Source organism: Copadichromis virginalis, linkage group LG12 (assembly GCF_057382275.1).
Source record: "Copadichromis virginalis isolate Kocher_CV1m ecotype Utaka linkage group LG12, C_Virginalis_male_GT1.1, whole genome shotgun sequence".
NCBI lineage: Eukaryota > Metazoa > Chordata > Actinopteri > Cichliformes > Cichlidae > Copadichromis > Copadichromis virginalis.
In genome coordinates this window covers 21,818,295-22,075,367 of record NC_140629.1, presented here as the reverse complement: position 1 = coordinate 22,075,367, position 257,073 = coordinate 21,818,295, and the positions used below count along the sequence as shown (strand labels likewise).

The following is a 257,073-nucleotide window of genomic DNA, read 5'->3' as shown; positions in this document are numbered from 1 at the left end:
CTGCTAGCCTACTCGGCGGAGCTCCAGGACCAGGCTGCTGCGAACCCGGATGCTAGCGAGTTGTGGGAAGAGCTGGGCGTAGTTACGGACCAGTGTCTCCACCTCACTAGAGCAGCAGTACAAGCGGCGGGCAGAGCCCTCAGCATCATCGTCCTACAGGAGAGGGCAAGATGGCTGAACTTGTCGGGGCTTTCGGACAGAGAAAAACGTGACATTCTGGACGAAAGCATCGACCCCGCTGGGCTTTTCGGGACCGCCGTTGCCACCATGCAAAGACGGTGTGAGGAGAAGAAGAAAGAGGGAGAGGCCCTGCAGCTGTGTCTCCCTAGGAAGACCCAGGCTGCGCCTCCACCCGGTTGCCGCACGTTCGCTCAGGTCACCAGCCGTCCAGCCGGCGTGCCGACGTTTAAAATCCCTCGCCGCCCAGCCCCGCAGGTCGCGGCCCAGGGTCCTCTAGGATCGCAGAACCCTAAGACCCACTGGCCCAAGAAACACGTCCCGCCTGCTGCCGCTCAGGGTGCCCCACCACCAGCCAAGCAGTCGGACCGCAAGAAGAAGCAGACTGCCTAACATCCCCCATGGGGAGATCGGAGCCGGACCAGCCCGGGCTCCAAGTTCACTCCAGGGCTCAGTTCCGGAGCCCGTTCGGAGAAGTGTGTTCTGCCTCCACCTTTCAGCGCCTGGGACTCGAGTTGGATCCCACAGAGCGGATTTCAAAAAAGAGACGACGAAACGCTGTTCAGCTGAATCAAGCATGTCTGTCTCACAAAACACACTGTTTATTAAAAAAAACTCACCCGTTGCATCCAGGCATGTTGCCAAGGGCACGGGAAAAATGTGTGAAAAACACAGAAAGTATTGTAACGATGGTTAAGTGTTACTGGACAGTGACATGTTGGTTTTCTCTGCACACTGTTGTTGTTCCTTTAAGATTCATGTTTGGTTGGGCTGCAGGAAGTAGTGAGGGTGGTGTACAGGAAGGGGTGGGGGGACCTGGTTGTTCTGTGTGTGTGCCAGGCTGAAGAGAGGTGTAGTTCGAGAGCGCTTCCCCCTGAGTTAACAACCCGCTGGCTTATGTGCCGAATAAACGGACAAACTGAGACCCCAACCGTCTGGTTCTTGTGAACGTTACATTGGTGTCAGAAGTGAAGAAAGAAAAAAGAACCCCAGAACGCCCGAGACCCTGTTGCCGGCGACGCTTGCCGTTACGAGACGAGGATGTTGCCGGGCAGGATTAAGAAGGAGACGGAGGAGAGGGAGGTTCGTCCGCGCTCGCCCGCCCATGGAGTGAGGGAAACGGCGCTGCGGCTGTCTGCCGAGGCTGGATTTTCTCCAGGTTTGACTAGGCTCGGGAACTGTTCGCACAGCGGCCGCGATTCCGGCGGGAAGGAGTCGACCTCGCTTGGCGCGCCGTCACGTGATGTAAACAAACATGGCGGCGCCCAGCAAGCTGCAGCGAATATAAAAACGCCTAAGTTCAGCGGCAAGACGCCATGGGAAGTGTTTATCGCACAGTTCGAGCTGTTAGCTGTTGCAGCTGGCTGGTCTGAGGAACATAAAGCTCTCCAATTGGCTTTGTGCCTGTGTGAGGATGCAGCTGCATGCCTGCTGCTGCTGACCGAGGAGCAGAGGGGAGATTATAATGCTCTGGTCGGAGCACTTCAGAGGCGCTTCGGGCAGTATAACCAACCAGTGCTGCTGAGGTCGGAGTTCCACAACAGACGCAGATTGCCAGGTGAGCCCCTCCGCATTTTGGCCCATGAAGTCGAGTGCCTTTGCCGGAGGGCGTATGACAGCATGCCACCATCAGTGCAGGCGGAGTTAGCTCGGGACCAGTTCCTGCAGGCCCTGAGCCCTAAAGAGCTCCGCATGCAAACTCAGCTTGCTCGGCCGGCCACACTCAGTGCAGCCCTGGAGCTAGCGTTGGAGAGGGAGATGCTTGCAGGATCCTCTGGGGGCGCTGACGACGCACACGTGGTGAGGGCTGTGTCAGCACCTGTGGAACAGATGGAGACGCCAGCGGGCCTGTGCAGTTTGGTGCAGACAGCTTCGCTGCAGTCACCTTCCCCTCGGGCTGGCCCACACCGCCGACCTCAGAGCTGCTGGGGATGTGGACAAGTCGGACACCTCATCAGGCAGTGCCCCAAGCTTGCAGCGGTTCAGGGAAACGCCCACGGGCCCGTGTAGGCGGGAGTACACGGGCCTGGGAGAACGACATCCCCACACCACCGCCACCTCCACCCGGTGCGGCCATCACTGTGGGCTGGACCCAGGTTGGCGGCTTTTGCCATGTTCCAGTGACGATTGCGGGGGTGTCCTGTACGGCCCTGCTGGACACGGGATCCAATGCAACGCTGGTCCGACCCGATATTGTCCCAACCGGAGCTGCTGTACAACCGACTAACGTGCAACTTAAGACTGTGACCGGTGATCTGGCCCCAATGAGAGGGAAGGGAGTGTTCCAGTTCAAGGTGGGGGACCTCGGTGTGTCTTATGCTGCCTGGGTGGCTGACGTGCAGGACGCCTGCATCCTTGGGCTGGATTTTTTACGAGCCATTGGTGGTGTACTGGACTTAGGCAAAGGCCTCCTCGTACTCCCTGATGGGAAGAAGGTGCCGCTTATTCCTCCCCCGGTCTGCACAGCATCTGCCGCGGCGTCCACCTCCACCGCAGAGACCCCTGCAGACCCGCCAGCAGAACAGCGAGCGGAGGAGGAGGAGAGGCTCTCAGCAGTGAGGAGTATCTGGTCAAAGAACTGTGAGGGGCTGACTCCACAGCAGCAAGAGAGTCTATGGCAGGTACTAAAAGAGTTTAGTGACATTTTTGCCCTGAAAGAAAGTGATGTTGGCTTGACACACTTGGTAGAGCACGTCATTGAGACCGGAGATGCCCAGCCTATTAAAGTGCGCCCCCGCCGCCTGCCCCTGGCTCATCAGGAGGCTGCAGACAGGGAGCTGTGTGAAATGATGAAGGCGGGCATCATAGAACCATCTGATAGCCCGTGGGCCTCCGCGGTGGTGATGGTGCCTAAGAAAAAAAGTCCTAGGATGCGTTTCTGTGTGGACTACAGACCACTCAACAAAGTGACGAAGAAAGACTCTTACCCCCTTCCCAGGATTGATGAGTCCCTCGACTTAGTAGCCGGGTCCTCCTGGTTTTCCACCCTGGACCTGCGGAGTGGCTACTGGCAGGTGCCACTGTCCCCGGAATCCAGACCGAAGACAGCCTTCTGCACTAACAGGGGACTATGGCAGTTCAAAGTCCTGAGTTTTGGCCTTTGCAACGCTCCTGCGACCTTCGAGAGGCTCATGGACAGTGTGCTGGCTGGCGTCCCACGGCAACGGTGTCTGGTTTACCTGGATGATCTTCTAGTGCACGGGAGCTCCTTTGATGCTGCCCTGGATGCCCTGAGACAAGTGTTGGAGAGGGTGGCGGCTGCAGGCCTGAAGCTGCATCCCGACAAGTGCCACTTCATGAGGAGGGAGGTGGAGTTTCTGGGCCACAAGCTGGGTCGTGAGGGCATCAGCACTTTGGAGGAAAAAATTCACACCATTACCGAGTGGCCCACACCAGCAGACCAGAAACAGCTCAAAAGCTTCCTAGGACTGGCGTCTTATTACAGGAGGTTTGTGAAGGGCTTTTCCTCCATAGCCGCACCACTCTTCCACCTGCTGCAGAAGACACCCTCCGCAGATCGCTGACAGAGTCCCCAGTCCTTGCCCCCCCTGACCCCGCCCTGCCTTTTGTCCTGGACACTGACGCAAGTAATGTGGGGCTGGGAGCGGTGTTGTCGCAGGTTGGACCGGAAGGGGAGAAGGTGGTGGCGTACTTCAGCCGGGTCCTGAACAGGAGCGAGCGGCGCTACTGTGTCACACGACGAGAGCTGTTGGCTGTGGTGGCGGGGGTGAGACACTTTAAATACTACCTGTGCGGCACAGCATTTGTTGTCAGAACTGATCATGCTGCCCTTCAGTGGCTGATGTCTTTCAGGGAGCCAGAGGGACAGGTGGCTCGCTGGCTGGAGGAGCTCCAAGCCTTCAATTTCACCGTGGAGCACAGAGCAGGGACGCACCATTCTAACGCAGACGCCCTCTCTCTCGCCGCCCATGTGCTGCAGCTGGCTGCCGTTACTGTGAGAAGCAAGAGGAAATAGAGCGGGAACTCACGACAATAGACGGAGCAGCACAGCTCGCCTGCAGGGTTCTTCTGGTGGTGGATGCAGCGGAGTGGAGGGCACGGCAGGAACAAGACACAGACCTGCTGCCGGTCCTGCAGTGGCTGGAGAAGGGGGAGCAACCCCTTTGGGATGAGGTCACTGGGTTTTCCATCTGTACCAGGGGGCTGTGGGCCAAGTTTGCAGCTCTCAGGCTGAAGGAGGGGGTGTTGGAGCGTGCCTGGAAGGATCCTGCCACGGGGGAGGAGAGGTGGCAGGTTGTGGTGCCAAGGTCGCTGAGGTCAGCTGTGCTGGGAGCCTGCCATGGGAGCACTGGCTCTGGCCACTTTGGGGTCTCCAAGACTCTTCGCCGCCTCCGCCAGGGCTATTACTGGGGTCAACAGCGGAGGGATGTGGAGGACTTTTGCCGCAGCTGTGATGCATGTTCCTCACACAAAGGGCCACAAGACCAGTCCCGGGCTCAGCTTCAGCAGCAACCAGCAGGAGCCCCAATGGAGCGAGTAGCTGTGGACGTCATGGGCCCATTTCCTCGCACAGACAGAGGAAACCGCTATGTTCTTGTGGCCATGGACTATTTTACCAAGTGGCCGGAAACATACGCCATCCCAGATCAGGAGGCTGAGACGGTCGCTGATGTATTAGTGGAGGGGATGTTCAGCCGCTTTGGAACAGCAGAGACCCTCCACAGTGACCAGGGGCGTAACTTTGAGTCCAAGGTATTTGCTGCCATGTGTGAACGCCTTGGGACTAAGAAAACCCGCACCACCCCACTTCACCCCCAAAGCGATGGGCTGGTGGAAAGGTTTAACAGGACGCTGGCCCAGCAGCTAGCCATCCTTACCTCAGAACACCAACGGGACTGGGATTACCATCTTCCCCTTACCCTCATGGCCTACAGGTCGGCAGTGCAGGACTCCACCCAATGTACGCCTGCCCTGCTCATGTTAGGGAGAGAGCTGAGAACTCCTGCAGAGTTGGCTTTTGGGAAACCCCCGGACGCGCCAGAGGCACCACCGGGCCGGGACTACGCAAGGAAGCTGCAGGACCGGCTGGATTCTGCACATTCCTACGCCCGAGAGCAGCTGGCGAAGGCAGGCCTGCGCCAAAAGAGGAATTACGACATCACCACTAAAGGGAGGCACTTCCGTGCTGGGGAGCTGGTGTGGGTCTACAGCCCAAAGAGGAAGAAGGGACGGTGTCCTAAACTGGATAGCAGCTGGGTGGGGCCTTGCAGCGTCCTAGAGCGAGTGGGGGAGGTTGTTTACAGGGTGCAGTTGCCTCCTAGGGGGAGGATAGTAGCGCTGCACAGAGACCGGATGGCCCCCTACAGAGGACAGTCCCTCCCCTCCTTTCCAGAGGGACGTGTACAGAGCGTCCATGACCCTGCTCAGAGGGGCCCCCGACCGGGGCTGCGTTCCCCCCCCTCGGACTCTTCACCCCAAAGCCCCGAAGCTCCGCATCCTCCTCAGGGGCTCAGGAGGTCAAGGAGGGAACGTAGGCTACCGCCCCGCCTCAGAGACTGTGTCGTTCCCTCGGGGACGAGGAACTTATTGCTGGGGGGGCAGTGTAACGATGGTTAAGTGTTACTGGACAGTGACATGTTGGTTTTCTCTGCACACTGTTGTTGTTCCTTTAAGATTCATGTTTGGTTGGGCTGCAGGAAGTAGTGAGGGTGGTGTACAGGAAAGGGTGGGGGGACCTGGTTGTTCTGTGTGTGTGCCAGGCTGAAGAGAGGTGTAGTTCGAGAGCGCTTCCCCCTGAGTTAACAACCCGCTGGCTTATGTGCCGAATAAACGGACAAACTGAGACCCCAACCGTCTGGTTCTTGTGAACGTTACAGTATGTTGAAAAACATAATGTCCCCACGCACCCAGACACCACCGGGGTTGATTCCCTCAGTGGTGTCCGGCCCCATAAGCGCTGGTCAAGCGAGGGCCGCTCGCGCATGCGCAGTCGGGTCTGGTCAGAAGGACCAGTTTCCGCCACAAGAGGGAGCCAGAGCTCCGTCTACTGTGGAGCGCCTATCTTTGGGGCCGCTGTCAGCAAGAATAGAGAGATGGCGAGCTCTCGCTGCGCCAGAATGGGTTGTGAGGACATTAGAGCGAGGCTATCGTTTGCAATTCGCAACCACCCCTCCCAGATTTCACAAAGTGATTTTCTCTCTTGCGAAAGGCGAATCAGCCAGGATCCTGCAAGAAGAAATAACTACCTTGCTATCAAAGGGAGCAGTACGAGAAATACCCCAGGAGCAGAGCCAATGCGGCTTTTACTCAAGGTATTTTCTTGTGCCCAAGAAGGGAGGGGGACTACGTCCGATACTGGACCTACGGGCTCTGAATCAGCATCTGAGGTCATACAAATTCAGGATGTTGACGACCACCACTCTGCTGCATGTAGTGCGCCCAGGCGATTGGTTTACATCAATAGACCTGAAGGACGCATATTTTCACATCCCTATTTACCCGCCTCACAGAAAATTCCTGCGCTTTGCGTTTCAGGGCAGAATGTACGAGTACCAGGTCCTGCCGTTTGGTCTCTCACTGAGCCCTCGGGTATTTGTGAAATGCACAGAGGCGGCCATAGCCCCACTGAAGAGGCGGGGCATCCGCATAGCAACATACATAGACGACTGGCTGCTGCTATCAGAGTCAGAAATAATGGGAAGGGAGCACACCAGGTTGACAGTGGATCATCTGATGGCTCTGGGTTTCACCATAAACTACCAAAAGAGTGTCCTGCAGCCAGCTCAGGCCATCTCTTTCATAGGAATAGCTCTAAACTCCGCCTCGTACAGAGCGTGTCTGTCTGTGGACAGAGTAAAAAAAAAAAAATGCTATCACATGCCGGCATTTTTCAGTTGGGAAGATATCTCCCATTCAGAAAATGCCTGCAGATGCTGGGATTAATGGCGTCTTCACTGGCAGTCATCCCACTAGGCAGACTGCATATGAGGGAATTTCAGCGATGGGTTGCATCACTGAGACTAAATCGAAAGCGCCATACCAACCGCTATATCAGAGTGACAGCAGACTGCGCTGCAGCACTCCACTGTTGGAGAAATCCCACATTTCTCACTCAGGGGGTGTCACTGGGGGCTGTCACAGCCAGAAAGGTGGTGACCACGGACGCGAGTCTCACGGGTTGGGGTGCCACTCACGAGGGCAGAGCAGTGAGCGGCAGCTGGGACTCACAACAGAGGGGTGCTCATATAAATTGGCTAGAATTGCTAGCAGCTTTTCTAGCACTGATACACTTCCTTCCCCTGTTGAGAAACCACCATGTTCTGATCAGAACAGACAACACCACTGTTGTGGCATACATCAACAGACAGGGCGGGTTACGTTCCCGTCCTTTGCACATGCTGGCTCGCAGACTGATCATGTGGAGCAGCATCAATCTGTTGTCACTGTGAGCCACTCACATTCCAGGAGCCCTGAACTTGGGAGCAGACTTAATGTCCAGGGGAAACCCGCAGTACGGGGACTGGACCCTACACCCACATGTGGTGACCCAAATCTGGACCCGCTTTGGCCAGCCACAGGTCGATCTGTTTGCCTCGAGGGAGAACGCTCAGTGTCCACTGTATTTCTCCCTGAGGGACCAGGAGGCTCCGCTAGGGGTAGACGCATTAGCTCACAACTGGCCACATGCTCTGCTTTATGCGTTCCCTCCACTGGCCTTAATTTCTCCCACTCTAACCAGAGTGAGAGAGAGAGGGCTAACAATGATATTGATCGCCCCAAGGTGGATGAGGTCCCATTGGTTAGCGGAGATCATGCCCCTCTTGTGGAGCGAACCTTGGCCTCTCCCTCTCCGACGAGACCTAGTCTCCCAAGCCAGGGGGGAGATTTTTCACCCTCACCCCGAGCGCCTCGCCCTGTGGGCTTGGCCCGTGAGAGGTTGAATCTGAGTACGGCAGGACTCCCCCAGGGTGTTATAGCCACTATTCAGAGTGCTAGAGCCCCCTCCACAAGATCATTGTATGAGAACAAGTGGAGGGTATTTGAGGAATGGTGTGGAAAGTCTCACACTCTCTCCTTTCAGTGCTCTGTGACAACAATTCTCTCCTTTCTCCAAGAACTGTTAGATAAAGGAAAGGCCTTTTCCACAATTAAAGTATATCTAGCAGCCATTTCAGCCTGCCATGTGGGCTTCGTGGATGGCCCGGTGAGCCATCACCCGCTAGTCTGCCGTTTCATGAAAGGGGCACGGCGGCTCCACCCAGTGTCTAAACCTCTCGTTCCCACGTGGGATTTATCCCAGTTTCACAGCCACCATTTGAACCACTAAACCAGGTGGAAATAAAAATCCTGTCTTTGAAGACTGCATTGCTCCTGGCTCTCGCATCTGCGAAGCGTGTCAGTGATATTCATGCGCTGTCAATACACAAAGAGTGCACCCGATTCACGCGGGATAACTCTAGAGTCACACTCAGGCCAAATCCGGCCTTTGTGCCCAAAAATCCTTATCGTCAATGCACCCCATTGGAGCTGGAAGCTTTTTGCCCTCCTCCTTTCTCCTCCCCTGAACAGGAGCGCCTACATGCTCTCTGTCCAGTTAGGGCTTTATGTACCTATATAGAGAGGACGAAGGCTTTCAGGAGGTCGGATCAGCTGTTTGTTTCCTGGGCTAAACAACATCTTGGCAAGCCCGTTAGCAAACAACGCATTTCCCACTGGATTGTCGAGGCGATCCAATTGGCTTATTCCAGCACGGGTCTGCCCCCCCCGGAGGGACTTCGTGCCCATTCTGCCAGAGGGATGGCAACCTCTTGGGCCCTTTTTAGGGGTGTCTCTATAGAAGAGATATGTGCAGCTGCGAGCTGGGCTTCACCTTTGACCTTTGCAAGGTTTTACAGGTTGGATGTCACTGCACCGTCTCTAGCCCACGCTGTGTTAAGTGTGGGTCCCCACAAGACCTCCTAAATTGGCAGTCAGTCGTTCAGATGGGCTTATCTGGCAATACAGGAGTCTGCATATCCCCATAGTGAGACACCGAAACGAATGTTTGAAAGAGAACTTGAGGTTACTCTATTCCGTAACCCCTGTTCTCTGATAACATGAGTGAGGTGTCTCACCAGATCACCCTCCTTGCACGAAGCGAGGAAGAGGTGAGCTTATCTTGAATGACGGGTGACGCTGCGTCACACCCTTTTATAGGGAGGAGGGTGGCCCCTCCCTGACGCAAGCGTCACGACTGCCAGCCAATACTGGCTGGAGTAATGATATAGAGGCTTCTGAGGACAACGCTGAGAGAGCGTTCCCCATAGTGAGACACCTCACTCATGTTATCAGAGAACAGGGGTTACGGAATAGAGTAACCTCAAGTTTACATCTGCTGTGTAAACATGCAATATAACATATTTAGACACAAACTTCTCTTTTTGCCAGTGAACTTAAACATAATGCAGAGGCATGTTTTAATTCATGGCTGTACTTTCAGACTCAAGATATGAAAGACCTTGCCTTCATATCTTGGGCAGCTCTTCACCAGAAAAGTGAAAACGTGAAGGAAAGAGAAAACACACCTCAAGCCTCATCTCCTGCACTGAAGTCAGGGCTATGACCCATGAAATGTGCATGAACATTATATTTTTTTCCTAATTGATTTCTTCTCATTTATTTACCCCTTTCACAAAGCTTTGCAGTCTACTAACAGCCGAGGTAAACAGGGGACTGGCAGCTTACATTCACCACAGATAGCCATCAAAAAGTATGTATTTGAATTGTGAGGGTTAAGAAAACAGAACAGCTGACTGCAGTCTGCAATCTACTGAAATCTAGTGATGACATTTTTAACACTGCAACTTTAAAAACAAATAACCCAAACGCAACAAGGAGGCCTCTATATAATGTGGGGTGCTACGCGGTAGTTCTTGCCTGCTGTCCATTAAAACAATGCAACAAAAAAGCAATGCAACGCCTAAACTGTGCAAAGCATATGAACTTGCTCTAATGTCAAAATTTACAAGCTAATAAACAGGAACGAAACCATCCGACGAGGCCATTCCAACCAACTGACATGTTGCAAAGTTGGACAAAGCTAGGTTGTCAGAAACACAATATAAGCAGTTAAGCGCATGGAAAGCAAGCCTTGGATTTGCTTACTGGTTACCAACATCCATGCTTGCATACATGTACACACACGCATACACATACAAAAGCACACCGTCATCTTTGAGGAATAAATCAATGCTACAGTCCTTCAATGCTCTCTTTCCATTCCCTTTTCCCAACAACCACCAACAGTCTCCTCGTGCAAGCAGGGAGCGTTCTGATTGGCTGCTACTTGACAGCTAAATTAGTCTTCGGGTCAGTCTGCGGTTCAACCAGCTTGTGGCACACGTTTACGGAACATAAACCCTATAGAACAGAGTAGAATAGTGTATTTGCTTTTAAGCAATAAAACTCTGCACACACTCATCCAATATAGATTTTGTAAAAAGAGCAGAAAGGACCATAAATAAAACCACTTTAAAAGAACCTTCAATTCAACTTTATATTGGCTAGAGTAATCCCTCTTTATGAGTTTTTCCCTATGCCAGTAAAGGAAACTGGTCTACATGGTAAATATTACACCGAACAAAGCCAGTGATCTATTCATACGATTCAAACTCGCATTAGGCCAGTAAAGCGGAGCGGGAGCAGGAATAGAGTTAACGGGTTCCTTTCAAAATAAAAGAGGGATGCAAGACGATCTACCACTGTGTCATGGTTCTCAAGATCTGGAGAGGTCGTGGTGTGTGTATTTTTTGTCTTAGCCTCTCCCACCAGGGCGGAACTGGACCTTGATTCCCCGCCTCTGAACCCGCCCTGAACACGCACCTGTGGCTCATTCACACTGATCCTGGCAGACTACTTAAGATGGCAAGAGAGGCTGCTTCCTCGCTGGATCGTCACACTACCTAGCGTCAGTGTAGCCTAGCCCATGAAATTGTTCACTTTGATCTCCTAGAGTTTCCTCCTGACATTGTTTTTTTTCTCTGTGTACAGGCCTTCTAGACTCCCTGCCCGTCTTCCCTGCCGTCTGGATTTCTGTGGATGTGTGTGAGTGAGCGTGAGCTTTTTGGTGTGGACATTTGGAGTGAGTTACGGATCAAGTTGAAGAAGAGCGAGTGTGTACCCCCGTCTTGGACCTTCCCTTCGGACCCCGCCCTACTCCCTGGAGCCCCGCGTTATCTGTTCCACATTGCAAATAAACCCTCACCTTCTCTCTAAACTTCAGAGACCTGCGAGTGAGTCCTCTGCCTACTAATCTGTGACACACTGTCTGGGCTAGTGTACTCCACGTGGGTGGCAGCTTGTTCTTTTTTCCCTGTTTAAAACTTTCTCCTCATTTGATGTGGAATATTTTGAATCACATTCATATTTATTTTGTGCTGATACCAGCCAGAAGACTTCGTTAATGGTTCTTTTTATGTGTCTGTCAATTACGAAAAGGGTGGGATTCTGGACCTTTAATCAAATCAAATCACTTTTTATTGTCACATCACATGTGCAGGCACACTGGCACAGCACATGCGAGTGAAATTCTTGTGTGCGAGCCCCACAAGCAACAGAGATGTGCAAACACAACAACACAAACGAGCAAAATACAAGAATGACCAACCTGAAACTAATAAATATATGTACAATATATAATAGTGTATGCATTTCTGGATGTGTATACTAAATATTTTCCTACGTGTGTGTGTGTGTGTGTGTGTGTGTGTGTGTGTGTGTGTGTATACACATTTTTACAAATTAAATAGTAAAAAAATAAAATAATAATAATAATAATAAAATATATAAAATATACAGAGTTGAATATGTGCAAAACAAGTGGCATTTATATACAGTGTGGAGTGCATAATGTTGAAGTTCCAGTAGTGAAGCTGAGGTGTCTATGACGTGTTCAGCAGTCTGATGGCCTGATGGAAAAAGCTGTCTCTCAGTCTGCTGGTACGGGACCGGATGCTGCAGAACCTCCTTCCTGATGGAAGCAGTCTGAACAGTTTATGGCTGGGGTGACTGGAGTCCTTGATGATCCTCCCCGCTTTCCTCAGGCAGCGCTTCCTGTAGATGTCTTGGAGGGAGGGAAGCTCACCTCCAATTATCCGTTCAGAGCACCGCACTACTCGCTGGAGAGCTTTGCAGTTGTAGGCGGTGCTGTTGCCATACCAGGTGGTGATGCATCCAGTGAGGATGCTCTCAATGGCACAGCGATAGAAGGTCCTGAGGATGCGGGGGCTCATGCCGAATCTTTTCAGTCTCCTGAGAAAGAAGAGGCGCTGCTGCGCCTTCTTCACTGTTTTGTTTGTGTGTACTGACCACGTAAGATCCTCAGCCAGGTGTACGCCAAGGAACCGGAAGCTGCTCACTCTCTCCACAGCAGCGCCGTTGATGGTGATGGGGGTGTGTACTTCTCTGCACCTCCGGAAGTCCACTATCAACTCCTTTGTCTTTGCGACGTTGAGGGTGAGATGGTTGTCTTGACACCAGTGGGTCAGGGCGCTGACCTCCTCCCTGTAAGCCGTCTCATCACCGTTGGTGATAAGACCCACCACTGTAGTGTCGTCCGCAAACTTCACAATGATGTTGGAGCTGTTAGTGGCTGTGCAGTCGTAGGTGTAGAGTGAGTACAGGAGAGGGCTCAGTACACACCCCTGTGGAGCACCAGTGTTCAGTGTGATGGGGGATGAGGTGATGCTGCCCAGTCTGACCACCTGGCGTCTGTCAGACAGGAAGCTAAGGATCCAGCTGCAGAGGGAGCTGCTCGGTCCTAGATCCTGCAGTTTCCTGTCCAGCTTCGAGGGAACGATGGTATTGAATGCTGAGCTGTAATCTACAAACAGCATTCTCACATACGTGTCTCTCTTCTCCAGGTGTGACAGGGCAGTGTGTAGTGTCAGGGCTATGGCATCATCAGTGGACCTGTTGTGGCGGTATGCAAACTGTAGAGGGTCCAGTGAGTCGGGTAGTGCAGAGCAGATGAAGTCCCTGACCAGCTTCTCGAAGCATTTGCTTACGATGGGGGTCAGGGCTACAGGTCGCCAGTCGTTCAATGAGGAGATGGTGGAGGATTTGGGTACAGGGACGATGGTGGCCATTTTGAAGCAGGCTGGGACTACAGACAGAGAGAGGGAAAGGTTGAAGATGTGCGTGAACACTCCAGCCAGCTGAGCCGCGCATGACCTGAGGACGCGGCCGGGAATCCCGTCCGGACCAGTAGCTTTGCGTGCGTTCACCTTCCTGAAGCACTTCCGCACATCCTCCTCAGACACAGTGTGCGCACTGACGTCATCCGCGGTGCGCACACTGTCCGGTCTCATGGTGTTCGCTGTGTCGAATCTAGCGTAGAATATGTTTAGATCCTCACACAGAGAGGCCGTGGTCTGCGGTGTGCTGGTTTTCCCTCTAAAGTCTGTGATCGTGTTTAGTCCCTGCCACATACTCCGAGGTTTGTCAAACTGTTGTTCCACCCTGTCCCTGTACTCACGTTTGGCTGCTTTGATCGTCATCCGGAGTTGGTAATGTGCGTGTTTATTTTGGAAAGAAAGGGAACGGACCAATCCAAAACACCCATACTTGTTTGACAGTAGCCAGGTGTTGTGCAACACCGGCAAAAGGGTGAAAAGGCAGGCTTACACAAGGAGTGGACTTTGCCTTAACATACATGACACCTGTCTGGGTTAGGAGTCCTTGTTGGGATGTCGTTGCTGTCTTGGTAGCGCATATCATCCCCTTTTATCCTCAGACATCTTTGGTTCAGACCCTCTAGAAGTTCATTTTTCTCTTGTCTTTACATCACTCCACCAAATCTAGTCAACTTATTTGTTGTGACAAATTAAAGCACGAATCATCTTGATTTAATAAAACCCTCTTTACCTTCATCACTAAGCTACAATGGATTTTGGTGTGGAGAACTCACGGGAAACCTCTGATAGCAGGGAATCAGGTACTGCAGATCTCGAGATGACCGCAGAGGCTCAGAGACCCACATGGAGCGGCCGGCTGGAGTTCATCCTGTCCACGGTGGGTTACGCCGTGGGACTCGGTAATGTTTGGAGATTCCCGTACCTGTGCTACAACAGCGGTGGAGGTAAGAGTGCTAAAGACACGGAGCACAAAGCAGACCGTAAACATAGCAGCAGCTACTGTTTTTTTTTTTTTTTTTAGTTTATTAGGCTTCTGCATGGCGGGACTGAAAAAAATCATCATTGAAGGAAACGGCTTCCAGGGCCTAATCCGTGGATCGGCTTCCTCCGAGGCGTGGGCGTCTATCAGCAGAGATTGTCCCTTAATCTGTAACACAGTCAAATATATTCTCAAGTAACATTCAAGCATGCCATTCAGCGTGTTAGTACGAGCTCGGGAGCAGCTTGGGAGAACAAGAAAACAGAGACTGCTTCAGGTTGTCTTCCCAAATCGACTCAACTTTATTCTCAAGTACAGTTTATCAGTTCAGCTACAATTGTGATTATCTCAGCGACATATTTTCAAGGCACGAAATAAAGAGTTCTTTCATTAGTGAATTCTGAAACAAACCATCTGGCCTTCAACAGGCATCTCCTAAGAGATTTAGAAACTAATGTAGCTGAGGGAGTGATCTCTGTGGTATTTCAACCTTGTACCAGCCTGTGATTCTCACACATCAATTCTTGGGTCAAAGAGAAAAATAACTAAAACAAAGGGGCCTTATTGAATGACAGAGTTTTCCTGCATAATGTCACTATAAAACAATATCCAGTAAATGCTCCCATGGTACTAAAATACCTAACAATCATCATATGATATGATTGGTTACCTGCACTCCATCATTTATCGTGATTCTTCAGTTATGTAACAGTGACTGTGTAGTCTGTTAAACAGTAGATTAACATTGAAGTGGTCAGCAAGGGTTATTTAGTTATTTACTGATTTGTTTTTTATGGATTTTTTTTATTTGTTTCAAAATAACTGGTAATATAAAATTGAATGAGAAAATGCAAAGACAATAAAAAGGGTTTAACTCTTAGTGACTTTAATATTTCATACTTACTTCAATAAATAAGTAGAAATGGGCACAAACATAAAAGAAAATTTTCTGTACATTTCAGATTTACTTTTAGTTATGTTTTCAGTTATGCTTTTTTTCATCATTATTTCGTCAATAATGCTCAGATACACTTTGTTCAAACTTTTACACCCGCAATTACAGCTCCTGCTATTTTTCCTCATGCACATATTTGAAAAGTGGCACATGCATGTGCGTGGGTTCCTTAAGCACAGTGACAGAAACGTTCAAATCTGGGGCTGAAATGACATTGCTCTGGTATAAAATATCATAATCATTTATCATAATAATAAAATATTTGACACCAGCATTTAAGAAATAGAAACTGAGCATCAGCTGTATGCTTTTTGATCATCATCACAAAAAAATTATACAAGCAAATTCTGCCTCTAGTGGAAATTGTACTCTGTTGCATAAATGGTAAAATGGTAAATGGCCTGCATTTGTATAGCGCTTTTCTAGTCCTTAAGGATGTCATGGTTGGCTGTGTGACAGGCAGGCAGGAGTGGTGGACCCAAGGTGCAGGACTCTTAGGAAACGAGGTTTCAACTGAAAATGCAGCTTTATTGCTGGAACAAAACTTCAACATAAAATAAAACTCACAAAAGCAAACAAAACTCTAAACTGAGATGCAGGAGGACTGGAAATCATGAACACACAGCAAGTTGAGGGTGAACAGACGTTAACGACGCGACACTGACACAGAGAAACACAGGGCTTAAATACACAGACGGCAGTAATCAAGGGATGAGAGACAGGAGGGGAACACACCTGGGAGAAATCACAGCTGACGAGACAGGGGAAACGTAAACTGAACACACTCACATATGACACAGACCTTCACAATAAAACAGGACACCAGACAAGACGCTGAACTAAACAGATTCACAAACAGACGGGGTGACACCATAGACAGAGATACAGACCGAATATAACACGTAGAACTCAAACAACAATAATAATCATGATGAACTGGAAAATGATAATAATAAACTTAAAGCGCTGGGTCACCGACCCAGGACCATGACAAAGGACTCCAAAGCGCTTTACACTACATTCAGTCATTCACCCATTCACACACACATTCACACACACATTCACACACTGGTGATGGCAAGCTACATTGTAGCCACAGCTGCCCTGGGGCGCACTGACAGAGGCGAGGCTGCCGGACACTGGCGCCACCGGGCCCTCTGACCACCACCAGTAGGCAAACATGGGGTTAGTATCTTGCCCAAGGATATTTGGCATGCAGCAAGGAGGCAGCCTGGGATCGAACCACCGACCATAAATGATCAGCAAAACAAGCAAGCAAAGGAACAAACACTAACTTCTAAACAGCGTAGAAGCTGTCTAGATTTTGTTAAAGAGGATATTCAGCAGTTACTTACTTAGTTATTATAAATATATGACTACTATAAAACAATCACTGTGAGCTTACAATTGTCATCTGGACATTGGCAGCAGTATTTATTTGGAATTTTCTGCAGCTGGTTTATTCAGAAGAGCTGTAAACCTGCTAAATTTTGTTTTCTTCAGGTGCCTTCCTGATTCCTTATCTTACCATGGTGCTCGTGTGTGGCATTCCTCTGCTCTTCATGGAGTTTACTGTTGGGCAGTATACTCGTTTAGGGCCTGTGCATGCTTTCGCCAAAATCTGTCCCTTGTTGAAAGGTAAGTTACTATCCAGGACTTATTTATTTTTGTTGTTGGACCACCTTTAAAACACGTTTTTTCTTCGTATGCATTTATAATAGATTTCAAAATCCAAAACCAAGAGTCCAACTCATATATTTGCAGACAAATATTTAATTATTAGCCAACAGCACCAGAAACTCCAGCTGATCAATACAGAGTCTAAACAGTGAGTTCTAAAATGGACTGCCCTACCAACCCAGGTAACTGTAGAAGAGGTCAGACAAGCTTGATGTATTTAAAATTTGTAGCACAATGAAAACACAAGATTATATCTGTGTTTATTTCAAAGATAATTGCTGTCAACATTAAAACATAGCATATGAATCAGACGACACACAGAAATGGAAAAAAGAAAAGTCTTCAGCCAAGGATGAGTTAAAGCTGCAAAGGGGTTAAGAAACACAAACAGCAACACACTTTATAAAGACAACCAAGCACAAAGTGCAGTCAACCCATGTATGAGAGTGAGATGGTTTGAAATCTTGCCACACCCTGACAGAAGCAAGTTTTTTTTTAAAACTTGACAATCATGAAAAACGGGAATAATTTATGTAAAACATGACAGACCTCATGTGTGGATTTTCTGCTTTCCTCCAGCCATGAAGCCCACATTACCATTCAGTGTAAAGTAAAAAAAGGATCTCAGATAAATATTATTTATCCATATTTAGCCACGGTGAAGGCATGCAGGTGTCTTAACAAATTTCCCACGTGTGGGACTAATAAAGGTTATCTTATCTTAATGCTTTGGTTTGAATAAATCCTGCTTTATTTTCTTTCATATTTTTTCATGTTGATGGATGAGAACTTGTTTAGCCAAATTTTCAACTTCTGTGACTGCATGTATTTTAACTTTTGTGAGGTATGATTGAACCTTTCAAACCATCAAGTTGACGTCAGTAAAATCCGTGATAATTAAGTCAATCACGAGCGACTGAAGATGTTCTCTCTGAGTCTGCATTAGTTCATTAAAAAGGGCAATAAAGTGGATCAGTATATTCCTTAAAGTTCGATTGTTGTTAAAAAAAATATAGAAGCTGAGACATTCCCACAGTTTTACATCTCCAGAAAATGAAAAGTATGGACTCTGAGAGGACCAACAGTCTGTCCAAATCCCTCTAAATCAAACAAGAGACCAGCCATCAACAATCTCTACTTGTGGGTGTGAAATGACAATGCTTTCTCTCTTGTTCTAACTTGAGGATTTTTCTCCATAGTTTTCTTATCTCCTTAAGGACAGAGATTATCTACCCGGTCAAAACGTTTGGGTCCTTCACTTGATTTATCGCTCATTTCTTCCTGGTTAATGCTCTGTGCTAAACAGGGGCCCAAAGCAGGTAGTCTTTTTTTTGTATATTCTTCTGAATGACTCACCTGTGCAATTTGAGTGCAGTTTACTGTCATGTACCTGTGATCCATGATGCAGCTTCCCAGCTTCCCACAAATATAGCAAATATACCCATGTCTGAGTTATCCACTAATCCTTAATCCTAGCAATACTTTAATTACTCTGCCTTGCTTTTCTTTAGTTGAACTGTTTCAGATTTTTTGGCAGTGTGAAATAATATAATATGAAATAATATTTAGTGTGAAAGAGGCAAACAGGTGATAACAAAAGGAAGTAGAGCTCACTTACTAAGCAGTGGTTTGCACTGATCCTGGAGATTAGAGGGTTTTCCTTTGCTCAGAGCTGTTATTCAGCTGCCTCCCCCTCCACATTTTACTACATGGAGACATGTATATTTTACAGACATGGATCTGTGGCGCGTGGCATTCCAGCCTTTCGACAATGAGCAGCAGCTGTGCAGAGGTGGCAGAAATACAGGCTTTCTTTACTTAAGTAGAAGTACAGACACAAGTGTTAAAAAATACTCCAGTGAATGTTTAATCTTACATAAACAGCAGAAATTCACAAAAAGTCCATAAAAAAACAACTGGCAGACAAAAAAAGTGCAAAAGTTGGAAATCTCAAGGTGCAAAACTGTGTCTCTTAATCCTCAGTACCTTTGCTTAGATGACCAACAGTCTCTATTTAGGAAACAGACTAGAAAATGAAGAAAAGCAACTGTACAAGTGTTAAATTACAGACTTTTAGCTGTCATTTAAGTGACTTTCCCAAAGCGCACAAATAAGTGTATTCTGAAAGATGGCAGCATAGTCTTCTAACCATTGATCTCGACACATAAAACGGTCTGACTCAGCAAATGAACAGATTTTTTTGTTGTATTTAAAAGGGCTGATATTTCAGCTAATTAATGACCCTGTATACCTCTTCCAGATGGGAGCTCTTTAACCGAGTCATTGTTCTGAATTCCCTGAGGAGGAGGCTGAAACTTGCATTTGGTATTTACACATATACTTGCCCCAGTCTGAAACCTGACACGCAGCTCAGAACCACAGGTGTTAAAAGACTGAATAATTTACATCTGCTGAATGGCTTTGATCTCACCTCACTCAGTAGTCTTTTATATTCACCTGCTGAACAACAAGGCGTAATTTCTACTCAAAGGCCCCAGGAATTTGTCTCGTCTGTGGCTGTGTATTGGGGAAACTGGGCAGAGGTTATTAATGATACTGGCTCTTCTCTGGTTGTTCTACAAAAGATATATGCCATTGTTATCAGGCCCAAGTATATGGCACTCAGTAATGCTTTGGGTATGAGAATAAAGCAACGCGTACAGCTTCTTTCCCACAGTTGGCACGACTCCTGTAGAGCTGTCTCTCACTACTCTCTTTATCCCCACGTGTCACTCTGCAGGTGTTGGTCTGGCCACAGTTGTTATCTCCTTCGTTTTCTGCACCTATTATAATGTGCTCATGAGCTGGGCACTTTACTATTTATTCAACTCCTTCGGAATGGAGACTCTGCCCTGGAAGTCCTGCAACAACACCTGGAATGCTGTTGGAAATTGTTCGAGTGGCTTTCCTGGCAATGATACCCACCTGCAGTCTGCTAGCCAACAGTTCTTTGAGTGAGAAGACATCACTTCCTTGCAGCTCACTCTGTATGGCACTTTTGTGCTGTATAAGCAGTGCTCGCTCAAATCATGTTGTGTTCTTCTTCTTAAAGTTACTGAAAACCGTCATTAGTCATTAGCAAAGTGTCTTTGACCAAATTTAAAGCAGTTTTTGTTGTTTAACTCAAAATGTTTTGTAGTTTTTTCTTCTCCCTGTGAGTGCATTGTACTGCATGCTGGTCAGGCTTTACTAATATGTTCTAATCGCAGTTATCTCGAATTTTCTGGGTATTTGAAGATACTTTAGTCGCATGTTTTTCTTTCCTTTTCACAGAAACAGACTTCTGGAAAAGACTCGCGGTATTGAAGAATTAGGTGGTCTTCGTTGGGAACTCTTTGGGTGTCTTGTCTTTGCTTGGGTTATTGTGTACTTATGTATATTTAAAGGAGTTAAATCCACAGGAAAGGTGAGAAAAATGACTTTTGCTGTGTCATGGTGATTGTGATGAAGGTTTTTTTTTAGCGGGATTTCAAGTTGACATTCACCATTTGGTTTTTTTTGCCATTTTTTCTATAGGTAGTATATTTCACTGCTGTGTTTCCATACTTCATCCTGTTTGCCCTGCTCATCAACAATGTGCAGCTTCCTGGAGCCAAGAATGGTATCCTCTATTTTGTCACACCGGTGTGGAGCAAACTGTTTGAAGTGAAGGTGAGACTACTTATCTCTGGGATGTTGGTTAAACATTGGTACCAAAACCCAATTTGTACTAGTTTGTACTGGTCTGCGTACAAAAACAAATCAGGTCACCTTTTTCTTTCTTTGAAGCTTGAAGTGTCCCTTTTGAAAGAGTAGGCTTTTAACTTGTGTCTGTTCAAGGGTCAATCTTAAAGCATGCCAGACCCGACCTGAAAAGGTTATTTCAGCCATGGACTCTTTAAACGTTGAGATTGTTGAGATTGTTCCTTGGCCACATACAGTGATTTGAAAAGAAAAGCATGTAGAAACTAGAGATGGCACGATACCACTTTTTTATGTTCGATACCAATATCATAAATTTGGATATCGGCCGATACCGATATGAATCCGATATAGTGTGTTTTTAATCAATAAAAGTTTTTTTTAATATCTTGCTGCATTTTTTATAAGTTCATACGCAAGTTTAAAAACAAACAAACACTAAAGCTATTCTGTTATACCTGTATGCAAAAAAATACACTGCACCCAAAATATTTCATAGTTCAGCAAAACTGATCAATCTAATAAACTTAAACCTACTCCATCCTCCCTATTCTGGTATTTTAAAGAATAAGCAACCTAACTAATAGGGTTGCAAACTCCCAGCAAAAAAATAAAAAATAGGGAACCACCCTCCACCTCATGATGCTTAATCAACATAATCAACTTTAATTTGATGCAGGGTGAAAAAAAATGCACAGAAATCAATTATTTTTCAAGAATAATTAAATAGATTCAACATCTTTCTTCAACAGAACTGCAGACTGCACAGATGGTACCTTCCCAAAGGAAAAAGTACTATAGCTTACTAGGGTATATTAGACTTAATAGTTACTATATACAGTAATGGACTTCTATACATTTTACATCAGATTAAAACTTTGGGTGTAAGATTCGGATAATTATTTATTAAAAGCGAGACATTTTAAAGGAGAATAATTCAGATAATTATTTATTAAAAGCTAGACATTTTAAATGAGAATAAGAAAGAAAAGTATGTCTTTGTGCACCCTTTTCCCTGTTAATGCCCTATCGGCCCCCCTGGCTAAACTTTGCTAGATCCGCCCCTGCACAGTTACCAGCCGTCAGCTAAGTAGAAAAAGATCCTGGTGTAGAAAGTAATATTAAATAAATTCTAACAACAGATTATCAAGCTTAAACGTGCTGCTGTTGTTCAGCCTCTGGTTTCCTCTTTCTGGTGCGAAGTGGGCGATAAACAAACAAGAGAGACGGATTCACGACAGAAAAGCCGATCAGCTGATCATTAATCAGTTTCATGATTGAAGTAGCAGCAGGAGAGGGAGGGAGAGAGAGAGGCAGGTCTCGCACGCCACAGCCGCTCTATCACGTGAGGCACACTGCTCCGACGTGCTACGGTTATGAGCCGAGATATGCCATGTCACAAGTTTTGTGAAGTGCTTTTTTGATATTTAATGGATCGATTACATTTTTTATTTCTCTCCGATATCCGATCCAGTAATTTAGGTCAGTATCAGACTGATCGGTCCATCTCTAGTAGAAACTGCTGCAAAAAAATACCCAAAGAACTACAACTCTATAGTCTTTCCTTAACATGATAATTGTTAAAAATTCTGCAACAATGATGTGAGAAATTGATAAAAGAAAACAATTACTTCAGTTATCGCTGCTAAAGATGCTTCAAGCTATTGAATCATAGGTGTAGTTATTCCTGTGAAATCCTTGTTTTTCACATGACTGTAAGAAGAGAAAATATGTATTTTTAAAAGCAAACACTCTCAGACAGACTGGCTCACCACCAGAGATGGGCGACATGTTACTGTAATCCGATTACTTTTTTCAAGTAACGAGTAAAATAAGGGATTACTATTGCAATTAGATTACCGTTACTTTCCCGTAGGAACGCTGCGTTACTGCGTTACTAAAACTGTGAGTTTTTTGCGAGAATGTCTCATGACAGTGATGTAAGCGAGTGCTACCTTCCTGACAACAGCTGTGTGCAGATCAACAATGGATCACATATCGATTGTGGGAGAGAGTATGAGCGTGCAGCGTTTAAAGCGTGGAAGTACTGACCTTACTTTAAGTTTGATTCCATAAAAAGTGACAAAAGTGTTAACACAAAAAATATTTTATTTTGTGTGCTGGAATGTGCAGAAAATAGGTTTAAATAGGTTAAACAAATTTCTTCCAGTCAGAGAATGTTGCATATAATAACATTTTTGCTTGATGCATAAAGTTAAAAAATTTAAACTAATAAAACAAGTTTTAAAAAGAGACTTTTCCATTTGATTACATGTTGTATGATGGATTATGCAGAAAAAGTAGAATTGGGAGAGAGAGAAAAAGAAACAAATCTTGGCAGAAAATCAGTGAGGATAGGAAGACCATGACAAATACCTCTTCTCTTTCTTTTGACTGGGTCCTTTAAGGATCATCTGCCTCTATCTCACCTTATCTGTAGTATCTTCCTCTGTCACACCAATCCTCTGCATGTCCTCCTTCACTACGTCCATCATACAGACAACAATCAGGGGTCCTGCTGCCAGCGCCCCAGTGCAGGCCACCACAGACCACCACAACAGGTCACATGTTAATGGGTATTATGGTTAGTTTCATTGTTTGTAATTAGTTATTAGCAACAATAGCTCCTAAACTGCAGGCAGTGTACAAAGATGTTTGACATGACTTTGTTCGCTGAAAATCACAACGTATAGATTTCTCATCTGATTTCACTCAAGACTGTTCACCTCTGCAGGAAGATGCTTATAAAGAAAATACATTTCCATGGCCTTCAAATCCAAATCAAATGAAACCATACTCGTATCAATCTTCGGCTCTCCTCTGTCTATATCACAGGTTTGGCTTAATGCAGCTGCCCAGGTGTTTAACTCACTTGGAATAGCATTTGGCTCGATGATTTCAATGGCAAGTTACAACAAGTTCAACAACAACATTCTCAGGTAAGCATTCATAACACTCTGTCTAAAAAAAGCTCAAACAGAGTGGAAAAAGCAGTCATTTTTTAATAAGATGGACACAAAATGCTGAAAAAGAACAGTGTGGGTTCACTTGACTTCAATACACAGTAAATTAAAAGATGCTGTATCACCCTCTTTCTTGTAGTTAATACAGACACAGCATGTTACTGTAAACTTGACAGTTTCCTTGATGAACAGCAGTGGTCTTGGTTGCCTGTGATTTGAGGGCATGTGGTTATATAGCTGTTTTGCTAACAGCAGGTGGGGAACAAAGTTAAATTATTTATGGAACAAATTGTATTTTCTTTCAAAATTTGCTTTGCTGTTAAAGATCCTGGGGTGCTAATGCTGCATGTGCACCACTGAAGGTCTCAGACATTTCTGATAAAGTGCGAGCTTGACAATAACACGAGAGCAATAAACTACATTTCACAGACATTGTCCTTTTTCTTTACCAGGGATGCATTGATTGTATCAGTGGCCAACTCTTTCACTAGTATCCTGGCTGGCTTCGTGATCTTCTCAGCTCTCGGTTACATGTCTCATATACATAACCTCCCAGTGGACAACATAGCTACAGATGGTGAGTCGCTGAAAACAACATCAGACTTGTAGCTTTGTTTTATCTTGAGGACTTTAAAAAGAAGAGAGATAGATCATCATAGTTCAAGACTGGAGACAGATCCCAGGCTTGTTTTAAGAGCTGATGTTTGTTTTCCTTGTCCTTGGAACATGTCTCTTCTTTCCATGTGCACATCTGGATGCAGTTTCCTAAAGTGGCTCCCGACTAATTATATAAGGAAAATTCACTGTATTCACTATAAGGAGTACTATTCATCAACTGCCTGTACAAACAATTGTGTGTCTGTTGCTGTAAGTAGAGTAATCTAACTGCACTGTGGCAAATTCAGTTTTCATACTATAGTCGAAACTGCAAGACTTTCTCAGCTTAATGAACAGTACTAAATCTTTCAAGTGCCCTTTTTGAGTACATAACTTGTGTATACATGCCTGTGTGAGAGAGTGTAGTTTAATTTAGTTAAGTGTTGTTAAGTGTTTAAGCAACATTTAAGCATCAGCAGTCAAGCAGTGAGTTATTAAAGACAGATTGCGTGTGTTCAGATAAAATCCTCTGATCTCAATGTCAAATTGTTCCTGTCAGCTGTCATCAGATGTTAGGTCTGATTCACTTTGAAAAATCACTTTGCTCTTAATTGGTTGAACTTTCTTCACAAATTGTAATTTTTAATAAGTGCCCCTTAGACAAGAATGCTTGATTGCAGTTTGTGCTGGTTAGATACACTATATTACCAAAAGTATTCACTCACCCATCCAAATCATTGAATTCCAATAACTTCCGAGCACCTAGGCATTCAGACTGCTTTTACAAACACGACTGAAAGAATGGGTCGCTAACTTTCCATCGCTACAGAACTACGGGGCAATGAAATGGGTTTTTCTATGTAAGGGCTTTTTATCTAACACACATACACATTCATAGAGCAACATGGGGTTAGTATCTTTGGCATGGAAACTGGAGCAGATGGAGATCGAACCACCAACCTTCTGGTCAGTAGGTGACTTGTGCTACCTCCTGAGCTTTAGCCCACGTGGTGTAAAGCACAGCACCACTCGACTCTAGAGTAGTGGAGACATGTTCGCTTGAGTCACAAATCACGCTTTTGCGTTTCTGATGGACGAGTTTGGGTTCGATGGTTGCCAGGACAACGGTACTTGACTGAATGCATTGTGCCAAGTGTAAAGGTTAGTGGATTGCGGTGTGGGGATGTTTTTCAGGAGTTGGGCTCACTCCTTGGGTTGGGTTATCTTTGTCAAATGTTTAAACGTATTGGATGATCTGAAACATTCAAGTGTTGCAAATAAGTGACATATTAAGAATCAGAGAGGGGGCAAATATTTTTTCACTGTACACTAGTTTTGTTCTCTCGTCCTCCCGAGTCTCCAACTACAGTCTTGCAGTGTGCTTCTTTAAGCTGCCGCTAATTTCTACGTGCAGGCGAAATCTTATTGTCTAGCTATATGATTCCAGGGAGTTCAGGAGCTCATGTCATGAATGAAGGACCTTGTTGTGCTTTGTTACACTTTAGTTAGGGTTATCTTAAACATGTCTGAGCCCTTTACTTCACTATAAACTGAGCTAAGCTAAATATTTATCTCATAACTCTTGCCAAGCAAAGAAATATGTGCATGTCACTGAATGGATCCCAGTTTATATTTTAACAGAACTCAAAATATGCTCCAAATAACACACATTTAAAGTACAGCTCAGTACAGCACAGCCAACTTAAGCTGGAATAGCAACGGATATCCTGCATTTGTATATGTCTGCATTGTAAAATAGCAACAAGTCCTCTGTTGTGTTATATTTCAGGTGCTGGTTTGGTGTTTGTTGTGTACCCTGAAGTTCTTTCAACCATGCCAGTCTTTCAGCTATGGGCCCCACTTTTCTTTATCATGCTGTTGTGTCTGGGCGTGGACAGTCAGGTAAACATCTAAACATCTGCAGCGCTGTACACTTAATTTTTTACATCAAACTTTAGCTTTTGCACTTTTGAATATAAAGGAAACATTTGCACACTTGTATCAAAAGAGGTCTCTTACCCTCACTGTGGTTTGCCTTTACTGTTTGGATATTTTATTACCATACTACTTTTGCTTTAATATAAAAGGCTTGAATGTAAATATACAAGTGTTAAGATGAAGCTAAGATGGATCAAGAGAGATAGAGCATGCAGGCTGAGAAGCCTGGAGAATGCTCGTCTGTCTGAGTTGAGCTGGTAGGCTGAGTGCTAGAGAACTGAGGGCTGAGTATTGCCATATCTGCCACTCACAACACAGACAGTAAGACAGACAGGCTAAACAAGGAGAAATATGTACGACATCTGAATGACTGTGATTATGATTTAAAACTCCAAGGTCTGCAGATAACCATTAAGTTTGTATTAAATCTTTTGTTCTGCAGTTTGGCACAGTTGAGGTAGCTGTGACATACATAAAGGATGAATTTGGAGTCAAAGTTCTGCCGTTCCTGAAGAGAGAAGAGCTGCTGGTCCTGGCTGTGTGCTTTGTTTGCTTTGTACTGGGGATTCCTCACATTACCAAGGTACAGTATGTAAGACACTTCTCAGGGAAACACATTTGGGGATGTGGTAAGAGTCACTGTTTTGTCATGTAGGTCTGTCTTTTACTTACAGGGAGGTATCTACGTGTTTCAGCTGATGGACCACTACACTGCTGTGGTTTCTCTTGTGTTCTTGGCTTTCTTTGAGGTTGTTGCCATCTGTTGGATCTTTGGTAAAATTCACATGAAGTTCACTTTTTCGTTTATGTTTAAAAAAAATAAGGGGAACACTTAAACAACACAATGTAACTCCAAGTCAATCACACTTTTGTGAAATCAAACTGTCCACTTAGGAAGCAGCACTGACTGACAATCAATTTCACATGCTGTTGTGCAAATGGAATAGAAATTATAGGCAATTAGCATAAGACATTCCCAATAAAGGAGTGGTTCTGCAGGTGGTGACCACTGACCACTTCTCAGTACCTATGCTTTCTGGCTGATGTTTTGGTCACTTTTGAATGTTGGCGGTGATTTCACTCTAGTGGTAGCATGAGGCGGAGTCTACAACCCACACAATTGGCTCAGGTAGTGCAGCTCATCCAGGCTGGGACATCAATGCGAGCTTTGGCAAGAAGGTTTGCTCTGTCTGTCAGCATAGTGTCCAGAGCATGGAGGTGCTACCAGGATACAGGCCAGTACATCAGGAGACATGGAGGAGGCCATACCCACATAGCAAGCAGGTCTGGCCCAGATCTGGCAACAAGCCGGCACTGCTGGTTGACTTCTGGCATGATAAGATGTATGTCATCCAGATATGGGCTGGGCTTGGCATAGATGGCACTGTCTATGCGATGGCATGCCATATCTGGCTCGATTGTGCTTGCTTTGTGGGTTATTTTTAATATTTTTGTGGACACCTGCCAAAACGCTTTGCAAGAAGGGGTTAAATAATTAAACTCTTTCTTTTTCTCAGGTATCCCACGTATCTCCTTAATGATCAGGAGGATGCTAGGAAAAAGTCCAAATATCTACTTCCGAGTCTGCTGGCTGCTGCTCTGCCCCATGTTGGTGCTGGTGAGTCCTGTTTAAATAATGCACCTAAAACCACCAGTAAAGTAGTTAATAAGACTGTTCTTCATTTCTCTATATAGTGCATACTGGTTTCCAGCATTATTCAGTACACTCCTCCTCACTATGGGAAGTACGAGTACCCAGTGTGGGCTGAATGGGTTGGCTGGGGCGTCTCTTTGGTCTCTATAGTATGGATCCCATTTGGTGCAATACAAGAGATCTATAACAATAAAGGATCCCTTCTTCAGGTAAGCAAATATGATTGTACAGACTTTGGCTTATTTATTTGATATGTTTACTTTTTTTTATTCTAGCATGTTAATTAGCAAACTTTAAACCTAATCCAGTGGCATTGCTTTGTTCCTGGATGTGACAGAAACTTATGTATTATCAAAGATTTGTTTTTTAAAATGTTTGTTCAAATGTTGACCTGCTGGTGGATCAGAACATGACTAAAGTCAGTCTGCCTAATCTTCTGGGAACTAGTGTCACATTTTCACAGTAGTGCGGTAAAATGTTTGTGAACAAACACGGCCATTGACTTTTGAATCATGCTGATAAAAAGGGCAATGTTCGGTGATGGGTTAGTGGCTCCAGTGACAGTCAGATATTACGGATAGTCCTTTTGCTGATTATTTATTTAAATCTTTGCTTGAACATTACTTTCAAACTGATGATTGCTTAAACCTTACCTTCTTTAATCCCCAGAGACTGAAAACAGCTATGACTCCGACAATAGACCTGAATGTTATGGCTCACCTGCCGGAAAAACAAAACCTTGACAACCTGGCGTCTGAAAAATTACTCAGTTCGGTGCCACCTCTGACACATTGACCACATACAAGGCCTGGAATAAGCAGACTTTGGGCCATTTCTATTATAATCCCAGTTACATCCAAAGAGCTGTTGTTATCTCAAACTCTGCATTTATACTTTAACAACTCGAGCCACTTAACCTGTAGGCGACTTCAAAACCATACAGTAAGTCACCCATTGCACCTTTTACAAAGAATGCAACTAAAATCTGTGGCTTTGTTCACCAGATGAATTTTAAAATTATTTTATTTTGGGTAGGAGTGGCTGAGGAGCGAGTAATTGTTTAAAACGATTGGTTCATTATGCTGTAAGGTTCATTGTATACATCAGTGAGTCTGTGGGGTTAAAGAGTGTATAATGGATCTATCGTAGATGCAGCCTTTTAGCCTTTTAGGTCACTACATTTATGAGTTGAATACTTAATACTTAATTTTAAATCAACAAAAGAAATGGGTTTGAAAAGGCTTGGTCCAATGAACAGGAAGCAGACATATTCCTCCTACAAATATGAAAGCAGAAAAATACAGGTTCTATAGATGTGTGACAGATGTGATCTGGTCAGCGGATTAGTAGGTTACACCTGGACATCCTATAGTCTGCAGGCCAAATTTGACCCCTTGGTTCTCCCTGTCGAGCCTGTGAGAGTTTAAGGAGAATTTAGGATTCAAAGGTGAAAAAGTATAAATCACGCAGTTTGTCCCATTTCATCCAACAAACAGAGAATGGCTTACAGTTTTTTCTTTTACAAAATTTGTTAATTTTATTTTGAAAGGAATATTCTTTAAAAAATGATATTTGATGCAGAATATAGTTTTTTTTTAACGAGACCTGGATTTGTAAATATTTATTTACTGAAGTCAGAGGTAAAGCTGCATGCGTTGGTGGTGAGAGCATATTGCTGTGTTTAAGGTTTACAAAGCATTTGCAAATACAAGCACATGACTGATGCAGAGACATCTGAGCCTTTTAGCAAAGTTTGGAGAGTTGCTGCGCTAATATTTCCTAATAATAAAAAGAAGCGGACCCAAATGCAAGATGCAGGAGGTAGGAGTCAAACTTAAAAATGAGTATTTAATGCAGGTCGATCAGGAAAATGTACAAAGTCAAAAACTCCAAAGAGTGAGTCAGGGAATGCAAAAGGCAAGAAATATACAGAGTGAGGGAACGCACAGCTCACACAGGTAATGTGTCATAGGAGGACTGAAAAAATATATACAGAAGGTATAGGTTGGGAACACAGACTGGAGGAAAGCTACAATTAATATAAAGCACAGAGAGCAATAGCTACCAAAATAAAACAGGAAGTAAGACACGTTGGACAGAGAAATAAGATTAACTTGACACAAGAGACACTGAAGGACAAAAAAGGGTGCTAACAAAATACCTGAAAGTCACAGTAACTAAATTGAACTGGCAGCACTGCACAGAATGAAAGGGACTATGACAGTGGCACATGGAGTAACTCCATGCTTGGATAGGCTGGAGCTGAGGTGGTATTTTGCACCAACATATTTTGGTGAGCACTGACTTAAACAACACCAAGAGATGTTGCAAAAAATTAACCATTTTGTTGATATTTTAACTCAAATAGTTAACTTCATCAGGGCAAGAGTACTGAATCACTGACAGTTTGTTGCACTATTGGAGGAGAGGTGACATAGGCTACCACAGCTGTCAGGTGACTCAGCCGGGGCAAAGTGCTAAAACAAATGTAGGACCTGAGAGCAGAAATTTTAGTTTTATGAAGAAAGGCGAGGGCGTTCCAGAGCTCTAAGATGCAGGTCTTGCATTTGGCATTGATGAGGCAGTCCTTCACATTTAAATTAAAAAAATGCGGTGAAAAAGCAGCAGAAAATGCACATGCAGAGGAATTCACAGCACTGAAGAGGCCAGTCACAACAGCTGTGCTGATGTCAAGTCTAGTCACGTTTCCAGCGAGGCACACGTAAAGTTATTGTGTTAGGGTTTCAGAGGGGTTTGTAGACAGAAGTCTAACTCAACTGTCAGCCACTGACCCTGACTTTAATGCACTTGAGAAGACCAAAACAGACTAGATTAATCTTACTGATCAAGACAAAAGAAGATGAAGTATTAAACTACAACCAAAGTAGAAATATCACTCTGTTTGAAGTGGACATTTTGCAGAAACGTGCCATTTTTTGCAATTATTTTGTGTGGCCATCCACAGTCCCACTCCTGTAGCCCCTTGAGAAAATGTATTGCCTACCTCTGCTATAAAGGATAAGCTGGTCTAACCATGAGAGGAAGGTTTGATTATATTTTTAACCAAACTGAAGCTGGCAACCCACAAGAGTTTAGACGTTATAAGTGGGGCCTTTGAGCTAGTGCTATAAACAGAATCTAGGTAACAAGTCTATAATAACTTCAGTGGGGAAGGACTTATTTGGTAACTCAAGTTGGTTGTGTTTTGACCCCAAAACAGCTGATAATTTATGACTTTTATTTCTATTTTTTTCTTGAAGGAGAAGCCAAAAATTTCCGTTTACTAGAAATTTATCTTTAAGCTTTATCTCTAAGATTGCACTGTAGTGGAAAGTACAGTTTTTAATGTCTGATCCAGGGTCTCTAGAGCACAGTCTAAATGTAATTAACATGGTTCAGCCAGTGCTGGAACTTTAAGCCTTGATTTAACTCTGTGAGGTCTCAGTCATGACCTTATGTTCAGTCCTGTGTTCTGGAGACGTTCTGTGCTAAAAATATTTTGGTTTGTCAGTTATAATGTTCACTTTTTCGTCCTGATTGACAGAACTTGGGAGAACAATTTTAAAAAATGAAATAAATAACAGCAACACTGATAATGACTGTGACATCACGGTGTTAATTTTTTGTCTTGTTTTGTAAGTAGAAAAAATTAAATTACATATTTTTGGTAAGTAAATCACACATCAATATTGCACTGATGCCATCATATGAGATTGGCTAAAAGCTTGTGCACTACAGTACAGGCCTGAATGTCAGAATTCCTTGGTAGTTATTCAAAGAGTGCCTTTTTAGACCAAATCTGTAATGATGATGGACCGTATGAACTGAAATTAAACTAATACAAAGAAGGTGATAAGACTTTTATCAGTAGTTTTATACATTTTACAAAGTTTTTATAAATTAAATATAAATTCTGTCAACACAAGAGGTCAGTGTTTACAGTTTTTATTAATTGGAATTTTAATATGATCTGCATAAAAATTGCAAAACTCTTTTAATGTAATAACTTAAAAATATTGATAATAATAATTGATAATTTTGTTCAGAAATGTTTTAAGTCTTGCTTATATTTGATGGGCAGCCATGTGTTGTGATGTGCTGAATATATCAGGTTTCATTCTTATTTTTATTTTTTATTTTTTAAAGCCCTCCTTAAAAAAATCATATGTGTACTATGTTGTGATTTTGGGGTGCTGTCTGTGTAAAAACATGAAGTGTGCAAATGTTTATCTGAATTAATACCTCAAATGTCACTAGGGGGCAGCATAGCAGCAAAAAAAAAATGCGAGATGAGATTTGAGAAATCTCTGCATACAGCACTTGTTATTTGTACTTGTGCTCATAATGATATATATATATACACACATATATACACATATATACATATATATACACACATATATATATATGTGTATATATGTGTATATATATATGTGTGTGTGTGTGTGTATATATCTGTATAGTTATAATCACCTCAGTGACAAAATTATTAGCTTTTAGCAATCATTTGGTGAGACATCTTTATGCACTAATGGGACTATGTGCATATGTTAGTATGGAACTGAGTAAATGGCTTCTTTGTACTGTCTACGAGTATCACCAGTACACATGTTTAGATTTAATGACTCCACTGTGAGCTGAGGTCCTGATAACTGTCTCTGTGGTCAATGCACTGAGCTGCAGAAACACTCGAGGCAAAGGAGAGCAGAGCTGAATGCAGTGCTCTAAGAGCTTTGGGAAGTTAATTATGCCCTTGCCATGGAGTGCTGCAGCAGTGGTCCTAGCAGAACTGTATGTTAATCAATACTGCCTTCCTGCTTCCCTCATGACAGAATGTGTCACAGGCACTAAATTAGCGCTGGGAGGCTGTTTGATCAATAGCTATAGACTGTGTGACCCAAGGGGAAGTAAATTAATGGCTATCCATAGCAAAGGGGAAGTGTTTGCAAGCCTGAATGGGCAATGGAGGCAAAGATGGGACACTGTCTAACTCATGTTTGGAGGTGTTAAGACATTTATATGTGCCAGGAAATGAGGTGAACCAGCAACTGATACACCTGCTTGAGGTGTTTCAGATCTTATCTTGCCTTTCTTGAGTAGCGCTAGCTTGTGTGGTGCTCCAGGAAAACCACTGGCTCAAAATATAACAGCCTGAGAAGAAACTTGAAATGTTAGCAATTTCACTTCCTCGTAAACAAGTTTTCTGTTACTTCAACATCTAACTTTGAATTTGAACTTGCAGACTACTAATAGAAAGTAAGAGGATCACACCTGGTTTAATTTTAATGAGGGTGCATGTCTCTGTGTGGGTCTGTATGTGTGCGAGAGAGGGTGAGACAGAAAATGATTAAGTAAAAGAAGTGGAGATCAAAGTTGATTATATGCCTGCTGCATAGGAGTGGTGCTGAGAATAACACAAAGTAGTACATCAAAGAAGGGGACTTTTCCCTCATTATCCACTCAACTGACATACATGTGTCATGATGATACAGCTACAACTACTTAGTTTCTTAATCAAAGGAAGCCACAGGAGTATCTATGCATATGGTCTACTGTCTCAGAGGTTACATATATACTTGTGAGGAGGATGTCACCCACACATATCTAAGGATATATTGAGCAATCTTGTGAATAAAATAGGCGATGTAGCAATACAACTATGTACACACAAACCCAAGTCTGATTTTAACAGTAATGTCATAAAGGCCTGAAGTGCTGTTTTATTTCACGCCTCTGCATGCATGCATACATTCTTAACTAGTTTCTGTGTGGCTGCTGATTTGCATTGAGCACATTTTCATTTTGCAGAAACAAATCTCTAAAGCAAATCTGTTCTTCACTGCATCTGTAATGCTCATTTGCTTGCCGCTGTGGTTTATTTGATGTGCACTGAGCAAAACTTTGGTGGCCGTTGGTAAGACTGCTGCAAACAACATCAGGAACTGCTGGTTGCTTGAATGCTCAGCCTATTCAAACATTTAGCACCACTTCTGTATATAATTAACGCAGACATCATTTGTCCACCATGCGTGGAAAAGCATATTTGTTTATGTAACTTTAACTCTATATAGTGCTCATTAGTGTATCTTGGCTGTGCATGAGTATCCATATGCAGAGAAAAGCTTTTGAAGCTACTGTTGCTTGGCTTTGTGCAGATTTTGGGTGGTTTCTTTCAGGCTTAAAGTCTGTCGCTGAATGCAGCTCACCTCCTGCTGATAACAAGGCCGCAGCCCACAGCATAAGTTGTTGACCTTTGTCAAAAATGTGAACTACTGTTTGGCTCTTTTACAGATTACATTTTCTTTGACATTGTAGCCATACTACTTTACCACGTGAATGAAATTGTGGACATACCACATCTAAACTCTTTGTCAACATTAGAGTTTATTTAGAATTTTCAGATCCACATAATTAACATGATACAAGTACAAGTTACTTGACAGGAATATGGCTAGTAAATTCTGTTATTGATATAGTGGCATGGTCCCTAAATCCATGGCTTAAAGGACCCTAACATACGACATGCGGAGAAGACCCGAGGGGAAGAGGAGCCCCAGCAAAAGCAAAAGAGAAAGAAGAGCACAAACCACCCACACCATGAAACTGTCTGATTCAGACTGCTCTCCTAAACTAATATAAGCAAACTAAACTAATAAACTCAAAATCTAAAAGAGGCCTACTCATAACTCCCAACTCAACTAATAATTAAGAAGTAAATGAAGAGACGTGCTTGAGCTGAGAGTGTGCTATACGCCCGCCTCCTCTGGGTTGCATTTGCAGGTGTGCAGGAGGGATGAATCAGAGAGGAGAGAGCAGGTTAATGAGATGATAGAAAATAGTAACTGGGTGGTAAATGTGCCGGGGCATTGAAGCGCATATAAAATATACAGACGGGCATTAATAAGGTACGCTGTCAAAAAGTCCTGAGAGTGAGCTGGGGAAAGAGTTGCATCTTTGCAGGTGTCTCTGAATATGCATGCACATAATAACTCATGTATAGAATGGATGTATTGCTTTGTTCATGCAGGAGCGTGGCAGAAAAAAACAGTTGTGCTTCTGCTCATGGAAAGAAACTCACTGGATTTTAGACGAGGCTGGAACAGATGCCTTGCAAAAGACACACAACATTTTCTGTGCATAGCCACAAGAAACACAATTATTTCCCCTTTTCCCATCTCCTTGGATGCAGTAATAAACTACTTTTTCTATGCTAACTTAATGAGTTTGCACGGGCATTCAGGTCTTTTTTCATAAGTCTGACAGAGCTGAATATGGCCCTGAGGTTTGTGGTTTTTCTGCATGCCTGTCTAAATTTGCACTCTGTTTGACTTGAGGGGGTGGTGCCTTTGCCTTTTTTCAATTTAAATAGATTTTCGTGAAACACCTCCATAATTCAGCCTCACTTGTTCTGCAGTCCATACCCCCCTTTTTTCCCAAATACGATACAATTTTCTACAAGTATTGCAAAAATATATTCTCCAAATCTACCACACTAATAAATCAAAGGAGCTTGCAAAGAAAAGCGTCTGGACTTCTTTAAGCTGCTTGAAGACGTTTCACCTCTCATCCGAGAAGCTTCTTCAGTTCTAAGGTCAAATGGTGGGGAGTCCCAGATTTAAACCTGAGGTGAAACGTGGTGTAACGAGGTGAAACGTCTTCAAGCAACTTAAAGAAGTCCGGACGCTTTTCTTTGCAAGCTCCTTTGACTACGATGACCTGGATGACTGAGAACCTTCACAGACACACTAATAAATGTAACTTCTGTGCATCCACTGTACTTGTAAAAGATTGATACAGATGACTGTCAAGGGCACAACTTTTTTTTTAACTGAGTAAAGTCTATCCTACATTGTGGATGCCGACACCTCGCAGGGATTTAAACAGTCCCCAGCAGATGGTTCAGCTTTGTATTCTTGTACCATCCCCACAACACTGATGTAAAAAGCAGCAAAGGTCTAAGCACTGATCCATGGGGAACACCCCAAGCAGCCACGAGGGTGTTAAGAAAATAAATCTATAGAGCTGAGTTTTGTGCAATATTTCCACTTTTCTGTCACCCAACAAAAGGAGAACAGCAAGTTTCAACAGAAAAATCTGTATCACAGCTGTATCACAGCTCCACCAGCTCCAACATTAAAACTGGAGCTGGTGGAGCTATGCCAACCACCCAGTAAGTAAACATGTAAAAGAGACTCCCATTTTACATAGCCAAGGTATGAGAGAACAGGAAAATTATTCATATCTTAATGTTTTTTTCCCCATACAGCCACTACTTTAAGTCTCCAACTCATACATGTGGCTAGTTAGCAGGCTTGAAGTTGTGCTTTGAGTTCATAAATTTACAAAATACAACATTTTCTAGGGAGTTGAACAACATGTTAACATCAGCGTCAAGCTTATCTCCACTATGGAGAGAAACCACTTTATAGCATTAACCTTCATGCACATTTTTTGCGGTCGCTCTCGGTCCGTTCAGAATCTGTGCAGGTGTCTGGAAGAACTGAAGCAGATCAGAGTCGGGGCCAAGCAGGGATAACTGTGTCACGCCGACAGAGGTGTGGATTCCTGTTGATCCTGATGATTTTACTGTCAGAACAGTGCCATCATGGGTAGAAAAAAACACACACACAGAAGTTAACTTTACTTCCTTTTTGAGGTCATCTGCACTTATTTATGGCGACAGTGGCAGAAAAAGACAGAAGAGAAGGAGGATGTCACTGAGACAAATTGCACCATGAAGTGGGTCAGCTCTCCTGGGGACGTTCAGAATGGATGGTGGTGACACGACTGAGCTTCCACTTGACAGCTGCTTTGAAATCTGTATTTTTTTATCATACGCATGGAGAGTAAGCGCTCTAAACAAACAAATAACACACACACACACACACACACACACACATTGATCTCGTATTGACTGGTACAAGTTGGTGTGTGTGTTGTTACTTTTACCATTATAAAGACGGGTTTGTCTTTGAGTTCAAGCCTCACTTAATGAGCTGTTCGACAGTAAAGAATTTAGTGTTAGGGTTGCAATTAGGTTAGGGTTTAATATCAAAATGTCAATGAATGTCCTCACTATGATATGAATGTATGCGTGTGTGTATTTGTGTTTGTATTGCCTTGAATTTGAATATGTGTAATGTGGGTGAGAGTGATTTTAAGGGCCTATAATTATCACTCAAAGGCTGGCATTGCAGGTCTGGCTTAAGAATTTGACACTTAGCAATTTCCTGAAGAGAAGTCCAAATACCGAAATGAGTTTTTGTCACATGGCATTAAAATACAAACACTAGACCAGCACAAAAAATGGAAAAAAGTAGGTTAATGCAGCATGCGGCTGGGATGAACAAATATGTTCAAATCAATAAACTGCTTTGGATGTGAAAGCATCGATGGAACGCATGAAGTACTGTAATAAGATTACAGGTTTATTATTTTTCACACACAGGGATAATGTTGTAACACTGTTTTGTAATTGTGCTGTAAGTGGCTTTGACAATACTTAGGAGGGAAGTTTATGTAATGGGGCATTTTTGTTATTTTATGTACAACATAATCTAGCTTCTGTTCATCTCATGATAATTTTATCTGCTATCCCTAAAAGAAATTTTTAAAATTCTGCCGTTTTATCTACAGTGAGTTCAATAATTTGTTGGACAAAGACACAATTTTTGTAGTTTTGCATTTGTAACACAGTGGATATTAAATCAGATATTGCAATTGAAGTGCAATTACAGGTAATTATAGCCATTTTTGTACACAGTTCCTGATTTTCAGAGGCTCAGAGTTAATTAGCTAACTGACTGACATGCAGTTTCATGGCCAGACAAGGCCTGTCCCCTAATTATTTTATAACAAATGAAGTAGACATTAGGTTGATTCAAAGTGTTGTTTTACATCTTTTCCCTGTAATTTTAAACATGAGGTCGGTGCAATTGACGGAGACCATCATTAAGCTGATAAATCAAAAAATACCTCTCAGAGAAAGACCAAAAACCAAAGTTCAAATCAACAATCTGGTACATCCTTAAAAAGAATGAATGCATTGACCAGCTCAGCAACACTAACAGGCCTGAAAGACCACAAAAGGTAGAAAGACAACTCTCAAGGAGTACTCAGGAGCATCACTGGGAAAGTCAACAATCAAGAGCTTTATGAATGTAAATACATGGTGTTTAAGTGGTGCAAATCACTGGTTACACTCAGGAGTTGGAAGGTCAGATTATACTTTTGCAGAGCACATCTACATGAGCCTGCAGAGTTCTGGAAAAAAAAATATTTGGACAGATAAACCAGGATGAACAAAATGATTTTAAGAAAGAAATATGGAGAATTCCAGCATACCAGATTATCTGTAAACATGGTAGAGGCAGTATGGTTGCCAGTAGAATCGGAGCTGTGGTATTTACTGATGTCCATGTCCATCAAATTATGGACCTAACTGTACACATGAGCCTGTCTGTTATAAATTTCTAAATGCATATGCAAACACATTTACCTATTCACTCAAACTGTAGTAGCATTTTCTCCATGACACACTCTCATCCTAATCTCTCTTACTATTTCACTTTCAGCCACAAACACATACACACATAGCCATTCGCAACTCTCCTTTGTCTTTATTGTGCACACTGTAGTCATTAATAATACAAGACTCAGTGCAGACATCAACGAAGAGGTGGAGCTTTCAGACAGCTTGGCAGATATGAGGGCCCATAACAAAGCCCCTTGAAAGCATGTGTCAAGTATTAGTCATGTTCTAGATGTCTCTGGTTCTTAAAACAAAAATGTAAGTGTATTATTCAGGTTGTTGAAATTAGCTTAAATGGAAATGTTGCTGTTCCTAACATCTGTATAATCTATTTATTATGGAGGAATGTGTCATTAGAGGCTTTAGTAAAACAAGCACATTTGTAATAAATGTAGGTGATTATCGTCAGACAAGTATGTATAAATTAAAGAAAATACAACTATCATCAAAAAGGATCAGTTATCAGCTTATCCTTGAGTCCAAGTCAACATCGGTGCCAAATTATTTGTAGAAATTCCTTCCAGGCATTTTAAAGTTAACATGAACGTGTTCACAAAAGTAGAACAGATAACAGCCCCCCAAAACATGTCTCCAGCCACGGTTGTTGCAGCCATAATACACAAGAGTGCGTTTTCATCAAGAGTGTGATTAAGTTTAAGCTGCAGCACTGTGCTTGTGATGCTGACAGCCAAGCATCACAGAAATCGGATCGGTGAGCAAAACATCCCAAATCGTGTCAGACGCATCTAATAAGATACAATCTCCAGCAGAGTCAAAAAGATCAAATGTAACTTGATGAAATAATCATGATTTTTTTCATGATGAAGGAAAGATGTAGGTCTTCGGAAACACTACCCAGCGCTGCAGCAACGACACTGAGACACCTCCTGAATAGCAATTACAGCGTGTGGCTGATTTCACAGCTTGACTCCTCCGAGCAGAGCGTTTTTGTTGGTGTAAAATCTATATTAAAAGCTGAATTTGATTGCCGTGGTGCCACTGTAAGTTGAACGCTTAAGATAACCTCATTACCAATTGATACGCATAATCAATTCAGTGTGCCCTTTAAATAATGCAGGATCTATTTTTTGGTAGTTTTCAGAAAGACTGCTGAATTATTAATGCCAGCAGTCATCACTCGGTTTTATAGATGAGGGCTGCTACCTCACTAACGCCTGCTCCACCTGCTCCTTCCTTTCACCCTTTATGAAGAACATAGCAGCCAGAACCTAATTTCTTTTACACCCTCGTCCACTACATTAACTTTATCTCCGGAGATTTCATCACCGCTCGTTATCCTACAACATTGTATGTCATGCTGCTGCCACTGCGCTTTCTGAAAGATCCCTAATCAGGTTTCACAGTGCTGCATATTTTAGCTGAAGGCTACGGTTGAATACAGAATGGACGGTGCATAACTGACCCAGATAGACAGAAACACTAGGAATTTGTTTGTGTTAATTGAGCACTTTGGCATAAACTAAATCACGGCCTATTACTGATACTTGATGCCCAACTTCCTGTAAGCGACAAAGTACAGCGTGTTCAGACTGTCATTATCAACACAAAGACTGTATAAGCGTCACAACACTGATAACAGAGTGCAAATGGATAAAATAATGACACAAACAGCTTCTCTATTCACTACGTGACCGACGTGTCACATGTAGCCCCTGAGCTTCACGCGCGCTTGAATGGCAGTAAAAAAATTACAAAAATGTAACACTTAGTAAACCCTCGCACAAAGAAATTACTCATAACGTGAGTCAGTAAAACCTGCTTATGTAACTGCAGCTCGTCCAAAGGAGCTGCCTGTGGAGGCAAGTGTTTATTGGTTTAAAGGTCAAACAGAGTGCACACCCACTGGACTTATCGATTGTCTTATTTGTGTGTCGGATAAATGAAAAATACTTCAGAAATAAATTGTGAGGTTTATCAGCAGTTAGGAAAGATAATGACACTGAAATAAAATGCATCACACTGAGGAGATTTCACTGCAGGAATTGGGTGTATCGAGTGGCCATGAGGCAGATAAAAAATCACCACAATACAAAATCGATAAACATGACCTGCGATTATCAACCGATTGAGATGTAAGCACAATCAGCAATATTGCAGGGGAAAATGGTGAAGACAGGGGCCATCTATATAGAAACCGTGGCTCAGGGGGTTGGGAAGCGTATCTGTAACTGGAAGGTCGCCGGTTCGATCCCTGGACTCGCTGTCTTGGTTGTTGTGTCCTTGGGCAAGACACTTTACCCTACTGGTGTTGGCCAGAGGGGCCGATGGCACGATATGGCAGCCTCGCTTCTGTCAGTCTGCCCAAGGGCAGCTGTGGCTACAACCGTAGCTTGCCTCCACCAGTGTGTGAATGTGAGAGTGAATGAATAGTGGCATTGTAAAGCACTTTGGGTGCCTTGAAAAGCGCTATATAAATCCACTCCATTATTATAAAGATGGCAGGCTTTAGTCAGTCTATTTGCAGTCTTTTCAACATATGCCATATGAATACCATCTATAAGATTTTGTTTCTATACAGTAGCACCAAATCTCAACACCATTCACCTGAAGATGCTTTAAACTGTAAGGTAAAGACCCTTCAATAATTGAAACAACCTCAACAATCAGACAACCCCCTATGAGCAAGCATTTTGGCAAGAGTGGGAAGGAAAAACTCCCTTTTAACAAGAAGAAACCTCCATTAGGCTCAGGGCTGGGCAGAGGTGATTAATAAACTTTGGCTCGATTTTTAAAAAGTCAGCAGTAAGACAGATAAGAGAACATTAGTCAAACACTTTAATCGCATAATTACAGCAGCAATAAATCAATGAATAAATGAATACACTATAACCAATAACCTATAACAGGAATACTACACAACCATAAAAGAAAAATGTAGCCAACCATTCCCCAACCTTATAATCATAATCAGGAAGCTGAACTCACAGTCCATTGTTAGTCCGGGGTGCCAGTTTCGGTCATTATGCAAACATATTTTTGGGGAACTCTGAAGTCAGCTGGTACTGAAGAAGTCACTTGGATGACCGATGAGACGTTTCTCCCACTGAAAATGAAATTTCTGCTTGACCCATCGGCCTGTATTTGGGCTGCTAGTCTATTCTTTACATTATTTACGCTTCCACACCCTCTCAAACTTAAATCTGTCCTCATCACTCTGGCCCAGTCATTTCCTTCTCTACCTTCATCAGCCTCTGTCGCATGTGCTCTAAATCTCAGTGCTTTTCTATTATTCTTCCTTTCAGAACTTCATTAGTGCAAGCCCCCTCCTATACCCATCTACACTTCACCCTGGTCAGTTAGAGTTGAGTAACTCATCCAAGTCACCACCTGCTTCATCTCTGCCACCATTTTTAGCCTTTAGTGTCCCATGTTTTTGCATAAGCACACCCTTAATTCAGCCTGATTGGAGTTTTTTTTATGATCCTGTAGCATCTCCCCCCCCCCCCCTTTTTCCCTGCCCTTTTACCCTCATACACTTGACTTAAGAAAAGTCTGTCTATCTATCTATCTATCTATCTATCTATCTATCTATCTAATGGAAATAACAATCTTCAGGCTGAACAGTTTCCTCAGTACTTCGTACTTCTGCCTGTGCACTTTAGATGATGTCAGCTGCTTTCAAAGTTGATGAGCTGCAGTTTCAGTGTTGACTATTCATTGAGTGTGATGGAGGCAAATCTGTCATTCCCAGCTGTATTGTTGTTTCTAATCTCTTGTGACAATTAAGTGGATCTTAGTGCTTCAAAACACGCCTTAAAAACAGTCACAGTGGCTCTCTGACAAAAGTGTCATTGAAAGCTGTGGGTGATGCGGCACACGCTGACATCATTTTGACATCAGTATGAGTTTTTTTTTCAGTTGCATGTGATGTTGGCAACTTACCTAAAGCTAATCTCTTCCATTCTTTAAGCAGCAATGTAAGGGTCTTCTTAAAGCGTAGCTTCAGTACATCATACGAAGCTTTGCAAACAGTCCAAAATGTTACACTGACTATTTTCGGTGGGACACAGTTGAACACAAAGAGGTTGAATGAGGGCCCATGCATTAAAATGATCTGTCAAAGAATGGTCTTTCTTGAGATATGTGGGATGTTTTGTTTTTTTTATCTGAATATTTCAGTGAATCATGGAGGGATCAAAAAAAGTTTCACAGCGGCTGAGCTTTTTGTTGGGCTGTGTGCTATCTGGTCCATTTGTCAGATGGCGACATGAAAGAGAGCCATCAGAAGACGGTTACAATCGGAAAATTCTGTCTCCTCTTTCAGTTCCCGCCAACGTATCCCCATGAGAGAGCGTTGATTTACACAATGAACCCATTATCATCTATTTACTTCAGTTTTCTGAAATCTGAGGGGGATATAAACCAGTGGTTGTCATACACACACAGACTTACAACGCAGTGACTGCTGCCTCATGATGTATGAGGGCTGTTGGCTGGCCTGGAGTTTTATCTCTTGCACCACGTGATTTATACCCCACTCCTGACCTCCAATGCATGTCTGTATATCCTTGAAAATAATAATAATAAAAAATAAGAAATTCTTTGAATTAATCAAGCCACCAATCCTGAAATAACAGAGTCCGGGTTTTTTTTGGCTACTGTCCCATCCTGTCTGCTTGATTCATCGTGAGCAATACCACCACTGCACACTTGTCCATTGCTGAGTCATCATGAAGAAGAGTGTAATTACAGGTGACAGGGCTACAGAAAACAACCTACCACTGAATTGATGCTGCTGAAATATGCAGAGTCATCTCTGTTGTGTCAGCACACCATCCCTTAAGGACAGACTAGCGTTAAAATTGCAGTAAGTGGTTCGCCCAAACAGCAGGTGTTGGAGCTACACAGGGACTACACAGTCTTTAACTAACCTCACAGATGAGACAAACCCACAGTAGTCATTCATTTAACTCTTAATCCCTCAGTTTGACACTCGTCTTTATTTCAGAAACAGGTAGACTGGAGACTTTAAAAATCCCTGTATATCTTCTATGTTATACCCCATGTGGTCTCTGCATGTGGATATTTGTGTTCATACCCCTAAGGATCTGTGTAATGCACTTGCTTTAAGCCATTGATTTAACAGCAGCGACTGTCAGGGACAGAACAATAAAAGTGATTGAAGAGTGCAGTTTACACACAAAGAGATTTGTGGTTAAGCAGAATGGATGATCACCCCGATCGGACTTGAAATCCTACGTGGAGCAGGAACAGCTGAACATCTGGATGTGTGTTTGTGAAGGCCGATGCAGGAAGGATTAAAATCAGCATGCAAAGCAGGCAGACAACCCCCCGCCCACTCACACACACAAACACACCACCACCACTGTTACTGATGTTATTACCAGCTATATCTGTTTTTATTATTATTTTTCATGCTTCCAGTTGCTCTGATGAGCAGCAGGGAGTTATATACACTGCACTGAATTTATGTTATTTTTATTCTATTAGAGTTTCAAAAAACAAACAAACAAGAAAACAAAAGTCTTGAGCTCTCATGTCAGAAGTTAACTTCCCCTCTGAAGTTAAAGGCTTCTGGTTGTGTGACTTTTTGAGGCTTTCCTGTATGAACTTCAAAGGTTTGACCACAGATTTTCAGTAAATGTTGGGTCGGTTGGGTGAACTGAACACAAGACAAAAACTTCAGTTTTTTCCTCTAGAAGAAACCGATTGTGAGTTTTTGACGTGTGCTTAGGACTATGATCCTGTTTTAAAAGCTGTCCTGTTTTCATATTCAGCTTATCATTATTATTATTTTTTTTCACATAGTGTGGCGTTTGCTTCTACATTTTTCTGGCATTAGTTGAATCAATTTTTATCCCATGCTGCTGGCTCCAAAACATGACCAACTTTCCTTGTGCTTAGCAGCTGACGCTGTGCTCTTTTCATTAAAATCTACATCCTACTCACAGCCAAAATTCAGTTTTATCTTCATCAGTTAACAGGATTTTTTCTTCTTCTTAAAATGCATAAGACTTTTTTTTAGCCTGGATAACTCCTCCATAAAGGTCTTATTGTGCAGACATGGCTGCACAGTTGCCTTACTTGCCACCCTGATTCCTTGGTGTTCATACCTCAACATAACCTCAAAGGTTCATGCTATTTCTTGAGCTGAGGAAACATCTACCTGAAATCGTTTGTGTTTTGTGAGCATTTTGAGCGTCTAACAAACTGCTCAGGCTGCTAGGCAACATGTTGGAAGTTTATCAAGCTTTGGAAAGTGTTTGCTTTCCAAAACTTTGCTTTTCCAAGTTATGAAAATGTGCAAAGCAAAACAAAACGAGGCCTTATAATTGCCTTTTGGAGAATCCTAAATAAGGATACCCAAACTTTTGGACGGTCGATCCATCGCAGAACATATAACCCACGCAGACCGCTTGCATGTGCAAACACTGCACCCCGTCCTGAATGAAAATCGCATTTTTTATCAGCTTATCCGCAGGGGAGCGCATCGTCGCCGCGCTGAGTGGTCACCTGTGTGGCCCGGAAAGCTTGAGCGTCGGGAGGAGTGCGGGGACTGCTGCGCCTCTGTGTGCTCTGCTGTGTCTCTTTAAGTACAGCAGGCAGTGCTGTTGGTCCGCGTGGGAGTGCAGGGCACACGGTGCGGCGGCACTGCCTCTTCGCCGCGTCAAACAGCCCTCTTCTAATCGGACGGGCGACAGAAACGACAAGTCGACGCACCGCATGCGTTCGCTGTTTGACCCAAACAGATGACTGGAGCCACCGGGGCGAAGACCGGACTGTTTCAGAGGGGCTCGTCCATTGGTGAGGCCATTAACATTACTCCCTCTTTCTCCTCGGACTGAGAGCTGGAAGCGCGTAGCGGTTCATCTGCACTACAGCAGATTATTGAGCAGCACAGAGAGACTGTACGGGCTAATGGGATTGACAAACTAACATTAGCGCTACAGGGCTTTTCTGAGAGTATGGTGCTCTTCATTTTTGGCCGAGTTATCGTGGATATGAATCATGTCTGAGCCCGAGGGGTGACCATCCTGAGCTGAGTTGCGTCCTGTGAACTGCAACAACACCAAAGCTTGTGTTGAGAGCCTTATTCTGACTCATGTTCAAGGTAAGCCCGAAGACTACTCACACACACACACACACACACACACACACACACACACACACACACACACACACAGAGGACACATATATATGTTTTTTCCCCTTTTCACTGAAGCAGCTCGAAATATGTCCTGCAAAAGCAGCGCTTGCTTGCTTGCTTAGTGTTGGTGTTGCAGGAGTCCTGATGTTCTCGCAGTGCAGCTGCTCTGGAATAGTGATTCAGACCAAAAACCACAGCTCAGAAATGGTTTTTGCAGAATTTGACTGTCACTTGTTGAAAAGACTGGCCATATGTTTTGCTTATACTGAACCGCCGGTACTAAAAATATCCATTTGAACTAGATTTTCGAAGCTATTCTCTTAACATAGTTGCAGACTAACCCAGTGCGGAAGTGAATGTTTTATATTTTTAATGCAACGTATTCTGCTGTCTCCTCAGAGCAGTGGTCGCTAAAAATGCGTCAGTCTAACCAGGTGCCCGTCTGGTGGCCACAGTCAGAACCCCTTCAGCATTTGTGTGAAGATCCTGGCGTTTCATTAAAGCCCACCTGCTATTTTTTTTTTGAAGAGCTGCAAACTGAGACTCTGAAAAGAGGCCTGTATTCATAGCCTTTTTAAAATTTGGTTTGGGAAACCATTTTAGTATTTTCAAGGATGTTTGTCTCTGTACCTGAGGTTATGTGGTTCTCTTAAAGTGCTTCTCTCAAGTGTTTTGCAGTGTACTGAATATTTTTTAGGTTTACCTCGGCTTGAAAAGATTTCCACTGTCTTTTATAAAGTGTACAAGTGAGATTTTGCATCAAGAAACAATAAAATAATACAGTGTAAATGTGTAATTTATATTTAATCATTCATCCTCAGCATTACCAGAATATTATGCACATTGAGCGACCTCCAGTAACCCTTCTTGTTTCTGATGACCTTGGTGTTCACTGTATTGAGAAACTGCTCATTGTGGAGCGTGGAGGTGGGAGAAGAAGAGCGTAGTGGCTGTTAAGATGGATCACAATGCTCAAAAATCAATTGATGAATGGGACTAATTGGTCATGCTGGTGTTTCAGCACTTGTCATGGCAATAAATAAAAAGCATAGAGCCTGATAGACCGCTTGTTATGGCACTCAGTTCATAGCTCCTGAATCTAGTCCAAGCTGAATTGATCAATAGTGTGAACATCACTGTAAAATATTACCTAACCGTTTTCGATTTCACTTTATTTGAGCGGAAACCACTGGAAATCTGCATTTCTGCTGCATTTGAATATTGTTGTGGTTTCATTTGTGCCAGGCAGGAACCTGCTGATGCTTGTTTAAAAATAAAATCGCATAGATTTTATTGTTGCTAACATTAGCTGTGCTCTCCCACAAGCTCAGTCCTCCCTCAGGCAGAAGTGAACAGACGTCAGGGAAACATGCTGATGGCTGAAATTCATATTTGTACAGAAGTCAAATAGATTCTGCTGCCGATGCAGTGAATCATCAGGGTCAAAGTCACCGCATTTTGTATCTCCAGGATCCTCTTGGTGACCATGAAGATGAAATCCTGAAAGAAAAAATGTTTTCTTTTTAACTTGATGCTGAATGTGAATGATTTTCACACACAGGATTAACTGTGAGAAACCTGAATGTGCTTACATATGAAGTCCTTTGTGTAGTGACTGGGTGACTGGCGGCAGAGGGAGAAGGCTTTGAATTCCTCCAGCGCTTATTCCATGGATCACATCCAGTGGACGCAAGCTTTGAAGATCGCCAGAGGAATCACAGTTTGCGTGGTTGTGAAAGCCATTACAGTGACGTGAGGGTGGTGCAGCACCACTAGACTGGATGGTGCGCTCCTTCCTGATATATTACCGTCAAGAAAGGATGTCAAGATCCTCATTACAGCGTCTACAAAAATAGCTTAGCATTAAATACTTGGCTGGTTTTCGACTGTTTATAGTGTCTGACGTTCAAACACACAGTAGTAGTTTCACAGTGAGTGGCATGGATGTGAATACCAAACACAACTAGCGCTGTCCCTTCATGTTTGTCAGTAACTGATTTTTTTCAGTTTCCTTGAAGAAAGAGTTGATTTTAGAAAGAGGATAATCTTTAAAACTGTGTTACGGCTGCACAGGCCGAAGGAGTGGGTCACCCTCGCCGTGTGCACATTTCAGCCAGATTTTCAGCTTATACCAGGATTATTCACAACGGCAGACTTCCTCTGTGAGACGTAGCCAGATAATGACAGCCTAGACAGGTGGTGAGGAAATACTGCGAGGCAGACATCAGACAAAGCTGGGAAACCCCGAAAGACTAATCTGTAAGTCAAGTGTGGGGGATTTTGTCCAAAGATATTAAATTTGCAGATGCACTTATCAGGCTCAAATAAACTGAGGAAGAAGAAGACAAGCAACCTCGATGTTAAAAAGGAAACATCTAGACGATATAGTCTACCACCTTCAAGTCGATCTGTTTTGTCTCTGTTCTGATGATCAGGTGAAAAAACCTTTCACAGTGCTCGCAGTCAGTTTGCAGTGAGTGAATATAATGTAAAAGCCAATTATATTTTTGAACTCAGAGACCTGCTGTTCAGGCTTTTCTCTCAGACAGACACAGGCACCCTACTGAGGACATGTTTAATCCAACCGAGGCTAATATGAGGCCTCTGTTTGTATCTGTCTGAGTCACAGTGCAAGGTTATGTGCTTGCATGTCGTCGATCTCCTTACATCCTGGCAGACCGAGTGTGTTTTTAAACAGAGGCAAAGACATTCAGTAGGTAATTATTGCATACTTTTTATATCTTAATCAAGTGCACGGTGCATAATTATTCGAGCGCAGCTAAATATCAGTTGCTCTTTCAGTGTCATACAAACCTTTCTTTGGTTTCTGGAACACGAACCATATTTCATTTTTTTGCATGTTACTCTTAAGTTATTGTGGAAATTTAAAGTTCAAAGTTGAAATGCGACTGCCAACCTCTCGTGCAATCCAAAAGCAACACCTGCCGTCAAATTGCATTCACCCCGCGCTTAACCGTGCAATCAGGTCCTTTAGTTTTCTGAACACAGGGTGTATTTTCTCAGCAGATAATTGTAATTAAACAGATTTTTCTGTTGGCTACATAGATTGGTACTCACCCAATGTGGAAAACATGCTCTTCTCTTCTAAAGCTTTGTCCTTGAACTGGAACTATCAAAACATTTACTGTTGTGTCAGGGTCTCGAGCTCCTTGTTTGTTCTCTGTGCCATCAGGCTGCCTCGCAGTTCTCTGATTGCTAACGTCTAGTCAGACGGCGTGATGTTGTAGGTGTTTGAGAGGGAGGGTAAATAGAGTGTAAATTGGGTAAAATGGAAAAAGATAAGGAGCAGACGATAAGGAGAAAAAGGTGACTTTAAAAGACACATTTTCTGTGGTCTACAGCTGACCTTGAGACTCTGCCTGTCGGCGGGATTAGTACATCACTACTGTAATTGTTCACCTTGAGTAGCAGACCTCCTTGTTCTTTCTTCAACTCGATCCCTGCTTCACAAGAAGCCTTTTGTTGGTGTTAAACTGCTGGGCTCTGTGTTTTATACCTGCTGCCCCAACAGAAGTCCAATCTGGCAACAGGAGAGGCTTTAAATGGGGGAAAAAATGTAGTTTACTAACTCCGCTTTTAGGAACCGGAGACCAAGACTGTCTGACCGCATGCCTCCGTGCAAGTCTCTGGGTAATGTTCTTGACCTTAACCAAAAAGCTGCCTTTTATAGTCCTAAATGAGTTTTTCCACATAAAAGTTATTTATAGTCCGATTAAGGAAGCTGAGTAATGTGGGAGTTGCGATAACGAGACGTAATTTGTTTACAGTGTCGTTAAAGATATTGGCTACAAAGTATAATTTAATGACAGCAAAACACTGGGATTCTTTGATTAGTTTTATTAGGTCAATAAAGAAGATGTTCCTTCCATGTTCCAGCCCTGTGGTGCTCTCTCAGCATTGGGAACATAACTCCAAGCAGTGTTAGTCAGTCTGTAAAAACACATCCATCAACTTCCAGACTGCACCGTAAAGAATTAGACATGCTTTTGCTTTAAAGAGGATGTCAGAAGATTTTGATAAACCCTGTCCCAACAATACTGCAGCACAGCAGCAGGAGCCCCGGTGTGATAAAGAATCTGAAGGAGTGGAGCCCCCTCCAGGTCTGTCAACTTGTGCAGTCAGTGTCAGCGCTGGCTTCAGCTCTCCTTTCAGCATGCTGCTCCCTAATTCGGCCGTCACACTTGCTAGAGAAATTTGTCAGGTTGCTGTAAAATGAACTACTTGGGCAAATCAAAATGTGCATCATTTTGTTCCTCCCCAAACCACTCATCTGCCCGTGAAATAACAGGATACTCGGGTTTTTAAATGGATAAACTACTTTCACTCATTTCCTGTTGGGAGTGTGTCATTAAAGGGTAAATACTTGCACTTTTTTTTTTACCACAGTTGTTTGCTCAGTAATTGCATTTCCTGGGATTTCATCTGAAAGATGTGCATCGGTAACCAAGCTGCGCCTATTTATACACGGCACGCCTAAAGTAGGGGCTTATTATTCTTACACTCAGCCTTACATGTTGTTCCATTAATTTCCAGCAGCAAGCAGGATAAGCGGCTAAGTCTATCCCCTTATCGGCTACTTTTCTGAATCTGGCAGTGAGCAGAGCGCGCACACATGAACTCCTCCTCTGTGCTAATGTTCTCCATCTGTCAGTAATGCTGCTCAGGTTGGATGAGATGTTGGGAGCTATCACACGCAGTGACTGCACCACGCCTGGTCAAGCACGAGCCCATCGCCACGCCATGTCAACCCTCATCACCTCCCCTCTCTCGGTGATGGTGCAGATGTTTCCCAGGTTGCTCGGGGGTGGTAGGATGACTCAGCTCGAGTTTTCACTCGGTGCCTCACCGACTCCCAGTTCAGCCCCTCTCCTCAGTCAACTGGCAACTTAAACGCGATCTGGCTGCACTCAGACTCGGCTCAAAACACATTATTTTCAGTGTCAGGCTCTCGACTCTAGTGGTTCCCGGCCTCTTGAAGAAATTACTTTATGCAGTTATTCTGTGTTATTTCGTTAAGAAAACACTTGCCCTCGTGAATCCACACAAAACATCCTGGAATTGTTCAAGAAGCTCTCCTTTCATACTGTGACACTTCAGCTATTTATCCACAACTTTCAGCTGTTTATTTAGACTTCTCTGCTTGCATGCTAAGTAGTTTGCAGCATATGGGAATTCTGTTGTGTCATCTGAACAATTACTACTTAAATATGCTACAGATCAGGCTCTAATCAGTTCCTGCAGTCTCTTGTTTATTTGTTTTTGACCTAACACAGTATGAATGCATTATCACGTCTATCCTTTTAGAGATATCATCTCCACAACATTTCCCACATGCAGAGCAGTAAATGCAGAAACCATGAGAAGTAACCCAGCCTGGAAATGACTGCTCGAATGTTCAGCACTCTCCTGGATTAACTACAGGGCCTTTTAGAGGGGCTAATCGCTCTCTGTTTATTCCAGACCTTAAAGAATTCATAATCCAAAGTACTCCATGATAAATCTTCGCCTCTGTGTTTTTTGTGTTTGTTTTGTTTTTGCTGTGTTCACAGCTTAGTCCGCAGACTTCAGTGGGTTTATTTCTTCTAATGCACAGTCCCTTAGGGAGGTGGAGATAAAAACCAAAGCTCTTTGCACCACAAGAAGAAGAAGGAAGTGAGTAAATGTGTATTTGGGGCCCAGGTGAACGGAGAATTTAAATAAATGCAACTGCATGTTTGAAATGTGAGAATTTCCTTGGGAAAATTACTGAGCACCTCACTGTCGTCACGCAGTTGCTTCATAGACTTCCGTTTCTGTATCTCACATACTCAGTTGTAAACACAGGCAGCTCTCTTCTCTCTTCCTTTGCTTTAGAGATGTTGTTCCATGTTGCATCAGAGCAACAGTGAAGCACTACTCTATGTGCACATCATATTTTATTCATACAGGCTGCAGCACTGAGGCACGCTCCTTTCTGCGAGCCCAAAGCAAGCAGCTGTCAGAAATCCCCAGATACTGTAGCCATTTCTACGTCTACTGTAGCATAAGCCATTGGGAAAAACAAGAATCTCTAAGATATACTGGTCAGAGTGAAATTCATGAGACAGCGGGAGAAGATGGGTCTGACGAGCCCCTACCAACCTCATTTTAAATGAACCTGCTTCTGTTTCAACCCTCGAAGCAGAAGGGCTGTGTGCATGGGAGATACCAGCTTCTATCTTTTTTATTAGTCTCAAACAACACTTACATAACAATGCAATAGGAAACCACTGCCCTGAAATGCTCTGTCACTTTCAATAATACACAGTGCATCTTGTTATCAGAACAATACAACCCTGCACCACTGCGTCAGCATTAGGGCTGAACGATTATGGAAAATAATCTAATTGCGATTTTTTGCCCCAATATTGCGATTGCGATGCGATATGCGATTATTTTTTAAGGTATTTGTCTTCTGTATTATTAAACAAAGACAAGCAATACATCATATAGTATGGCCAATACTATATTACATTAATTTTAAACTGTTCTTTCCTGGAAGACAGACCTCTGTTATGATGACATGAGGTGATGCATGAATTGATGACTGACATTTTTATTTAACTTCTTCAATCACAACAGTATATTTGAACATACACAATAGTTTATTTTTAGCTTACAAACATCTGAGCATAAAGTGCTGACAAGGAACCCTGGTGTAAACATTAAAATGAAAGTCAGTACAATGTGCAGATTGCAGAAATATACATAAACAAAATCAGTGGCTTTACCACACTCAGTTTTTCGACATCTGTGAACTACTAGACAGTCATTCAATTAAAAAATAATATTAAATAAATAAAACTAATAAATAAAAAATACACACATCTTACTGATCTCTGCAGTCAGTAACATTACACATAAAGTTCAAACATAATAGCAATTGTATAAACACACACACAAACACGCCTTTAAAATTTAAAGGCGTGAAATTGGACGGTCTAGTTCTGATTAGCGTCACCGCTGTCTCGGTGGAGTTTAATAAACTCGGCCGTCTGCTTCTTGCTATCTAAAATATAACCAGACACTGGTGTAAATTCTCGACTGTCTCATACTTCTGTTTAATAAGTTTTCTGTTTGACGTTTAGTCAGCTGTGTGAAAACCAAGGAGGAACCCACCCGGGGGATTAATAAAGTTTTATTTTATCTAATCTAATAACTTTAATCTCAGCCAAACCGATTTACTCACGAACAAACAAAACACTGAAAAAAGCCCAACAATAACATTTTTAGGTTGTCTAAGTGACTTATATATTACGTTTAACCCGAGCAGCGAAACTCCGCGGTGATCTGAAAATGATGTGCCGGGAGTTGTGCCGTTCTCGGCCGCATCAGTAACCCTCGAGCTCCCGGCTAGCCGTCGAGCTGGTGGGTAGCAGACGCCTCTGAAAACGTCGAAGCACTTTTGCAAATATGGGATATCTTGATAAACCGAGCAGATATTTGATGTTTACACAACTACTTTCTCGCCTGAAAATATGTTAAAAGTTTATTTTGTGACCCAGAAAGATTAGTATGAGTAATTTTAAAACTTAGTAGCGGCCGCCATTGCTGGAAACTGGAGTTTGGCTGGGCCGCGCTATGAATTCTGGGATATGGTAGTAATTTGGACAGCCTTCGGCGCGTCGCTGTGACGTAATCGGTCTACAAATGCGGCCTCAGGAGGATGCAGCCCATGAATTGTATAATATAATCGCAGTATAATCGCAGCCTTTGCGGTTAGAAAATTGCACTTGATCATGTCGCGATATTATCGCAAATGCGATATATCGTTCAGCCCTAGTCAGCATTTCTCAAACTTCCAAAGGTGCCATACAAGCGTCCTTTTATTTTTTCCTCTGTTTGTCCAGTATTATCATGCATAACTTGCTTACTTTGAATCTATTTATTTGAAACACATACATCTTTTATCATTATATTTTGGTTTTTTATAAACATTTTTTTCCATATTTTTGTTTGAGGGATATGTGAAGATTCATAATTACAGTATCCACAGGAAGTGGTCTTCTTTTTATTTCCCAGGCCACTCCTTTCCGGCCAAACAGTGTTTGGCATTTTGTCAGTATGCAGCAAAACCAAGATATCTGCAGATTTAAGTCAGATGGATTCTTTTTCAGCTTTACTTAGTTTGGTTTCCATTGTGTTAGTTTCTGTTTCTGTTATTTAGAAACCAGGAGACCTGATTTTGACTTGGTTTGTTTTCAATTTTGCACTTTGTACTTATTTATTTTCTTCATGGTTTTCTAAAGACAAATCCCGTTATTGCATTACATATATTCTTTGGGTTAATGCTGAAGTAAGATGTGAAAACTCAAAGTGGGACAAAGCATCAACAACGCTTTTTCTTGCCAAAAATCAGTTTTGCAAGCATGCAAAACAAATTCCTGCATAATTTATTTTTGGTTCCTTGGAGTTATTTCTCGTGGCTTATACCAGATATGCACCGTAGAAGAATCACCGTATTTTGATTATCGTGAGCAGATTATTGTGAAAGCATTGTTTTGTGACTTACATTAACATTCTTAGCTGAAGCAAAGATTTATAATTGGAAATATAAAAATATGCGTGTTGGGGAGATAGCAGACTCTTAAATCCCTGCTGCCAATTTAGCAAAACGAATAAACCTCAACTCCTGTGAACCTGACCTCAACCTAAATCTTCACATAATTACCAAGTTGTCACCTTAAAATTTAAATAATTTATGTTATGGTAATTTTGTTGCACATCACAATAGTGTGGCACAACACTGCATTACCACACACAGACACAGACATGCACACACAAAGTTTAAGCTTTCTCTTTCTCTTCCTTTTCTTCAAAGGATTTGATTTTCAAAACAAAGCAGAATTTAGAGAAGGCAGATAGTCCTTGTCCTAAATTCTGTTCGATATTCTGCCAAATTACATTAAAGAAAAAGAAACTAATGAAAAGTTCTTAAGTAAAGGAAGTGCATATCTTAACATACTCCTACACAAAACCCACTTAGTTCCCCCCAGTCTTAAAATACGTGTGAATTTGACATGCACATTATCGCTGTGGTTATTATCAGTGTTCAGTCATGGGAATATTGAACTGACGGGACCAACAGCGAGGACATCAGAACATCAGCAACTTATCAACAACACCATCATTTGAATAAAAATAGAACGTAAAAGCAGCGAGGCCTCTAACAATCTTCATATCTAATTGGAAAAGATATGTTGACAGTAGGCCTCTGGTGCTGCTCGACCTTTTGCACGGAGATTTGCGCGATGCTGATGAGGCGCGCGGTTCACTACACATTTTGCGAGGCGTGCTTACAGAGCATCCTATTATATGTACGCTCTTCATGTTCCTCCAATGAATGCATCCAGACCACTGCCCTGCGTAATTGTTCACACCGAACAGCTCATCAAAAACTGCTAAACAGCTTGTGTACAACAGCGCTCCACGACAGATGAGCAGACTGTTGTCATGCTATCCTTTCATTATCTTTTTTGTAAAGTAAAATAAAGTCAGTCGGTACGAGGCTGCTGTTATGTTCAGTGCAGATAAGTTGCTGTTTTGACACTCCACCAGTATGGGTGTCAGTTACTTGAGATTCTGCTGTGGGTTGTTTGTGTAGGTGGTAAATGCAATATAGACTTCTGCAATACTAGCGGCAGGAGAACATTTCTCCAGTGAAGTGAGAAAATAATTTTCAGTCATGATTCAAAACATATGCTTTGGCTGCATAAGCTTCTGCTCTGCTGGGGCGGCGGTCTGTGCAAACACTGTAAATTGAAAACATTGATGTTTTTTTCGTGGTTTATTTCAACATATATAACTACTCAACTGTCACTGCAATCTCATAAGGAACTTAGCTCAAGATGTTTGCTGTTTAACTTTTTAGAATTGCAAAACGGATCATTTCATCCGCTTTCTGGGAAAACGTATGCTTTTATGTAGTGGACTCCAGCTGAGTGCTTACAAAAGATTTTGAGGTACGTTTTGCATTTATTTGCTTCTCCTCCGCCATATATTTCCCAGAAAATGTCACACTTTTTACTTTACTAACTGGCACCTATTTAGGTTCAGATGTCATAGATAAAGTATATTATTAACAAATGCAATATAATGTATTTCTGCAGACACTGCAGATTAGCTTCTACATTAATCAGATGGAAGGGTGAAATGTAGCAAATAACAATGCAATAATATCACATTCATCATATATAATTTGTGTAATGATACTTGGAGAAATAGGAATGAGGGACGTTTTACATGCATTGAAATGTTAGGCAACAGACATGCTGGTGTAGTTTTTGCTCGCGCCGAAGAGAATGAGAATTTTCTTTAAATCTAAAAAGCACATAAAGTGACAGAATGAAGTGGAAAAATACCACATACCCGAGTCTTTTACAGAATCCTGTTGTTTGTTGAGCTTCATGCTGAGACAGCAGCTTGTAGTTTCAAGATTTTATATCTGCTGAAGTCATCCCAGCATGTGGTGCCATGGACAGGATCACCTTTTATAGTCCACACAGCTTGCTGAGTAACCTCTTTAATCATGTTGGGAGTGTTCCAGACATATGTAGTACTCAAACGTCAAAGTCTTAATTTATTTAAAAAAAAAATCTAATCAATAAATTTGAAATGATTTCTTTAGGTGACAACAGTTTCAGCTGCATAGGGTTTAGACCACTGTGATTCCTCACAGGAACCAGAAAAGACTTCAGAATACAGGAAGTGAGATTTTGTTAATACCTATGGCGTAAAAACAAAAGTGTCTTCAGAGCGTTTGAAACCCACGTTAATGATTGTTTCGTTTAACGAGTATTTCCTGTCTGCTCTATTGTTCATTGTATTTGCGTAACAATAACAACAGTGTTCCTTTCATTTTCCCCTTGCTGTGGGAGGTGAGAGTGAAGAGCTGCAGAACAACAGTGCTGGAGGATCCAGCTCTTTGCTTAAAGACACTTCAGCAGAGTGGCTGCTCGTTGACATGGGAGCTTGAATGCGTGTCATACAGTGGAGGGTCTGTCTCCCCTCCTGCTGCACCACCAAGCACTCGACTGTTTTTCTGTTCTTACTCTGCCTAGCGGTCCAGAAGGAGCTGTGTGATACACAAGGACAGTTGTGTCAACATCTTCCTCAGGGAATAAGTTAAGCCGTACTCCATGAGTACGAGAGGATGCAGTTCGGATCATTACAAACGAAAGATGCTTCCTTTTGGTGTTTTTAGCACGAAAAGCGGTCAAACCTCTGATCTGCAGTAGTGATTCTGCTAAAAAAAAAAAATAGAATTATGCATATTTGCACTTGTAAAGGGATAATTCAGCTTTTTTTCCTCATCTGTCAAATCTCTTTCATTTTTTTGTGGTCACTCGTGGGCAATAACATGTAAAAACATCTCCTGGCCAACCCAAGCCGGCACGGAAAACACGATGGCGAGCATATGCTTAGATGCACACGAGCTTAGATAACCACAAGCTTGCGTTGGCAGTTGTTTTATTCTGTCCGCTTGGTGAATGCAAATCCAATAGTCACTGTTCTTCCAGCTCTGTTTTTGGTAGTCCATTTATATGCTATAACTAATTGCTGCCAAAAACATGTGGGACTGAGGATCCAGAGCTCTCATCTCTTCTGAAACCCCGCATTTTATACACCCTCCACTCTTTCTGACCTCCTCCCAATGACTTATGTAGAGGTCTTTTTTTGCGAGATACAACTAAACTGCTAAGCCGATTCTAAGTAAGTCCCCTTTGTTGTTTCTACATTAAGTGGTCTTTAAATCAGAGATGAGCTCTAGCACTGCCGTTTCACTCAGCAAGAGGGAATAGCAGAAAACCGAATTGTGTTTGATCAACTGTCTTGGCAAAGACGGTGGATTATGTGCATCATGGACGAGTGCAGTGCTAACACTAACACAACATTTTATTTTGATAAATAAGTAACGAAGGCCTCTAAACCTTTTATGTTAGAACTCAGTGGACCACATAAACCCCACTTTGACCTTAAGTGGGCCGAACCAGTAAAACCCACATTTCTGTCAGTGTGTCACATGTTTAATTACATATTTAATCCCATTTAATATAAGACAAAGAAGAATAAAAAATAAAATAAAAAATGGTTATGTAGTAAATGCAGCACAAATAAATAAATTTGTAAAATTACAGAAAAAGTTCTGGCAGCTCATTGCCCAGAAAATCTCCTTTTTTCCCCTTTGTGGGCCCACTTTATTTCTATAATTTCTATGGTAGATAGTGAAAATAACAGGAACTTTCATGCTTTTTAATTGTAATTGTTTAGCAGGAAATGATGCCCTTCATCACATTTTCCAAAGGTTACCAGTGGGCCGGATTGGGTCTTTGCCAGGCTTATTCTGGTCCCCTGGCCTTGTTTTTCACACTCCTGAGTGATGCTAGTGTTGTTGTCTGGCACTAAGCAGAGAATACAATTTAGCAGATTATTTATGCTCATTTCCCCTCAAAGTATAATTTTCCCAAACAAAAAAGAATTAAAGCTTTGAGCAGAGATGACGTGGTCCTCACTCTTTTATCCATATCGATGGCGCTTTTCATGCTTTCAAGTGGAAGTCGGAATCTTGATTAAGGACATCAACAGTATAGCCATGTGTCCTGGAATCTAACTGGCTGTTGCGTAAACTTGTTACTTATCACTTCCTGTGCCCACTAGGCGGCATTACTGAGCATTCAGTAGTTACACTGTATGTCTTGCTGTATGTCATGTGTTGATCCCACAGTGGAAATCTAATGTGCAACAAATTTCATTCATGTAGGCCAGAGTATGTGCCGAGGGTGCTGAGATCCTTAAAATATTGAATCCTTATTTGTGATGCGCATGCAAAACCCGTGAGTTTTCAAACATGTTTAGGCCCTCAAAAAAGTGATTTATTGTCATAAATAATAACAATAAATGGAGCAGATCCAATAAGTGGAGCAGAGCTTCAGCCATGCTAATATGTTTCCCACAAACAATGATGGTAACAGTGGGCACTAAATGAAGAGTACTCAAAAATCCAGCTCACAAATAGTAAACAGCTTCCCATAAATATTAATATGTTTGATAATGAGTGATACCAAATACAGATCAGGCAAATGCACGTTCATGAGTGCTGCAGCACTGCACTTTTCTAAAGTCTAAGCTCTTGCCTTGTTCTCTCTTAATAAATGACTACATTTTCTCTAGTGAATGAGTCTTGTGCTTTTAGATTAATTGTTGACTGTTGAAACTTTCCATTTTTCCACACGACTTTTCCCCTCCTTACCTCCAACACTCCTCCTCCTCCTCCTCTTCTTCCTCCTCACCAACTAAACATTTACTGAAAACCCTCCGCAATCCCCTCCTTAAGCGTATTGAAGCAGAGAGCGCTGAGATTCACAGCAGAGCTGAGCTTTGAGAATTCACTTTTAATTAAAGCAGAGATCCTGTGTGCTTAGAGAAGGTGCGAGAAGAGAAGTGGGGCAAAAAAAACAAAAAACCAAGCTCTTTTCCTTTTTTGAGAAAAAGCTGCAGATACCCTGTAAGGTCCTGAATGAGGAGCTTTGTTAAGGTTGGATAGTGGAAGACATCATTTGATCTCCCATTGACAGCGCCTTCCCGCTGCAGAATAATTACTTCTTTTATGAAGCCATTAAAGAGAACCAATTCAAGTGATTGTTTCTCAAATGCCCGTCTATGTGGCCAACTGGGATCTGGGTGCTGCAGCTAGCGAGGGTGAGTCAGAAAGTCACACAGCAGGCATCTGGGATGTTTATCTCTGTTAGGAGCTTGCTGACACATTAATACCAGAACTGTCATTCGGTTGGCATCAAAAACATTTCCAGCTGTTCTCTCCCGAAATAGAGTCAAACAACTTACTTTTTCTTATTTCATTATTTTCTCCATTCTTTTAAATATACAGAAAATTTTGTGCTAATCCGGATTTTGGCTTTTTGCTCGTTCCTAATTGAACTCTGCTGCTTCGTGTCCGCAGTCACAATAGAGCTATTATTCTATCACTTCCACTTTGCTTTCACTGTATAAGTTGCTTATCACTCTGCTCTGGTGGAAATGTTCATGATCATCAGTGACTCTATTAAAGCTCTGCAGCTTAATGCTACTGTGGGCTAGTCAAAGGAGAGGATTACATTATTTTTAGACCCTTTAATTTACCTCTTCTTTTTCTGAGTAAAAGTCACCACTGAGCTTAATGGACCTGGAGTTTTATCAGGATTACAATGATGCCTTTTCCCTGCCATCCTGGGCTTAATTTTTAAGCTTTTGGGGGGGTTGTTCTTAAAATGTTTTCCTCTCATTGGTGCATTCAGCTCTCTCCAATAACAAATGTAATGCTGTTCATAATTACCACTGGCTTTTGGGGGAGGTTAACTAACCGGGCCAGGTAACAACACGAAGGAATACAGCGACTGCTTGTTTCAACATTGGCAAAGAAAAAGAAATGTCACGTACATGTTGAAATATCAAGCAGACGCTCTTTTCCTGAATTGAATAATTAACTTCTCAGTGTTGTTTTGGGGAAGATGAATGATTGTTGTCGTAGTGTCTCTCCGTAAACTTATGCTGATAAACTAATAATTAAGCAGTTAGATGATTCATAGTGATGCAGTGGTCGGGACTGAGTTTTCTCCAGGGCAGGATGTGATTTGACAAAGGTCGTATTTTACAATTATTATCTCTGATGAGAAAAAAAAGATGTGAGTGTGTGTGTGTCGTGTTTGTTAGCAGGCTTACCGTTTCCTTTCTTTTCTTCAGTGCTAAGATTAGTGCCCCAAATGTTTACGTGCTTGCAGTTGTGGGTTTAAGATGTAGTGATATATATTCTGTACATTCAGGTGGCTAACTCTGATCCAAATCCACAATTTGGTTGGATTATGAATGGAAAAATGGTCAGGAGTTTCACTTTAAAAACTGCTGAAAATGGCACATTTTCACCAATTCTTTTAATACTAGTTAATACTAATGCATCGATTTTTTGCTGGGAATGTGCAGGACAATGTGCAGATAATGCCTTCATACTTTTATATGTGTCAGAACACCAACAATACTTGTTGAATCAATAAAATTAATTTCACTATAGGACGTAAGCTTTAATGTTTCAGCGTTAGAATAAATATATTAACTCAAAATAAACTTATTTTACGCTTTCTGCAGCATTCCTGTCCTGCCTTCCTTCAACATGGTTGCTGTTATATTTTTTGTAGTCTTCGTAGATTCTTTTTACCATTTAGTAGGCGGCACTCATTTTGTGTGGAAGATGAGTCATATGAGGTGTGAAATACCCCTTTTTAAGCGAGCACACAGAAACAGTTGATAACCACAGATGTGACACTGGTTATTGCCAACTGGATTTTTTTTTAAGCCAGCTAACCCTGAGAAAGCATGGCAGTGTTGAACTTCCGTCGTAATGTACCTCTCTGAATAAACAACATGCAGAAGCACAAGAGAAAGCACAAACCTCCCCCAAGGCAGCTCTCTGTCTGGGCAATATTTACATTTAAAGGACTTGCATTGTATTTTACATGTGTTCATTTTTTTATTTGTTCTCATTGAACTTACTTTAAGAGGTTTGTGGTGCAGTAAAAACAAGTGCACAGTGCAGGATTTTGTTAATTTGTCCTGTTCAAACCCATTTTCATGTACTTGAGATACTGAGTATAATTATTTTTTGTTTATGTGGCTATAGATATACATGTGTAGCCTTCATGTTTGGTAAAGGTTTTTGGTCACGTTTATCTTGTTTTCCAAAGATATTATACTTATTCAGGAACTTTGTACATGTATTCATATATATTATAACAAAATCACAAGAAAGTAACATGATATTTAACATCCTCATGTATGATTCCCTACATGCCTGTGTATTGTCAATACAAACAGTGGCAGTAAGAAACAAAGGCTATCTAAAAAGCTCTGCAGAGCATTATCATCAGTTTGATGTTTTAAATCCATCCATCCATCCTCTTCCGCTTTATCCGGGGCCGAGTCGTGGGCCCTGAAGTTGGAACACACCCTCCGGTCCCCCTTCTTAAAAATGGGGACCACCACCCTGGTCTGCCAGTCCACGTGTACTGCTCCTGATCTCCACGCAACATTGTAGAGGCGTGTCAGCCAGGACAGCCCTACAACGTCCAGAGCCTTCAGGAACTTGGGGCGGACCTCATCCACACCAGGGGCTCCCCGGTGCCTCTGTTTAACTGCCTCAGTGACCTCGCCCCCGGAAATTTGCTGGTCATCCCTCTCATTCCCAGCCTCTGCTTCCTCCTCGGAAGACGTGTCAGTGGGATTAAGGAAGTCCTCGAAGTATTCCTTCCACTGCTCGACAGTTTTCTCAGTCGAAGTGAGCAGCGCTCCGCCAGCACTATACACAGTGCAGGTAGAGCACCGCTTTCCTCTCCTGAGACGCCTGACGGTTTGCCAGAATCTCTTCGAGGCAGTCCAAAAGTCTTTTTCCATGGCCTCTCCGAACTCCTACCACACCCGAGTTTTTGCTTCTGCCCGAGCCGCATTCCACTTGGCCTGTCAGTACCTGTCAGCTCTTTCCGAAGTCCCACAGGCTAACCAAGCCCGATAAGCCCCCCTCACCTCTGGTGTCCACCATTTGGTTCGGGGTTACCACCACAACAGGCACCAACCATCTTGCAGCCACAGCTCAATACAGCAGCGTCACACACCATTACTACGCGTTTAGGTGCACCGGGTCTGTCCAGCATCCTCCCCCGCCACCTGATCCAACTCACAACCAGGTGGTGATCAGTTGACAGCTCAGCCCCTCTCTTTACCCGAGTGTCCAGAACATATGGTCGCACGTCTGGTGATATGATTACAAAATCGATCATCGACCTGCGGCCTAGAGCGTCCTGGTGCCACGTGCACTTATGGACACTCTTATGTTCGAACAAGGTGTTTGTTATGGCCAAACTGTGATTTGCACAGAAGTCCAATAACAAAACACCGCTCAGGTTCAGATCAGGGAGGCCGTTCCTCCTAATTATGCCCCTCCAGGTCTTGCTGTCGTTACCCACGTGAGCATTGAAGTCTCCCAGCAGGACAACAGAGTCTCCAGGTGGAGCACCTTCCAGCACCCCACCCAGGGACTCTAAGAAGGCTGGGTACTCTGAACTGCCACTCGGCGCATAAGCGCAGGTGACAGTCAGGACCCGTTCCCCGAACCTAAGGCCCAGGGAACAAACCCTCTTGTCCACCGGGAAGAACCCCAACGTACAGGCAGCAAGCCGAGGGGATATTAGAATACCCACCCCAGCCCGCCGCCTCTCACCAGGGGCAACTCCTGACTGAGACAGAGTCCAGCCCCTCTCCAGGAGACTGGTTCCAGAGCCCAAGCCATGCGTAGAGGTGAGCCCGACTATATCTAGCCGGTACCTCTCAACGTCACGCACTAACTCAGGCTCCTTCCCCACCAGAGAGGTGACATTCCATGTCACAATTGCCAGTCTTGGTAGCCGGGAATCAGTCCGCCAGGGCCTCCACTCCTGGCCGCCGCCCGGCACACAATGCACCCGAACCCCTACGGCACCTCCTGCGGGTGGTGGGCCTGCGGGAGGATGGGCCCATGTCCCCTTTTCTGGCTGTGCCCGGCCGGGCCCCATGGACCAAGGCCCAAGACGCTCGCCCTCGGGCCTTGGGCCCAAGACGCTCGCCCTCGGGCCTTGGGCCTGGCTCCAGGGCGGGGCATAAGGGTCTTCTGAATCACTGTTTGTCTGGTCCCTCACCCAGGACCTATTTGCCATGGGAGACCCTACCAAGGGGCAAAAGCCCCCAGACAACATAGCCCCTGGGATCCCTGGGACACACAAACCCCTCCACCACGATAAGGTAGCACTTCACGGAGTTTTAAATCCTATATGGTGCTATTCCATATGTTGACAATATTTGTAAATATTTGACAAATAAATCATTGAGTTGACCTTGAACTTTGGTGGATGAAAGCCAAATATTTGTGGATTATTAATCTGCTATCATCATTTATTTACACACATGCTGATTATGTCAGCCTGAAATATGCTCTCAATAATAAAAATGGTAGTGCTGGTCCTCTTGTAAACTTTGTATCCTCTTAAAACTTGGCTAACATATGCGTCGTGTTATCATTATTTCTGTCACGTAAACCTCTGCTGAACCTTACGGTCTGTGTTTACATTCATACACTGATCGGCTGCACATCATGGAACTTCTATAACTCAGAGTTTCAGAGCTTTTATCACAATGTTTAAGTTACATGTTACAGCGTGTCCGAAGGTTTGTTGCTCAAACCTAAAATGAAGTTAAACAGATAATTCTGAAAAAGTCTAAACACACGAAATCTAACAGCTTACATTATTCGCTTTTAAGCACGCCATCATCCCAAGTCAGTTTTAACACACTTTTAATCACACGTACTCAAATTCTGTCATACTTTTATCAGATAGTTCACATTTTTAAAAATATCCAGACATACAGAGGTTCTAGACAGACGAGCCAATAATAAACAGCATGCATTACAAGGCAGCGCTGATAGTGGAGCATTATATTTAGAAACTTTATCACAGGATATGTTAAGTGATACTTTGAGGTGTCAGGAGCCTGCTGGATGTGATGGTTCCTAGTTATGTTGTTGGATTTGGGAGAAAGTTTAAAATTGAACCATTCGTAATAAAATGTTTGTGAGCAGAGTGCTTTACTTCATGGGATTTGTCGCCGTGCGGTGATTCTTGCATCTTTGCTGATGAGTTTCCTTGTGAGTGGCCACCACTAATGAAGTGTATTGGGCATTAAGCCAATCACTAATGTGAACACACAGTGAGATAAACACAGTTTTAATTAAAATGGCTTACAACAAGATGGGAAGCCAAAACTGTAGCACATACCACAGCAGCTTTTGCCAAACGCTAAAGGAAGAAAACTGCTTTGGCAGTATAATCCTGTTGTTACTCGACACAGTCATGTTCACACTCCAGTTTTCAGGGGTCATGCGCTCCTAAGAGTTGCCATCTGTGCTGAGCGAGCCACTTGAATCTCTTCTGCAGATCAGCAAAACTTTGGCAGTGGTTTATTTGAGCTTTCTCAGTTTTTACATGAGATGGATCTTTTTCTAGACTGCAGATGTCTTCCATAAAGTTTTCATTGAAAAACACCTAAAACCAATGTTGAAATAAACACATTTACACACTTTATGCTAAAGAGGAGCTCTCAATAACTCCTCTGCTTTGACATTTCATTCAGACCTGCAATAAGGCAACTTTGCAGCCGGATGAATGAGGAATCTGCGTGTAAAAACAAACATGCTTAGTAATGTCACCGGGGGAGGAATGCGATCTTTAGTTTGATGTGATTTGACAGTCATAGCTAATGTGCACTGGCAGGCCAAACACACCAGGAGAGCGGAAGGACGGGCCCCAGGGTGAGGGGAGGGTCAGGGCTGCTGCCGCTATCATTGTTAACCCCCTCTGCTGCTAAAGGAAAGAAGACGTCCCACAGAACGGCTCTTTTACAGGATGGGACTCGAAGTTGTACAAACAGGGACAAAGAGGGCATTAGAAGAAACCTCAAATGATTTCCCCTCCCAGTAATGCTGGCACCAGAGTCCTGATAACCTTTTCTTCCTGCCACTGTTGATATTGCTAGTTTCCATCACAGCAGTGTGTGTTTCCCTCGTGTGCAAACGCATTGTTAATGACTGTCCTTGCTTTTTATTTCCCCCCACTGCGGACTAAACACAACCTCGCTTTACCAAACACTTGTTTTCCGGTATTTTTCCCATTTAAAAACTGTGGGAGGATATCATAGCTGATTCCGTACAGCTGATTTGCACTTCACGAACTGGTGAAAAGAACGAAAGCAAAGAAAATTGGCGACCTGGAAAGGATCTGCAGAGTCATGTAACATAACTGGATGTTTTTTCTGCCTCTGTCATGACTAAGTATAACACGTCTAAAAACCAAATCTACTAAAGATCACATCTTGTTGGGTGTGAAATAACTTTTCTCTTCCTGTCCTGAATCAGAACCGTTATGCAAAATCAAGTATTGCATAACCACTCTAATAGAGCCTTTTTCCTGCTGGTGTCATCTCTGTCGCAGCATGGTTGTTTTTACGAGTCTTTAACTGCATAAAGTATTCTAACAATGTGGAGAGGCGGTTGCTCAGCTTATGGTCAGTTTAGCATGTGGGCGGTGTTTTGTTTATAGCTGTGAATGTGCATTTATTCAGTACATTTTACAGCAATAAAGTGTTTATGGACAATATTTGAATCTTTCATTGGGAACATGAAAATTGATGCTGAGCTGAGAGGATGAAAAGACTCTCAAACCCGATCTGTGCACTTCAGGTGATCAGCATCAACATTTAACAACCTGCAAACAAAGGCAGAGTAGAGCACAGATATTTTATTGCTGATTTCTTCCCATCGCTCCTTGTTTGAAGCCACCACTTGTCCGTGCTAGTTGACAGTTGTCTGTTTCTTGACTGTAGAGGTGAAACACTCATTCCTCTCCTTGCCCAACGAGTCCCATAGGAAGAATATTTATGGATTGACTTGTGGCGGCGTTTGCCTGCACCAAAAGCAAAGCTGGCCGTCCGCCTGCTTGCCAAAGATTAACTTTGACGTTTCCGTCCTGAAATCCTCTCTGATTAAATATTTGCTGGCTCATTTAATATGAATGTGAATTAATGGTCAGTCAGTGAGTTTGTGCCCACTCCACTGGAGTAATATCGGTGATCTGGCAAAAAAAAAAGACCTCCACAGCTCCTCCTGTCTCTTTTCTGTCTGCATTTCCTTTTTCTTCGTGTGTCTGTTTTATTCAATTCTGTTCTCCTATTTTCTCCCAGAAGAAAGGATGCGATTAACCAGAGGTGTGGACTCGAGTCACATGACTTGGACTCGAGTCAGACTCGAGTCATTAATTTTATGACTTTAGACTTGACTTGAAAAAATGTTCTAAGACTTGTGACTTGACTTGGACTTTTACACCAATGACTTGGGACTTGAATTGGACTTGAACCGGTTTACTTGAAAAGACTTGATATTTTACCCCAAATATAAAATTTAGCATGCATATTATATAGAGATTGAAAATGTGACGTCATTCACGGGTAGAACCGCAAAGGATTCTGGGAACTCGTGGCAAGCGGTACTAGCGCACGCAGGCTTTCAATTAAAATCAGTTATACAGCGATAAAAAGAAACACAAAAATGTCAAGAAGCTGTTGTATTATTAACTGCAATAGCCGGTCGCATGACAGCCACGGGAAGCCGACGGGTAAAGAGATCGGTTGTTATCGGATTACGTCGTTGAAGAGAAATTGTTCATGTTTCCGAAGTAACAAAGACGCAACGGATGGTCTGGATTGCAGCCATTCAAAGATCAAATATAACGTCCCAGAACACTCTAGCTCACAGGTTAGTCTGCTCCAAGCATTTACACGAAGGTCAGTGTTTTGTAGTAGTTAATACGTCATTTTCATAACATAATTGGTGATATAGGTTACAAGCAAGTCTGACGCTGAACAGAAATTGTCGCGCTATGCTCCTTTATTTATTGTGCATAAATAGTGAATTGTCCTGACACAATATTGCGTTTCGCTTCTGTTATTATGGTACATTGACAAAAATATATACTTTTATTCACAGGATAAAACAGGTTTTTTGTATCACTAATTGCCCAGTACGATTACAGCATACAATATTATTGTCACTGCTACATTTCTGTGATGGGTACCAGAAATTATTTCCACTACTAATTAATTACCGTTGAGCTCAAAGGTCCTATTAATAAACGGTTAAGGAATGTGTATTTATGACAACGATTTGTGAGACTGGTAAACTTATGATACGTACGATGGTCTTTCGTTCTACACGGTGCATTTCAAGGTCCTGTACCCATCCGTCGGTAAACTGTACCTGGGCTTGTTGCAGTGACCTGAAGTTACTAAACTTCATGAGTGTATGCACTCACTCCAAGAACCGTATGATTATAAATATGCATATAAATATGCTACGATGAGATAGCTGACTTCATCTAACTAGCAAATGTTGTCCAGGCTACGTTGGTGATACAGTTTTTTTTAATGTGTATGATATTTTTGTCATGCGATTTTAAAGCTGGTCCTACAACCACATCCAAGAATAACATGCAGCTTATCTCAGAACTGTCGGTGAAAATTATTCTTGGAGCTAGGTTTAATTGAGCTGCATTTTAAAGAGGTGCAATTTCACAATTTGTGTATATTTTCTAAGTTCACTATTTTGTCATGTGTTGAGAAAAACACAGATTTAAAAATTACATGGTCTAATATTTACATTTAGCATAACTGCAACATTATTTTTTCGTTTGTTTTTTTTAAAGACTCGAAAGGACTTGAAATTCAAAGTTTCAGACTTGTGACTTGACTCGGACTTTTACACCAGTGACTTGAGACTCGACTCTGACTTGCCTGACATTACTTGAGACTTGACTTGAGACTTGAGGATAAAGACTTGAGACTTACTTGAGACTTGCAAAACAATGACTTGGTCCCACCTCTGCGATTAACTAAGCTGCAAAGTACGGTGGGATCATACTTGGGGTCAGGGAGGTTAGCCAGTGTTATTTGGTCAGTCAGACCTTCACTTTTGTCTGAAATATCTCAGCAAATATTTATAATCTGACTCATTTTGTAAAGATTTTGCATCTAAATAGTGATCCTCTGACTTTTCCTGTGAAAAATTGAATATTTTACCATAAAAAAATCCACACAGACATATATTATATTAACATTAACTTGTGCTGGAACTGGCAGAGTTAGAGGCACAGTAAAGTGTGTACTTGCCTGTTTTTTAAACATGGGACTCATGTACCTGCAGCATGCATCCACACTTTTGTTACTGCAAATTAACCACAAGTAGAGCTCAGTTTCACTTTGGTAACTGGGGAGGGGGGACCATGAATTATTAACAGCAGTAATTATCCTTTGTGTGTGGTCCTGTCGTGTTCATGAGAGGGAGAGTGATTAGATGTCACACGTGTCCGTTTGCTCTCATAAATCCATTTACTATACGATTCAGTAGAGAACGCTGATTTTAAGCTGTGGCAAACGTAACAGCCCCACTCAAAACCCCCGTGGCCTTCAAGCAGCCTGATCTCAGGAAGGACCGGTGCAAATTATTAGACTTGTGTTTTTGTCTTCGGTGAGGTAGGGGTCGTAAGCATGATGTAATACGCAGTTTGATTTTCAACCGCATAACCCTGGCTTCGACATGATTCAGCGTCTCCTGGGCAAACAGTTTTCGGTTTGAAACAAACACCAGCTTGTTTAGCAGTCGCCGAGTCGTCCAGGAATATCTTTTCTCCATCGACCGGGAGCGAAACACTGACGCAGGAATGATAAATTATTGTGGCTACAATGTGGAGTTGGAGTGCAGGAGTCACTTTTCAACAGTGTTTATACAGCTGTTGAGGAATTATCTTACTGTGTAACTGCGTTATTGTGGAAAAGAGGTTGTTTCATGGGAATGAAAGGATGACATTTCAGGCACGTTTAAAGGAAGAGTTTATTATCGTACTTGTTTTCTTAGGGGATGGAAAAATTAACAGGCAGAAGCAGGCGTTTTTGTTTGTGTACAGATCAAACAATAAAGATGTTAATTAGGTTACAGACAAAGGAAATTAATGCATTTCCCCCAAATGTCAAACAGTTACTTAAATCTCTTGTGAATTTGTTTGTTCATACTCAGAGACTTGGCGCCATCAGAGATTTACTTCTAAGATGTTATTTTTCGGACATTTTTTGAAGCTCCATTGTTTGTTTTTGTGTCCTCGTAAAGCTGACGTGAACATGGCTGCAACATCTCAGAACGTCTCGTGTTTTTATCTGTGGAAGAGAGATCTGATCCTAAAAATGAACAAAATACACAATAATCAAGATGCGGAGAGACATCGGTAATGGAAGCCATCCTTACATCCAGGCAAAGTTTTGAGAGACGTCAAACAGGATGAGGGCCGTCTTTGTGTCAGGCTGAAGCACATGAATGTAATCTTTTTCTCCTTGAGGGTCCCAGAGTCTTCATAGACTACCGAGGGGAAAAGAAGAAGGGGAAGTGGGGGGGACTGCGGTGCCATTTAGGTTTCAGGTGACAAGTCTTCTGCAGATTTGTCCTGAGGCAGACAGACAGAAAAGTCACATGGGTGAGTGTCCCCTCAAATGTTCTGGAAAATTCCCTGACCTTGAGGAGTGTTGCGTTACACCATCCGACTGTAGCCTCTGGGGCTCGTCCCAGAACAGAGACTCCTTTGAGAGAATCTGCAGAGAGTTTGGAAAGTCGGGATACAGCCATCCCGAAACACACACAACCAAAATGGAGCAATCAGTAAATCTTGAACAGAATCATGAAAGCATGTGTTTTATGGATGACCACCCTTAATCTTCCAGATTTTTAACCTCTGCATTCTTTAAAAGATGCTTTTTGCTCTTTTTCTGTCATCTACACAAATGTCTTTAATTCCCACAAACTCCCACAGACAATAGATCTTAAAGAAAATGCTGCGGGGTAGAGCTTTGTTTTATTTTTTCCTGTCCTTTCTGCTTAGCTTAATTTATTAAAGATAATAAAGCACTCTGAGGCTTGTAGAGTTAATTTTTTATGACTGTTTGGCGCAACGGTTAAAAACAGAGTCGTTTCCAAGATACGTAATTGCTTTGAATCCTGTTATTTAATTTTCTGTGCTTGTCTTTGTTCCATCTGGTATTTCTGTTTGCTGTGAGTTTGACAGAAGAATGAAGATCGCTTGCATTGCATAACAAAGTTGAACTGCATGGACCAACAGTATTGTAAAGGAAATGCTTCAGTGTTCGGCTTCTGTGTCTTTTCTCGGATTGATTTGTAGCTTTTCAAGACGTTTTAGATCTGCCTTCTTTATCCTTTTGTAACCTGCACATGTTTTTTCTTCCACTCCACATGTGATGAAACTGACTCAGGTGTATGTTTATTCTCCCTGTGTGTGTGTGTGTGTGTGTGTGTGTGTGTGTGTGTGTGTGTGTGTGTGTGTGTGTGTGTGTGTGTGTGTGTGTGTGTGTGTGTGTGTCTTCACTGCAGATGGTGAGGCACGCCCTTTCTCTCCCGGATCATCTCAGTGAATAGCCGGCCGCACAGAGCTGAAAGGATCTCAGCTCAGCTGATAAATAAAACCCTCTTCCCTCCGCACAGTGTGGGAGAAAGTGCCACTGCGGTGCTGGTGTGGCATCTTTGTAGGCTGATAACTGAAGTGAAAGCAGCGTTTGAGCGATCATCTTTCACCTGGAGCCACTCACCTTTCAGGACGTGGCCCCAGAGCCGGCTGTCAGGGCAGGTCTGTCAGTGGGAGCAGAAAGAGATTCTCACAACCGGCAGAGCAGCACAGATGCAAGCAGCCTTCCTTACGAGACTGGAGATTTATCCACAAGGGAAAAGACATGTTATTTTTTGGGTGACCTTCATGCAGGTCTAAGACTTTTTCATTGACTTTTATCTTTGCTTTAGCTGGTGCCCAGTGGGGCTGTGTGTGGTGTTGACTCTTCATCTTTATGATTTTTCATCACTGGGCGAGTGTGTCTGAGTGGCTGGGAGAGCCAGCATGGCCAAGCCTCTGCTGAAGATACAGCGCTACTTCCGCAGGAAACCTGTGCGATTCTTCTCCCTCATCCTCCTCTACCTGACCGCCGGGAGCCTCGTTTTTTTGCACGCTGGCTTCGTCGGGGACAACGGTCCCGGAGCCCGAGGAGGCCGAGACTCTCTTATAGCTTCGGAGATGGGCAGCTGGGCTTCATCGGACACTCGGGGACTTGGCCTCATGAGTAGGGTGTTTAAGGAAAAACAGAGAAGTGGACGGAGGTTCGGTCCCCCTTGGATGAAGAAAACTAGACAGGAGGGCCTTGGGATGGTGGGCAGGGGGCGAGACTACACCAGCAACTGGAACCGCGCGCTGAAAGGACGCAATGCCAAAGACCTGGATGATGGAAGAGGTGGGTGAAAACCGCTGTTGCAGTTGTGCACTTTTTTTTAGCTGGGGAGTTTTCCAAATAAACCATCTGAGCCACAACCTTTAGTTTCTTTTACATCTCAAAGCAAGTTAGCAAATGTCTCTTTTAAGCAGTTTTAAACAATATGGTTCAGTGGTTAGTCCTGTCCAGGGTGAACGCCGAGTCATGCATTATGTCAGCTGGGAGAGGCTCCATTTGTCATATATGGTACGCTGTTATCGCACTTTTCATTTAACTGCTTCATTTTTAACTCTTTTCAATATGTTGCATGAGAAAAATGCTAAATTGGCAACATAGCAGCAGCAGTGGTGCAAATGCTGAACTTTTTATTGCAGGCCCATTCATAATGGAAGCTCACTGGCATACTCACAAGCTGCTTTTGTCCCACTTTGTGCTAAAATGAAAGAGATCCCAAAAATTACAAACTGCTGCATCTTAATGACTCGACGCTACTAGCTGTAATTGGTCATGTGGGAAATCTCCTCAGAGTGGAGTGAGATGATAATTATAATTATGTCTTTTCTCTGGAATAAATCCTTTAAGGATCTCCCCGTCTCTGTGCTTCAGCTGTAGCTCCTTCACATGTTCTGCACATGCTCACATTTTGACTGATATGACAACAACCAGACGATTAGACGATTGTGGGATTAACCCCTTTATCTGGCTCATGTGCACAATCCCGTCTTAAAAGGTTTACATGTAAACTCAGTGCCAGCTTATTAAATCATAATGTGTTATGGAAACACTGGTGTAAGGCTGGGATGTGTCTACCTGCAGCTGACATCTCTGAGCTTGAACAGGACAAAGATCTTTTAAAATGAAACATGGACAAATTTGCTCCTGGCTCTGTTTTCTCTTCCTCCTCTCTGATTTTCGTATTGTGTCTATCACTTTCTTTGCTCTCGGATGAAGCACAAACATTTGAAAACGAAGTCAACAGTTCACATTTCTGCCATATGCATTTATTAAGTAAAAAAACGACCCCTGTGTTGCTCCTATCTTCATGGCGAAACACAAGAGAAAACTATAAACTAGTTAAGTCCTTAAGAAAAAAGTAGTAACACCATTTTTTCCCCTCTTATGTTAACATGTAACATTTTACCCACAGTCGTTAGATAAGTGCAAGAAACTCAAAGAGCAACAGCGCCACGGAGGAAGAATACAAAACAGCATGAGTTCGAAACACTCGGGTGCCACTACTGAAAGCTAGAAACATTTTGCTCAACAATGGGAGTCCAGACACAGAAATATCACAATTTCACTGGTGAAATGTGAAGAGGCTTTACTCTCTCTGTGGCATGTTTTCAGCATCCATGCCTCAATTACACTTCACAGCTCATCTCGTGTTACTACACTTTTGAACTCTTATTTAAATAAAAGGAATCTATATGGCAGTGAGAAGGTTTGTTAATGGGGAAAAAAGCACCTTTATGATGGAAATGCACGGTAGACTTGGAAATTAGAAGGTTAAGTCTCCTCAGAGTCGAGTGGAATTAAAGTTCAACTACCTGCTGTACAGGTAGGAACTTTTTTTACCTTTTATTTTGTATTTCAAAATATTATTCCTTTCGTGTTAAACCTGTAAAGCAGATTAATTGTCAGGTGACTTTTTGAGTGGTGCTTAAAAAAGAAATAATATTCCCGTATCGTTCAGCCAGCGAGAAATCCTCAGTCCGGCTGTGATAATCATCTGCTTCACGCACTGGCAGGGAGATAACTTCACTGGGAATGAGCACATGCTATCTGGCTGTTTCTATTTAATCATCTATAAAATCCTAAAATAGACACTTGAAAAAAAGCGTAAATAAACAGACAGATTTTGTTTAAACTACCTTTTAGTGATGTTGGTTCCTGTTTTTTTTTTCTCCAGAGAAGCTGTACAGCCAGGTGGGAGAGCTAAACTGCCATAAAGATGAAACATGAGTTTGAGGGACTGCTGCTCCATCTGTGCTATGTGTGCTATGACAACAGCAGAGTTCCCTCCTGATTTTTAACTCTGAGAAAGACTCCCAACATCTGTAAGCGTGAAGCGGGTCATAATCCCTGAGTCACAGCACAGTAACCTGCTGTGAATTCAAATTTAGACTATAAAACAATGCACAAGCGGTAATAACCTTTTTTTTTTAGCTCCCTCTGCATTCAGAGGGAGCAAAGCAAACATGTTTACAATGTACACTCAGCCACCCCACGCCTCCACCCCCACGCCGCCCTTTTCTGAAACTCTAACCTCACGGGATTGCAGCCGAACGTGATGATAGAGTAATTAATAACCTCAAAGCTATCTTTTGCGCTCGTGCATCCAGCGCCACTCATTAATATGTAGTGTTTAAGAGCCTTTTGTCTTCCAAAGGTGGCTGTGTTTGGGTTAAGAGTTTTTCTCCCCTTCTCTTTTTACTCCAAATGTACTAATTCACCTTGGCTCTAAATTTAATTTGAAGGGAATATTGCGATAAGATGCAGACCACGGCGCATAAGCACATTTTTGCTGTGTGGGCCAATTGCACAGATGTATGCTGCACAAATAGACAACAGGAGTAGGCTGGAGAAAGGATATACTCGGAGCACTATGGAAAATGTGATTCACCAGCTGCAATGAGGTCATTTCGGAAGATGCTAAAATGATTGAAAACAATAATTGTATCAGTTGCATCTGCCATTTCATCCTTTACCTTCGTGTAATGCGAAGCAGAAGTGTGCTATTCAAAACAAGAGATGCTGTTTCATCAAATCTGCATTTGCCTCCATCAAAAAGCAGATTATTTTCCAGCTCAACAATAGGTAGATTACCATCCGCTGCAGTGCACAACATGCTGCTCAAATGCAGGCCTGTAGACCAGCACAATTAAGATAATGCAGGGGACTCTATGCTTTTCCCCCATTTAGTTATTAACAGAGGTTTAAAGGGGTGATAGCAGAGCACAGATGGTGAGAGGTTTGCTGGTAGGGTCTGTGTAGCCCGGTTAAACACGAGAACGTTGTTCTAATGAGAGGCAAGAAGCTGTTAGAGGGTCATTGTATGCCTCTGCAGAGGTTCACTAGAGCCCAGCCCCCACACACTTCTGAAAAATGCAGAGAGATGACTGCCACTACAGTTACAGGCCACTAGAAGGGGATATCTGTCTTTATAAATAAATAAAGCTTCTGCCCCAGTTTGGACTCCCATGTGCGATGTCACCACAGCGTGACGCTGTGTGTGAGGACTCTAATGTGGATAAAATTCACCTCTGACACTTCTGACAAAGGGTTTTGATTGCTCTGTATGAGCTGTTACGTTAGAAATGTAATCTTATGTACATATAAGTTATGTTTTCTCTGCACACACGACCAACTGTGTTTTCTTTCCTTTTTCAGCAAAGTACATCGGCTGCTACATTGATGACACTCAGAAAAGAGCTTTGAGAGGAGTTTCCTTTTTTGACTACAAAAAAATGACTGTATTTCGTTGCCAGGACAACTGTGCAGAAAGGTATGACAGTAGCAAACAACAAAAAAATCATCCATTAGGCAAGTTAACCTTCTTTTTTTTGCTGTCTTTTGATTCCTACTGAGAAATTTAAAAAAAACCCTCCACTACAAAAGAGCTGAAGGGGAGATAAAAAAAACCTGCAGGAGATCAAAAGGTACTTTCCCATCGTAACTGAGCTAAAAAAGCAAAAAATAAATAAATGAAAGAGAGAGAAAAGCTCACGAGGAAAGATGCACAGCAGACCAAGCAAAATGACCTCCAGGCCCATTTGTGGCTGCACACAGGCTCCCAATCGTATCACATTTTTATATCACATATAACAAATCCTTCACAGTTTTTGAGTTCCAGAGTTCATTCTTGACTCAACGTGACAGAATACATTTGCTTATGGTGTGAAAATGTTTGAAAATGCTCTTGGAATAGGCTAAAGTATGAGCCAGTGCTCCACCACAGACCACATGATATTTTAGGCATCCAAGTCCTCCCAACTGTGGATCTGCAGTTTCAAAAATACCCTTTTTCTATTTAATTGTGGTCATGGCACACAAACAACTTGCTGGAAGAACTTAACTGGGCTGCCCCTTCCTCGGCCTCCGTTCAGCTATGGCCACATTAATCTGTTACTGCGGCCCAGGGCAAAATGAGCTAACCGGACCATTAACCTCCCTGTTTGTGTACGTGAATAGTTTTCCTGTGCTTGAGTAGAACATTGAACACAACGTACAAAACGAAATGACACAAGCGACGTGATAAAGACTTTAAAACTAGATTTTGACCCGGCCTCTTCAGGCCTCTAAGATTATGCAGTGCTCAGCTTTTACTGTGTTTTAGTTCTGCATATTATAAAGAAATGTGATTGTTTTGTTGAAACACTGAACTGCGGTTTTGAGTCATGCTGGCGTTGGTTTATAATTAAAGCCCATTCATTAAAAAACAGACAAAACAAAAAGCCTCAGGCCGTTTATTAAATTACATTTGCATTTATATCATGTTTTATAAGGTAAAAAAACATCAGTCGGTTTGTTATAATGCAAGTATTCTTTCACTGATTGCCAAAAAAATTCTGTTTTGTTTTAAGGTTTTTTTGCACTGCCACAGTTTTCATGTAGTAAAAATACGCGCTCCAGTTTTCAAGCCATTCATCTCCCCCACTTCTCCATTTGTTTCCCATTATCCTCTCATCCCGTCTCACTCTCCGCGATACCTCACCATCCTTCTCTCACCTCTTTTTTTTCCCTCCTCCCTCCCTGTGGAGTACCAGGGACGGCTCTATCGAATGCACTGAATTACACCCATGACTGATTCACAGAGCAGAGAATAGGAGCAGAGAGAGATGCCTGTTTTCAGCTCCTTCTCCTATTAGTTCTTGCCTCTTGCAGCCACGTTTGCTAGAGTAGCGGGTTAATAAAAGCAGACAAACAAATGTGGGGCAACACATCGTAGGGGGGGAAAGGGGTTTGGGTTTGATTGACAGCCTGGGGATTTCTCCTGTGTGAGGTATGCATATTCGATGTCTAATTGCACCTGAAAAGCCTTCTGGGAGTCAGATCCTTCATCAGGCAACAGTACGGAGAGGAGAAGCCCTGTGTGATAAATTCTAGTATACTGCACACATTTATAATTGGCTTTGCTTAAGACGCCTGCAAAGCACATAAGTTTTCTCGTTTTCACAGCGATGCATTATTCTTGAATAATATGTTCATGCACAAACCACATCAGTGGTTTGTTTCCATTGATTACAGCTCTCCCAGCTGCTCCAGAGGATGAACTGTTTTTGCCTGTGGAGGATTAAGGAACATAATGAAGGCTCAAAACGATCACTTAAACCCCTCTGTCTCCCTACGCTAACAATGCTAATCCTTTTTTTCCTCTTCCCTCCAGGGGATATATGTTTGCAGGCCTGGAGTTTGGCGCAGAGTGCTATTGTGGTCATAAGATCCAGGCGCCCAATGCTTCAGACAGCGAATGCAACATGGAGTGCAAAGGAGAGAAGAGCAACGTGTGCGGAGGGCCCAACAGACTGTCCATCTATAGGCTGGAGCTGAGTCAGGAGTCTGCGCGCCGCTGTAAGTCTGGCATCAGCATATCCAATAACACAACACGTCAAGTGTTTACTACTGCTGATATAAATACTCTATATCAACACTGACAGGTTCACAGTCTAAAATAAATGTGAAATGAATCCTTTAAATGGAACCTTCAAAAAGTTTAATTTCATTATAGATTTGCCATAAAAATTGAATTTGATATTTGAAAATAAAATATTAAACTTGGGTCCCTTTTCTAAGATGGATCTGATTAGATATGAGTGTCCTGAGAGTCTGTACTTAGGCACAAAGATGTAATTTTGATTCAGGAGTGTAACACCCGCGGCTACTTTGAGGGAAAAGATTTGTTTTATTGCCACAGTCGGGAGCAGGCTTCTCTGTTGTGTTTACCTCTTTCCCCGGGGAGCTGCTCTACCTACACAGCCCAGCCGCCTGTGGTCTTCATCCTAAACACCGACTGCCTGCCAGTGGAAAACTTCAGTCTTGGGAGAAAGAGCTGATTATCAGGAGTTGTAATGATCTTATAGTACAGAATATGCTTAATTTTTTTGATTCCCTGCTGGATCACTTACAAACTAATGAACAGTCTTTATTTCGTATGCTAGCTGAATTTTAATTGAGAGAGACAGAATATGAACCAAACATCCAGAAAAATCTTTCCTTTGTAACAAATTCAGCAGGGTGTCTAAAAATTATTTCTCCTGCTATACCTGTTATAAAACTGTGGCTTGCTTTGTTGCTTTGTTGTGGGAACTTTTTTCTTTATAATCTAAAAAAGTCCCGAACACATGGTGGGGTGACTCTACCCACCCTTTCCTTTTTGCATTCACTCTTCCTTTTTCTCTTTCTTGGCTCCTGCTTCTTGGAAATACTGTGAGATCAGAGAGAGTTACCATGCAGATATGTGGTGAATATTTTCATAGCTCAACTGCTCTCTCCAGAGGTGTGCACTACAAAGCAAGATTATTGGGTTAGGGTGGTATTTCAAGCTTAAAGTCAAGGTTCTCATTGTGACGAAGGTGGCTGTACCTTGGTACATTCAGCTTTATGCTGAACAGATAACCTGGTGCACAGCAGGTTATAATCACAACATGCTCCAAGTCCTGAAGGAAAACATTTTATAGATGCAACCTAATAAAAATGTTGGCACAGCTGAAGGAACCTGCTAAAAGACTGCAGTACAAAAATCACCATATATGGTCACAGTTCAGTAGATCATGCATAAAATGAATACTTTTATACTCGATCCTAGACCTGATTTTACTCTGCTGAAACCATGGCTGCTAAACAAAGATTAGGACTTTGACCAGTCTGTGATAAATCAGTTGAAATAATTGGACACATTCTAATGTAATTTCCACATTCCTGTTTTGGGGTATGGGCCACTGTAAAACCTGAATGCCCCCAGGCCTTCCTTTTGCTGTTTCATTGTTACAGCCCGTTCTTTTTCAATCTCTATCACCTGCTCTCCTCATAATGTCTCTGACTGAAGCAGGCGGCACTCAAATGATCAATTCTGAGCGGACGAAAAGTCTAATAATGCGTCCGAATCCTTCTTTTATGTGAGAAGCGGGAAGCCTGGATTAACAGAGACTGTTGATAGCAACCGTAGCGATATCCGTTATCTCTGACTGGGGGTTTGAGAAATTGTTGAGCCAGCTGACACAAAGAAAGTTTGGCTATGCTGAACCTGCTTCACAGTGCACCCCTCTGTTCCTCTGCTGTTTGTTTGTTATTATTCTCATTTCTGCTTTTAATCCTTCTATCTAACTGCTGCGCAAGCATTTCAGGTCGGCATTTTCACCTCTAACCCCGATCTCATGTCATGTGAGGGCTGCTCAGAACATCAAAGAGGAAATGGAGGAAATGTGATGTGTTTTGCAAGCTTTGCCGAGTAAATCCCAGCTCTTAAAAGCTATAATAACTGAGCACAGATGCATCGTTGATGCACTCTTTGTTATTGAGACCTCATTTTCTGTGATAGCTGGATGGATTTATAGCTGCAGCATGTTAATAAAGTACAATAATGTACACACTTTCTTCTTCTAAAACACAGAAAGGTAACACAAACAGGATCCGTGGAGAGAACGTGGCATTAAAAATGCAACTTTAAGTCAGAGAACAAGGTCGAAAATAAAAAAAAACATTTAACACACACACACACACACAGCACTAGAACTAATTTATAAAGGGGATATTCTCTTTTTTTTAATGTCTGACACCACTGATCACTAATACTTCCTGTAAAGGAAAGGAGAGAGTGCTCAATAGTCTTGTTTACTGGTAGTGACACTATAAACTTTGAGAGGAAGGAATACCAAAGAGACGAAGCTCCATTTGCATATTTTACTTGGCTATGTCTGAGCAAGCAAGGTGTCTTCATCACACTGTCTGTCACAGTGAAAAGCAGCACTTGTTTGGTTTCTCTCCTCTGTCATTAATTCTTAACAGTTTGTTGACAACAGAGACATTTTCGTAAGTACTCTATACTGGCGCTGCTGACAGGTTGACAGCCTGCAATAAATGTGAAATGGATGTTTAGATTTCCTTTAGCAGTGACTTAAATCTGGGTGTCACCCTTTAAAGTTGTGGTGCAGTGCGAGAAACATTTCCATCGTGAATAAAAACTAATTTATCTTTTCAGTTAGGTTCAGCAGGCTGGCAAAAAAAGGTCAATAACAAATTAAAATAAGGTTAAAAAAAAGACCTGCACATGAAGGAGAAGAGCAGCTTTTGTGATGTGTTGTCTTCACCAACATCAGACCACAGAGAGGATTGGAGGTTGCAAGTCATCCCAGGGACACGAGTGCTGCTGTTAGTTTAGGGTCTCTGTGTTCTTTCGTGTTGGTAAGTGACAGTCTGGCTTGTTTTGTCTGTTTCAGATGGCAGTGCCATTTTCAAAGGGTGTTTCCACCGGCCAGACAATGTCACACTGGCTCTCCCCTTCAGCGCGGTCATCCAGAACATGTCTGTGGATAAGTGCGTGGACATGTGCACAGAGAGGGTGAGTGGATGTTGGGGATTTGTACGCTGCACGAGTGTGTCTTCAGTGTATAATGGCTGTTGTGTTCCAGGAGAAATCGCTGGCTGTGCTCGCTGGAGATCGATGCTACTGCGGATTCCCAACGCCCCTCTTCTCCCTGCATGAGCTGGAGGACGAGGGCATGTGTCTCAATCGGTGCCAAGGGGAAGAGTTTGAAAGCTGTGGAAACGACAAGTACTTTGTCGTCTACCAGACACAGGTTCAAGGTAAATTTAAGTGTTTCCTGGCAGCGGCTGAAAAGCCACACATGTGTTGAAGTTGGTCACATTCTGTTGGTGGGAAGTCCAAGTCAGACTGAGGTTTAGCACATTCAATTTAAAGTATGATAACACATGTGGTATTCAAGTGCAAAGTGTCAGCATGAGCCGGAACTTTGTCTAACTTACATGTCGTGCAAAGTTTGCAAAATGATTTTGGCACTGACTGTTCAACCCTGAGCTGTAGATGATTCCACGTATGAGATGCATGAATCTGTGGTGGATTAAAGATGTGATCATGCAGTGAAGAAGATCATTTCAAAAATCACAGAATTTAAAAATCAACAGTTCTTCTCCTGCAGCTTTGCCACATCTGTTCTTAGCCCCTTCAACCAGACATGCATCTTACACTCTAATATTAAGTTAGTGCTGTTTTGGGCCTAGCATGGAATTCAACTCAACTCATATTTATGTATTTACTGGCTCCACAGTTGCTTACTTTCTATGTGTGGAATACACCAGGCACAAACACACGCACACACAGGTATGTGCTGCCAACTTCCACATTTATTGAAGCTTTGAGTGTTGAGTTTTGACAGCTGACTCAGTCGTACAGTCTGACAGCTCACGAGCCCAGCTGATCTCTCTTCTGGCCGCCCCTCCCCGTCTCACTATAAACACAGCGGAGGGAGACCATCATCAGTACATAAACACCATCAGCTGTTCTTACCGGCCTCGCAGCGCCGCCCTGTTGAGCCTTCTGCTGCACTCCTCCCCTGCAGCTGCGCCCGGGGCCACGCCTCCGCCACACACCCCCACCGCCCGTTCGAGGCCGGGGAGCCGTTCGGCCGAGCCAACTCCCCCCCCCCCCCCCCGCGAGCGAGAGAGGAAATCGGCCACCGCCATCTGCGCCCCCGGCCTATGGATCACCTTGAACTTAAAGGGCTGCAACGCCAGATACCACCGGGTGATCCGGGCGTTGGCATCCTTCATGCGGTGGAGCCACTGCAGCGGGGCGTGGTCCGAACAGAGGGTGAATGAGCGTCCCAGGAGGTAATAGCGCAGGGAGCCGACCGCCCACCGGATGGCCAGGCACTCCTTCTCCACGGTGCTGTACCGGCGCTCGCGCTCCGCTAGCTTCCGGCTGATGTATAGGACAGGGCGGTCAGCCCCCCTCACCTGCTGGGACAAAACGGCTCCCAGCCCTCTGTCCGAGGCGTCAGTCTGCAGAACAAAAGGGAGGGAAAAGTTAGGAGTGTGAAGCAGCGGCTCCCCACAGAGAGCCTTTTTCACCTGCACAAACGCCACCTGGCACGGCCCCGTCCACTGGACCAGATCCGGGGCACCCTTTCGAGTGAGATCGGTCAGGGGGCTGGTTAGCTGCGCAAACCCCGGCACAAAGCGACGATAGTAACCCGCCAACCCCAAGAACCGTCTCACCTCCTTTTTCGTCCTGGGGCGCGGGCAGGATGCGATAGCCGCCGTCTTCTCCACCTGTGGACGCACCTGCCCGCCCCCCAGGTGGTACCCCAGATACTGCACCTCCCTCCGTCCAACCGCGCACTTCTTCGGATTGGCCGTGAGCCCCGCCCCCCTCAGGGACTCCAGGACCGCGGCCACCCGCAGCACATGCTCCGCCCAGGTGTCGCTGTGGATGATCACGTCATCCAGGTAGGCGGCAGCAAACGCTGCGTGCGGACGCAGTACCCGGTCCATGAGACGCTGGAAAGTGGCCGGGGCCCCGAACAGGCCGAACGGAAGTGTCACGAACTGGTACAAACCGTACGGAGTGGAGAAGGCCGTTTTCTCCCTGGCCTCGGCAGACAAGGGAATCTGCCAATAGCCCTTGGTTAAGTCCAGTGTCGTGAAAAAGCGGGCCGTGCCTAACCGGTCCAGGAGCTCGTCGACCCGAGGCATGGGGTAGGCATCAAAGCGTGACACTTCGTTCACCCTGCGATAGTCGACACAGAACCGTATAGACCCATCCTTCTTCGCCACCAGAACGATGGGGCTACACCAGGCGCTGTGTGACTCTTCTATTACTCCCATCCTCAGCATTTCCGCCAATTCCCTCTGCACGATTTTTCGCTTGTGCTCCGGGAGCCTGTAGGGCCGTGAACGCACCGTCACGCCAGGCTGCGTCACGAAATGGTGCTCGATGAGGGACGTCCGGCCGGGCAGGGGGGAGAACACGTCCGCAAAACGCTGTTGCAACGCGACAACATCCGCTCTCTGGGCCTGTGTGAGATGGTCATCACAAAGGAGGGAGGCGGGAATGATAGAATTTGGCACCTCAGGCCCCAACTCATCTCTCTCCTTCACCAAGCTCACCAGAGAAGCGGTTTCAACCTCTCGCCACAGTTTGAGGAGATTGAGGTGATAAATCTGCGTGGCTCCTCCCCTGTCCGACCGAGCGACCTCATAGTCCACGTCCCCGACTCGCCGTGTGACCACAAAGGGTCCTTGCCACTTGGCGAGCAACTTCGAGCTGGAAGTAGGGAGCAACACAAGCACTTTATCTCCCGGTGAGAATTGCCTGAGCCTAGCCCCTCTGTCATACAGGCGTTGCTGACGCTGCTGAGCCTGGAGCAAATTCTCCCGTGACAACCTCCCCAAAGTGTGGAGTTTTGCTCTCAGGTCCAACACGTACTGAATCTCATTTTTGGCGGGGCTCGGACCGTCCTCCCAGCTTTCTTTAATCAGGTCGAGCACCCCACGTGGCCTCCTGCCGAACAGCAGTTCAAAGGGAGAAAATCCCGTGGAGGCCTGGGGCACCTCCCGCACTGCGAATAACAGAGGGTCTAGCCAGTGATCCCAATTGCGTTCATCCTCGTTAATGAACTTCCGAATCATGGACTTTAAAGTCTTATTCAGCCGCTCCACCAGCCCGTCAGTCTGAGGGTGGTAGACGCTGGTCCGAATAGATTTAATGCCCAGTAATTCGTACAGTTCCCGCAGTGTACGAGACATAAACGACGTGCCCTGGTCAGTCAGTATCTCTTTCGGGATTCCGACTCGGGAGATGACCTGAAACAGTGCCTGCGCCACACTCTTTGCAGAGATGGTGCGCAGCGGAACTGCTTCCGGGTACCGCGTTGCGTAATCCACCAGGACTAACACAAAGCGGTAGCCGCGTGCACTCCGGTGAAACGGCCCGATGAGGTCCATGCCGATGCGCTCAAACGGGACCTCAATGAGGGGGAGAGGGCGCAGCGGCGCCTTCGGTATGGCCGGCTGGTTAACAAGTTGGCAGTCCGGGCAGGACGCGCACCAGCGGCGCACATCCGCTCGGATGCCCGGCCAATAAAATCGGGCCGTTATTCGCTCCAGAGTTTTCTCATAGCCCATATGCCCTGCCATGGGGTTATAGTGGGCCGCCTGGAAAAGCGTTTCCCGGCGGCCCTGCGGCACCAACAACTGGGTGTGTGTTTCCTCTGTCTGAGTGTCACGACTCACTCGATATAATCGGTCGTTTAATAAGACGAAACGCGGGTAGGTCTGCGCGGCCTCAGGGCGCACCACGTGACCATCAATAGCCATCACTTGGTAAAAGGCTGAGCGTAGGGTGCCGTCACGAGACTGCTCCAGTGGGAAATCACCCATGGGGGACACTTCCGGGGCCGGCGGGACGTCCCGTGAGGGACCCGCCGGCTCCTCCCCCCCGGAGTCAGTGTCGGACGACCCCGCGTCACCGCTGAACGCCGCGCACACGCTACACCCCGCTTCCGGTCGTGATCGCACCCCCGCGTACTGTCCCAGTAGCTGATGAAACCCCGGCCAATTGGTACCCAGAATCAGGGGGTGCGACAGGCGCGGGCTAACCGCCGCCGTTACTCTATGCGTTTTGCCCTTATACTTTAATAACAGCGGCACTATGGGATACCTGTGAACGTCACCATGCACACACCTCACCTCCACCCATTCTGCCTCCAGCAATGCCCCGGGGCGAACCAAGCTTTGGTGTACGAGGGTCTGCGTGCAGCCCGTGTCCACCAACGCCTGGCGTATACCCCCTCGAGTCCTTACCGGAATACTGTATGTCCCTCCTGGACCGGGGAAGGGTGCTGGGGCGCCAGCAACACGAAACACCTGCCCCACTTCCATAAGCGGACAATCCCTCCTCAGGTGCCCCGGCTGCCCGCACTTCCAACACTCCGGCCCCGGCGTCTGTGCTGCTCTCCGTGGCTCGGGGGCGGCTCCACTTGGCTCGGCTGCCCTGGACGGCACCAACGCCGCGAAAGGGTTAGTGGGGCTCAGCGCCGGCAGCCGCTCTGCCTGCCCTGGTGCCGGCACACGGCGCCTCGGGGCCGGCACCGGGGCCTGTTTGTTCGGCCTCCGTCCGGCGTCCCCGGGTTCCCCTGCTCCAGCGGCAAGGTGGTCCTCCGCCAGCGTCACCGCTACCTCCAAGCTTGCGGGCCGGTGGCACCGGACCCATCTCGCCGTCTCCGCTGGCAATCCCTCCGTGAACTGCTCCAGCACCACCTTGTCCACCAGCTTCGTCTCCCCCTCCGATGTTCCCGGTTGCAGCCAGCGTACCGCCGCGTCGCGCAGCTGCCGGGCCCAGGCGAATGGTCGGTCCGTTGTAGCCAGCCGACAGGCCCGGAACCGCCGGCGGTGGTCTTCGGCGGTGAGCCCTAGCCTGTCCACCACCGCCCGGCTCACGTCCGCGAAGCTGCTCCTCGACGCCGGAGGCAGACTCAGGGCCGCGGTTTGTGCCTCCCCGGACAGCAGGGGGAGCAGCCGCGGAGCCCACTCCTCCCGCGGCCATTGGCAAGCCTCCGCCGTGGCACGGAAGGTCTCCAAAAAAACTTGTGGGTCGTCCCCGTCCCCCATCCGGGGCACCGCCACCGACAGTGGCGAGGGCTTCGGCGTGGCAGCGGCCCCGACCAGCCGTTCCAGAATTTGCGTCTGTCGGTCCGTCTGCTCCTGCAGCGCGGCCAGGTGGGCACGCTGGTCGGCCGCCTGATCCCGGCTCCTCGTCGCCATCTCCGCTAGCATCTGCGCCAAGAATTGCAGAGGCTGGGCGGGTGGCGCGGCCTGTGGGTCGGACATTCCCCCACCGGCACTTTCCTGGGTTTCGGCACCACTTGTGGAATACACCAGGCACAAACACACGCACACACAGGTATGTACTGCCAACTTCCACATTTATTGAAGCTTTGAGTGTTGAGTTTTGACAGCTGACTCAGTCGTACAGTCTGACAGCTCACGAGCCCAGCTGATCTCTCTTCTGGCCGCCCCTCCCCGTCTCACTATAAACACAGCGGAGGGAGACCATCATCAGTACATAAACACCATCAGCTGTTCTTACCGGCCTCGCAGCGCCGCCCTGTTGAGCCTTCTGCTGCACTCCTCCCCTGCAGCTGCGCCCGGGGCCACGCCTCCGCCACACTATGTTGACTGCATTGCTGATTATAGCAGTCTGTGATGTGAAATAAAAAAAAGTTGTGGTTGTCTTCCTTATTAACTCACACATCTGGACTACTCACTGGCCTTCTAGCTTCTACTACTTGCATGTGCCTCTCATTTAGATAAGATGCCAACTTCTGTGTTGAGCTGCCCAGAATTCACAATGGTGATCATCACTTGTGATGAGAATGGGATCTATAGATCAGATCCAGATCTGTCAATTGGACGCAGCAGAATCCCAGCAGTGATAGGGATTAGGGAAAAACCCCTCGGAATCTAGATGCTGGTGATGGAGATGAAGATGGAGGCTTGGATGGAGCCTGACATGGGAGAGGGAAGGAAGCTGGTTGCATGAAGGCATCTGGAAAGGAAAATGAAAAATCCGCAGTGATATTTAAAGTACATGGAGTAGCGGCTGATTGACCTGAAGAAGGCAGGCAGAAGGACAATTGGACTTGTGATCTTGCAATGAGCTTGACAGTGTGGGAAAGGGGAACTGATGCAAAGCTTAGATAAGTTACCAAACATCCGAGAAGCAGACAGATGTTTGAATACAGATCTTTCTTATTAAACGTGTGTGTAAGCTTCATTTAGACAAGTTCATGTTTTTAAATTTTGTAGGCAAAGTCCTGAAACTTCACTCTTGAAGCTGCTACTCGTCTAAAATGACGTCTGATTGGTCGAAGTGCATCTTGAAAACAGAGCCCAGAGGAGGTGCAGGAGTGTAGTTCCCTCTTAGACCACTTGAATTGCAACGTGCCAAAAGGTTATCGTGGATTTTTGTCAACTGACATGAAAAATATATCACCTGCGCTAGTATCAATTATTTAATTCCTCTGCTAAGCTAATTCTGGGCTGCAGGTACATTTTGAGTACCTCCACACTATCCAAAAGCTATCAGCCCGGTTTTTAGGAAACTTCATGGAGTAGTTGGGCTAAAGGAAGAGATAATTGACTTCAGAACCACATAAAGAGAAATGGATAAAGAGGTGGGATTCATTTGTATAGATGTCAGCTTTGCACTCTCACATTCAGGTACAGATGAGACCACCAAGACTAATTTGGAGGAGGTGGCTTTAGTTGTACTTCCAAAGGAACTCCATAGTGGTTTGTTTATGGTGGGAGCATGATCCATCTCAGAGGCTAAGAGTTGTGTGCTGACAATAAACACGCCCATTGCCAAGCACACTTTGCATTCAGGGAGAATGCAGTGTGCACAGTTTTTAGCAAACTGAAGTGAGGGAAACAGATATATAAATACAAATGTTAGGAGTAAATGTGTTGTCTGTGCTTCTTCTCCAGACACATGTGCTCAGTAAGCAGACTGATTGTTCTGGTGTGGTTTGCAGTGACGCACTTTGGTCCGCTTGGAGAGTTCCCTGTTTGACCAGAAACCAAAAATTGGGGAAAAGCTGCAATTTATGCAAACTCATTGACTAAAGAGCAGTGAACTAATGTTACGAGTCCTAGGACTAGTTGTACCAAAGTAACAAGTGGTTGGTTGGTTATAAACATGACTTATAAACCCTGTTATAAATTTCCACATGTTCCTTTGTTCTAGTGTCCAGCGTTGGCTATACTTACTTTATGTCAACAACAGACGTAACTCGTGCTCAGTTTCAAACTGTATAAACCAAATCAACACTGAGATTCATTCAGGAGGCTTCACTTTAAACCAGTTAATATTTCAGGTATCTCACAGCATAAATCACAGCCTCAGAGTTACTTTTAAATAACTATGATTGTTCTCATTTGAGCTCACAACATCAAATGAATTACAAACTAAAAAAACCTCCAGCGTCACACTTTAAACCTTAACCCAGTCACAGCGTTAACACTATCGGCACTGTGCCATATGCCAAGGGTTCAGCGCCGCAGTATTGAAAATAAATACACGCAATCACACACACAGATTATCGGTACATTATGAAGCTTAAAAAAGCGTTGTTTGTAACATAGCTCCTGCCTTTTTTTTTCTTAAGATGCCATGGCAACAGACTAAACTAAGATAAACAGCCGTGTCCCTAAAAAGACTCATTACACTAGTGCTAAAAGGTTGTGTGTGTGTGTGTGTGGTTTCCTGGTATACCAACCTGGAAAACACACAGGACTGAAGACATGAACCACTTATTCATATGGAGTGGGCAGGGTCCCTACCTTAGGAAACCCAGATGCAATACACCAAAGCACTTTGGCTCCAATTTAATTAGTTTCTTTCTGAATTTCTGTCATGAAGGAAAAATAATAACTTTCTGTTTGCACAACAGGTATAATTATCCCACTGTGGCTCCTTTTTCCTAATACTGAGATATTTTGCTTGTTATGAGCTGGAAAAACTAAAAATAAATACAAAGCTTAAAACCACAACATGTGAACAATTTCGGGAATAAACAGAAATAAAAAAAAGTCTCAGCATTTTGTGTGCGCACAAACAGGATGCAAGTGTGAAAACACCCGAGTGTGTCCACGCAGTTTAAGCAGGAGCAGAGGGCACTAAGAAAAAAAATGGCTGTGATATTATTGTCTGGAGTTTGCAGACATGCACACGAACAGCAAAGGGATGGGTCACATATGAGGAAGTCACACTTCTGAGTGCTTCTGCCTGACCCCCCCCCCCCCACACACACACACACACACACACATGCACTAAATTCTTATTTTCGTGCCATTATGCACACTCGATGTTGCAAATCATCCGAACACTATTTATTCATTTTTATTTGTTTTTTTCCTTTTTTGTAAATTTGCAAATTTTTAAATAGTATATGCTCTAAAACGTTTACTTAAAACAATATCATCATGAATGTTCTTGGATTTGACTGTAAAATCTTGGGTTCCAGACACATGCATGCTTATCGCTGTATTTCTTGTTATTCCAAATATTGTTATGAAACTCAAAAATCCAGAATAGGTCTGTCTTCAGTCCAGGCGTTGTTGTGGGCTGTGTCTCCTTAACGCAGTGGACAGATGTGGCTTGGATCAGCAGAGTCACATTGCAGTAAACAGAAATGGAGGTTGCTGTGAACAAACAAAACAAAAATCAGCTGCTGTGGGAAATGAACTTCATGTGATCATTCTTGGCAAGCTGAACCCAGAAAAGGGAACCTGTCAGAGGTCTGAATGTGTTAGCTTTAAATCTGGTTTCAGTTGGAAAAAACGATTGTTTACCACACCACATGGTTTTGGCCCAATGCTACACCCTACTAGGGAAGACAGTAGTGCTGTGAAGCTGAGATGTTGTTGTCTGGTTTGTGACCCCTTGCAGTCAGTTGCTTTGTTCACAGAGTGTCTGAGAGAGATTGCAGTTGGTCTGGATCATGAATATTTGGAGACAGGTTGCATCCTGTTGCAAGTTTTAAGGAGATTGTTTTTACACTTGCATGACTGAGACATAACTCAATAATTCAAACCCTAATTATTACAAATCGAACACAAATGTTGTATATCTAAAAGGTGTAATAGTTTGGATGGAAACAGACAGGTCAACTTGAGTTGTTGGGAGACTGTTTGAAGTTATTAGGTGATATTTTGTGGAGAAAAATATAATAAAACAAGCCCGCCTTGACATTTCTTCTTTCTATAATAATCATCCAAAGTTGAAACGTAATAATTCTGTGTCTGTTATTACAAAACTGTGTAAATACGCAGGAAGTGACTGATTTTCAGTATTAATTTTAAACTTTGAGGTTCATTTAATCGGCTGATCTTTGTCCACTGTCAGATAATCGGTGCATGGACCGGCACTTCCTTCCCACTCGTGCTAAGCAGCTGGTGGCCCTCGCCAGTTTCCCTGGAGCTGGTAACACCTGGGCTCGCCACCTTATAGAGCTCGCCACTGGCTTCTACACCGGCAGCTATTACTTTGATGGCTCCCTGTACAATAAAGGTATGCCTCAGCATGTTTTTGACACGATTCACAGGCGCTCAGCCATGAATGCACCACCGTGGATGCTATAAAGTCACTCTGGGCTGTTTCACAGGATTTAAAGGGGAGCGCGACCACTGGCGGAGTGGGAGGACAATGTGCATTAAGACACATGAGAGCGGCAGGAAAGAAATCGAAGCCTTCGACTCCAGCATCCTCATGATACGAAACCCCTACAAAGCCTTGATGGCAGAATTTAACCGGAAATATGGTGGACATATTGGATTTGCTTCCCAGGCCCACTGGAGAGGGAAAGGTAAGCTGCTGAAATCTCTGGATCAGTGAATATTATGTTGCACGGAAGTCTCTCCGTCATCGTACTATGAAGAAAATGAAAATAAAAGACTTCATTAAACTGAGGCACTGAGGGCATATTTCATTTTTTGTGCTGATAACATTGTGGTGAACAAAGTTTGAGTAAAGCTTCACAATAAGTAGAAACTGAAACACTGCAAAATGAGAGAAAAACAAAAGAACTGAGAAACTGTGATATAGAAGGGCAAAGGATTGAGGAAATGCAATCAAACTCTGGCCTTTTTTAGCAGTTTGACCTGCACCAGTGTGGCTGAGCGCAACATTTTGTCTTTTGAAAATCATTTACACCATTTAGCCACAGCATCAGCAGTCAGATAAATTAGAAGTGTTTAGGACAAGTCTGATTCAGATCTTCATTCTAGGTTTAAAGTGGGAAATATATGTACCGGTATACATGATCTGAACACTTAGCAGCTTACTTTGTTTCCTTCTTTATGCTGTTAGCTGCAGATGTTATCAGTCAGAAAACGAATACACAGTTTAAAAAGCTGGTGAAATGTCTTCCATCCAGGAAGTCACAGTTTAGTCATGTTTAATTCCTCTTTTGTCCACTTGATGCTTAATAACTATGTCTAAAATATAGAGATGTCTTTATATTTCAGGCAAATTTTGCTCTTCCTATTGCATTCTTCATGTCTTAGTAACCGTGGCAACCGCTTTTGTCTCGTCCCCGTATCGTCTGTCTGACTTTATGCGAGGTTTCATCGATTTTTTTCCCCAGAGGCTGGAGAGTTGCCGACCCAGCAGTTGTCTCTCTTTGTGGAAACTTCAGCACATTTGGCCTGCCATTTCCAATGAGTGTTTATTCCCTCTGTTGTTTGGAAAATGATGCGGTGACATCACTAAAGAGAAAGGCTTTCTGACAGCTGCCACTTCGAATAGACGGAGAGCGGGTCAGCGTGACATTGTGCGCAGGGCCCCACATGTACGATTTGATGCATTCACCTCCACAGAGGGAGACTGTGGGGCACAGATGATGTCACAGACACTAATGCCTTCCAGCGTGGCCCCATAATGTCAGCTCAGGGGCAAGTGCAACTTATTTTGGAGGTCATGCCATTTTAGAAAGCACAGTGAGTTATTTTCCACTGTTATCTCGTAGATTTAGAAGCTATACAGATGCCTTTTTTGGGGTAATCTGTCAAAAAGATACTGTCTGTGTCTTCACTCTGAAATGAGCAGAACAGGATTTTGGAGAAAAAGTTAAAATACTTTGATGTTTTTTATTGTAACTTCTGTATTTGCAGCTTCTTGGCATTTCTGCACTGCTGGTTGTGTTTTTGGGGGGAAATTTCTGATATTCTGTCCACTCTGGCACTAAAGTTGCCTCTATGATTGGTTTCTGAGACATTGCAAACTCAGCAGACTTTAAACTTTATCGATACCCTCTCCCAGCAGTAAAGATTTGTCCTTATGCAGCACAGCTCCTGCCAGCTCCCACTTTTTATGGGCCACTAGATGAAGCTGAAAGAAAAGGTTTTCTTACAGCAGCTCTGCAGTTTGAATGACAACCAAAAATGTCCGGACATTTCAGAAATTACTTAATGTGTCCTCCCTGCCTCTGGAGTTGAATGACATCAGTGCTAACACAGCTAACACAGCTCTCACTTCCTCTTAACTCTATGCCCACGCTGACACTTTGACTTTTTTGTACCGAAGTTCATTTTACCGAGAACTTACATTTTATTCGAACAGACAAAACGTACATGCACTTAACAATATGAGCTCTTTGACAATTATGACTTAATAACCTTTGGTAACCGCTTCTTCGTCTAAGCTGAAATCTCAAAGTGCAAATTTTCTGGTGTTAATGGAGACGGCTCAGTTCTGTTATTTCTTTTTTATTATCTTTCTTTCACTTACACTTTTGGTTTACAGTTGTTTCATCATTGTCAAGCAAAAGCTCTTGAGCACTTTGAAGTGGCTTTCTGAAGGTCTTTCAAGGTTTTGCTTTGGAAATCGGCTGCCCCGTCACTTCTTTTTAATTGCAGTCTGCTATAGCAGTGCTTTTTTGTAAGTTGACCTATGAGTCATTCAAGCATAAAGGCAACAACTCAAAGGATGAACCAGTGTGTGTCAACACATAACAGACAAACTTAGCAAAGAACCAATTTTAAATTGTATCTTTAGGCACTTTGTACTAGCATGCTGACACAAAAATTCATACGTTATTCCCATTTCTTTATTTGAATCTATGAAAAATGCCAAACATAACACAGTTAATTAGGATAAAATAGTATTTTTGCAAGAGCAAAGAGCTATTAGCCAAAACTGGGCATATCGCAGCATGGTGTGCCGTGTGTCTTTTAAAAACAGAAAAATTAGGAAATTGAAGAAGTGGAGGTCAAAAGAAGAAGTGTCAGGCCTGAAAAAACTACAGCAGATAAACAATATCTGAAAGTCATTTTCTTAAAATACAGGAAAAAATCCAACAAAGACCTGACACAAGACGCCAGAGGTGATCCATCTGCTGTTCACAGGGTGGCTGTAGATGTTCTTCCTGCTATATTTCAGTCTGTACTGTAGAATGCCCTTTAACTTGTGCATTGGTACCCAAAACCCTCATTTATTTATGTTCTGTGGCCTCTTTGTCCTGCAGAGTGGCCCGAGTTTGTCAAGAACTATGCCCCTTGGTGGGCGTCCCACACGCTGGACTGGCTGCATTATGGGAGGAACGTCCACGTGGTCCACTTTGAGGATCTGAAGAGGGACCTGTTCACCAAGCTCAAAGGAATGGTCGAGTTTCTGGGTTTGAAGGTTTCTGAGGATCGCCTGCTCTGCGTCGAGGGCCAGAAGGACGGGAACTTCAAGCGGTCGGGGCTACGTAAGCTCGAGTACGACCCGTATACTCCTGAAATGCGTTCAAACATCAATGAACTGATCAGAACAGTAGATGCTGCTTTGAAGAAAAGAAACATGTCTGGGGTTCCAGAGGAATACATGCCAAGATGATAAATGTGAAGACCTCTGTTTTCCTTTTTATTTTGTTAGTTTTCCTTTTTATTCCTGCACATCTTGTAGAATTTCATGAGATAAATAGATTTTTTATCGTGTTAGATGTCTGTTAAGTCATGTAGATGGACACCTATTTCATTTTTTCAGTCATCTGTTTCTTTTTTAAACGAAACTAAATCAGCTTCATGCATTCATGGAGTAGACGTGACAGTTTTAGCAGGCAAGGTTTGTGTTTCTCTCATTTGCTGAATGAAAAGCACTCCTTATCCTGCTCTATGCACATGTGCTGTGTAGGCATGTGCACATGCCTTAACACAAAGAAGCTACAGTAGCTGTGACTACAGAGGGGCTCATCTGACTGTGCTGACAAAAGATACGATACAACACTGCAAAGTGTGTTCAGTGAGCTTATTTTGTGCAAAAGAAAAGTCAAAACATTAATTTTCCTGCTGCTATTACAGTTACAGAACTATTTTATATAAGAAGCTCACTGAAAGCTGTATCTCTTTGTTAGGGGGGAAAATGCAATATGCAGGGTATAACTACCTGATGGTGATGATACTGTGTGTTTCCAAGATTTTTTAAGGTGTTTAATTCACTGTATGTACGAGAAATCAGAAGGTTATTCAAGAAGCTGAGTTATCCCTTTCGAAGAGACTGACTCGAGGAGAGAAGAGGATTAATGTCTGCGGCATTTATTTATCTCCCGTGAGCAGCGCACACGTTGATTCATTTGGCTGTGAATATGTTTTCTTAACACTGGACTCGATGCAGAAATCCAAAAAGCACTTCGGTGTGCAACACCTTCCCCAAAGATCACTGCGGAATTAGGCATTACACTCATGTAATAGACTGGAGTTTACCTTATAAGTAGTGACTGTTGTAGAGGTTTATTTATGAGAGCTAATCATACTGAATGTGAAAACTGTCTTTTTTCTTTTTTTTCACTGCTTTGTTGTAAGAAAAGCTTTGAAACTGTTAAAGCTCGTAATCATTTTCCTATTCCTTGTTGAAAAAACAAAAAAAACTCCAGCAAACTTTTGTGCAGCACGTCTTAAAACGGCGCTCGATCTCCTCTGCCGCTTAAACACAAACAAATACACAGATTGATAAATCCAAGGATAAAAAAACAACAACAGCACCAGTGATTGAGAGCCAGACAGCATTAACTGACTTCCATTTTCAGTATAATAAAACTATATTTTTATAGTGTATGCTGACACGTTCAAAATATTTGTATTGCAACAGGCAAACGGGAGAGGTTGTTTCTATTTTTAACACATGCTTTAAACTTTATTGGCTCTTTGCATTTATTGACAAGCCGGCACTTATTGAACAGGTGTCACATTTGAATGTATTTTCTATGGAATGAATGTAATGTAATATGGCCCAATAAATGAGTGAATCCAAGGAGTGACTCATGTCTGAATTTTTAGAAATCTGCTACGATCTGCAGTAGTCTTAAACATTTTTATTAATATATCGCATACCATATCACAATAGCGATCTGCCTGTGACTACAGGTAAGAGAAAAAGTGTTTTCCTGCTGTGACCCTTAGGCGCTCTGTAGTTTTATGGTTCAGTGTGCACAACAAGGCTTTCCTGTAAACCTCTGAGAGCGCAGCCAAGAGAAAAACAAGACTAAGCACTGACAAGCGTTCTGCTTCGTTACCTAAAGCTATAAATACTAATGTCGTGTGCTGCTAACATGCACGTGCTAATTTCTTTTAGCAGGTTAAATATCAAAACAGGTATATGAAAGACAAACACTGGAGACAGATTTGCCTTCAGAAGAGCTCAACAAGGGGCTGGAAACATTCTTTAAAGATTTCGGTCCATATTAGCATCACACTGCACATCCATGATGTGAATTTCCGGCTCCACCTTATCTCTATTGGTTTGAGAGCTGGTGACTGTGGAGGCCAGCACAGTAAACTCACTGTGATGCTAAAGAAACCTGTTCGAGATGGCTTGGGTTTTGCGGTGTGGTGTGTTATCCTGCTGGAAGTAGGATAGAAGATAAGTACACTGTGGTCATAAAGGGGACATGCTCAGTGACAACATTCAGGAAGGCTGTGGTGATCAAACAATGCTCAGTTCGTCCAAAGTGTGCCAGGAAAGTATCCCCCACACCATTACACCTCAACTATTGATAAAGGATGGGATGCCAGTTTCTAAGGAAGAGCAGCTGGTTTGCACAATGTCGACATGCATAAATGCGCATTAATGAGCAGTTGAACAGACCTACCTAATGATGTGGCCAGTGAGGACGCAATAACATTCAAACTGTTTATAAATTAAAATAGTACAAAATGAATATAAAACAAGTGAAAACTCATTTAGCCCATTTAGAATGTGAAACCAGAAACACAGCTGAAGAAAGTTTGAACAGAGACATCTTTTTCTCTCTTTTTAGCAACACGCTGTACATGTTAGAGAACTGAGAAAACAACCTGCTGCAACATAGAAAGCAAACAGTTTCCCAATTCTTGCTTGATCCAGGAATGCACCTTGCAAACCAACCTTCTCTCTTTCTTTTTTTCTAGCAGGAAAGAGGGTTATGTAAAAATGTAGGTTATTCTTAGGAGGCTAAACACTGTCTTATTTTAAACTTTGCTGTAGTAAAAGTGTGTTGTTATGTATGTTTCTCCTGCAGAGTTGTGTCTTTTCACTCTGTGAGGATTCATTCTCCACCATGAATGTAGTTTGTAGCACTTCCAGGGCTTCATTTTTCATCCCTTTAGAGGTTGCCGTCTGTGTTTACCGTGTTCACCACCTTATAATAACATGACAGCACGTCTATTTCGGCCTCCTGTGATTCTGACCCTGTAATTTGGTGATTTAGTCCTTCTTCTGTTTAATGATCAGCTCCTGGGTCTTGTTGTGTTTCCTTTCTTTTAAAGATGATAGCAACCTAACCATCTCTTTCAGTTCAATTAGTAATAAAAACCTTTGATTTAACTATTTTTCATTTCTTTTTTTTCTCGAATGCTTTTTGTTACTTTTCCAGATCCCTTGGACCTTTTAGTGAAACTTAATTAGCAGTAATTATTGAGTCTGACTAGCAAAGTTTTGGACAAAATAAAAATCAAATAAAATGAAGAGTTTGAGTATTTTTAATTGAGTTTGAGAACTAACTCAATTATCTTTAAATATTTGTACAAAAAAAAAATTAATGGCAGCTTCTAGAGGTCCAAGATGAAAATTCTTTATCTTTTGGCTGTGCCCTTTCTCCATCTCATCCGATCCCTACACTGCTCTACATCACTACATCCATGAATTTTCTCCATGGTCTTGCCCTTTTACTCCGGCCTCACAGCTCCATATTCAGCATCCTTTGTCCTACGTATATATCCACTATCCCCCCTCATTTACCCAGGCTTGGGACCAGCACTAGGAGTACCCTGGCCTGTTGCCCTCGGTGGTTGGGTTGTCCAAGAGGAAAAGTGAGCGTAATGAAAAAGTCATGAGAATTTACCTGAGGCTTGTGGATATCTGTGCTGAAATTATTGGCAGTTTATTAGAAAAAGCCAAAATGTTCACCTCCTACTGGCTGGAGGAAAATTGAAGGGATTACCAAAGATATCAGGATTCATCCTCTGTGACCTCTGCCAGACGGATGTAAGCGAGATATTTCTTGTCTTGTCTTTCTCTTCCCAACCAAAAACCAAACAGCATTTATACTACAGCTGTCTAGTTTTGGGTGAAAGGCATCACGAAACGCATTATATATTTCTGAAATGCTGTAATATAATAGATTACTGTACAGTTACAACTATCAGATAGTCAACTACAGCTAGTTATCTGGATGATCTGTGATTAGAGAGAAAGAAAATCATCCATTGTGCCTTTTTCCTGCAAGCAAGTTCCAATGAGCTAATGTCAGTTGTGCTGGGAAGAAATAGACCACTCTGCATCTTTCCATGAGTGGAGATGTGAACTATACTTTTATTTGTACTGCACCAAAGAGAAATAACATGATGGTAAAGATCAAACCGTATCCAGGACAGAAACATCTATCCAGTGCTGCTGAAATGACCCTTTGAAGCATCTGCACAGACAGCATGCTAACACAAAGCTCGAAGGCAAGAACCCAGAGTGGTGTTAAAGCTGAGTGTAAGCCAACCGCAGCCCGGCAGCTTGAGCCTGATCTTCATCATGTAACCAAAGCAGGGATGACATGCAGGCTTGTGATGTTGTAGCCTCTGTTGCTATTCTTGCATGTTTCACTGTGTGTTTTAGGTAGTGGCTGCTGTGGGAACTGGTGCAGTGAAGCTGCGTCCTCAGCACTGAAGCTAAATAAGAGCTGTATAAAGTGTACATTGGTTGTCCCAGGGAGATAGCTGAGGTTCCTGGACGTTACTGTACCCACCACACTCAGACCAGACACTGTCCAGTTATCCAGAAAGTTGAAAGAAGTTAGTGTGTTATGCTGGAGCTGACAGTCCCGTGGGAAGACCAGTTAGAGTACAGTAAGCTCAGGAAAGAAAGACGTGGACCTAGTTGCCAGCTGTCAGAGGCAGAGGTGGAAGGTGTGAGGTGAGAGGGGTGAAAGTCTTTGCAGGCCAGTCTCTACACTGAGTCATACTGCTGTTGGGGATATGGAGACTCCAAATGAGTAAAACTGTCAAATAATCTTGGAAGCAGCATAGAAGCTGGCTTTGGCTGAAGAAGGGTGATACATATCAGAGGATCCCTGGATACAAGCCGGGGCCTGGCATACCCCGGCTGGGTCATCTGGGAAAGGCTGTCTGTAACAGCCGATAGGCCAGGGTAGATCACTGAAGATATGTCTAGCATGCAGCAAAAAGTGTATGCTTGAACAACAAAAATCAAATAAATAAATAAATGATGCAGAACTCCAAAAGCATAATCCTAATCAAAAAAGCGTACAAGCTAGACGCCAGAGAAGAAAGACGCATTAAACATCAATGGTAAAACTGTATAGTGGCATATATTTTCTGTAAAAGTTGACACTAAAGACAACACTGCATCTGTGCCTCATTTTTTTTCACATCACCCACAAACATTTCCTGGAGAAACCAATGATGTTCCTACACCAAGCCACAGCTTGGTGTCAAGGTACATTTACACATACACTGTCTGACAGCACCTTAGTCACTTTTATGAAAACCACATTTGCAAAATATCTTGATGATCAAAGCTTCATGAGATTTACAGGCAAGGCAAAGGCATCATATAGTCATTTAATAGTTAATAACAGGTTAATGACAGGCAGAGTGTGTGGTGGCTATCAATGATATACCGGTATCAAAAAAGTGTGTCCCTATTATGATTGGTTTGTAGCCTGAGGTTTGTATTAACTTGTAATTATGTTACCATGCATTTCAGGCCACAGTGTAACCAAAAAGTCACGTAATCAGCAGTAATTGCACATGACAAATTGCTTAGTTTTTGAGTAATGACCCTAATACTTACTTATGGTTTTTGTCAGGTTTGCCAGCATTTCCTCCAGCATGATCTAGATCACATTTAAAGTCATAGTAGAATACTTACCAGTAACTATGTGTGTTGGTTTTAAAACAGGACTGATTGTGGTGACTGTAAACAGAAACCATCCAGTGGCTTCTGACACAGTTTGTAGAACTCCTGACTTTAAGAAAACTCTTTCACATTTATACGTGGGCAGGTTACAAACACAGTTCAGCTTTAAAGGTTAAATCTCTGACCAACATTTCATTGTTACTCATTGACAGGGTTTCAGGTAATCTGTGCTTTAAGGGTTTCCCCACAGCCCTACACTGTTTCAACATTTTAAAAAATTACTAAAACTCAATTCCTCTCATGCTTCCTGTTAAGTTGTGAATCTTCTTGCAGCGTGGGAAATAATTATTTGATCCCCTTCTGAATCCTCAGTCTCAGATATTTCATCTGAAGTAGTTTCATTTTTGCAGTCATACATAAAAGTCATAAACTGATTTGTGTGTCACTGAGTGAATGATGTATTTGGACCCCACACTGACTCATTACTTGGTGGAGAAACCCTTGTCAACAACCACAGCAGTAAAACGCTTCTTGTAGTTGTTCACTAGATTCTCACACACTCGAAGCTTCAGCTCCCACCACAGATTTTCAAAAACATTAAGGTCTGAAGACTGGCTAGACCACTCCATCACCTTAATGTGCTTCTTCTTTAGCCATTCCTTTGTGGACTTGTTGGTATGCTTTGGGTTATTGTCCTGCTGAAGGACCCATCCATGACCCCTCTTCAGTGTGTCCTGTAGCTTGACTGTGGGAACATGCCTACAGGGGGATTGCGGATGCTGGAAGATTGGGGTGTAGTGTGTTACCAAAAGTGTTCTTGGTGACTGTGGTCCCAGCTGCTTTCAGGTCATTTTAAGCTCCTCCTGTGTAGTTTTGGGCTCCATCCTGAGGGCCACTGATTGTCATTTTATGTTTCTTCCATTTCAGAATAATGGTAACTTCTTGCCGAGCTTCTTCCTGGTGGTCTCGTAGAGCATTCCAGTCTGTGTGCAGGTCAACAATCTGGTCCCCGATCTGCTTTGACAGCTCTTTGGTCTTGTCCACGGTGGTGGACAGATTCGAATGAAAGACTGAATCTGTATACAGGTGTGCTTTACACACATAACAAGTTGAGTCAGGAGTATCTGAAATTGATCGACTGTAATGTGGCACACAGCCCATCTATAGGAGCCAGAATTCTGATTGTATTGTAGGGGATAAAATACCGATTTCACTCAGTGACATGCAAATCAGTTTATAACTTCATGTTTCGTATTGTGTTGAAATTCTGTCTCTCTTGATTAAAATACAACTACCATAGAAATTAGAGACTGTTCCTTTCTGTTAAAGTGTGTATGCAAGTGTTTTGAGCTTATATCTTTTTAAGTATAACTTTCACCCCACCGTACTCAAACATAGCCTCAAACATGCTGTGAAAAAGAGGCTTCTCTGTTCTTGTGCAGTGACCGGTATGATACCATTGCACCATATACAATATATGCAAGTAAAATATTGATGAAATAACTGGCATTTCACAGTAAACCACATATATTTCACATTTAACTCACAGTATAAAAGTTTTCCTGAAGCCTCAGTGGGCAGAACTCCAGAAAAACAATTGAACTTCAGATCAGAAATAGTTGAGAGTCTCTAACTCTCTAACCAACATTTCATTGTGACTCAATGCCAGTGTTTTGAGAAATCTACTTGTGTCTTGTCACAGCCCTACACTGCTTCAGCAGAATGTCACTGAGGTATAGGAACTCATCCGGCCCACGATTTACCAAAAATTCACTGGTTTTTGTAATGTGTGAAGTACAAAAGGAAGGTGATAAGGTTTTCTCACTGCTTGGCTGTACAAACTAAGACAATTAAACTCCACTGAGAAGTCAGTGAGACTCACAAACAGCCATATCAAGGACAATTTAATCTACTTCACCACCAAATAAAAATGTTTTAGTTCCAGAGTATTTTTATTATTATTAATATTGTTTCATGGCCAATAATAATTAAGGTGTGGAAAACAATGAGTATACAAAAGTGCACAGACATTTCTCGGAGAAGCCTATGATAATCTGACACGACAAAAGTCACCTTGACCTTCAGCCCAGTTTGGGTGAGACCTGTTAGGTGATCATTGTGTGAGTTTGACTAAATTCTCGCTAATGGTGTAGGAGGAGTGATTCTTGTGAAGTTTGAACAAGTGGACGATGGATTCCTTGGCATGCATGAGCTCATCGGTCCTTCAGCCAGATGGTGAATAAAAATCCCCAGACTCTTAAATTCCTGTTGTGATATCTCTTAGGTTAAAAATGTTAAGAGTGTTTAGACTCAAAATTAGGCTCAAACACAGTGTGCAAATATGTCATGTGGTTCTACTGGTGTGCAGAGGCGGAGGTGATACCGTTGGATCAGATACAGGTGCAAATAAAATGTTAGTGACATAACTGGAATTGTCAGTGAAATGCGGATGCACAACAGACATTAAAATTCTTTTAGTTTATTAAAGCTGTGAAAAGAAAGGATTTTGGCCTCACATGTTACTCAAACCTCGCTCCCCCACGACAACATTTTCTGACAAAATTAACACATTTTACTAACGATGGCTTCGTTCCTTTCTTGCCCTTTTTTATTCTTGATATTTCTTGCCTCACATTTTTCCAAAAAATGAAAACTGGCCTTGAGAGAGAAGTCTATCTTTTCCTTGGCAAACAGCTTGATGTACAATAAACTGGAAGGCTGCTACAGATTTTTCATCACCAGAAACGCATTGCTTAGCACAGTTTTAACTGATGTTAGTGTTGTCTGCATTTTTTTTTTTTACAGTTTCCCAAATGCATATCTCATTGCAGATAAGAAATGAGTACATTTTCAGTAAGTGATTGTTTGTTTGAAAAGCACAGCCTCCAAATACAAATTAAGCCTCAACTTTTGAGAAATTCGAGATTGAATCAGAGAACTAACTTTAATGGATCTTGTTTAATCTCAGAAACAAAGAAAAGCAGCAACAAAAGTCAAACTTTTACAACTACAACTACATTCATAGCACTCATACATGACATAACATAAATTGTTGCACAGTATCTGTGAATACAGAGTGTGTGATTGGCTGAGCTTCACCCTGTCTTACTCTGTATTGTGGTCAGTTACACTTATTGAAGTGTTGCAGCATGAAACTATAATGCGTTGTTATATTATAATTAGAGTGAGTGCTCTTGACCATCCTTTATTTAACTTTTAATTAAGATATCAAGAAAGCAAGTCAAAACTTGTGTCTGTTCCAACAACAGACACAAGTTGTTTCCTTCTTGTTTTAGTGTTTTACCAGTCAAATCAGGCTTTCTATAACCATCCAATCATGCAGGAGTGCCGCAAGAATCAGAAAGTGATCTGCAAATGCATGCAACACTTTGTGTTCCTTGATGCATGAAAGTATATCATACGATTGTTTTTAATTTATTTTATTTTAGTAAACACTTAATATACAGGTAATGCTTTGAGTCTAATGTATAATACATGGTCATTTTTACAGCTGGAATATACATATTTCATTCACAGTAAAGACATATTTTACATTGATTGCACATTTTTAAACATTATTTTTGTTGTCCAGTGAACCAACTGACTGAAACAGTTTGGGGTGATTTTTGCACATCTAGATGTGTGTAGAGGCTCGTCCATCCATGGAGCTGGACCTGGACAGGTAACGGCTGGTGGTACGACCTTCATCTCCCATTGCATTCTCCATCTTTGAAAGCAGAGAGCTCTTAAACTTACGCCTGAAGTCGTTGCCCATGAAAACGTACAACACAGGATTGAGGAAGCTGTTTGCTGCTGCCAAAGCAGTGCCTGCTTTGAGTCCGATCTTCAAAATGGTGAGGTTGTGGTGGTGGGGGTTCAGCTCAAGCAGGATGAACACGTGGTACGGAAGCCAGCAGATGAAGAACCCAACAATCAGAGCAGTCATCACCTTGAATGGTTTGGTGTTTTTGGCCATCCTGTTGGTTCGAAGCTTGAGGATGATGATAGAGTAGCAGATGGTAATGATGATGAAAGGGATAACAAAGCCAGCGATGAAACGGCTCACTGCGACAAACTTGTGACCGTGTTGGTGTGTGTAACTGTTCAAGCAAATCATCCGACCTAGGTGTTCCTTAACATCCCGAAAAATCATAGAGGGAATGCTAACTGCGATGGCGAGCAACCACGCCATGACAACAGCAACTAATGCCTTTCTAACAGTGCGCTGGTTCTGAGCCCAAACTGGAAACATGACTGAAACACAGCGGTCGACACTGATGAGGACAAGGACGAAGATGCTGCTGAACATGTTGAGGAACATAACTGACGGGATAAACTTGCACAAAAAACTGCCAAAAATCCAATCCTCAGTCACCATGTAGGCAATGGTGAATGGGATGAGGGAGCAGAACATAAAGTCAGAGAACGCAAGGCTCAGGTACCATATGGTGTTGACTGTTTTCTTCATCTTGAAGCCAGAAATCCAGATGACCAAAGCATTCCCACAGGTGCCCAGCAGGAAAATGATCACATTAATTATGACTAAAGTCACACAGGAGCCTTCACATTTTGGCTTGTGCTGAAAAACTGGCTCTTCATGTGTAGTGATATTGGAGGAATCATTATAAGTGTAGGACGTATTTTCAGAATAGTCATAGTCCCAATTTTCTATATGATCCATTTCTTCTAAGGGTGAAAATATGTTTGGAATTTCTGTGAAAACAAACAAACAAACATTTAATTTAAACAAATGTTTCCCATTTTAATTTTAATCTGAATAAACATCTTTGTGTATAACTGCATATAATTAAACAACAACAACAACATACCTGCAGCAACAACTGTTCTCTGCTGGTGATGATCGTGTCCAGTGCACAGTACCAACTGAGCTGAGATAATGCTTGCAGAGGTATAAGAAACAGCATGCAACCAAAGTCAGCTGACAGGGTGGTTTCTTAACACTTCCATCTCCTAATTTCACTACTGCATTTTGTGGTCTTGCACTTTAATAGCTCTGAGTCATTTGATTGTTTTTTGTGGATGTTTTTCTTCTTCTTTCCTTTTCTTTTCTTTTCTTTTTTCAACCTAAACAATTTTTTACTTTTTTATATATCAAATTACTGATGACTGATCGTAGCCCTAGAAACTGCAGCATTAGGCTGTTATTAGCTATTACTTATTATTATTACCCATATGATCAGTGGGCAAGGTTAAATATTAATATCCTACTTCAGCAAAGGTTATTATTCTCTTCTTCTGGCACGTAAATAACAAAAGTATTGAATTTGCCACACATGTGCTGCCCAGTGTGAGTTTTGTGACTTGGCTTTGATGGTTCTGTCTCTGACAGCTGCACGCTTTTGGCCAGATGTGGAAGGGAAGCAAGCCAGAGCACATTGTTTATTTAAGCTTTGGTCAACATGATTTTAATTTGATATTGCAACGCCAACCTCTGATGCAGATGATTCAACTAATGCGCACAAAGTGCAGCAGCTGTTGTAAACACACGTCTGTTATCATTTTAATGACTGAATTAGCTCTCAATGGTTGTCCTGCTGCATGGAGCCATAATCACGGAGGCAGACACAGCCGTTCCTTAACGTTCTGGGTTTCTCCTGACCGCGAGGAAACAGCTGCAAGAAGAAGAAACACAGATGGCAAAGTTGCTCAGTGTAGAAATGCTGTGATGAGTGAGGAGGACGGCAGTGCGCTCAGGCGTGACTCCTTTTTGCATCTCAAACTTCCACTTTTCTACAAGATAATTCACTGATTGGGTCCATCAGGCAGAGAGGTGATCCAACGAGAAATGTGAAGGTGTTTTAAACTTTCTAACAAATTGAGGAAACCAATTTGTTTGTAGCTCACATTTTTTTTAACATGAGTTCTTATTTTGCATGACCAAAGCCAGACACTGAAACAAGCTTTTAGAGGTTACATATTTGGCTCATAGTGTTATGTAAGCTGTTATATTTATTGATTACTTGTTGTGAATTTAGCACTCACATTATGAAACACACTCATGGTTTATTTACAGTACTTTTATCTAAAAACAACACACAAACACAGGCCGCCCCTCTTACTTTGCCGTCATGAGATAATATGGTAGATAGCAACAAGTAACAAACTTAGTTTCGGAAATATTATGTGCGGATTGCTTAGCTGACCTCATGATGCATTTCAGCAAAACTACTTTAACTCAGAACGACTCTGCTGGATGGATGTGTTAGTGAAGGTAAGGTTAAAAATAACCACGCACGTATAAACAGTAAAACACACAGTAACCACATTTTTCTTTGCTGCACCGTGCATGTGAGAAAACACAACTTCCTGCCTCATGAAGAAGATGTGTTACGCTTTCATAAAGGACAGGAGATCATTGTTCATACTTTCACTAAGCATGCAGATATTTAACTGTTTGGATTTTAAAGGGTCACTTTGATAAGGGTGATAACACTTAAAGCATTAAAGGAATATCATAAAAACATATGTTAAAAATTGTCAATAAAGATAATACTGCAGGTTCTGTAGAGTTTGGTACCATTAGTTCTGCTTTACACAGAAAGGGGAGAGAGAGAGGTTGTTGTTGTTTTTCTCGAGGGTGTCAAAGCTAAAAATGATGCAGTGCACTGGGTTCAGAACTATGGCACAGTAAAAATGAGGAGGTTGTCCTTCACCAACCTATGCTCATAAAGCATCCTTAGCTGTAGCAAGGCACTGCGATATACATGGCCTTGGTTTGCAAGGTCTCCAGTGGAAGAGTTCACAGATTAGAAATAAGCCATACACAGCAATAATCTACAAACCGGATTCCAAAAAAGTTGGAACAAATTGTGAATAAAAACTGAATGCAATGATGTGGAGATGGCAAATGTCAATATTTTATTCAGAATAGACCATAGATGACAGATCAAAAGTTCAATCTGAGAAAATGTATCATTTGAAAGGAAAAATATCTTGATTCAAAATTTCAGTGTCAACAAATTTGAGTAAAAACTAAATTTGAGCATAACGAAGAGCTGGAAGACCAATTAACACTAATTAGGTTAATTGGCAACATGATTGGGAATAAAAAGAGCTTCTCAGAGTGGCAGTGTCTCTCAGAAGCCAAGATGGGTAGAGGATCACCAATTCCCACAATGTTGCTCAGAAAGATAGTGGAGCAATATCAGAAAGGTGTTACCCAGCGAAAAATTGCAAAGACTTCGCAGTTATCATCATCAACTGTGCATAACATCATCCGAAGATTCGGGAGAATGGAAGACTGTTCTGTGGTCAGACGAGTCATGATTCGAAGTTCTTGTGTGGGACGCCATGTCATCTGGACCAAAGAGGACAAGGACAACCCAAGTTGTTATCAACGCTCATTTCAGAAGCCTGCATCTCTGATGGTATGGGGTTGCATGAGTGCGTGTGGCATGGGCAGCTTGCATGTCTGGAAAGGCACCATCAATGCAGAAAAATATATTCAGGTTCTAGAACAACATATGCTCCCATCCAGACGTCATCTCTTCCAGGGAAGACCCTGCATTTTTCAACAAGATTATGCCAGACCACATTCTGCATCAATCACAACATCATGGCTGCGTAGGAGAAGGATCCGGGTACTGAAATGGCCAGTCTGCAGTCCAGATCTTTCACCTATAGAGAACATTTGGCGCATCATAAAGAGGAAGGTGTGACAAAGAAGGCCCAAGACGATTGAACAGTTAGGAGGCCTGTATTAGACAAGAATGAGAGAGCATTCCTATTTCTAAACTTGAGAAACTGGTCTCCTCGGTCCCCAGACGTCTGTTGAGTGTTGTAAGAAGAAGGGGGGATGCCACACAGTGGTGAAAATGGCCTTGTCCCAACTTTTTGGGGATTTGTTGACACCATGACATTTTGAATCCCCATATTTTTCCCTTAAAATGATAACTTTTCTCAGTTTAAACTTTTGTTCTGTGATTTATGTTCTATTCTGAATAAAATATTGACATTTGCCATCTCCACATCATTGCATTTAGTTTTTATTCACAATTTGTTTAGTGTCCCAACTTTTTTGGAATGCGGTTTGTATATTACTTTCATTATTAACGTCTCAGCTGCCTAAACGTAGTCTGGTGCAGGTTATGCCTTGGTATTTGGAATAAATTTTACAGCTGTAAAACCATAAATATGGATTTTTTGTTCAATTTCAGTGTTTTAAATTTTTTTTTTTTAATATTAAATATTACTGAACTGTGTTTTAACACTGTTTCTCTCTTGTTTTTACTGTTCGAGCATTCTTTGTGAATCAAATATTCTAAAAAACATCTACAAAATAACATCTTTAATATTAATTCATATACTGTACAACATACTGTAACATTTTACTATCTCCCCACTGAGATGCTGTTGTTTTACACTGATGAGTTAAAATGGTAAAAAAAAGTGCCCTCATGCAATCATACATGTGTTGTTTTTTTTGTTACATTTTCTGCAAAAGGCACAGAGATTGTACCTTAGAGCTGATATTTTAAGAATAGGTTTCTATTGAGCAATCGTTGAGTTAACCCTGTGTCATTCTGAGAGGAAATGTACATGAGCAAACTGGTCATGTGTAACTCTGGCATTGAGCCACAAGTGGAATTTTTTATCCACAAAATGCGACTACAGCAGCACCGAAAATGGAGCAGCTCTTTGCCCAGACTTCTTTTGTGTTTGGCAGACTCCCTCGTTTTGTTGTGCAGCCTGATCGTTCTACTTCAGCTCCCCCTGAAAGCTTGCTGGAGAGTTAATTCAACAATAAAATGAGAACCAGCGAGGTTCAACATGTGGGTATGTGCTCCTCTAAAAATAAAAATAAATAACATCACTGCAATTTCCTAATTCGAGTGAGTCAAGTGATGAACTTGATCACAAATTTGAGGAAATGAAAGTTACTATTTCATATCTTCTGACATCAATACTTAAAAAAAACTTCCTTCCTTATATCCTGATTGCCATGGTAATACTGATACCAATGAAAATGATTAACTGTGTAGATTTCCACAGTGTGTACTCGGGCTGATTTTAAGCTTCAAACACACTTTTTCTTCTTCCAAACCCTTCTCCCCTCATAGCCGGAGGGTCCTCTGCTGTACAGTGTCAGCTTTCACTCGTGCTTGTGGGCCATCTGAATTGTATTTTGAAGTAACTGCTTTCCTCTCTACTGCTTGAAATCCATTTTACACATTAGAGTCTAGCAGAGATTCACCCGTCACTGGCATAAATCTGCTTACCTTAGATTAAAGTGGGATGCATTGTTGAGTCACAGTACTGCAAATAGATGCTGTGGTAAACTGATCTGTAGAACAAAGCGTGCCATTAACCTCAGGATGTGATTTTATCAGTTTATCACACAGCACATCCTCAGATACCTGTTAAGTCTTTTATTAGAACAGTCTATCAGGCAGGAACTCACCATCATAATGGACACATTTAGAGACTCAGCTTCGCCAAATAGTATAGCTGCTGAGAACAGCAAGGCACTGATACAACCTACAACCTGTATGCTGAATAAACATGCGATTGGACTTAGACAGGCCATTTCGTTCATGCAAACCGCCGATTTGTGTTCAGGTTTACTGAGGTTATTTGTCCTTGTTTATCTCAGATAGACTCAGACAATTGCCTCTCAAAGTGAAAAAAGGTATCTTGATATCACTGTGACAGAGACTTGGAAAAAGACACTTGGTTGTTTTGGAGTCCTTAAACATGCCAAATGAGTCAACAGAGATAATCAGAATCACAGGAAGCTTTCTGACATGATAAACCCCTTACCCACATTCCCGGTACACCGAGCAGAGATGAGCATTTATTTGCATACGTATGTTGGCGCTCTCAGGTCTGACTGGCTGCCCCTGTGGCTCATTAGAGGCCATCATCAACGCAGCTGCAAGTTAAGTAGTCCAGTCAATCACCTGATTAGAGCTCACTCCTGACTGCAGAAGCACTGATTGACTCTTCCTGTAAAGAGGGAGCTTTTGTCTTCCCACTGTTGGGTTTTGGTCTGCGATATTGCACAGCATCTTTTCTTTCAGTGTAAACTACCACAAGTTTCAGTTGTTGGGAAATGGAACTATATAAACAAAAGCAACCAGAATCTATATCCAGTTACAATGCACTGACTGGGGTTTTTTTTGCTTTTTGTTTTATAGGAGCTCAGCGGACAAACCCGTCTGTGGTTATCATTAAAATATCTGCCTGGACTGTTGTGAAATTCAGGTTGCTAAGGTCCCAGTAGGCCTCATGTGTTTTGTTATGTGGGCGTGCGATATTGCTCTCGCCCTCTGACTCTGTGGCCTGCATGAGTCTTGTCTTCACTAACTATTGTATCCCTCCCTCCAACACTCCATGTTAAATTGCACTCTGTTACATTAAAACAGTGCAGAAATATGCAGGGCTCGTTCTAAATGTTTTAGGCTAAGATATCAGTCATGACTTCGGGACAGAGCCAAAGCTTTGGCAGCTACTCGGAGCAACAATGTGTTGCTTATGCCAACTTCACCCGCTGCACTGCAATTCAAATGAATTATGCTCCTGGCAGCAACTTTTCTCAACTTATCAAAATAAGACACGCTTTTTTCGGTTTGAAATAATGATGCAATTTGCAGTAAAATGCCTGCTGGAAACTTTAGTAAATCACAGCTGTATGAGTCATTTAAATAATTTGTGCTCTGAAAAGGAATCTTTGACAAATATACACCCAAAAAGGAAATTCCAAAAATACAGTCTTCAACCACCTCATGTATTTCTTTTTTATTTTATATATTTTACTCAGAATACAGGAAATAGGTACAGCAATGTATTAATACTCATGCAAACATAAATGGAAATACAGCATATAAGGAAAAAAAGAGTATTTGGTGTGAAATGTATTCTTTTTTGTAATTCTTTAAGTAGTTACTTCTTCAGGCCTCTTGAAGGACATTTCAATGAAGATAAACATCTTCATACATGGAGATCGCCCTCAGGAGGATTACAGCTGGCAGCTTACCAACTGTAGTGTGCACAGACAGACCAACAAGACCCAGAGGTAAATCTTTCCATTAAAAGCCTCTTGTTCATTCAGACCAAAAGAAGAACTCACACAGCTGTCTGTCCTTAAGACAAGCGACCATAGAACCTTCAGCACAAACAGAGAAAAAAGCTCAAAATGCATGAAAAGAAAAGCCTGCTTCCACTTTACTGACCTGTTGCTTTGACCTCTTTGTTTTAAGAGAAAAATACACCTTTCAAGCCAAGCTGATGCCACTTGGCAGGTCAGTCTCTGTGTGACCAGAAGTGGACCATCAGACCCATAAACAGCTTCAGGAAAGTGTCATTTTGTATTTCATCCCCATATATTCGGTGACAACAGAACATGCTTATGGCGATATAGATGCTGTTTTTTGTTTGTTTTAATCTCTAAATGAAGGACTTTGGGTTATTTTCACTATGGGTCACACTGGAAAACGATCATAACATCAGTATACAGTTTACTTACATCCATAATTATGTCTAATGCACAATTTAGTCCAAAAAAAATCCTCAACACTGCAATGCTGGGTGCCAGTTTAGTTCAGTGGAAGAGCAGGTGGCTATATGACGTACGGCCTGAGTTTAAGTCTGATCCGTGGCCCTGTCATGCATGTCTTCCCTTCTCTCTCCCCACTTTGCTGTCCAGCTACACTGTCTCTATCCAAAAACAAGGCTAAAAGCCTCCCTTCACACAAAAAAGTGGTGCCTCCTTCATCAACTTTCCTGTTATTTTGGGGGGATTTTTGTCACCAGTTGGCATTGGTCTGATAACCTCTGGTCTGAACAAATGCATATTTGCTGGGTGTCTGCTGGCAGTCAAATTAATCACAAACAGGTAAAATAGTAGCAGGTAACTGTGGTCACCAGTAAGTTCTAGGTCTATGTGACTGAAGCCTTAACCAGCTTGTTAGCTTACAGGGGCAAAGGTGCATCTTTTTGGGCATCACAGCTACAACTAAATTAACCAAAACTGATACGCGGAACAAACTAAAATTACTAGATTTGCCCCTCACCACCCCACTCTGTCAGAAATCTTTTGTTTAGCAGATTACAAAGAAATCTGTATGCTGCTCAGTTAGAAACTGTTTTCTTCCCAGTAATGATGCTTGTAATCTCTGTGTCACAACATTGTTCTACTCAAATTGCAAGAGTATATAAGTCACACTATTCTAATCGATATGTGACACAATATAAATTGTTTTCACTAAAGGTCGGCTAAGTAATCACTTGCAAGTTCTAATGCTAAACTTTCTTCAGTTTGCAGCTGGGTTCAAGTCTGTTTGTGCTACGAAGTGTGCAGAAAATGAAGCTCTGGCGCTCTGATTCCAAACTGCAGGACTTTAAAATGCGAAGCTGGCGGGAAATGGATGGAAAGGAAGATGCCGCTGGCTGTTTGTTTTTGTTTAATATGATGAAATCAGCCTCCAGATGGGATCCTAGAATGATTACCATATGGGCCCACAGTGATTTATGAGACTCGTTGGCGCTGAATGCCTCGGTTGCTCAGATTCCACCTGCCGTCAACACAGACTGATCACTCTGTCATATGAAGGAGGCAGTGATGTGTACATTTCTTTGAGATGTCAAAGAGTGTGTTAAAGTGAAATAAACCTATTTTATCTACATGGCAAATGACACATTTTCACAGATTCTGATGAGTCTAATAACCATGCAAGCAGACACAAGTTAATGAATTTTTGACAAAAGAAACGATGGATAAACTTAATAACGCTTAACAATAAAAGTCATCTGGTTTTATTTTCTGGGGTTCAGAAAAGAAAACAAATTACAGCCTTCTCTGCAGTGAGCCAACTATCCATATGTTGATTTATTTACTTTATTTCGTTTTCTGCAGAGCAAACAATACACAGACAAAATATTGGGCCGCACCTCTTAACCTTTGTGGTGCAGCCAGTCATACGGTTTGCTTTTACCAACATTTATGAAAGAATGGGTGATTTTAAAGAACTTACTAAACTTGAGAGAGATGCTGTAATAGGATGCTGCTGATGCAACAGGTCAGTTTGCGAAACGTCTTGCCTTCTAGATGTTCCACAATCATCTGTAACTGGTATTAATGCAACGTGGAAGTATTTTGAAACCAGAAATAAGTGTCAGAGTGGGAGTCAAGGACTGCTGAGGTGCATAGTGTGTAAAAGTTTGTTTGCTGGTTCTGTATAACTGTATACTGGGAGCTTCATGGGATAGTTTTCTATGGCTGAGCAGCTCCTCTTTTCTCCCTACACTGTATATTACACAAATCACCTCAGGGCATTATTTACAGTTGGATCAAACTCTGACTATACATGAAACACGGTGACAGATCTGATTACTGACTTGTTGGTGATACCAGGGGGCTTTCCTTGGGTGTTACTATTAATGGATTTCAAATGATACACCCACCCTTAAAAACAAAGCCATCCCTACTTGAGCTGTGTAAAGACCTCCACCAAGTGTGTGATTTAGTTTCCCTTGTCACAAAATCATCACCCTGCATTGGAAAATCCTTATAATATCTAGAAAAGCAGCTAAAGGCAGGCGCCTTCAGGCGAGCGCACAAAATCAAAGGTTGTCATCCAGTAGGATTGTCTTATATTTAATCAGGTTATAAGGTGCTCTAATTTTATTTTGTACCCATCTGTGTATTACCAAAGTAACCAAAACAAGTCACCTGCCAGTCATTTCTTGGTGGGTGAAGGAAATAATGAGCAGCTCACGGTTCCTGAGTCATCACTGTGTGCATTTGACAGAACTAGTGGCTCGCTCACCCACGCCTCTGAACAACACGGGCCAATGTGGAAGTGCAATAATAAGTGAAATAGCAAGAACTGCCTCAGGGAGGGCCATCGTAATAGCTGTCCCTCAACGGAGACCCAATTATTTTGGTCCCCTGTCTTTCTCGCCAGATCATTCACTCACCTATTGACTCTGCTCATTTCTTCAAGCTGGTGCAGGACCTGACATGCTGGTACATGAAGCTGGTACATAATGCATGACTGTTATCCAAGGGGATATGTTACTGACGAGCAAACAAATATGACAGTGTTTAACACAATCAAAGATACCAGCAAGACCATCAGTCAGATGCAAAGACAGAAGACAAATGGTACAGCATTTACACGGCAACATAGCACATTATCTATTTTGTCCAGACATTCATGGAGGGAGCATCTTTTTGAAATTCTTTGTGATTGGAAGAAACAGGACAGGCAGACGAGAATGCAAACTGAATAAATCATGAGCGCCGCTTTAGGCAAAATGTCACGAGGAAGATGCACACACACTCTTCACTATTGTATTTACACCTCAGTTATTCAGTAAAATTAATCATCTACAATTCCCTGTACGGGTACCATGCAAGTTCACTCAGTTAACTCACAGTTTGTGGGGCAGCTTATTCAGAAAGATCATATCAGCAGCAGTATGATAGCAGGAAGTGTTTATAGTATTTGCAGCACAGTCAACAACCACACAGAAGAAAAGGGCTGGGTGGAGCAATAACACCTTAAAGAGGCAACCTTACTGTAAATTGTGCAAAATGGTTTTAATGCATGGGTATTGTCATGTATGAGTGTGGCTGAACTACGAAACCCACTTCGCTGTATTAAGAAAAAAGCATCAGGGACAGAAAAAGAAATGCAAAGCCAGAAAAAGCTACCAATGCATGTAAAATTTTCTCATATATTGTATTTGGAATTGTTGAACGCTGAATATAATGATGACAGTGCAGCTGATTTCTGTACATTATGCAGTTTGCATGTAAATAGGTGAACAATATAAACAGGGAGTCGTTGTTGTTATAGTTTTAAAACTGTCATTATTTGTTTCTTGTCTCCTGTGTGAAACCTCTCCACTAAAACCTCAACAGAGACAAAGGCAAAATATTCGTATGAAGTCGAGGGGTCTGTAAAGCTCATTTTCTGCATATGTTTTAGTCTGATTTTCTTCATTTCGTGGAGGTGTTCGTGGACATGTTAAGGGCAGCCAAACACAGCTCTCTGTCCTCTATCTTGTCACCTGAGGGGAAAAACACACATCCTGACCTCCCAAATCGTCTTGCAGAAGCACTTGTCATTCTGCCACCGAGAGTCGATCCTGCAGTGACATGGGTATTTCGGATGCTGACATCTAAGGGCAGTTGTTGCTCTCAGTGTGGCTCTCCTGCACACTCTCATACATATTGAGACCCCCTCATCCCTGCCTGCTGAACCATCCATACTCCAGAGATTGCAAAGAGTGCCACCATCGCTCTCCCCCTCTGACTCCCTAACGAGATCCTCTATCTCTGACACCCAGCTCTGTCACCCAGAACAAAGCCTCGCCTCAGACAGAAAAGCAAGCAGACTGACTGCTCCACAGAGGCTGGATGGAGAAGAGCGAACCGTTAGGGGAAGAGGCACAATGCTTGTGCCAGAGGGATTTATTTCCTGCCCTGACAGGTTGCTTTTTTTCCAGGTGGGCAGATGGATTTTCTACCTCTAGAAGCACAGTTCTAGCCAGCAGCAGAAAGACAGCGTGTTATTTTAATAGTGTATGACAGGTCATCTCTGGAGTGTACTTTAAGTTAACATGTCAGCTGGTGTGAAGATCATGATAACGCACGTAGCAACCTGTGAATAAACAACATTTGTTTTATTCTGCACAGAGAATAATATGAAAGCTTGTAAAAAAAAAATGCCGCATAGACATTAAACATTAATTAAAACATTGCTATAAGAGATAAAAGCATATGACAGGAATCAGAGGTGGGACCAAGTCATTGTTTTGCAAGTCTCAAGTAAGTCTCAAGTCTTTATCCTCAAGTCTCAAGTCAAGTCTCAAGTAATGTCAGGCAAGTCAGAGTCGAGTCTCAAGTCACTGGTGTAAAAGTCCGAGTCAAGTCACAAGTCTGAAACTTTGAATTTCAAGTCCTTTCGAGTCTTTAAAAAAAACAAACGAAAAAATAATGTTGCAGTTATGCTAAATGTAAATATTAGACCATGTAATTTTAAAATCTGTGTTTTTCTCAACACATACAAAATAGTGAACTTAGAAAATATACACAAATTGTGAAATTGCACCTCTTTAAAATGCAGCTCAATTAAACCTAGCTCCAAGAATAATTTTCACCGACAGTTCTGAGATAAGCTGCATGTTATTCTTGGATGCGGTTGTAGGACCAGCTTTAAAATCGCATGATAAAAATATCATATACATTAAAAAAAACTGTATCACCAACGTAGCCTGGACAACATTTGCTAGTTAGATGAAGTCAGCTATCTCATCTTAGCATATTTATATGCATATTTATAATTATACGGTTCTTGGAGTGAGTGCATACACTCATGAAGTTTAGTAACTTCAGGTCACTGCAACAAGCCCAGGTACAGTTTACCGACGGATGGGTGCAGGACCTTGAAATGCACCGTGTAGAATGAAAGACCATCGTACATATCATAAGTTTACCAGTCTCACAAATCGTCTTCATAAATACACATTCCTTAACAGTTTATTAATATAACCTTTGAGCTCAACGGTAATTAATTAGTAGTGGAAATAATTTCTGGTAGCATCACAGAAATGTAGCAGTGACAATAAGACTGTATGCTGTAATCGTACTGGGCAATTAGTGATACAAAACAACTGTTTTATCCTGTGAATAAAAGTATATGTTTTTGTCAATGTACCATAATAACAGAAGCGAAACGCAATATTGTGTCAGGACAATTCACTATTTATGCACAATAAATAAAGGAGCATAGCGCGACAATTTCTGTTCAGCGCCAGACTTGCTTGTAACCTATATCACCAATTATGTAATGAAAATGACGTATTAACTACTACAAAACTCTGACCTTTGTGTAAATGCTTGGAGCAGACTAACCTGTGAGCTGGAGTGTTCTGGGACGTTATATTTGATCTTTGAATGGCTGCAATCCAGTCGCCTCTTTGTTACTTCGGAAACATGGCTCGAACAATTTCTCTTCAACGACGTAATCCGATAACAACCGATCTCTTTACCCGTCGGCTTCCCGTGGCTGTCATGCGACCGGCTATTGCAGTTAATAATACAACAGCTTCTTGACATTTTTGTGTTTCTTTTTATCGCTGTATAACTGATTTTAATTGAAAGCCTGCGTGCGCTAGTACCGCTTGCCACGAGTTCCCAGAATCCTTTGCGGTTCTACCCGTGAATGACGTCACATTTTCAATCTCCATATAATATGCATGTTAAATTTTATATTTGGGGTAAAATATCAAGTCTTTTCAAGTAAACCGGTTCAAGTCCAATTCAAGTCCCAAGTCATTGGTGTAAAAGTCCAAGTCAAGTCACAAGTCTTACAACATTTTTTCAAGTCAAGTCTAAAGTCATAAAATTAATGACTCGAGTCTGACTCGAGTCCAAGTCATGTGACTCGAGTCCACACCTCTGACAGGAATGCATTAAAGATTAGAGATGCCTAACTAATCCCAAAGTAGCACAAGGCTTTTAAGGCAGTTAATAACAGAATTAGCACTCATCAATGATTTTAACTGCAGACTCGTGTGGTTTTTATCTGCTCTCACAGCTGAGAGAGTTAGCTCATGTCAGCATGTGCCAGATGGGCATAAAGCAAGTCCACAATATGACCTGGAGTGCATTCATCTCATGCCATCATTTATCCTTCATCAGTTACTCATTCTGCCATATTTGGCCTGACTTTTGAGCTAAAGGGGAGTCAAGAAAACCATTTTTGTGAACATTTCAGATGGAGAAAGGGCCAATATGTCCCCATTTTGATGCCTGTCTGTGTTGTCGCCAGCTGAACTGAATTCAAGAATGGAGGGAGGTACGCTGAAGTCGCTTTAGCCTCTACACATTCTCTTAAGTCTTGATTTAAGAAAAAAAAAGATATAGTTGATTCTACTAGTTGCCCCAGCTTTGTGGGGGATCTTTGACTTTGAAGACTGTAAATAGCATCTTACATACTTCGATTTCCAGGAAGCATCAGCATTTCCTATCACTTAAAGTGTAAAAATAATGAGTGCTACACTCCTTTAATGCAACAGCGAGCACCTTTTCGTGATCATCCTGACTGCTCATGTCTGTCAAATGCTGTCAGTTTCTAACTGAGATTTTATGTTATTCATTTTTGGTCTCCATGACAAAGTTATTGATGACATCAGCTTTGCATCACTACAGATGTTTAGTTATCATCCAGAGTCAAAGATTACACATTGCTTTCTGAGCTTTTGCAGGAATCTGTGTATAGGTAAACTGTAACAAGTTAAATCGCTGGCCTGCTTCATGTTAACTTTGATTATTCGAGCCAATTTTGTACATCAGTGTACTGTCACACGAGGTGACAATTTATTGTCACACCTTGTGTCTTACTTGTGCTGCTGTCATACCAGAGATTCACTTCCACTGGTTGAGTCAATAACTGAAGGGAACTCAGAGAAGATTAGTCGCTGCATTCATCAGTAAGGTAAAGAAGTCAATCACCCATGCACTAAAACTGAAATAAATAAATATGGTAAATGGCCTGTATTTGTATAGCGCTTTATTAGTCCCTAAGGACCCCAAAGCGCTTTACACATCCAGTCACCCACCCATTCACACACACATTCACACACACATTCACACACTGGTGATGGCAAGCTATTGTAGCCACAGCCACCCTAATAATTGAGGATCTCTGAATAACAACAAAAGGCAGACACAGACAGACCAACTTGTAGATGTGACAGTAAAGCAAGTGCCAAGAGTGGCTCCAGAGATAAATGAGAACAACCAGATACAGCTCATTTCACAAACCATTCGGAAACGAAGTGTGTTATCCAGTGGAATTATTCCAGAGCTAATGTCTTATTAATTTTAATCCACCGAGAGAAGCAGAGCTCTACTGTCATCACAGAATATATATATATATGAAAGCTGCAGGAAGTCTTCAGGTCTGGAAAGGGAAGGTAATTTCTTTGAATGGCCAATAGGAGGCGACTTATTTGATAATAGAAGAAATCTCTGGGAAAATGACCCATTTGTTTTTATTTATATCCTAAATGAATGCATTAGTTATGATCTTGTGACCTCACATGCTCGTTTATTGGTTTATTTAATAAACCAGTAATTTGTTCAATTTGTAAATTATTGTCAGATTTAGAATGATAACTGAAGACAAAGCAAGGCCAGATAAGGACGTAGCTACGATGACAGTGACAAGCTGCTATTACGATGTTTACATACGCCCGTCGTGGGCATGAATGTCATGATCATTTTGGAACTGTGTTTTTTCCTGTTTATATAAGACTGTACAGCAGACATCTTTAATAAGAACTGGGAGAACAAGTTTGAATTTATTTTGGACTTTTTCTAAAGCACACAGGGTCAAAACAGAAAGGCTCAAATATATGCAAACAGTCACTCATCTTAATAAGTGGTGCTGAAGGTTTGACAATATATCTTACTCTTTAGTGATTGTGATTGACTGAAATTCGTAGTTTCTGTTTGCATAAAAAGGATTTGCTTGACAGTGCTCGTTGGATTAACCAATATACAGTGGCTTGCAAAAGTATTCGGCCCCCTTGAACTTTCCCACATTTTGTCACATTACAGCCACAAACATGAAAAAGTCCTGTTGTGCTCTCAAGAGGACATCTTGCGCCTTCTTTTTCTATTGCTGCCACATTTATGTGAGTTGGGCTAACAGAGCACAGGGACTTTCTTTTCGAAATGATGAGGATTATTTTTTGCAGATATTATGGTTCTGTAGCTAAACAAAACTTTTATTCGGTTTCCTTTGTAGTGGACAGCAGGATTTACTACCTTACAGTTTCAATCCGTGTACATACTTGAGCAAGCACAGGGCACAATGAGATAGCAGGGATTTTACTCAAAATTGTGGAAGGAGGGTCGGTGGCTGTCAGATGTGGTGGAGGAAGAACAGACATTAGAGCAGGAAGATGAAAGCACAAAGGAGGATATACCAGCTTTTTAGGTGGCATGTTATAAGATTTTTCTTTTTTTAATGCAGGGCTCTGAAGATTTTAGGCAATACAATTTCTAGAAAGGGAAGAAGGAGCCTTTTCACTTGAATTCACACACACACACAAAAACACACTTCTTTAAAATGTAATTTCTTCTTTTATTCTGTTGATTTCTATAATTAATAATATATATGTTAAAAGTGCATTATCTGCTGTCTTTATCAATTACATTTAAATGAGGTTGGGGTTTTCTTTTTTGCATGAAACATGGAATCAGGACAACACTGGCAACAAACCACAGAGACAGCTGCTCCTCTGATTACATCAAACAGGAAATAAGCAACCAGGTTTAAGAAAACATCCTTGAGCACATCAGTGTTCGCGGCATGACTCAGATAACCTATGATCCAAATTTAGTAGTTCCAGGTTATAAGTCAGGACAGATTCTTTAAGATTAGGCAGTCCATCAAAGTAACAAATGCACTTGATGTCTTTGATAAGGTTGGAACAAGCCCTTCCGGATGGTGAGTCCTCTCATAAGCACAGTGCAACATGCCACATCATTCTGCTGACACCATGGACGGATGATTTCCTTCACAGGCTGCTGAGTAATCAAAATCCCAACACTTCATTACCCTGGTTTACACTATGCTGCTTACCCATAATGTACTTAGGTGACATCATTTTCTCCCAGCTTAGGCTTCTTAAAAGCTGGAAATGTCCTCCTCCAAGCTTTCACCTTCCTGCTCCACTGTCTGGCCCTCTAAGTATTACTCCACTTGCACCGTGCTGAGAAAAATCCTGTCTTCCACCCTCTGTCATACATCCATTACCTAGCAACCCAGGTTTAGTTGAGTGTTAGATGTGGAGAATGGAGAGTGTTCTCTTCATCTAAATGTTTTAATGTTCATAAAAATAAAATTAAAAAATGTCCAGAAATTCACAGAAAAAAGAAAAATATCCATAACATCACTTTATTCTGTAATAAAACAGGACCTGATGTCCATTACCAGGGACAGAAGATAAAAAAATAGATAACTATTCTATTTGTTTTTCAATTGACGCTGTAGCATGTTTCTTTAAAAGGCAATATTTAAATAATCTAACAATGAAATATAAAAACATTTTTTCTTCTGTGTTTCAGGAAGATATGAGGGTGCGGTGCCTTTTTCTCAGTGAGGCCCGCCCTTCGCTTGTAAGGTCTCATTCAAAACCAAAAAGGCGATGGCCAAAACACCATCTGGGTCTCAAAAAAGGGAGTTGACAAACCACAAGGTGTCACCAGTTACGTCGCTGTGCCGATGTCTGTTAAACCAATATGCAGTTCTGAAGTAAGTGAATAGGAAATAAGCAGCTGGTAACTGCAGCCACAGACAAAGTAGCTGAGCCCTCAGCAGCGTGGTGCTTCTGAGAAGCTCACTTTGAAGTCAGATAACTACAGAAGCTGCTTCACTTAACCCTCGCTGATTGCTGCCAAGGCTGATTGAGGCAGGCTGTGATTTTGGCTCTGGTGATGATTGTGCTTTAGTACCTTAGATTTTGGCCATGATGCACTATTTGACCATGAGTGAAAAGTGTTCGGAGGGACCTTGTGTGCTTCTCCACAGCCATACTTCACATATTATCGATGGCAGGTTCTTTTGAGCCAAATACCAAAATTACATTTGGTGCAATTAAAGTTAAGTTTAAAAACAAAAAGGTGCCCCAGCAGGTGTATTTGCACCAATCACAGCTCATCACTGGGAGAATACTGATTAAATATTTTCCCAAGTTTTCTATCTTCCTTCCTCTCTTTTCTCCAGTCAGACTCTCAGAGAAGACATGGCGACATAAATACACCCTTTACCACTATACCCTCCTATTTGCATTGAGAAGTCTGCATGAATAACACAGGTAAAGAAATAATGCAAGTCAAGCAAGCGCCATTATCCTCCAAGGCGAAATTGCTGTGGGTCAGAACAACAAAGGCTCTGTGGTGGGAAATGATGTTAGTGTGCAGCTGCAGAAAAGGGTGCAGTGAATTCAAAACCTCAGATTTCAGACGGACCTTAGAATGGCTGCTAATTCATAACCTCCCCTGAGATACCTGTGGTGAGAGTGTGTTGCTGCAGAGTTACAGGCTGTGCGTGAATACCAGCTATTTAGAGCTGATAGCCCGCCATGGCCATCTGCTGAAGATATGCCTAATAGTGTTGGCGTTGGCGCGCAGCCAGAAATATATCCTCAGCACCTCAAGCTGTCCACAGCAGGTGGTAATCTCTATAAAAGCCATTTTACTATAAACAGAGGATGCACATTAAGCTTTAAAAGACATATATAAAGCCTAATAGAATGGCAGTGATGTGAAGGACAAAGAGATAAACAGATGAGAAGGATTACTAAAATGTCACTAGAGAAAGAAGCTGAGGATGAGGATGTTACTCTTGGTTTATACGAGCATGGGTTCCTTTTTTGTTATATTCAAAGACTTGATAGCAATGGCTTTGAATCCTGATCATAGTGATTTTGAGGCCAAGAGCGCTGCTGCAGTCTTTAGAGGATATGCTGGACAGAGACCGAGTTGTTTGCGTAAAAAGCAATGCTGCCCTCATCTGTTTGTTAGGGAGTTTACATTCTGCTGGCAGAAGAAGGGCAAATGGAGGTGAAGTGTGTCTTTTAAATATTGGTCTATTTATTTCCTAGAACCAGTTACTCCCAGTTTATGGTCACAGGTGGAGGAATTGAAAGTAGCTTCCTGTTATGACCAGAAGCAGTGCAAGAGCTGGCAGTCGGGTTTGGGATTGAAACGGGCAAATCCAGGTGCTAGACTAAAAAGAAACAGTGTAATTACCAGAGAACACTAGATTTACATCTCCTCATGGTGATTGCATTTTGCTTGATATGCCTGCTTATTACCTTAAGACCTGATGAAGTGGGTGCATTACAAATTTGGAGAGGAGAATTGTTTTATTTTGGGTTTAGAAGAGCTGCAGCTGTACAAACAGCTGTATCTAAGACGACTACTGCTGTGGGGACAAGTACACCCTTACTGGTTCCAAAGCAAAAGGGATAGGTAACAACCAGGTTCTGCTCATCAAATGCATTTGATTCATTTATCTTCAGCAAGTGTAAGCATAAATGCAGAATTTCTGGCAGTTTTATTGCTCTGGAGCATTTAGATGTGTGTTAACATGATGCTACGATCTTCCCAGGAACATCCAAGCAAATTCATCCCAAATGTCCTTTAGACAGACGAGACCAAAGAGGAGATGTTTCGCTATGTAGAGAGGTGATGATTTGGGTTTGTTTTGCAGCCACAGCACCTGGATACCTTGAAGCCAAAGTAAAATGTGAGGCCATCAGTCAAACAGCTCAAGCTTGGCTGATACTAAATCACGCAACAGGACAATGATCCCAGGCACAGCAGCAAATATACAAGAGAATGGCTGAAAAAAATAATAATCAAGATGTTGCAATGGCCCAGACTAGGTGGTTAAGAGAGCTGTGTATAAACGAATACCACAAACCTCAATGAACTGAAGCAGCACTGTGGAGAAGAATGAGACAAATTTCACCCACAACAAAGTGAGAGACTGATGAAGTCATACAGAAAGTGATTACATTGGTTGTTGCTGCTAACAGTGGTTCTACAACCCCATAGGGAGTATTTAGTGTTTCACAGGAATGCACCATGATGATGATGATGATGATGATGATGATGATGATGATGATGATGGTTACAGAGTGCTTTGACAACTTCCTTTTTCACAGGACTGTATGTTGTTTACCCTGACTTGTCAAATCAAAATGATCTTTTGTTGTGTTTATGTCTCAAACACTGCAAAATTGCATGAATGAATATAACCTGAAATTTAAAAAAGGTTTCATATTTGAACAGAATGAGCTATATTCAGAGTTTGACAGTGAAATACTTAAACTTACTTACTTAAAAAAAAAAATTATTTTTCTAAATGTGGAAAAATGCTGTGCCCGCCCAGATCCTGCAAACATGATCTGTGAAATTACTCTGTTTGCACCTGTAGGTAGATTTGGTCTGCATTAGGTGAGTCTTTCACTCTCATTGGCTTTTAAAATGTAAAAAATATTTACATATTAATAGATTCTGGATCTCCTGAAGAGAGGACGAGGCACCGATAAGGATGGAAGTGAGTTGTTGCTTTTTCTTTCTTCGATAACAGGTCAAAGCAAAGGAGATTGTATAAGATGAGCAAGAGGGCACTAAAATATTAAGGGAGAGATCCACAATGATGGTCGAAGTATGGGGGCGTTTTAAACCCCTATTTTGCAGCAAAGAAATAAACTTTTGTGAATTTTTAAAAATCTAATTTGTGTGGAGATTCTAAACATGTAGCTTGAGATCTCACTGAACACAGAAATGAAAGCTAATTTATATAATGCTTTCAAATAACTACAAAATAAGTACCCAGTTGTGTTTCAAGATTTCTCTACAGCCTTGATCTTTGGCAATAGAGGGGCTTTAAATAGGATTTGTTTCTTCTTTTACATGTTTAAAATACCCCATAACTAAAAAATAAATTAGATTACATTAGATACCTACTGATTACATAATGTCGCTCTTGTCCCTGAAAGGTAAAACTCGGGGAAAAGGTTTCCATGACTCAGCCAATCAGGGACGGCTACGAAACGAGAGTTGTATTGCTGTATTTTCACCCAATCGGCTCTGCCCTTCAATACACTTCGGACCAATGATATTCGAGGATGTTCAAACGTTGAGCCTAAGGAAGTTGGAGATGTGTGTATTATGTGTACAGCTGTTCCGACTCTGACAAAAAGCCAGCCGCCGTTTAGTCGTTAAGTTAGCTTAAGGTTTAGAGCCTCCGTTTGTAGCTAAAGGTAGCTTGCTTCCTAACTTACGGGCGTTAAAAGTTGTCTCGTTTAGTTGATCTCTCGCGGCAGCTGCCATGCTGCTCGTTTTCCTCCTGTTCGCCACCTTTCGGGTCTCCATGCTGGAGTGAAATTAGATGGGGGGCATTACACCAGAAGATGGAGGATTTAACCAGGGGTCCTCATGGCTGCTGTGAAGGTGTGGAGTTACTACAGCGCCCGTGTCCTAGGAGGATGGGGCCCGCTGCTTTGCATCGCCCTCGGCTCACTCGTGGCGCTCCTGATGCCCATGGTTGGGGTGGAGGATCAGTGCTGTGCCTCCCTGAGAGGCATCGCTCTGCTCCGCTGCCAGCTGTGGGGAAGTCCACAGCAGCATCCAGCTGTGCAGTCCACCAGCCTCACCGTCCCCTTCACTGCTCTTGATCTGCTGCCTCAGAGGCCCAAGCCGACCAAAGGTACACTCACGTTATTTACTGTGGAGGTCAGCTTAGTGCCATATGCAGAACAATATTAACCATATGTCGAGAAAGAAGGCCGGTGTGAACTCATGTAGGGCTTAATTTAACAAATTTATAGAGAAAACTGCGTTCCCTTTATCGCTTTCAAGCTCTGATCGTATTGGTTTTTCCTGTATGTTGGGATTTCTGAATGATGACATTGTGAAGACGTCAGCTTGTAATTCTCCAAATCCTCTGCAAATTGTAGGTATTTTCACACTGTTTTCTAACTGTGAAGACCAGCGAACTGTTAAGGAAAAAGAGGAAGCACAACAACTAAATGTAAAAATAACAAATTTGCGGCTTCAGTGTTTTAAATTGAATATTAGTTCCCTGAATGATTTCTGAAGTTGTTGAAAATTCTAGTTCATCCAAGTGTAATAACGTTTTTTTTTTAATTAATTAATGAATTTATTCATATTTTGTCATGACATGACCTGCTGTTTTACTGCATCTTCACTGCTCACCCTGTCAATCATGTCGTGATTGCAGAGATGGAGCTGGAGGCCAAAGCTGCACTGCAGTTGGCTCAGGAGATGAAGAAACTTGGGAAGAGGGAGAAGGCTCACAAGCTGCTGGTGCATGCACTTAGCATGAACCCAGACTTCGTGGATGCCCTGACGGAGCTGGGGACCATTTTAGAGGAGGAGAAGGATGTCGTCCAGGCAGATCACCTGTACACCAAGGCCCTGGCCATCTCACCGTGCAACGAGAGAGCTCTGGTTAGCCGAGACCGGACCCTTCCCCTGGTGGAAGAGATCGATCAGCGTTACTTCAGCATCATCGACAGTAAAGTGCGCCAGCTTATGTCCATTCCTAAAGGGAACTCTGCATTCCGCCGAGTGATGGAGGAGACCTACTACCACCACATCTACCACACCGTGGCCATCGAAGGCAGCACGCTCACGCTGTCAGAGATCCGTCATATCATTGAGACGCGTTACGCCGTCCCCGGAAAGAGCCTGCAGGAGCAGAACGAGGCAATCGGGGTGGATGCGGCCATGAAGTACATCAACACGACGCTGTTGTCCAGATCAGGAGCCATCACCGTCAACGACATCCTGGAGATCCACCGGCGGGTGCTCGGCTACGTAGACCCCGTGGAAGGAGGGAGGCTGCGCACCAATCAGGTGTTTGTGGGCCACCACATCCCTCCTCACCCTCGGGACCTGCAGAGACACATGCAGGAGCTCGTTCAGTGGCTCAACTCCGACGAGGCGCTGCAGCTTCACCCCGTGGAATATGCTGCACTCGCCCACTATAAACTGGTGTACATACACCCATTTGTTGACGGCAACGGACGTACGTCGCGGCTGCTCATGAACCTCGTGCTCATGCAAGCGAGATACCCACCAATTACTATCCGCAAGGAACAACGGGCTGAATACTACGCCGCTCTGGACACAGCCAACGAGGGTGATGTGCGGCCCTTCATCCGCTTCATAGCCAAATGTACAGAAATAACTTTGGACACGTTGTTGATTTCTACTACGGAGCACGCCGTGGGGCTGCCGGGAGCAGGCCAGGACCAGACCTGTTTCGACTGCAAGCAGACCATCCCATTCCACAACTGACCATAGGGTAGGGATACAGGAGCATGGCAACACTGGCATGCAAACATAGATGTCATTTCATTTTAGAGCTCATCATAAAATGCGAATTCCTTTGTCCACATCATACCCATCATTCCCTCGTCACAGTTTGGATTCTGTGCCTGCTGAATTCATCAGCCTGCTTCAGGAAGGTGAACTGAAATTTGCTTTTTGTCGTGTCAGGTTTGCTTTACCACGCCCTAATTTTCCCACGCAAGGAAAAGTTGTGTTGTGGGAGAGTTTAGGCGTTTTAATTCTCTATCATAGGAAACAGGAAACAAAACAAGATTTCTGTCGGACTTGAATCTTCCGTTTCAACTGCGGATGTGCACGGTGAACATTTAGTTCTTTGACGTAAAGATGATGTCTCCAGACACTGTAATGCACTTTCCTGTATTTTCTTATTTATTTTAAAATAAAAGTGGTCTACAATGAGCAAAGTAGGGCATCATTTGTATGACTTTATTAAAACAAGTTTCAGACCAGAAAAGAAGGGAGGGAAAAGAAACATGACATGATTTCAAAGAATGAAAGTGAAAAAGCACAAAAATAAATACTGAGATTAAACGAACAAAAAATAGCCTTTTATTATTTACCTCTACTCCAAATGTAAAACACTGACTATAGAAATTATACAAACGGCAATGCACATAATACAACCTTTTTAGTATAGACAAAACAGAAGGTGACTTCTACAACTTCAACTTTTTTTTCTCCTTTTTTTAAATTAGGCCACTGCGGTGAGAGCAATACATACAGCTTGTATTACATGTTTTGAAAACTTAAGATTCATCACAAACTATGCTGACCTTTTTTTTTTTTTTTAAACGTGTTTACCGAGTATCATGTACACAAACAGAATTTTATTAATGTGTAAAACAAGACAAGTGGACAGCTGATCGACCCCCTGAAACATGGGATTACTGAAATGGGAACTGCATAGATTCTGACCATTCTCTTGTTTTTCCAGAGAGTGCCGTCGACTAAAGAAAACCAAACCGCACTTATAAAAACAGCTTGAGTTTATATTCACTTTTTTTTTTTTTTTTACTTCTTTCAATATTAAATGAGAGTGCTGCAAGTGACTCTTTTTTTACTAAATAATCTGCTGTGGTAATTTTCGCTAAGAGTTAAGATCAAATAATCTGAAAGCCAATTAAAAATTTGCCAATGTAGACAAAACTAATGACTGAAAACTGCCTTGAAGGACAAAGCCTTTCTTCTTTCTGAGTGACTACAGGCTCACGAAGCCCACGTGAAGCCAGGTGTTTCCTGCCATCAAAGCACTTCAGAATCACCAGCTTCCTGCTTATGTGCACCCTCTTAAATTTCAGGCAGGTACCCTTCGTTCCTCTTTAAAGGTGACTGACGTTCTCCACCTGAACAGACGGGCCACGCATGGAAACATAAAAAATATAAGCAGGGTTACTTAAAACAGATTTGTGAACACTAACTCAAGCATCAGCTGTGTGCTGCAGGACAGCAGCTTTCACACCGTCTTAAAAGGTCTTGTTTTTTTGTTGACGGTAGCTTTAGAGGTCTCTATAGCATAATAATACTGGACATTAGTACGGTAGTTGACGGAGACTCATTGATGATGTTACATAAAAAATAATGAATCAGCTGTACTAGAAGGTCAGGAAATAAAACTATTTCGGCTCCTTAAAAACATCTGGAGAGTGTCTTTTCACCACTAGCACATCCAACATTATGTACACACACCGACTATATTACACCACGTCCAAACTTTTGCATATACCTATTTAAAACAACATTCACAAGTTTGGCTGTTTTGAATATTTAAAAAAATACTCTCCCATATGCTTCTGTTAAAATCCCTTACAGTGCACAACAACAACAACAACAAAAGAGAAAAACAAAAAAAGGAAACCTTGCAACAATTTTAGATACAGTATATTTACACACAAATATGATACACTTTTAATAAAACATCCTGGCTGCCATCTTCAAAACACACCCATCAAAAACAATCCGAAACGCTCTTTGAAAAGGGCTCGTGATGGGGATTTAAGGCAACCTCGCAGAACGGATGGTGAGAGCATGACCGGGATTAAAGGGACATCAGGTAACCGGTTACGAAAAAGAAAAAAAAATTAATCAAGGACATCCATTTGTAAGGACACAAGATGGCTTTCAGTGTGAAGGCGGTCGTCACGCTCTTGCCTGTCTTCTCACATGTTGAGGAGCATCTTGGCAAAGTCTGAATTTGACAACTGCTTCGGCTCTCCGGCTGCATTTCCTGCTGCGCTGGCTGGCTCTCCATCCGCAGCGCTCCCGTTCTCCACTTTCCCGGCGGGCACGGATTGTCGGTGGAGGGAACGAGGGAGCATGGAGAGCTGGGTGCGTCCTTTCCCTCTCCTGGGAAAAAAAGGAAAACAGTCAAATTTGTTTCCTGTCTTTATTACCAATATAGATCTGGGAATCAGGGAAGAGCAATTGCAAACATTTTGGGAAACTTACGCTCCGTACACCTGGCGAGGCATGGCGTCTCCCGTGGGCCTGCTCGACCCAGGCTTATCTATCGTGTTTCTGCGAGGAGGGTTGCTTATAGCAACAGAGATTTTGTTGCCCTCCACTTCTATGCCGTCCATTTTCAGCACTGCCTGAGAGGCCTGGGTTTCATCTGCGAACTCAACATATGCCAGACCCTGCAGAGCCACACAGCATAAGAGGGTTAACACACCAACAACTTCGCCCTGCGTGTGGGTCGAAGGCAGCGATCACTAGCTCCATCATCTCACCGCTGTGCTCTTTATTCCTCACCTTGGGTTTTCCTGAGCGATACGTGACCAAACGAACTTCTTTGACGGTGCCGTGATTTTTGCTGATTTCCGCCAGCTGCTCCTTAGTGCACGAGAACGGCAGTCCAGAGATGAAAATTTTGTGTTTCTCCATCATCGTGTTGTATTTAAACACCTACAAGGACATAAGCGTGAAGATATCACTTTGCACTGCATGCTCCAATCATGTTAGCCAAGCTGGATGAAAAACTAATTGAATTATGTGCTTCACAATATTTTAGCCCCTACAATAATAATCTTGGACTGGGTGAAGTGGCATTGATAGCTGTATTAAATGAATAAAAATGATGAGGCGTCTAAGTTCAACACAAATGCAGGAACTGAGCCACGCTTACCTTAAAGTCAGGATTTTTGTTTTTGTCGACACAGGGTGACACAAACACAGGCCTGCCCTCCACGTCCCGTCGGTCCAGCTTCAGGGCTTCAGGGACTGACACTGGGGATTCAAACTGTATATAACCGTAGCCTCTGAAGCTTCCTTTACCAGTAAAGATGGGGCGAATCTGCTTGATTGGACCACAGGTCTCAAACAGCGTCCTGAGTTTCGCCTCTGGCTCCTCCAGGGTGTACGCCAGATTGCTGACGAACACGCTGCTGTTGTCATTTCGAAGCTCCGGGTTGTCTTCGTTCTGCCTGTGGGCAGACGGAGCTGCTGCTGCTGCTCCTTGTGGGGCTTTTTTAGTAGCAGGCGGAGCAGGCTTATATCCAGGGGGCGTGGCCTTTCCAAAGAGTCCAGTCTCTGTCTCCATGTACTCATCTGTGGGTTGGTCAGCGTTTCCTCGGTGCCTTTTAGGACCTTGTTATGTCACAGAGAAACAAAAAGTTAGAATCACACTTAGTTTTGGTTAAAAAAAAAGAATTAGTCCATCAGCTAAGGAGTCCATTTCACCTGCGTCCTCATTCCATTCATCTTGATAATCGTCCTGTTCTGCTTTCCTCTTCTCCCCAGCTCGCGTTCCCTTCTGGACCTTCTTCTGAGCCTTCTTTTCTACCTTGGCTTTCCGCCGCTGCTCAGCTCTCTCGTCCTCTTGCCGAGCTAGGTTGGCTTCTTTCTCAGCTGCCTAACAGATGGTCAGAACATGGTAACATTAGCCAAAGGCAGCCAAACGATACACCTGGCCGGTGCAGTACTGCTCCTACCTTCGCTCGCTGTTCATTAATCCTGTTCAGCCGGGTCTCTGTCTTCTGCACGGCGAAGTCCCAGTCCTCCAGAGAACCTGTAGGTGGGAACGTGTAGTATAAAGCCATACTGTGTCAAATTCTCCCTTTTCTTAAAAATAATGATTTATAATGAATTTCTAATCATTTTTAGTTTGAGGCTCACCTTCCACTCTCTCAAAGCTGAGCAGGACTTCACATACATGCTCCGGGTAGTCTGAGGTGCACTGAACTGCTCTGTGGAGAGCTTTTCGACAGTGAATCGAGTCCCCGTATGACCTGAAGATTAAAAAAAAAAAGCAAAAACCATCAAGCACACCCATTTTTTTAGTTAGAAAGTTTTTCCCAGTCAGGCATGTCCCGTCTAACTCGCACACTGAAAATTCCAATTACACTGACATGTACTGCATGTGTGTACTGTGAGTGTGCAGTCAACATGTTGACTGTGAAACGATGTGCAGTCAAATACATTTGGACAAACTGCCGGTAAATAACAGATACTGTTCATCTGCTCTGCATAGTTTTTTTAAGCCCGACACTTTTTCTGTTGTCATCCACTTGACAAGTTTCATTGTTTTTTTAAGGGCACACATGTTGAGATATGCCAAGTTCTAGCTGGTTGGAAATCACCTTGTTTGTCTGTGCAAAATTCTTACCTTGTAACTTTCTAATTGTGTTATATTTGGTTCTTTTCATAGATTGAAATAACGCCTCAACAACAAAAAGACATTCTTCTGAATGTGGTCAGCTAAATAGTCTGGACTGAAAATGAGCGAGAAAGCAGCCAATGTCCAACAGTGATGGGATTTCTGGCTCTTTTTAGAGAACCGGCTCTTTCAGCTCCCAACCGGCTCTTCAGGTCGTTTTGTTGCTTTAATTAATTTATTATTAACAACAATATAAAATTACGCACAAAAGGAATTACTAGTGTAAAAAAAAAAACCTGTGGTTTTATTTAGATATATTTATATATAATTATATACGGTGGCCCCTAGAGACAAAGCACGTCCAAGCTCCAAAGCACATTTCTAGCATTACCTGAACTTCCAAAGCAGAGCTACTAGATCACTTAAATTACACAATTGAAAGCATATGTGTATTGTTTGTGTATTTATACACAGGCACTCATATATATTCAAATAATTAAAAAAATGTTCATTTACCTGTTACTACCACACACCAAATACGGTCGTTGGTACTTGCTGGCTTGTGTAGCCACAAGATAACAAAAGCTCAACACTGCGCCCAGCATCCTGGAGCACTTCTGTTGTGTTTTGTACGTGTTTTGGAGTTTGTACGTGCTTTGTCTGTAGGGGCCACCGTAAATATACTTTTATTTATTCACTCCACATAAAATGTAATAAAGTGAGAGAAGGAAAAAAAACCACGACTCCCAATAACGGCTTGCGTCGTTCACTTCAAAGACTCGGCTCTAAGAGCCGTTTCGTTCGCGACCGACACATCACTAATGTCCAAAGAGAGTCTTTGAAAGACCTTCAGGAACCCGGAGACTGCTTTACAAATGACTACAAGAAAGTCTGTCTCCTTGGTAGCAATATATAAAGAAATGAGTGGTGGGCTTGAGACCTTTGCACAACAATGTAGGGTGTATATATTGTATAATGCACTACTTAGAAGTAAATGAAGAAGAGACAAAGACAAAGTCACAGACCTTTCCAGGTTGTAGTACTCGAGCCACATGTTGGCATACTTGGCGTTTCCTTTTGTCATGATGCTGTCCCACAGTTCTCTGGCCTTCTGCATGTTCTTGCAGTGAAGTGCCTGACAAGGAAAAGGAAACATCTATATGACAAACACAATAACTCCTGTATCCAAGTTGTCAGTGAGAACGCCTTTACCCTCCATCTCATTACAAAGAGGCTAAAGGTGATTTTTACAAGTGATTCTACTGTGACTCAAACATGTCTGTAGGAAGCTGTGGAGCTATATTAACTCTTTATTTAAGGCCTAATTTAAATAAAGAAGCTTACTTCTTTTGTTACGTGATTTGACCTGGCTCATTCTACTGTGCTAACTGATTTACTCGCCACAATCCAACAACACTACTACACACTGCATGCTCCTGAAAACGGTTGTCATAGTAACACCGCTTACCTCTATCCGTGCCCAGATCTGCATGATGATACAAGAAGGATCGCCACTTTCACCAAACCCTATAGTGACAAAGGAAGGTGAATAATGTGAAAACTAAACCAGGACAAGAAGACAGCAAAAATAGATGTCGGTGCCGTCTGCTTACGCTCTTCGACATCGTGTTTCATGTAGTCCAGAGATCGAGAGAAGGCTGCTCGTAACTCCTCTAACTCTTTGCTGGACTCTGCAAAAAAAAAACAAAAAAACACAAGGTAACACATCATCAAATAAATTATTTGAGTTGTGTTTTGGTTTTTTTTGACATACAAAATGTTCATGACACGAAACCGCTCTCACCTTTACTGAAATCCACGCGTCTCCTCAAGTAGTCGAGGTACGCCTGCCAAATTTCCACGTAATCGGTAGCCTGAATGAAGCCTGCATTTAGTGCCTTCTCAAAGACGTCTGCGTGGAAGACAAAAGAGAATAATACACATCAGACGACAACATTTCTCCATAAGGTCGTTAGTATTTTCAATAAATTCAAGGTGGTTTTAAAATGAATGAAAGACAAGCACACGTCTTTCATTATCCTTTATAATGCTAATGATTTAATATCAAGGTAAAATTCGGGTTGTGTTTGGTTTCATCTATTGCCTGTTTTATGACTCTTTATGGGCTACAGCGGTAGACATTAACCATAAAAGTCATAATAAACCAGATTAGGATAGTCAGGTTTTTTTCAGAAAACAAAGAAATAACTATACTGCAAGTTAAAATAAAATATTTCCACATCTCACATCGTAAATATGCTGTATTTTTCAGGGAGCAGGCCATATTATGGACTAATTTTGCCTTTTTGTCATCACATTTAATATAAATGTGATAAGGACTGGTCTCCCTTAGCAACTTCCAAGAAAAAATAAACACAAAAATGTGCAGGCCTACGTGATCTTATAATGATGGAGCCAAGTCCATCCAATCATTTTTTTTAAACTCTTACATACTTGGAAGTCAGGCAAGGTTAAGAAAGGTTACATTTTTCCACATTTCATTAGTCACACAGCTCAATCTTTTTAAACTCAAACATAGTTTGTTTATTCTGCTTTGTGGTTTCATTATTACTAAGTTAATATTCATCCTGTGTTAGTAATTGCTTCCACAAATACTTGTAAATTCTGTTTATAATAAATGAAATAAACAAAATCATCACTTATAATGAGAACAATTATCAGTTTGTCTCTAAAACCAATGCACATCCATTCAAAATGAACGCAAATTAAATTCCACTGAAAAATCATATCAATCTTTTTCAGTCGTATTTGTTATGAAGGAAAAAAAAAAAAGGAGTTCAAATAGTTTCAATATTGAAAGCAGCGGGCGCTCTTGTGTGAACAGCTTCGAGCTGTGCTCGTGTTCTTACCTGACACGGTCTGATGGTCGGCTCCGTGCCTCTCCAGAGCAAGCAGGTAGCTCTTCCACAGTCCCATGGTCCAGGGGCAGTTCCTGACTGCACGTTCGTGAGTGGAGAGAACCAAGTCTTTGAACTTCAGCTGACGATCCTGACGATCACAGAAAGAAAAATAGTTAAAAATGGTTAAAACAGTCTGAAAAAAGAACGAGATGAACAGCAAGGTTTTATACATTAGACGGGGTGTGTGTGTGTGTGTGTGTGACCAACAACTCACGAGGTATGTGGTGTATTTGGCCCACATGTCTGGCACCAGGCAGTTCTCTGACAGAGCACGCTCAAAGGTTATCTGGATCCGTGCTGGGTCGCCCTCCTTTAGTTCAAAGTCGATGTAGGCCTGATATTCTGCTAACTTGGGAGTTTCTGCTACCATCTGCAGCAAAACAACAGCAGCGTTCACAAAAACGATCAACATCATTTAAAAACATTACAGAGAACGAATGGACATCATATTTAGCAAAGTGCATTACCAGTGCCTCCTCAAGCGGTTTGCACTTCTCCATCTGCTGCACAGCTTTCTTGTACTGATGCACAACCGTCTCAGGGACGCCATGTTCGGACCACTCCTCATATTCTGCGTAGGTGCCTTCCATGTCTACAAAGCAGCAGAGCACAGTTATCACAGATTTTACATTTACATCACACCGTCGATAGTCATTTTTCAGTTTATGTTCTACTTTATCTGTTGCTTCATTTAAATTTAGAGATTCAAATGTTTCAGAAATGGCACGGCTCTCCACTCAGAGAAAAACAACACGATACCAAAACAACCGGTTACCTCTCCAGTAAACTAATGAGGAGTGCACTCGTCACTCTGACACGTTAATTTTATCCTAAAAGCCAGCGTCATCATTTTCTTTAAACTGGGTAATTTCTGACATATGGCTCTCGCAACAGGAATCTGTCTCATTTTACAGCAACCAGTCTGGCCAGAAGACACGTCATGCTTACCCATTAAGGGGATGGCCAACTGTCGGCGAAACAGTGTATGGATTCGCTCGAGCTGGGTCTTCAGCATCTCTTGTTCCTCACGGCTGGGAATCCTGCCAGGGGGAGGCTGAGAGGAAAGCCAGCAGAGAACATGGGTGTTAAAGCACAAGCCATTCGGTTAAACATGGAAAGAATTCAAGTCAGCAATCTGAACTGAAGAAGTGTTATATTTGACATCATTAACATGGAAACAAAATTATTTCCACTAGCTTTTAATTTCTAAGACAATGGTTGAAACAATATGGCATATGTACACAATCAATACAAAAACACAAATATAGCTTATGTGTGAATGATGAACTCTGTCCTAGTGACGGGCGCACAAACCTGTACTGTGGACAGGATGGCGTTCTCAAACTCTCTGTACGCCTCCCACACCATCTGTCCCTTGGTCATGTGAAGCCCCACTGCTGTCACCGCCCTCTCAAAGATGGATCTCACCCTGTCGATTCCGCCTGGTGAGCCCATACCGCCGATCGAGTACTGTGCGTACTCAAGCCAGATATCGGGGCCTGTGTGTGTAAAGTTAAATGTTAGGATCGTGTAATTACTAATCATCAGGCCGGAAGGTGGTGGCGATGGTGTTGCGCACTCACAGATATAGTCTTTAACAGCTCTCTCAAACAGCTCATATACTTTCTCTCGGTTTGGCTCCTCCTCAGTCAGACGGATTTCATCCTTGAGCCAATCCAGCCAGATCTCTGGGGGATTAAAAAAAACAAGGTTTCAGTTGTAAATAATGCAGAGCCGCTTATTCCTCCAACCCCAGAAGCATGTTAGCCGTGCACCGACCTTCAGTGAGAGGGAAAAGCTCACTCATCTTCTGCCTCGCCTTTCGCAGGCGGAAAAGTTCCCCTTCTTGCTTTAGCAGCTTGATAAGATCCACATGGCAGTTGTAGTCGAAAGCGTTGATGGACAGCTGAGGAGTTACACAAAGATGAAGAAGAAATGAGATACGTGACAATGCACTTCAGGGGTTTTGTAGGCACAAAATCATAATCGGTTGGCATGTAAAATCTACTTTAAGCTGTTCTTGCATTCACAAGAGATCGCCACAGCAGGTAGCTCCGCATATTTGATTTGGCCGAATTTTTACCCTTCATGACGCAACCTCTCCCAGGATCGCACCAGGGATCTTTTGATTCTTAGGTGAACACATAAAACAGCTACAATTGGTTTGCATGTAGGAAAAGTGTGTTACCTTATTTAATATCTCTCTATGAATGTAAAAATATTTTTATGAAGCTTTTTGGCAGGCCAAGATCTCTTTGGTGAAAATTAGAGATGGACCGATCCGATATTACGTATCGGTATCGGTCCGATACTGACCTAAATTACTGGATCGGATATCGGAGAAAAATAAAAAATGTAATCCGATCCATTAAATATCACGAAAGCACCTCACAAAACTTGCAACACGCCGTAACTCGCCTCAGAACGTCGGAGCAGTATGCATCACGTGATAGAGCAGCTGTGGCATGCGGGACCTGTCGGTGGTCTGGATAGCATTTGGAGCTTCGCTAGCAACCTGGCATTTCATCTCCGACAAAGTTATCCCCGAGAGAAGTAAAGCAAGTGTGTAAGTCCATCTCTGAATGTTTGTAAAGCATTCCCACGTTAAGCTTAACGAGCGACTGCCTCTCGCTCTCCGGCTGCTACTTCAATCGTGAAACTGCTAATGATCAGCTGATCGGCTTTTCTGTCGTGAGTCTCTCTCGTTTGTTTTTGGTCCACTTTGCGCCAGAAAGAGCAAACCAGCGGCTGAACAACAGCAGCACGTTTAAGCTTGATCAGCTGTTGTTACAATTTATTTAATATTACTTTCTACACCAGGATCTTTTTCTACGTAGCTGACGGCTGGTAACTGTGCAGGGGCGGATCTAGCAAAGTTTAGCCAGGGGGGCCGATAGGGCATTAACTGGGAAAAGGGGGCACAAAGACATACTTTTCTTTCTTATTCTCATTTAAAATGTCTAGCTTTTAATAAATAATTATCTGACACCCAAAGTTTTAATTTGATGTAAAATGAATAGAAGTCAATTACTGTATATAGTGACTATTAAGTCTAATATATATACCCTAGTAAGCTATAGTACATTTTCCTTTGGGAAGGTACCATCTGTGCAGTCTGCAATTTTGTTGAAGAAAGATGTTGAATCTATTTAATATTTCTTGAAAAATAATTGATTTCTGTGCATTTTTTTTCACACTGCATCAAATTAAGGTTGATTACGTTGATTAAGCATCATGAGGTGGAGCGTGAGGGGTGGTTCCCTATTTTTTATTTATTTATTTTTGTTGTTGCTGGGAGTTGGAACCCTATTAGTTAGGTTGCTTAATATTTACGCTAAGTACTCTTTAAAATACCAGAATAGGGAGGATGGTGTAGGTTTAAGTTTATTAGATTGATCAGTATTGCTGAACTATGAAATATTTTTTTTGTATACAGGTATAACAGAATAGCTTTAGTGTAGTTGTTGTTTTAAACTTGAGTATGAACTTGCAGACTTGCAAAATGCAGCAAGATATTTTAAAAAACAGTTTTGTTGATTAAAAAACACTATATCGGATTCATATCGGTATCGGCAGATATCCAAATTTATGATATCGGTATCGGTATCGGACATAAAAAAGTGGTATCGTGCCATCTCTAGTGAAAATACAAATCTGTTATATGCAAAAAAATCCCTGCACCCTGTGTATCCTAAATAAACTAAACCCAATCCTTCATGAGAGCAAATGTTTATATTTTGTTGAGTTGTTGGTTGAAAATTCAGGTAGTTTCGTGGGTTGTAGTTTGATCTGTTAGACTTTTGGGCTACAGCAGTGAGACTGAATATTTAAAACATATCTCTGTATATAGCACACTACAGTCAGCAGTACCACACACTGATGCTCGCAGAGGGACTCGTGTACAGTCATGCAGTTGGATCTATATTTGAGTGTATTTGTAGGTTGCAGGAGAGCTACACCTACCACACAGTCAACTCAGCGCAACACCAGCGACGCTGCAGAAGCACTCTCCGTACTTAAGACTACAGCAGATTCAATGCTATGTGAAGGGGTCACTGATCACGTGACGCCCATTAAAGTTAGCACAGCGTGTACTGTTTTTGTTTGTACTGTACTTTCTTTCTAACCCACACTAAACGCTGGGATCCCGCCGTAGACTGAGACTGCAACAAAAAAGGCGCGTGTGAATACGAGGCACGCGAACTATTAGCCTCGCACATTAGCAAGGCAGCTAATCACGACAGCTATATAAATGACGTGGTTGTATATTTAGATGTTTTGGTTAACGAGAGCTACCAACGCCACGTATATTTTCTGCCTTTACTCTACCATGTCATGACGGAGGAGTTCACAGCTTTAATGCTGCCAACCCGATTGTGGCTGGCCGTGTTTACCACCCATTCATTCTCATTAGCCCCTCGGCTAACGCTGGCTAATTACCTGCTCCTCAAGTCGCTGGATCTCGGCTTCATTTTCTTTCTCGTCCTCCGACGAATCGTCCTCCTCGTCTTCGTCTGAATTTTCCACTCCCATGCCTTCCTCCTCTTCTTCGTCCGATTCCATCTCCCTCTCCTCCATCCCTGCATCTTCCTCCTCCATATCTTGCAACTGCGTTTGCTCTGCGTTGCTTGACGCTGCCATGTTGGAAAGCCTATCTGCCTGGTAACAGCCTGCTAGCAGCCAGCGGGACGACGAGAGGCGGAGCCCGTCAACACGGGTCACCGTCTAACCCCGCCCGTGGCCGCTAGTGGGCGCTCTCTGGTTGTGTAAAACCTTCTTCTCTCATTTGTTTGTCAACACAAGCCGTTCGTGCTTCCTCGTGTTCACTCGTTGATTTCCGTTCGCAGTTGGTGCTGGAAACATGGCGAACGTCTGCCTACGAAGCTCCTCGTCCTTGCTGCTGTTTTTCAGCAGGAGGATTTTCAAACCGGAGCTGAGCGCTGTCTGCTTGTACCACAAAAAGGTAAACGAGTGAAAATGCGTCACCTTACTTAGAGTTAGCTGACATTTTTTGTTGTTGTCACTGGTAACACTGCCCTGTCTGTCAGCTGCCCCACCAACAGATCAGAGATATATATATTTTCTGATAAGTGTGACCTCTCCCTAAGGTTGTGGACCACTATGAAAACCCGAGAAACGTGGGCTCCCTGGACAAAAACTCCAAAAATGTGGGGACTGGATTGGTGGGTGCACCGGCATGCGGTGATGTTATGAAACTTCAGGTAAGCTGGAAGCCAGCAGCAGAAACCAATGTATTGTCATGTCTTTGAAATTCCGATGTTTGACTCTGTGCTGTTTGCAGATCCAAGTGGATGAAAATGGAAAGATCGTCGATGCAAAGTTCAAAACATTTGGCTGCGGATCGGCCATTGCTTCCAGTTCTCTAGCAACAGAGTGGGTGAAGGGGAAGTCGGTATGTTAAATTACCAAAGTACAGGCAACCAACAAATGGACCCTAAAAGTGCTGTTTTCTCTGCTTTATTGTAAAGGATCTCATGAATCTGCTTTTACCCTGCAGGTTGACGATGCTCTGAAGATCAAGAACACAGACATTGCCAAAGAACTCTGCCTTCCTCCAGTCAAGCTTCACTGCTCAAGTAAGTTCACAGTCGTTATTAACACCTCTTAAGACATGGGTGTCAGAATATATATCATATATCAAATATAAAGTCTGGGGGGCAGAATCGACCCAGCAAAAACTTCAGTCCGGCCCACTGGAAGACTTTGGAAAATGTGAATTGTATTTTCATTTCAAGTTTTGTAGCTTTTCCTAATAGAAGGATCTCCACTGTGGCCATTCATACTAAACCAAAGTATTTTAGGTCAGTTAATAAAAAAAGACAGTAATTTCTTACCATTTAAGCATAAAGGGTCATGCTGACTGATTTCTTTAATTCAATATGGCAGCATTTCCTAATTGTGTAGAAAACCTGAGAAATATGATTCAAACTGTTTTTTGTTTTTTTTTCTTACATTAAGCTATCTCAGGGATTAAATATGTAGTTAAACAGCTTTACAACAACAAAGGGGAGTTTCCCTGGTCCAGCCCACTTAAGATCAAAATGTGCTGTTAAGTTTCCAAAATAGCTTCAGGACCATGCACACCATTTTCCCCCCCGAAACAAATTCTTTCTCTTGCTCTGTTTGAAAGCACATACATTTATGCTTTCAGATCAGGTGTTTCCTGTGCAATAAATATATCTCTCAACAGTGTGGGCTCTCTCTGGGTACTCTGGTTTCCTTCCACAGTCCAAACACACGTTACAGTTGTGGTCAGATGTTTACATTCACTCATCATTGGCATGAATCTCATGGTAATTTGGGTCTTTTAATGGTTTCTTTGAACTGTTGTATTTCCATCTTTACATACATCTTTAATGGCTTGATGAGTTCATAGCAGGCTTGAGCCTCAGCAGTTCCTGAGTTGTTTCTGAACATCTAAACCAATTTACTCTCATCTAACGGTGACAGTTTGGGTCTTCTTCCAGACTTTGACAAAAACACAGTTACCAGACCCCGTGTGTATACTTTTAACCCTGTGTGAGAATCAGAGAAAGTCCATAATAAATTCAGAAGAACAGTTCAAAGAAATCATTAAAAGTCCCCTAATACTATGTCAGTCCTCCCCACGATAAGTGTAAACTTCTGACCACATCTATAGGTTAACTGATGATGGTGTGAATAGCTCTGTTTCTATGTCTTAGCCATGCAACAGATTGGCGAGCTCTTCATGGTGTAACCCGTCTCTATGGAAGAATGAATGACTGTATTAATCACACCTACACAATGATGATATGAAATCAAATCACCCAGTTATCATGAACTGAATGCTTTTTGTTTTCCAAATTATGCTCATAGTGGCTCTAAAATCTGCTTTTTTTGTCAGTGCTTGCAGAAGATGCCATAAAAGCAGCACTGTCAGACTACCGGCTAAAGCAACAGGACAAGGAGGAACATGTTAAAGCCAGCAATTAATGTTTTTATTCACTGACTATAATAATAGATGTATCCTATTGTTGGATATTGTGCCTCTCCTAGTGCCAGAGCAGTGCAGACGGGTCGCTGTAATCACATCGCATCAGATCTTGCATCCATTGGGGAATTCTCCACAGGTGTGGGTCCCATATTGTTCAAGTGTTAATAGCGTTTATGGATTCTTTGCTTTTATCACACAATCAGAATTGTTTAATTAACAATGGGTTCATGGTGAAGCTTAACACTTTAATACACATAGCATTACACATAGCATTAAAGACATCTTTAATGAAGCAGGGATGTGGGTTTGTAGTTTTATTTTTTTGGCTTTGAGGCTCTTTCTGGCTCACTTGTGAGACAATGTAGGTCCCAGATGAAAGACTTGGTATGAGAATGTCAACAGTTAAAGTTTACATACAAAAAAAAGTTCAGAAAATTTGTATGAGGTGCTTTGCTTACTGTGAATAAACAGATTAAAAGACTTCAGTGTCTGTGTGTGTGTAAATGTCATCCTGCTGATCCTGAATCAGCAGGAGCCACCCTCTGCTGACGCACAAGCACCTTTTTCAGCACGAGCAGCACTGCCAGCATTACGAGAGCCACTAACACACACAGCACAACGAGCAGAGAGACTATCGCTGCAGAGGCCTGCTGAGTGAACAGCTGTGGGACGAGAGTGGGCACGAGTGCATCTCTATGTGTGGAAAGCAAGAACTGTGTCCCCTCAGCAAGGGTTACGTTACTCTGAGGGTATCGAGCTGTAATGTTGTCTCTGCACCTCTGTTCCTCCTCAGGGAGAGAAGTAGTAGTCTTTAAATGGAAGGGGCTGACTGACTGACTGTTATTTAGGGATAAACACTCCTCATAGGTAAGAGTCTCTAAAGAGTAGTGCAAGACACGCGTCTTGGAAGAGTCTTGATTACTGTTTAGAGCTTCAGAAAGCAGTCCATTAGTGGTTAGTTTTGATATTTTCTCTGCTGGCTGCGCTGTTAGCATCCTCGCCTGTGCAGAGCTGAGGTCACGTTCGTGTGTCCTGTCATTTGGCTTCAGGACACGAGGACAGATGGCCACGACAGAGAGATTCAGAAGCAGACGGTGGGCGAGATGATCAGGCTCTGTGCACACAATGTCTGTGGCCATCTTAAGCCTACCGCTCAGCAGCCAGCGGTACAGATACAGAATGTCACACTCGCACACCCACAGGTTGTTGGTGAGGTCCACAGATCTGAGACGTGGCAGGCTGTCAAAGGCGCTCTCTGGGACTGACCGCAGGCAGTTGCTGTTGATCTTCAGGACCTGCAGGTTGACCAGGGCAGACAGTGAGGGCAGGTCCAAGGCAGAGATGCAGTTTTCTGAAAGATCTAAGTGGGTCAGTGATGGTGGAAGACTCATGGGGAGACTGGTAAGCCTGTTCCCCTTCAGCATCAGGACCTGCAGCTTATGGAGACCCTGAAGTGCCCCGGGCTGGATGGCACGAATACGGTTGTCCTCTAAGTCCAGGTGAGTGAGGTTTCCCAGCTGCCTCAGGACACCTGAGGTGATGTAAGTAATGCGGTTTTCTTGCAGCTGCAGGGACTCCAGGCTGGGAGGCAGGCCACGAGGGAAGCGGGCTAGCAGATTGTGACTGAGGCTGAGCTCCTGGAGGCCAGAGAAGGGCCAGAGCTGGTGGTCCACATTACAGAGCTGGTTTCTGGCCACAGATAGAGCCGAGGTACTGAGAGGAACCAAGCGAGGGAGTGACCTCAGGCCTAGTGACTCACACAGAACCAGAAATCCTGGACAGCAGCACCCAGTAGGACAGGGAGACACTGCAAGGCAGGCTAGAGGACAGATGCAGAGAGCCAGCAGGACACCACATCTGCACCAAAGCATGACTCACTGCAAGAATAATGCAGGAAAGATGAGAAGTTAGATGAATTTAGAGGATATGGTTCTTCTAAAAGTTCTATAAAGGAAGGGGTATAATGTTATAATATGGCTTAATTAACGGTTAATAAGCAGCTGAAAGATCCCTGGTTTGATCCAGGAAGGACAGACAAATTCCACTGGGGCTGCATCAGGAAGTGCATCTGACATAGAAACTCTGCCAAAACAAACACGTGGAGCCACCTGCTGTGGTAATCCCGTGTGGATAAGGAAACAGCCAAAAGCAGCTTTATTAAAGGTTAATGAACCATTTATTAATACCAGTACTCCACCAGCACACTCTGGTACATATAATGACCTTATGGAAAAGAGCTGCAGAGTGTAAAACCCATTCATGGAATTGCCAAAACTATTTATAAAGCCACTTCTTACGTCTTAAAACCCCATGATAAGGTGTGACTTGTTATAAAGTGATGCCAAAGAGTGAAAGCTGCCTCACTTACCATTCTTCTTTCTGTGTATTATCTGCTCCTCCAAAGAGACAGGCAGGGGTGCTTTCCCATGCTCCCTACGTGATCGACTGTCCCTCTAAAGATAACCGACGTTGCTGAGAATTCCAGGCAGATGCTCATCAAAGTTTAATGACAGCCTTAAGGAGCTCTATTACCTGTTCTTGATCATCTTCTCCATCCGAACTGACCAAGAAGTCCTTTTGTTTGTCAGCTGTTTTATGATGAACAAGCTGAAAATACAAAAGACATTCAGAAAAAAAAATGGTATGAAAAAAAGGATGTCCTAAATATTCTCCTGTTGGAGCCCAGCTAAGGTGGAGGTTATTAGTGACTTTAGTGAAGATGTGCTACAAGGTTTGCATCTTTCTGGAAGGAAGAGTGAAAGTAAGGGGCTAGCATTTTCTCGAATTATTTAGCACCTCATTGATAAAAGAGCAGGGAATCTGAGCCCGGTGTAAGGCTCTGTCTGGGCTCACGTTTCAGCCACCACATGGTTACACTTGCTTTTCAGCTGGTGCGCTATCATGTCCTGTTTGATCTTTGGCAGTTTGACCTACTTAAGACCTGAAAGAAGTTTTATGTTTGAGGATTAAAAAAACATTCTTATGAATTTTCTACATTTTTAAAACAGATTTCAGATGGCATCATGATTTATCCATGTCACACTGGAAATAAGATATATTAAAATACACAACTGAAAGAGTTGCACTGTTCATACAGCATCAATATTTCATTACTTGCTCAAAATATGGAACAAAAGGGATTCGACTTTTTATCATAATTCTAATGGGAACAAATCAGGGTCCCCAGGATTTGTATAAACAATACATGAGCTCCTGTTTTGTGCCAAAGGGTCCGTATGTATCTGGATTACTGCTATTGAAATATTAAACAATTCTGTACAGTTGCCAGCAAAGGACAAAGGGGGCTCTCGTCATCTCCAGGCTCGAGTACCTTCTTCTGCAGTCCTGCGAGGTGATGGTGCCAGCGGCTTCATCCCGGCCAATCAGAAAGCTCTGGCAGTGTTTTTTTTTTCTTTTGCAGATCAGGGGTTTGAACTGTTAAAAGAGAAGACAGCCTATATCATCACAGAGCAGATATCACAGATCTGGCATTTCGGTAATTACCTTAAAATAGTTACCAGTGATTTCTGTGTGGACGCAGGTCAAAATTACAGATTCCCAAGTGGAACATAATGTGCACGTTGAGATTGTCCTCTTGTTTTTCCGAGACCTTCCTCGCCTTTTCTAATTGTAGGTTTCCACAGGGTTGTATCTGTGCTTCATTTGGCGTAGCTTCAGCCATGTACGCTGCTACATTTACGGCACTCAGAGACATCTTTTTTGATAGCTTTATTAAATATAAGCAAAACAAAACGGTCTTTTTGTAAACAATTCAAGTGTCAAAAAAGAAAGCAACTGTGGCTGAGGTTAGGCGGAAAACAGTATGTCAGCATGACAAAAGCATCGGCACATAATTCAGGCTTAGATTAGATGCTCAAGGTCATTAACTTAACAACAGAACAGAGTAATTTAATCAAAGAAAATCAGACAAGAGAGACAAATATGCATCTGTCAAGCCTATACACGTAAGCTAAACATGCCAACTGTCTGTCCTTCTACTCACATTTCAAACGTTTACACTTAAAATAAAAAAGCATAATTTATCGTATACATAAATGCACTAACTATTTAAAAGGAAAACTTAAACATTTGTTTTCTACTGCCTACTTTTTTATACATTTGCCCATTGAGAGCAGGTCAAAGGTATTAGCCGAATAAATATGTACAGTCATCGTACAAAGAAAGTGACCCTCTTTCAGTTCAAGACAGTTCAGAACAGCATCCTGTGACATATTACAACATGTCACTGATTTAACAAAGACTAAGCTGAAACGCAGAAGCAGTGTGTGGAAACTAAGTCCACCCTTCCATTATGAAGTAAGGGGGTAACTAACAGCCAGGTACTGCTGATCAAATGCATTTGATTAACTAATCATTTGATTAACTAATCATTGATTAACTAATCATTGGCAGGTGTGAGCACCTTTATAAAATCAGAGGTTTGTAGGTCTGTGGTATTCAGGTGTGTTGACACAATGCTGAGGATGAAAGACATCAGCAACAGTCATCAGTGTGGGAAAGGTCATAAGGTCATTTCCAAACAAACTGAACTCCATCACTCTACAGTGAGAAATATAATTCACAAGTGGAAAATGTCCCAGAAAATTCACCACAAGGTCCACGCCCCTAAGATCTACAGCTCAGACTGTGCAGGCCTCAGTTAGCATGTTAAATGTTAAAGTTCATGACAAAACAATTATCAAAGAAAAGACTTAACAAATGTGGCTTATTTGGAAGGGTTGCCAGTAGAGATGCTTAGGTTTAAGTTACATCTGATTAAACCACAAGACCAAAGCAGACATGTGTGGTCACTGTGCACGGCGCCATGTTTAGGGAAAACTGAACACAGCATATCAGCACAAACACTTCATAACAGCTGTCAAGCACGTTGGTTGCAGCCACTGTGTCCACCATGAACTCCTCTGCATACCAAAGTATTGTTGAGTCTAATGTGAGACCATCTGTCTGACAGCTTACGCTTGGCCTAAATTTGGTTATACATCAGGACAATGATCCCAAACACAACATCGAATCTACAACAGAATGATTGTTGCAATGGTTCAGCCAAATTTCAGATCTCAGCTCGATTGTAATGCTGCAGGCCAAATACCCGCAAACCTCAATGAACTGAACCACTGCAGCAAAGAAGAATGGACCAAACTTCCTCCACAACGACGCGTGAGACTCGTAAAGTCATTCAGAAAACAATGACTTCAGATTATCGCCGCAAAAGGAGCGTACTTAACCCTTGGTAGCACCTAAAAAACGTACCCCTTATGAGGTCCTAGAGCCAAAAATCGACCACGCCATAAAAAGTGCTATAAAAAGATTATACATTAATATTTTATTCCACTTTAAATTAGCCAATCTTTCAGACCTACTTCTCCTTGAAATATTCATGTCAAGTTTTAATTACATTTCGCGGATTTTAACCCTTTATATCCCGGTTTTGTCACATGAGCGCACGGCCGTTTTTGGCGAAAAAAATGAAAAAATGAAATATTTTCCATAAAATACATTTGAAAGTTATATTTTATTGTACTTTTAATTAGGCCTTTGGGTGGACCAAAGATTGATACCAACAGTCATTTCGATCGCCTTTTATTTTTTTTGCAGGAGCGCATTTCATAAAATGCACACACTATCGGTCCCAATCGACCACGCCCAAAAAATTGCTATAAAAAATTTTTATATTAATATTTTATTCCACTTTAAATTAGCCAATCTTTTAGACCTACTTCTCCTTGAAATATTCATGTCAAGTTTTAATTACATTTCGCGGATTTTAACCCTTTATATCCCGGTTTCGTCACATGAGCGCACTGCTTTTTTGCCCCAAAAAACATAAAACTTGAATATTTTCCAAAAAAAACATTTGAGGTAATATTCAATTGTTATTATAATTAGGCCTTTAGATGGACTAAAGATCAGCACCAAAATTAATTTCGATCAACTTACAATTTTCTTTTCCGAAGCGAATTATGTCCTCCAGGCGGTCCCTCGTCGTTGTCTAACCCGGGATCCATGCCTCCTCCCGGGTAACGTGCAGACGATTGCTCCGGTCATGTTTCGTCGGACGCCTTTCACCAGCACACACGTCGATACCACGTGACAACAAATACGTCATTTCCGGTTGAGTCAAAAAAAAAATTCCCGCTTGAGTGACCCTGGGACTGAGACATCGCTCCAGACGATCGGCGGGGGAATCCTGTTTTCCAAGCCGCGATCGAATCCTGATTTCCGGGTAGTGTTTTACGGCGGCTCGCTGATTTCGAGCAAGCGTCAAATGTGAAGCAAGGGAGCCACCCGGTGGCCAAATAAAAAAATTACAATTCTAAGGCCTTGAGTCCAGAATGAAAACGAAACCTAAGCCGTCACACAGATATTAACGGTAATAATTGTGCAGTGAAAAATAGCGAAAAATAGCGTTTATAAAGGGTTTCAATGGGGCGATTTATGGCTCTAGGACCTCATGTGGATGGCGGTTTTTAGCTTAGCCACCTTAAGCTAATCGAATAAACGGAGACGGCAATTCTAAAGAAAAATGAAAAAAAAAAAGGGTTGGAAGGTTTGGCTATATTCTATTCAACACAGTGAAAATGGCCTAATATTAAAAAACGCTGTGGATGATAAATGGCCGTAGGTACTACCAAGGGTTAATGTTTCACACTCTGCTTCTGCATTTTGGTCTGCAGTTTTTCAATTTAAGACCTGATCATTCTTTAATATGTCCTGATACGTGAAACCTTAGAACTGAAACACACTGTGATCTCTTTTTACCATGACATGCAGTACACATAGTAGATTTGTGGTAATTTATACAGCCTTTGTTCAGATACCTAAAAATAACACAGTTAAAAGGTTTTTAAAATAAAATATGATATCATGTGAAACTTAACAACCCGATGCAAACAAAATGAAGTAAATATAACTGTAAATATAAAGAGAAAGTTTTGCTACTTATCACGTCAAGTTTACTGACATTTCACTTTGACTTATTTACAGCACCGAACGTGTTGCTCTAAATGACAGATCCAGATGTTTTCACTCCAGCAGGACATAATGAGGAGATTCCTTTGGACAGGTATGTGGAATAATACTTTATTTTAGTTCCCTTTGAAAGTGTTATTCACAGGAAAATAATACTTATTATATAAAGTTTTACTGCCTCAGTAGCACAGTGGTGTTATGTTTTTTTCAGTAATTACAGGAAAAAGAAAAATCCTGTGCTTGCCGTGCCAAGTTAAAGTTGTTTTCGGCACATGAAGACAAAGTGGCCGTTAAAAGGGTCTCGGTATGCTGCTATCTTTCCTCGTGCCTGCTTATCAATCAAACAATTTGAGCTGTACCATTTGTAATCTTTTCAGTAACCAGTGATTTGGGTAATAATCCTCTTCACTGTATATTTAAATCTAGATCTTAGACTTTAATGATGGGTAATTTTTCTTCATGAGGCATGACTTCACTTAAATATAGACCTATTTCCCTCTGTAAGGCTATTCTAATGAAAACACATTTTGAGGACCCATTTTGCCTTTGCCCGTTTCTGATCTTGTTTAAAAAGCGAGAAAAAGCCCACCACTGTGACCTAGTGGTGGCCTTTTTTCAGATGGCAGGTGCAGACTGGCTGACTGGAGCTAGAGCTGGAGCTGGTGCTGGGACTGGAGCTCTGCTGAACCTCCTCCCTGTGCTTCACCTTCTCTTTGTGTTTTGGTTCCTCTCTCCGCTTTTCCACTGCCTCTGTATCTCTGACCTTTCTGACCTCCTGTCGAGGTGATGACCGGACGTCTCTCCCTCTCTCTCCCACCAGCGCCTTGGAGGGCATCCGCAGGTTCTTCGGGGAGGACATGCTCTGAGTCTGGACCCTCTTGACGTGATCGACGGCGTACGGTTTCTCCTGCAGGTCACTTGAATCCCTGCGTCCTCCGGCTTTATCGGCCGTATACTTCCTGGGTGGATGAGGTAGGGGCTTATATGCCTCCAGCTTGCGCTTGTGACTCATTGCAGAGGCACAGCAGATGATGAAGACCATGACGATGAGAAGAGAGGTCACCACGATGATGATGAGCATGTTCTCCTGCAGGAAGTCCACTACTCGGGTCAGGACGTAGTCCTTCAGACGGATCATGGTGGTGGTTATGGTGTTGGTGAGAGTGGGACCCCCGGTAGCGGCGGTAACGTGAACAGGCGCGCGGGTGGAGAAAGACACCGGGAAAAGGAGCTCCAGCTCGGCTTCATCTCCGCTGCCGTCCATGGATATGTTGTAGAACAGAGGTGTGGCGTGACACACAGAGCAGCACAGCGAGAGCAGGGTCACACAGGAGACCTGAAACACCAAGTGAGACTTCATCTTCTCTTTGAGTCCTGCAGAAACAACAAGAGGATGCTTTTAATTTCAGGCAGCACATAGACTCGAAGTCACTGAAAGAATAACGTTGATTGTTAGGTGAAAAGATTTGGGACTGCCTTTCTCAACTTTAATATCTGATCAGAAGGCATGTGGTCCTGTCTTGGGTAAGATTTATGACGTGCACGTTTCTGGTTGTACTGTCTCTGTTGGCAAGTGTTGTGCACACGTGTAGTGCTCTGTTGGCTATTTTATTTTTAAAGCTTCATTCTGATGGATGACAATGTGCCCAACAGCTCCTCTAAAACAGCTCTAAATCTTGTTGGTTTCATCCTCACACATTAGGAAGACATAAAATGTAATAGCTTTAGTTTTAATGTGGTCTGACTGTTTCCCTTAAGACCAGCAGCCTGTTGCAGTGACTCCTGGTTTTCAGGTGCTGGTAGGACAAAAGCCTCACTAACTGTTGCTACTCTTTATCTTAAGCTCCTCACTCACCCTAAATATTTACCGTATCACATCTCAAGTGTGACTGGTATCCATCTTGACCCGGGTTTTTCATTTGCTGCCTCTCTCTCTCCTGCACCAGATCTATTTTAGCAGACAGCAGAGTAGCCATTACTTACTCGGGGTGGAGACAGTGAGTTTGGAGCTGGAGGCCTTATAATTTGTAAAGCAGAGGGAGGCCACCCATCCACCACACCAAAGCCAGGAGGAAACTGTATTCTAAAGCGAGCACAGAGGCGTGGGAGACCTGCGGCTCTCGCCTCTATATTTACGCTGGGCAGCAGCTGCTGTTCACCAGCCCACAGCAGCACAGTCTCACTGAGGATATTTCTGCTTCCAGGAAAAGCTGCATTTACACCACGACTGAGTGAAACCTCCTAGCTTGCTCAGTGTTACATTTCTCCATCCTTTTCTTTTTGGCTTCCTCTCACTGAGAAGATTTAACCGAAACCAGTGAGTCTGTTAGCTCTGCAAACCTGTTTAACTCTTTAACCCAGTCTGTAATTACACAGTGCTAAGCTGTAAAGACAAGCTCCCCTTCCCAGTGTGGTCAAACATACAGCATGTACTGTGCTGCACCAGATGGCGGGCTGGGTCTCCATCCTTGAATGTACAGCTCTAGGATGGCCCTGCCCCTTAAGTCCCCATAATTACAGCTAAAATTACATTTCCTGTATTTCACTAGAGGGTCGCCCTTATCTTCAGCTCAAAGCCTTCTAATTTGTGACACTTTAAAGCTTTTATAAACTTAATTACATGAAAAACTTTGAACGTGCAGAGCCATATTTTACACATTCAGCCTGATGACCCAGTGTGCAGCAACTTACTAAACAAATGTTAGACCATCTCAAATATTTCTTGACATACAATTGTGGCTACCTGGTACACGGTGCAGATTCAAGGTTGGACATTTAGATCTTTTTTTAAGGAAGTATTCAGAAGTAAATAATCCTTAAATAAGTCGTGCATTCAAAACTACAGAAGTATTTAAGAACTGTACCAACGATCCCTTTAACTTTTGCTGCAATATTACGACTATTACAGTTGCATGTTGAGCGGTTTTCCCTTGCAGTGAGTAAATTATAGCACAAGATTATCAGCATAGTTGAATCTGTAGTGATGCATCACATGATTTACAGTTGGATTATGGGAAAAGTTTGCAACATTTGAATCTCTGACATAAAATAGTTGAACCGAATGTACTTTTGCACAAACATTCAGACTTCATTTATTTCTTCATCACTATTTGCCACTCGTGAAACGAATGTATAAAAGTACAACGTATGAAAGGTCAAACATCCTGAAAATATTTGGCTTCTCTTTAACCTTGAACTTAATTTCACTACAAATGTAAAATGTATACTTACAGGATGTGCTAGCCTCGGCTTCTCTTCTGTGCAGCACAAAGCAGTGAGTAAGACTGCAGAAAGAGGGAGGAAAAGGGGGAGACAAGGCAAGACGGACAGACGAGAAAGTAAGAGTGGAAGACCGTTTCCGAGGATTCGCCCTCCCTGCTGACTTGTGCCGACTTGTTGTTTTACTGAGCTCTTAAAAGTATCCTCACCTCAAACTCATGTCCAGCCCTCCATCTTCAGGTTCTCCTCCCTCTTTTTCTTTCTGAACTTTCTATCCTCCAACAGCCTAACTCTTGGTAAGTTCATGTAGCCGGCCATGTGGGACCAGATTTTTTTATCATACATATGTTTTTTTGAGAAACATTTGATCTGAGCATGGTGATACTTCACACTAACAGGACAAAAGATACGCGGGATGCTCTACAAATAGAAACAGTCTTTATTTGCAACGAAAGGCTAATTTGCCACAGTATGTGCTCGTCCATTCGCAGTCTGACTGACAGATACAACCTTAGCCTCAGTGTTTATCTTTAAAACAAATATGTTGCAGTTGGTGTTAGTCCCAAGTTCTTCGGAAAAGGGTTTTCTATTCTTGGTGGGGCGAGTTCCACAACTTTTTTTTGGCCTGCACTGAATACTCTCTAATTACGTTCCTGCTGATTACAGCCTGTCTCTGCAGGGCATACAAGACCAGTACAGGGAGAAAGCACTCTTTTCATCCTGAAACACATGTACAGAGCAAATATATGAACTAAATGGACTTTTAGGAGCACTGGATAACTGTTTAACTTGCAGGGCATTTATTTAAGGGTGCTCGTGTTTCTCGTCTTGTTACACAGTACTGCGTAAAAGTGTCAATTATAGGTTTTTTTTTCTTTCCAGGGAGCCAAACCTTTCTTATAGTGGTCTGAAAAAATACTTTCTGAAGGCCATTTTCTGGAAATCTTTCAGTTTTCTTTGGACATTGGCTGCTTTTTCATTCATTTTCAGTCCAGTTCTTGTACCCGTCCATTTTCACAGGAATGTTTTTCTTTTTTTAAGCCACTTAACCCTGACCCATGAATCATCCATGCATTAAAAAAAGGCACCAGTGTTGTGTCTGCACATAACAAACAAAGAACCAAGTTCTATATTTAGCCACTTTGGAATAAAGTAGGTGTTATAAGAGGCTGGTAGTAACTATTTGTTAAGTTGAATCTGTAGAAAATGGTAAAGATTAAAGTGTGACAGGCACAAACTAGCATGTTTGCACCAACAAGGGGATTCCCAGAGAACTGTTGGCCAAAACCTGCACACATCTATGTGATTAAGAAACAGAAGAAAAAAAAAATCTAGCAAAGACCTGACAAGACGTGAGAGAAGATTTTTCCCTTCAGTTGGTCCATCTTAAGGATGGCTCATACCAAGTATTGAGTTTCAAGCTTGTTAGAACTGTATGAACTCAGAATTGACTTTTACTTTATTCAAATGATAAAAAAAAAAAAACCCCAAAAAACCCCACTGCTACTATTTTCAAGCCACACAAAGAAATGAGAAATAACTCAAGACTTTTGGGAATGCATGTTGACTCTGTGTGTGTGTCATACAGTAGTACCTAATAAAGTGTCCAGTGAGTGTCATATTGATCATTAATTGGTGTATTTGTTAATTAACAACTGAACAGTGAACTCATTTTAAAAATTCTTTATTAATTTTTCTTATAATCAATGGTTTGATATTTGAAGCAAGAATAATGAACAAAAATGCTGAGCAGACCTCCACACGAGGCTTTCATCCTGGTTCATTTTTCATCAGATTTTCTTTCTTGATAACCTCTGACGTAACGGAGGTTCTGCTTTTCTCATGATGGCAAGGTGCAAGGAACAAACAGGGGGAATGTTTAAAAATCCACCTCCCACACAAATACCCTCTTCAGCACATCCACAAAACAAAAGAAATGGGGAGGAAAAAAATAGATATGGTCACGTTATTTACACAGTTCTCACTCATTTTCTAGACCTCAATTACAAACATACATCTATCTTTCAACACATTTTTTATTTTTCCACCTACAGTGTCCCTTTGGATCTCTATAAGCTACTACTCCTCAAAACTCCGCTCTTGTGCCAACAGTGCTAACCCAGAGAGTGGCAGTCTCATATAAAAGATATGGCAGTATGACCAGTGTCAGCCAAACATGCATCACACTCTACATTTCCTGTCACTAATATTCTCAGATTATTGACGACTCAGCTAACAGATTCCTGGTTTTACATCATTTTACATTTTAAGCTTGTACCCCAGAGGAAAGTGTCACAGCGTCAGGGGCACAATGTGTTTGACAAACCCTGACAAAGTAATGCTGCCTGGTGAACTTTATTATGGACTGGCAGGACTTCATGATGTCACACAATACGTAAGAAACTGAGTCCTTTGAATTTTGTACTGAGTATAGCACCTCAAAGTGGGTTTAAACTCCAGGCACCTCGCCTCCATTTATTCCACAAAACTACTCACAGAACAGTCGACCTACAAAGAAACCAAAAATAATAAAACACTTCCAGGGTCACCTCTATGGCACTTTCAGGTCTTTACAGTGGTAACATTTATTAAAGGCAAACAACAGATTGAACCATTACCCGTCTCAGCTTCCCACAGGGAAACAATCTTTAAAAAAAACAACAACAAAAAAAAAAAACAACAACTCAGGTTGAAAAATATGATCCATTTTCAAATTTGACTGCACTAAATTGGAGCATCTGAGAAATAGCCAAGATGTGGAAGTGCTAAGAGGGATGTAGAAACAGCTGGAACAAGAAACAGGATTTAATTGAACATTGAAGCAATAACCCAACTACTTACTTCTTCTAAATTAAAAGGAAAACTCTGTAGTGGAAAGTCTACAGTGGCTGGTACCTAAAAGGCCAGAGACATGAGGACCCAGATTAGGCCTTTGAGGTCTAGCCAGCTTTAACATCACATGTTTAAAAGCAGTCAAGTAGCTGCGGGATTATTTGATGTCATTTTAGAAAACTTTCTTTTGTGCTTGTACAGAAAACGCAGACATCAGATGGCAAAGCAAACAAAAGAGCAGTGACAAAAAAAATGAGCCCACTGCACTTGACTACAGTGATGTGCTGAGCAAGCACATGGATAACCAAACAATCGGGTTGGAGTTTTTCCTCGCAGAAAGAATGAAAATGCAAAAGCTCGTCTTTCCATGAGCACCACATAAAGAATCCCAACAACTAAGCAGTGCGACCGAGTCACCGCAGTGAGTGTGTTTCCCCCCCCCTCATACCAAGAACAGCCAATAGGAATTGTGGAATGTGTCACTTTCTTGAATAAGTGCAGAGTGCATGTTGGTAAAGCAAGGTAGAAAGGAATGCATGTTTACTTGGACTATTACGTCCACAGTCGGAATGATGGAAAAGCGACAGGAATGAAAGGAAACAGCAGAGGCGAAGTGTGGATTTCTGCAGCTTCAACAGAGACAGCAAGAATTAGTCACTTAAGGTTGTGTCTGAGTGTTTGGTGTCCGCTGTGGCAACCTGCAATGTATTTTAACTACAAATTTAATCTGTCAGTCTCTCTTTCAGAACCATCCAATTAAATTATTTTAATTTCATAGTGCATCACTGATTTTGTTTCTGTACTTTAAAAAAATACTGCTAAGGAAGTGTAAACAAAAGTCCAGATTTGGCAATGTCTTAATTTTGGAGAAGGGCAAACACCAAACACTGAGGCCTACTTATAAAACATGATGCTATACAATGATAAATTGGGGGTGGGGGGCTGTTGACATGGTTTTCTTGATCATTATTCTAAAATGCAAAGAATTATGTAAGATCTTTTTATACAAGTAGACACAATTTAAAAAAAAAAAAAAAAAAAGACTGCCACAGAATAAAAGGAAAAGTCCTTTGCCACCAAAAAGAAAGTATTTTCTACTAAATCTGCCACATGTTCTTCTTATTCCACCTGTTTTAAACTGAGGGTTGGGAGCTGGCTAAGAAAAAGTTCATCTGGAATGTTGCTAGGGATCTTTGCTAGGCAGACGAAACACTGTCATTGAGATAGGCAGTGAGTGTTCCCGCCCACCCCCACCCCCAGCCAGTGGAGCGTCCTGAATTGTAGCGGGTTGGGCAAAAGGGTCCTTAAATGGCAAGTTTGGACATCTGCTCTTCAAGTTGGACGAGTCGCTTTTCTTGACTGCTGATCATGTCCTTGAGGGACTTGATTTCTTTCAAGATCTCCTCCAGCTTGGCTTCAGATTTCTGTGAGAGATACGAGAAACAAAAGTGAGACTTAATGGGCTTTTAACCATCTTTATGAAAATACAGCTACAGTCACTTTTAAAATGAGGTAAACCTAAGGTGGGTCCCTTAGTAGTACGCCTTGAAATCCGTGGGTCAAAGAAACTTCTAGGAATTTTAAGCTGGTTTTGCACACACTGAACTTAATGACTGCACCGATGAATAGGGCAGATCATAGAAAGATGGATTCACAAGGAGTGAGAGTCTAGTTAAATCCACTCCCTAACAGATTGTGGCAGGTTTAGTTTATTTAAATTCAACTTTTACCTTAAGATCAATCAATTTACTTAAAGAGACAAGTTTCTTCATTATTAAAGTTTGATGAATCCATTATTTACTGCTCAAGTTAAAATGTTCATCTTGATCTACACTGACCAAAATTGCTGGTTATTAATTTTCTTTCTCTTTTTTTTTGTCATAATCTGACAGCTTTAAGTCAAGTGTCCTTAAGACAAAAGCTTCATTTCCCCTAGCAAGAATGACCTTAAAGCAGACTACTCTCTAATCTGTGCTACATGTAAGGCCCTTTGGGACAACATCCCAAGTTTTGTTTTAAATCAAGTGTGGTAGGATCTGGCAGTCTGAGGGTTAACATCTTTCAACACCACTGGAGCCCAGTGGGCTATGATTACAGAGCAGACCTTCACAGAGACACATGGGCTGGGACCAAGGCTGTGTTGTGGGTGAGGTGCTGCTGGACGCCCAGGAGCAGGGGCCCAGAGCAGCAGAAGACCTCTCCCTCTATGCGCCAGAGTGGGACGAGTAACATTTACAAACCACCTCATCTAAGTTTGGCAGCAATCTGCCATGACTAATAAAAAAAAAAAAAAAAAATGTAACGCTAGGAGCCCCAGACAGCCACCTGCAAGGAGATGAGACAGTGGCATAGCATGACCTACATGCAGGGACCTCAACATATACAGTGTAAGACTGTGAAATAAGGCATCTCAATCTACTGTTTAATCTAATCATGCAAAATAAATAACTGTTAAAAAAAAACGACCTTACTCCTCAACACTACACGTCTGAGACTGAGTGACAACGTACTGTTAAACCGGTTTTAACTGGACACACTGATGAAAGCAAACACTCACAATTGATGGAGCTGGGTGGGAGGACTTGTTGGAAGAGCTCGACTTCTCTGAGTTCTTGGTGACCTTGTTGTCCAACATGTTCTTTTTGACCACTTTGAATTCACGGTTCTTGCCCGGGACGTAGCCATTCTTCAGAGAGATGAGAATGGGGTCTCCATTCTTACCATCAAACCACTCCTCAGCCTCCAAAGCAGGATCTGGACCAGCTGTGTCTGGGTACAAGTCGTCCTGGAACAGGTCCGACTGACGGGAGAGAATAGAGCAATAAGTTGTGAGGAAAAGAGAACTTGTGAATGTGGTGCTTGTGATTTAAAGAGTAGATCAGAGGTCTAAAAGCTGCTGCAAAGTAGCATGTTAGGGCGAGTACTCACCTTTCTAGGCACAGTCATCACAATAGGCTCACACTTTCTTTCATGCAGTTTATAGAACCTGCAACATAAAAAGCCTGGTGTTACTCACAGTTCAATACATCATTACACAATAAAAACAGCAGTTTCCTGTGGATTGTTGCATAACGGTTACAGTTTGCCTCCTAGTGGTCAATCAATGAACTCCACATTAGAGATGATGGAATAAAATCAAAACGATTTCTGGTTTCAGAGATGATGATTTAGGACCAGTCTTGGGTTACCTTGCAATTTCACACTTATTGACATCGAGGCCCCTCTTTGGCATGTAGCCCATACCCCTCTGGGGCTCCTTGCTGGCAAAGGTGTTCAGAAAGTGAACATAGGGAGCCTCGTCTGTGATTTCAAAGTAACGGATGCTGCTGTCTCCCTATCAGGATATAAACAAGTGTTTTATTTCTAATGTGTGCACATTTAAATTGAGACATTAAGCTTTGTGTTAGAACAATGCTTGATTTGATTATTGGGTGCTTAGAAGGAAACGCACCTTTCCACAGAGGTAAACGACATTGGTGTCTGGGTCATAGAAGGGCAGAAGCACTCCATTACTGGTGTCCATCTCATTGACAGTCATTGGCTCCTCCAAGTTTTGCTTAAAACAAAAACAGAAGAAAGATTAATTTGAGGCAATACTGTTCAAAAACATTAAAACACAGCTTTACATACCAAGTCCATAATGAGGCAAACTGAAGTGCTACAGGTGTGGAAATAGATCTTTAATCAACTCTGAAGCCCTTATAACTCACACAAGTTTATCATTACAACAGCAATGATCAGTAACAAACCTTATAGTGATCGGGCGACCCTGAACCCTCCTTTAATCATGCGAATGGGGGATTCCCATGATGCACTGAGCATTTCTTCTTCACCCACTCACATTGTGTTCATACACCACTCTGCATTTCATCATTAGTTATTGTGAAGCAGCTTACCGTATTCCAGAGAGCCAGCTGCCTCTCACTCATGCGACTGAAGCCAGTAGTGAGGATGTTTCCATCACTAAGGAAAATGGCCCTCATGGGGCGAGCGCCCTCGTGGGCTTTCTCTTTCTCCTGTGAAATAGAGGTTAATGGTTAGCCCTGCGAGTCCGTGTTACTGCCTTATCTGCAGTTCATCATGTTTGTTTCTGCTGAGGTCAGAGGTAGGAACACTCATAAACCTGCTTACTGGTGTGATCATTTAATCAGACAACCATCAGGCAGAAGTGAAATAATACGCAGAACACAAGTCTGAATGAAGATTTTTGATGTTTTATGAAAGGAAAATTCTGGTATGGGTGATTTTAAATGTGGCATGAATGCATCAGAAATATTCAGCATTTCTGATACTGATGGGATTTTCACCACAACAGCCTCCAAAGTTTCATCAGAACAGCTTAAACAAAACTCCACTAAGCACAGTTCTGCACTGATTCGATGTGAGCAGCTGAAGATTGGGAAAAACATGGTTTGGTGTGATGTTTCTCAGCTTTAGTTCTGCCAAGGAAGGCTCAGGCTTTGGTTATAAACTCCATGAATCTACAAATCCCAGGATGAATCCTTGGCTTTTAGGGACAAGGAAAGATTTCGTATGATTCCAACAGAGCATGTTTGGAATGTACGGAACAGAAGAATCAAAGCATTAAATCAGAAGCTGTCAGAATAACGTAATGCAATCATGTCAACACTGGAGCACAATCTCAAAGGGAGGATTTCAGCATCTTGCCCAATCCACCACCAAAAACAAACCACTTTCCGACACTTCTTGCATTCTGGTTTTTGGAGGTCTATGTTATATCATTAACCTGATAAACTAACTCAAATGCAATTCTGGCTGCACTCTGTCTTTTTTCCGCTCCGACATTCACAGCAAAATTTGAATGCATCTGTACTTGTTATTAAACTTTAGGTGCTGTTACTGCCCTATTTTCTCAGGTGCTTACAGCAGCCAAGGCACATTGTGTAAATTTTTACAACACCTTGGTAGCAAATTACTGTTTCCCATGACAGTCCTTGGTCTGAATCCAAACTAAAACTGGTAATTCATAATTCAGACTCACAGCTAACAACAATTTTAAGGGAACAATGTTACCATACCGGGGCTTACTAGTCTCTCTACTTCCAAATCAAAAATCCCTGCACCTGAATTCATATTTACCTTTTAAATACTTCAGATACAGTTCAATATAAAAACAGAAAATATGACAATTTATTTGCAAACTACTTACTCCAACAATCTCCTGCTTGCGGGGGTCAATAACCCGGATGGACTTGTCCTTGCAGGAAGTGCAGATAAGGCTTCCATTGCGGTTCCAGCACACATTGTAAATGACATCAGGATGCATGTCCTCCAGGTTGATCATGGCCTCGCCGGTGCCCACATTCCAGATGATTATCTGATTATCACAACCTAGTGACAGATAAAGGTAATGGTGAGGTTTGTGTTCAATCTGATCATCAAGTTTTGAAGGCAGCATTGTTTTATAGATTTGGAAACACTGCCAGAGCTCATACCTGCACTAAGGAGGATGTTTCGTGCTGTTGGATGCCATGTGATGATGCCCACACGCTTGGAGTGGCCCTCCAATATCACCACTGGCTCAGACATGGAAGTGACTAGGCCATTCTCCGGAATCTGCCACACCTGTAAAGAGACCAGGAAGTCAGAAACTGAGAGCAGACAGTAAAAATTCTCTGAAGTATGAAAAAAAAAAATATATTCTAAAGGATTTCATGATGATTATGCTGAACACAGTCTAGCAATTAAAATGATTACTGGATCTAAACTGTAATTACAAAAAGGAACCAGAGGGGGGCAGCAATCACTAAGAATTCACAGCATGTTCCTTACTGACTGATACACACAGTTAGACTTAGCAAAATATACTTTTCTTCAGTATCAAGTAATCCAACTAATTACTATTTCTATTGTTACAACGCCGTTACCGTTACTAACAAGAAAATGCGGTGCAGTCGCATTACTATTGTTCAACAAACAGACGGTTGAAGCTGTCTTCAGCTTACCGCACCTTATATCAGTTGCATGGAAGTAGCTGTCTATGTAAGTAATCTGGGCGCTACAGCTTTAAGTAGCTGCGCACACTCCTGCAGGTGGCAATCACTTTTTGGCACAACACCTGGAGTTATCAGGAGCAGTGGCTAGCCACTGTAGAGCATAGGGAACTAACTCCAGATGTAACCCATTGCCATGGTTTAGGGAACAATGACGAGAGAATTAAGCCAACATGTTTTTGGTGTCAGGAGAAATAACACCGACCAAAGGAAACCCACACAAACCCAGGAAGAACATGGAAACTTCACATGTTCAAAACCAGATGGGTTGAAAGCCGGGACCTTCAGCAGTGCCAAACCCAACTCAAATTTTAAGAGATGTGCAGAAAAATGCAACATTACTACCCCACCTCAAAACCAGCTATTTAAGACTTCAGGATGTCAAGTACTGATTGGTTACTATTCACTAACACTATTTATAACATGATTACGTTGATTCATCTGATCTACTTTGTCATAACACTGCTGCATGAAAAGAATTTGAGGTTAAATTTTTTCCTTACATTCTTTAGTGCTCGGTGCCTGGCACAGGCATCCTGTAAAGGTTGTCCTTTCAGAGGAATAGAATGGGTACGCCTAATGCAGCATTTTAAAAAGAAAATAAAGGCCACTCCAGCACATTTTAACATTAAATTAGCTTCGTTGATGTCCAGTGTGTACTCTGTGATAACAAAATCTATTCCTTAATCTACAATAAACGTTTTATGCCCTGCCTACGTTATAGTCCTACTTTACAGGCCTGCTGTGTACACCAGCCAACCCACTCTTACCAAATCTAAACTAAACATCACTGAGAGTCTATTTAGGTTGTGAAATTTACCGTCACATGTTCTATGATATGAAGAGAGGAACCAGCAATAGTTCCTCTCTTCATGGCTCACACTTCTGCAAAACAAACCAAATAAATACTGCCTTGATTTAGCATGGGATTAACAGGAAGTCAGGCCTTTCAGGTGAGGAAGTGGCTGCCATCTAAACAGGCTGAAAGCCTATCCCAGCCTATTATATACCAAATAAGGACATATGGAGAAAAGTAAAACAGCAGCCTGAAAAAAGTCAGTGACCTCAGCTCAATAAATAGCTAAATCATTCCCCAGCTCTGATTCCTACAACACATATTTGAGCTTAATCTAATCCAGAGGGTGAGGCCTGCAACCATTCATGAGTAACCGCAGCCTTGCCTTTCGCAATAAGAGCATGTAGACTCTTGCCTCTTATGATCTAAAGAATGTATGCTCCTGTTGACCCGAGGAGGTTTGAGTTTGGGTGTGATGGGTGAGGCGAGCCTTACCATCACGGTGCAGTCCTCTGAGCCGCTGGCAATGACCTGGTCATTGTGGGGGCACCAGTCAATGTCCAACACAGGGCCTGTGTGACCACACACTGTGGGGTAGGATTTATCAATGCGGCCCGTCTGTAAAAACACAGATAAACAACAGAGTAATAAGATTAGTCTCAGTCTAGAGAACATTATCCATGCTGGAGGAGCGAGTGTGTTTTGAAACAGGACAATTACAGGATGATCCTAAATCCTACCTGCAAAAAGCAGCTTATAGATCTAAAAAGTACTTTGGATTTATCTTGTGCGTGCGTGCGTGCGTGCGTGCGTGCATGTATGTATGTATTAGGGGTGCAACGATATTCGTATCGATATTGAACCGTTCGATACAGTGCTTTCGGTTCGGTACGCATATGTATCGAACAATACAACATTTGTAATTTATTTTATCAACTTTCCTTCTGACGATGCTGTCTGTGTGGAGCGCTCAGTGAATCTGCGTTCGACTACTCCGCCTAGGGTCGACAGTGCAGCCTAGGCGGAGTAGTCGAACGCAGATTCACTGAGCGCTCCACACAGACAGCATAGTCAGAAGGAAGAGCGCAGGGCACCTCCCCCACTCTCATTCAGATCTGGCGTTTGGAATTATTTTGGTTTTCATGTGACGTATGACCCTGAAGGTAAGCGAGTCATGGACTAAAGTAAAACAGTATGTTGGATGTGCCATGCAATGCTCAATTACATGGGTGGGAACTAGTGTGTTAGCGCAGTTAGCTCGTTAACGTGTTGGCCGTCTAGCCCCATGCACGGGGCGATCGGCGGTAGCTCGTTAACGGAGATTTGCCGTGTTGTGGCGTTAAGGTCATTTCAACGAGATTAACCTGAAAGCACTAGCGGGAACACAACGAATATGACTGCACATTTACGCCGACATCATCCTAGTGCAAAGACAAAAACAACAAGCATGCTACTAACTTTAGCCGAGTCATTTAGACAGCTGTTAGCACATGATTCTCCTTATGCTGCTGAGAATATAACCCAGAAGAAGCGGATAGTATAGCTTTTATTTTGGAAAGAGACATTTCTCTGTAATAAACTCTCTTTTCCAAAGATGAGTGATTCCTCAATCAGATACAGGGCTCGCAAAATCGGGCTAGCGATTTTTTTCAGACGGGCTATTGTAGGAAGGAAAAATATATGTCAATGCTTTTGCATTCTTTCAGAAATGTAGCTGGGTAATTATGTCATTGGCATCGGTGAGCCACTGTCAATATGTGACATATTGAAATTGCGTTTGAATTTGCGCTTGTTTTTTTGCTTTCACTTTGCAATCATGCGAACTGTGTATAGAGAGCGACAGCACTGATCTGTGAGTGATGATAATTTGCGCACCAATTCCTCTGACATCGTCTTATTAATCGTTAGCTTACTATGCAAACATGACAAGTGAAATCTCCCGCAGCTTAAACATGTGAGAGGTTGATCACGCAGAGAATCGCTGAGCTTATGTGAGTGCGTGTGTAAAAGCAGCAGGATATATATTTTAGTTCTGCTGAGCCAAATAAGACAGGTCAGGGTGAAGAAGTGACAGCCAAAGAAAAGCTTACCACAAAACGGAGAAGCACTGTATCGAACGGTTCAATATCGATACGAATATCGTTGCACCCCTAGTATGTATGTATGTATGTATGTATGTATATAAATTAATTAGTTAATGACTAATGCTGGCTGAAATGAGTTATATGTACATTTGCAGTGAAGGCAGCCTACCAGAGCAATTATGAATTTAAACAAACAAACAAAAACTTCAGACCCAATAAAACAATTTCAATTTTTTAAATTTGCAGAGTGGGGAAACCCCCCAAAACAAATGCATTTAAAGGTAACACTTAACCATCCTTGTGTACGGTTAATTACAGTTTGGTGAGAAAATACAAAGAACAAGATTAACTGTGCGGAGTCAGAGATTTCTTTTAATGGAAGAATCAAAAAACAAACTAGTTCAGCATCACTGAAATCAAATTTAAGATATCAAGTCACATTACATGGCTCAATAAAACAATTTAAGCATGAAAAATAAAACTGCTTAAAGCCAGCCTTGATTTATAACATCTCCATAGCCAAAAAAAAAACAAAACAAAAACACTTGGGTTTTACTGCAATCTGAGTTTGTGTCTAAAACAAACTGATTAGATTTAGCTCCTGCTGGACCACCCATAGTAATTAAAGAAAGTTTCTAGTAGTGACGTCAGTAGACAGTAGAAACATGCCAGAGATTCAGTGCAGCGATTTACTTTTAAATAGTAGCCCCAGATCAAACATTACTAAGCTCTTTATATAATCTGCTCACGCAATTCTGACTATAAGGTTACAAATGAATTTCTAATGTATGCACTTGCACATCCTTAAAGTCATACTGCAGATGGATTTCACCTCTAAACCCTATGAGTCCAGAGAGCCAGGTGATCTCTCTGCATGGTGAGGTGACCTATGCTCTAAAGCTTGGGTGACACACCCTAGTCTGTGCTGACTCCCTTGTGCCACTGCAGAGCCATAGAAATGATGTCACCCACTGTGGAAATAGTCCCTCTGCTGCAGGCCTATTTAAAGCATCATGGCTCGTATAATACAAGGAGTCCCTCACTGCCCACAGCTATTCTGAATGGCTTGACACGAGCTACTAAATCCAAGAACCGTATATTCTGTAATGAGTCAGTGAGTGCTGGCTGCAAGAGTCAGGACCACTGAGGCATTAAAGTAGACTGCAAATTGTACATGACAGACTTTATAGCCAAACAATTAATGTATTTAAAGCTTTTAAATATAAACATTTTACTTCTGATTCATAGCAAACAGATTTTGTTTTTATAAACTAATTATAACCACTATGAACCCTTAAACTCACACAGGCAATGAGATGGCACTTCAACCTTGCTGTTATTGCATACTTTTAATAACATGACTCATTTAAGAGGTCCACATTGATGCAAGTGTCTTCTGGGCCAGTCCAGACCTGCAGTGTCCCTGTGCTACGTGAAATATACCACGCTTGTACCAATGCTGTCACCTGACACAAAGCTGGGCTGTGACACACACTCCAAGTTTAGTGATCAAAGTCTGGTTTATGTGACAATGATCTCTGTGTGTGTGTACATGTAATAAGAAAAAAAATCACAAGATCGTGCCAGAACCTTGCCCTACTGAACACACCCTCAAATCCACCCTGAAGCCTAGTGTACAATAAGCTGACTTTGACACTACTGTCAATAGGTTTCTGTGAGCTACCAGCTTATATCACGTAACACTACCATTACATTATGAAAATATACACCTTTCTTTGTTTAGTAACTTACATTCAATTGAGCCAGGATGTTTCTGGGCACATAATTTCATCACATGCGAATGTATATTAGCTCGCAGTTAAATGTATTCATGGACAAGACTTCCCAAAGGCAATAGGAACAGGATGTAAAGCAGGAAGGACATGGACTGATGACCAGGTGTTTCAACAGAAACTGCATAAACAAGTTTGGAAAAGAACAAACCGATCACACAGATAAGATAACCCAACAGTTCAGAGCCATTTGCATTTCCACTTATTCTAGTACTATAGCATTCCAAAGAGGGCATGAAGACATTGTCCATATGTCTGTAGTGTCAAGTTGGAAAACAATACACAGTAAATTAGTAATTGTAGCACACATTTCCCATCATGCTTCTCTTTAAAATGGTAATCTCATATTAAACATAGCCAAAATTAAACAACAGGATACTTGCAAGTAATCCCTGTGAGCCAACTCTAGAGCCAACGCTCTAAACTCTTTTTTAGCATAGATCTGGTAGCAGTTTGAACAGCAACATCAAGCTACTTTATGTTCTGTTAGTGAGGGGTAGACAATGGGAAGAAAGCAGACTTAAAGGCAGGTGGCCTTACAGGAAGAACAGCCATAAGGGCTTGTTTCAGTGAAAGAATGAGCTGAGCGGCTGCATCAAGGCCCAATAAGAGATAAACAAAGATTATCTGCACAGGGAATCATGCAAGGCTACTAGAGTAGAGTCCAAAAACAAATATGTAGAGCTAAAAAATTAACAAACTGTGTCAGACCTTCTGGTTTCCTTGTCCTACGCTTCTGAAGTTAATAATAAATGTTGGTCTGATTATTCAAGACCTTGTATGTGATGAGAACGATTTTAAATTTCATTCTGGATTTAACAGGAAGCCAATGAAGAGAAGCCAGTATAGGAGACCTATGTTCTCTCCTTCTAGTCCCTGTCAGTATTCTTGCTGCAGCATTTTGAATCAATTGAGCAATTTTAAAGGATTTTTCTTACAACATCCTGATAATAACTTTACTACAATGTTCGTTGCATATTATGACTCCTGTGTTCTGCTAAGCAAAAAGGATCAATCCATAAACATGTCAGCCCCTTTAGTCTCCGTTGCCCTTCCGCCTCCCGCCTGTGCTAACCGTTTTACAGCCTACGAGTCTCGTCTGATCCTCGTCTTAGTGTGTTTTATGAAGAAACAGATACACACAGACCGAGCACCCCTCTGTGTTTGGGCCATACTGATTTGTTAAGTAGGGCTTAATTTGTACAACACACACTTGAGCATAATATGACCCCCTATGCTCTATGAGAGAATTTTGCCTATTTTTATTTATTTATTTTAATAAATAGCACCTACTCTGCTCAACTCCACCCTACTCAGTTTTTAGTGTTTTCCATTATATGGTAGTACCTGGTAACAGGTGCGTGTTAGTATCTACAGAACTGGGCTTTCAAGCAAGCTGAGTCGAGCTGAAAAAATAATGTCAGACTGCAGGCCACTGATTGGCCAAGGAGTGATGTCACTGGATGAATCACGAGAGCGACTCCTTCACAAGAATCAAACATAAACACAAAAAGCCATAGGTGCAGATACACATCGCGTCAATGTCATCCATTGTTGTGGTGTGGAGGTTTTAACTACAGATGACATGTTACAGTAAGAAATAGTTCTCAGATGGAACCAGAAGCACGAATACCAAACTCCAAAAGAGAAACTGATGTTTATATCTCATCATTTTTCTACTAACAGGATAAGTTAAATCCATACTTTATGCTCAAATCTACTGTGATATTTGTAGTCCCAATAACACTTCAACTAAACTCCCGAAAACCCAGGCATGGCAGAAGAGGCCGACAGTTCGACCAGAGAGCCAGGCGTTCTTCACATTCCACACCTCAGCCTCAAGCAGCTCTGTTATGAGTATGACTAATGAGAGCAAGTGGGCTGCTAGGGTGTCAAATGTAACACCCTTTGAGGTGTTAATTGTGTTAGTGTCTGATATACACAATTAGGAATTTCAGGGTCTGCAGAGCGAGCACAAGCGGCTTGCCTCAAGTCTGCAGAAAGTTATGATGACATGATACACAAGTTCAGGAACGCAGCTGGCATGAAGCAGGGCATCAGTAATTGTGAGCATGGGAAATTAACAAGCACCAGTGGGATTGCCTGTGTATAGCAGTACACCTATTGTGTGCATCTTAAAAGTCTCATATTGTGAAAATGTATTGTTTTGTGGTTTTTCCCCCACCTGGAGGCATAAAACAAAAGCTGTGAACATTTTTAATACGTTACTACTTTCATTCCTCCACTACATCTATCTACATACATCCACCTTTAAAAGCCATTTTCAACTTTCCACATTAAACTGCAGCTACTTGCAAATCTTCTGTTATTGGTTGCAAGAGTGAATAGAGATTCCTTAAGACTCAATACAACTATCCATCCACCAATCCTTTCTACTGTGTATACAATTCAGGGTCAGAATACTCTGGGGGTCACTTTGCAAGAGGCAAGGCACACTGTGGACAGGACACCAGTCTAATCACAGGGCTAACACACATTCATGCTCACATTAACACCTACAGCCAACATAGAATCAAAAACATACTATTCAACTCTTTGGATGGTGGGAGGAAGCAGAAGTAACCTCAGTCACACGGAGAACATACCGACTCAACAAAGAAACCCCCCAGATGGTCAGCAGGTTTTTACCGGGAGCACTTCTGCCATGAAGCAAGAGCATTAACCACTTTATCATCCCATGGCCTGCTTATTGGTTATTGCAACTGATTCAAATGCTAAATCAAGTGTGAACTTTGAAAGCTTGAAGAAGAAGAAAGGAAAAAAAAAAAATCAATAGACTGGACATTTTCTCCACCTACACCCTCTACTTCTAAAAATTATTTTTTACAGCCGATTTCCTCATTCCACTCTGCTTAGAGTCCCTGAAACTGCCTGCTTTCTATAGTTTGTGGCTAGCCTTCTGGCTCAGTACTGCATATATGAATGACAACTTTTATACTGGTTAAGCAGATCATTTATTTTACACCATTTGCCTCATGAGAGACAGCAGTGAATTAGAAATTGTGCATTTGAGGTGTTAGAGAACTCTGCACTTTATTGCCGTTTTTACAGTAGACAAGGCATGCTTTAAAAAAAATAAAATAAAAAATTATATCTGCTAACTAGCAGTGCTCTGGCCCTTTCCTGCTGTCATACTGCAGGAACCCAACTCATTTCACGTGGCAGTTTTAAATACTACCCAATACCATATCTCAGCAACAACATAAAGCCTCTGGTTCAGTTTGGGTTTGGGTGTAGGTCAACAGATTATTCAAATTGTACATTGCCAGTAAACCCCAGCACCTTTGATCAGTAAATAACCCAACCTTTAGGCCCTGTGTATTCAGGCAGGTATAGGACCTTAACACCTCAGCAGAGGAGTGTACAGTGATAAGGCAACTTGTCCACACCTCAGCAAAAAAAAAAAAAAAAAAAAAAGTCAGCATTTGAGGAACAAGAAACTGCACCAGTATAAACCACGCCTACACGAGCAGCAAGCGACTGCGCTCACTGCTGAATACCTAACATGTCCATAACTACACTACAGACATTTGAATCCTTTGAGAGGAATGTCTGAGGCCTAGAAAACAACTGGTTGCATAGCAACAAGTAAGGCTGCAGAAAATAAGGGTGAATCACACCCGATGGATACAAAGCACAACACTGAAACATACACAAAAAAAAAAAAAGAAGAAAAATGCATGAACGAGATTCCCTGAAGGCAAAAGAGGACATTCTTCTCATTCACACAAGGCCTGCACACCACACTTCCTCTCCTTGCAACTCAACATGTGATTCACACATGCACACCACTAACAGGGTCTTGCATGCATGCCGTCCAGTGCTAAGAGCTTCATGGAAATTTCCACTTTTGCAAGTCTCAGCCTATAAAGCTGAGGCGAGGAGCTAAGGTAGAGATAAACAGCTGAGGAGTAAGTAGCAACGGCGGCTCTGTTACACACGGAACATTATCCCAAGATTTACAACCTCCGAATGATAGGCCAGGAACAATGCAAAGCTGGCTGTAAACCAGAGCCGTATTTCACTGAACAGATTAAGCAAGCATACCTGTAGATAGTGTAGAGTTTATTATTAGATATTTTGCAGCCAACATCTTTGCAGCATCTTTGGTGACAGAGATTACTCAAATGAAAAATCAAAGCTTCCATTATCTTCTAGTACGTCTAAACAGATATTTTACACCCCCTGAGGGATGGACTCTCCTCACGTCTATTATGAGCAGAGGACATGCTGTGACAGAGTTCTGCACTTTTGGCTGAAAGCTGCTAAAACATACTTGGAACATATATATGTTAAGTTGGTAATGCATTCAGATGTAGATAGATGAGAAATGGCTGCAAACTAAATAAATAGCTAAAAAAAAGATTTATTTCTAAAAATTTTCTTTAAAGATTTGCTACTTCAAGAAAAAAGCCAGGAGTAATACTGATTATCACATTAAAATATTTAAATACGGCACTTGGATACAGTGAGTGACTCATTGACAGAAACAACATCTGACTCCAACCCAATTCTCTCATCTTGGCCGCTCTTCATATTTCGGCCTATCCCAGAATTCACATGTGTACTTACACTGCACGAAGCAGCCAATGGCAGGGCAGGGAGGAAATGGTCTTGGAAGCCTGTCAGGCAGGGAGCAGTGAATGACCATATATGGTAAAATCTGCAGTCAGCAGGACTGAGAGGCAGAAGCGGCAAAGGCAGAAGCAAAATGACCAAAGTGTGGGGAAAGACCCTGGATATCATGCACACCCAGTGCATTTTTGCATAAAGACACAGGAAGCAGCTACAAAGGCAGTAAAACCTAGTGAATATTAGACAGAGGAGAAATAACGTGTCACTGTAGAAATGCCCAAGGATTACTAACAGGCACAGGCTCAGCAGAGTGAATGAATGGTACCATTGATTTAAAACCCACACTCCAAATTTGATTTCTGTAAAGTGCTTAGAACATAAAGGTGTTGCTGGGTAAAAGTGTTTATTGAGCAGGATTTTTTTTATAACACTCCCATCATAGGATGAACAAATCAGATTTCGATTTAAAGGACTATAAATTAAAATCCACAGTAACAATTCACTCATCCTTCGCTCTTCGTTCGTGTTGACCAGAGAGGAGCCACCAGGATTTTTTCTCCCAATTACGAGCTAGCTGCTGTATTCACTTCTACAACTTCCTTCATATGGAAATCAGGGAATAAATTAGCAGGCATCCAGCTAAGAATGAGAAAGGGACAGATTGAAAGCATGAGGGAAGGGAATGACATGTGCAAAGCTAGACATCTGATCCCCTCTCTATAAATCTCATTTTTCTCTCAGGAAGAGGCAACAATACTCGTGGCTGTGCTGAGTCAGGGCGGCCTGCCGCACTAACCCACAACCTAGTGAGTCACAAAAAAGAGCCACCCCCACGAGGTCAGGTCACAGATCTGAATTTTAGGTGATGCTTTTTATTTACCCAAAAAAGCAATTTGAGGACAAAAGAAATATTGCTCCCCCTGTCTGGGCTTGCATGACAGTAACAAAGACAGTGCATAGTTACTTATAGCTTAATTACCGGGGGGGGGGGGAGATTGCATCATCACACTTCTGCTGCACCCCCCCCCGATGCACCCCTGCTGCGGAACCCCCCCCATAAGTGGAGTAATGACAAAGGGCTGTACTGGGAGTAAGCATTGGGACAAAGGCCCAGAGCAGCTGGCTTCCCGTAGAGACTAGGAGCCACACAGCACAGGCAGATGGGTTAGCCGCACAGATGCACCCTCAAATTAGAAATCCAAAGGGGAGGGAGGTTGAAGACACTGAGGGGATGTGCACCCTTGCAAAAAAGTGGAATGAGACCCAAAAAACTGTAACTCAAGAGTTTTATCCACAAAGCAGAGCTGCATAAATGAGAACACAGAAAAACAGGCTCATTTACACAAAACTTAAACTTGTAATCCATTCATAACTGAGAAATAGCTTTTCCCATGTAGTCTTTTAGCAATGGCGTTAAGTGCAGAGATCAAATCTTTAATACCAATCCACTGCTCTGCAGTCTAGTCATACAATTTGCAAGAACAGACTTGTCCCACTTTTGAGACCTGCATTGCCAGCTGAGGCTATACTGAGATTTCCAGATGGACCTGCTTTGTCAGAAAAAAGAAAAAAAAATCATTTGAGAATAGTAAGGTCATAAAGACTTGAAATAGAAGTTAAAAGGAAAAAAAATAAAATAATTGAAGCTTAAATCTTTATGTTAGTTGTAGGTTCTAATAACTGTCTTTTCCCATTATGGTTATCTGTAAAACAGGTTTGGTGGCACAAATACATGTCAAAGTATCTTTAACATGCATACACACAAATCTTAACTAACAGAATTCCCCTTTCAGCGCCAGGCCCTCAAAGCATGGGCTGCTCTATGAAGAAAAGACTCACATTTGAAGGACTAGTTTGTCAGGGTTACAAGAAAATACGTGGGAAGATCTGAAAGTCTCAATTGAGGAAACTGCCTAGAGGTTTTCGCTGTACAGAAAGACCTCACTGAAAACTTTTTTTTTAATTCAGCAGTGAAAGTAGACTTTGTTCAGGAGACACACCATTACTGTACTGCAGCATGGCATGCAAAGGGAAGCTCAGTAGTACACAGACACAGAAAGAGGAGGACCCAGGAGGAGTGTGAACTGGTTCGAGCTCGCAGCCCACCTCCAGTACAAGCTTTGTATTGAATGAGGTGCTGAGAGGTGTTAAGCTGTGTGATGACAGGCCTAAGGATCCAGTCTCCAGTGCCAGGGCTAGCTCATATGACATGGCAGTGTAGTGGTGTACACTAATTACAGGTCCAGGGTAGATCTGTCAACAGCATTGCAGTGCTTATGTCACTCTATGTCAGGGCCTGCTACTTGGCCACTGCCTGACGCTGACAAACAAACACAAGCAAGCAGCAATTCACCACTATCAAACATAACAGCAGCCAAGAGGTTTGTGGGACATGCCAGGACATTGGACCTCTATTGCGCCTTAACTGACCTAATTATGACACAAGGTAAAAACAAACGGGAGGCATGTACCCTGCTAATTTGTTTACATCCAAAAACTCATCAACATGGAGGCAAGGATCAGGAGACCGTGTAGCTTGCATTGTGCTTGCGTGGCTTGTGTGAAACAACCCACTGTTAAACATTAATCCAAAGGTTTATAGTTCAACTTTATATTCATATTACTCAAAATATAATCAGGGAGCACTGAAATCATGTAGTATGATAAAGAATACGATTTTTTAAAAGTGGATGCAACCATGCTTACACATTCAGTTCACTCCATTTGCACACCTCAGCCCAGTCCAAAGGGCGCACAACACATAATAAACTCACCTTGTGCAGAGGGAGGACGAGGAATGCTCCGCCACCGCTGGCCTCAATAATTAGGGCGACAAACTTGGGGTTCACTGCACAAAAGGCGCTGTCCCACGTGACCCTCGAGACCCGGATATCATCGTAGCACTGGTCATTCTTCACCGCCTGGCCGAAGACGTGACGGAATTTGCTCTGCCGTACAACTCGTCTCATATCTGCAGAAAACAAAAAAAAAAAAGGCAGAGAGCACATTTATTTAAAGACACACTGTTGCCGTTGTGATGTTGAACCTATTCATTTCAGCAGAGGTTTGCACAAGCCGCAACTGCAATATGCACCAACACAAATGTAGAGTATGTGAACTAGTGAAAGCCTCGAGAGGGTGAGACACCCAACGAAAACGTTCAGCACATTTGTGATTACAGACTGAGAACATTAGAGATTTGATAAAAGTCTGAAGTTGTCGCTATGCACAGTCTCCTTGTATCTATTTGGTCCTCAGAAAGAGGAGTTTGTCACATGCATGTTTCAGATTGACAGATTTATCACCTTTTTTTAAATAATGTGAGGACGCTGCAGTGAAATACAATGGTGTGATTTCATGGTTTCGCTAATGTCAGGTAAGCACTTCCAAAAAGGTACTGTGAAACAGAATGTGTTTCATGAGATTTTAAAGACTTCAAACTATTTCCAGTGGGTAGCTGTAACCCCTGTCACGCCTCCTAAATCTTCCATTGTGCCAAACATTAAACATCTGACATACTAACAGCATGTATCTGTGGCACACTTTTAGAAAGAGCCACTTCTAAGAGGGAAAAATAGGACATACCCAATCCAAACAAAAACAGACTGTGGCTGGTTCAGCTAAAATCTTTACCAAGACAACAATCTGTTGGCAGACAAAGGCACTCTGGAAAACATGCTCATTCAAAAGCTTCAAGTTCCACAGCTCTGCCTACAATAACAAACCACTTCCAAAGATAATGGAAAGCCATCCAACTTCAGACAAACAACTGAATGAGGTCCAATCTTACCAAAACCTATAGATAGGCAAACACTCTTGGGTGGGTTTCGGACTCCTTTATTCTATTTTTTTAATATTCGACATGAGAACAGTTTCAAAGCCTGAATCACCACGACTAAAGCATGGCACAGGATGTGAGACATGTTTTGAAGGAGGTTTTCCACTGTGTGCAGAGAGAGAAAGAGAGACGGGGAGAGAGCAGGAGAGTGAACGAGCAAGGAGGAAAGAGTGACTATGAGCGAGAAACACTTGTGTGGCATGTTTCCGACAGGACAAGGATCACAACACAAGCAGGAAGTTCGTCCTGTTGAGCAGTGGGAGTGTCCGAACAGCCCTTATCTATCGTAAAACAAGTATAGAATGTCATTAACTAGTAGAATGAATAAGTTATTATAAACCTAAAGAGGCTAATTTGTTCAAAAATGGAATTACATTTTTAATCTCAAATTGTAATCTTGCTCAAAACAGGGAGGAGTCCTCCCTACATTTATCTGGTTCAGGAGTGCATTGGTGTAGGAAACTCAAACTTGATTAGTTCTGGAAAGAGCTGATCAACTACATTGAAGTCCTTCAAAGATAACCAAAGGTAATTATTCTGCAACTTCACAAAACCTTATATAATGAGCTATAATTACTTTTCATGTGTGTCAAAAATGGAGAAGGAAAAAATAAAAATAAAAAAAATGGGGTGGGGTGGGGGGGTGTTTTTCCAGGAAGGCGATCGCAATCTGGGTCAACACTTTACAGGAAAAACTTGTGATAGGCAAGCCTTGTTTGCATACCTGTACAGCTTTGTTTGTCACATAGCTGCATGTCAGTAGAAACTGAAATCAGATGCCTCCCTGGAGGAAAATGTGCTGACGACACCAAAATATGAGGCAGATTTGCACGCTTTTATTTGCCCGTAGCTCTTTTAATTACAGGTGAATAATTTGATTATTATTTTAACGTTGTCCTTTTTTATGCATCTCTTCTAACAAATACAAGGAAACCCTTGACACATGAAAACACATATCACATGAAAGCCTACATGTGCCCTTGAACTCTCAACCAAGCGGTTTCTGTCATATTTCAGCCTGCTTAAAGATCAAAATGACTGGGTGTTCATCAGAAGTTCATGAGGGTGGTTTGTGCCTATCCGACTACCCTGGAAAAACCCGGAAATCATTCATATGGTCGTCAAACCCCATCTGTATTGATATATACTGAGATGTCAAAACTTATCGTCAAGGGTACAGGGGAGGTCATCAAATGTTCTCTTTGTGGAGTTAAAGGAAATATTCTAAAGTCAAACTGACTGTACTTTATTCTGTGCAGAGAGATCAAAAACACATGAGTGGAAATAAACTGTGTGCACCATATGAATTAGACAAATCAGACGTGATGGCGTGACTGCTTGAGGTCAGGATATGGTATGAATATTGGAATGAACAAAGAGTGCACAGCAGGTGTTTAGAGAGGGCTTAAACTCACTTTTTTTTTTTTGCTTTTTTGTGGTGGCGGTGATGATTGAGCATGTACATGATCACAAAAATGAATTCATACTTGGGTTCCCTGCATAGTTTTTTTTTTTTTTTTTGGGGGGGGGGGGGGGGGGGGTGTCAAAAGCATCGTTTTGGTGTGGTGAGTGACATGTTGCTTGTACTGTACAATTATGCTTACATGCATAACAAAAACTTAATATCCACTGTGAGCCTGAAAAAAAAAAAATCTTGTAATGTCATTTCATTTTAAATAAATTGCCCTCCATACAACATACTGGTGGGCAGCCTGCTTCTGCACAAATCAACGCAACGAAGAAAACCTCCACTGATGGGTACACAGCATGATTGAGCTCCATTTAGTGACACAGCCAAAACTAAAGCCTCATCCACATAAACAGCAATTTATCCATCAAATCTGCTTTATTTGCACCACCTCAGATGTGAGATTAGTTTCACTTGCTATTTGGCCAACAGTTATTTCCCTGTGATCACTACAGAATTACACATGCCATGGCCCGTGTTACACTGCAGCTAGTCTGTTCTTGTAAGTACAATCCTCACGACACACGCCAACAGTCCCTGCAATGTAGTCTAAAGGCCATTTTGGTATTCGCAGCTGTCAAGACGTGCAAGATTGTGATGGTTTTAACAGCCATTTCAATGACAGATCAGTACAGGGGCCCAAAGAGTCCCAGACTGTGCAGAGGGAGATGTTGCAACACAACCACACCAATCGGAAACTCCAAAACATGAGATGCAGCGGTGTCTTTGGAGTTTTACCTATGCTAACACTGTCAAGGTAAACCACTAAAGTTCAGGAATTACTTAAGCATTGCTGATACAAAGTGAAGCATTAGCTTAGGGCTGATTCTTCACCTTAAATGTAAACTGGTGGACGATTTAAGTGGAGTTTCTTTTGTTTGAAAACGCAAGCCTACCAATCAGGATAATCAGGTGCAGCTAAGTTTTGAAATACCAGAAGCCAGAGTCCTTGCCACACTGTCATCAGCAAATCAAGCAGCAGAAAAGCCCAGTATTACATTACTGATGTAATGCCCAGCTACTCAAAAGTGATGTAACTATTTTGAGAAAGAAGTGTTTACACTACAAATGCTTAATGAAACCAGACTGATCCACAGTTTTCTAGATTGGATATGCAACCTTAATCACGAGGGATGGACAGTGTACACGCTGCAGGTCCGAGCAGACTGGGTGGGGTGGCAGTTGATAATACAACACTGGGTCATGGTGAATAGGCCACGTTGTGTGGTAGTGACGTGTCCCAACAACATTTAATCAGGAAGACGGCACAGTTTCGAAAGAACTTTGAGCCTCCTATACTCACTGCAGACTAGAATTACATTTATTCCAGAAGTATTGCACTTGTATATAAAAAGCAAGACTCTCAGTAGTTTTTTACTACATTCTGACTCAAATTGAAATGCTCCAAACTCCAGACTTTCTCTAGTGATCAATTAATTAACAGTCAGTGGAAACAACTCTTCAGCTGGGAGCCATTAAACAACAGGAAAATAGGAGCAAAAGTGTAAGTCCATAATTAGAAGTGTGGCAGCCATTTGTGCTAGTTTGTTACAAGACAATGTGTGTGACAAATAAGTCGCATACTTCATGTACACGATTTATACATCAAGTCTGTTAATCACCAGTTATTTGTTATGTTTTCACTGCTATTATTCCTCTTCAGTTGTTTTGGGGGGAGGGGGTTGGCATTTCTACTCAGTTGTTTTGTGTAATGTGTAAAGAGGTACGTATTCCAGTGTCTCGGATCTCACTGAAGGGAAATGTCACCAGGGCCAAGCTCAGGTGTTGACAAGAGGAAGGACAGAAAAGCAGCAGTAGTGTCACAGCTGAACTGAAAAGAAAAAGTTATCCAGCCATGCCATTTATTAAAGCAGAAAATCTGTTATGTCAGGTCCGTTTAGAACGCCGTCATCACCAGTTTTCCTCATTTGGTAGCGCACATGGTGCTGAATGTGTTCAAACTCAAAGATTGATCATCTTATTTGCTCAAACTGCAAAAGTTAACACAAAAACAGAGAAGAACTCTCAAATAACAGCTTCTAAATAGTTAAATTGATTACAGCTTCAAACTGCAGATATTTAGTGTTAAGTGGCTCTGGCATGTAAAATCAGCGGGGCCTGTGTGTTCAGGCAGTAAAGGCTTGGCACTGGACTGACAGCTTCAGTCATACGTTAGTGATACGGAGACACTCCCAGGAGAAATGCTGTGTGTATTCAATGATAGCCTCCTGAGAGTTACAGTTCACTGATTCAGCCCCAAGTCAAGAAAAAATAAATAAATAAAAATATTTTGGGCAAATAAGATGAAAGCAGACCCATGTACCTTATTGCCTCCTGAGCCAGCAGCACTGAGCCTGATGTGCAGAGACAGGAGGAGGGCCCACACCCCGAGGAAATTACCAACAGGAGTAGCACCAGTGTGACACAGATTTTAACATCCTTGTTTGTATTCCTCAACTGCACTCACATCTGACACTGTTAAGCAATTGAACAGTATTCCAGTCATGTGTAACCAGTATCAAACAACAGACAATACTACCTTTAGGAACAGCAGAGTTTCTAAAACCAAGGTTTTCATTTGGGTCTGTGCTAGATTGGGCCCTCAGACTGAGGGTCACTCCACACTGCCGTGCTGGGCTATTTTGCTGTGCGGAAACCGATTTATCTTCTACATATATTCTGTCACTCATCAATGACGAGAGTGGGTGACCACTGGCCAAGGAAATATAAATGGCCCCCTTTAATTTGTGTTATAAAACAGTCATCCACTGTGGCAGCACCTCAGTGACAGGAGACATCTCATGCTGCCACAGTCAGTTATGTTCACACATTTCAGTTAAAACATAGGCCACCTCAATCTGTCAACACCCATTTGTATTCCAACCGGTTTCCCATTGACACAACTAACGTACAATGATATTACCAAACATAACTGCACCGTTGTAAAGACAGAGCTGCAGTAAAGAGTCTCTGTTATGGTGCTGAAACCCAAATATAACCTCTTGTGAATCAAATCAAAGCAACTCAAATCAAGAGTAAACAATATATATCAGTTAAAAATCCACTTCCAGGCTCTATATGTTTTTAATCACCGTTTTCAGGGTGCAAAACTGCACTTGCTGCTTTGTGTTTTAGAGTGTGCTCGCTGCTTGGTGAGTAAGATGTGACATAACATGAAAATCCCAGCCACAAATCAGGATGAGCTGATGTTGGAGAGGGAGGGGCAGCGGAATTAGAGCGGAATTACAGACAGAGCCTAAACGGTCACCAACCGTCATTATGGAAAACTGCTGTATACTATATACTCTTATTAGCTGCATATGAATTACATCAACCTACTTTCTTTTCCATCAGCATGTCAACAGTAGGGCTGGGCCATATCATACCATTCACGGTAATACCTTGATGGGGTTTTTTGCACTAATAAAGTTGGTGAGTTGTAAAGTATTTTGTCTAGTGTCAATTATATCGTCAGTTATATCGTTATCGCAAATTTTCAAATGTATATCATGATAAATATTTTTGGTCATATCGCCCTGCTCTAGTCAACAGATATAAAGAAGTTAAACTTTAACTACTTTTATTAGTTCTAAGATCATTTTAAATGAAGTTTAACACCAAACCAAGGACAGCAATATACATCAAAAATGAAAATATACTAATTTCATGTAAAGTTCTTAAATTACCAAATAGTGCCACCTTGTTAAACTCAGCCCAGGTCACTGCTAGCCATCCATGCAGGTTCACACTAATGACACACTAATATGGTGGTAATATAGAGAGGAAGGTGCATGGGATTGTATTTGTGGTTAAAGAGTATCATATTGTACCTTTAGTAACAGTCAGTATAGGACAGACATTTCTTTCTCACACTCAAATTCCCTCACACCACACACACACACCCGCCAATGTCGCCTCATTGCTCTTCACACACTGGCTGCCTTTTGCCTTTTGTCACCAAGACCGCATGAGACGCCACCTAAATCCCCTTCCTGTAACCAAGGCCACGGACCACTATTGTAATCAGAGTCCAGCTACATTCCAGCAATTTTTGAAACAATGAGATAACGTGCCTAGTTCTTTTTCTCCCCCCACCTCTCTCCGACCCCAATCTGTGCTTTCATTCGTAAGCATAGAAAACACTACACAGATAGTGTTTTAAGGAAAGCAGCTGTATTCTTTTACAGTTTGTAGACAAAATGAGAAGGACTGAGTGATAAAACTCTAAAAATAAATAAATAATTATAAAATGGCTTTCCTTGATTCTGCATATTGACTGTAACTGTTGTACATTGACTTCAATGGAAAATCTATAGAACTCATTCCACCCACATTTTGACAGACTACAATCCGCACTAAAGCAGCCACACATTTGCTAATATTCGAGTGCAGCTGTGGACGCCAGCACATTAAGAGTGTGAGTGAGATAAAAGACCAAATGACTACAGATGATGACATTGATGAAAAGAAGGGTCAGAGGAATTATGTAGTGTTCAGATGTTTTAACCATTGTTAACCAATATTTGATCTGGCAAAACTTTACACTGGATGCTCTTCCTGACACAACCATTCCCATTTATCTAGGTTTGGGATTGGCACTAGGAATACAATGGCTTAATGCCCCTCCCAGCTGGAAGAAAGCCTGGAGAGGTGGAAGTATGCTTTGGAGAGAAGAGGAATTAAAGACCGCAAAAGCAAGACAGAACATGTGTGAATGAGAAGGAGTAGAAGTAGTGAAGACAGATGAGTTTAATCATCAAAAGCAATGGGGAATACACAAGAGGGATGAAGAAGAGAGTGCAGGTAGGGTGTAGACAAGTGTCAGGGGTGATTTGTGACAAAAGAATAGCAACAGGAGTGAAAGGAAAGGTTCACCAGATAATAGCAAGTTCAAAAATCAAAGCTGAGATGGTTTTGACATGTGCAGAGGACGGATGGTGGATAAATTGGAAAAAATATATTGAAGAGTTGCCAGGCAGGAGAAAGGAAGACCACAAAGAAGTCATGGTTTTAATGAAGGAGGACATGCAGAGGATTGGTGTAACAGAGGAAGATGATAGGCATGGTATGAGATCAATATGATTCTTGGTGGTGACTCCCTGAAGAAAGGAGCTAAAACCAGGAGGAGGAGACCGTTTAAGTGTGACAAAGGCTACTTTCACACTGCAGGCGAAAGTGCATCAAATCCGATTTTTTTGGACCCTATGCGACCCATATCCGATCATGGTATGACAGTGTGAACGGCACAAATACGATATTTTCAAACCCGATCTGGGTCACTTTCGTATGTGGTACTGAATCCGATACATATCCGATGTTTTAGAAAGGGACTGCTGTTTGAACGGTCATGTCGCATTAAATCCATCTTTTACATCACTGACGCAAGACAGATGCCAATTATCAGCGCCGGAGAAGACATCGCGAAAGCTTCCTGGCCATCCAGTGTAGATGTCTTCCCAATAGTATCACTGACAACGTTGGAGAAACGTGAACATTTTATTTGTACTGTATAATCTGCAGATTCTGACAGAAATCTGCAACTATCCTTTGAAGCACCGCTCCTCTAAAACAGCAATAAGGATAATTATTAGGTTAACTACATTATTATGTAAATAACTTAAAGCAAAAATTGGGAAACGTAAAGTCAGAAGTCTTTATATTAAGGGCCATCAGTCAAACAATACTGTTTGCTCTGGGTCTAAACCAGAGTGTTGTGTGTGACGTCTTCTTTTGCGCATGCGGGCCTCTTTGAGCGTTCACGCTAGAGCGCATTTGCTGTCGCATTTTATTTGTAGTGTGAACAAGCAGACCAAAAAAAAAAAATTAAAAAAAAATTCGGATTTGATCAAAAAAAAATCGGAATTGAGCATTAACACCTGCAGTGTGAACGTAGCCAAAGAAGCAGAGCAGCTTGCACTGCATACTCTACCTTTTTTCCCCACAAAGGCATGTAAATACATGTAGACGCCAGTACAGGGAGTCAAAAATGTTGGATTTAAGTAACCAACCCTCGATGCCTACTATCTACTGGTCATAAACAATTCTCTCAGACAGCACATTCCCAGCTATCTGAACAGCTGTGCCATACTTCACTACCAAACCAGACTTGTGCTCTGAGCCATATATGAGCCTCACTGCCCACTTCACTGGAGCAGTACTGTTCTTGAATCTATTAAAAACAATTGAAAAAAAATGAAATGATACAGAACCTTTTTGCTTTTTAAGATATTATTTTGTGTTATTTTGCTTGTGTTATTTTGCAAAACGTTTTTGAATTACCGCGACAAGATTTTTTCCCATATTGTTCAGCCATAGAAATATATTTAGATTTACGACCCAAGAGCAGCACAGAACTAATTACTAGCTGCGATCACATACCTCAGATCCTATGTTTAATATGTTTAAGAAAAAACTGACACTGGCTGTTTTCCAACTTCCTCGTTTCATAAGAGAAAAAAAACAAAAAAAAAAAAAACAGACTCCTTAAAGCCAGACATAAGAAACAAATGTGTCAGAAAACGTCTGCGTGTTCAACATGAGACTGGCCATGCCTCAGAGTGCTCAAGCTTAGCCCTTCATCCAAACTCTTTATCACTTTCTGCTCTATAAGACTTTAAGGACTAAATCCCAAACTTCTTATCCTACTTAGAAGTCAAGGTTTAACAGGAACCACTTTAAAGTCTTAGAAAATTACTCACAACAGGAAAAACCCTAGTTTGTGTTGGTGTTCGTGTGTAGGATTACATTTATCTGTGTGGACATTTTCCTTTTCCCATGAGACAATCTGCATGATAAGCCAAATGAAAAGCAGACAAAAAGTCAAAACCTGCTTATTCCTCAACTCAGAAAAGAAAATCTGCTCAATATTACCGCCTCAGTGTACAAAGCATATTCCTTGCCTCTTCCTGATTAGATACTTCCCCTCCCCCACTGACTAATGCACAAACCACCACTTCATTTCAACAGATGTTGTAAGTGGTGGTGGGAAAGACCAATGGATAAAACAGTATTATTAGTGTGACTGCACCTGCTTGAACTGCTCATCTACAGTTCATTACAAACGTAAAGAAGATGACTAACAAAAAGTGGACTGCGGATTTAACTTCATTCTTCAGCACAAGAAAAAAAATAAACTTTATGCCAAACATATCAGGACACAACAGAAAGGGTATTTAGATGCCAAACTGACTACTGGCTTGTTTTCATAACATGGTCTTTGTTATGGACGCAACTTGTCTGAGCAATGGGGACTAACGCAATTAGCAGCATAGATTTAGCCAGCTGTCCCTTTTCTTATCTACTAGTCCAGTCTAAACAAGCACGACTGCACTAAGCAGGTAGTTAATTACATGTATCTGTGCTCAGATTTAAAAAAAAGAAATTTATTGATTATGTAGGAATTGAGATAACATCTTGGATAGACAGGACAGAGGCATGTAAGCGAATGGAGTCTTTGATGCAGAGGCCAAATCGATGACTCAATGTTTAGCTTCTTTCCACATGACACCGATGATGTCCAAGCATCTAACATACACATAAGGCCAAAGACTTGGACTAGTCCACCAACTAGAGGATTTGTTTTGCAAAGGGGGGGGGGGGGGGGGGGGGGGGTACTCCAATAGGACCACACGGAGGACGCTGTGTTTGGTGCAGTGTTTTCATGATAAGATAAACTGCAAAAGAGGCCTGCAGTCCATAATCTAATCTAAAAACCAATCTGAAAATTTACTACATAACACTTTGTGGCATGTGCTGGTCCTTTGCTGGTCCTTGGCCAGGGACAGCTACCAGTAAGTCATACCACGGAAAATATATGCTTCCCATTTCAGTTTCATGATTTTCTTTCTACACCTTTGTGCAGTGCATGGATGCCACAGAAGATTAGATGAAATGGAAGCAATGGCTTTTTCTGTTTTTTGTATGACTTGTTGCATTTTAGCTTGTTTATTTTGGTCTTCCTGTGCTGAAAGTAGGTTTACCTACCCTAATGCAGGCACTAAAAAGACTCCACAAGTGGGATTTTAATAACTTTAACACTTCCTACTTTCTGCCCTCTGGACAAACAAAAAAAGAAGAACCGTGTAAAGGTTTCTTCAGTCCGAAAGTGCTTATTCTGTATTTCCCTGAAAAGCCACAACTACTTGTGAAAAAAGATGGAAAAAAAAATCCACCAGATGGGAAGTGCTTGATTTAAAGAAGTCAACACTAATTAAATAAATGTAACGGACATGCTGGATACCATATTACTTTCATGTAATTCGCAATATTTGAAATTCACTTGAAAGTTCACCACAGCCCACACGAGAGCGCCTTGCAGCAGCTGATAGGAACAAACACTCCCTCACATCTTATGCTCAGTTTCCCTCTGCTTCCTGACCCACTTCCTCTCTCAGCCCAGCCATAGGAAGGCAGGCTATCCACTTCTCAAGACCGTGTGCTGCAGCACAACAGGCAGAGGTTGATGTGTCTGGAATGGCAAACAAGTCTTAACACAGCTGTAGAGCTGTAGTAATGCTGACCTCAGGGTCGCTCTGTCAGCCTTCACCTGCTTTTGTGACCACAGCATGATTCGCACATGGGAAGAAGGGGGGACCCTCCTTCAACTGAGAGCTAATTACACATAGAAGCTGAGTAACCTAGTTAAAGACAGGGGCCAAGTATGTAAGTCATGCTGCCCTTTTGGCACACTAACCACAGTCATTACAATTCAAACTACCCTATTGTCATAAACAAGCAAATGAGCCAGTGGTGGCGCACAGACACAGCGATACACAAAAGAGTGTTTGGGAATTCATGCAGCCACTAGTGACTCTTTACAGAGACTACTTATGACTGCCAAATGGGAATAAAGGAGACAGCACTGAGTATTTAATTATCTCCATAAAACCTTCAGATTTGGAGTCAACAATTGTAATAAATCATTTCCAATGGTGGTATTGTTTTGATTGCTTTCAATCACTTTAAAAAAAAAACAAAAAAAAAAACAAAAAAAAATCATCTCTAGTTCAGGCGTTTGCTTTTCTCTGTTCAGTGCACCTGTTTATTGAATATGTACTGGCCATATAATGAAGTCAAAAAGAAAGATCTTGGCTTGAGAAGCTGCATTTGTGAAACGCAGTTATGTTCCTGTCCACCCCCCACCCCACCCCCCAAAAAACACCCTCATTCATTAATGGCAACACCCATTTAATTACATCTGTGGTCCAGTTGTGGGCAGTTTAATTAAGATATTGAGGCAATAAACCGTTTTTGACTGCAAGCCAAACAACACTTGCATTTAATATACAGCTCTCCACGTATGATGAAGCAGAGGCGGTTTGGTGATGGTGGAAGAAGGGGGGACGCAGTAATCTATGCAACTGGGAGGTGCATCCACTTTCATGCTTTGACTCCTTCCCATTTCCCTTCCATAACACTGTGTTAGTGGGTCAGTTCTGAACCTAGCAGCATTTGTGTGAATACAATGGACTCGAAGAGGGTAATTTACTGTATGTGCGAATTAAAGACTTAACATTTGGATATTTTTTCGAGCCCATTGTTCAGTTTGAAAGAGACTACAATGACGCCAGCAGTGAATGCCAGGGGGCAGGGCGCGGTTGCACCTCGGCGTATGTGGGTCTACCGTTTGGGAGATAAGTTTTCCTGCCGCACTATGGCTAGCTACCCCACCCCGATCCATAACGTACAAACGGCACATTCCCTCCCTCTAAACCCAAGAGCCAAAGGAACAAAAATCATCTTTGTCTAGGGGCTAGAAAGTTTTTCAGCAATGTCAGTTAACTGCCGCTAACGGTTAGTGCTAGCTTTACCGAGAAAAAAAAATGTTCCCATTACACAGACTGTCCCGATTCATTTTAGCTAGCGCATGCACTTTCGTGTCTGGACTGCTGTAGTTGGGTGTAGGGGAAAAAACGAAGATCGCCGCAACCAATTTAAGAGAGCGAAGCAGAAAAACGAAATATTCTTAAATAATCTACATCATCTTTAACCTACCTTCTGAGAGGAAAATGCAAGTATCTCCGAAAGCTGAATGAAAAAGCACAAAACCCAACTCGTATCCCAACTGATTTCTCCTCCCTCTGCCGGAGCCGCTGCTGCGCTGACACGAGCCGCTCTCTCTGTGTGCTCTTTCCCCTCTCCGACACAGGCCCCGCCCCTCCGCTGCTTTGGCGAGCGCTGCGTGGATTACTTTCTTTGAAGGACACAGCTCACAGCCAATCACAAGCATAGACCTCACACCTCCTTTCTTCAGGTTCCCACTTACTGAAAATGACTCCTAAACTGTGTGTTTATGGCAGCTTCATACCATTTTAATCTCTATTGCACGCCGTTATGTCCTCCTGTTATCCATTTACTACATACTGGTTATTATATACATATTTTTCTACAACCATATGTTAAGAAAAAGCACAATTTCACAACCCATTTAGATGAACTGCCAAATGCAACTCCTTCATGATCCAGGAGGATTTCATAATATGGCATGAGGCTGAGGCAAAAATAGCTGGATAGTCTGGCTTTATGCATGCACATCCAGTTGTAAGTGAGTGGGGGCAAGCTGGCTGATACTATTAGAAGGATACACACACACACACACACACACACACACACACACACACACACGGCATGTGGCTAAGTTGGCTAACAAAGTTGGATTACATTTCTTAGGCTTTTTCCAACATCAATAAGCAAAAAGTGTGATTCAGGATGAAGCAACACCAATACCTGCTTAGTAGATACTGAAATTACATTTCACATCTCCATAAGAACACATGTAAAAGTACTGCAGAGGGTCATCAACACAGCCCAGAAGATCACTGGCTGCTCTCTGCCCAGCCTGGAGGTCACTGCAAACTCTCGGTACCTCAGCAGAGCTGGCAATATCATCAAGGACCACTCTCACCCCAGCAACCAACTGTTTGAACTATTACCGTCAGGCCGACGGTACAGGTCACATAAAACCAGGACAAACAGATTCAGGGATAGCTTCTTTCCCAGAGCTATCACCGTAGTAAATAAGCACAAAAACAATTGAACCTATTCCATACCGTCACTGTCATTATATTATGCTGCTATTCATACTGTCATTATATTAATGCTGCTATCCTGTATATATTGTACATACTATTGTTTGAGTACTTACGATTGTTTTTTTTTTGTACTTTTTATATTTTACATTTATATTTATTATTGAAACTTGCACCAAGGGAGTGGCACTCCAATTTCGTTGTACTCTGTACAATGACAATAAAGGCTATTCTATTCTATTCTATGTACCCCAAGTGTAAAACAGCACCACGAGATGGCGGTATTTTACAAATCCAGAGACACTAGAAAACAGCCGTGGTCTATCAGGCATCCTTTCCCAACATTTTAGGGCTCATATGCCAGAAAAACTTCAATAAACACGGACATTGATTCATTTTCCTGCTATCCTGGTACTCCCAGTTAATTTGACGCTGCAGTAAATGGAGTACTGCACAAAAGTCTTAGTCTTATTTTAGTTCTGTTTTTTTGCACAATACTCAGCTGAATCAGTTCCCAGTTCATTCTGCAACAAGAATGATGACCTCTAAAAAATTACCAGGGTAATAAGCAGTCCTGCAACAAATGATGGCTTTAAAAAAAAAAAGTGCACCCGTACACTAAAAAGAAGTGGTGCTGCTTCAAATGTAAGTACCAAATATTTCATTTCTGATTTATCCCGGATTTATCCCATATGCATGAAAAGCAATTTGCATTAATATTTAAAGATCTTTGATTTTAGGCTTAGATTTAGCCTCCTTACACTCTGCAAAGTACTATGTATGTTACAGTGTAGATTTCAAATTACTTACCTTTTCTCATTGATGGCTTCCTCTCGATGGGCTTCTCGGGGGTTTTCTGAGCAGAATCAAAAGCCGCCTTCATCTGTGCCACCTTCACGGACTGGTTCTGCTCATCCGACTTGAGTTCAGCTAGCTTTGGCCGCTCCTGGTGCTGCAGCTTTTCATGCAGCTGAACTGTCTCCTTTATGAGTTCAGAGACGGGCCTTGATCGGGGAGTGCCCAGGGACTTGTTTCTCTCTGAGATAGAGTCATCATCATAGTCTTTGCCAGGTTTTTTAGCAGTATCTTCTGGAATCTTGTTTTCTGTGTTAAGCATCATATGAGCATCCTTCCTCATGCTGACTGAGACTTGGTGGATTTCCTCTGAGGTAACCTTAACACCTGAACTCGAGACTGAGCCAGCATCTGCAGCTAGTGCAACAGTTTTCTTCAGGGACTCTTTTCTCCTGACCGACCGACTATCTGCCTTTTCAGAGTCAGATAACTGTGGGTTGCTTTTGCTCTCAGCATCACTTCTTATCTTCAAAGGAGGTCTGAGAGTACTGGTGTCTGTCTTTTGCCCATCATTCTTTGTAGGTGGAGACAGAGAGGAAGGTGCAGATTCCTCGCCACTCACTTCACTTTTTTCATGTGAAACAGCTGATTGTAAATCATCCGAGCCTACACCCTCAGAGAGGCCTATATCTGCCTTTATCTTCACATCCTGCTTGTTTGAAGCATCAGTTGAGTCTATGTCTTCAGCTCTGAAATCACATGATTTTGGGCATGAGCTCTCAAAACAAAGCAAATCTGAAGCTGCACTGTGAGTAGAGATTGCTTGTTTCACATCCAGGTCTTTACTGGTGTAATCTTTTGTTGCATACTCTGCTTTATGCTTATTGTGTATCCCATCTGCAGAGGAGGACAAAATCCCCTTTATATCACTTTCTGAAAGATCAATCCAATCACCAGGCGATGCTAATGCTGAACTGTCAAGGACCTCCTTTGCACTTACATCTACAGGAACATCTGAGGTGTCCTTGCAGTCAGTATGAACTTCTTTTATTTTAGAAAGGGATGGTGTTGCCTCCTTTTTATTCCTCTTAAGCAGCTTCTCCAAAATAGAGCTGGGTTCAGTGGAAACTGGATTCATGTCAGCTGTATCCACGTGTGAATAAGCCCTTGCCAACTCTCTTTGGTCATCGGTGGCAGCTTCATGTTTAGTTTTACTTTCTGCGCTCTCCTTTGAAGGTCTACAGTGAATGGTATCACTCACGTCTGATAAAGGCGCTCTCTGAAGGCTGTTTTTCAAAGGATGCTGGGGTTGAGGTGGGGGTTCTTTCCCCTCACTCAAGCGGCCCACTGTTCCCGCGCAAATCTTAATATCCTCATTCTCAACTTTATGCATCATAGTTTCATTCAGATCCTGAAAGTGCAGAGACTCACTTCCTGCATGAGCTCCACATCTGCTGCTCGTCTGCATCATAGATCCCCGTTCAGAGATGTGAAAAGAGCTTGCGTCCTCTGGGTTTTCACCTTGGTTCTCCTCATGTGGTAATGTTTCCTCTGCCGGATACTCCATCTTGATCTTTTTCTCACTCTTGATCTGACTGAACCGCTTACAAGCTCTTGCACTTTCCACAGTTTTCAAACTGCTCTTGCAGTCCTCGTCCGTCTCATGTGGGACCAGTGGAGCAGTCCTCCCTCCTCCTCCTCCTCCTTCCTCCTCCTTTCCTGCAACCCCTCCCTGTCTCACCTCTCTTGCAGCAGCAGAACTCTCCCACACATTCATGTGCTCCTTACTAGAAGGTGTTGTTGGCTCCTGATCCTGAAACTCTGGCTTTACCCCGGAGTTACTGCCCTCGTCTTCACATAATGTTTCTCCCTTTATGACATCACCTGCATGACTGCCCACACATTCAGAGTCATGGCTGGGATTCGCCTCCTCCGATCCTTCACTGAAACCTTGCTCTCCTCCTTCCACTTTGTCTAGATTCTGTCCCATGATGGTCTGTGGAGAAAGACACGATGTTAATCTCACAACAGTCGACCAAATCCTCCTTCAATCACACACTGAAAACTGAAATAAACAAAAACAGTGAAAACAGAGGAAGAAGTGAGCAGACACTGTGCAGCACATTGCAAACACTCATAGTCACACGGGCCATTTTCATGGAGGTGGTTAATTGCCCACCTTATTACTTTAACTGCAATAGTATAGTCCCTGTTGACTATTTAATGCACTTCCAATGTCTGGGCCAGCTTGACTTTAAGTCAAATTACATTTGCAACATTAAGCAGTGAGCTCTCCTGTGAATTTCCATACTTTGTTTTTCAATCGATCAGTAATCCAGTAAATGTATGAATCAGGGTTTTTTTTGTTTGTTTGTTGTTGTTTTTTTGAGCATCACAGATGATGAACTGTTACTTGCAGTCTGTCTCAAAAGAATTTAATTAGTTCACATTTCTTTAGCTGAATTTAGCAAAAGTGTTAAAGATTACATAGTTTTTCAGGCACTAAATAATATTTCTCAAAGACCTACTAGCTGAAAACTTGGCATATCTCAGCATGGTGTGCAATGTGTGCTTAAAAACATCTGAGGAAACAGCAGATGTGCAGTATCTAAGAGTCATGTCCTCAAAAAATAGAAAAAGAGTCCAGCCCTTTAGTTGATGCATCTACAAGTCATGGTACAACAGTGAGTGTCTACAGCTATCTGTAAGACACGGGCGGAGCTCTGCCATGGATTGCAGCTGCATTTCAGTCAGTGGTGCTGGACATCTTGTCAAAATTGATGAAATTAAGAACGCAAAAGTATCTTCGGATTTTGATTTTATTGCCAACAGCTTAATTTTTCCATCTTGACAGTTTTACTCGATAGAAGAAAGAAAAAAACAAAACAAAAAACACACATTGTGGAAAACTATCAGTCATGGATTGGTCTCCCCAGAGCCCTGACATCACCATTATTAAAGCATGTGAGATTATGTTGACAGAGAACGGAAGAAAAAGCAACAGACATCGAAAGAGGAGCTTCAGAGTTCAGGCCGTACTGAAGAATAAAGGTGGTCATAGCAGATATTGACTTTCAAGCTCAATACAACTGTACAAACACCGTTTTTTGCTTTTTATACTGTGCAGCTCTGCAGATGTTTCAATAAACTGCTCCACCTATTTCCAGTTTTCCCAGAAGAATACAAAGATGTGGTGGGTGGCTAGAGACTTCAGCACAGTGCTGCATGTTAAATGTAGGGAGATGTGTATATTCATTTAACTGAGGGTCTGTGTTGTATATCAGCAGGCTTCTCCGGAGAAACATTATCCTCCACAGCTGACTGCAGCTATTGCTCTTACAAATATGATGGAGGTGTCATTGGTGCTTATGAAGATAAATGGTCAGAGAATATTACAGCCTTAGCAAGAGGAGGTAAAATGAACTATTATTAAGCCAAGCATAAGGGGGGGGGGGGGGGGGGGGGGAATTACAATTACGCTGAAGAGAAACCTTTCCATGAGTGTGTCTAATTGTTTAATGGGTTACTACCCACCAAACTGCAGCAGTAAGCAGAGAAAATGGTTAAATACAATGAACAATGATCTGGACACGGAGTCTGTTTCCTGTCTACGGCCTCATCACCCATCTGTGTGACAACATATGACTGCTCTTGTCTTATCATCTGACAGGCCTGCATGCTGGCCAGAGACATGTTGAAAGGGGCTAATGTTATCACAAAGCAATGGTGGCATAACTCTGTGGAGAAGCTGTGATAATGAAAGAGAGTGCAGATGTGCATGATAGCACACATAAAAGGCAGAAGGAGATGTGAGGACATCAAGTGAAAACAAGTGACACGTCTGCTTTCCTTCACGTCATGCGGCCTAGTCAGGTTGAAGCCAGTGTCGTAGCTCAGTAGAATTCACATTCACAGATTATCCTCCACCTACTCTCTCACTCATTGTAGGGAACCCCTTCCCTTAAGGCATTTCATCCATGCTAACAACAATTCGTGAATTATCCGGTCTCATCCCTCCTGAATGCCCAAAGCCCATCACTTGATCCCCATGTGCTCTGTTGCTCCAGCATACTCAGACATCCAGGAATTCAAAACCAGTGAGGCACAAACCAAAGTTTCAGCATGTGGAAAATACACAACTTACTGTTTCCCTAAGCTTTGATAAGCACAAGAGAGCAACAAGCCTAGCTTGCTGCTCCCAAAATACACTGGGCGTAATATTAAATATTACGCCCAGGAATATGTTGCAGCTGACACTTACCAGTTAGACGCTGTAGCCAAGTCGATCGCTCCTCGCTCAGGACTGACAGAGTGCTCTTTGTTGGTTGTTTGGTGATGATCGGTCCTCCCTCAAATAAACCAGCAACAGGAGCCTTATATTACATCCATGTGATGTCACAGCACATTTGACTAATAAGATCAGGGGGTGCTTGGACTTGTAGATTTATTTTTTGCTGTCTTGGAGATGTAAAATTAAATATCTCTAACACTGTTTGGACACACGGTTTATGAAGAACAGAAATAGTCGATCAGAAACAGAAATCATCAATCATCACTGGGGGAGGGCAGTCAGCAGCACAGTGTAATTGCAACAATGGATATGTATATTCAATGGCCACTTCATTAGGTATGCCTGTTCAGCAAAAACATCTAACCAGCAAATCACATGACTTGCAGACATGACATGCTGAAGTTTGAACTGAGCATCAGAATCAGGAAGAAAGGTGATTTAAGCGACTTTAGAGGTGATATTGTTGTTGGTGCCAGAGTTTCAAAAACTCAGTTGTCTGGTTCAAAATGCCTTGTTGATGTCAGAGGACACGGTAAATCAATTAACCACTGGTTGCAACCAAAGTATAACTTCAACCAGTGGAAGTCCACACCAGGTGTAACTCCTGCCAACTAAGAAGAGGAGACTGAGCCCTCGATTATTTTATGAGCACAGTGGATAACGTGTCATGTCACAAAGCTCAAACTGACTTCTTAAACATGACAGTGAGTTCACTGTACTCACATGGCCTTCACAGTCACCAGATCTTAATCCAATAGAGCACTTTGGGATGTGATGCAACAGGAGAGTCAATATGCACCAAAATCTCGGAGAAATGTTTCGAGCATTTTGTAGAATTAAGACAACCTGTGGGGGGAGGGGCCACCCTGGTGCTAGCATGGTGTCACTAATAAAGTGGCCAGTTTGTGTATATTTGAAAACAACAGCTTCAGTGGAAATGACAAATACAAGTAGATGAGAACAAAGACATAAGACACAAGGCAGACAAGCCCCACTAGCAAATATAGAAAATGACTTAGTTTGTTTTTGCTTCAATATGAATCTGTGTGATCAGGGTGAAACACAGGCCTACTGTAGGACACAGGCAGGACTGTTGCTATTTTACTCACTTCAACCCACTTGGAGGGTGATTACGTTTGCTAACTGTGTTAAAGTCCAACCAATTGAGGCTGTAGATTAAACGTGTAATGCTGTTGGGTTTTTAAACAATTTCCTTTTAGATTTAATTCCAAATCCTTGCATGTATTTTTCTTTAATTGTTTACCTTTTGTCCGTGTCTTCTGTGTTTCCTCGCGTCTTCCTCTGTTTGTCGTGTCTTAATTATGGCCGCTTCCCCTTTTAATTTGGTGATTGCTTTTCCTTGTGCGCTTATTTCCTCCTGCTTTCGAATACATTTCTTGAGTTTGGTTTAGTTTAGTTTTATTCCCCTCCTTCTGCTAGATAAAAAAAAAAGTTGATTCGTGTTTTTATTTGTGTTAACATTTTTTATAATTTAAATAAATTAAAAAAAAATATGTATGTGTGTGTGTGTGTGTGTGTGTGTGTGTGGGGGGGGGGGGGGGGGGTCTGAACTTCCTCGGACTCTTACCCAAGTGTTACGAGCTTAGCATTTTTTTACACCTCTGTCCAGCAGTTAAGAAAAGCAGGGTTGTTGTTTTTTTATGTTGTGTCTGGGATAAACCGTGAGCATTTGTATGCCCAGGGGAGTGGGATATTATCTGAAAACAGCTCTGGCCATTTCTTTTGTTTGCGCTTGGTTACTGGAGTAACGTCCCAAACAGGATGTGTCCTCAGATAATAAAACAAAACTGGAGGTGCTGCAGCCAAGAATTCACCGGCAGACGAAGGGGAAGAGGGGCCCGTCCACACCCACCGGCCGCTTACTGAAAGCTACTGTGCCGACAGACAGGCAGCCAGTGTTCTTATAAGCCGGTGTGTTTGAGTTTATAAAGGTCACTTTGAATCTAATCTCTAAAAAAAAAAAACAATCTGTTACTAGTTTAGCGCGATGTTTAACTCGAAGCAGGCTTTTTTTTTTTAGCAGATTAATGCGCCTGTTTACAACTGTTTAACAGGTTACATCAGGGGACTAGTTATTCATTTCACATCCGTTGACAAACTAGTCCAAGTAGAAATGGGTTTTATTCACACACATACATACACACACACACGATATAAAACTGCAGCTTAGCCACCTCACTTCCTCATCACACGCTATTCTGTGCACAAGAGCAGCATTCATACACACGGTCACGCAGGCCTGCAGAAACAGGAGTCTGTAAGTTAACTCATGCACTGATGTCATGCAAACACTGACGGGAAGCCAGATGTTATATAACCTGGCTGTTAGAAAATATTTCCTCTGCCAAAGCGTACAGATGAGGGCACAATCATGATGTAATGTCAGGGCGCACACTCCATCACAGTGGATTCGTGTATTTCGTTATTATGTCTGAATATCTGTGCCGGACAGTTCGAACATTCATGAAGATTATTCTAGCTGTTTGTGTTCACCAAAACATTTCAAAGACTAAAACCTTTTATTTATTACAAGTTCAAAAACTTATTTTTCCATTTGCCATCCATCCACATTGTTTGTAATTTGAACATGGAAAAAAAAAATAGAGATACTGACTGGGCACGACAGAGAAAAAATGAGTTGTAAAAATGCAAGGAAACGGAAATAATCGCAAAACAATAAAATACAAAAGAAAAAAAAACATTTTGGTTTTTAAATGCAAAAGATCGTGGAATAAAAACTTATTCCACAGGTACGTGTTGTTTTGAATCTGTAAATTAAGTTGGATTAAGTTACCCAGTCAGGGTTACCATAGCTGATAATCATGTATATTATGGCTCAAAATGTTATATTTTTCCTCCAAGGAACCACTTTGCTGTATTGTTTTGAAAGTGGTCTTGAGAACAACTTGGTGAAAAAATGATTTTCAATTGTATTTTTGGCAGTTTATTACTAGCAGCTTGTCACAAAAACAGCAAATTTGTTCCCACTTTAGTTGAATCTATGAAAAATGTCAGACACATAGACAAGTCTTTTCACACAAAGACGACTTGGTATGATAAGAAAGGTGTTCATACCAAGTATTAACTTTAAAGCTGGTTAGAATTATTCAAACTCCATTTTTGCTTTATAGACTGTATTTCCATGTGTGTTATTTTGTATTGTTGTTGTATGTTATTTTTCCATTTACTTTATCTTCATGAACCAGTTCTTAACTGTTGGGGGCTCAGTTTTGAGACGACTGTGATTCCTGTCGGTCCCCTCTGGCATTTGACCCCGAATTGCAACGTTTGGATCTTTTACGAAATCCTGAGTAACTCTTCAGTTTTGAAAGAATTATGCTCAGAGAGGGAAGAGCAAAAGCAATTATGTAAAAGAAATGTTTATTTCCATAATTAACACATACAGTACAGTATCTTTACCAACATAAAAAGTGCAATATGCATTCAAACTACAGCAATGTACAGTACAAAAATTACTGCATACTTAAATATAAAAAGAAAATGGTTACCAAACCATGAAGTAACCTACTGTGATCGCTGTCACGTCAGTGTGACAAAAGCTTCAGAACTCATTAATGATATGAGTGTAAAAGCTTAACAGCTATGAGCCCGGTGACTCCAACGAGTCTCTTTTGTTTCTCCCAAAAGGTGCAAAACAGATGTGACAGCATTTAAATATGTACGTGATTGACGTTATGATTCACATGTTTTATACAGCTTCAACGGCATTTCCTATTTAAGACAGCCAAAATTAAAAAACTTAAAAAAACAAAAAAAAACAAAAACACTTTGGTCTTTCACATTGGAAAAAAAAAAAAAAAAAAAAAGTAAAAAAATGTTGTGAGCTAAAAATGTTGGCAACCCTTAAATAATTTTAAGGTAAAGAATGTTGTAATGTTTTCTGTTGTTTTGTCAAGAATGTTCAGCTAACTTTAGCTGTCATAAATCCCCAGTTTCTGTCACGCTTTATGATTTTCAGCCATGTAGTGTGACTCCACACTCCGCTCTCCAAGAACAGTGAACATTGTAGGGAATGATGAGGTCAATAACATTACTCCAATGTTATTTTGGAAGATAGCTTGTTGTGTACCAGTATTCACTCAATAAAAAAGCAGTGCAAAGGAACAACAAACTCAGAAATGTTTCTGTTTGTTGAGAACAGTGAGCGTGCCTCTGGCAAAAAGTTACCTCTCCTCTCTACTCTCATCCCATTCACTCACTCAGGGACTAACACATAGTAAATGCATTAAAATGGATTTAAAAACCAAACTGATTTCCTCACTTTAACTAGACATCAGCAACTGAACTGACTTGAACTCTTGGTTGGCGTTCATGTGAACAAAACATGAGGTAACCATTAATTTAACAACCCGCTAGCATCTTAAACATAAACCGTGTGGTAAACAACTATGTTTATTCAACAGTTTGCTTTATGTGAAGCTCTTTGAGGGAATCAAGTTCATCAATGTAGGCTACCACTTTGTACCCGACAGATAAAAATAAGATAAGTGCCAGTGGACACCAAATTAAAGGTTACAGATCACCGTACCGTCTCGTTCTGCGGACGAACACACAGCTCTGTGCCTCTGGTCTCGTAGGTAAGGCACTTGTTTGTCCATAAATCAAACAACTTAGAGGTGAACTGATGGCTTTACACACTTCTGAGATACAGCAATATGACTTTCATCACTGTGAACAGCAGTTTGAGAAACAATGTGGCAAAGGAGAGCATACACTCCTTATAACAACAGTTGGCTTTCTTTTTATTTTCTCAGACTCGACCCTTTCCCGTTTCCAGAATCTGTACAACCTTCTTCAGCCCCGCAGGGTGACAGAAGAGGGGATGAGTGGACCGTATACAGCCTCCACTTGATTTGTCAGCTTCTAGGTTCACCTGGTCGTGCCCTCTCTGGAGTGTGCAAGTCCTTGCGGGGCCGGGATAGCGCAGAGGTGGTCGGGGAGTCCCAGTCCAAGCTGGGGTCTGGCTCTGGCGACAGTGAGAGGAGCAGGAGTGTTCCTGCATCTGAGGAGCAGACTGAACACAGGTCCTCGGAGGACAGGTTGAGGCTGCCCAACTTGGCCAGCGAGTTGGACCGCTTCAGTCTCGAGGGCACAGTAAGGCCTGCTAGCCGCATGCGGGTCTCGATCTCCTGTGCCCTCTGGCGTACGAGGCCAGGCTTCCCCCTCACGCTCCTCAGGCTGTCACTGCTGGAGCTGCGTGTCAAGGTGGAGCCGTGAGGCGAGGAGGTGGGTGTAAGCAGCCCAGACCCCACCACCCCCAACAAGGCTTCATTGGTCAGTGGCACGACCAGTGGCTCTAACCGCACTTGGCATGGCGTTGAAGATTTAGCGAAGTCGCTGGAGAACTCCTCGTCCTCCTCAGTGTGAAAGGGACTCTTTTGGGACATTTGGCATCCGTGCAAAGGCTTCAGAGAGTTCAGGCTTTCCTGAGATAAACCCGCAAGTCTCTCTAGTCTCTCTGCACGGCGGCGGACCAACCCAGATTGTCGCAGCTGTAAAAGGGTCTCCTGTTGTTGGCCAAGGTAGCAAGCCACTGCAGGCTTGTCGTCCTCAGAATCGATTTTCATCAGCTCAGGGAGAGCCTCTGAGGCACTAGCAGACTGACTCTCATCAAGCTCAGTCTTTACTTCAGAGAACTCCCCATTATGCTCAGGCTCTACTAACTGCAGTGATTCTCCAAGCCGTTCCTCTCTTTCAAGTGGAGCCTTGGTTGGGGAGGCAGCACAGTTGGCACAGTCACACAGAGGCCCACAGGGGCACCGCAGTCCCACTGAGGATCTGAGGCCTTCAGATGAGGTATGGGACTGTAGGAATGAAGCACTTGGGACTTCGGGAGGAGTCAGGTTAAGGCAACGCTTAGAAGCCAAGTTTGGAGAATCTCGTTTCAGATAAGACTTGGTCTGATCACACCAAGGCAGTGGCGTAGAAGCATCGGCTGGAAGAAGGATGGAGGAAGCTTTTTTCTAAATAAAGACGGCGCAGAAAAACAATTGCAACAATCAACAGTTATTTATGCAAATATTTAGCATTTTCAGTCTGAAATATGGGCTAAACTTCAATTTTCAAACTTACATTGTAGTTGCATGGAGTGCTGAAATGGTTGTTATTGTTGGAATTTTCATTGAGACTTGCCAGGTCCATCCCATTACCCTCTACTTCGACATCTTGCGTTTCACCACCGCCTTCATCATCTGGCTGCATTAATACCTCCATCTCTGCCTCCTCCTTTTGCACGTCCTCCTCCTCCTCCTCCTCCTCCACTGTGCTGAATTCCAGCCTCAGACGCAGCTCCTCAAGGGGCTCCGGACCGCGACTGCAGGTCTGGGCCGCAGTCCCCTCTGCCGTCGGCCCAAAGTGGGGGAGCGGCAAGCCCTCACGGCCATCAAAGGCCTCGTCATCCAGCAGAGCATCCCTTTCCACATCCTCAATTTCTATAAAGACCTTCTCCATGCCGAGAAGGGGAGGGCCGCGCACAGGTGTTGATGGTTCACTGTCCAGCGCAGAGTCAGAGAGACGGCGGAAGTAATAGTTGTTGTAGGCTGGGTCGTTCTCCAGGGGAACAGTCCTGCATGGGGAGGGGCACGCTGCACCTTTATCAGATAGTGCTTCCTCACAGCAGGGAGACATTCCTGGATCTGGAGTCAGGATGCCTCCCTCCTCTCCTCTGCAGCACTGAGCCATTCCCTGCTGTCCCTCGGCCATCTCACAGTCTCCGTCTGGATGCCAGAGCTTGTTGTGCCGTTGTTTACTGAAAACAGAGAGAGACCAAACACAAGTTTAAAAAAGCTTAAAGAGTTCACCTACAATTTATGCATAGATCAATCGAGGGATTATACCTGGCATCCAAGATGCCTTCGTATTCTGCCAGCTGTCTCATGAAAGCTGGGTTGGGTCGCGTGATGCTCCTCTTTTGCTTGACAAAGTTATAAGCTTTCTCTAGCGACCAGCCGTACTCCTTCATGGCATAAGCGATGACGGTGGAGGCAGACCGACTGACACCCATCTTGCAGTGAACGAGACACTTGGAGCGGTTCTTTCTGTGGGAAGGAATACATGCACATTTTTATAAAACACACATAAACATCAATTAGCAATGAAAATAACCAAATAAACTACAAACTTTCTTGTTCCACATTTGCCTTCGTCTCATCTGAAAAACTGTTGAGGTTGGATAGTAGATTAAAAACAAGAGGGGCATCTGAGGACTAATTTTCTTAATAAGTAAACCAGACTCATTCTATTACTCGATTCAGCTGTTTTGTGAAAGGGATGATCAAAGTAAACCAGAAAATGCTGAAACGGTTTTACACTTATTAAGCAATATTTTGGAACACACACGTGATAAAATAATCATGTGAGGTTTGTTTTCTCAATTGTTTACTTTGTTCTCTCCTTGCTGCTCCTTCTCTCACTCCCAAAATCTCTCTTTTTCCACTTGTGGCCTCAGCTTATGGACTTGAGCACCTCCCCAACACTTAAACTGGTGGATCCCTTTATTTCCCCACTGTGTGAACTTTATCAAAGCAAATTTTGTGTTAATCAGCACTTCAAGAACCTGCCTGGCTGGTTCAAGTGTTGTCAGAAAATATGATCCCTAAAGCAGGAAGTTAAGCTGGAATTCTGTTTTTCTGCTACATAACAGATTGTTAACTAAACCTGTTCAACTTCTTTTTAACACAAATATCTAAACATTCAATCACATGGGAACACCTCAATGGCTTTTAGTCATTTAGACACGGTCATGACAACCTGCTGAAGTTTAAACTGAGCATCAGAATTGGGGAGAAAGGCAGTTTAAGTGAACGTGGCATGGTTGTTTGTGCCAGACAGGCTTGTGGTGGTGGTGCAATAGTATGAAGGATATTTGCTACCAGCCGAACACTAAACTCCACAGCCTACCTGAGTATTACATAAAACAGTGGGGCCATCTTATGACAGCTGCTTCCAGCAGGATAATCCAAGAGAGCACCTTTGGGCTGTGGTGGAACAGGGGATTCGCATCATCTGCTGCGTGATGCTATCATGTCAATATGGACCAAAATCTCTGAGGAATGTTTCCTTGTTGAATTTACGGCATAAAGAATTTTAGGCAGTTCTGACTGCAAAAGGGGGTCTGACCTAGTATTAGCAAGGTGTGCCTAATGAATGAGTAAGTGTATGTACTACAACCTTGAAGTTACCAAGTGGGGTCATTTATGACCTCAGCTGTATATTTATATGTACTAATGTGTTACTTCACTAAAATACTAGCTTTGTTGACAGTAAGTCTCTAGTGATGATGACATACAGATAGTTATATCATCGACATGTTTTCTGTTCCACTCAGGACTCACTTTGCTTTAACAATGAAGTTATATGTGTCGTTCCAGTGAGCAAGCAGGTCGGTGGCCTCTTCATCGTAGACGCGTATGTTGTGATAACTGAATGTGCCTGGAAAGAAGTTGTCTATTTCTCGGGTTACATTGAGTATATAGGCCACCCTGGGGAGGAAAGATAACATGAACTCATCAACAGCATTCTTTCTTGCTCAAATCATAATGAAAATATGTTTTTTTATGTGGATATCTGAGCTTCTCTATTATCTAAAATAAATCACCCTGACTCTTGCAGCTCCTCCAAATTAGATGCATTCCATTCAGAGCCCTAAAAAACAAAATGAGAGAAAATAATGTTTAGACTGGGTATATTTTCAAATCTTCGGGAGACTGTTCTTTCTCCAAAACAATGATTTTAAAGGCAAGATTACTTTAACACTAATGTTCCTTTGGGGTAGAACAGAAAAGGAATCATTTTATCTCAGCTACTCGCAGGAAACAACAGATGTAGCAAATGTTTCTGTCAATGTAAGAGACAGCATTAGTTTTCCCACCAGGTAGACATGGTCAAAGATGAGGGTGGCTTTGTCCATCTGACCCAGGATCAACAGCATCTCATTATCAATGAACTCTTTGTATTCCTTAAGGTTGCAGTTCATGTGTTGCTCCAACTCTGTACGGATCTGAACAAAAAAAAACAACAAAAAAAACCAAAAAAAACCAACACAGCATGACTTATGTGTGAAGGGCAATAAACACACATTTAAGTGATCTCTTTTAACAAGTTAGTCCATTGATTTTTATTTCATCAAGTGACCTACCAAAACAAAGGACAGGGGCTATTCAAAAATCTTTTATCTTGCAAGCTAGACAGTCAAAAATTGACATTAAGAAATGGCAGTTAAAGCAATAACATGGAGGTATTGACAACATCTTAAAGACTATTAATACTTTCAGATACAACTGCCCATCTGCTGGGTGAAACCTAAGCAGAATATTGACCTTCATATAACTGCAAAGGAGCTGCAGGAAGGTTTAGCTGACACAAGTGGCACTGCACCTCTCCACTCTGCAGCACTGATGCAGAAACAGGATCTACATCTAAAAAGGAAATCCTACCTGCAACCTCATCACAGAAGACTAAAGCATTGCGCTTGGGTAAGCCCAATTCACTGTATCCGTTTCTTGATGAAGAGACTACAGTGACCAAATTTAAGTAAAAAACAAATCCAATCTAGAGCTCAACAAGCACAAAGTGTATGGAGTGGCATTCAGAGTTTCCTAAACAGAAACTCTGCAGGGAGACTTTATGCTATATGGTAAAAAGTGAATAAAATCCTAAATCAAGAATAGAAAAAATAAATGGTGTAAAGGGGGGTTAGTAACAACTAACTTGGTAGGATAGCCAAATGCTATAATTTAAGTTAATGAGAAAAAAGTAGGATGCATGTTTAGGTGTTTGCTTAGTAGTTCTTTTCACTTCCAAAGCAAGAAATTTGCACAGGCGTGCCCAAGTATTTCCATAAATAATGATAAATCTTTAAAGAATAAAATTTAAAGGAAGCCTTTCAAAACTAAACCACATGAAATGGAAAGTAAATGACTTTTTTTTTTTTTTTTTAAACCTGTTTGGAGGTGACGTTCTCAAGGTCCTGGCACGTCATGATGCTTCTGAGTTTTGCTTTAATAAGGCACTCTGTCCTCTCTCTCTCTGAAGGCCTGCAAAAGATGATGTCTCATGAAACTCTCAGCACTTGTTAAAGACAGCTGCTCCAAAAGAATCTGAACCCATTTCAACAAAATTTAAGTTGGACCGTGTTTACTGACTTGTCGACAAACATGGTGGGTGAGTCTGGTCGTGTGGTCTCCAAGTCCTTCATGGCGTTCCACTCGTTGATGCAGCTCTGGTCTGAAGCAATGCAGCTCTCATAGTAGCCCATCCAGGTGAGAGCCATTCCTCCAGGGAAATAGTTATACCTGCGTGAAACCTCGCATGCTTTGTGCAGAACCTGCAGGGCTGACCTAGATGGTTGTTGAATAGGAAAATAAAGAATTGATAGTTTGATTCTCTTTAATGATGAAAAAAATAATAATAAAATAAAATCACATGATTGTGTTGTTTACAGTTTGGCCTTGTGCACTTTTGTGCACATATGTCTTTATGCCAGTAGGTGGCATATTGAGCACTGCCTCAGCCTGCACCATTGCAGCAGAGTCTGTCTATTAGGGGATTTATTGTTGTGTGCCATGAAAGTCAACTGTAGCAGCCAGCCACTGTGACTCCGGGGGTTGATCATTACTCACCACATAGCCTGCACTGACACGGGTTTGAAGACATGAGTCCGACCTGCCGTGTTCACAGTAAAACCCCTGAGGAGCAAATAAAACAGCTGGTTACTATGTGTTCATCTAAAGTGTCAGGGATGGATGCAAAAAAAAAAAAAAAAAAAAAGCAGCACGATAATGCTCCAGCTGTGGCCTCTGTCCTTAAAACAAGGGTCATAAAGAAAGAATTAAAAAAAAAACAAAAAAAAACAAACTCACCCATCTCCATCCAAGTGGATCTTTGTATCGCTCCACAGAGGTAGCACCATGCCTATCGAGCAGCTTTTACTGGAAAAGTAGAATAAAAAAGGCAAAAAGGGGGAATGAAAGAACAATGTTTACATGGACTTTTAATTCAGTTGTTACAAGAAATTTGTATTTTGTTTAAAACTACTAGCTTCACAGGTAACTCCATACCTCCAACAGAGAAATGGTAACATTTAAATGTCAACTGTTTTAAGGTACAAAGGTTTGAGCTTATGTGTGGCTAGAAACAAGGACATATTTTAAGCTTCAGTCAGAGTGGTGCAGGTGAGTGCTATCTACATTCACAAGTACATATTGTATAAAGTATTTCATCTGTCTTGTTCAGAATAAACACAAAGTCAATAAAAATATCAAATCTTTAATGGAGCTTAGCCTTTAAGAATATTAAACTCTACATATTTTACCAGTCTTTGTTGGTGAAGTCGATTCCCAGAAGGATGTTCTCCTCTGTGTCTTGTCGCCCACTGGTGTACACCACCACCATGTACCGCACACGATCTGACCATGCACTCTCCAGCCGTACCGCCTGCACAAGACACAAACAGTGGAATTCAAAGTGTTTCATCCAGGTTATAAAATTTCAAAACACTAATTTAAGTATTTCTATAATAATTAAAATGTAAACATTGTGTTAACTGCCTTCACACAGGCAGAAAAGCTAATGCACAGGAGAAGCAAGAAAATTCTGGTAAACTGCTTTTCTGTCCAACAAAGTGTCGCACGCTTGATGCAACAGGGTAGCTGAGTGCTCAGGATGTGTGCGGGCACATAGGTGGTAAACATAAAGTGGGTAACACATACACCCCTATGCTATGGAAACATGTTGTAATGCTCTCCTGAGTATGTTCAAACCTGCCCTTGTGAGCTAATAATTACAGTGAGCAAATAAGCATCTGATTACACAATAAAATGCATTCTGGAGGGTTTGTTAGTCACTGGTCTCACTGTGTGTGTGTGTGTGTGTGTGTGTGTGTGTGTGTGTGTGTGTGTGTGCATATTTCCATCTAGATGTATGAACAGATTTAAGCTGTCTCTTACCAGTTTGATTCTGTCCTCTGATCGAAGAATGTTTATCATCACCTGCAGGTGTTGAGGTAAGTCACCTGTTGAGGTGGTGACAGTTATTATAAATTTTCATCAGCATACACACATTTGTAGTTTGAAAACAATAAGGAGAATTAAGGAGAATAAAAAGCAAGCACAGTGGCTTATTAAATGCACTGCTGCAGGATACTGAAGGTAAGTGAAATTAGGCTGCTCCCTAGTGTTGAACATCAAGGCCAAAACTAATACCTGCTCCTGGAAAAACGAACAGATCACCTGCTCAGTGATTCTTATCAGCTGACAAAACGTGAACTGACAATGAAATTGCATGCACAAATTTATCTAACCACAACAACTCAAGAACTTGTCTTGGCTCCTTTTATATCACTGAGTGATCTATCTGCCAAGACATGTCAGTGGAGCTGGATAATAAAACAGGGCGTGAACCAGCAGTTGATAGAGAGCCAGCTATTTTGAAATATGTCACAACAGGTCAGGAGAAACAAACTGACATCCTGACTGGTTTAACTTACAGATACTGGCATGAGACAAGGTAAAAGACTCTTTCTGGCAGTGTCATGTCATTTCTCTGCTCTGATTTTTGGGCCAGGCTTAAACTATATACATTATATTTAAAACCTACAAATAAAAAAAAGAGGAGGATCAACACTATATTGAAGGTATTCTAAAGCTCCTCCACCAAGTTATTGCTTTCAGTACTAAAACATTACTCTGAATTTATTTGACAGACCCTGTTTATGCTTTGGGTTCCTTCTTCATAGCTGTTAGAAATAAATCCTCAGAAAACTATTCACATGCTGTGGATCAAAGTCAAGTGAGTTCCTAACACTAACTGCTGCAAGTTACCAGTCATACTCAACACATAAATGCATTGTTTTGTTAGTCTCGTTTAAACTAGTTCAACTTAAAGTCTTCACTTAAACCACTGAGCCTGGAGAGAAGTTAACAACAACCAAACAGCTCACTCATATGTAAAGTCAAACACGTCACAGCCACATAAATATTGTCTCCCAGATTGCAGAGCATTGTATTTTTAATGTCATGGTTATTTCCACAAAACTGGTTGATGAGACCAAAATATTTTATTCCCACAGAGCAGTTGTTCTTCTCATGCACGTTTTGCATGAATCCCTCTCACTGTTCTGCACTTTTCGTTTCTTAAAGGCCAGAGTTACTGGGAAATTACACAAGTATTTCCATAGTAAAATGTGTTTGAGGACAAAGTAGGACCTTCAAATATGTGGGTTACCTGACAAAGTGGCTGGCAGCATAGACCAAGCTGCCAGCCGCAGCCAGCACTTGCCAAGTGACTTGGCAGTGCTTCAACTGTTGGCTAGTGTTAAAGACCCATAATGTCATTGGACTGACTCGTAAGCCTTATGTCTTTAAAGCTATAATTGTGTCTTTCAAAAGTGATTAAAGATACATGCAAGTTCAGTTCAACTTGTAACGAAACCTCTGACTTTAATCAATAGAAAATCAATTACAGATAAATCACTAGTTTAAGTTCAAACAGGCCTCACAGGAGTGTAACCATAAATGAGAGACTTAAAACAATTTGTATAATGGTTCTATTTCTACAATATCCAAATTCCAGTATTCTATTGCAATATAATGGTATTGTGGCATTAATTTACACAAAGAACCACAAACTCGGTTTCACATAAAAAATTAAACTTGAATAATTTTGTTTATCTTGCTTGAGCTAAAATGATGAAAAACTACCAAACAAAGTCACAAAAGGGAAATCTGAGTACAACTGTTTATAGTTACTAGGTAAAGTTAACACAAGCAAAGTAGTTCAAATGATAAGGCCCTCCTTTAATCGTCAGCAGAAGTTTTGTCCACAGTGCTAACATACGCTGGATTTAAGCACTAATCTGCCTAAGCTACACGTCTGGAACATGCTTATCAACGAGGCAGCCTCCATTCTCCACACCTCAGCCGCAAACATCTGCTGCAGTGTTAGGAAGTTTACCAGCTAACCTGGATAGGAAGTCTAATGAAGAGATTCACAAGCTCATGAGTTCAGTTTGGGTGAATGACGTGGGTATTGTAGTGTCTCACCTGCATGTTTGTGATGAGGATGTGCTTTCTGGCCCTGGTGACTGCTTCCCTGCTGCAGAAAGAGAGCAGCACCCTTCACCATGAAGAAGCTCTCACTCAGGCTGCAAACAAATGAGAGGAAAGTCAGGGGTTACACATCTTTAGAAAAGACACACTGTGTGTAAACTACAACTCAGCAGAGCAACAGCTCAGGTTGCTCTTTGGAAAACTCAACCAAACAGTGGGACACGAGACAAATGAATTTTTTTTTAATTTTTTTTTTAACAGGATGCTTCTGTTCAGTTGGAAACATCCAACGAGATGACAATAAATCCTGGTTGTCTGCTGAGGGCGAATTACCTCAACAGCTGAGTGGAAAAGCCCAGCTGCCATGTTACAGGCCCAGACGTCAGGTCTGCAGCCGCCATGAATCAAGCTTTGATCCTGAATGCTTATCTGTCTTTTTTCTGCTGCACTCAGATTTAACCTGTCAGGACTCCACTGTCTTGGTATAATGCAGCACAGGCCCAAATAACTGACCAAACTGCAGCTGTTTGCGGCGCTTAACCTCCACAAAGACCGAAAAGCAGCAATTACTACGTCACACCTGCTTGTAAAAATCCATGAGTTTTTCAGGTTAGGCTTAAGACGTGTCAACAGACGACACAAGTATGAAGGCGCAAAAATAAATAAATAAGTGAGGTGTTTCCTCCGGGCTGAATTCAATCATTCCATTTCACTGAAAAACAATGTCAACGCATTCATAAATCTACAGTACCTGGCAGCTGCGTGGAACACACGCATCACGTATTCTGTGTGTGCACTCTGGCAAACCAGGACATCTTTGAAAAAACAAAATCCTAACATGTACTAAAGAAGTGCCTGCCTGCAAATACGGTCGTCAGGAAATCACTATTTTCAAGTTGTGTGAGCTTAGAAAGCAACACTGGCATCAGTTTATGATTATGAAAGAAAAGAAAAAATATTTTGCTTCTCAAGTTTGCAGAAGTTTAATGAAAAGAATTGAGATGAAATCACACTTCCAGGGGAAACTGCCGATTACTGCAGTGGCTCCTAAGGTTGCCTCAGAGGAAAAACTCAAATATGAATTATTATCATAAATGTCCTCATCTGAATTAAATCAACTACTGCACATTTTTATATCCAGCTCTGGAATTCCTCTCCCAAACAGCCCTCTCTGATCATACTTTCACAACCCACATACACAAGAGCAAGCCTGGCTCAAAACAGATGATTTTGTGGGAACAAAGGATTTCGTTTTGTACACCTCACAATAAACTCCGGCCGCCCCCAGCAGCACAGCAAAAAAGTTTCAGTGACAAAGTATGGGGGCGGACACCTCTCAACAAGAGCTTTTTGTCTCACTTTGGAGGATTTTTGTTTCACTGTGTTCTCTGCTTGGGATTTATTACGCTGTCAGGAAGGTCTACTGTCAGGGAACGACTATATGTGCCAAAAGTGGCAATACCAAGAGCAAGAGCAGAGCAACAGCCCCATTATTGCTCAGCAATTTGCACAAAAGTTGTAATCCAACTGTAAGTTCACTGATCTTAACCTGTGATACTAGATAACTTCTAGCAAAAAAACCAAAAGTGCACTCTGGTGAAATTTGAGAATCTGTGAAACTTGTCCTCGTGTAAAATCAAGAGCTGTCCCGCAGCTTCACGATCACACTCAGACATCCTAATTGAACCTACTGTCTCTTACCCTGCAGCACCCTGCTATCAGCTTCTCCACAAACACTATGGCTAAAAATACATCTGGTATCAAAGCAAAACAAAAACAACAAATGACTATGAAAGAAAAGCTCGCCAGATAGCCAAAATGATTCAGCTAGAATGTGGAGTGCTGTACCCATACCTTATTTACATCATAGTGAAAAGATCACAGTGAAAAAGTCACAAGAGCACAGCTACTAACAGAATGATGGTGAATCCAAGATTTTGGAATCGCATAACTCCTTTTAACTGATGTTCATTATCTCATATCAGCAGGAAAAGTCCTAAAACCAACTTAGTCTGTTGACCTGAAAAGACACCATGGCGTCTGTTAGAATAGAATCCAGCCAATCTTCAACAACTTATACTGACAGATTTTATTAAAAGTTAGAATATACCAAGTTGTTTAAAAATCTAACCACTATCATATCAGTGAAGGATTTCATTCTTAGCTGTTTAAATCCCATTTAGAAGTTAAACTTAACTTACATGCGGTTTATCTCACTCTGGGTCAACACTGCATTCTTCACAAAATAAGGTAGCATCTTCATCATGGCCTCCTCAATGGCTTCTACAACCAGATACATCCTGTTAACCCGAACCAGACACACGCGTCTCCTGCACGAGGTAACCCCTCTTGGTCAGCCTCCAGAAACAGCGAAGGAGCAAAGCAAGAGAAGAATGGTGGCTACAGCACTCTTGAGTGACAGACTGACTGACAGCCTGTACTCATCTGCGCTGCTCAGTAGAGAAGTGCCGCCTGTTCAGATGCCACTCCCTCCGTTTCACCTCCTCCCTCATGTGAGCGTCTCTTTGTGCAAGTCAGCCTTCTTCCTGCAGGGACATAGTGCAGCCTCCACCCGTTGCCTCAGGCTCACACAGCCAGTCTCCCTCGTCTCCCAGTCTGTCCTGTCTCTATCACACACTTTTGCAGTGTTACACTGAGCTCTGTTACGATTAAGATATTCCAGTATCACTCAAAGTGCAGATCTCCAGTATGAAATCTGTGTCAGCTGAGAATGACAAAGTTAAAGAGAGGTGGTTTCTTCCTTAGCTAATGCAGAACATTTATCTCCAGGGTGTTGTGTTGCTAAAAACATGTCTGCAAAACGACGGAAAAGCAGGGGAAAAGCAAAACCACTTGAAAGACAAAAAAGCAGACTGAGGAATTTTGGCTTGAAACTCCCTAATGGGATGTCTCCATGCCACATTATAGGTCAACAGAATCCAAGGTAGTTCCTCCAGGCTGCTTGACACATGGGCCAAGCATGGCTGGATAGGACAGTAAGAACTGGCAACGTCCCAAAACTCCTAAATCTCATTATACGCAGGCTTATAAGGGAGGGATTATCTTGGCTCTTTCCTTAAAGTGGCCAGTGCTGGTTCTCACTCATTCACATGAACCACAAACAAACAACATTGTGTTATATTGTTGGAGATTACAAGAGGTGAAAACAAGCATATCTTCTATGTCTAATATGTCAGCAAGGACTATTGCTTTTAAATGCAGGTAAGGAAAATATGGAACTGAAATTAAATACAATGAGGCCATTATAGTTCACAACAATTGGTGAAACGTGCAGCCACATGGTAGCCTAGGCTATAACTTTCCTTTGCACTTTCTCTTTCTCACCAAGCATTTAACCCCCCACACATTTACAATGAAGCGGCACTACTGTGTTAATCTGAGAAGATTGGCTAACAGACACTAACAATAGCTCTGCGACACGGATAACAAGATAGCCCTCCTTTTCTCCTCAACAATGGGACATCGTCTGTAACACCCGTGGTTACTAGCAGGTGCTGTACTCTACAAACTGCTCTGTGGCAGTCCAGGTGAAACCCTAAACAGCTTGATGTGCCAGGTGCAGGAAACAGAAGCGTAGACCTGAACATAGGAACTTATTCTGCATTTAAGGTCAAGCTTTAGAAGCAACAGGTAGGAATAAAGGCATGTCATTTAATTAAGGTGTAGGCTGTTCCTGTAAAAGTGTCCAGGTGGACCTGAATGGGGCCAAGCAGGACCAGATGTCTGCTAAAGCACTGCTCTGAGTCACCAGGTGAGCTGCTATGTTAGAAAGGTACTCTGGACTAGACTGAGCACTCACAAAGAGGCTACACAGAGGCTGTAACCAGGCGGGTTTATCCACGGTCTTAGAGTGTTTTGCACACAGCAGCACAATAAGGGGAAAAAAGCCTCCTCTCGGGGCTGTCAGTTGCATAATGCTGGCATTTTTCTCACTGACACCACTGAAAGCAGTAAAGAGAGGGAGGGGCCAGACATGGAGGAACAGACCTCAAGTATCTGTGGAGTTTTGAAGGACCTGAACAGGAAACAAATAACGTCATCGTGTTACAGAGAAAAATAGACCCGGATCTGGTGATTCTACTGTAGTTTGTTCTGCCAAAAAAAAAAAGAAAAAAAAGAGTAAAAGTATTTACTTTCTGGACAATAAAAGTACAAGTATAATAGTGCCTGTGGACAACCTCATCTACCAGTCCTTCATCTCACTATCTGTGCTGTGCTTTCTTTCTCTAACGCACACATTAACACACATTTTTGTCCGATTCTGTGTCTTGCCCACCTCTGCTGTGTACAAGGTGGTAAAATGAAATCATTCCTTGGTTTAGCGCCATAGACACCTGCATGATGTTTATGTTGGCCCAAATCAACCCCTCCAATTCGTCATCATTATCGAGGTGGGCCAGGAACAGCGAGCACAAATACTCCCAGTTGGCAGATGCACAGCTGTCAATTAACAGATGCAACTACATATCTACCACAGAAGATAAGCAGTGCCTGTCAAGTAAAAGACAACTTATTACGCCTTACTATAAACATGAATTTACTGGCATTTTAACCACAGAATGTTATCTTACAAACTCCTCAAAAAATGAAAGAAATCTTGAGGCATGCCAGCACTCGCATCACACATAGATCATTCCCTCACACATGCATTGCTTGGGGACACAGCACAGAAGATTGCATAACTCCAAAAGAAACGAAGCTCTTAAAATGATGAATGTGCACACATCATCCAAAGTGAATAATAAGAAATCAGGGAATCAAGTTTATGAGAACAAAGAACTTTCAACAGGAGAAAAGAGAAATCTGTCAATATTAGTGACACACAAAGACCGGCTTTCTCTGTTTCACCGTCTTGACAAGTTTATTTTGTACATGGGACTAAGCTGTTACAAAAGTTATTGTATTGATTTGTTGTGAAATAAAAAGTCTGCCTGTGCTTTGAGATTCAGTTTGGCAGAGTTCATTTTTCAAAATACAGCGGTTACAGTCATTGCATTTAATGTTTTAAACCTTCACATCTTGCACAGTTATTGGAAGAAAACTTTTTTTAAAAATTGCTTCATGTTTTCTCTGTCAAAAATATTTACACATCTACATCAACATAAACTCAAAGAGCCTAAAACAGTGCATTTGCATTAATGTTACAAAAAGAATAAAATAACACACGATAAAGGGACAATTACTCTATTTTGAAAAAACACACCTCTTTCTCTCTCTCAAGCTGCCCCAGGGACTCAGAAGAAACTTTTGGAAGAAAACTGAGTTTATTACTGAACACAGCTGAGTCATAGAACTTGTAATGCATGAATCCCTTATCCAAAGATAACAAACCAAACATATTCAGCTTGGGAGTATTCACAAATTTGAATGCTCAAAACACAAGTTACTAGAGCCAAGTGGTTTCTTGAAATCATTGACTGTTCTAAAAATGCACTCTTGTTCTTGTTATAAGATCAGGAACACAAAGGGAAACCCACTTCAGACTGAAAAGAACAGATTACAACAATTATGGCTGCTGTACATTATAGTCATGTCAGATTTCTCATATTCCTACATAATATAAACACATAATATATATGATGCATTATTAGATACACCTGACATAGTTACTATGACCTGTAAAAGTTTAAACTGAGCATCAAAATGGAAAGAAAGCAGGCTGGTCAGAGTATTTCAGAAACTGCTGATCTACTGGGATTTTCCCACGCAGCCATCTTTAGGGTTTACCAGTGAGCGACAGCTGTCTGAGCAAAAATTCCTTGTTTATGCCAGAGTAGAATGGCGAGTCTGCTTTGATACAACAGAAAAGAAGAGCAACTAAAAAAAAAGCGCTTGCTGCAACCAAAGTATGTAGAAGAACATCTCCAAATGCACAACACGTTGAACGTTGAAGCAGATAAGCAACAGCAGCAGACGACTACACCAGATGCCATTTCTGGCAGCTAAGAACAGGAAACTGAATCTACAGGCTCACCAAAATTAGACCTCAATTTTGGTAGTGCAATCTTTAAGCACTTTGGTCTCCTTAGTCCACTGAGCATTGTTTAAATGCCACAGCCTACCTGAGTATGGATGCTGACCATGTCCATCCCTTTGTGACCACACTGTTCCCATCTTCTGATGGCTGCTTACATCAGAATAACACACCATGTCATGAAGCTCAAAAAGTCTCAAACTGGTTTCTTTAAAATGACAATGAGTTCACCGTGCTCAAATGGCTTACAGTGTCACTAGATCTTAATCCAACTGAGCACCTTTGAGATGTGGTGGAACAGGAAATTCACGTCATGACTGTGCCAACAAATCATCATCAACTGTGTGATGATACCAGCGTGGACCAAAGTCTCTGAGGAATGTTTTCAGCACCTTGCTGAATCTGTGCCACGTAGAATTAAGACAGTTCTCCAACCTGGTACTGGCAACTAACAAAGTGGCTACTGAGTGTACCTGACACATCCATCCGAACAGACTAGAGAGTCAGTAAGCATTTTTTTTCTTTTATCTACACTCATTAAACACTGCTTAATAATTTGCTTGCAGTCAAATACTTTTAAAAAAATGCTGATATTGTGTGTTTTTAATAAGTAAAAAGATCAAATCCTAAATGTTAAGTTTTGTTTTTTTTTCCAATCTATGCCACACACACACACACACACACACACACGGTCTGTTAAACAGCAAAAAAGAAAAGCTGTGGGAACGCCAAGTGACTCAGATAATGGCGCGCAGTCCAAGAACACGTTGATCGGTCTAAGTGCTGATAAATAAACAGACATAATTGTCAACATATTACATGATAGACTACTAGGAACAGCATGTTTTTTTTGTTTGGGTTTTTGTTTTTTTACAGTTGGCTTTTAAGAACTGTAGACTTTAATCAGACACACACCCACACGCTTTTTATGACCCTGACAATCAGGTGTGCTCATTCACCGATAGCGCCTTGTTTGCCAATATTCCAGGTTTTACTAAATGACTCAAAGGCAGATGCAGACAGTCAGTTGATAACACCTGTGTGGTACCATATCACAGAAAGCTTAAGCTAAATTTGAAGTAAACTTACCTCAGATTTACTCGCCGTTCATCTTCACTCCCAAAATCCTGCAACAGATAACAGAAAAGATTTATACCATACTGAAATCATTTCAACTGCACTGTTACTGCTATAGCAGAACTATAGTCTTGTCTGTATTTTACTAAGCACAAACTCTGATAAATGTATGCAAAAAATCAAGCAGCAATAGAGGTGCTATACATTCAGCATCTACACTTTGGAAGATGAACATACAGAGATACTAAATTTTGATATAAAGCATACTTTCTAGGGTTACCACCACTACAGCTACTCATGTGATCAAATGATCTGTAAGAAAGCTGTACAACTTCAAACACCTATTCTTAACCGTATCAACAATGGCTCACCACAGCAGGATTGTAGGGATGCTAGGGTAGAGTTTGATTGAAAACATGACTCTGAAGTAAATGCCAGGGTAGTCAAGGTACATGTTTTACCTTCATTTTAAAGGCAGCCACACCACCAAGAGAAGCTTACAAGGTAAGAGTAGATAAGACTCTAAAGTTCATCAATATTTTGAAAGATGTTGTTCCAAAGACGATTTTTCTTGTCACAGTGAAGGTGCATTAAAGGCAATGGGACTCAGTTGATGCTGAATGTAACAAACATTCAGCTAAAAGGAAAAATAAAAATGAGGAGTACCATTCGTAGGGAGGACGGAAGGAAATCATTTTGCACGGGCTTCCACAAAGTAATGCACAGCGAGCTGAGTGTCTTTATTATTGTGCATAAGCATGAAAATAACCTCACACATTAGCTGCCTCGTGCCTTCATACCAGTATCTCCTGCCTCCCTGTTTACCTCAGTTCTCCTTCCTCCCCTTCCTACAGTAGTCCTCCTCCACCCCACCCACCCCTCATGAGCAGATGACATCATAGCTGCAGCAGATTTCTGCCAGCTTTATCTGTCACACCTAAACAGCCGTCAGGCAACAATGACATACAGGACAGGACCAAAAAAAAATCCCCTTTAGAAAAAGGAGACAATCTACTTGCACTAAATAACGTGTCACCATATTTATGAGTACAAAATAAGGTAGAAATAAGAAGTATTTCAGCCTATCCTTACCTAACACAGCTCACACACTTCTGGTTGTAAATAAAGCCAGCTATAGATAGTAATTCTAGTTTCTGTTACAGGCAGAGAGCAGCACAAGGTAAGCTTCTCTGCCTATAGCTGGTAGTTAGCGCCCCCATCTGGTAACGAATAACTACTTAAATAGCAAAGGGAACTTATTTTGAATGGCTTAAACCATTACTTCTTCTCAGTGAAAGTATGCAGAAACCTCAAACCGTGACTATCTACTGTTACAGTTAAGTATTAACAATTTCAGTTGTCGTCGTATGTGTCTGTTTGCCAGGAATATGGTATTTTCCCATGCTTAATCGCACGACCAACGACACAGCACGATGGAAATTAGAATAGCGATAATCTGTGTGTAACTGTTTCCAATTTGATTTCTGTAATAGGTATTTTATAGTCAAGTCCGCCGAGTCAAAACATCCACACAGCTTTAGAGTCAGTAAATTAATGCAAATATAGCAGCAGTGCATTAAGCTCCCTGACAGTGCTGTGTGCTTGATATATTTAAGAAAAACGTTCATTTTTAATGTCAGCCACTCACATCATAAACAGCTAACGTTAATGTTAGCCACAGCTCTTATCATTTATGAGGCACTTGTCAAACTAAGCTAACGTTAGCTCTTTAAAATGGACACCTGGCCAATTGAACAGGTGTGGAGTTTCTTTAATATTATTAAATAACAAAAAAAGATTTCACAGACTAATTGGAATAAGCGATAGTCAGCTACAACTCTCTGTAACGAAAACGTTTGCTAGCTACCATGAGCTAACAGCCTAGCATAACTAACTAGCTAATTCAGTCTCAATCAGCAGGCCTTCCTCTGGCAGCATCTCCCTCATCCTCACTCTGACACCACCACAACGGAGCATTGAAGCTTTGCTTCACTCGGCACCAAACTCACCTCCCCCGCGGTCGTAGTTGCTGTGCTGGCGGTGGAAGCGGCGCTCGGGGTCGGGGACCGCTGCAGAGTAACCAACGCCATGGCTGGGAGCTGAGGATGATGATGCACCGGCCGGCCGCTCTGGCCTGGTGAGCTGCAGCTAGCTGCTGGGCTAACGATACATACAGCTGACAGAGAGACTGATGATTGGAGGGAACCGAGCCGAGTTATCCTTTCAGGCAGGGCCCCCGGTGAAGGAAGTTATGCCTTCAATCCATCCCGGCGACACTTCTTTTGTAATTATGTAGTCATAATATAACTGCTAAACCTATGAATAACAGTGACATCACGGCAACTGACATGTACAGCAGCCTGTTTGTATGCGACCTTTAAACGAGGCAATTCAGGTTTACATAACAGGCTATTTACAACAGGATCGAAAACACAAACAAGGCTATGTAAAAGCACACTCGTGGGTAGGAACAAAATGTAAAAATCGCGAAAGAAAGAAATATTCAAAAAGCTTTACAGATATACGAAAAATAAGCAATGTCTGAAATATGTTTTTACTATTTTGTTCAGAAGTAGGCGTGACTTGACTCATAATAATGTGCAAAATGCGACCCAAAGTACAATAACAATTTCATTATTATTATTATTGTTGTTATTGCTGTTCTGACTGCTTTTATAATAATGAATCAATATAATGGCATATCTGAATATACTTAAAGTGTTGCTTCTGCGTGTGTGTGTGTCCCCGTCAATCTGTGTTGAGGTGTGGCTTCATGAGACAGGAATGGCAATTTTATTTTTATTGCTGATTATTAACGTATCCTTTTTGCTTTACACCAGGTAATGTATTTCTGACTGTCGGTGGATTATTCTGATACTGATGGATATGCAGAACAGGACAGAACTTGCCACAGAATCTGCCCATTTTTTTTAAACATTTCTTCATTATTAACGAAATCTCTGATTTTAATTCAGCACATTAAAGTTTTTGAAATGAAATGACAATGATCCCAAACACACTGCCAATGCAGTAAAAAGAGACCGGGATAGAAAACACTACCAGTCATGGATTGGCCTCCCAGGAGCTCGGACCTCAACATTATTGAAGCAGTGTGAGATCATGTAAACAGAGAACACAACAAAAGGCAGCCAACATCCAAAGAAGAGCTTTGAATGTCCTTCAAAAAGCCTGGAGTACTATTCCTGAAGATTAGTTAAAGAAATGACAAGAAAACTGACCAAGACAGTTCCGACTGTGTTGAAGAATAAAAGTGGTGATAGCAAATCCTGACTTTCAGATTCGTAGGAACTGTACAAACTACGTTTTTGTCTTATATGCTGTATTTCTGTGTAAGGGTCAAGAGTTTTGGACAACACTGTGACTTCCATCGTTGCAGTCCTTTTAATTATCAGGCGAGATCGACAGAACATTTTCTCAGTAGGTTGATTGCGGTTTAAACTATACACCGTGAACGCGTCTTGCGCTCTACGTGCCTGCAATCTCCGCCTTGCTTGCAAGAGAGAGGCGGACCAGTTAGAAGTAGGAGCTGAAACACTTTTGCTTTTTAACTCTGCCAAAAGCGGTGGAAAACCAGAGTGAAGGTAAGGCGAAACTTATTTGTAATCTATAAAGTGGACTATGCTGACAGCACGTGCGTCTGATCCCTCTAACCATGCTGCTTTTACTCAAGTTTCAGTAACTAAGTTGTTGCTTCTCAGATGGATTCTTTGTTTCACCAGATCTCAGTGTTACGTAATACTGTACTCTTAATAATAACCATGTGGAAGCACAAGTTCTGCACAGCTGTGCCTCACCCCTCAGTTATGCAGCAGGTTTGATCAGTGGAGATAGGTTGTTTAAGGTCTTTATTGTAATTTCTGTTATAGATACTGCATACGCACATGTAATGATTGACTTAAAATGTTGAAATATTTTACATTTTATTTAAATATTTCATTAACATATAACTTATTCTCAACGATGAGCAAATAGACAAGAAGAAGAAGAAGAAGAAAATCGTTTTAATGTTAATATTGAATCCAGTCTTAGTCAATCTGCTGGTTAATGGTTATGTTTGATTCCTTCATGGGTTAGTGAGTCTCACTGTGTCTCATGTTAGTGCAGACATGCGGGTGGCAGTGATTGGGGCAGGAGTGATTGGCCTGTCAACAGCTCAGAGCATCTATGAGCACTATCACTCTATTGTCAGTCCGCTGACCATCGAGGTGTATGCAGACAAGTTCACTCCACTGACCACTAGTGATGGAGCAGCCGGCTTCTGGCAGCCTTATCTGTATGATAAGGGCAACGTTCAGGAGACGTGAGTGTGTTTTATTTAACTTTCCTTTAGATTTTAGTTTTTATCTACAAACATTACTATTGCTACATTATTCCCATATGTGTCCTTCACATTTAGAAAATGGAATAAAGAGACATTTGACTACTTGCTCAGCTTTCTCAAGTCACCTGAGTCCATAAAAATGGGAATATTCCTTGAGTCTGGCTACAACCTTTGCAGTGAACCCGCACCAGTGAGTACTGCTTCTTTTTTTTGGAACTACACTTTTTTTTATCTCAAAGATAAGATTTATTCTTATTAGGAAACCTTTTACAGCCAAGAACATAGGTGTGTGTATATTTGGTTAAAGTGCAACATCAAGCAACTCATTCACAAATTTATTGCATTTCGGGGCAATATCTACACTAAACAAAGTCCAGTTGCTCTGAAGTAGAGCTTTGTTCAGCCACATAAATGATTGTTGAATGCACTGGTTGGAAACTGTAAAGAGAGAGGCCCCACTAAGGGTTGTTTTTACACTCAGAATCAGGGTTAATTGGGATTCTGTGTACTAACGCCACAGACATTTCTAGCAAATAATGAGGAAAAACTTGCAGGAAAATTGCTTTGCACATGATTAAGACTGTGGAAGCTGTATAATTATTCTAGAAATACAAGAAAGCACAAATATGCAAATTCTGAACTCTTGTAACAAAGTGGATGACATCCCATAGTACGTACAAAACATTCAGGAATGCACGCGTAAACTCCTCCGGTATGTAGTAAGGACCCTGTCACACTGCAGTTCTGAAAATATGGAATATGGAAATATTCAGCTGTCTGCTCGAGTGGTCTGACAGTCACGGACGGAGATGGACTTATGTGGTCAGAAGTTTACTTACACTCATCAGATTCTTGTCATACCACAGCTTTACCAAAAGTTTAAATTGGGTAAAAAACAGTTAGTTGCAGAGATCCACATTAGCAGATGATAAAAAGAAACACAAAATACAGAAATTACAAGAAAGCTTGCATTTGGGTGTTTAATGATTTCTTTCAACTGTTCCCTTTTTAGTGCGGAATGATTGTAAAGCATCTTTAATGACTTTAAAAAACCAAAATTGGGTGCTCAAGTTTGGATTTATTTTAGATGTTCTCTGCACACAGTCAAAACTAAACATACAGACTCAAATATTTACATACATTAACTTTAACTTCACCTTGAATCAACAGCTAGGTGGTTGAATCTTGGACACATGTGGGTGTTACAACAGGACGATGATCCCAAACACAAACACACATGAAAAATGTTTTTTGGAATGAATAAAGCAGACTAACATTACAAAAACCAGCCAATTTAAACAAGCTTGTTGATGGCTACCAAAAACATCTGGTGAGGTGCCACTTACATTTAACCAAAAATCAGTGGGGGCTAATGTGTATATATATGAGACTATATGTATAGTTTTGATGCTGTGTGAATTAAAGAAAATCCTAAATGAATTCAAACTTGTGCATGTTTAAGTCATTAAACATGCTGTACAATCATTCCACTCCAGAAAACAACAGTTCAAAGACATCATTAACATTGATGTACATCCATGGCCATGATGAGTGGATGTAACCTTGAGAACACAACTGTATATTAGCCGGCACTGACATTGTTGAGTGATTTCTGCATGTTTGCAAATAAGATCATGCAGTGGGCTCTTTTTTTTTTCCTGTTGTGTCACATTAGTTTAGTGCCGGTTAAAAGTTCACAGGTCAAGCGATGAAACTGGAAGACTTTCAAACACTTATTTTTTCATATTCTTATTTTATCTTAACCCTTAACTTGCTATGCTAAAAGCTTAGCAAAACAGAAATAGAAAGTTGCAGAACCAATCCAAGTTGGCACAATGCAGAGTTACAATAGTGATGCAAAACTCAAGTATATGTCCAGTTTCGGGTTCAGTGCACTCTGGAAATTCTTTTGTGAATTTCATGTGTTACAATAAATCTGCTCTTAGCAGCAGAAAGCATTTCATTGAGCTTTCTCTTGCAACATGAAGTAACATACATTTCTTTTAGTTGTAGTCATGCCTACATCAAAAGCCTATTTGTCATGAATGGAAATGGCTTGTATCTCATTAGAGCAGCCAAATAATCCCAAAGTACAATCAGGCTAATTCTGTGTTATTTAGGAAACCGGGTAATTACGTCAACCACAAAACTGCCTGTACTGGTACTGATGGTGATCCTTCACTGTTACCACAGTGTCCTATATTGTTCCATATTAGAAAAACGGAAACCAATATTGTACCATAAAGTTTCACTGCAATCTATGCAAGATGTCAAATATTAATAATATACACGATAGAGCAACTCTGTTTAGTTGGCAGGGCTTATTCCCAGTGTTAATTTGGCATTTCATAAAAAAAGTGGTTAATCTCAGTTGTAGCAAATGTGGCTGAGGAAGTTAGTAAATAACCAGGAGCTGATGAAACCCCATCTAACCCAGAAACACTTATTAACATATTAACTTCTATGAGAGTGTGTACTGAGAAATCTGACAACAAAAAAATGTTTCTTTCAACTCGATTCCTAATCTTTAGGGAGTTTGTATGCATTAAGCTATTACTAAGTAGTTCACAGGATGACTTTCATAATGTAATAGCACTGAGAGGAATGTGTGACACAGACATGCGTTTGAGTCATAACCAGAGTGAAGAGTCAGCTGACTCGATATCACCAAGACAGCCCATGCATTAGCAGCCCAGATATAACATGGTAAAGACAAGCGAGTTTTCAAGATGCACTTAAGTTACTTTCTCTGTTGAAGATCTCTTTATTGAAGATAAAAACCCAAACAAAATATCAGTGTTTGGCCACAAGAGACTCAGAGTTTCACAGTGGATACATCCTCTGTAATAATGTGATTTGGTGACTGTGACACCCATAAGATTGCCCTCTCACTGCCTGTGGCTTGTTTTTGGTTGCAGGATCCCTCGTTTAAGGACAGCGTTCTTGGCTTCAGGCAGCTCACAGACCGAGAGCTGCAGATTTTTCCTGGATACAAGTAAGCTCTTTCTGAAAAACGCCAATGAAAGACAAGACACAAATAAACAAATAGTTAGCCACATAGTCAGCTGTTTACATACAGTGTGAACAAGTTGACTTTGAATGTGTGGTAATTAATTAAAGAAACTACTTGACCCCATAAACTCTGAACCATGAAAAAATTGCCAGAAAATTTAAATTAAAAAATGCAATGTGTATTTAAATGTATGACCAATTTAGAAAAAAAAAAGGAAAAATTACATTTAAGTTTGAATATATGAGTTTTAAGTTGTATTTTCTTTGCGACATCTGGCATTTGTAACCCTAACAGGGTTAGGGTTGTAAGTCACACTGAGGATGTTGACTCATGTTTCAAATAACATAAAATCATGTTTAGTTTGATAAACATGAATTTAAAAATGCGAAATGTGTGAATTTCACTGTATTACAAGCGTCCCACTAAAAGTTACCAGTATTTTTTGTGATTGAATGGACAATGTTGCACAACCAGCAGTTTTAGTGAAACATTTGCTTCTTATCATTTGTTCAGGTTTGGGTGGTTCAACACTGCTCTCATGATAGAGGGTAAAACATACTTACCTTGGCTTATGGAGTGGTGAGTGATCACCTAACTGACTTCTCATGTTGTATCAGTATTGATTTATTTAGTCCAACCTCCTGAGTTAGCTTTAAAATTCCCAAAGTATTTGACATTGTTTGAGATCCGTTGTTTTTATATTTTACCTTTAACATAAGACCATATCGTGTTTACAGTTTTATAATGTTGTCCGATATATATGCTGTACCTGGTGGACTGAAATGATCCCACAATACTGAGTAACGTATACTTGAGACTTCATCCTATTATGTATTAGTAATAAGAGTAATAAACATGTAGTCTTCATTAGGTTCTTGTGTGTTTAGCATCGATGCTCCTTAATATAAAAGGTTTTCTAGTGCACAGTGTTTTTATTTGCAGGTTGCGAAAAAGGGGAGTGAAATTTTATCACAGGAAAATAAAGTCCTTCAAGGAGGTTAGTGAAAGTTTTCAGTGTATTGTGCTTGCAAGTTCTTTATACATTCACCGGACACTTTATTAGGCACACCTTCTAATCTGACTTAATTCGTCATGGGATAGATTCAGCGAGGTGCTGGAAACATTGCTCAGAGATTTAGGTTCATGTTGACATCATTTCTTGTAGCTGTCTGGTCTCTCTCCTCTGACCACAGGCATTTTCACCCAAACAGCTGCTCACTGCATAGTTTCTCCTTTTCTGAACATTTTCTGCAGTGTGGGAAAATCCCAGTAGGTCAGCAGTTTCTGAAATACTCAGACCAGCTGGTCTCCCATTAACAACCACACCACACGTTCAAAGTCACTTAAGTTACTTTATTTACTCATCATGACGCCTGGTTTGAACTTCAGCTGGTCGTCTTTAATGGTGTTTTGCTGACTTATGCCCAGTCTGTACTATATTAACATTTATTACTGAATGTTGTAATGTTTTACAGCCTCCAGACAAGTTGAGCAAAAGTTATCTGTCACCATGTTTGTTATCTCCTATCATCCTTGACTTTTTTTAGCTGGCTGAAACCGGAGCAGATGTGATCATAAACTGCAGTGGGATGTGGTCAGGCCAACTGCAGCCAGATCCAGACCTGAAACCAGGCCGTGGCCAGATATTGAAGGTGAGAATATACAGGGCTGTGTGTATGTACTGCACAAGAGATAAAGGAATGACGGAATGAACTAGTGTTTGTTTGTATTTCAGGTCGATGCTCCCTGGCTGAAGCACTGGATTATTACCCACGATTTCACCAAAGGAACATACAATTCACCATATATCATTCCAGGGTAGTACAAGTAACATGCCACACTGATAAGCACTGAACTGCAGAACCACACAGCTGTTGACTTATAGTATTACTACATTTGCAGTTAGAGGATTTTATATATTTCACCTTAAAAAAAAGTTTTCAAATGTAGTAGCTCTAGTAGTTACTCTCTGTAGTTCAGTCGCTATGTTAACAGCTGCAGCACTTTTTCGTATAGAATAGAATAGAATAGAATAGAATACTTTTATTTGTCAATTTCTTCAAATGTACTTGCCATACAAAGGAATTGAAATTACGTTTCACACTGTCCCATGCGTAGACATTGACAACAATAAGGTGCAGATGCACAACAAAAACAGCCCTAACAATAAAGTAATAAATAGTAATATAATAATATAAATAGTGCTAAAAGAAATACTAAAAATATATATATAGTTGCAGGTGTGTGCAATTGCAATGCAAGTCAGGAATGTTTTCAGTTCTTGGTTCAGAGAGTGTTTCTTTGTTGGAGAGTGTGCGTGGGTGAGGGGGAGTAGAGTCCAATCTGTCTTCCTATACTTCTGCCAATCTGGTGATTCTGCTGGCTGGGAGTCGGGAGGGAAGAGAGTTCAGCAGTCTCACAGCCTGGTGGATGAAGCTGTTGGTGAGCCTGGTAGTGCGGGAGTGGAGACTTCTGTATCTCTTTCCAGAGGGCAGGAGGCTGAACAGACAGTGCGCGGGGTGGGTTGCATCGTTGACAATTGTGATGGCTTTGCAGGTGAGGCGAGTGGTGTAAATGTCTTGCAGGGAGGGGAGTGGTACACCAACTATCCTCTCAGCTGTTCTCACAATGCGTTGTAGAGCTTTTCTGTTATAGTCAGTGCAGCTACCGCCCCACACAGTGATGTATTGTATTGTACAGTATTGATTTGGGGTTGGAGTACAATGAAGACAGAAAGCAAGAGCTGTTTTTATCAGTGTGCAAAACATTTGTGTCCGCAGAAGTCGTCTTGTGACGCTTGGTGGCGTTTTCCAGATGGGAAACTGGAGTGAACAGAATAGCTCTGTCGACCATAAAGAAATCTGGGAAAAAGCTTGTCAGCTTGAGCCTAGTCTCAAGGTACGATGATTTCAGCAAGGCCATAAAAAGATATGATGATTCAAGTGTGATTAATTATTTACAGTAAGTGTTCTGTGGTGCTGAAGTTTTTAACATTTTTCATTTTATATATTTAGACCTCATTCTAAAAAGATGTAACTGAGTGTCAAATTTTCAGTTTCTGAGTTACCTTTATTATTATGTATTTGTTTATTTATTGTCAGTTCTGAAAAGCTTTCATCTCTTTGTTCTCTAATCTCAGCATGCCAGGATAGTCGACGACTGGTCTGGCCTCAGGCCAGTTCGCAGCAAAGTCCGACTGGAGAGGGAAGCCATATGGTCTGGTGAAACCCCCATAGAGGTATCCTTTCTAAGATCTAAGTAGCGGAACTGTAAATACATATTTCTGCTATTAATTGTCTAAAATACTGTGGCATTATTCAGGTGATACACAACTATGGCCACGGAGGTTTCGGACTCACCATTCACCGAGGCTGTGCCGAGGAAGCGGCGAGGCTCTTTGGTCAGATCGTGGAACAAAAAGGCAAAGGTCCAAAAGCTCGCTTGTGAATTGGTGTGCAGAAGTAACGATTGATGCTCTTTTTTTTTCAAATGTCAGCATCAGTGCATATATTGCTCCTAGCCTCCACTAATTTAATATTAAACATCATTTTCAAACAGTCTCATGCACCTGCAAAGTTAAGGACAAGGCCACCATTGTTAATTAAACAATGGCACATATGTAAGACAATCGTGCTGAAATCTATTTGAGATTTGGATAATTTGAGAAGCACTTTTTATGTATAAATTGTACATATTTTTGTGAATTTTTTAGTGCACTAAATGCAAGATTTGCAATGAATTTAAAATATTTAACTAATTAATAAAAACACGACAGTTACTTGTCTTTGAAAGATCATTTACTACAGTATCATACACATTTACATCCAGTGCGTTGACAAGGATCTGTGCACACAGACACGTAATGCAGCTCTTCATCTCAAACATTGGCAGGTAACAGCTCATCAGACCTATACTCGTTAAATAAATACAGAGATTATTTTTTTAAACAAAACTTCCCTCAGTCCATCTCCTCGTCACCTCTGTTACAAACAAAAGCAAAGACAACAACTAAACCAGGTATTGATACATTATTTACAGAACACAACATCCCGTTGTGGACATTCGGAAACGCAGCATCAAAGTCTGCTGAAGTAGGGCACGAGATGCATCAACGTCTATAGATTATGACACCACATACATGTGTGAATGTTTTTGTATTTTTAAATTATGTAAACCTTGCTAACTAGGCTCAGTCAGCTTTGGATGTTGAGAAACTGCTCAGATTTAAATGATCAAACACTTTAATGTTAACGTAAATACAGGATCCATGGAGCATGTTTGTGCTGTAAATATGAGAAGTTATTATCTTACTGATGTTAATATCTTCTGGTGAAGGTTTCAACAGATCCCTCAGCTTGCTATAAAGAATCTGTCCTGATAATGATCAAGAGATGAGGTGGTATTTTCAATGTTACCTGCATTTTCCATGGGTCTTTACCGTGTTAAAATGTGAACTAATACTGACACAAGAACAACACATACAACACAAGAGTTCAAAAGGATGCTCGGTGTATGAAAGCTAGTGACTTCCTTTCACCTCTCACGGCTGAAACTATTAAATAACCCCACACCCTTTTCATTCAGATGCCCTGTTGTTTTGATTGTGTGGGATTTTCCTTCAATCTATCAATGCTCTGTTTTAAAAAATAAAGACAAGTGTGATTAGTGTATTTCAGCAGGCAAATTGTGCGCACAGGATAATGCTGTTCCTTACATATGTATCTACGCCCACTACGTTAGCAGAAGCAGCTTTCTCATAGGTTTAAGAGTAGGTCTCTCAACCACAAGCTAAATAGGTAGTTTTAAGGCTTTTTGAAAAGAAGATAGTTGTTTGACCTTACGCTATCCCTTTTGCTTTTCTTGGATTAGAAAAGCTTGATTAAAATACTTTGGTTGAAGTATTAGAATTCTCTCTTTACGATTTTCCTCCCCCATTCACTCTCACACTCATGTAGGTCATTTGGTCTTTCTTGATTACCCTGTGTGCAGTTATACAGTGGCAAACTTGTGAGAGCAATGGTGTTTAAAAGACTAAAAAAGTACAATGACATGTACATGTAACTACTGTGTTGCCTGGCTCCCAGCCACTGCGGTGACTAAACTGAAGATCATTGAAGGGGGGCAAAGATGAACACAGAGAGCTGGTTTTGTTGTCTTCCCTCTCCTTGCTTCTCTTCTTCACTGTGGTCTCCTCTCAGCTGCACTGCAGCTGATGCATCCTCAGCCCTGGGAGCCGGAGCTGGAGTCAGGGACTCCTCCAGCGCTGTGGGAAGAGGCCCTACCCATCATCTCCTGTCCCCACTCACGGTGGCTGGACTCCTGCAAGCCGCGGCCTGTCGTCTCAATTGGCAGCGCGCAGGAGGCGATGGCCGCGAAGAGGCAACAGCAGCAGTACACTGACAGAGCCAGGTACACAGAGGACTCCAGCATCACCTGCAGGATGAAGCCCATGGACAATCACAATGTGTGACACTAACACTCTGACATTTTTGTGCAGTGTTGTCATGGGAAAACAAAGTGTTACCTGGGCAACAAACGGAGTTATTAGGGCACCAACCCTGGCCATTCCACTGCTTGTTCCCAATCCTAAAGCTCTGGTCGCTGTTGGGTATACCTGCAGAGTTTCAGAAATACATAGGAGGTTGCCAATTTTCTAATTCTGCCCTGCAAATGTGTTTTACACAGTAGGAGCAAAACTGCTCACTGTGTAGATATCTTACCTCTGGAGTGTACACATAGGCTGCCTGAAACCCTCCTGCAATAAATGCTCTGGCGATGAATATCAACACTGTCATGGAGGCTCTGCAGGGGATAAATCAGTATCAGTAAATGGACAGCATTACTAATTCTTAAAGTATTTAAAAGCCTGATTATGGCCACTTGTGCCTTTACCTCCCAACACAGCCATAAAGTGGAATAATACACATAGAGAAAACGAAGAAACACAGTGCCATGGTCTTCCTCCTTCCCAATCGATCGATAGCCCACAGCGTCACCAGCAGTCCTGTACAACATCAGCATACTCAGACCCCTAAAATCAAACTGCATGCTCTCACATAGTAGAAAAAAAAATGCAGGTGCAGCCAATCATATTGAGACACCAAAATGAGTGCCTGCATGAGTGTAAAAAAAACAACAATAGAACAAGAATTGAAGCAAGAAGAGAGGAGGCATTTATATTAATGCATAATAACCAGCAGGTGGTCATATTTGTGCATAATTTAGAGCAGAATTTGCACAGTTTTTAATATATTGAACAACAAATTTATGAGAGCTTGGTGATGTGTACCTGGGAATTCAGATAACGTAGTCCACAGCAGGTCTTTGTAGTCGTCAGAATTCAGGTATTTACACTCTAAGCTGCATCGGAGCTCCTCCTTATTACCTTTGGACACTAGAGGGAGTTACACCAAACAGGATGCTTCAAATCCAGCACTCAGCCTACTGTCTGTGATGCTTTTTGCAAAAACATAACCACCATAAAGTGTGTGAAGCCCTCAGCATCTGACTCACTTCCACATGCGCCTCCCTCCTGAAACAGCTCTGTGGTGAGCAGCACCAGCCCATAGTAAGAGAAAGCATTCGCAAACCTGCATGAACAGACACAGATCAATTCATGCTGATTTGCTTTAGGTAAATCACTGGACAATGAAAACGCAAGGTTTTCGAGAAAGAGGAAGACATTATCAATTGCTAATTTACCAAATAAACCACAGCAGGACTGTGGTCCAGCGGAAGTGAGATGAAAATAAGTCTCGAATCTTCCCACGATCTTCCTAATAAAAAAAAATTAAAAAAAACAGCCATAAAAAAACCCTCAGAACACAAATGGCAGTATGATAGAGGGTACTTAATGTACACAAAGCATTTAGTTTTTGCAGATGCACACCGCACCTGTCTGGCGGCAATCAGTTTTCCCAGTGGCATGGGTGCTCCGTTCTCAGTGGCAATCCGCTTCAGTGTGTTCAGAGCCTTTTCCTGATTCCCTGTCAGCACGTCGTATCGAGCACTCTCTGGCAGCCACTGCTCCCACCCACCAAAAAACAAAAGAAAAATTAGGTTGATAAAGCTGTAATCTATCATGCTTCAAATTGTAGAGCAGCTCAAGACTGCCAACATACTTACAAAGCACAGAATGGCAAAAATGAAGAGAGGAATGGTAGAAAGTCCGAGCAGCCAGCGCCAGCCCAGAGTGGGCATCACCAAGATCGCTAAGAGGACCTCAAATACAGTGCCCAGTGCCCAAAATATCTACGACAGCAGCAAATGCAGGTTTTAGGGCTGAGAAGGTTTAAGTGCTGAAATGATATAAGATTTGTGCACTCCATACCTCAATAAGCAAGATGCATGTGGCTCTGGACTTCATAGGCAGAAACTCAGCATACAGCGTCACCCTTACAAAAAGAGGCACTTTATTATGAACCCAATCGCCATACATTACAATTTGATTGTTTTTTTGCTTTGTTTTTTCAAGATGAAGGGTTACTCACGACTGAGGTGCCCCTCCAATGCCGAAGCCCACCAGTGCACGGAGGACAAGGATCCAGCCGTAAATAGGTGCAAAAGCACTCATCAGGCCGTAGAACATCGTCCACAGAACACTCAGCTTCAGACCCTGCATGTGTATACAATCAAGACATAATACACTGCTAAATAAATAAATAAGCAAAATCTCACTCTGGCATAATGAAGCGGCTCACTCCTGTTGTCTAGTATGTACTAAGAAACCCTAACTCTGTAAATCATTTGGACCTCTGACTGAATGCTATTAGAACTTACTGTCTTTCTGCCGTATTTGTCAGATATGTTCCCCCAAAGAGAAGAGCTGATCATCATCCCGATGAACACTGCCTGTATCAAGAAGAAAGAAAGAAAAAAAAACAAAACAGAAAAAAATCAAGTCCCAGTCAGATTGCAGCCAAAAGTTGTCCGACATAGCATACACATCCTCTTATACACTGTTCTTAAACTGTCGGTAGTATTTGGTTTTGGTTGAGCCACAAAAATGTGAATGTTTAGTGTCTTTAGTAAGTGAACCTTAATTTCCTTGTTTGAATGATATTCTGTATTTCACTCTGACTCTAAATAAGACTTTCAGATTCATTAAGGTTGCAAAGATTCAGCACATATCTGAAGTGTGCTCAGGTCTTCTTTTCTTCGCCATTTGCTGGCTCCGTTTTAATCCAAGCACAAAATCATCCCTGGGAACTCGATCAATAACTGACAGGACGGTCATATTGCACTGCAAGAGGAGGACTTTCACAGACATAAGAGAGACATTACCGATGTAAGCAGTGCCACTTCCAGGCTGGGCAGTCTCCATTCACAGTGGAGCTGTGGAGCTAAGATGCTGAGGATCATCATCTCCATAGCATCAGCCATCTGAAAACACACAAAGATACTCAGTGAATTCATATGCAGTTGTCATAATTACTTTGTATTGTGCTTATTTAAATGAAAGAGCAGTTCTCACCCAGGATAGGCCAGTGAGGATGGAGAGTTTCCACTGAAATGTCCCAAAGCCTATGGCTTCTACGGCATCTTCCACCATGAATGTGTCTGAGAGAATGAGGGCGTGCAGCAAGATTGTACTTGAGTCTGAGCCCAGGAGGAAAATGTAAGACCTTAAAACAGCTGTCTGAGAGAAATGAAGCCATGCCATACTGTACCATCAGTCGGATTAGCAAACTCTCGAGGTACTGGAGCTCCCTCAGTGAGCGCCACAGCCTCCAGATCAGTCTGCTCTGCAGTCCTTGCATCCTGCTCTCTGCTCTCAACATCTTCCTCTGAGCGTGTGCTCTCACCTGTGCGACGGAAGCGGACAACACTACAAAAAACATAAAGAAGAGGATAGAGTATATCTTATCCTAAGCTCAGGAGAATGAACTTATCTGCAATAAGGCAGGTCACAGGAGTTTCATAAGACTGGTGTCAGAGCAATGCTGAGTGCAAATGAGAGTCAGAGGCTGTTGCCTTGGTGATATGAGCTTTTCCTGGCTTTGATTTTGTGTATGGGTGATATTATTCTCCAATGGGGAAACCATATCAGGCCAGCAGACAGGTTGGCACACTCCACTTCACTGCCAGACAAGCTTTTAAAGGCTAAGAGATACACATGTGAAGGATGGAAGGGATACTCTTCTTCTACATGCAGATAATTGATAGTTTGCTCTAGAGATGGCACGATACCACTTTTTTATGTCCGATACCGATACCGATATCATAAATTTGGATATCTGCCGATACCGATATGAATCCGATATAGTGTTTTTTAATCAACAAAACTGTTTTTTAAAATATCTTGCTGCATTTTGCAAGTCTGCAAGTTCATACTCAAGTTTAAAACAACAACTACACTAAAGCTATTCTGTTATACCTGTATACAAAAAAAATATTTCATAGTTCAGCAATACTGATCAATCTAATAAACTTAGACCTACACCATCCTCCCTATTCTGGTATTTTAAAGAGTACTTAGCGTAAATATTAAGCAACCTAACTAATAGGGTTCCAACTCCCAGCAACAACAAAAATAAATAAATAAAAAATAGGGAACCACCCCTCACGCTCCACCTCATGATGCTTAATCAACGTAATCAACCTTAATTTGATGCAGTGTGAAAAAAAATGCACAGAAATTAATTATTTTTCAAGAAATATTAAATAGATTCAACATCTTTCTTCAACAAAATTGCAGACTGCACAGATGGTACCTTCCCAAAGGAAAATGTACTATAGCTTACTAGGGTATATATATTAGACTTAATAGTCACTATATACAGTAATTGACTTCTATTCATTTTACATCAAATTAAAACTTTGGGTGTCAGATAATTATTTATTAAAAGCTAGACATTTTAAATGAGAATAAGAAAGAAAAGTATGTCTTTGTGCCCCCTTTTCCCAGTTAATGCCCTATCGGCCCCCCTGGCTAAACTTTGCTAGATCCGCCCCTGCACAGTTACCAGCCGTCAGCTACGTAGAAAAAGATCCTCGAGTAGAAAGTAATATTAAATAAATTGTAACAACAGCTTATCAAGCTTAAACGTGCTGCTGTTGTTCAGCCGCTGGTTTGCTCTTTCTGGCGCAAAGTGGACCAAAAACAAACAAGAGAGACTCGCGACAGAAAAGCCGATCAGCTGATCATTAGCAGTTTCACGATTGAAGTAGCAGCCGGAGAGCGAGAGGCAGTCGCTCGTTAAGCTTAATGTGGGAATGCTTTACAAACATTCAGAGATGGACTTACACACTTGCTTTACTTCTCTCGGGGATAACTTTGTCGGAGATGAAATGCCGGGTTGCTAGCGAAGCTCCAAATGCTATCCAGACCACCGACAGGTCCCGCATGCCACAGCTGCTCTATCAGGTGATGCATACTGCTCCGACGTTCTGAGGCGAGTTATGGCGTGTTGCAAGTTTTGTGAGGTGCTTTCGTGATATTTAATGGATCGGATTACATTTTTTAATTTTTCTCCGATATCCGATCCAGTAATTTAGGTCAGTATCGGACCGATACCGATACGTAATATCGGATCGGTCCATCTCTAGTTTGCTCAGCCTGAAAGACTAAAAAAGAACACGGAGAGTGGGACGTCTTAATCACTGTAATTACATAACATAGCCTGCTTGCAGTGGAAAGTAGCCTATCAGTATTACAGATGAGTTTGTGAGATTTCCGGGGAGGTCTGTGTTCCCCTGTAAAGACTATAATTTCCCCTTTCAATCTCTCTGGTAAGAAATGCACACGGGAGTAGGAAGTATGCTGCAGTGGACTGCTCTGACATGTTTACCTTCCCTTTGAAACAAAAATAAAATGTGATTTTAATTTTTTTTAGCAGGATTCTGAAAGGAGACTCCTAAATATCTCTCACTAAGGCTAAGCTAGACTGTCATGGGCCAGCCTTAACGCATGTGCAGCAGGGCTGTGATAAATTGTCTTATGGCAGTAAACATAGTAAAAAAAGAAAGAAAAAGAAAATCATGTTTAACCCCCCCAAAAAACTTATTAAGCTGAGAAATCACAGCCAATCTGCTTCCAGTAAATAAATAGTTTCTTAGGAAGATGCTACGCCTGTAAACAAAATGCCTCCAGTAGCGGAGACAGAAGACGCGGTGTTATTGTTCTTTGTTTCTCTTCTGTCTGGGAACACATGTGTGGATAATAAAACTGCACGATCGGTGCTTTTGAGCAGCTTCAGGCTATCTGTGGTCCAGGGAGCTAATCAAAGGCGACGCGAAGCCGTCAGAGGGCGATGCGTCGGACAATCACGCAAAGCCGGGAGGAGAAAACACACAGAAAAAGGCGTTGGTGTGCAGACTGCACCGTACTCACGGCAGCTGTCTCAGCTGGAACAGATCATCGTCCATTTTGGTGTTCATTGGCCGACGGTCCGTTTGGCATCATCGCCGTTTACATGGTCACGACGGGCTGCGATTTCAGCACCGAGGAGAGCGATCTGCTCCGGGTGTCCGTCGACAGCCAATGAGAGGCTGCCCTGCGCGAGTCACAGCGCGAGACTCTCGGAAAGGCATGAGCTCAGGAGGGTATGAGACCGCATGACTGCTGATTACACGAGCCAACACATGACGAGTTATCAACACTGACGCTGGAAACCAGACCGGGAAACGCACAACACAGATGAATCGGAATTTTTAAAGCTGTAACGTGAAAGTTATTGAAAGAACACCCAGAAGCGAGTGTACGAGTGGGGTTGAAACTATTAGTACAACTCGATGCAAGTTTGCTATATATTTAAATAATAATAATAATAATAATAATAATAATAATAATAATAATAATAGGGGTTAGGAAATAAGTTACAGCAAGTGACGTAACCAGGGTTTAAAAATTAGTAAGGTGAAGATTTTTTTTCTCTTAAGGTATCATATTCCAGGTGTAGATAGATTAAATGTGAGACGGAAACCTGGTAGAAGCTTTCCCTTTTACGCTTTTAGAGTCACATAGCTTTCGTGTCAAAACTGGCAGTCTTTAAAAAGGGCACTAGTGTTTCCAAGTACTTTTTTGTCTTCATTCTGAGCGCTATACCAGTTTTCTGTTTAAAAGAGTCCAACAAACATCCTTTTTTAAATCTACACTCTTGCTTGGTAACTGCACTCGTGTGCTTTCTTTGAGATAAATGGAAGTTTCTTTGGCATTTTGTTTTCTAAGCCAATGAATTTCACATACACTCACGGAAAAGTCACGTTACGGCAGCAAAGTGGACAGTGCAGAACAAATAGATGCGGTATAACTTATAACAGGGGTGGGCAACTCCAGGCCTCGAGGGCCGGTGTCCCTGCAGGTTTTAGATGTGTCCTTGAACCAACACAGCTGATTTAAATGGCTAAATTAGGTCCTCAACATGTCTTGAAGTTCTCCAGAGGCCTGGTAACGAACTAATCATGTGATTCAGGTGTGTTGACCCAAGGTGAGATCTAAAACCTCGGGGCCTGGAATTGCCCACCCCTGACTTATAACAATAGTGCTATACAGAAAACCTATACACTGTACAAGGTATGAGATTTTCAATTTATATATATCATACAATATGAAGCTTAGTAGCAGCAAAAAGGGACGTTTGATGCAGAGGTTGTGTGTTTATAGCAGGAAAGGTGGAATGTTGCACCTGTGCTCCAATCATCAGTAGAAAAGGCTACACTTCTGAAGAGACTAGCTCCAAGAGTTGCAATACAATCAAAACCAGAGAGTTTGAAAACTGAAGGACTTCGTTTAATACATGTCCCCTCTTTTGCAGGTGCAACTATATATATGAAAAAATAGAAGCTGAAATTTAGATTAAAAAAAAAATTAAACAAAGAAATAAAAAAAAATAAAAAAATAACAAAGCGCAGATACGTGTTTATCAGTCCACTTGAAATGAAAATAGGACAATGGAAAAGATTACTTGCCTTCTGGCTCTGGCCCTATACCAGAGGGTAAGCCAATCCTTTACTTTCCTCGTGTCATGTGTGAGGCAGGGCACAAGTTCCTGAACTTCCCGTAAAAGCCACTTAGAGAGTTTACAGGCCAGATTTAATTGTCTTTCTTCTGAAAAAACAAAACCATCTGATCTCGTAGGTGCTTACGGCCATTACAACGTTGTAAAAACATGTAAAAAGAGAAAGGAGAAAATAATTGAAATAAGACCTATGGAAATTTGGAAGGCTTGCACGGTGTTTTGATGGGTTAATTTCTTTTCCAAGTGTGAAACCTCTCGTTTTGTTCTACAAAATGTTTTGGGGAACTTGAAAAAACTGTTTTGAGTTTCAGCTTGAAGTGTGATTTTAAAAGATTTGTGAAATGTAAAGAATTTTGTGGTTTTATTCTGTTTTCTTAAAGAGTCTGATGAAAGCATAAAAACTAATTCAGACTAATCAAATCAAAACCAACGCATCAGTGCTTCAAGCCCTACTTTTTTTTTTCTTACGAAAGCAGGTAATGACGTTACAGGCGTGCCACTCTTCCTTGGGTCCGTCCTGAAACACACCACCAACCATTGAGAGTTCCGCAGAAGGAGCAGGATGTTGTGGTGCAGAGCAAAAAGCTCTGATAAGCTTGTTCGGGAGTTTCTTGGCACTGGACCCGTAATCAGGTAAATCCTCACCACCTGGCACAAAACAGCTTAATTGCAGGTGCACGCGGAAGGAAGAAGCGCGGTCGCGATGCCGCCGCCGTAGGCTTTGGTTGGACCCAAAATGAAACATGCGCAGACTCGCTGTCTGGTTTAATGCCACAGTTAGTAAGCCTGCTACAGGAGATATGCACTGATATTAATGAGGTATAGACTGTTTTTGAACATAGAAGCGTGGGTGCTTATTGATGGAGGATACGTAGGGGCCAGAGGGTAGCCTTACCTCGGAGCTCTCGGTAAGTTAGCTACTACAGCTAAACCTAGCCTGTATGTCCTCTTATGTGAACTGGGTCGTGTTTACTTACTGATAAAGATGTGGTAATTAGTAACGCCAGGGACTTTTAAATTTTTTTTAACCCACATAATGTTTGTATTGAAGCCGCAAACATAAGTTCAGGCAGTTCAACTGAAGCTTTATCAGAGCAGATGTCGGTGGAGGTTTTCTTTGATGTGATCGAGTCTCGTCGTGTCCTCGTTTACTCCAGATTAGCTAATTAGATGTCGGGTTAGTAGATCAGAGTGGAATTGTTGTGCCCGTTTTGTCTGTGCTGTCTGAGAGGATAACATTTTACAAATTCTAAATATATTTATATACTCAAATGCTAGGACGACTTATACCAGTGTGGCATGTAAGAAAAAGTGGGATTGATGAATAAAAGTTTAATAAAAAACAGTTTGTAAGAATAAACTTTATGACAGAGCTGATGTTTAATTATATTTCACAGCTTTAGTCTGTAAAGTGTTTGGTGGTATATTAGAGAATTAATATTCATTTTTGGCTTGAACCTTTATCATATTTTGTTTCAAATCCGAGCTGATCGCTTTTATTGGGTGCCAAAAATTTAGTGATGCAAGATATGGTGGCCAAAAAACAACAAAACACACACACCTCCATCATCAATACAACTATCAGTCTATATATGTTTAAATGTTACTCTCATGCCTATCCTTTCTGTCCTATTTTTATGAATCCTCCCCCCATGTCTGATCCCTTGCTGTGTTTTGTTGATAGGAATATGTTGTTGTCGTTGTTGTTTTTAGAAACAAGATGATAAAGAACTGGGGCGTCATTGGTGGGATAGCTGCTGCGATTGCAGCTGGAGTATATGTTTTGTGGGGTCCAATCACAGAGCGAAAAAAAAGAAAGAGAGGTAAGAGCTGTTGTGACCGTGTGGCGCACACATTATATTTATGGCACTGTTTACATTGCAGCAAACTACAGTGACTCGTGGTTCCCTGCAGGTATGGCACCAGGTCTTTTAAACTTGGGGAACACCTGCTTTCTGAACTCGTTACTTCAGGGCTTAGCAGCATGTCCGTCATTCATCAGGTGGCTGGAGAAGTTTGCAGCTCTGCCTTCAATCCAGTCCTGCAAAGACAACCAGCTATCCACGACACTGCTCCAGCTTCTCAAAGGTACATAAAACCAGTGTGTCATATAAGCACAGTGTACTGGACATGCTGAGTTCCTCTGAAATGTTCACATGGAGGTTGTTTCTGCACTGACAGCGCTATCCAGTGAAGAGCCAGGTGAGGATGATGTTCTTGATGCTGGATGTCTCCTGGATGTCCTCAGACTGTACAGATGGCACATCAGCTCATTTGAAGAGCAGGTCAGTCGGTATTATTGCTGATATTGTTTTTATTTCAAATGAATAGTGCAGTGCATTAGTACTTTTCCTCAATGACCCAATCTCACACACATTCAGCAACTTAATCTGCCTCCAGGCTTTTTTTTTTTTTTTTTTTTTTTTTAAACACACATTCACATACACTGTCACTCTTGGGGGCAACTCAGCGTTCATTATCTTCTTCTAGGATATGTCTGGAGGAGCAGTGGATCGATCCACCAGCTTTAGATTTGTATACAATTTGCTCGTCCACCTCATAACCGTTGTTTGTGTTGGTTCATCCCTTCTTAGGATGCACATGAGCTGTTTCATGTCCTTACATCTTCTCTGGAAGAGGAGCGAGATCGTCAGCCCAAAGTCACAAATCTGTTTGATATGCACTCCCTTGAGGTAATTCATTTTTCTCGCCATTTCTCTTGCATGTTGCATCCATTCCAATACACTCTGTAGAGTCTTCTAGAACAATGAAGCACAATTGTAATCTGGAGTTTGTAGGCCATAATAATAAGATTGCCTCCTACACTCTAAAAATCTCAGTCGGTCTCTGTGCTGTTGAAGTATCAGAAATATGTGTCTAGTTATTCTTTGTGTGTGTGCTTATTTTATACCAGAGTCTCCCAGATCAAGATGAGAAAACTATGACATGCAGAAGTCGAGGTGAGAAGGAGTAGAAATCATAGAACCTAGATGATAAAACAAAGTTGTATTTCATTTGAGTGAAATTCTCATTTGGCAGCTCCCCTTCATCCAATACCAAGTCCGTGGAAGTTTCAGCATCCGTTTCATGGCCGGTTAACAAGCAACATGTTCTGCAAGCGCTGCGAGCTACAGGTGAGTTTTTTGTTTTGTCTTTTTGAGGGGAAAAAAAAAAAGGAAAATTACTGTTTGTCTTCTTTCAGGATGTGATTTTATACCTCTGCTTTGCATTTTTAGAGTCCAGTGCGGTACGACTCGTTTGATAGTCTTTCCCTGTCCATTCCTTTACCTCAGTGGGTAAGTGAAAATGTATCTTGTGCTGTGTACACAACAGTATATTTCATGGTTGTTCTGTTTGTTATAATATGACTTGTGCTTGTTCTCAGGGGCGGCCGATCTCTCTAGATCAGTGTCTTCAGCACTTTATCTCTTCGGAAACCATCAAAGAAGTGGAGTGTGAAAACTGCACCAAGGTACACTCACTTCCATATCAGTGCCAAGCTATACTGTGGCAATCCTCTCATTAAATGATTTACTCAGTGAAAGATTTGAAGTAGGGAGGTCGCCTGAAGAGGAACAAAAGGTCCAGTTGTTTCTTTCACAGGTGTATTTTTTGCTGATTTTATGTATAAATTTTAAGTTTTTGATCATTTTTCCTCAGCTTCAACAAGCAACCACAATAAATGGACCAGTTGTAGAAAGCCAAAGGACAACATTTGTTAAACAGCTAAAACTGGGGAAGGTAAGTAGTCTCTTTTGGTTAAGCATTAATAACCCAATTATTTATTTTCCTTTTAGGAACTCTGTACATGGCAAATGCTAGTACTTATCCAGCTTGAGGTTGAAGGGTAAATGATTGGCAGTCTTTGTTAGCTCCCCCAGTGCCTTTGCATCCATTTGCAAAGATTGACGTGGTCGAGTGAAGGAACCCCCATCAAACGACAGGAGCATGTGCAGTTTGCAGAGTATCTATCAATGGACCATTACAAACACAACACTTCCACACAGAGGAGTCAGCGGCTCAGATGCACTGCAAAATCCATAAAGGCTGAAAGCAGAGACGATTCAGTAGAAAAACCCTCTGCCAATGGCTCCGGTATGTTGGAGTTCTTGCATCTGTAGTATTATTATTATTATTCAGTTTATTAGATTCATGCATTTATTGTATTTCGTGTTTCAGATTCAGAGCATCATAACAACAACAAACCTTTTTCTAATGGAACTTGTTCATCGGTCCTCCTTCACACTTCTGGTGTGAACCCACAGCTCAGCCTCTCATATGACTACAGGTAATCAATAAGGAACTCAAATATATCAGGGTATTCAGTGGTGATCTGGTAATTGAAATCCCTTTTTCCGCATTGGCAGAATTAGCAGATATCAATGTGTCTACAGATTTTTATTTTTTTCTAGTAGAGCTAAAACCAACACATATGGACAAAAGTACTGGGCCACCTACACATTACACCCACAGGAGCTGCTCAGCTGTGGAAACTCCTACCATGAAGCTCCCGGCAAACAGTTTTTGTGCTGATGTTAATGCCAGTGGAGGTTTGGAGCTGCCACTATGGATTACATTTACACAGTATGCACTTTGCTGACTGACTCTGCTCTGTAATTTTATGTGGTCTGTCACTTTGTGGCTGTGTAGCTGTTCTTGAACACGTCCACTTTGCAATAATACCACTTTTGGTAGAATATCTAGAAGAAGTTTCACAAACTGACCTGTTGCAACAGCAGCATCCTATTACAGCTCTACCCTCGAGTTCAATGAGCTCTTTAGAACAACCCGTTCTTTCCCAAATGTTTGTAAAGGCAAACTGCATTGCTAGGTGATGGATGTTTGTAAATCTATGGCAATGGGATGGCAAACAGTTCAAAGATTAAGCGTAGTGGCCCAACACTTTTGTCCCTATAGCGTGTATTAAACTTAACAAGCCTTTCTACTGAAAGCTAAACTATCACGAAGCTGAAGTTTCATTGTTTAAACGCCAAGTAGGCTACCCAAAGGAAATCTACAGCTTCGTCTTAGGCCTATTTTTGCTCTCATACACCTACACTAAGTACTATACAAGAACCCAGTATCCCTTTATTATGTTTAAACAACATCGATACCATTACCAGCATTTCTATTTAATAACATTCAAAGCAATAACTTTCATTGTTTCTGACATCCATTGTCTGTCACAACCTTATTAACGAACGCACCGGTGAAAATGAACCGAAACAAAGACTGCATCCAAAAAGCGTGCATGCAGATTGTTCCACACAGGGTCTAAGCGAGGACTGATCATAAACCACATGTAATTGTCCCGTTCCTTCCAGTTCTACAGAGTACCTTTTCCAGCTCACGGCGGTGCTGGTTCACCACGGTGACATGCACTCAGGACATTTCGTCACCTACCGCCGCAGTCCCTCCTCATCTCGCAGCTCTTCGCCCTTCAGCTGCCAGTGGCTGTGGATGTCAGACGATTCGGTACGCAAAGCCAGCCTGCACGAGGTGCTGTCTTCCAACGCTTACATGCTCTTTTACGAGAGAGTTCGAAGGCTTGGCCTCTCTCTGCAGTCAGAGCAGTAACCAAAGGCTCGCAGCCTGAATGACTTCTGCCTTTCCAGTCACACTGTCACACTCGATGTGGCAGGGGACAGCACGGTTACCAACAGGTGGCTTTGTGAACATGACACCAGAGAAGAAAGCCATCCTAGAGTTGTCCTAGGGTGTAGTGTGATGTGTTGTGGACACCTTGCCTGCTGCTCTGCTCCAGAGGAGGAGCCTTTTAATCCCAAAGATAATAAAACTGCAGGATTTTTGTGTTAGCGTTTATCGGTAAGCTACTTTTTCTTTGACATGTAATAATTTATGTAACACCTCGACTTCTACCAGATAAAGAAAGAGGAACATTAAACGCTGCATCGGCCACAACATCAAAAACCACTGACAAGCAAAATGAGTAATGGTTGTCATCACTGGTGCAGTGATCTGCTGCAAAACCTATGGGTCATGGTATATGGATGCTACTTTGGTACACTCCACCCACCTAAAGACTGTTGCATCCCAAGCAATGGCACTCTGTGGCAGTATCCTCCTCCAGCAGCATATTTACCCCAAACCCCACCTCCTCGTGTGAGTGAGAGAGAGAGAGAGAGAGAGAGACTGACTTGAATGTAAAGTGGTTTGAGTAGTCAGTAGGACTAGAAAAGCTCTAAATAAATGCAGTCCATTTACCATATTCCCAGCTTCCAAATTCCCCAAATCCTGATCTGATGGAGAGGCTTCATCCTGCAAGCAAGCAGATTAAACAAATGCCAAAATGATTTTGGTGACACCACAATATTAGACTGGTGGTTTTACTGTTGTGGCTTATTGGTGCAGTCTATGCCAAGATAATAACCCTACAAACTGCGGTTCACATTGAAAGCGTACAGTGTTTAGGCTGGCTCAAAAGTTGGCTAGAGGTGTGGTTTCTGGTGTTTAAATGTGAATACACCCTAGGCTGCTTCAAGGTGTTCCTATTATTTTGTCCATTGCCTTCAAGTGGCTCATTAGGACTTGTCAGTGATTATATTTAGGAGCTGTTGCATATTCTGTAAAGTCACAAAGGTGGAATTATCCTTGACTCCGGTTCTCTTTGTCAGATGTAGTTTGCCTAATCCTTCTCAGCAGTGTATGTAAACCCAGAGCAGTAATAATGTTTCTATTGACACGGTTTCTGTTTGATTATTTTTGCTGTTTCTAGTGAACCTAACTCTATCACGATTTATAAAACTGCACGTTTGTGGTTTAAGTGCCATATTGTCTTAAATGCCTGAGATTTTAAACACTTGGAACCATGAGTGCTACAATTAATGTGAACGGGGCCCTTCCTTGAAATGTGACACATCACAGCCAGTTGACATGCTGTGGGTGTTTTTAAACGGGTTAATAAGAGACGTGCCCTTAGTTAACATGACTGCAGATTTCTGTAGTCATCCTGTTTGTTTATAATTAATGTGTAACTTTTGACCAACAAGGTCAAAATGAGCAGTGATCTGTTGCAAAACTGCTTAATTTTTGCAGTTTGCACTACTGTATATTCATGTGAGATTGTATTTGTGTGCAGTCTGTAAGGTGATCGTTTTCAGGTATTAAAAGCATTAACAATGGTCTTTAGAGTGTTTTATTAAAGCAAGAACATTTTTTGGTACGTTTAAGAGATTGTTATGTTAACTACCCCATTATTTAAGTGTCTTTGAATGAAATACAGTTAATTTGAAAACTGCTCAATTTGCAAGAGGTTTAAAAGTATACTTGTTACTGGTATACCAAAGGCAGCAAATCTTTTATCTGATCAAATGTTCACCCTAATCAAACTGCTGATCTACTTGGGCCTTTCCCACACAATCATCTCTGAGGTTTACAGAGTGTGGTCTGAAAAGGAAAATAACCAGTGAGCTGCAGTTCTAAGTGCCAGAGTCGGAGAAGACTGTCCAGACTGCCTCCAGCTGATCTGAAAGCAACCGTAACTCAACCACTTGTTACAACCAAGGCATGCAGAAGAGCATCTCTGAATGCTGGAACTGCAAAGCAGATGGGCTACAGCAGCAGGAGACCACACTGGGTGCTAGTCCTTTCAGCTAACAATAGAAAATTGAGGCTACAATTGGTATAGTCTTACCAAAATTTGCCATCTAATGATTGTGGCAGCAATCTAATAGAGCACCTTTGGGATGTGGGGGCAAACAGAAAATTTGCATCATGAATCTAAAACAACTATAGGATGCTAACATGGACCAAAATACCTGGGGACTACTCTGAAGGTAAAAGGGGTCCAACCTAATAAATTGGCGAGTGTATATAACCTTGGAATCTGACAACTCTGGAACATAAAAAAAGCTCCTGTATCAACAAATATTTCCATATCCAGGGAACAAACTGATGCTGAAGTCATGCACCCTCCTCTCATACCCATTTAAGCCCATTAAAGAGAAGTCTGATTAAAGCAGTCTACATTTGGACCAACCTGACAATCCACTAAGAAGTACATTTTCATTGTTTACATGCCTTTCCTTTAAATGCAACCCAGCGACCTTTTACTTTCCAGAGCTGCTAGAGTACAGCAGCAGCAGTCCAATCAATGAGAACTAACAAGCTCACAAGTCAACTGTTTACATTTATTGATCTGAAGTCTTTGCCTTCTTTTCGAACAGAAACATGAATATGAGTTGAGCAAAGTTAAATGCTGATTCACTGAAAAAAATTAAGACAGTCTTCCTCCAGAGTGTCAAGTTGCTTAAATTGGAGCTGTGCTGTTAGTGGCTGTGCACATGGCCATGTCCCTAACTTACACCCGGCTTTGCCTTGGTCTCACGCTTGCTGTCCAGCAGAATGCGCCTGAATGTGAGGTTAATGCGAGGCAGGAGGATCTTCTTGCGGACAGGGAGGCTGTGGTACCAGAAGGTGTTGGTCGGCGGGTTCATGAGGAGCAGGCTTCCGTGAGCGAGCTCCAGCTTCACAGGTTCAATTTGTCGGCGGCTCTGCTTTCCTCGCGAGTCTCTGTGTTTGAAGAAGAAGTCCCGCGCTGCTCCCAGAGAGACCGACGCGATGGGACAGCCGGGGTCCAGCTCCTTCTCGTCGTCACGGTGCTCGCCCATGTGATCTTGCCCATCTTTGTACCTGATGGAGAAAAGTGTGTTGATCAGTAAAACCTCCAAATCTCAAAACTGTGACATTTACAGCTTGCATCAGTCATTTCTCACCTGTTGACCAAGACAAAGTTGAATGTCTGTCCTGTCGTTTTAGTGACAGTGTCTCGAATGTATTCCAAAGTTGGAGTCCATGGGCAGGCTGTACGCCTCACCCCAGAATAAGTGTACGTTAGGCCTGCGTCTCCATACGTGGCCTGCTTTCTCGGTATGTTGTACACCTTTCCATACACCTGGACCTTTGACTCTTCACCTGGAACAAGCGCAACAGTTAAAATGCACTGCAACTTCTGCTCATAACTTTAAAGAAAACAGGGTTGATGTACCTGTTGCATACACCACCTCCTCCTCCAGCTGTGTAAAAAGGTAGTCTGCCTCCTCTTTAGAGAAAAGCAGTGCATAATCACAGTCTAGTCCCTCTGCTTCTATTTTTTGCCAGGGAACAGGATTGGAGAACTCTGCAAAGGCTGCATCCTCATCATCTTCAGAGTCTTCCTCCTTTATTTTCTCGTCTCTTTCCTGTTTAATCTTTTTTCTCGGACTTCCTGCTGGAGTGTCACTGGTGCAGCGACGTTTGTTCCGATCCTGAATCACAAACTTTTCCATTGGTGGATTTTTAATACCTGAGTGATGGAAAGAGGAAACATTAGCATTCCTCAAAGATGTTGGTCCATATTAACACGACAGCATCACACAGTTGCTGCAGTCTGGTGCACATCCATGATATGAATCTCCTGTTCCAACACATTCCAAACGTGCTCTACTAGATTCAAATCTGATGACTGTAGAGACCATTTGAGTACAGTGAACTCATTGGCATGTTCAAGAAACCAGTTTGAGATTATCTTAGTTTTGTGGCATGGTGTGTTATCCTGCTTGAACCAGGCATCAGAAGATAGATTCACTGTTGGGACAGACATGGTCAGCAAAGCTGTGGGGTTTAAACAATGCTCAGTTAGTAGTAAGTGTGCCTGTGAGTGTACTAAGAAAATATCCTCCACAGCATTACACCACCTGCAGCCTGGACCTTTGATACAAAGCAGGACTGATCATTGCTTTCATGCTCTTTACTCCATATTCTGACCCTACCATCTGAATGTTGCAGCAGAAATCCAGACTTATCAGACCAGGCAGCGTTTTTCTAATGTTCTAATGATCTTTATCCAATTTTGGTGGCCACTGCAGCCTCGCTTGCTGTAGCCCTTTTGCGTCAAGCTTCAGCTGTTGTGAGCAAGTGTTTATTTGACTTCCTGTAGCCTTCCTATGAGCTGGAAGTAGTCTGGTCATTGTCTTCTGACATCAACAAGGCATTCTCGTCCACTGAGCTTCTGCTCACTGGATATTTTTCTTTTCTTCAGACCATCCTCTGTAAACACTAAAGATGGGTGTGTGGTCAAATCCCAGCAAACCAGCAGTTTCTGAAATACTCAGAACAGCCTGTCTGTCACCAAAAACCATGCCACGTTCACCTTTCCCCCACTATGGTGCTCAGTTTGGACTTCAACAGGTCTTCCTCGCTATGTCTGCATTTCTAAATGCACTAAAATTCTATTATGTGACGCAACTGGCCGACCTGCATTATGGGCAGTTGACCCGGTATACCTAACAAAGTGGCCGGTGAGTGCATGTTTAGTTTACCGGAAAGAAGAACAGCAGAAAATATGCTCAGTTATTTTGCATGAAAAATGACTCAAAACTGATTTAAATATGAGGCTTTCTGGTCATCATTACGTGGACGTTTTGTTTCGTTCAACAAACACCTTAAATAACAACAACAAAAAAATCCCTAAAAACGTCAGACAGACACTTTTTTTATTCATGTAAATAGACGCTTATCCTTATGCTAGGTGCTGCACGCTTACTTTTAACAACATAAAACGCCAAACAGTAGTGTGTCTTGAACACCCCTCAGCTCATTAACATATCTCTGTGCCGTCACTGTTTAGGCGCCAAATGTGTTATTCCCACTTGGGGAGATTTGGGTTTCGGAGCAGCAGACTGCTGTTTTATTCTCATTCCGGGTATTTTTTTTAACTCTCTTGGTTTACAGCAGGTTACCACCGCAGTGTTTTAGACAAAATGATTGGACAGAAGACTATTAACTCATTTTTTTCGCCAGTTTCGAAGAAGAGGACTTCTACGGAGTTAATTGAATCCGAGGAGGATGCAAACGAGCCGGTGAGTGTCATTTCTTTTTTAAAACAGTTTAAATTTTAAGAGTTAAATATGTACCTTATAAGTTTTATATTAGCTTGTTGGCATGTATTTAAAAAACTTACAGTGGAGTCATGAGCGTTTCAGACACTGGGAGATTTGTAGTTTCCCGCGACGCGTTCGCGTACTCCAAGCTGCGTTCAAAGCCACCGCTGTGTTGTTGGTGTTCAGCGTGACACTCGCAGCGCGACTATGATTCCACCGCTCTGTCGACACTTTCTGAAGCCGTTTAGACCCCCGGCTGTCCGCTTCTCACCAGTTCTATGTGTTTCTCAATACATTAAAATTATCCAGAAAAAGCAGAAGGGCTGTGGGGTGGAGACGGAGCAGAGCAGCCCACGCCCTGCCCCTCTGTCCCCGGAGCAGCTGGACAAGATCGCCCGCAACAAGAAAGCGGCGCTGGAGAGACTGTCTTCCGTTCAAACACCACCAGGGTTCGGGGAGAGCTGGAGGAAGGCGCTGTCGGCTGAGTTTGGAAAGCCGTACTTCAAACAAGTGAGAAGAGGAGGAGACGGGATACTGCACACTGTGTCTCTGTTGTTTTGAACAGTTATAGTGACTTCACATCTCTCCCACAGCTGACGAGTTTTGTTTGTGAAGAGAGGAAACGCCACACAGTTTACCCACCTGCTGAACATGTATTTACCTGGACACAGATGTGTGACATCCGAGATGTAAGTGTGTAAACTGACAATCGATGCCATGTACAGATTGAGCTTCAGTGACACTGGTTGTTAGACGTAGACATAGACTTTGTTTCATCCAACAGTGGGGAAATTCACTTGTTACAGTTTTTTTTTTTTTTTTTTGTGCTGTTATTATATTTGTAGATGTACATAAAGCGCAGTGGGAGTGATAATGATACACATGTATTTTTAGACGGTATTTATTCTGTGTGTATACTGTACAGTGCGACTGTTGTCGGGATGAAGGAACAGTCTGCTGCTCGAGAAGCTGCTCAGGGCCTCCACAGTCTTATGCACGGGGTGTGAGGTGTTGTCCATAATCGACATTAGTTTGGCTAACGTCCTCGTCTCACCCACTTCCTCTATGGGGTTTAGGGGACTATGCAGGACCGAGCCAACCCTCTCTGCGCTGCCATCTCCCCAGCAGACAACTGCATAAAAAAAAATTTCCTGTGTGATGTATTATCTGAGGTGTCCTTTACTCTGTCACAGTCGCCTAACCCAAACGTGTGTCTACAATTCCAGGTAAAAGTGGTGATCCTTGGCCAGGATCCATATCACGGTCCTAACCAAGCTCATGGATTGTGCTTCAGTGTGAAGAGACCAGTGCCTCCTCCCCCCAGGTTTGAAGCCCTTCACTACCTCTGATGGGGGAAAAACACATATAAATGGCTTTCTTCATGCAATTTCTTCTTTCTTCTTCTGTGAATGAATAACTTTCATACCTGCTTGTTCCCTGTGTTGGAAATTTGTGAGTTAATTGAAATCAGTGCTGTTGAGTCAGATCCTTTTCATTTCCAGCTTGGAGAACATGTTCAAAGAGCTGAGCTCTGACATCAAAGGCTTCCAGCACCCGGGACATGGAGATCTGACTGGATGGGCCCAACAAGGTACTTGAAAAAAAACAAAACAAAAAAACCCATTTTGTTAAATGTTTAATCATAGTTCCACAATAAGAGAGCTGCAACAAACCTGCTCTCCTCCTCCTTTTTTTTTTTTGACCTTGCTCACCAGGAGTGCTGTTGCTCAACGCTGTGCTGACTGTCCGAGCGCACCAGGCCAACTCCCACAAAGACCGAGGCTGGGAGGCATTCACTGACGTTGTGGTGCAGTGGCTCAGCAAAAACCTGGAGGGCCTCATCTTCATGCTGTGGGGATCATATGCTCAGAAGAAAGGAGCTGCTATAGACAGGGTCAGTTGTTTTGATTCAGGCTCATTCAGCTTAAGCTTTATAATGTGTTTTCATACTAAGTTTTCTCTCTGTGTGTTTATAGAAACGTCACCACGTCTTGCAGGCTGTTCATCCGTCTCCCCTGTCTGCTCATCGGGGGTTTTTTGGGTGCAGACACTTCTCAAAGGCCAACGAGCTGCTACAAAAATCTGGAAAGTCTCCCATTGACTGGAAAGCACTTTGAATTCTAGTTTTCTAGCATGTGTTCAACTACAGACCAAAACACCCATAAGCTTTCCTGCAACCTGTTTTTGCATCTTCTTAGTATTGGCAGCTTTTTCTGTATAGTTTTTTTGAAAGCCTTTTGGCTAAAGCTTACTGTTGAACTGCATATCTTTGTATGCACATAACAGTTTCCATGTTGTAAATATGTTTTGTACACTATTGCTCTTTTTAGGTTAAACAATAAAGTTCCTTTTTTGTTCTTACTTTTTTACATAAATGTTGGGTTAATTAAAGTGATTCCAAAAGGCAGATATAGTGTTTTAATGCCAGGCATGTTGACTACCTCTGACGTCTGTAACACTGAGTTCTGTTAGGGTCTGCTGTTGAATAAGGGTAGTTTTTTTTTCTCTCACAGTAATTTAAAGTAGTTCATAGTTTTGTAAACTATTAACTTGAAAAATAATCTGAGGGACCAACTAAAACTATTTTCTCCTAAATGGGGTGTAAGTAGAAGTATAAAGTAGCATACATCAACTATAAATCAACATTGTGCTTTCATACTTAGATGGATACATTTTTGGGTTTAACCTAGGCTAAAAAAACAAACTGCTTTTAAACTTTAACATAAAGTAGTCAGAGTCATTGTAATGTTCTTGTTACAGGTTAGCTGTGTCTAATATAACCAAAAATTATATGAGATAAATGTTTATAATATCTGTTGTACATTTATAGGTCTACTCCGATCTATAAACCTGTAAGGCACATGTGAAGGTTGTAGACTGGAAAACTGAGATATGCTGTGGAAACTGAATACTTTTTTAAGAAGAAACATTTTTTAAATTTCTTGATTCATGCTCAATCACCTTGCTGTGAGGGGCCCATGCTAACTAGTGCTGACCAAAAGAGGTCACATTGCAGATTAATTTAATAATTTTCTTTCTAATAATAATAATCATAGGAAGAAGAAAGTATATAGTTTCCCTTGCTGTGTATTTATTCACCACTCTGCATTTAATAATCAGTTATTAATAATCTCGGGGCCCAACCAGTCACGGCTAATGTCCGTCCCTCTATGAGCCTGGTTATGCTGAAGGTTTCTTTCTGTTAAAAGGTAGTTTTTCTTTCTTTCTTTTATTTTATGTTCTTCAAGTTTATGGAACATTTATGCAGCATACACCAAAAAAAATACAGACCTTAACTAATTTAATTACATGTACATTTCCCATCTAGCATACACGCAATTTAAAATATTAAATCTGGTCGAATGAAATGTACTTGATTGATATATATTTAGTTTATACCAAGGGCGATTAATTATTTACTAAATAAACATTTTATTTTACGTATTTCAACTGCATTTTACTCAAAATTATTGCTTAATGGTGGATGGTGAAATTAAGGTGAATTTTTTTTTCTTTTCTTTCTTTTTCATGCTCGTTTCCGAACTGTTTCGGATGTAGACGTCAGTGCATGGCGCCACCAGTGACGCAATGACGTCGACAGGAAGAGAGGCGGTAGTGGTAGTAATATTCACACAGGTAGAAAACTGAGAATGCCCGTGCAGAGCCGCTCCGTGCGGGACTCCTCCGTACATTTCAGGTTACTCCAGCAGTACCTGGTCCTCCTGAAGAAATACCCCATCCTGACTAAATCTGTAACCAGGTCAGTACACGTCGCGTTTCTGCACTTTGACAGTGTTGCAAGTTAGAAGCTCCCATTTACTGACAGCCAAACCACTGTACTGTAGTCAGGTTTCTTGGGACGTTTATTACACTGTAACTAAGAAAAGTGTTTTTATCAGTGTTTTGTTTCCTGCTCGTCGTCAGGTTCTTTAAGACTTTGTTTGCATTGAACGCACACTCATTTTGTCACAGCACTGCTTTTAGCCAATCAGCATCTGTCCTGAAAACCTCCCCCACTAAGTCTTTTGCAAGTGGACTATTGATACTTATTGACAGTTGTGTGTGTGTGTGTGTGTGTGTGTGTGTGTGTGTGTGTGTGTCCTTTGTATTTTCAGTGGCATCCTCTCTGCTTTAGGAAACCTTCTGTCTCAGTTTGTGGAGGCGAGAAAAAAAGCCCAGAAAGGAGCTCCTGACAGTAATATCGATGCAGCTGGAGCTGCACGCTACGCCATTTATGGGTGAGATCCAGTAAAGAAAGCAGACTGAGCACTGACTTGTTTTAAGGCTGCAGGTCTGTGATTGTGATGTTGTTCCAGTTAGACTCTGATAAAACTAATCGAACACTGTCCAATGTTATTGGTGTCTGTGATAACACAGTTATGTGATAACATTTAGATGTTCTTCTGCTATTCATATTTGCCCTTGTTGTGTGTTTCAGGTTGCTTATTACAGGACCCGTGAGCCACTTGTTTTACCAGCTGATGGAAGTATGGATTCCCACCACAGATCGGTTTTGTGTAGTCAAACGTCTGCTGCTGGACCGGCTTATTTTTGCCCCGGGCTTTCTGCTCCTTTTCTACTTTGTAATGAACATCCTGGAGGTGGGTCATCTCAGACACCATTGCTTTCAAATTAGCTCAGTATAGAGGGACACCTGCTCTCTAATGCAAAAAAAAGTCATGTCAAAACTGAGGCAGCAGAGGCCCTCACCTCATTTAATTATTTCTTAATTTATCAAAACAGCTCACACAACTTAGGAGTCCAGTTTTGCTTTTTCATTGCACTGGAATGGTGTTTAAGCGTAGTTGTTGTGGTTCAATGAACAACAATTTTTTGTTGTTCATTATACACACCATTGCCAGTATCTTAACAAGCTTTAATGCCATACATATGTCCTAACATTGGACTGGCACTATGATGTACACTCATTGGCCAATTTATTAGGGACACCTTGCTACTATTGAGCTGGATCTACTTTTGTCTTCAGAACTGTCTTGATTTTTTTTTAATGGCACAGAAGGTGCCGGAGACATTCCTCAGAGATTTTTGTCTGTAGTGACATGATGGCATCGCACAGATTCTGCAGATTTGTTGGTTGCATGTCTCCAATTCCACTGCATCCCATAGGTGCTCAATTCGATTGAGATCTGCTGATTGTGGAGGCCATTTGAGTACAGTGAACTCATTTTCATGCTCATCTGACACCAAGAACCTGGCAAAGTACCCGATTCAACCTGGACATTTACCATAGTATTAATTATCATGTCCACAATATAAAGATTTTATATATAAGCATGTAATATGACTGTAACCACTGTCCCTTAGGCTAAAGGATGGACTGATTTTGAAAAGAAGATGAGAAGAAGTTATTGGACCGCTTTGAAGATGAACTGGAAAGTTTGGACCCCTTTCCAGTTCATAAACATCAACTTTGTCCCTGTTCAGGTACACATTTCACTTCATTTCATCAGAGAATGAGTTATTTTCTGTCGCCACATGTAATTAATTTCTTCGCGCCTTCTGTTTCTGTGTACATTTCTGGTTTCAGTTCCGAGTGCTGTTTGCCAACATGATCGCCTTATTTTGGTATGCCTACCTTGCATCTGTGAGAAAATGATGCTACCAAGACGTCTCTAGAGAAAACACATCTTCAGGAAACAGTTTTGGCATATTTGTAAATGCCTTAAAACTGAGATCATACAACAGACTGTTACGTTTACTGCCATAAATCTGTGCCTAATCTGGTCACTAATTTTCACATACACAAGCGCTTGTGATTAAATTTAAAGTGGACTGAAACCATTACCACATGTTGCTGTAACATTTTAAATACTTGACTTGAAATTTATATCTTAACAGTGTAAGATCTAATAAACTATTACTTTATATGACTCATAAACATTGAGAATGACAGCCCCACCTTCCTGAGCTGACACAGGCAGAGGAAATGTGAAGAGACGTAGGCTCCTGTTGTTAACTTTATGCTTTGTAATAAGTACAGTTAACATGTATTTGTCATGACAGAATCACCAACGTGTTGATTTGTATGAGTTACTTATCTGTTGTGCCAAAAGAAAACACAGATTTGCAAACTGGTTAATGAACCCATATTGTACGGTCTATGGGAATGTTCTTGTTTTTCCAAAATAAAAGCACTAATAAATATGATAAATGAGTTAAGTCAAGTTTATAATATTAAATAACATACATGGGTTTTCTGAACCATTTTAAAGTGTCCTCAGCCTCCTCTCAGGTGCAAAGTCATGTAGATGGTGCTGTGGTTTCTGACGTTGTAGTCCTCCAGTTTGCCACCCTGCATCTCCCGGCCTTGGTGAATGAGCCTCTGCTGGCTCGCTGGCACCCTCTCTCTCCCCTCGACTCTGTTTTTGAAGTTGCTCACAGTCTCGCCGGGTTGGATGTCGTAGGTGCTCATCTGTCCCTTTTCATTTCTGAGGAACACCTGGATGGGAGCAGGTGGAGGAGGCTCGGTGACCAGCAGGGACACCTGGGAGCAGTGCTGTAAGCCGTAGTAGCTGATGGGTTTGGAGTCGTCGTTGGGATGACCGTTCAGAAAATCCAGTTTCTGCGTCTGAGGGTCGACTTCCAATTTCTCCTGGATTTTTATTTTCAGAGAGCCAACTGTGTCCTCTGGGTTCACGGTCAGAGTGTGGGACTCACCCAGCATGTTAATAGTTATATCCATGTTGGTTGTAGTCTGAAAGAATTCAAAATAGTCCATTAGAAAACACACACACTGGGGAAAAATGACTTTTCAGTTCTTTATCAGCTTCCTACCTTGTGATGACGTTTTCACTTCAAGTCTTCAAACGTGGAAACGTAAATGATGCTCGAGCAGCAGCTAAGTTGAAGGGCTCAGCCTTTATATACACTCTGCCTCAGCTGATCCACACCCTCACACTCACCTAAGGTTCGTTTTCCCTCTCTGCCATAACAACTTTCAGTTTCTATTGTCTAAGCATGACTTGGCTCTAATGCTGTAATTAAAAAGCCTTTCCTTCACAAAATCTAGACTTAAGAAAAATGCCTGCATGACCTGCAGAATCTCCTTATCATATTAGGTGTCCACAATTGTCACTTAAAGTCGAACTTTATGCTTTCTCACTTTTGAAAGTGATTACATCCTTGCATTACATACTTGAGTCTTTTGCTGATAGGTTTCTAAAAAGAAACATGCAGATTTAAAATATAACATGCAGCTTTCTATAGATGGATACATAAAAACACTTTATTTGTTACATTTATGATTAATGTATTTGAACGTAGACACAACACATTTGTGTCGGCCTTGGCTTATTAAAGTTCGTGTCTTGAACTTTGCCTGTGTGTGTTTCAGGTACTGCACTCTCAAAGACTGAATCAACCGGCATTTCAGCCATGGGTCATTGTGAGCATCACAGGGAAGGTTGAAGCCGCCTACTGCAGCTGTATGGCTGGAGTCGCGGAGAGCTGCACCCATGTCCCTGCTCTTCTGTTTAAAGTAGAAGTAACAGTGAGGATCTCTGGCACAAGGACTGTTACAGAGGAACCTGCATACTGGGTTTTGCTGGGTAATATGACCAAGATACAGCCAGAGGTTGGCCATAAGATAGACTTCTCCTCTTCAGCTGCCCAAAAAAAGGCTCTCTCAATCAAAACATAAACAGACCATCTGTAGTGACAGGTAAAAGAAGCCGTCCTCAAAACAGAAAAATTCCACCTGCTACTGTGGAGGAGTTGGATCAACTGATGGGAAAATATTTTTCCAAGCATAGTTCTGTTCTGAATAGCCCATAATGTTTTAATTTAGGGGGGCCTGTAAATAATTTGCATTTACTGATTATGTACTTACTAATTACCACTGTTCAAAAGTTGAATAAAGAAAAAATCAGGTGTTTACCTATTTTTAATTAAAACCAGTTTATAGAACATCACATCAGTTACAATGTAGAATCAGTGTCATGTATAGTTTACAAATGACAAAATGTTCACATAAAACGATGACAGCATTTATATAATATCACCCACTGCTAGCATTCTGTAATTTACTGTCTCTTTTGAAAATGTATCACTGCATATACAGCACAAGACTTTTAGGAGTATTTAACAAGAGCATTTCCCCTGGTTTTACTAACACACTGGGGCACATGTTCACCAAAACGCAGCAAACCTTTGCCATCTTATCCAGGAGGGTCACCTTTTCACCCTCACATGGAAGAAGTAATCTGATTGGCATGGTGTTAGCATGTAGTATGTATGTAGCATGTACAAAGATTTCGTAGTGCCCCATGTGTAGTGTTGGAACCCAGTCATTCATTTCATAGGCTGGTTTGCTGCAATAATGCCAAATAATTAGCAACTTTATAAATAAAGGTAGTTCTTCATGTTTGTTCTAATTTGCTATGACCTCAGAGCGCATTGAAAATAAAAAGAGTAACTTACCAGAATGAAAATACTGAAGCACACCAACAGATATCTGTGGATGGTAGAGAACTGAATATCAGCTCGTCTCACAGCCGCTATCCAGGCTAGACGCCTTCTTTTGGTAACATCCAACACATAAGCTCCCTCATGATGCTTCCAGGTGAGGAAACAATGAAAAGAGAGCCCGTTTTCAAGCTTATTCCTTTGCCGGTAGTGCAATCTAACATTACAACCGACCACACAGCAAGCATTTGTTTGGCCTGCTAATATGGCGCCTCAACCAAAAATCCTGGCCACGCCCCATCCGGTAAGATCACGCTCCAGAGCCCTATTAACGTACGGATCTAGAAAGAAGACGCTGCATTTTTAACTCTGAGGGAGATGGAGAATGAGCCTATTTCCAAAAAAAGTGGAGTGTGTTCCTTTAAGTACTATATTGTATATATTGTCAAAAACTAAAGTGTACATAGCAGTTGTTGCATCTTGTTTACTGTAACACTGACAGATAATTTCAAAGTCAAGTGAACGCTGCATTATAGTGAGATATTGTGTAATGTGAAATACTGTAAGCAAATAAATAAACTGTCTAATTCTTGCTAAACCTTTGACTCTGTTTTTTTTAATCCAACTGTTTTGCAGATGAACATAAAACATGTTGTTACTTTTAGTATTATTATTATCATCATCATCATTGTTGCACTAAATACATTTTAAATAAAGGATACTTTGATATACATTCTACTGTAAGGTTGGAAATGTGTTTTCTTCACTCTGAAATATCTTTTGAAATGCATTTTGTTTTGAAAAAAGATATTTTCAATTTCAAAAATATCTTTTTTTGAGCATCACAAATACAACATATATTTACCATATATTTGAAATATATTTTGGCCAGGAAAAATGTATTCTTTTACCGTATGGGCGTGCTGCCCCTATAGTTAAAATATTATACTCATATTCTAGGAATACACGACTATTGCAGTTCTTTTTTTTTTCTTTTCTTTTTTTTGCCTGTCCCATTTGGTTGTTTAGCCGTCAGAATTGTTGTCTGAAGACCAACAAGGATACCCAATGGATTTATTTTGCCAAATGGATCATCGTGGCATTGCCGTATTGGTCCATTTGATCGACCTTTGTTTTTATTATTTATTTTATTTTATTTTCAGTTGTTACAGATGGGACAGACATGAGTGAGGGATAGGAAAGGGAGAAAGAAAGGAAGGAAAAGAAAAACAGAAGGGGAGAGGGACAGTGAGAAGGGGGGGGGGGGGAAATGAGCTGGTACATACCTGAGCGCCCAGCCCCGGACACCAAGAACCACCAATGTACCGACCCCTGAGGGCATCAGTCACCGGCAGGGAGTGTGGTGAGGGGAGATAGGCCTTGGAGGGCCTGGGAGTTCCCAGAGAGGTGGAGTCTAAGACCCGACCTGACATATAGACACAGACAAACAGGCACACACAGACACAAACATGCATTCCCACCCTCATGCACACATATACAAACACTCAGCACTCACCCAACGTAAGGATTGACATAAATGGACATGTACACACAATCACACTCCCCAAACATACTCTATACCCCGGGTCCAGGTACCCTCGCCCCCAGAGGGGGAAACAGAACCCAGACCCAAGAGATGTTACCCTTCCCCCCGAGGTGGAGGCAAGCAGACCGTCCCAGGCTCCGCAGCAGCAGGGAGGCCAATCGGACAGCCAACATCTCCTCCCAGCCCCCCCGCCCCGATGGCTAGCAGAGAACGGGGGTGTGTGAAGACCCCATACCTCCCTCCTCCCACTCATGTGTAGTGTTGCTGCGTGTTGTTCTAAAGTGCATTTAAAACAAGGGAGAGCATGGTGCTGCTGCCAGAGAGCAGCAGGTGTTAGCACGGCCCCTCCCGAGAACCCTCAAGGTCTACATGGATTTAAAATTGAGAGGTGGGCACCGGCGCCACAGGTGGGGTTGAGTACACAGACCGTCCACTGGACGCCGTTAACGTGCCCACCCTCAAGGCCCTATATATATATATGTGTGTTATGAGAGTGTAAGTAATGTGGATGTCTAAGTTGTGAGATAAAATTGAGGCACAGGTGGCTAGAAGGGGACCCTGGTGACACACCCGCACCCCAAGGCCCTACCTGTGTGGGTGAGTGTGGTGGAGCGGGAAGAGGGAGGTAGCCGGGGATGGGGAGGAAAAGGAGGGAGGGGAGGATCAAATCAAATCAAATCAAAATTTATTTATATAGCACATATTAAAAACAACAGTGTTGACCATAGTGCTTCACAGTCAATAAAAACATGAGACAGTTAAAACAAACAATAGAAGAGGACAACAAACAATAGGTAACAACGCAACAAGCTAAAACAGCCAACTAGACAGAATCAAAAGCCAAAGTAAAAAAATAAGTTTTAAGACGTAATTTAAAAGACTGGATAGACTCGGCAGTGCGAATATGAACGGGGAGGTTATTCCAGAGTCTGGGTGCCACGGATGCAAAGGGAGGATGCCCCTCCCTAGGGCCAGCTCCCCCGCTGACCCCAGTAGGCACCCCCGTCCTTGGACTATTGCAGTTCTTAAAGCATAGACAGACAATATGAAAGCATTTTGCTTGTTTTTTTTAAGGGGGATGGACGTTAACATAGATATTTAGCCATAACACTACAATATATTCCCCACAAATCAAAGTCCAACATTTTCTTTATTTAGTTTTAATCAGGAACTTACTTTATTAACTTACATTACAGCAAATTTATGCATTTTGTCCACGTGTTTATTTTTCTGTTTTGCAGCTGGTCGGGAGGCTGGTGTTTATTCTCTGCTGCAATTAAACATGACTTGCGGTGAAGCTCTATGGAGTGGCTCGATGGACAAAAACATAAATATTACACATGTGGCCCAGAGAAAGAAGACTCGCGTTGTGAGTTTGCTAACCCTGTTTCCCTGCACATCAACGATTGCTGTTAAAGCAGAATTGAAGTGTACTGTTCAAACACAGGGATTTTAAGTGGCACCACAGTGGATTAAAACAAACAAACAAACATAAAAAAAAAAGACATGTCGGTTTTTCCTGTGACTTTCATATTGTGGACAGTTAGAGCAAGGAATGCCAATTTCTCATGGTGAATCTTCAAAGACAGAGCAGAGTGGGTCTGCTTCAGTGGTGCATTCATCAGGTGATGAAAGCTGAACTTGTGTGAATTTCACTCTGGGTCTGTAAAAACTCAGATGAGCAATGTTCTGCCTGTAAAACATTGGTTTGTGTGTAATCCACACCAGGATTATTTATAATAAAAGCATTTTTTAAAATTGTGGATTTACTACTTTTCCTTGATTATTAAAGGACTACAACACCCAAACTAGTCATTACCTTTGCTTTAATTCTGAAATTTTGTTTTTATTATAGCGAAAGTAGTCTTCAGGAAAAGTTCTCCAGGCTTCTTGAAGGACATTCAATTCAATTCAATTCAATTCAATTCAATTCAATTCAATTCAATTCAATTTTATTTATATTGCACCAAATCACAACAACAGTCGCCTCACAGCACTTTATATTGTACAGTAGATCGTAGAATAATAGATACAGAGAAAAACCCAACAATCATATGATCCCCTATGAGCAAGCACTTTGGCGACAGCGGGAAGGAAAAACTCCCTTTTAACAGGAAGAAACCTCTGGCAGAACCAGGCTCAGGGAGGGGCGGTCATCTGCTGCGACCGGTTGGGGTGAGAAGGAAGACAGGATAAAGACATGCATTCAAAGCTCTTCTTTGGATGTTGGCTGCCTTTCCTTCCCTTCTCTGTCAAGATGATCCTACTATTCACTAATGTTGAGGTCCAGGGTTTGGGGAGGCCAATACACAACTGATAGCATTCCATAATGTGTTTTTCTATTTGAAGATGGTGGTGTTGTAAATGCTATTGTATAATTACGTTAGCACAATGGTGATAGGAAGGCCCCAACCCCGCCTTCCTAATGTGGGAGCCAACCAATAGGACCACTCCCTCCATGTCTGCGACCAGTGAGACCACAATCATCCCCATCTAACAAGGTACCAGTGATATGAGACACATATGTTGCTTTCCACTTGTATGCACAATCATACTGGGTCACAGGTGGTAAAGGGGAAGTCTAGTAAACAGGTCCCTGGTGGCAGGAAACTAAGTCCGTGGGTCAGAGGGGGCCAGCCGAGATTCAGTCTCTGAGCCAGGGGCGGAGCGTGGGGGTGGCTTACGGGGCTTAAGCCCGGGTTGTTTTGTCAGAAGCCCGGGGTATTTTGGAGTGTAATTTTTTCATAGTTAGATGCCTGGCTGACAACTGTATAAAACAAAAAGTACACACAATATTCGAAGCACATAGTGCACACTGTGGGAATTTACGACTGTGCGTGAATCCCCCCCTGATATTGGTATGATCCAAGCTCAGGCACTAAGCGACTGAGCGAGGGGGCGGGGCAGCTGCTGCCCGTGAGTGCGCTGTTGGAGAGACGGAGCCAGCCATACTAAGGAGAGCTTAAGTTTGACCAGGTACCAAAGCAAATCATTCGTACTGTACAAATAATGTAAATATGACGGTGCATCACGAAAGATTGATATGAAACTGATCACTTGACCAATATTACGTTACTTGCTCTTCAAGTGAATCAACAAATGGCAAAATGAAAAGCCGAACAAATGCTATTTTTTTTAGAGTCTTAGCTTACGTGTGTTTATTTCATATTTTCAGTTCTTACCCTCCCCGACTAAATCGGTTTCAGTTATGTACTGAAACATAAGAATGGACATTAGAGGGTTCTTTCAAAGAAAAAACTCAGGTAAATGTTATTTTATATATTATGCTTTGTATGTTGTTCAGTATATTTCTATGCAAAACAAGAGGGATTTCAGTACACAGCAGGATATTCACATTTGTAACCAGATATTTACATACACTTTAGGGAGAAAACATAAAACATTTTTACTGTACAACATCAATTTAGAGTAAATTTTTGTTTTAGATAAATATTGAAATATATTTTGAATTAGTTAAATTTCAGAATAAAGAGAGACAGAGCTATTTTTTATCACTTTCATCAAATTTAGGAGTACATGTACACTAAATTTATTGTTAATTAATAAGAAAACTCCAGACGATTCCATTCTGAGCTGAAGAAGCTTCTGATAGGTTAGTAGAGTCCATGTGAGTAAATTGCTGGCACAGCTGTGGATGCATATAAGGCAAAACACAGAGCCTGTTTCTTTGACATGGGAAAATCAAGAGATATCAACCAAAACACCAGGAACAGAACTGTGGAGCTCCATAAGTGTGGCTCAAGTTTGAATACAATTTGGTGCCATTTGCAATTAAGAAATACAGACAGTTTCTCTCTTTACTCTTAAAGTTAACAAATATGTTTTTATATTTATCAATCTAAAAAAAATAAACATTTAGTCTGATTTGATGTTACAATTAAAAAAGTGTTTTTATCTGAAGAGTAAATATCTGGTTTCAACTGTATATTTGATGATTGTCAGCACAAAGAGGGAGAGAGAGGAGAACGAGGACAGAACAGATGAACAAGAGCAGGTGAGACACACATGTTAGTCAAATGGTTGTTTACCAAAAGTATCACCGTATCATAGGTCCTCATGTATCTCGTACCTAGTGTTTCTTTTTAGGTTTGTTATTTTTCAAATTCTGTATTTATTAAGTTCTGCAGGCTTGTTTGCACAACAAGGCTGAATAATTATATAAACTTTTCTCAATCTAAATAGTGGACTTTGGTAGAATTAAAAAAACAAGTGTAGTGCAGGTCTATGAAGATTTTTAGTGCTATCATCTAGTTCTGATTCTGGTTCTGTCTTGGTTAAGTCCTCAGTAGTCCTGATTTTGAACTGTTGTAGTCCTGTTTTTAATTCTGGATCAGTTCTGGGTCTGGTTGAATTGGGGTTTAGTCCTCGTGTCTTGATGCAGCCCTGACCTTGTTCTGCCTTGCTGCTTAATTAAAAAACTAGTTTAAGGTGTCCTGCACATGTGATATATATTTTATATATATATATTTTTCCCTATATGAAGTCATTCTTTTTTCTTTTTTCCAAAAAAAAAAAAAAAAAAAAAATCCCACATGCATACTACTCTTTGGGCTAAGCCCCGGGTGTTTCAAATGTCTGGCTCCGCCTCTGCTCTGAGCATGTTACATGTAGGACATTGGGTTCTGTGTTCCCTCTGTTTGGTTTCTGCCCATGTGTTCCTTCTGTTCTCTGTCTGTTACTGTGTCTCTGAGTCCAGTCTGTGCATTTCCTGTTTTATTTTGAAGGTCTGTGTCTTATGTCAGTGTGTTCAGTTTTGTGCTCTCCCTGTCTCGTCTGTGTAATCAGTGTCAGCCGTGTCTCCCAGCTGTTTCCTTTCAGTCCTGTTCACCTCTTGTATTTAGTGTCTGAGTCTTCCCCTGCTCGTCGTTGCGTCGTTCTTCATTCTACTCTGTTTGTTCTGTTTGCCCGGTTTCCTGTCTGTTGCTTCCCCAGTTTAGTTAGTTTTCTGTTCAATTGGCAAACTCCCTATAAAGACGGGTGTTTTGACTCCACGTTTGTCTCTGTGAGTCCTGCTCTTGGGTGCCTGCCTGCCTTCACACAGGCATGACATTTTCTTCTTTTCTTTCTGTTATTTATCTTCCTTCGTTGAGTCTCTGTTTCCTCCTTTTCTGCTTTACAGTTTTTCACTTTTTCCTTTTTATTTGTTTCCTGTGTTTGTTCCTGCTGCTTTTATTAGATGCAAGCTCCTCTGCAGAAAGAAACACAATGTAGGACACATGTAGCTTTGAAAGATGGGTGCAACACTGACTGTCCAGCTCAGCTCAAAATTC

The 257,073-nt window shown here is 42.0% G+C and overlaps 18 protein-coding genes across 28 annotated transcripts; 8 read left to right on the top strand and 10 right to left on the bottom strand.

Moving 5' to 3' along the window:
* The first annotated feature begins 13,834 nt into the window (after nt 1-13,834).
* Nucleotides 13,835-31,362, top strand: LOC146696997 (sodium- and chloride-dependent GABA transporter ine). 2 transcript variants are annotated; one of them, XM_085475394.1, is made up of 13 exons: nt 13,835-14,254; nt 16,748-16,882; nt 19,665-19,878; nt 20,198-20,330; nt 20,441-20,575; nt 23,441-23,544; nt 24,021-24,145; nt 25,955-26,067; nt 26,546-26,686; nt 26,778-26,877; nt 27,621-27,721; nt 27,799-27,966; nt 28,427-31,362. In XM_085475394.1, exons 1-13 carry the CDS (start codon nt 14,059-14,061, stop codon nt 28,550-28,552), a joined length of 1,791 nt encoding a protein of 596 aa, XP_085331520.1. In that variant the 5' UTR covers nt 13,835-14,058; the 3' UTR covers nt 28,553-31,362. The 2 variants fall into 2 exon arrangements, with proteins under 2 accessions (XP_085331520.1, XP_085331521.1); XM_085475395.1 differs by lacking the exon at nt 13,835-14,254 and adding an exon at nt 18,124-18,243 and having other exon boundaries at nt 16,822-16,882.
* Nucleotides 31,363-44,866: 13,504 nt separating this feature from the next.
* wscd2 (WSC domain sialate O sulfotransferase 2) lies at nt 44,867-94,198 on the top strand. Its single transcript, XM_085475393.1, has 9 exons — nt 44,867-45,381; nt 70,508-71,412; nt 74,782-74,896; nt 76,778-76,962; nt 79,827-79,948; nt 80,019-80,193; nt 89,315-89,479; nt 89,574-89,774; nt 92,433-94,198. The coding sequence occupies exons 2-9, from the start codon at nt 71,025-71,027 to the stop codon at nt 92,783-92,785; spliced, it is 1,704 nt and encodes a 567-aa protein (XP_085331519.1). The 5' UTR covers nt 44,867-45,381; nt 70,508-71,024; the 3' UTR covers nt 92,786-94,198.
* On the bottom strand, nt 80,200-85,555 carry LOC146696996 (uncharacterized). The gene is made up of 6 exons (XM_085474034.1): nt 83,641-85,555; nt 83,276-83,418; nt 82,603-82,672; nt 82,183-82,422; nt 81,742-81,954; nt 80,200-80,256 (listed from the first exon to the last, which is right to left on the bottom strand). Exons 1-6 carry the CDS (start codon nt 85,330-85,332, stop codon nt 80,200-80,202), a joined length of 2,415 nt encoding a protein of 804 aa, XP_085330160.1. The 5' UTR covers nt 85,333-85,555.
* A 6,595-nt stretch (nt 94,199-100,793) lies between the features above and the next one.
* cmklr1 (chemokine-like receptor 1) lies at nt 100,794-103,194 on the bottom strand. Its single transcript, XM_085474162.1, has 2 exons — nt 103,123-103,194; nt 100,794-103,006 (listed from the first exon to the last, which is right to left on the bottom strand). The coding sequence occupies exon 2, from the start codon at nt 102,972-102,974 to the stop codon at nt 101,928-101,930; it is 1,047 nt and encodes a 348-aa protein (XP_085330288.1). The 5' UTR covers nt 102,975-103,006; nt 103,123-103,194; the 3' UTR covers nt 100,794-101,927.
* Nucleotides 103,195-122,908: 19,714 nt separating this feature from the next.
* On the top strand, nt 122,909-126,391 carry ficd (FIC domain protein adenylyltransferase). The gene is made up of 2 exons (XM_085475390.1): nt 122,909-123,558; nt 124,093-126,391. The coding sequence occupies exons 1-2, from the start codon at nt 123,288-123,290 to the stop codon at nt 125,172-125,174; spliced, it is 1,353 nt and encodes a 450-aa protein (XP_085331516.1). The 5' UTR covers nt 122,909-123,287; the 3' UTR covers nt 125,175-126,391.
* On the bottom strand, nt 125,755-137,458 carry sart3 (spliceosome associated factor 3, U4/U6 recycling protein). The gene is made up of 19 exons (XM_085475388.1): nt 137,181-137,458; nt 134,520-134,646; nt 134,324-134,428; nt 134,055-134,239; nt 133,689-133,794; nt 133,208-133,332; nt 132,955-133,110; nt 132,690-132,828; nt 131,624-131,731; nt 131,433-131,510; nt 131,288-131,346; nt 130,845-130,954; nt 129,339-129,451; nt 129,155-129,231; nt 128,904-129,075; nt 128,350-128,810; nt 127,977-128,129; nt 127,674-127,861; nt 125,755-127,571 (listed from the first exon to the last, which is right to left on the bottom strand). The coding sequence occupies exons 1-19, from the start codon at nt 137,379-137,381 to the stop codon at nt 127,385-127,387; spliced, it is 2,850 nt and encodes a 949-aa protein (XP_085331514.1). The 5' UTR covers nt 137,382-137,458; the 3' UTR covers nt 125,755-127,384.
* A 68-nt stretch (nt 137,459-137,526) lies between these two features.
* iscua (iron-sulfur cluster assembly enzyme a) lies at nt 137,527-140,197 on the top strand. Its single transcript, XM_085475391.1, has 5 exons — nt 137,527-137,703; nt 137,849-137,962; nt 138,043-138,153; nt 138,259-138,337; nt 139,627-140,197. Exons 1-5 carry the CDS (start codon nt 137,602-137,604, stop codon nt 139,713-139,715), a joined length of 495 nt encoding a protein of 164 aa, XP_085331517.1. The 5' UTR covers nt 137,527-137,601; the 3' UTR covers nt 139,716-140,197.
* On the bottom strand, nt 140,193-141,587 carry tmem119a (transmembrane protein 119a). The gene has a single exon (XM_085475389.1). The coding sequence runs from the start codon at nt 141,585-141,587 to the stop codon at nt 140,223-140,225; it is 1,365 nt and encodes a 454-aa protein (XP_085331515.1). The 3' UTR covers nt 140,193-140,222.
* Nucleotides 141,588-146,378: 4,791 nt separating this feature from the next.
* On the bottom strand, nt 146,379-150,038 carry LOC146696989 (uncharacterized). Its single transcript, XM_085475387.1, has 2 exons — nt 149,938-150,038; nt 146,379-148,080 (listed from the first exon to the last, which is right to left on the bottom strand). The coding sequence occupies exon 2, from the start codon at nt 148,064-148,066 to the stop codon at nt 147,305-147,307; it is 762 nt and encodes a 253-aa protein (XP_085331513.1). The 5' UTR covers nt 148,067-148,080; nt 149,938-150,038; the 3' UTR covers nt 146,379-147,304.
* Nucleotides 150,039-151,593: 1,555 nt separating this feature from the next.
* LOC146696988 (coronin-1C-A) lies at nt 151,594-187,158 on the bottom strand. Of its 2 annotated transcripts, none has more exons than XM_085475386.1 (11): nt 185,184-187,158; nt 170,815-171,011; nt 160,063-160,185; nt 158,214-158,343; nt 157,928-158,109; nt 156,654-156,773; nt 156,209-156,313; nt 155,946-156,091; nt 155,686-155,743; nt 155,315-155,557; nt 151,594-154,181 (listed from the first exon to the last, which is right to left on the bottom strand). In XM_085475386.1, exons 1-11 carry the CDS (start codon nt 187,156-187,158, stop codon nt 154,062-154,064), a joined length of 3,399 nt encoding a protein of 1,132 aa, XP_085331512.1. In that variant the 3' UTR covers nt 151,594-154,061. The 2 variants fall into 2 exon arrangements, with proteins under 2 accessions (XP_085331512.1, XP_085331511.1); XM_085475385.1 differs by lacking the exon at nt 185,184-187,158 and adding an exon at nt 183,340-183,477.
* A 5,686-nt stretch (nt 187,159-192,844) lies between these two features.
* ssh1a (slingshot protein phosphatase 1a) lies at nt 192,845-212,724 on the bottom strand. 2 transcript variants are annotated; one of them, XM_085475377.1, is made up of 15 exons: nt 212,628-212,724; nt 210,631-210,668; nt 203,541-203,641; nt 201,447-201,511; nt 200,813-200,934; nt 200,361-200,429; nt 200,121-200,186; nt 199,644-199,838; nt 199,442-199,535; nt 198,371-198,499; nt 198,098-198,144; nt 197,835-197,981; nt 196,338-196,538; nt 195,574-196,249; nt 192,845-195,464 (listed from the first exon to the last, which is right to left on the bottom strand). In XM_085475377.1, the coding sequence occupies exons 1-15, from the start codon at nt 212,706-212,708 to the stop codon at nt 194,358-194,360; spliced, it is 3,138 nt and encodes a 1,045-aa protein (XP_085331503.1). In that variant the 5' UTR covers nt 212,709-212,724; the 3' UTR covers nt 192,845-194,357. The 2 variants fall into 2 exon arrangements, with proteins under 2 accessions (XP_085331503.1, XP_085331504.1); XM_085475378.1 differs by lacking the exons at nt 210,631-210,668; nt 212,628-212,724 and adding an exon at nt 205,748-205,979.
* On the top strand, nt 211,854-224,564 carry LOC146696986 (D-amino-acid oxidase-like). Of its 4 annotated transcripts, none has more exons than XM_085475380.1 (12): nt 211,854-211,954; nt 213,459-214,220; nt 214,739-214,939; nt 215,036-215,150; nt 217,879-217,955; nt 218,487-218,552; nt 218,916-218,970; nt 219,521-219,625; nt 219,709-219,791; nt 220,754-220,871; nt 221,113-221,211; nt 221,295-224,564. In XM_085475380.1, exons 3-12 carry the CDS (start codon nt 214,746-214,748, stop codon nt 221,418-221,420), a joined length of 1,038 nt encoding a protein of 345 aa, XP_085331506.1. In that variant the 5' UTR covers nt 211,854-211,954; nt 213,459-214,220; nt 214,739-214,745; the 3' UTR covers nt 221,421-224,564. The 4 variants fall into 4 exon arrangements, with proteins under 4 accessions (XP_085331506.1, XP_085331507.1, XP_085331509.1 ...); XM_085475381.1 differs by lacking the exon at nt 211,854-211,954 and adding an exon at nt 212,700-212,755; XM_085475383.1 differs by lacking the exon at nt 211,854-211,954 and having other exon boundaries at nt 213,156-214,220; nt 214,744-214,939.
* Nucleotides 221,693-229,570, bottom strand: svopa (SV2 related protein a). Its single transcript, XM_085475379.1, has 16 exons — nt 229,306-229,570; nt 226,643-226,800; nt 226,447-226,532; nt 226,257-226,355; nt 225,753-225,824; nt 225,464-225,588; nt 225,304-225,367; nt 225,099-225,224; nt 224,868-224,996; nt 224,676-224,749; nt 224,487-224,563; nt 224,263-224,367; nt 223,866-223,977; nt 223,694-223,775; nt 223,498-223,587; nt 221,693-223,406 (listed from the first exon to the last, which is right to left on the bottom strand). The coding sequence occupies exons 1-16, from the start codon at nt 229,350-229,352 to the stop codon at nt 223,194-223,196; spliced, it is 1,659 nt and encodes a 552-aa protein (XP_085331505.1). The 5' UTR covers nt 229,353-229,570; the 3' UTR covers nt 221,693-223,193.
* A 1,841-nt stretch (nt 229,571-231,411) lies between these two features.
* usp30 (ubiquitin specific peptidase 30) lies at nt 231,412-238,077 on the top strand. Of its 3 annotated transcripts, none has more exons than XM_085475369.1 (13): nt 231,412-231,565; nt 232,646-232,755; nt 232,847-233,020; nt 233,114-233,217; nt 233,527-233,625; nt 233,847-233,892; nt 233,972-234,066; nt 234,169-234,228; nt 234,318-234,404; nt 234,593-234,673; nt 234,805-235,027; nt 235,112-235,220; nt 236,257-238,077. In XM_085475369.1, the coding sequence occupies exons 1-13, from the start codon at nt 231,495-231,497 to the stop codon at nt 236,507-236,509; spliced, it is 1,512 nt and encodes a 503-aa protein (XP_085331495.1). In that variant the 5' UTR covers nt 231,412-231,494; the 3' UTR covers nt 236,510-238,077. The 3 variants fall into 3 exon arrangements, with proteins under 3 accessions (XP_085331495.1, XP_085331496.1, XP_085331498.1); XM_085475370.1 differs by lacking the exon at nt 231,412-231,565 and adding an exon at nt 231,634-231,840; XM_085475372.1 differs by lacking the exon at nt 231,412-231,565 and adding an exon at nt 232,065-232,109.
* Nucleotides 238,078-239,063: 986 nt separating this feature from the next.
* On the bottom strand, nt 239,064-241,953 carry alkbh2 (alkB homolog 2, alpha-ketoglutarate dependent dioxygenase). 2 transcript variants are annotated; one of them, XM_085475375.1, is made up of 4 exons: nt 241,893-241,953; nt 239,940-240,236; nt 239,668-239,866; nt 239,064-239,584 (listed from the first exon to the last, which is right to left on the bottom strand). In XM_085475375.1, exons 2-4 carry the CDS (start codon nt 240,217-240,219, stop codon nt 239,248-239,250), a joined length of 816 nt encoding a protein of 271 aa, XP_085331501.1. In that variant the 5' UTR covers nt 240,220-240,236; nt 241,893-241,953; the 3' UTR covers nt 239,064-239,247. The 2 variants fall into 2 exon arrangements, with proteins under 2 accessions (XP_085331501.1, XP_085331502.1); XM_085475376.1 differs by lacking the exon at nt 241,893-241,953 and adding an exon at nt 240,703-241,175.
* unga (uracil DNA glycosylase a) lies at nt 241,542-244,173 on the top strand. Of its 2 annotated transcripts, XM_085475374.1 has the most exons (7): nt 241,542-241,791; nt 242,122-242,322; nt 242,406-242,501; nt 243,039-243,136; nt 243,315-243,403; nt 243,528-243,706; nt 243,789-244,173. In XM_085475374.1, the coding sequence occupies exons 1-7, from the start codon at nt 241,693-241,695 to the stop codon at nt 243,927-243,929; spliced, it is 903 nt and encodes a 300-aa protein (XP_085331500.1). In that variant the 5' UTR covers nt 241,542-241,692; the 3' UTR covers nt 243,930-244,173. The 2 variants fall into 2 exon arrangements, with proteins under 2 accessions (XP_085331500.1, XP_085331499.1); XM_085475373.1 differs by lacking the exon at nt 241,542-241,791 and having other exon boundaries at nt 242,020-242,322.
* Nucleotides 244,174-245,391: 1,218 nt separating this feature from the next.
* Nucleotides 245,392-247,987, top strand: pxmp2 (peroxisomal membrane protein 2). Its single transcript, XM_085475367.1, has 5 exons — nt 245,392-245,572; nt 245,928-246,050; nt 246,251-246,413; nt 247,138-247,257; nt 247,361-247,987. Exons 1-5 carry the CDS (start codon nt 245,463-245,465, stop codon nt 247,427-247,429), a joined length of 585 nt encoding a protein of 194 aa, XP_085331493.1. The 5' UTR covers nt 245,392-245,462; the 3' UTR covers nt 247,430-247,987.
* On the bottom strand, nt 247,484-250,749 carry LOC146696980 (polyubiquitin-like). The gene has a single exon (XM_085475368.1). The coding sequence runs from the start codon at nt 248,549-248,551 to the stop codon at nt 248,051-248,053; it is 501 nt and encodes a 166-aa protein (XP_085331494.1). The 5' UTR covers nt 248,552-250,749; the 3' UTR covers nt 247,484-248,050.
* Nucleotides 250,750-257,073: the final 6,324 nt, after the last annotated feature.

Bases quoted from the DNA above. Each gene is read 5' to 3' on its own strand.
- pxmp2 (XM_085475367.1), top strand. From the start codon at position 245,463: ATGCCCGTGCAGAGCCGCTCCGTGCGGGACTCCTCCGTACATTTCAGG. The intron at 246,051-246,250 runs GTGAGATCCAGT...TGTGTGTTTCAG, and splicing joins GCACGCTACGCCATTTATGG to GTTGCTTATTACAGGACCCG. The intron at 247,258-247,360 runs GTACACATTTCA...TTCTGGTTTCAG, and splicing joins TCAACTTTGTCCCTGTTCAG to TTCCGAGTGCTGTTTGCCAA.
- LOC146696997 (XM_085475394.1), top strand. From the start codon at position 14,059: ATGGATTTTGGTGTGGAGAACTCACGGGAAACCTCTGATAGCAGGGAA. The intron at 14,255-16,747 runs GTAAGAGTGCTA...TGTTTTCTTCAG, and splicing joins GTGCTACAACAGCGGTGGAG to GTGCCTTCCTGATTCCTTAT. The intron at 16,883-19,664 runs GTAAGTTACTAT...GTCACTCTGCAG, and splicing joins AATCTGTCCCTTGTTGAAAG to GTGTTGGTCTGGCCACAGTT.
- ssh1a (XM_085475377.1), bottom strand. From the start codon at position 212,708: ATGGCGTTGGTTACTCTGCAGCGGTCCCCGACCCCGAGCGCCGCTTCC. The intron at 199,839-200,120 runs GTGAGTAATGAT...ACAACCATCTAG, and splicing joins GTGTCAGTGCAGGCTATGTG to GTCAGCCCTGCAGGTTCTGC. The intron at 198,145-198,370 runs GTGGGAAAACTA...TTTGTTTTTTAG, and splicing joins TCTTTGACCATGTCTACCTG to GGCTCTGAATGGAATGCATC.
- wscd2 (XM_085475393.1), top strand. From the start codon at position 71,025: ATGGCCAAGCCTCTGCTGAAGATACAGCGCTACTTCCGCAGGAAACCT. The intron at 71,413-74,781 runs GTGGGTGAAAAC...TTCCTTTTTCAG, and splicing joins AGACCTGGATGATGGAAGAG to CAAAGTACATCGGCTGCTAC. The intron at 76,963-79,826 runs GTAAGTCTGGCA...TGTCTGTTTCAG, and splicing joins TCAGGAGTCTGCGCGCCGCT to ATGGCAGTGCCATTTTCAAA.
- ficd (XM_085475390.1), top strand. From the start codon at position 123,288: ATGGCTGCTGTGAAGGTGTGGAGTTACTACAGCGCCCGTGTCCTAGGA. The intron at 123,559-124,092 runs GTACACTCACGT...TCGTGATTGCAG, and splicing joins GAGGCCCAAGCCGACCAAAG to AGATGGAGCTGGAGGCCAAA.
- LOC146696996 (XM_085474034.1), bottom strand. From the start codon at position 85,332: ATGTGGAAGTTGGCAGTACATACCTGTGTGTGCGTGTGTTTGTGCCTG. The intron at 82,673-83,275 runs GTACCCGGAAGC...CCCTACTTCCAG, and splicing joins CTGGTGGATTACGCAACGCG to CTCGAAGTTGCTCGCCAAGT. The intron at 81,955-82,182 runs GTGGCGAAGAAG...GGTTTGTACCAG, and splicing joins GGTGTAGCCCCATCGTTCTG to TTCGTGACACTTCCGTTCGG.
- LOC146696989 (XM_085475387.1), bottom strand. From the start codon at position 148,066: ATGAAGTCTCACTTGGTGTTTCAGGTCTCCTGTGTGACCCTGCTCTCG.
- iscua (XM_085475391.1), top strand. From the start codon at position 137,602: ATGGCGAACGTCTGCCTACGAAGCTCCTCGTCCTTGCTGCTGTTTTTC. The intron at 138,154-138,258 runs GTATGTTAAATT...TTTACCCTGCAG, and splicing joins AGTGGGTGAAGGGGAAGTCG to GTTGACGATGCTCTGAAGAT. The intron at 138,338-139,626 runs GTAAGTTCACAG...TTTTTTTGTCAG, and splicing joins AGTCAAGCTTCACTGCTCAA to TGCTTGCAGAAGATGCCATA.
- LOC146696980 (XM_085475368.1), bottom strand. From the start codon at position 248,551: ATGGACTATTTTGAATTCTTTCAGACTACAACCAACATGGATATAACT.
- svopa (XM_085475379.1), bottom strand. From the start codon at position 229,352: ATGAACACCAAAATGGACGATGATCTGTTCCAGCTGAGACAGCTGCC. The intron at 225,825-226,256 runs GTAATGTCTCTC...TTCTTGATACAG, and splicing joins AAGTGGCACTGCTTACATCG to GCAGTGTTCATCGGGATGAT. The intron at 225,225-225,303 runs GTATGGAGTGCA...CTGCTGTCGTAG, and splicing joins CATGCATCTTGCTTATTGAG to ATATTTTGGGCACTGGGCAC.
- sart3 (XM_085475388.1), bottom strand. From the start codon at position 137,381: ATGGCAGCGTCAAGCAACGCAGAGCAAACGCAGTTGCAAGATATGGAG. The intron at 133,795-134,054 runs GTTTGTGCGCCC...CTTTCCTCTCAG, and splicing joins CCATCCTGTCCACAGTACAG to CCTCCCCCTGGCAGGATTCC. The intron at 131,511-131,623 runs GTGAGAGCGGTT...TTTTTTTTGCAG, and splicing joins ACGCGTGGATTTCAGTAAAG to AGTCCAGCAAAGAGTTAGAG.
- usp30 (XM_085475369.1), top strand. From the start codon at position 231,495: ATGTTGTGGTGCAGAGCAAAAAGCTCTGATAAGCTTGTTCGGGAGTTT. The intron at 234,067-234,168 runs GTGAGTTTTTTG...TTGCATTTTTAG, and splicing joins GCAAGCGCTGCGAGCTACAG to AGTCCAGTGCGGTACGACTC. The intron at 235,221-236,256 runs GTAATCAATAAG...CGTTCCTTCCAG, and splicing joins AGCCTCTCATATGACTACAG to TTCTACAGAGTACCTTTTCC.
- alkbh2 (XM_085475375.1), bottom strand. From the start codon at position 240,219: ATGGAAAAGTTTGTGATTCAGGATCGGAACAAACGTCGCTGCACCAGT. The intron at 239,867-239,939 runs GTACATCAACCC...CGCTTGTTCCAG, and splicing joins GGAGGTGGTGTATGCAACAG to GTGAAGAGTCAAAGGTCCAG. The intron at 239,585-239,667 runs GTGAGAAATGAC...TTTCTCCATCAG, and splicing joins AACTTTGTCTTGGTCAACAG to GTACAAAGATGGGCAAGATC.
- LOC146696988 (XM_085475386.1), bottom strand. From the start codon at position 187,158: ATGGGACAGAATCTAGACAAAGTGGAAGGAGGAGAGCAAGGTTTCAGT. The intron at 156,314-156,653 runs GTAAGCTGCTTC...TTTTGTTTTAAG, and splicing joins AGCTGGCTCTCTGGAATACG to CAAAACTTGGAGGAGCCAAT. The intron at 154,182-155,314 runs GTGAGTGTTTGC...TATCTCTCACAG, and splicing joins CCCACCCAGCTCCATCAATT to AAATCTGAAGCCAAGCTGGA.
- cmklr1 (XM_085474162.1), bottom strand. From the start codon at position 102,974: ATGGATCATATAGAAAATTGGGACTATGACTATTCTGAAAATACGTCC.
- unga (XM_085475373.1), top strand. From the start codon at position 242,020: ATGATTCCACCGCTCTGTCGACACTTTCTGAAGCCGTTTAGACCCCCG. The intron at 242,323-242,405 runs GTGAGAAGAGGA...TCTCTCCCACAG, and splicing joins GAAAGCCGTACTTCAAACAA to CTGACGAGTTTTGTTTGTGA. The intron at 243,404-243,527 runs GTACTTGAAAAA...CTTGCTCACCAG, and splicing joins GACTGGATGGGCCCAACAAG to GAGTGCTGTTGCTCAACGCT.
- tmem119a (XM_085475389.1), bottom strand. From the start codon at position 141,587: ATGCTTTGGTGCAGATGTGGTGTCCTGCTGGCTCTCTGCATCTGTCCT.
- LOC146696986 (XM_085475380.1), top strand. From the start codon at position 214,746: ATGCGGGTGGCAGTGATTGGGGCAGGAGTGATTGGCCTGTCAACAGCT. The intron at 215,151-217,878 runs GTGAGTACTGCT...TTTTGGTTGCAG, and splicing joins TTTGCAGTGAACCCGCACCA to GATCCCTCGTTTAAGGACAG. The intron at 218,971-219,520 runs GTTAGTGAAAGT...GACTTTTTTTAG, and splicing joins AAATAAAGTCCTTCAAGGAG to CTGGCTGAAACCGGAGCAGA.